Source organism: Lissotriton helveticus, chromosome 1_1, assembly GCF_964261635.1.
Source record: "Lissotriton helveticus chromosome 1_1, aLisHel1.1, whole genome shotgun sequence".
Classification (NCBI taxonomy): Eukaryota; Metazoa; Chordata; class Amphibia; order Caudata; family Salamandridae; genus Lissotriton; species Lissotriton helveticus.
The window spans coordinates 271,271,130-271,559,487 of NC_136057.1; the positions used below are offsets into that span (position 1 = coordinate 271,271,130).

The window sequence follows — 288,358 nt, forward strand, 5'->3', positions numbered from 1 at the left end:
TTTGGAAAATCATTGGTAAAGGACACAATATCCTGTCTGGACCATGGAACGTGCACATATTTTCCACCAGGCACTTCACGCATAGGGTATAACTGCTCAGGTTTATCAGCTTCTTTTAGAACAAACTCAGAAGTCGTCTGTTTAGATCTGGCCTCATCTTTCTTCTTTGCCCACCTAGCTTTCCACTTTTCTACGTCTCCCCATTTTTGCAACACAGTCAATAATTCTTTAACCTGCGCCTTTTTCCCTGACACATTCATATTTTCCAGATCTTTGTCTGAAAAATCAGCTCTATAGGGTTTCTGCAGTGTCTTTGATTTTGAAATATCGATTCCCATACTAGCTGCAGTGTGTGTTAATTTTTCATGGAGCACTCTGGTATTCCGGGTAAAACTCTTGCCGATGAACAGCAACTCTTCTTCAGAATAGGTATTTAATCTGTCTAAACCTACATTTCCTGCCATTAGCTCTTCCATTTCTATTCTAAGCTTAAAAATATCTAAAGGTTTCGACTGAGGAGTTTGTTTTTCTAATTCTCGACTCCACCTTTCAATTTCTTCAGGAGTCACCAATGTGACACTCTTGGTACCCGAAGTCGATTCCATTTGAATCTCCCTCATGTTAAAAGGATTGTGTCTTTTCTGTAACCTTTTCCCTGCACCCCTAAGGGGCAGGTCCATTAGTGAGACCTCGGACTCACATTCACTGGTCTGGTCATCCACAATTAAGGGCTCCGGTCTTGGCTGTGCTACAACTGGAGTAATAACTGGAGTCTTCGGACTTCCCGGTCTATCCCCATACAGCGGAACCACTGGTCCAATAGTTACCGGGATTGTCAAGGCTTCAGGACTTGTATTTAACTGGGAAATCTTCTGAATCATCTCGGCTCTCTGCTTAGCTAAAGCCTCTCGTTCCCTGTCCTCCAGTATCCTGTCTAAAGAATTGTCATGTAATACCTGCGGGGTCAAAGTTGGGGCATAACTCGGGGCAGTGGGATGTGTCTCACTTGGTCCTTCACCGTAATTAGGTTTTGGGAACAGACTTCCTGTACCTAGGGATCTTGGTTCTTCCTCAGACGGGGGTCTTGAGAACGGAATTCCTGACGTGGAAAGCCTTGCCTCACCCTCGTAGGGAAGTCTAGAGCAGAAGTCTCTTTCTCTCGAATATCTTGACTCCCCACAAAATGGTGCTCTTTGACAGCTATCTCTAGCACCTAGAGGTCCCAAACCCTCATTATATGGAGGTATTTGACGACTCTCTCCTACACTTACTGATCTGGCCTCTTCCTGGGGAGGAGGTCTCCGTGAATTATCCCCTTCACTAGAGGGTCGGTGTCCTTCATTATAAGGAGGCGGACTTCTCATAAACATGTCCTCTAATAATTCATCATCCGACTCCCCCATGGGCACCCAATGTTTGCATTTTTCTGTTCTCTTCTCTCCTGCGGGAGGACCACCCATTGACATCATTGGAAACAACCCTTCTACAATCATATTCTGTCTCCACTGTTTCATCTTTTTGTCTCGGGTCTCCTGCTTCAATTTTGGATAAAATTTTGTTAACCCTTTATCCATTCGGGGCTTGTCTCTCTCGAAAGCTTCGATCTCCCATTCCTCTAAAGCTTCGTACTGCGTTAATCTAGGTCTGGGATGTAAGTCATTCATTCAGGTTCTCAAATTAAATAGAATTCTGCCATTGAATGTACCCTCTAACGGAAAAGCCAAAATTCCGTCATCCTTGGTGTATTCCGCCCAGTTTTCCAACCATACACACGAGTGGTACTCTTTATCAAACATCATGAAAGATGCGGGAGTATTAGGTGGCGGAATGACAACACCTTCTCTGGTTTTAATCGGCTTGTCCTTTTTGAAATAATTCTTCACCTTATTTACAAGGGATCATTTTCTCTTATTTCCGTACATAATGTCGGTTTTATGCCCTTTCCACTGATCGTTCTCAAACCCTAAGTGTCGAGGATCAGGTCTAGTATGCGGTCTATACGAGTGCCACATACGATTTCTGCGAATGACTTTGTTTACAAACTCACTTCCAATCCAAGTGCGTCTTTTATTTTTCGTGCGACCAATGAAATGCACGAATTCAAATAATTTCGTCCAATGGGTGCGCAGCCTTTCGCGAGACAGGTTCTCACGCTTCGGCACTCACCCCTCCTTTACAATTCCAGCTCCGCTACACACCCGCTGCGTCTACCAATCCCAGCGCGGCACGGAGTGACGTCAGAGCTGCTTCGCGACTGACTCCCTCCTTCACAAGGTAACGGAAACTTAATTTCTCTCTAAAGTGCTTGTGCTTGATTATTTAACAACGAATACACATTCGCCACTGTACTCAAGTGTCTAGACAGGAAAGATTTGTTTCACTGCAAGTAAACTCCTTCTGTCTACTTTTCACACGCTACGGATAGATCTCTTCTGCCTACCCTTCACTCAAGCATTAGGGAACCTGCTACTTCTTTGACTCATCCACTTCTTTTCGGGATATATTCTAAGCCCAAAGTTTCACTAGCGAACCCTTTTGCTATCACTCTAGCCCCGACGAACCTGCTACTCCTTCGATGTGACCCTTACTAGGTTATATCACAATAGAAGTTTTGCCAGTGATCTCGTTGCTATCATTTTTTTCAAACATACATTTTAGAAAAAACCCTAGTTAGTGCTTCCAGTTCTGCCTAACCTGCACCAACTTTCCTGGAGCCAGTGACCTCAAAGCAAGTGGATTCTCTTCACCACTCGCTATTCAATTCCCCGGGGATTCCCAACAAACATATAACACTTAACTTAATGAATGGATTAGTACATTTATCAATAGACTAATAAGAAAAACAATTTAACACATTTAATAATTTTTCAAAGCAAACATTTCACGTGAGTGATCAGGTCACCAATGTTCACCTTTAGCAGCATATATAAAAAAAAAACCTTTTAGCAGCATCCAACTTATCTAGCTTAACTAGTCCTACCCAACTTTAACTAGTCCCTAACCATCACCTCTGCTACCAGAAAATTACTGATAGAGATCGCAGGTCACCCGGCCAATAATTTTTCACCATACACGTACCAGGCCCATATTCTTCCAATTCATCATATACATTAATCGGGTGACCTAACGATTTGTCTACCAGTAATCCTGGTTCCTTCCTATTTATCTCTATTGAACCTGACTTACCAATCCACCGTTACAGGTACCTAAGATCCACAATGGATCAGGGAGCTAGCTGTAAAAGAAAGGCAGGCAAAATACAAAACCCAACTTATTTCTATTTCGCATTAAATGATCACAGACAACTGGGAAGTTTTAAAAGTTTATCTAAGAATCAGATTCGGAAATAATCAAGTTTACAGTTAGAAGGCAATCAATAATCAAGATAACGGAAAGAACATAGCCATAGAGGAACAGTGTCAGGGCAACCATTTATAAGTCTATAAGAAAGTTATAACAATGCGGTCTACTAAATGGATTTTAGAAACTTGAATCACGAACTAGACTTTACTGTTGGGAAAAATACTGCAAGATAAAGATTGGAAATCCTATACATCTATAGGGAGGAAAAATTGGAACACGCTATAGTTCTAGCATCTTTACGTAAAATCAGATTTCAGGAGAATTTATATACCACAGTTATGTTTCATAAACAGAATGGAGAGAATGTGTTCTAATAGGTAGGGGAACATAGGAACATGCTAAGGAAAATATACTGTACGACTTTATAATAGGTTGCAGAAAGCATGGAAAATTAACATATGCAAAGAAATGTCTTTATTTAAGCAAAGACAGAAAAATAGAAGATGCAGTGGAGAGTTTTTCGCAATATATATTTACCTAAAATGGTGTGAAAACCAACCCTGGCCACGGATCAGTCAAGGACAGGAAAATACCCCAAGGAAGGACAGTCATCTATGGGACAGCAGGTGCAGATTGGACACCCCAGGACAGGACAGGAAAACCAGATTAGGATCAGGACAGGACCACCAAAGCACGACCCGCACCCGCAGTTTGGAAGCAACGCCTGCGCTCCACCCTCTCCGCAGCTATCAGTCAGAACCCCGATTGGGTTAGCGAACTCCCCAGCAAAGTGCTTCACCAGCACTTAAGGTTCAGTAAAACCTTATTAGTCTATGGTCAAATTCGGACAGAGTGCTCCGCAGCACCTCTGTATCAGTCACCTATTGAGTGCGATGGGTCAGTGACAGGTCAGCTATTCAGACAAGTCGGACAATTTCTCTAGCTGAACCTAGGATAGATATACTGTTTTCAGGTCAGTGTACCACCCCTCAATGTTGCAAAGTGTCAGAATCCCCAATTTCGATTGGTCCACAAGTAGGATAGGTTAACACACCAATCAGAACAAACTTCTACAAGCTCTAATTTACATACTCAGGGACCGCCTAGTGAATTTGGGGTTCTCATGAGACAAATCTTTAGAATACAGTGGAATATTAACAAATGTTTCAACTTGGGTACAGACAACTCTGTCCTGCTGGGTCGCAGGTCATTTTCTCAGGAGCATCTTGACTGTGGCTGCCAGCTGGCTGAGTTCCACTGCTCAAGGTTGCCTTCTCCCGGGCTGCGCGACATGCGCAGAAGGGACCTTCAAGATGGTTCTCGTCTCATTCAGACCCCCCCTGTGGTAAATAAATAAATAATACCTCTATTTTTGAATGGATAAATGAATAACAGATAGCTCAATAAATAAGAGTCAAGATTCGAGGTAGTAGGAGTTTTGCAGGTTTAATACAGCATAAGGACAGGAACAGGACAACCTGCACAGGAATAGGATGGCAGCGCTGCCGGGGGCAGAATCGGGATCGGCGTAACATTTAATAACAGTGCACGATCATATATACTAAAACAGTTGCATTACAATACATACGATAGGCGGAGCAGTGGGTGTGGTCAATAGCAGTCGCGAAAGATAAGGGTGAAAGTAGGTGTAACAGAGGCGTATACATAGACATGTGATGCAAACGTAACAGAATATGTCATGAATGGGGCGGAAACATGGAGGGGGCTACCTAAGGAGCCGGGACCTCTGACCTAATGGTGCGCGCAAACTGGCAATGACGTGTTACTAGGAGAAGCTGGGGGCTTCGAACTCTGTGCTAGGAGCAGAGACTGAAGTCTGGAGAGTCAGGGCGACATGTACCTAAGCAGTATCTAGTATCTGATGTTTAGAGAACATGTTGATAGAATCCAAAAGTTATCGGGGTAAAGGCGAACAGACTCTAAGACTGGAGCATGCATTATTCTACATGTAGTGCGTGATGAAGAATATTAAATGAGCATTAATACAGTATTTCTCTTACATGGAGACGTAAAGGCTAGACAATGACGGAAACTATTGATGCGATTCAGTAGCTTTAGGAATGCAGAGAAGGAGGACTGAACTGATAACTGGAATCATAACATACTCTTGGCAGACTCAGAGGCAGAGCCAGGCTGAGCCGGGCACTGTGAGGCAGGAAGTAAGTGAAGGGTCGAGGATACAGGTGGGGGCTGTATCGCTCCTCAGCGAGGCTTCAGGAGTCAGGAGCTGAATCTGGTGTCCAGGCCCTTTTGAGGCCTAGAAACGGGGACTTTACAATGAAATAACGTGCACACTGAGAAACGTGGCAACGTAGCTTTACATAGGCCTGATATTCGTAGTATTCACGAGAACTGGAAACTGACATACTAGAGATGGACACAACTGTAATTGCGTCATTAATCGAACATGGGGAATACATATGCATATCAATCATGCACACATAATCATATGATGGAGGATGCGTAGGGACACAGAACATGGCAAAATTTACTTTTCCACATTCCCTCCTTGTCACTACGTTTCCATCAGGAAACATCAATATTCATGATACCATCTATCATTTCATACAGTATCATTTGCTCGTCTCGAATTTTCTTGGAACTGGATTTAGGACGGGACTTGGGACTAGGAATACAAGAGGTAGCACAAATGCCGCAAATCGCAGGGCCACATTGTATACAGAGGCAGCAGCTGAATATGGTCGCTACTGCAATACCTAGAAAGGACAAGACTTTCCATCCCCAAGCGGAAATTATATTCCAGAACCAACCGGACCATGTCCAGGTGCCTGGGTCTTGGTGTAACAGATGAGCAATTTTATGGAGTCTGGTTATAGCTGAATAAACAGACGGCGCGTTATTAGGAATGAAAATGCAGCAACTAGATCCGATGACTCTACAGGCCCCGCCCCTATCGGCCAATATGACGTCAAGGACGAGACGATTCTGTAAAACGACAAATCTCATAGCAGATTGCTCTTCGGTTAAGTTACCTAGAGCAGAGGCAGTCTCATTAACTACTGCTTCAAGGGTTCTGGTTAACCTACGAATTAGTTTACTATTCTGGATAGGGCCTATAAAGAAGAAGAAACCTCTATTGAAATCTGTATACTGTTCTAGAGCAGTTTCAGTATAATCGACAATGGGGGACTCCCTTCTATGTCTAAGGTGTACTAGATGTGTGTTTCTATGATAATCAGATGGGGCTAGGAAAACAGGTGGCAGTAGGAAGGCAATGTAACAGGTTCCCTCCCAATCGAGGGGCAGACTAACATATGCAGTTTGACCACAAATAAAATAAGAATGGCGTGAAGCTTTGAAAATAGATTTCCCACTGTCACTATATTTGACAATAGTAGCACAATCGCTATGTCCTACATGTACGGAACCATTATTTCGGACACATAATTCGCCTTTGACTGGGAGTACTGAAATAGCAGGTAAGTCTGGAGTGGAATCAGACTGAACATTCAGGACCATGAAATTCGAAGAATAATTACCTAAGTTGTAAACTTCGTTTTCTAGATCCAACCCTGTTCTGTGGGGAAGACCTTGCTTTTCTGGAAAACATGTACTGTTAAGAAAAGACATATCTGTTGAGGATGACGTTAACGTGGACCATGCTCCACACGAACCATTATGTGAAAATGGATAAGGAAAAAGTGGCAGAACTCCCTTCGGTGTCTGGAAAGGGGGGAGTCGACCACACACCCAACAATTTGTGGCATTGCTGGTCTGGTGTGAATAATGTAACATGCGGATAAAGGAATTGTTACGCATAGCGAGGCGGTAAGAGAGTTCATGAGGAGGCAGATCACTAAACGTGTGCTCTACTGTAGCATTAGAGGACTTATTTACATGAGAAACTGGAAAATACAAGTAAAATGCATAACTGGTGCAGGAAATCATAATACTGAGAAAGAATATGAAACATAGAAAAACGATACATCGGATTGAGTTTTGACTAACTCTCTCACTATGGGGGTCTATTTTATACATGTCAGAAACCGGTCTAACCGTTTCACCTAGGGGAGGACTTAGACAATCAAACTGGCTGACTTATTTTACTAGACCTTAATTTCTTCTTATACTCCTGTTGCGGAGTTTTCTCTAACAGGGAGGGTGCAGTATCAGTGTCTTTTGCGGGACAGTCCTTAAGAATAGTACTTTGGCAGTCCTTTGAATCCTCGGAAATGTTCTTTGAAACTGGTTTCAATCCATGAAACCTTTTGATATGCGAAAGATGCACCCAGCCTTTGCGTCCCTCCAACTTCACGGCTGTACGGGTGGCCAGGAGGACCTGTCGGGGCTCCTTCCAGCGAGGCTCCAGCGGACTTGAGCGATCGAAATTTCGCACTAGGACCATGGATCCGGGAACGATTTCATGCGGTGCCACCTCGGTATTGTCTGGAAATGCGGCAGCAACCTGTGAACGACAAGAGTTGAGGGCAGACATCAAGGAAGCTAGGTAATCTGTCAGCATATTACTTGAAACATCGGTAATACTTCGGGGTCTAGGAGTACCCCACATGTTAGGGGGGCGGCCGAAAACGACCTCATACGGGGACAGACCTGATCTGGAATGTGCGACCATGCGCATATAAAACAAAGCGACTGGCAGAGCTATGAGCCAGTCCACACCTTTCTCTTGACAAACCTTTGCAATTCGGATTTTCAGGGTCTGATTATGTCTCTCTACGAGACCAGCTGCTTCAGGATGGCGTACACAATGGAACTTCCACTGGTACCCTAACAAAAGGGACACATGCTTCATGAGTTCAGATGAGAATGGCTGGCCGTTGTCAGAATATACGACCCTAGGGAGTCCGTAACGGGGGAAGAACTCACGAACCAACTGCTTGGCAGTGGTCGCGGCTGTGTAGTCTGGAACTGGATATGCCTCCGTCCACCTGGACAAAGCGCATACAACTACAAGGACATACTTGAAACCTCGACATCGCTCCATCTGAATGTAATCCATCTGGAGGACTTCAAAAGGGTGGTCAGGGGGCTGGAATCCACCTTGTTCCACCGGGACACTTTTACCTGGATTAAACTGGCAACATATCATACAGGTACGGACCTTCTGCTTGGCTGCAGCTCGTAAATGCTTGTTGAACCAAATATTCTGGATACTGTCTAACATGGCTTTTTCTCCTAAATGTGCTGGACTATGTGCGGTATTGATAATGACTTGAACCATAGAGTCGGGGAGAAACCATGTGGCTCTGCCCTTCGTTAACCATCCTTGATCTGTCTGTACCCCTCCTTGTTCGGACCATTTCTTGATTTCATCGGGAGTAGCATGTAACTGGATATCTATGACATCTTGAGTAGGGTCTTTAACTGTCATACATGTAGTCGGATCTGGAGTGTGTGTCTGTGTCGGATTAACTGGAATGTCTGGAGTCTGAGCTGTGAGCTTGGCTGTTCGATCTGCTAGATCATTACCTTGAGAAATAGTGTCAGTAACTTTCGTATGTGCTTTGCACTTCATGATAGCAATGGATGTCGGTAAATGTATTGCACCTAACAGAGCTTGAATGAGGAGACCATGTTGAATCTTGGTTCCATGAGAAGTCATGAAACCTCTCTCTTGCCAGAGCACTCCGAAGTCGTGTACGACTCCAAATGCGTAGCGTGAATCTGTGTAAACATTAACTTTCAGGTTCTTGGCGTGAATGCAGGCTTGAGTCAGAGCAACTAGCTCCGCTGCTTGAGCAGACAGGGTGTCAATGCGGTGTGTTTCAATAACTTCAGTGTCAGTAGTCACTGCATACGCGGCGACTAGTTCTCCTGTACTTGTTCTCATACATGAACCATCCACATAAAGTGTCAGGTCGGGATCTGGTAATGGAATATCTGTCAGATCTTGTCTTGGCTTTGTCATGATGTTAACTACTTCCACACAGTCGTGTGTGGCAGGATTCAAAGTAACTGATGGTAACAATGTAGCAGGGTTTAGAACGTTGCAGCGTCTGATTTCTATGTGTGGCTGGAACAGTGTCAATTCATAACCTGTTAAACGTGCAATTGTCAAGTGCTGAGTTTGTGTTCGGTTTAAAAGAACTTCCACGGAGTGTGGAACTTGTACTGTCAGGGAGTGTCCTAATACTATGGAATCACTTTGTCTGATAGCTAGTGCTGTGGCTGCAACTGACTTGAGGCACGCAGGCAGAGCCTGGGCTACAGGATCTAATGTGCTCGAAAAATAAGCACAGGGCTTGTACTGTCCTGCTTGATCTTGTGTGAGAACTGATAATGCTGTACCTTCACGTTCAGTGACGAAAAGTGTAAAAGGCTTACTGTAGTTCGGTGTTGCTAGAACTGGAGCTTGACATAGGGCTTTCTTTAACTCATTGAAACTAAGTGTATGTTCAGATGTCCAAGGGAGGACAGTCGATACGGCTGCCTCCTGTGTCGTTAACTGTATCAGTGGTTTAGCTAGAAATGCATACTGAGGAATCCATTGTCTGCAATAAGAAGTAAGGCCAATAAAAGCACGTACCTCCTTCTGGGTCTTGGGCTGAGGAAGACTCGCTATTAACTGGATACGGTCTGGTGTCAACTGCCTACCCCTCTTGGACAGTAAGTGTCCTAAGTAGACCACTTGCTGGACACAGAATTGAAGCTTCGAAGGGGACACCTTGTGTCCCATCTCGGCTAGGAAATACAAGACTGTAAGGGATGCTCGCTCGCAAGCACGTTCAGACGCCATTGTTCGGGCCATTGTTCGGGCGCCATTATGTGGTAAATAAATAAATAATACCTCTATTTTTAATTTGTGGACTTGAATTCTCGACTAATTTAGTAACAAAAAGATGAGGGTATGATTCGCTACTTGTCTTGAGGCCACTGTTTATGGTAAAACATTTCTCAAATTTGGAATAATAATCACTAATATCTTCGTCTTGTTTCTGTTTACAGGCTGAGATTGCATCCCAGTCTTCTTTTCTAGTTGTCAATAACCTAGGCAAAACTTGTATTAATAATTCTGGTAATTCTTTACATTTATCTCCAAGACCGGTACCTGGTACTCGTGCCTTGTCTTCAGCTTCTAGGACTGTCCAATCGATCTTTTTCTCTCCCACCTCCCATTCTTTTTCTTTGAGTTTCTCATATACCCCTGCGGGCAACAAGACTTTTAACATTTTAATGATATCTGGATACGTGTATTCTCCCATACGGAGCATGTCTTTTAATTCTCGGTGGAAGCCTGCTGGATCTTTATCATGACAGGGAATTAACTTTTTCATCTCTAAGAGTTCCATCTTTGTGATAGGGGTGTAAACAAACACTCGTTGCATTTCACCACCCTCTGTCTTAACTGGATGCACTTCTCGTAACGGATTCTGTCTGTCTATGTAAAAGGGTTTACTTTCTGGGGGTGAGACATGAACAAAATGCGGGTTCAGAAACGTTCTATATTTGTGGCGCTGTTCTAAAATGACACTAATTAAATCGGTACCTAAACCTTTCCATTTGTACTGGAGTAACTCATTCAGGACATCATGTAACGGACCTGGATCAGAATGTTGACCCTCATACAATGTAATGAGGTGCTGGATCATATACATACCCACCAGTCGTTGCTCGGCTGGGGGCAATTTCAGAAACATTTGTGCCACTATTTCGTCTGGAAAAGTGGTAGAATCAGTAATCCATCGGACTGCTGATCGGACTAGTTCTTGTTCATGCATAGTACTTAACTCGCTATAACCGATTCGTGATTTCAGAATGTGATCGGTAACTTGAAATACTTGTTCCAGAGAACCTTGTTCTGGTGCTGGATGATGAAAAATTGACTTGTGTTCTAGGCGCAAATGGCGATCTGGAAATCTAGATTTTCCTACATACGCTATTTTGTCGGGATTCTCGTCCTCTACCTCTTCTGTAGAAGAGTCATTTTCTTTCTCGCTTACTTGTGCTTCTTTACGTTGTTCGTGTACCCTTATTATTTCTTTACGGATTTTCTTGTACATACTCTCTATACTACTGATAGTCTTGTGCTTACCCTCGGCTATATTATCACTCCACCTTGTCAGGACTTTCATTTCGGCTCGATCTTTGGTCGGATAATCTTGTTCCCTTATTAGACAATTAATCAGAAACTTTAATATCATGAGCTGGACTTCAACTTTTCTTTGGCACATGACGTCACTAATACTTTCTGGATCATTCCCTGTACGGATGAAACGATATATTCTGTCTAGATCTTCTTTCATATCTGGTAGGGTAACTAGATACTCGGTCACCTTTCTCACACGTAATGAATATAAAACCATACTATCCTCGCCTGGGACTGGATCATAGCCACATTCGGTAAGGGCTTTTCTTATTTCTGCAACAGACTGATACCTGGGCGTACGCTGTGACGCTTGTGCATGTAATTCGGCTAACGTTAAACGCTTGTGTGGCGGCGGGGTCTGAGGAGGTCCTCCCCCTGCGGCCCCTAAACTAGAGTCGTCTACTGATGCTCTTCGTCCTGGCAGGGTGGGAAATGGAAATGTAGGCTGGACTTGTATGGCGGGCTGGACCGGGGGTACCGTAACAGGTACTCCGGTGTCTGGAGGAGCGGGAAGTGCCTGATTTACAGGGACTGGCGGAGCAGGAACAGGATTTGCATATTCTGGGACTGTGTCGTCCAAATAGGACGAAATAAAAATATCAGCTGCGGTCGGTTTGTGACGTAGCTTGAGCGGAACTAATGGTGGCGGGAAATTACTGGATGCCTCCGGGGTTGCTTTTGGCAAGCCCTCGGCAAGAAGAGGATACATACCCTTAATAAGAGCATGCCTCTGTCTGTCTGACTGTTCGGTTTTGACTCGTTCACCAATCTCGATTAATTCCCTTTCTTGGGCTCGTTCTAAGGATTCTCTACTTAATTCTGACTTTCTGATTTCTTTTTCGGTTCTTTTATGAGATTCTTTGCGCCATAACTCAATGGCATCTTTCTGTGACTGTCTGGCTTTCTTTTTCCATAATGCTTCTTCTACTCTCATGATGCACTCGGCATCCCATGTGCCTGATACAGGCCATCTATACTTTTCTTCTAACTGTTTGGTATACTCTACCCATAAATCTAGATATAATATGGCACTTATGCCATGCTTTTGATACATAAAATGACCTGGACTGTCCCTAGGCGGGACAGGAACTGCTGCTTCTAGCAGACCTTTTCTGGTTTTTAACTGACGCAGTTTTGAAAAGAGCGGCATGACTGAACTATAATCTGGACACAACACAATACACAATAAACACGATAATTACTTCACACTCATACCACGACATTAAAATACATGAATAACATTCAGAATAACAGTTCGAACAGAATACTACCTGGAATACGGGAAACAGAATACATGAATTTTCTCGAGAACAGAACTGACTAGAACAGAAACTAGATGCACTGCTGAAACAGTACGAAACTTACCGGTCTCATACAGAGACACGTCAGGACCCGCATCCACCGAAGTGGACACTTCGTTTGTGGGTCTGTGTACCACCAACCCACGGACCAGAGTCAATTAGATTGACCCTGTCTAGATACTACCCCAGCAACGGTACTCACCGGGCAGCAAGAACGGAAGGCCTCAGACTGGACTGGACTGCTTCGACGCCGGACGGACGAACTTCGGACTTCTGTTACAGGTGGGCCTCCGGATACCTCGGACCTTGGACTCTCGGCTTGGGCTCTGGTCGGGACTCGCCGCGTTTCCTCCACCGCCTCGTCTGGATGCTGGACCGCCACCTCCGTCTCCTCCGTGGGCCTGAGGGATACTTGAAGCAGAAATATCTGCACGTGCACGGTATAGTTCCGTCACGGCTGCAGAGGGTCAGGGGGCCGGCGTGGCTTCACCGGCGCGTGGGGAAAGGGCAAGTCCCTATTCGGGCGCCATTATGTGGTAAATAAATAAATAATACCTCTATTTTTGAATGGATAAATGAATAACAGATAGCTCAATAAATAAGAGTCAAGATTCGAGGTAGTAGGAGTTTTGCAGGTTTAATACAGCATAAGGACAGGAACAGGACAACCTGCACAGGAATAGGATGGCAGCGCTGCCGGGGGCAGAATCGGGATCGGCGTAACATTTAATAACAGTGCACGATCATATATACTAAAACAGTTGCATTACAATACATACGATAGGCGGAGCAGTGGGTGTGGTCAATAGCAGTCGCGAAAGATAAGGGTGAAAGTAGGTGTAACAGAGGCGTATACATAGACATGTGATGCAAACGTAACAGAATATGTCATGAATGGGGCGGAAACATGGAGGGGGCTACCTAAGGAGCCGGGACCTCTGACCTAATGGTGCGCGCAAACTGGCAATGACGTGTTACTAGGAGAAGCTGGGGGCTTCGAACTCTGTGCTAGGAGCAGAGACTGAAGTCTGGAGAGTCAGGGCGACATGTACCTAAGCAGTATCTAGTATCTGATGTTTAGAGAACATGTTGATAGAATCCAAAAGTTATCGGGGTAAAGGCGAACAGACTCTAAGACTGGAGCATGCATTATTCTACATGTAGTGCGTGATGAAGAATATTAAATGAGCATTAATACAGTATTTCTCTTACATGGAGACGTAAAGGCTAGACAATGACGGAAACTATTGATGCGATTCAGTAGCTTTAGGAATGCAGAGAAGGAGGACTGAACTGATAACTGGAATCATAACATACTCTTGGCAGACTCAGAGGCAGAGCCAGGCTGAGCCGGGCACTGTGAGGCAGGAAGTAAGTGAAGGGTCGAGGATACAGGTGGGGGCTGTATCGCTCCTCAGCGAGGCTTCAGGAGTCAGGAGCTGAATCTGGTGTCCAGGCCCTTTTGAGGCCTAGAAACGGGGACTTTACAATGAAATAACGTGCACACTGAGAAACGTGGCAACGTAGCTTTACATAGGCCTGATATTCGTAGTATTCACGAGAACTGGAAACTGACATACTAGAGATGGACACAACTGTAATTGCGTCATTAATCGAACATGGGGAATACATATGCATATCAATCATGCACACATAATCATATGATGGAGGACGCGTAGGGACACAGAACATGGCAAAATTTACTTTTCCACACCCCCATTATCGCGGTACATGAAAAGTAAGCGAAAACAAATTAAAACATAGAAATAAATGATTTCACAATATACCATGAGTAGTTACTTTATACTTCTTATTATAAAAATATACTATGCCATTATGAATTAGTGCAACAGACAATAACACAAGAGCATCTGCGCAAGCTTCACCATGTGAGTATTCAGACAGCCATATTAGAGGCAAATACGCATGCGCACATTTTCCCACCAGAACTGCAACTACGTCACGTCACGTGAGTGTGACTAACGCATGCGCAGTAGAAAATTCCCAAGCGACGGCCATTTTTAAGGACAAGGGTTATTTGTATTAGTAAAACACATAGGCAAGCATCACTAAGATACATGTATATCAAAAATAAAGGAAATTAGTAAGACATACAAATTGAATTATAGGATTATAATGTGAATCGAGGTTCTTGATTTCAGCAAGTCGCGTAATGTGCGAAATCTTGCTTCATCAAAACAATGAACACCAACTGATAAAATTCTCGAGTATACCACAACAGCATAGGGACAAGGAACAGCAGGCCCCTCCGGCACTTGACCCAGTCCATTATGACAATTGGAGAACGACCACAGAAATTAGCAAAAGCCTGGAGAATCGCCCGAATGGAAACATCCATACAGACATATTCAATAGAGCAACATCACCCAGCCCCCCACTCGGGGATGTACTTCACTCACTCCGACGCACGTCACTGAAGTTGGAACGACTAAATGACCAAATAACTGACGCCCTCAGGAGAACGAGCATTGGACCATCAAATGGCCAAGCAGCAGTACATACCTCATCCCTACCCACATTACACTGACACTGAGAGGAATGCAGACAGTGCCACAGCAATCGTTCCCCTTGGTTTGAGACAGATGCATCAGGACAGACACATACAACGGCCCCAACAGCCCAGGCCCACTTCGCACAGCAAGAGCCACCCTTACCAAACAATGCAACTATGACATCCCCTCTCATTCCTTTTGTCCCGCAACCTGCAGCAACTGTGGCAGATCCCTTTGCCCCACGATCTACCGCAGCTATGGTACAACTCGCACGCCCCAACAACTACAAATCCATTCCACCCACAATGTCAGGAATTCCAAAGTTGACGTGATACAGGCAGGAGAAGGAGGACTAGGAAAACAGAATTAGAGAGCCTCAGGGTATTAGGGACGCACAGATGTCCGGATGACATAATGTATGATGTCTCTGGCATTGCTTCTATGCACAACACCCGAGCTAGAAAGTGTAATGGCCTCTTTCTCAGCAAACATGTGCCCCGCGAAACAACGGTCTAACGCCCAACGAGATAGTGATACTAGGTGAAGGTTCAGATTATGCCGTCAACCCCTTCACAGACGATTTGGCAGGTTGAACAGAAACCCTAGCCCCACAGATGCTCCCATGGCCAAGAGAAGGGTCCTTTGAGCCACAACATATGGCAACAGCAGTAGAATGCATCCTACAGGGTGCAGGAGATGAAGATTGGAATTATACCTATATGAGGGCCAGTCTAAAGATTTGGCAGAAATATGCCAGACAACATGACCTCACACGGCCAAAAGATCTAGACACAGGAGTGACACATCAGATGCCACTCTTGTAAAAAAAAAAAAAAAACACGGAACCACCTGTTTATATTTCATGGTCCTACGCGGACAAGGAAAACATTAAGAAGCTCCCCCCCCCCCCCCTTCGCAGAGGGTGCTGGCAAATGGATAGCGGCCCTGGAAAGGAATACTACGGGTAACTTCGTAGGGATAGGTGATATGAAAAGTTTGCTCATCTCCATCATGTGAGAGGAAGAGGAGGACATCTTCAAAAGCGTCAGTAATGGTTTAATAACTATGAATGACACACAGTATGATGGGGAACCATTTGATAAAATAAGACCAGCGGTCTGGGCCAAATTACGGACAAAGTTTCTGGATGTCCCTGACATTGGATCCCTCATGTCGCTGACAATGCAAGCGAACGAGGATCCTATTAACTTTATCTCCAGGATGAAAGACAAATGGCATCAGGAGTTAGGAGATAAATGGAACGCAACAGGAGGGAATAGCAGGCTCTTCTAACACATGGTTAAGAGAGGACTACCAGAGGATGTACAGGAAAAGTTAGACGAAGTAGTAGCCATGGAAGCAAAACCATGGCCTGATATTCAGGATCACATTAACCATTTCTGCAAAAAGAGACAAGACCAAGAAAAGAGTAGACAGCTAGCTATAAAGAATGCAGCTGCAAAATTTGTGCAACAGAAACTTAATAAGAAAAAAGACACCCCAGACACAGTCATGTTGGCTGTACCCGTCAGTCAGATGACGGCAGTCACTACATTCCCCCAGAATGACCTGAACGCACTAACAAATAACACCCAGCCTGCCCCCCAGCAGATGCAAACACAGCCGGCCATACAATATGTGCAGACCAAGCCCCAACCGGCCGTGCAATATGTACAGGCCCAGCCACAGCCTACCGTGCAGTATGTGCAACAGCAGCCCCCTGTACAATACATAGTAGCACAACCCCAGATACTGTACGCCTACGCCCAGCCTGCCCCTCAGCAAAACATGCAGCAAGTGCAGCTCCAAGCACCCTTGATTGCCCAATCTCAACAGTCGCTACCAACAGATGCAAGCTCCCATGCAGCAGAAACAGCAGATACCCACCTACCAAGTGATGCCCCAACAGCAAAATACTGTACCACAAGGTGGCTTGGTGATCACCCCCAACAATTCATTCACACAAGCCATCATCCAACAATACCAAGCAGGAGGATATACTAGCTAGGACAGCCCACAGACAACTCGTGTGCCCGGTTTTATTATACACCATGAGCGGTGAAGATGGCCCCACTGTCCTGGACACGATAAATAACAGAACATATAGCTTTCTCATTGACACAGGCGGACCTCTGCCCATTTCAGATCAGATAGCGGACACACAGGGATTCTCTGGGGCAATAGCAAGGGTCCCTTTCACCAAGCCAGTACCCATACAAATAGGAGACCGTGTACTGGAACAACGACTACTTTACTCGCCACATTCTCCAGTGAATCTTTTAGGGCGAGACCTCATGGCAAAATTGAACATGACCATTCACTTCAATGAGAATGGCACAATGATATGCTCCATACCAGGCACACCCTTGCCAAGGATGATGGCACTCACTATTGACTCCTTGAAAGATCAAATAAGAGCCCGCCCAGTGGATGAAAAGGCATTCTCTAATGCGGTACACATCATTGTAGCGAACACACCAGAACTGCACAATAGCACTGTCCAGCTACCAAAAGAATTTCTCTTTCGCCCACAGTCCCAGGACTCCCCAATATCAGACAGGAAGATGATCCTAGGCATACATGCTCTTGAAATCACACCCACAGACGGGGCATTCCTAGCAAGTGGCGACCACATGTGCACTTGGGCCTGTGTCATTTTTATTGAGCCTGGACAACTGGTAAGAAGCATTTCAGATGAGCAACTCTTTGGCGATCCTGATGAGTATTCCAAAACAGAAATTATCTACATGAATGAGGTATCCCTCTCAGTAACAGTGGAAAAAAGATCACCCACTGCCATACCAAAATATGATTCTGTACGCGAAGCAGACTTGGCTCAAGTCCCGCCACACTTGTGGACTACCGGCCCCAATGATGTAGGCCTTTTTCACTCTGCCACCCCATTTAAGATAACCCTGAAACCAGGCGCAATCTTACCCAGAATAAAACAGTATCCACTATCTAAGGAAGCAGAAGAGGGTATTGCCCCTACCATACAGGCCTGGCTGGACCAGGGAGTCATATACCCCTGTACCTCTTCCTGTAATACATGCCTTTTTCCAGTGCACAAGACCAATCAATGGCGTCAAGTACACGACCTGCGCCCAATTAACAACATAGTGGTACCAGAGTTTCCCATTGTCCCAGACCCCTCGGTCATCCTCACAAATGTTCCCCCGGAAGCACAGCATTTTTTCCGTGATCGACCTGAAAAATGCGTTTTTTAGCATCTCCCTTCCCCTAGACGGTCAATACCTATTGGCTTTCTCGTATAGGGGAGTGCAAATGACGTATACAAGATTAGTAAGAATATGTTGGATGTTGATGCACAACCTAAGGTTTAAATATTTCAAAGTTACTGTTTGTAGAAATTTTGGGTGCTCCTCGGGTGGCGTATTCCGTTCACAAACGCCGCGTAACATGAAAAGATGTGCTTCTAATGGGTCATTAGTAGCATCCCCGATGGGCACTCTACTATGGGTTTCTTGTTCAAGAACTCCACATCAATAAAGTTATTCAATCTTCTTTATTATCATATATGAAAAATCTTAGTCTGATGAAATTATTCTTTTCTTCTCATTCCATTTGATTTTTCATTTTACCATAGACATTGTTGCTAATCACTCCAATGCATTTCGGGCGACTTACAGCCCTTCCTCAGGGAGCCTCACTGTCAGATTAAAAATAAGACATTTTTGCATTTAGGTAACGTATTCCTTCATATTTCAAAACAAAACATTATAAGCATCCAAATCAGTGTCTTGGCGTGTCACACGTGAGTGTAATCATGCCGAAAAAATAGTGCTCGTGAAGAGTGTTAGTGTACCGACGGTAAAATAACCGTAACGGAAAAAGAACTTACATGTCTACTTCGTATCGACGACTCTCTTCAATTCTAAAAAGAAAACGTAGATGAAAATGCCAGCTAATGGACCTGGTTTCAAAAGAACATAAACGTTGGTTACGAGAACCAAACTTACATATCGTGGTTTCTTCCGACGTTGTTCATACGGTGAATTCACTGGAATGCATTCGGCACTTCCGTGTGTTCCTGTTGAGGCTATGTGTGGTTGGCTATAGTTTAAAGCACGTCATAACTCTACACCGTCGGGCTAAAGAACAGACTATGAAGTGTCGGAGAGTCATTAAGACAGACTGCGAAACAAACAGAAAAATAAACGGAAAAAATTATCTGGTAAACCGGAAAAAGTGCAATTTTCAAAATAAACAGTACAGGCGCGTTGTGTGTGTAGTGGATACTAATGTGATGTATAATGCATTTGATAACACAAAACCTGAAAAAACTGGCATATGCCATAATGGACAAAGGTAACAGACAGACTTGTAAGCAACCATACTGTGTAAGTCTGAATTACAGTTAACAAGATAATTCAATTCGATCATTAAGACCGTTCGGGCAACTTGAACACAGTCTTTGTATCCAAACATTCTCATGTTGTAGGAGGTATTTGTTGTTATTTCTCCCTTCTTTTCTCTCAATACACTCTAGGATCATAAATTTCAGTTATATATTGTGATGTTTTTCCAAAAAATGAGTGGCTATTGAAGATTTGGTGTTGCCAGCACGAATGTTGGATTTGTGCTCTGTAATACGTGTCTTAATTTTTCTTTCAGTTTTTCCCACGTATACTTTTCCACATGGGCACTTCAGTAGATAAATAACATTTGTAGTGTCACATGTAGCAGTCACTCTGAGCTTTATATTAAAACCCTTCATGGGATGTGTTATAGTACATCCCTGTATGATGTTATTGCAACTTCCACAATTTAGGCACGGTGTAGTGCCCTTATATAGTTGACAGTTGGTTTTGGTTCTTGTTTGAGAATTTCACCCATATTTTTTCCTCTTGTGTAAGCAAATAGTGGAGGAGCTGAAAAGATAGTGATGACAACAGAGTGGTAAATGTTTCAAAATTCTCAACACAAAGTATCAAATACAAGAAGATTATTAAGAAGCATTGGCCAATTTTAGATCTAGAACCAGATTTCAACTCTATCTTTTCAGCTCCTCCACTATTTGCTTACACAAGAGGAAAAAATATGGTTGAAATTCTCAAACAAGAACCAAAACCAACTGTCATCTATAAGGGCACTAGACCGTGCCTAAATTGTGGAAGTTGCAATAACATCATACAGGGATGTACTATAACCCATTCCATGAAGGGTTTTAATATAAAGCTCCGAGTGACTGCTACGTGTGACACTACAAATGTTATTTGTCGACTGAAGTGCCCATGTGGAAAAGTATACGTGGGAAAAACTGAAAGAAAAATTAAGACACGTATTACAGAGCACAAATCCAACATTCGTACTGGCAACACCAAATCTTCAATAGCCACTCATTTTTTGGAAAAACATCACAATATATCACAACTGAAATGTATGATCCTAGAGTGTATTGAGAAAAAAGAAGGAAGAGATAACATCAAATACCTCCTACAACGCGAGAATGTTTGGATACAAAGACTGTGTTCAAGTTGCCCGAACGGTCTTAATGATCGAATTGAATTATCTTGTTACCTGTAATTCAGACTTACACTGTATGGCTTCTTACAAGTCTGTCTGTTACCTTTGTCCATTATGGTATATGCCAGTTTTTTCAGGTTTTGTGTTATCAAATGCATTATACATCACATTATTATCCACTACACACACAACGCGCCTGTACCGTTTATTTTGAAAATTGCACTTTTTCCGGTTTATCAGATCATTTTTTCCGTTTATTTTTCGGTTTATGTTTCGCAGTCTGTCTTAATGACTCTCCGACACTTCATAGTCTGTTCTTTAGCCCGACGGTGTAGAGTTATCACATGCTTTAAACTATAGCCAACCACACATAGCCTCACCGGGAACACACGGAAGTGCCGAATGCATTCCAGTGAATTCACCGTATGAACAACGTCGGAAGAAACCACGATATGTAAGTTTAGTTCTCGTAACCAACGTTTATGTTCTTTTGAAACCAGGTCCATTAGCTGGCATTTTCATCTACGTTTTCTTTTTAGAATTGAAGAGAGTCGTCGATACGAAGTAGACATGTAAGTTCTTTTTCCGCGACGTTTTTTTTGCCATTGGTACACTAACACTCTTCACGAGCACTATTTTTTCGGCATGATTACACTCACGTGTGACACACCAAGACACTGATTTGGATGCTTATAATGTTTTGTTTTGAAATATGAAGGAATACGTTACCTAAATGCAAAAATGTCTTATTTTTAATCTGACAGTGAGGCTCCCTGGGGAAGGGCTATAAGTCGCCCGAAATGCATTGGAGTGAGTATACAAGATTAGCACAGGGGTTGTGAGCCCCCTAGCGTCTTTAACAGAGTTGTCAAAGAAGATTTATCAAATTTTCAATGTGACAGCACTTTGTTGCAATATGTCGACGACATTTTGCTCAGCAGCACCACAGAACAGCAGTGCAGAAAGGACACCACTTCTCTGCTTACTATCTTAGCACACAGAGGTTACAAAGTGGACAAAAATAAACTTCAGTACTGCCAAAGAGAGGTACACTATCTAGGCCAATTACTGTCAGCATCAGGGAGACGGGTCATGCCAGATAGAGTTGAGGCCATAAAAAGTACCCAGGAGCCCCTAACAGTCAAAGACATGCAGAAGTTCCTAGTATTAGTGAACTATGTCCGCCAGTAGGTCTTTGATTTCACAACAATAACTGCCCCTTTGTTGAAAACAGTCAGAGACAGACGCAACAGAATAGACTGGACACCTGAAATGACAGCATCCTTCAAGCAGTTAAAAGATTAAATAACAAACGCACCAGTGTTAGGCTCACCTGACTACACAAAGGAATTCTACTTGTTCGCTCACTGCAATGGCCAGGTCATGACTGCTGTACTTACGCAAAAATACCCCATGGGCCATAAGCCCATCGCTTACTTCAGCGGCATGCTAGGCTCTGTTATGAAAGGTCATTACCCCTGCGAACAAGCTCTTGCCGCTGCAGTATTCACTGTAGAGAAGGGCAACCCCATTGTCATTGTACACTGAGCACGCTGTTTTTGCCATAATTCAGAAAGCCAAAACAACATTAACAACACAAAGAGTGTCAGGCTACGCAGTCATACTGTCATTACCTTCCTTGAAAGTTGTCAAATTTCACACAGTCCATCCTGCCACGTTCTTTGCCCATCCCACTGCAGCCTCAGACGACACTCATGATTGCACCATATACTCTCCAGATGAGTCAGGAGCAGCAAAGCAGGACCCCTTGCCAGACAGCACTGTATATTTTGTTGATGGGTCCTCCATCATTGACCAAGAAACAGATCAGGTACACAGGAGCAGCAGTGGTTAGAGCCCAACAACACAAGTCCTCTGATTCCCTAGACATTGTACAGCAGATTGCATTACCCCACATTACTCATCCCAAGCTGCCGAGCTAGTGGCACCAATTGCCGCTTTGAACCACGGGCTGATGATCGCATTACCGTTTACTCAGACTCTGCATGTCTCACAAAAACAACACACTCCAGCATCTTGCACTGAAAAAGGCGCGGATTTCTTAAATCTGATGGGACGCCTGCAAGTCACAAACAGTTGTTGGAATAATTAATTGAGGCTCCTACACTCCCTATTGAGGTAGCTGTTGTTAAATGTGCAGCGCACACTAATGGACAGGACTTTGTCTCCAAAGGTAACGCTCTGGCAGATTGGGCAGCCAAAGCTGCAGCCAGAGGCCCCCCACCTGTGACTGAGCCAGATCCTCAAAGCATCCCTATCCTACTTGCTCAAGCAGTAGCTCCAGCAGAGCAGGTCGAAGAAAGAGTAGCTCCAGCAGAGCAGACCAACACGCATGAAGTTATTGTAGCTCCAGCACAGCACACAGATGTGAATAGTGAAGCTCTTGACACTCAATACTCCCTAACCTATCGACAACACGTAACAATATGATCACATTGCCCAACTGCATCTCAGAGAAATACAAGAAAGTCTGGGAAGTCTGTCCTGCTACAAGCATTACTGCAGGTGGCACTGGACCAACTACATCTTCCCGCACATGTCTCCCGAGATAACATGTCCACAACATTGCAAACAGACTGGTTCATTCCTAATGCCCAAGAACTGATGCAACTCTTTGTTAATAAATGCCTCATCTGCCAAAAATGCTCACCAAACACAACTCTTAAAGTCGCCTCCACCATCCCCAAACCCTCTGGCCCCTTCAAAGAACTCCACCTCGACTATGTCGATATGATTGATCGATGCCAAAATTACCGATATCACATTGTGGTAGTATGCCCATTCTCGCGCTGGATCGAAGTTGGACCATGCGTCCACTGCGATGCCAAAGCAGCAGCCACATTCCTACTCCGTGATGTCATTTCCCACTGGGGAATCCCCGACGCCATTAGGACAGACAACGGAAGCCATTTTTCAAACGCCATATTTTCCTTTCTGACCACAATGCTAGGCATCAGACACAAACTGACATCCGCTTACCACCCCCAAAGTAATGGCATTTGTGAACGCCTCAACGGCTTGCTCAAAAACAAAATAAGCGCCACTATCGGTAAAAAATGGCTCTACTGCCTCCCACTTACCCTCTTCTCACTAAAGAACTCCCCAAGTTCGGATCACCACCTCACGCCCCGCCAGCTTGTCACTGGACGATCCATAAATGTAGCTGTCCCTTCCACCAGGCCCAAAACTGATAGTGAATCATCCTCTGAGATTGTTAAAGCAGAGCTCTACGATTTCTTGTGCACACTAACCCGCGCTGCGCAGTTCCTTTCTGCCCAGGTATCCAAGAGGAAAGAGAAGGGCCCCATCGATCCTGAGCTCCCACCAATTCGTCCTGGGACCCTGATCTTCATCCGGAAGCACGTCGGGCGCTGGAAGGATCCCAAGTTTGAAGGCCCCTTTGAGGTGACTGATTCATCTACAACTGCCGTCCGGATAGCTGAGCGCAAAGCATGGATACAAAGGAAGGATGTCCAACTCGACCCTGCACCTTTGCAGCATCAGACAATGGACTAAAAGAGGAAAGGGGCATGCCCATGGTCCCCGTGAAAAAGGACAGCGTCTTCCCTTCCACTGTTGACGAAGAAGACACTCACATGCTGCTCCATGAATATAGCAGCCGTGATGCCAAGATATGTATTCTCACTATATTAATGTTATGTATCATTGGAGTGTCACTAGCAACATTTAATTGGTATATCTTTTCTTGCTGTAAAGAGTTATCACGATACAGGTAGCAAAAATGCATTAGTGTCCACTGTTCCATCCACTGTACCAGCGGTCACTCACCAGAAGAACACAACACACAGCACACTAGGTCCCAAGCTCCCTGACAGTAGCACTAGCAATACATGCACCAGTACACAACTCGAACTCCCAGGTGACGGAAACAGTATATGGGATAGGGCTGCTAGCCTCACAGAACCACAAGTTTCCCGTCAACGCCCTTCTAGCCACCACAGAGCCCGCCGATTCGCTATCTCCCCTCGTAGGACAAAGCCCCTTGTCCCCCACAGGCCAACAGAACAAAGGACAGAGTACAGGACATTCAAGACATTCCAACATCTTGTAGAGATACAGAAGAGCCTAGGGCCCATAATAAGTCTACAGCAGTCAATTAGGGATCATTCGGTCCACTCTTCCCTAGTAGAAAACTCACGGTACAGGGACATGACAGCAGTAGGGAAAACAATAACAAATGATTCTTGCTACATATGTTCCTACATCCCCCATGCAGTAGGTGCGGACAGAATTTTTCCTAAAGAAGTCCCACCACAGAGTGCCATGTGCCTTCTGCACTTGTATTTTTGCCGCATAGAAGGGCAAATTCAGGTAATCGCGGCTGACATATCCACGTCATATGTAAACATCTCAAAATGGGACTACACCTACAACATACACAAAGTTGTCTCTCACCCGAATGGCCTTGAGGAAATAATAAAGGATATGCGTAGGGTCAGAGTGAGAAATATAGAGTCTAAGGCACATATGATTAGGGAACGTGGATGAATCACAACAGGCATACCCACAGCTAAATGTGATGGGACAATAGTAGGTCTAGCACACGCACACCCATTAGGGGTGTGCCCCTGTCAAAATAGAACAATACTGCACCTGTGGGCAAATTTTTTATAACAACAAATGGAATGGTCCAGGCTTTGTGTCATGCAAAGCAGCATCTTTAGGCCCCCCTTGGGTAGATTCAGATTATGAAGAAGGAATTGATTGGGAAGTTGGGGATGAATGTGAAGTCATTTGGAATAAGGAAGGCAAGAGATACACCTGGGGTGGGGAGGGAATGGCCAAACCTAAGAAAGCATTTAAACTAAAAAATCCTCTTCTTTGTTTTATAGGTAACGGCTCTGTCCCTGTTGGGCGTAACACAGATTGCAACACGACTATCTTTATTTTTGACATGCAGTTCGGCACCTCGGCTCTGATGGACTACTACTGGGCTTGTGGAGAACGCCTCTATCTCCAGCTACCTCCTCAGTGGCTTGGACTTTGCTCCTTAGTGACTCTGCATGAAGTACACCTAGTTGTGCAGGCATCGAATGTCTCCCACATCCTGTCACACCCAATGACAGTCGATGTAACATTCCTCCACCGCCGAACAGCTGAGTACTTTGCAACCAATGCCCTTGGTAACGTCCCTCAGGAGTTTTGCCTCTTCAACAAGGCCCAGCTCTTCTTTGGAGGGGTAGTTCCAGTCGTCCAAATTAATGCAAATGCCCGCTGGCTGGAAGTGACCTGCTATAGGTCATGAAGGCCATCAACAGCACCAGGGATGGACTAAATGCAATTAGGGAAGAACTGTGCCCCTTGAGACTGATGGTTCTGGAGCATCGCTACTTCCTGGACATGCTAACTGCTAAAGACGGTGGTCTGTGCCATAGAATAGGAAAATCCTGCTGCACGTTCATACCGGGAAACGACGAGGATAATGGATCAATAGCAAGGGCCATTGAGAAGTTGACCAACTTGGGAAAAGAAATGACCGAGGAAGGAGGTGCCCCTGCGGACATTATTCCAACGGACTGGTTCGACTTTGGCTGGATGCCTTCATGGCTGACAGCAATACTGAATATAGTTATACCCAAAGTTGGAATTATGTTGTTTCTGTGTTGCGTCTTTCAGATAGGGAGCCACTGTATTAAGAGATTTAGCACCAAGGCAGTAGGGATGAACTATGCTAGCACAGGGATTTACCAGGTAGCAAAGTATGAGGACATGGATCGTGTTCCTGGGGATGGGACTGGGATACAATTAGAAATGAGCGAGCTACCAGCACCTGGCACTCACTACGGCATACCGTCAGCTCCTCCACTCCCCCCAGGTAGAGTTACCCTGAGCAAGATCCCCGCAGCTGTTCGATATGAATGTATTCTAAATGAATCAGCTGCAGAATATGTCGAAATACTCGTTAGGCCAGATGGAGAGACTACCAAACAGACAACAACTCCAAGGCAGCTTTACGTGTTATGTTAACGACATGCCCTGGATTCCCCCACTAGAGGAAGGGTCACCAAGATATTCTGTAAAAAGTGTGTTCATAAATGAACAAGAGGAGGGAAATGATGCAGGATCACGTTTTACCATCTGGTGGCCCAACATAGCATTTTTGATCGACCTTAATAGAATGAAGGTCTCATGTGGGCCCTGCAAGTGAAAATCTGAAAATATGCTAAAGTGACCATTTTTCACCATACACAATCAGTAAATGACAGCCCACCCATTCTTTAAACCCCCTGCATATAGGCCTAAGCCAAAGGCCACCGCCTCGTGTTGCCATTTTTTTTATAATAAAATCCACTAGGCCCTGATGGTTCCAAACATGCATTTCTGTCGCGTTGAACACAACGAGGTAGCTTGGGCAACCACAAAGTACAGTAATTTTCCGAAGTTGCAAGACCAACACCCACACACACATACACAGGACCAGCTGGTACATCTTGGACCGTTGCTACATTATTATTTTGAAAGATAGCTTGCTCAAGAGAAACCACAGCCGTATCTTGCGATAGTAGTAGCTGTTTCAGGTTCTGCTCTCATATATATTTTTAGAAATATGTACTTGACAAGATGTTCTTTGTTTATATTTTGCGGTCAAGCATGGCCAACCACCCGCTCAACCATCTGACCATTTCCGTGTCCTAGGACATGCGGTCAAGCCACTTGCACCAGAAAGTAAGTCAGAGCAGTGTCATAGTTCTGTATTTTTACAGGTATAATAGATCCAATGCCTCAATTAGAAGCCAGAACTCTCATGCAAGTGCTTGGCACGAGCGTGGGTTCTCGGGCCGGCCATTTATCTGACTTGGGACTTCAAAGCCTATTTCTCAGGTGGTACCTCCCAATCTAGATAACCTATTTTGCCTTTTAATCTCTCTGATTATTCTCGGTACTTTTCATCCACACCCAATTCCTTGCATTTAGGGTTTCTTAAAATGATGAACCTTGCATGGCTAGTTCTCCGTAGGAAGGTTTGCCTCTAGGCACTAGAATTTCATAAAGTGTGCTTCCTATCTTTGATTCTCTAACTGATTTCAATGATGCCTTTTTACTAGATTTTCATTCCAGCTGGTCTTATAGAATTTTGAGCATTATAATAATGATCATGTGTTTTATTCCTGACGGAGTGAAGTCAGGTTTCTTAATGGTTTTTGCTTAGTTATATGAAATTATATGCATTTATTGATATACTTGTGTTTTAACAAATAAAAGTGCCACTTCAATATGATTCTTTGTCATCTCGTATCTTTCTTCCTTGTTCCTCAATGAAGAGGTGCGTTGGTGGTTTATGACCACGTCGGTGGCCTGTGACCACACCCAAAGGGCATGTGTTTCCCTTTATGAACGGCAGGAAAACTAGGCAGACGGCGGGACAGAATAGGCAGCAGAACGCTGATGAAAACAATTACTAATGGACACAACAGAGCATCACTAGCACAAAAATGGCAATAGAAAGATAACTGCAGAATGGAAATCGAGTTAGGCACAATAAGGGTAAAAAACACATCAGGCACAATAAGAACAGGGAAGGATAAAAACAGAGGGAAAAACAAAGTCAGGCACAATAAGAACAACAGGATAAAGGCAACAGAGTGATAGATGAAAAAGGAAAAACGAAGCAAGACAGAAATGGAAGCACAAGCGAGGCAGGGAGGAGCTATCACAAGGTTATGAGTCTGACTAACTGAATTATCTTGGCCTTTTTTTCTCACCCATGTTTTTGGGTTGGCTCCCGATAAAACAAAATGGTTACTTACCATTCAGAGTAGTTTTAGAGCTTGAAGAGCTCTCTGGATTCACATGCTGTGCATAATTTCGCCATCTAGTGGTTGGGTCTGGAATAGTCTGATTTTGTTTTGTTTTGGGCATCGTCAACCACCATTTGGTTCCAGGTACGTCCCCTCTGTGACGTCAGATGGAACCCTGGAAGTTGTTGTGCGTGGTAGGAATCTTCTGAATCTATTATCTGTGTTTTATTCTCTAGTCCTTTAGATGGTCCTTTAGTGAATTGTTAGAAATATGATTTCCCACCGGTTTGTATTCATTGTAGGGGTCGCATGTGAATCCAGAAAACTCTTCAAGCTGCATAACTAATCCTAATGGTAAGTAACCATTTCGTTTTGCAGCATGAATCCTTTTCTTGATTCACATTCTGTGCATCAGATTACGTAGCGGTTTCTCCCTTTTTGGGGAGGTTGTGGTGAGAGGAAGACTTTGCAGTGTACCTTTTGTCCAATTTCTGCATCCTTATTTATTTGTATGGCTACACAGTAATGTTTGGTGCAGGTATATGGTGGTGCCCATGTAGCTGCTGCACATAGAGTATCTATGGGCACATTGGCCATAAATGCCAGTCGCTCCATTCTTCCTAGTTGAGAAGCTGTTGGTTGTACCATTAGTTTTTTGTTTGTGGTGGTCTAGCATAGTTGGATCCATCGTGCAATTGTTGCCTTTGTGGCAGGCGTCCCTGTTTTAGTATGCGAGTAGGCAACAAACCGTTGTTTGCTTTTACGAGTTTGTTCTGTTTTCTGTAGATAGTACAGTAGTGACCTCCTTAAATTCAGGGTATGAGGCTTCGTTCCCCTCTGTTTTTGGGTCCTTGAAGACTGGAAGGAGAATACTTTGATTTAAGTGATATTTGGATATCACTTTTGGTAGGAATTGTGGGTTCGGTTTTAAAATAACCTGTCCTTATAGATTTGCATATATGGTTCTTGTATGGTTAGCGCTTGTAACTCACTTACTCTCCATAAGTATGTGATGCAATAAGAAATGCTGTATTTAAAGTGAAGTGTTTGAGGTCTGCCTTATGCATGGGCTCAAATGGTTTTGTCATAAGTCGTCTGAGCACTGTATTTAAACTCCACATGGGGACTGGAGCTGAACTAGAGGGCACAATTCTTTTAGACCCCCTGGTGGAAGCTATGATGGCAGGGAGATGTACCTTTATGCTGGAGTAGTTGATGTGGCTGTCAAGAAGTTGAGTTAGATATATGATCACTGTTTGTGTATTGATTGAGTTAATTCAGTTGTTAGCTGTGCATCAAGTAGTATACCGCTTCCATTTTGCGGCATAGCATTGTCTTGTAGTTTGTCTTCTTGCCTCCTTTAGAATCTCCATTGTTCGTTGAGGCAAGTTGAGGTGGCCAAACTATACGTATTCAGGTGCCAGGCCACTAGGCGTAAGGTTGCTGGCTCTGGGTGAAAGATTTGGCCCTGTTGCATTGTTAGTAGGTCCTTGTCCGCTCTGATTTTGATTATCTGTCTCTTGGACAGTTCTAGCAGACTTGTATACCATGCTTGTCTGGCCCATTGTGGAGCAATGGGAATTAGGTTTGTCCCTGGTTGTCTTGCTTTTTACAGACCTCTTTGTATTAGAGGTATTGAAGGAAAAGCGTATGCAAATGTCCCTGACCAATCTAGTGACAGGGTATTCCCTTTTGACAGGTGAGGAAACCTTGAGGCAAAGAACTGGCATTTCTTGTTCTGTATTGTCGCAAACAGGTCTATCTCTGGGGTTCCCCAGAGTTTGAAGATGTATTGTACTGTCTTGTGCTTCAATTTCCACTCGTGAAAGCAGTTGTTCTGTCTGCTAAGATCTGCTGTTGTGTTGTATACTCCTGGCAGATGTATTGTTTGCAGATTGATCCATTGAGAAATCGCCCATTGCCAGATCTGTTGCGCTAGCTTTCTTAGCGGAAATGATTTCGTAACTCGTTGTTTGTTGAGGTTGAACATTGTGGTGGTGTTGTCATGTAATGTGTCCCCTTGTTGGCTGGGGCTAGTGTCTCTAAAAGGACTATTCCAACCAACCACTAGATCGCGGAATGATTCAAAGCATGTGAATCCAGAAAAGGATTCATACTGCAAAAGTTTAGTTTTCTTGAGTCTTTTGATTGTTACACCGAACAGCAGATTCACCATCTCAAATTCGACAGTCAAATATCACATTGATCAGCTTTTAATACAAAGGATATCAAGGAATGCAGACCAGTTAACCTGAACAAAGACTCTGGTTAGTAAATCCCAGACTTGAAGAGGATTACCATCTTTAAGATTCTTGGCTGAGGTTAAGCCTAGATCAGGTGGATCTAGGGAAATTTGCATTGTTTTTATTTTAGAAAGTCATAAACACTGTCATAATTTATCATACATTCTTTTTTTTTTATTTACAATGCACTATAAAAATGTAAATTTAGAAACGTTTAATTGTGACCTAAAAATGCATAAGTCATGTACAGTGAATGCAGCAGGGTGACAGTACAATGATAAGATGGGAGAAAGTAAAAAAGCAAGAAATTCAAGGGCCGCCTCAGATTCAACTCCCTACTGGACAGCTGGCAGAAACTGGTGTTTGACTGAAGTTGTGCATAGCACTATAGCCCTGATTTAGAGTTTAGCGAATGGGATACCCGGTCACAAACGTGACAGATATCCAGTCCACCGTATTTAAAGTGCCATTGGTTACTTGTAATATGGCGGATGTTATATCTGCCATGCTTGTGACAGAGTATCTCATCACCAAACTCTAAATCCAGCCTTATGCTAGGAAGAAAACAAACCCGGGCACAGCAAATGACAGTGAAAAATGAATAATAAAAAAAAACAATTTAGCAGCAGAATGAGTTCTTGCTGAAGGTTCCCAGACTGGTTGCTAGACCCCTGATAACATGGTATTGGCTACTACTTCAGCTTTCCTGTATTGTATTAACAAGGTATCCCCAGATGAACACTGGTATTCAACACTCTAGCCATTTGCCCGCCCAACAGAAGAGACTGATCAGAGGTTGCTTTCTTACTATTCCGGAGGCTCGTCTGGTCTGTCAAGGTTGGAAAACCCACTGGAGCCCAACCAAATGCAAATGGACCCCAGACATCCCGCCACAGTGTCAGAAGTTCTATATGCTAGTACTCCGATTTGCGACTCCCACCCAGCTACCTGGCTGTAGTTACACTAAGATACAGTTCCAAAATAACTCGTGAGGGAACAGTTCAGTGTGGAACTACTAGGTTCTACAATCAGTCTAGTGATCCCCTAAATTCCATTAAAAAAAAACCCAAAAAGAATTCTCACTTCTAATAAGATTTATTGTGGTATTTATAGACTATTGTAACCTCTGTACTCTTAACCAAATCATATGTATTCCAATATTATTCGTCTCTAGTCACCCTCAATCAACCAGGTGAATCTTCGGTGCCTCCTCCGTTAAGATTATGATCTTGTAGCTCTCAAGGCAAGTCTGGTAGGGGCAACTCAATGTGATACCCTTGTCTCTGGTGACTGACAGCGGTCACTGTGCTGAAACGCAGGTGTGCGTGGCCTGTGAGACTGGCTAACACTTACGTGATTCTAGGACATGCATGTATATATCTGCATGTTCAATGGAGTTAACCACTGATTTCTTTCTAGCAATAAGTGGTACTCTAGTCCTATGGACCTTCCGACAGCTTCTGCCACTCTCCAGGAAATTCACAGGGCATATGCCCAATAAATGCCTCTTCCCTGCTGATAAACTACATTGAACGAGGACTCTCGCTGAATTTAACACAATCATTTACCTCTCCATTTTATCACTAAGAACATTAACACTATGTACACATCATGAAGGCCTTAGGTCCCGCCGTGCAGGCAATATAAATTGTGAATACGAATTGTACAGAACTGGCCAAATGGCGAATGGCTACTGTGCTGGTAAGGGAAAAGATAAAAACACATTTCTTAACAAGTGCAAAGTGTGTGCTCACTCGAGAGTTGTACTAACCAGCTAGCTCAACTATGGGATATGCTTGGAAATGTGACCAAGATTAACTGTTCCCCAGTTGCACTGAAGAATATGGAAATGGCCATCGTCTTAGACAGTGGCAGAAGCCGTGCAGAGGAAATGTTCAAAAACCACAAAATAGCCATACATTATGCTAGTGAAAAGGGTAGAAGCTATGCAGAGGACATGTACAGCATAGGCAAAGGAATAGTTAGAAGCCCTGGAAAGTAAGGTTAGAAGTGATGAAAGGAAGTATGTAGAAGCTTTGCAAAGGAATAGACATAATTTGTGCAAGTAAAGAGGTAAAAACCACAACAAAATGGAGGCTCTAAAAAGAAAATACGTAGAAGTGATGCAAAGCTAACAGGCAGAAGCAATGCAAGGGAAATGGAAGGAGGTCATAAACACAGTTAGGTAGATAGTATGCAAAAGAAATAGATAGCACCCACCAAAAAGAGGCCAGGTAAGGAAGGGGGAATATGAGAGGTTTGGCAAAGGAACTAGATAGCTATGCAAAGGCAATAGATAGAAACAATGCACAGGATATAGGGAGATGCTATGAAAAAGAAACAGACATGGGTTAACACTGCGGAAACAAGCCTGAACTAAATTGACACAAGCTGTAAAAAGAAAACACAAAAAAGCAAAGCAGACCCCAAACAAAAGAAATGATTGCAAGCTGAGCATGTTAACAAAAAGATTATGACAGAGGAAGCAGGCTTATAATGTGAAAAAGAAATATGTAGGAGTAATGCACAGGACAAGGTTGTTAACAGGGCTAAAGTAAACTTAGAATGCCATATGAAAGCTTTGTTGGTATTTTTATTTTAAAAGTGATAGGAAAATAAATTCTGATGAGACACTTTCTCCCACGCAGACCTGTCTTTAGAGAAAACTGCACCATTTCAAGATTCACAGTCTGACGAAATAGAGACACTGTGACAAGGTGTCACCACTGCACCAAGAAATCCATGTGGAATATTAAAGTGCATAATACACAGTGGTCACAGGACGGTGCCATTGTTCGACTGGAGAAAATACACCTGCAATACATGCTGTGACCCCCTTGGAATCCATAGGGATTTACTTGTGCAATACAATAGTGTGTCACAACAATAAGGTCTTCGCTTTCACAAACATGATTCTAAACCTCTGTCAGCAATTAATACCTTTTGTTCTAAACTCAGTTCATGGTGGAGGAAAGAGAATCCTGTGGAAGATAGGTGCAAGCAAAACTAGACTGCTTAGTTTTCAATGTTGCCCTCTTTGGTTTTGAGTAAGTGGAGAATAGGTGAAAAGGATGTGTGTAACACCTCCTTAGTGATTGGGAAAGAGGGATAAGGAACCTAGGAACTAGCAGACGGGGAGCATCCTAATAAGGTATTGAGGAAAGAGTAACTATCGTGAGTGGGGAGAGATTACATGGCACCAGAATGGGCCGGAGGGTCTGGAAAAGGGGAGGATGGAGCCACAATGTATTTAGATAAGGTGGCAGGGTGGCAAGGGGAGGACTGAGTCTTTCAAAGGGGGGAAAGGAGCACGAGTGCCGGAAAAGACACATATCTGTGTGAGCAGGGGGGCAACAGAGCCTCGGGGAGGCATAAAGATTTTCAAACTCTAATTTGGAGTACATTTTTATGCAACAATTTGAGTTTGGTGAACAATTAAGTAAGAGGATGGTGTCAGATCACAGCCTAGACAACCTATCAGGGAGGCAATTTCAAGTTAGTGTGCATGACTACTCCACTTAGGTTAGGTGAGTCGTCGTCCTGTCCCTGTGGTGGATCTGAGTGGAGACAAGAGGGCGAAAAACAGTATCAGCATATTTTATGACCGCCATTGATACGTTTATATATGATTTATGACCTAAAGCTATGATAAGATTGAGGGATTGGGGCTTTGGAGGAGAGGGAGAGAGTTGAGCCTGGAGAGTCTGTGTAAGGAGAGCTAGATCATCTGGGTCAGAAACAAATCCATCTTCCTCGTTGATTAATAAGAGGAAACTGGTCGATATTAACATCAGAAAGCAGCCCCAACACCTATGCGGAGTGTGAAAGGACAAACAAATTAGGTTAAAAACAATTCTTATCTGAGAAGTCTATTCATTTTTTTTTATCTTTGGGAGAGAGAAAGGAAACGGGGGTTGAGGACATCCAGGGCTTGGGCAAGCTTCTTCAACAAGAGCTTGCTGCTCCTCAACAAAGATGGCTCCTTGAAGTCCGTGACCGATCCACTCCTCAGTCGCCGCAGGAATTCTCCAGCGTCAATCCCACGATGAAGCATGGGAGGCTAGCACAGCCAAAACCATTATCGCACAACACTGGCCCACACAAGTGAGGGGTCAGCTGAGGGGGCAGCGGTCAACTAGCAAGAACCAGGCCACATTTTCTACCCAGAAGTAAAAACATTCCTAAAATGTTCCAAGACGAGAGAAAGAAGGCAAAAATCCCACGGCAGCCATCACGAGCCACTCTCTCTTCTTCTAGTGACCAGCGGAGGGCTCAGGGGCACCAGCACAAAAACGAAGGCATTATTTGTGGTGGGGCAAGGTCTTTACAGTGTTCCTGGCACCAACCTGCAAATGTGGTAGAGAAACAACATGGGTGTTACAAGAAGCACTAATGGGCATTATTAATACCCTTCAAAACGTTCTATAAGGGACAATTCTTTCATTCTACCTAGAAAGATTTTACAATAGGCATCGCTACTATCCATTCAGGAAAAATATTACAAGGGGCGTCAATATCAGCCTAGTGGAAACTATTTTACAATGGAAATTTACTATCATCCAACCAGGAAAGGTTTCACAAAGGGTGTCACTATCGTACTATCAGCAACACTAAGAATGGGTGCAACTTAGTAGCCTAAAAGCAGAAGATATTTGACTTGCATTAACCTACCAGGAAAGGTTTCATACTGGACATTCCTATCAGGCTAATTATCCCTAATGCCCAGTATTGTCTAATGGACATTAAGGTTTTGCAATGGGATTAGCCCCATTAGGACAATTCTACTAAGTCATCACAAATAAACAAACTGTCTCCTCAACAGACCCTTAAACAAAAGACCGGGCAATCCTATGCTATCAGAGAACAGGCACATTTACATTAATCTGAAACACCAACAAAACCACCTACACCTAATAGTCTGCAAAGATGGCCTGTGAACTACAAAGTTAAATTGTGGCCACTTGCTTACTTGAGCTTGGCTTCCAGCAGGTTCAGGTTCTGCCTGTCCACATAGCGGGAGAAGAGGGACTGGAGGTTTGAGGGTATGCACAGCGCTGCTGCCAAAGAGTTTGCTGGGACACGAAGGAGTTCCCGGGTTACTCGAAATACAAGATCAGTCCTGGGCATGGGGAGAGAAACAAAGCACAGGTCACAGAGAAGTAGGCGTTTTACATTCCTGCTGGCAGGCATAAACAAGGACACGTCACTAACTCTAAACCCCCAAAATGGACCAGCTTTGAATCACTAAGTCCTTCTTCTCACAGACTACCTATTTCATGCGTAACTCTTTGCCTCAAATGCCTCCCAGGCCTCAATTGCAGCAGCCTTTACAGATGATATGCGCGCCACATTTAAGTGGATGCAGGGCAGCCAACTCAAATGTAACGCAGGAAAGATGGAAATTATATCGTTTAGATCCCCTGTGTTAAACTGGTGGGAATATTTTTGGCAACCCGCTCTGCCAGCACTGCCTCCCCCATCTATGGTGGTTAAAAACTTAGGGGTGAAGCTGGGCAATGCCCTTTCTATGCGGCTGCAGAGCTCTGAAGTGGTGGGCATCTTCGCACACTGAAGACATTTCTTTGTTGTGATCCATTGGCTGAGAACTTGGCACTTGGATAATATGAAGGCTTTCCATCTAGGAGTGGTGGTGGCTTTGGTGAACCGCCTGAAAGTTGTCCAAGATGCCACTGCCAGGCTCATCTTGCACCTGCCTAGGCGTTCTTGTAGGTTGCCCGTTTTGAAATCCCTCCATTGGCTACCTGTCAGTAAAAATATTTTCTTTAAAGCCCTGGTCTTGGTCCATATGGCAGTGTTTCTGTCCTGGATATCTGGCAAAGATGTTTGTTCCTTTCCTGCCCTCCAGAACGCGGTGTCCAGCTTCTGCTTCACTGCTGAATATTCCTAGCTTTAAGTGTGTTCGAAGGAGTGGCGAAGCCACTTCTTTTTGTGCTGCCAAAGCTTGGAATGAGCTCCCACTTGAATTGTGTCAGATCCCCTTAAGAACACATTTTGTAAAACACTAAAAACCTAGCTTTTTTCTGTTGGACAGTTAAGGTTATTGTTACACATCTTTATAAAATTCCCTTCATTCATTCATTCATTCATTAATGTCCTCAAATATCCATCACCCCAGAATGAAGCTTCAAGAGCTGAAAGTTGGAGCCCATGGAGCTTCCCTACACATCTAAGACAGAGGCATCCATTGGGAAAGCTACTCAAGCAAGTACTCTATTGTGAACTGTGCTCACAAACTGGATGGATGGTCATCACATGCATGACCAAGGGTGTTGAAGGATATATTACGTCTGGAAACAGCAACCTACGACATGGCTCTGACAGTTTGCTCCCACAAAAAGTCACAGTTGCACTTTAAGGAAAAACACTGTTTATATAGAGGTAAAAATGTAGAGCTCTCCAGACATAAAAGACGTGCAGCCCAGCCCTGAGGGAGTGAACTTTGCAACAAAAAAAAAAGTCTGCATTTTGGAGGAATTCTGTCAACACTTTGGGAACAAAGGTGACATTTCTCCTACCACGTAGTATGAATGGAACATTGTGAAAAGTTCAGAGAAAGGGGCAACCTAAAAGCCAGCCTGCCACGAAAATAGCTTCAGGGGAGGGGGGGAGAGGAATCAACGAGTGTTAAGAGTTTGTGCATCAGCATGGGCAGAACTACTTTCAAGACACAGCCTTCAGTAGGCTGCTTGACTGGAGTTTGGTAGAGGGGAGAATTGGAAGGGCCAGCCTGCGGTGGGGTTGTACATGATGTCTTTTCACAGGGATAGGTGTTTCGGATGACAATTTGTTTTTATATGGTCATGATACAACAGTATTTGTAGTTGGGCAGCACTTTTAATAACAGGTATTCATGGTACCATTGGGAACAGTACTCAATATACTGATCTTGGCAAAATTAAGGTTCTTTGGGCTGTGCCTGGATTTGTGACCTGTAATGTAGATGCAAGAGGCAAGGACCACTCCCTTAGCCATCCCGCTTCTTGATACTTCATTAGTCTAGTGAGCAATAATTCATTTTTCTCTGAAACACATATTAAATTGCAATAATTTTAACTCTTTGAGGAACTGGTTAGGGTTCTAAACTGGACAGTAATAGGGCAATGGTATAAAACTTTTGTCCAGGGACTCTCGGGTGTCCTTGACGCCTACTCAAGGGGTCCACAACTACTTAGAAATTATATAATATGAAAAGATTAATAAGGTGAATAAAAATAAAGAAGCAAACATTAAACGTTTTTCAATGTTCTGTAAATATGAAGGAATTTGAATTTAGATGCAAAAAATTAAGTTGGTATCCTTAGACTGATTTCTGAAAGCAGTGCAAGTGCATCACACAGAATGTAGCATGGTCTACGGGCGGCCTCAATGGATTTCAGCAAAGCTCCCACCTTCCCTTCAAAAAATGTGATTATTTTTAGATTTGTGAATTAAATAAAACATTCATTTATTTGAGTTTTGTTTGACAAATGCTTGGTTTCCAATTTTTGTGCACGGTTTTGCGGTTCAAATCAGTGAAATGGAGGGTCAGTGGGAGACCTCAGATTGCAGTATTGATTAAGTGGGGGTCCACAGAAGTTGAAAGTCTAAGTAACACTGGAATAAAGTATTATAATTTTAATAAAAACTATGTATCTCACCCATCTTATAAATGGGTCAATTTTCTGTAGCAATGATAAATGGTTGTTTGCAAATAAATGTATATTCAAAGGTAAACACCTTGTATCTCTAGTGAAATAGTCTATTTTTCACACCCAAATAGTTAATAAAACAGCAACTGAAGACGCACGGTCTTTGAACTAGAAGATCAGACAGTTACACCCTGTTTGCAAACAGGTATCTGATGCTTCTTTACTCCCAAATCGCCCTCTCTTGAGAATCAACTGCTGCTCAGTAAAGGAAAACAGGTATGGCAACTCCAATGCCACCTCGCCTTGCTACTTTACCGGTCTCAATAGAAGACAGTAAAAGTCTGATGCATTAAAATAGAGGATTTGTGTGCCTCACTTTCAGAGACCTCAAACCTTTAATCTAATTCAAGCCATATAGAGATACTTATACTCCACAGTAGAATCATGGCAGAGTGTTGGAGAATGGGACATTCTCCTGACTGAAGCAAGTTGCAGCAGCTTATTAAACTGAGCTGTGGCCAAAACAAGAGAGCACCCTTGTGAGATTGTGGAATTATTTGCTTTGGTTATGGGCAAGATAACATCCAAGCACTGAAAGTCCTTGAGATAGAAGTTTCAGTGATGGCTAATTTAGGAGCAGACCAGAGAGAATCAAAGATTCGGTGTACTTAAAGTTAGGTCATTTAACAACTCTCCAGTTCCAAAAGCAGACCTCACCAGGTTGGTTATTAGTACACAAGTTTCAAAATGTAATTTAAATTAACAAATATAAAATAACATGGTTGAAGCCCCTTTTAACGTGGTCAACTATGTTACTTTAAATCATATACCATCAGTCTACCACTGCCAGCAGTAAGGCAGTGTCGCTCTCTTTATAGTAAGATGAAAAGCTTTGGTGGATAGAAAATCTTAAACGCATGCAGAAGCTCAAATGTTCGCTTTTAAAGCGGTGCTATTTGTAATCTGGATTTAGACGTAGCAAAGTACGGCTTTGCCAGAAAGCAGAAGCGAAACAAAGTTATAAGGAGACTTCAGCTCAGTTCTTACCATAGGTTGTCCTGCATTAGGTCTTTAGCAGTCACAGAACTAAGAATCTGCTCTCCTCTGGACAGGATCTGGTACAATAATGATAGTCCAAACTACAAACAAAGAAAAAGTGAAGCTATGAGATTACATTCAAGCATAGTTCTAGTTGGTACGTCAAAAGAGAAAGGTGAGGATCACGAAAAACAAAGGGTTTTTATGACAGGAAAGCAGAGAAGAGAAGATAATCAGAAGAAAATGCAAGCAAATGCAGAGAAGAGAAAAAGGCAGGAAACAAGGGTAGTTGGAAAAGGAAAATGTTACTTATCCAGTAGCATCTGTTTGTGGCTGTTGATTCACGTGCTTGGTATAATCCGGCCATGTAGTGTTGAGCTTGGAGGTGTGCAAGTTGTTTTTCTTCAAAGAAAGTATTTCACGTCACAAGATATGGTGACTCCTCCACTTGCTGGTAATGCGTATGGTTATTGGCACCGCTGCTAGACTGTTTTCCTGCAAGGCGGTGAAAATGGAATGTCGAGCAGTGTAGTAAAGTGAAATATAGATGCTGTAAAAAGTGTGATACTGTATAAGATTGTATGTAAACAGCATAGGTGTCCGGAGAGGAGGGTCAGTGCATGTTAATCGACTGCGCAACATACTACGAACAGATGCTTACTGGTTAAGTAACATTTGCCGTTCGATGCATGTGTGGCTGTAGATATACATGCTTAGCATAGACTGTAAAGCAGTCCCCCTCCAGAAGTGGTGTCTAACGTGTGGCGGTTACATTTGTTTGAAATAATGTACATAGAACAATTTGGCCCACATTCACTTGTTGTCGGGCCAGCACATCTAAAAGTAAGGCTTTATAAATGTATCAGCTCTACCCTATTTTCCCGTGTCTCCACCTCAACGTTGAGGGGTTGCTTAAAGGGAGAGTTTTCAATGTCAGCCAGGATATCTTGGACTTTATCGGAAAAGAAGGATAAGAATTGACTACATATCTCCTGGCTAGATGGCGCAACCAGCACCTGTTTTTGACTCAATTCCTTAAGGATTTTAAATGTTTCTTTTTGTTGGTTAGTTGCCATCAGGATCCTCTTCTCATAATATTCGGCCTTCCTACTAAGCAGTGCTTTTTTGTAGGCGGCGAGTTGGCTCATAAGCTTTTCGCCACCTTCTTTCATGGTGGCAAAGTGTGCATTTCAGAGCTCGGAACTCCTCCGTGAACCAGGGTGCACCCTTACCCTTTTTTCCTGTTTTTATTCTCTTAGCTGAGGCTAATTTATTCATGACAGATGATAGCTGGCTGCAGATGGATTCAGTCCACTCTTCCATATCCACTATCATTGGCCTAACTGGGTTTTCTCCAAGGGTGCCCTCTAAACTGGGACCCTTGATTTTATTCCAACTCCCTACTAGTTTCCAGGTTGGTGGCGGGCCAGAGTCTTGTCTAGCTCAAGGGAGTAGAAGAGTAATAAAGTAAAGGGGTAATATCCACTAGATTCACAGAAGAAAGAGTTGTCCAGACCAGGTCTAGAGTGTGTCCTTTCTCGTGGGCAGGGGATGTTACAAACTGTATAAACCCGAGGGAGGGGAGCGTGTCCTCGAACTGTTAGGCCTGTGCCCCTCTGGGTTTCTGGTCCCAGTGGTAGTTGAAATCTCCTACAACCAGAAGTTGTTGCAAGCGTGAGCGGAGGTTGGTGACACATTCGGTGAAGAGATCTACGAAAGACGGTGAGCAATTAGGCGGGCGGTAAACTACCATGATAGCTATATTTGAGGAGCTGTGGCAGACTTAAGTTATCAAAATATCCACCGCTTCTAGATTTCTACTGACAGCTTCTCAATAGTCAGATGACTTTTGGAGAGTAACGCCACTCCGCCTCCTCTTTTCCCTGCTGCCCTCTTGTACCAAGTGGCATCATAGCCATCAGGAAGAGATGCGATTAAGGTCAGGGCGAGGATGTCAGGGGCGTCTTCTTGTAGGAGGGTGAAGATTTCGGGGGCATGTTTCTGTAACGAACGTGTGTTGAGAACGGAGAGTTTGGTGTAATTACTGCTCCTGGGGTGGGAGTTATCCGGGTTGTGTGGAGATATAACGCTAGGTGTCTCCCTCCCCTGTGAGATGAGACCTTCTCTCCGGATAATATTTACTATATCTGACTTTAGAGGGCTTAAGCCAGCACCCAGCACTCGTAGTTCATTGCCGGAGTATGACCGGATTTGGCCAGGGTTTCTGGCCCCCAGGCACGTTCGGGCGCGACTGGCGCAGACGGTTTTGCCTTAGGCGCGCCAGCCGCACGCCCGCTGCGCGTCGGCTCCAGCGTGCAGGTCTTTCATGACCCCTGGCCCCTCCCTTCCAATCAGCCCTGCTGTGCAGCAGCGGACACCCCTGATCGCGTTGGGGAAAGCGGGGAAGGAGTGCAAGGCCGGTCAGGAGAAGCCCTGGTGAGCCTAACAGTAATGCGTGTCAAAGCGTGAGTTAAAAACAAAGCAATTACACAGTTCCAATAGTTAAAAAGCAAGCAAGTTTAAAAATCAGGGTTTGTCATTTTTAAAAGCAATACAATCACTGCCTGGGCTAGCGCGTCTGCTCTACCTGTAGTTAGGTGAACCGTTGTGGTTCACCTAACTACATCTGTTCAGTTTTTCAGGGACCCCACCAGCTGATTGGCAACCAGGAAGACGAACAAGTTACTTACCTTTGGTAACGATATATCTGTACGAAACATTAGTTGTTGATAGAATCCTTACCTTAGAATAACCCCCAGGCATCAGACTGGATCCGGAAAGCTTTTGTCAGCAGTACCCCTGCGCATCGGTAGGGGTCGTCGTACGGCTCCGCGTACGTCGTTGGCATCGTAGTCACCGAGATGACGTCGCTAGAGCTACTTAGACCAGCCCACGGGCGGCGACGTCAGTTCTGTACACGACTTTCCACGCCAGGAACGCAGAGCCATGCAAGATACTGACCACTGGTGCATTGAAACTAGGGCCCTGAAAGGGATGACCTTAACCCTAGAAATGGGAGAGGCGGTAAAGAATCTATCACTAACTAATGTTTCTTACAGATATATCGTTATCGAAGGTAAGTAACTTGTTCATCTGAAAGAAACACATTAGTGATAGATTCCTTACCTTAGAATAGATACCCCAGCAATACCAACCCCAGTGGTGGGTCTGCGAACAAAGATCACACCAGAAAGTCACCGAGAACAGAACTACCAAAGAAGCAGTCTCTTCGGACTTGACTGTCAAGGCAATAATGCTTAGTAAAAGTGTGCAGCGAGGCCCACGTGGCTGCCTGACAGATGTCTTGCAGGGGGACACCACGTCCCAATGCAGTAGTAGCTGCTGTCACCCTGGTAGAATGGGCGCGAAACCCCGTCGGAGGTGGCAATAACAGGCCTTGATATACAAGGCGAACCAGAGGTAGAAAGTCCTCTTGTGTACAGCCCGGCCTTTCTTGGCGCCCACGTAGCCAAGAAAGAGCTGGTCATCCACCCGGAACTGTTGTGTGCGATTCAGATAAAAGGAGAGCGCAGGTTTTGAGTCCAGACGGTGGAGCCTCTCTTCCTCTCTAGAAGGATGCGGAAGGAAAGTGGGCAAAGTGATGGTCTGCCCAATGTGAAAGGCAGTGACTACCTTTGGCAAGAAGGAAGGAAGATTACGAATCACAACCTTATCCGGATGGACCGACATGAAAGGATGCTTACAGGAAAGAGCCTGGAGCTCACTCACGCGCCTAGCAAAGGTGATGGCAACCAAGAAAGCAGTCTTCAAAGTCAATAATCGAAGAGGACAGTTGTGAAGTGGCTCAAAGGGAGTGCACATCAAATATGTAAGAACCAGATTAAAATCCCACTGAGGCATTACAAACAGAATAGGAGGGAAAAGGTGAGTAATGCCTTTGAGAAATCTACTTACAACAGGGGACTTAAAAAGAGAGGGCCGATCAGGGAGTCTGAGAAAGGTCGAAATTGCAGAAAGGTGGCCCTTAATAGTGCCTGGAGCAGAGCCCTGCTGGGCCACAGAAAGAAGGATCAAAAGGACTTCTGATAGAGGGGCAGAAAGGGGATCCACAGCCTTTGCTGTGCACCATGCCACAAATCTTTTCCACCTTCAGGCGTATACCGATTTAGTGGAGGGACGCCTGGCTGCCAGAATGAAATCACAGACTTCAGGAGGCAAGTCAAAAAGAATCAACTGTCGCCGCTCAATCTCCACGCAGGTAGGTGGAGGCGGGACAGATTCGGGTGGAAGACCGTACCCCTGCTGTTGCAACAGAAGATCCTCTCGAAGAGGCAGTCAGATCGGGGGATCCATGCTCATACTGAATAGCTCGGGATACCAAACTCTTCAAGACCAGTCCCGAGCCACAAGAATGACTTGGGCCCAGTCGCGTCTGATCTTCAGCACTCTAGGTAGAAGTGGTATAGGCGGAAAAGCGTACAATAGACCGCAGATCCACTCATGACGAAAAGCGCACCGAGCAAGTGCTGCCTTGGAAATTCCAACACGCAGAAGTGATGACATTGCGCATTCTCTTCGGGGGCGAATAGATCTAACCAAGGCTCACTCCACTGTTGAAAGAGATCATGCACCTGTGGCTGAGTTTGCCCGCCCTGGCGTTCAAATAACTTGCCAGATGTTGAACAGCCAAGGAAATGCATAGACGTTCCAGCCATGTCTAGAGGCGCAGATCCTCCTGACATAGGGTCCACGACCCCACCCGCCTTGTTTGTTGCAATACCACATGGGGTGGTGTTGTTTGTTGCAATACCACATGGGGTGGTGTTGTCTGTGAACACCTGCACGACTCTCCCTTTGGCAGAGGTAAAGAATGCTTTCAGTGCAAGTAGGATCGCCCGGAGCTCCAGAAGGTTGATATGGAGCCTTGACTCCGCTGGAGACCAGAGGCCTCTGATCTCCGCCTCTCCCATGTGGCCGCCCTGTTAGACCTGGCACCTTGGCGTGAGTCTCCCTTCCACTTTTTGCTGATGTGCCGCAGATGTTTCGCTGGTATTCGATGCTTAGGGCACTGCGCCACGGCCAATCTGTGCCGCAGTGCAAGTGCTCCCAATGTAAAGTGTATTTGTAATTGATCTCCACGATTGGCTTATTTGGTTTACTGTCAGTCCCCCGTAACGTGCACGAGGAGTGCCGGGGCTTGTAGATACAAATGCTGCTAGTGGGCCTGCAGGGCTCGTTGCGCCACCCACAGAAGCGGCCTCGTAAGATGTGTCTCGGGTCCACCTTTGCAGACCCTCCGTCCAGTCTCGTACTGTCACGCTGACTGCGCAAGTGCCCACACTTGCCAGTCCCCAAACCTTCCCTAACCTTCATATCAGCCACCCCTATGGTAGGCCTACGGGCAGGGTGCATTGTAAGCGTAAGGTAGGACAACCCTAGAGTGTGGCATGTCCTAGTAGTGAATTACCGCCCTTTTTGTTCTTCACTATTGAAGGGCTACCTGTTCTCTTAGGCCAAGGTGAGCTGCCGGAATTATTACACGCTATAATCCAGGCAGGCTCAGGGAACACGGTAGCACGTCGAGTTTAGTATGCCTGAACTCAGAATAATGAAATACTTCCTTTGGTAAGGTTTATTTTAATATACTGTGTTTGCAAATGCTACTTTTAGAAAGTTAATTACAACAAGGGGTGGTGAGGGACAGAGTCTCTGAATTAAGCAGAATACTCTCACCCAGTCAAGAGATCAGGGCTAGATCCAACACCGTTATTTAGCTCACTGCACCATCCCAGTTTCAGAACCTGGCTGTATGCAAATTAGTCTGTTCCTGTCCCAGTGCATGATGGGAACAGGGCAAACCAAACTACAAAAGCCAATTCTTACACTGGGAAGGAAACAAGCTTCCGGGGACCGGTTTCTGGCATTACAGCCGTCTTCGGCCCGGCTTGCTTGAATCCTGATGGTGCAATGAGCAAGGGACTCATGTCTGAGTATACCCTTCCACGCTTAGGGTGGACAAAAATAATTACAACAAGGGGTGGTGAGGGACAGAGTCTCTGAATTAAGCAGAATACTCTCACCCAGTCAAGAGATCAGGGCTAGATCCAACACCGTTATTTAGCTCACTGCACCATCCCAGTTTCAGAACCTGGCTGTATGCAAATTAGTCTGTTCCTGTCCCAGTGCATGATGGGAACAGGGCAAACCAAACTACAAAAGCCAATTCTTACACTGGGAAGGAAACAAGCTTCCGGGGACCGGTTTCTGGCATTACAGCCGTCTTCGGCCCGGCTTGCTTGAATCCTGATGGTGCAATGAGCAAGGGACTCATGTCTGAGTATACCCTTCCACGCTTAGGGTGGACAAAAATAATTACAACAAGGGGTGGTGAGGGACAGAGTCTCTGAATTAAGCAGAATACTCTCACCCAGTCAAGAGATCAGGGCTAGATCCAACACCGTTATTTAGCTCACTGCACCATCCCAGTTTCAGAACCTGGCTGTATGCAAATTAGTCTGTTCCTGTCCCAGTGCATGATGGGAACAGGGCAGACCAGACTACAAAAGCCAATTCTTACACTGGGAAGGAAACAAGCTTCCGGGGACCGGTTTCTGCCATTTCAGGCGTCTTCGGCCCGGCTTGCTTGAATCCTGATGGTGCAATGAGCAAGGGACTCACATCTGAGTATACCCTTCCACGCTTAGGGTGGACAAAAATAATTACAACAAGGCGTGGAAGGGTATACTCAGATGTGAGTCCCTTGCTCATTGCACCATCAGGATTCAAGCAAGCCGGGCCAAAGACGCCTGAAATGGCAGAAACCGGTCCCCGGAAGCTTGTTTCCTTCCCAGTGTAAGAATTGGCTTTTGTAGTCTGGTCTGCCCTGTTCCCATGATGCACTGGGCCAGGGACAGACTAATTTGCATACAGCCAGGTTCTGAAACTGGGATGGTGCAATGAGCTAAAAAACGGTGTTGGATCTAGCCCTGATCTCTTGACTGGGTGAGAGTACTCTGCTTAATTCAGAGACTCTGTCCATCACCACCCCTTGTTGTAAATTACTTTTAGAAAGTTAGCCTTTGCTCGCCTAACTGTTTCAGCCCGACTCTGCCAGGATGTGTATCTGCTGTCTGGGTTTGTGTGAGTGACAGGGCTGGGAGATTCCCGGGGACAGGCTGGGAGATTCCCGGGGACAGTCGGCGTTACCAGGTGGTGAATAGGGTGCCTACTCCAGGATGGGTGGGCGGAGTGGTCCTTGACTCTGAATAGGGTTGTGCTCCCCCACCACAATGCTGGCCCCACCTCCTGCGGAGCGTCTGATGTCCCTGCCCTGCGCCCTGAAAGAAGACGGCAGCGTCCTGTAAACAGAGTACTCCAAAACCGGGTTGAACTAGGCGCAGGCCCCCTGGCCTGCAAAGACCAAAGAAACGCAGTATAAATGTAGGAGCTCTGCTCCTTACAAATCAGATCCAGTTTTGACCACGACGAACCTCTGCCTGACTAGAAGGACCAAGAGAAGCTGAAGGACGGAAACCAGTCTGTATCCTGTAAGACTGGCCTGCAGTGGTGCCTTGCTGAGAACGGAGAGGAAAGGACCAGAGAGGACTTTGTAGACTTGTGCCCGAAACGATCTCCAAGGGCTTGATTGCAAGCTTGCCCCCTGAACGGAAACCCTGGACCATTGGGTTCTATTCTGCTTGTGCCCGTCTGCTGTTGGGCCTTAGTTCTTATTCCCTCGCCAGAGTTGTGACTCGGGTGCCTTCGTCCCTCCCAAAGTCGTGACAGCTCAGAGCCTGGTCGCCCCGCCGCAGAGAGTCCCGCTCATCCCTGAGCCGCTCTTCGCTCCAGTGCCGGGCCGCCCGCTCTGTCACCTCGCCTGCTAACGGAGCGCGTTGTGCGCCTCTCATCTTCTCCAGCCGGAATCTGCACGGAGTGCATTCCACAGCCTCGGACGGTCCGTACGTCGTAACGTACCCGACTGTGTCGCTTTGCCCTCCTGCATACCAAGGCTCGTGCCGCACCTCAAGAAAGGCCTCCCCGTACAGTGGTACTGGAAGCCTGGTGCTGCACCCGTCTGCCCGAGAACGCGACGCCCCTCACTGATCCACGAGTACGACCTGGCGTGCTAAGTAGTACGTCCCGCAGGCCTGAACGGCGCCTCGCCCCGTGAGCTGCATCGACCCAGGATCGCAGCAACCCTCCACAGTCCTGCTCACCCGCCTCGCACCTTGAGGGGGCCCGAGCCGGAGAGATCCTATGGAGAACCGTCGGCCTCGTCCCGGGTCCGCCCTCACCAGTAGCCGCGCCTGAAACGCCTCGGACTTCCAAGCAAGGTACACTTGAACTCCGTCTTGAGTTCTATCGGATCCAGGGTCCGCAACGTTCTGTTTTCCCTGTCATCATACCTTGCTGAACGACGAACATTAAAAGACTAATTGCCTATTGAAATCTGGTGGCCTCAAATCGCTAAACGTTATATGGTCTTGTGTTAATCCTGCATTTGAATATACCTTTTATATAAAGCATACGTATTTTTGATACAACCTTACGACTTGTGTCCATTTGTGGTGGGTCAGTGGGTTTACTGTGCGCGATCATAAATGCTTAACTTACTATCGCCCTGAGGATTAGCCTGGTCTGCTCGCGCCACACTACCTAGAGGGTGAGCAGGGGTTATTTGAAGGAGTAGTTCCCTTGCCCTGACTGGAAGCGAGGGTCCCGGTTTGTCACAAGTACCTACCTGTGCCAACCAGAGACCTCCGGGTCCAACATATCCCAGAAGGGATGCATTCGCCACCACTGTGTGCTCCGGTTGGGAAAGGGAGAAGGATCTGCTGCTGACCCAACGCTGGTTCCTGAGCCACCACTGCAACAGTTGGGCAGTGCCCTCCGAGATCCGGACCTACTCTGACAGGTCCCCTTGATGCTGTGCCTACTGGAACTTCAGGTCGCACTGCAGAGCCCGCATAGGCCATCTGGCATGATCGGTCAGCAGGATACAGGAGGCCATGAGGCCCAGCAGCCTCAAAGTCATCCTGACCGAAATCCAGGACAAGGGACGAAAGATCGGAATGTTATGTTATGTTATGTTATTGTTTTTTGTTGTGCGCACAGCTACTTCAGCTAAGAAGCGTCCTGGCGCATTTGACAAGGAGGAACATAACACAACAGAGAGAAGCGGAATACTAAAAAGGGACCACTCTAATGAAAGGCACATCAAAACAGGCTAAAGACTAAAAGGGGCAACTAGAACAGAAAAGTTTTCAAGGCTTTCCGGAAAGCCATAAGATCCTCCAACAGACGAACTTCCATCGGAAGAGAATTCCAAGCTAATGCCGCTTTTACACTGAAGGAGCGTCCCCCCATACGGCAGAGCCTGTATCTAGGGACTACAACAAAGGCCTGGCCTTGGGAGCGAAGGGTGCGAGTGGGGACATAGAAGGAAAGGAAGCGAGACAGGATTTCGGGGCCTATGCCTCTCAAAATCTTAAAGGTCAAGCATAGGACCTTGAAGAGAATGCGCTTCCTCACTGGGAGCCAGTGTAAGGAACGAAGAACACTCGCCACCGAGCAAAATCTGGGCAGGCCGACAATCGCTCTGGCCGCAGCGTTTTGTACCCGTCGCAGGCGGGTGAGCTCAGCCTGGTTAGCCCCAGCCGGAAGAGAACTCGCGTAGTCCAGGCGAGAGATAACAGTGGCCTGGATCACTAGCTGTCTGGTCGGGGCGTCAAAGTATTTGAGGACAGGTCTTAAGCCTCTCAACAGACCAAAACAGCAGGCAGCTATTTTTTTGGTGTGTCCTACGAAGGTGAGACCAGCGTCCAACCAGACTCCCAGGTTTTTCAACTCCGACACCGGAGTCGGGGTTGGTCCCAACTCTAGTGGCCACCATTGGTCACCCCAAAGCTCCACTCCCCTTCCGACAATCATAACCTCTGTCTTGGTGGCATTCAGCTGGAGACAGTTCCCTGTCAACCAGCTAGCCACCGCCTTCAGTCCGTCCTGAAACCTGGGGGCATCTACTTCCGCATCCCCGCTGAGAGTAACCGCCAGCTGAGTGTCGTCGGCATATGAGACCAAAGTTAGGCCCCACTGCCTGGCGACATCAGCCAGCGGTCTCATGTACAGATTAAACAACGTTGGGCTCAGCGAGGATCCCTGCGGAACCCCCATGGCCAGTGGCTGGAAATTGGACTTGAAGGGAGGAATGGCAACACAGAAGGAACGATTGCCGAGGAAGGAGCGGAACCACTGCAGGGCCAGGCCGCCGACGCCAATCTCCTCGAGCCGATGCAGGAGGATACTGTGGGAGACGGTATCGAAAGGTCTCCCACATATCATGTGGGATACCACGAATCATAGCCCGAATGACCCGGACTCGCCGTTTGGGAGGATAAAACCAAAACTGAGCCGTGTCCAGAACCGCTCCGATTTAGAGGAGCTTCTGAGAGGGAATCAAGTGCGACTTCGGCACGTTGATGGAGAACCCCAGAAAATGCAGGAGATCGGCCGTAGTCTGGAGGTGGGAGAAGAATGCCTTGGGCGAGCCCGCCCTCAACAATCAGTCGTCGGGCTAGGGGAAGACTGAAACCCCGGGTCTGCGCAGATGAGCTGCGACCATCGCCATCACTTTCGTGAACACCAGAGGGGCTGGTAATGCCAAAAGGAAGCACGGTGAACTGAAAGTGCTCATGGCCTACCGTGAACCCCAGGTAACGCCGGTGGACCGGCAGGACGGGGATATGATGGTAAGCGTCCTGCAAGTCCAACGCTACCATCCAGTCTTGTGGGTCTAGGGCAGACAAGACCGGAGCAAGTGTGAGCATCTTGAACTTCTCCTTCCGGAGAAAGTGATTGACGTTCCAAAGGTCTAAAATAGGATGCAGGACCTTGTACTTTTATGGAACCAGGAAGTAGTGGTAGTAGTAACCACGACCTACATCTGGCATCGGAACACGCTCGATGGCCCACTTGGCCAAGAGGGATGCAACTTCCTGCTGGAGATGTGCCAAGTGATGCCCCGACAAGCTGTGATACTGAGATGGCTGGAGGGGTAGTCTCGAAGGGGAGGGAGTAGCCTCGTCAGACTATATGCAAAACACCCCTGTCTGAAATTGATGGTGGGCCAGTGGGGGAGACGATGGCGAATCCTGCCACACACTGGCGTGCGGTGGGCCTGAAACACAGGACTAGGAAGGTTTGGAGGCAATGGCTGCAGGGGAGGTGGTGGACTGACCCGCCCGCTGGCCCCGTGACCCACCTCTGTGGGTCCCACGTCCGCAGCTGCACTGAGACAGTTGCTGCGCAGGCCTGTGGCTCTGAAACAAACGTGTTTGGGCGCCCCTTCCTTGGATACGAAAGGAGCGAAAAGCAAAGCGGAAGGAGTGCGCGAGGCCGAAAGCCCAAAGGACTTGGCAGTAGCCCGAGAATCCTTAAAACGCTCCAACGCACTGTCTGCCTTGTCGCCAAAAAGGCGAGTGCCATCAAAGGGCATGTCCATCAGAGTGTTCTGGACATCCTGGAAAAGCCAGTCGTCCTCAGCCAGGCGTGGCGGCGTAGCGCCACTGTCGAGAAAATCGCTCTGACCAGCGAGTCGGCGGTGTCACGGCCACAGCGAATCGTAAACTTGGCTGCATCTCTCCCCTCAGCAATAGCTTGGGAGAGCACCGTCCGGGCCTCCTCCGGACACTGAGGCAGCACCTGTGCAACCGTGTCCCACACAGAATGGGAAAAATGGCCCAAGAGGCATGCAGTGTTCACAGTCCGCAGGCCTGAACTGAACTGAAGTAAACATTTTCTGCCCAAAGTGTTAATTTTTTGAATTCCCTGTCCGGAGGTGTGTAAGGGAATGCGCTTGGGGACGCAGAGGCTTGGACAACAAAGCTCTCAGGGGTAGAGTGTTTGGAGAGGAAAATCGGGGCCGGGCAATGGCGTCGTGCCACGTTCTTATTTACAGGAGCCCCTGTGTTGGGCCTTGACCAGGTGCCTAAAAGAACATCCGAAAGTGCCATTAAAGGGCAGCAGCGGCACCGTAGCGGAAGACGCTGGCCGAAGCACCTCTGTCAGGTTAGCCCTGGCGGCCACCGTAGGGAGCTTGAGGTGGAGAGCCTCGGCGCCCTACGCAACACCACAGAATATGTACCACCCTCCTCCGTAGCCACAGTAGGAGGAGATAGTGTGCCAGGTTCTGGAGTAAATTCCAGGTCACCTGCATCCTTCATTTCCTCTTCCCAGTCTGGGTCTAACTCGCACTGGGCTGCATCTTCCAGTCCTCCCCGTCCTCCACAACCTGCCAGGCAGGCGGAAAAGAAGGTGGTGGATGGAGAAAGGGATAGAAATCCCCTATCGGCGTAGGAATCGGCGTCGATCGACACCGGTCCGGCACTGTCCCCACGTCGGGGTGGAAGCCGAGGACGGCGCCGTTCCGGAAGCCGGCCGACACTGTCGGCGGCACTGTCGACGGAGGTTGTACTAGGCCAACCGACATCAGCTGGGATCCAAGCATGGATCCATGGGGGTGTCTTGGCGTCGAGACTGGAGTCGTCGACGACATCGGGCCGGAGCAGACTACGTCGAAGAGTGAGGACCCCCAGTCGGACTCACAGGGCCCGTCGGGCCAACACGTGTGCCATGGCCGACAGGAACTCCTGCAGCTGGGTCAGAGTCGCCGATGGACCCAGAAAAGGCAGGTAAGCCATCGCCCATTGCGTAGGCTCCGCCGGAGCTGCGGGGGCTACGTCACCTTCACCCACAGCCATGTCGCGCAACAGGCTAGGGGAAGGCGAAGAGCGACATCGCTTCTTCGACTTCTTGTGCTTCGCCTTACCTGACTCAGAGTGCGAAGACTTCGTTGAAAGATGGAGCAGTCTCCCGGCCCTCCAGCAACTTTCGGGACCGCTCCTGCAAAGTTTTCGGAGCCAGGGCCGGCATTTGGGGCACGACTCAGAGTCGTTGTCGTGCTCAAGACAGTAGAGACACTCATGGTGCGGATCAGTCACCGACATCGTGCGGGGACAAGCCACGCAAGACTTAAAACCGGGCATCCCTATACACGAGGAGTCAAAAACTCGAAAAACAGACAAAAGTCCCAAAAATAACTCAGTCAAACAGTGACTGGGGGTACCGCTCTCTCCGGGTCTGCGCTTACTGGCACAGAAAAAGAAAGAACTGACATCAGCGCGCATGGACGTGTCTAAGTAGCTCCAGCGACACCATCTCGGCAACTAAGACACCAACGACGTACGTGGAGCTGTACGATGACGCAGGGGTAATGTTGCTGAAAGCTTTCCAGAACCAGTCTGACGCCTCGGGGTTATTCTAAGGTAAGGATTCTATCACTAGCGTGTTTCTTTCAAATACTCTAACCACCTCCAGAGACAAAAAGTCTCCTGGCACAGTACGCCAGTGTTTGATTCATTTATAGAGGGACTCGGAGGGCACCTAAAAGGTGCTCCCTGAAAACCTACCCAATCGCTAGTTTGTAGCGGACAGGTCAGCACCAGCATGCCACTTTCAGATATGTATATGAACCCCTGAGGTGGGAGCCTTGTGCCCTTGTGTGTCAGAAACAAATCCTGCTATGGGTGGAGGTGCTTCACATTTGCCCCCAAGAAGGAAGAGCATTCAAGGATGGTGAGCCTCAAAGGCTTCCTTCCTTTGTTTTGGTAGCCAGGACCTCTCCAGTTACGGGAGATGACCCCTGACCAAGCCCCATTTTTGGCAGCAAGGTCGGTGTGCAAATTAGCAAGTAAGAGAGGTGTGCCCCTTATCAGCCAGGACCACCCCTAAGGTGTCCTGATCTGAAGTGACCACCTCCTTTAAAAATCCTCCATATTGGTTGTAAGGATTTTAGCCAATACAAGTAGGGGTATGCCCTCTCCCCAACAGGAGTGGACATACATAGGGTGTAGTCACCCTAAAGTTAAGCAGCCGATTGGCTACCTACCAGGACCTGTAACACCCCAAATTGAGTATTTGGGGGGACCACTGAACCTTGATCTGCAGATTTCTGGGGACCTGGCGAAGAACCGTGCAGCTATGAAGACTACAGCAGACAACTGACTTGGCCGCAGCCCTACCGACCTGTCTGCAGCACTCGAAGGAACCTGTTCCATTAGGCGACAGGTCTGGCAGACCCAACATGTTCCACACCCTGGGAGGACTGCCTGCTTTCTCTAGAGACCAAGAGCTCCCAAGGACAGCGGCCCTGTCCCCAGAGAAACCAACAAGAAAAGCCCCAGCACCATGGTGAACCGCACAACCAGACTTCACCGCCACTAAAGAAGGTTTCCCAGCTGTCCTGAGCTCGAGTCCATCCCAGAGTGACCTCTCCTGGACTCCACGACAACAGCTGCAGCCTCAACATGAAGAGTACCCCAACCGCGAACGGCAAGACTTCACCGACGTCCAAAGACACCCCTGCACCGCAGCCCTCCGTCCTTGGGGAGCTCGGCCTACGGTGTCAGTGAGTTCCTCAGAACCCCAACTTACCTCTAGAGAACCGGTTTCCTTTGTCCAGTCTTCTGGTACGAGCCTGCTGCCTTAGTGCGAAATCTATAGTCTGTGTTACTTTGAATTGGGCCCCCCACGCTGTGTTGGCACACTGTATCCGACTACCTTTGTGTTGCTGCGTGTGTGTGTTTGGTGCTGCCTCATAGCCCCCCAGTGCTCGTCTTAACCCCCGGAGATTGAGCGCCCCCACCTTGAATTTTAGCTACCTGCAACCGGCACCTCTTTGAGTGTCCCAAGTCTCTATTGGCTAACATTGGGCCCAATTGGACGTCTGCACCTGGCTCTTGCCCAGTGTTGGTCCTAAAACCCAAAGACTGGATCTGTAAGTTGTGTACTTACCTGTCAAATTGCAGAATTGTTTTCTTTCCTTAGGTTAACATTGAATTATTCTAAAAATGCACTAAGTGTCATTTTTTATACTTACAAATTGTGATATTGCAAAACATATTTTACTAAGTATCTTTGGTTCTATGTAATAAACATACACAAAGTCATCGTTGTACAAACAATTGGTCTCTGATTAAGTCATTGAGTATGTGTAATAATTTATTGCCTGAGTGTGTACAACTGCTTAACACAGCCCTCTGATAAGCCTAACTGCTTGACCACACAACCACAAAAGAGAGCATTAGTATTATCTACTCTGTAAAGCTTCGAGGGATCCACTGGACTTTGTGCACCCTATTCCTTACTTTGATTTAGTCTATACAGAGCCAGCTTCCAACACCCACTAGTGATATAGGGGTTTTATAGGAGGCGTGGCGACCTAAAGGGTCAGTAGCCCATTGCCTACTAACCTCCACTCCCCTAACACCCCTAAATTCAGTATTTTGGGGAGCCCTCAGCACCAGAGAAGCAGATCCTGATGAACTGCGAAGAAGAACACAAAGAGCCGCAAAAGCAGAAGACTGAAGAGAGCCCCTGAATTGGCCCCATCTACCGTTCTTAGGCAAACTTGCACCAAAGACGTCTCGTCCTGCAGCTGTGTGCCTCCAAAACCTGGGAGTACTGCCTGCCTTCAATAAAGACCAAGCCCTCCCAAAAAAAGGTAGAACAGTTCCCTGCATCCTACAGAAACTCCAAAAGAAAAGACTGAGGCCTGCCAAAAACCCAACACCAGAAGCCACCACTGCACTGGTCGCCTTCGGCCAGAATTGAAGTGAGCCACCCCCCTCCAGATCTTGAGTCCATTGTGGTTTCACCCCTTGTGGACTCCTCGATATAGTCTGTAGCCTCTGCACGCAGGCCCCCTCGACCGCTCAAGGTAAGAAAACCCAATGCCTAAAGTCACCTCTGCATTTGTTGCCCCTGGGTCATGGAGAAGAGTACCATGGGTGACACTTAGCATCGCAAGTATTGAACATCCCTGTTGGTTCACCCACAGTGGCATTCCAGCCAGAGCCTGCAGCCTCTTTTTGCAGTGACCGATCTCCTTAGAAACCTATTGGGCTTCCAATGTTGTTTTGCACCCTGCACCAGGCCGCCCTTGTGCCACGGATGGTGTACTGCTGGTGTTTCCTTGAACCTTGACCACCACCCACCCCAACTCCTGCAGATTGGTCTTGTAAGTCGCTGTACTTGACCAGTTTTCAGAAATTGTTCTTCCTCCCATAGGAGAACATTGCATACCTCAGAAATTGCACCATGTCCTCTTTTTAAAGTGAAAATAATTTATATTTAAAAACGTACTTACCTGAATGGTTTTCGCTGATGCCTAAACATACATAAAGATACTTGCTATTTTTATAAATTGGTGTGAAATTCCTTCTTGAGTAGTGCTTGTCATTAATTGTTTATGAGTATTTGCAAATATCTTTCATTTCTCTGTGTTAAGCCTAAGGCTGCTCGACCACACTACCCACTAATAGAGCACTTTGGGATTGCATATCAAGCCTCTGTCCGCTCACAAGAGACAAAGAGGTCATCATTTGGCCTGTGGCAAAAGGTGGATGTAAATCGATATTACAAGGGAAAATGGTTCTACTACATGCAGCCCTCTTCTAAAAAAAAAAAAAGCAACAGGAAATCCTATCCCAGTTTCCAGAACGGGGCAAATGTTTACATGGTTAGCCCTCAGCTCTCAGTGTTCTTTATCCCGAGGCCTAGGCCTCCTCTCTATGTTGAAACATTCTCCAATACACATAAATAGTGGATTCTTCACACAGTATATCAGATACTTAATATACAACATAAAGAGCCGGCTTCCCACAGACCCTGATAGACGAGTGTCAAACATGAAATGGAAATAGTGAAGGTGAGGTTAAAGAGAGGGAAGTAGGTAAAACTAGTGAGATGAAAAATAGGAAGGTTGCATATAAATGGGAATGGGGAAGAGAGAGAAAGGAAAGCTAGAGACTAAAAGCGAGCAAGGATGATGATAGAGGGTACAGACTGACGGCATGGGAAGAAGCACGAAGGGAGAAATATGAACTGGGAATTAAAATAACAGAAAAAGCAATGAAGAGACATGGTCTTACAAAGTAAGATTAGGAGGGAGGGAGAGAAAACATTCAGTAGAAGGAATGGTGATGTAAATGAGCTGTCAGCAACACATGTGGAGGAGATTAATGAGGAGTGAGCACACTGTACCCTGTTTTGTAGTACTGATATGAAGTGAGGATTTGAGGTTTCTGGCTGCTGCAAAGAAACGGTGTTCTGAGGTAGATTCATGACCTGCTGAAGAATGCTGGTGACTGCATCTGAGGGCAGCTGAGAGAGAACAAGAGCACACGGCCTTAGAAGGCAGGGCAGCACCTGAAAACAAAGAGGAGATTAATGAACTAAGGAGACACCAGAGTTCAGTGCAATTCCAGACAGAGCAGATCGCTTTGGTGCCCTGCTAGGGAGGGTGAGGGGAGGACATAAGCAAACGGTAACATTGCAAATACCTAAAGAAATCCTATAAGATGTCAAAGCAGTGCCCCCCCTTAGCCAAAAGATGATTTTCCTTTTCAACTGGGACTCTTACAGTTTGCAGAATCTTCGCAGTGTCGTGTGTCAAAGGAACATGAAGGAAACTAACATCACAGGAACATGCAGAATGAACCTAGCTCAACATTCCTAGGGCTACACCTAAATATACCCCCCAAAAGCAAATGCAATAAGTTGCTACTTAACACCCAGGGAAAATGCCAAAGTTGAAAAATCCAGTAGTATGCTCTTTGGTTATAGGAAGGCACAGCTTTCAAAGCATCATCCATCAAGCCTCACTTTCTTCTACAAATTAGCAAACAAATACATAAGAGCTCCTGTGTGCATGTATCTCAGGCAGTAGATCTTACAGGTAGCCAATCTACACTCCAATCAAATAAAACAGGAATTATCCAAAGAGTGGAAACTTGGCTCATGAGCATATGCCTGCCATGAAAATTTGGGTGAAGAGATGATAAAACTTTATTTGCCATTCAGCACAAAAAAAGCCTCCCACCCAGCAATTACAAAAGGGAAGCTATTAAGGGTGCTCCATGTCAATTCATTGTTGATGCATATCCTTTCCACAATGAGATCTAACTAAAAATGTTAACCTCATTTTAATCTCGTCCACTTTACCTCGTCCTGGGCATCCTTTTTCATCAAGAAAGACAGGTTGTGTGCTGTGGAGCTGACGAGTGAAGCAGCCTGTTCTAGGCTAAGGTAAGGAAGAATTCGGGCCACCATTCGCTTTCCTTTCCGGATGCACATTATCTGGACAAAGAGGTCATCATTTGGCCTGTGGCAAGAGGTGGATGTAAATAGACAGTACAAGGGAAAATTGTCCTACTACATGCAGTCCTCTTCTCAAAAAAGCAACAGGAAATCCTATCAGAGTTTCCAAAACCTGGCAAATGTTTATGTGGATAGCCCCCAGCTGTCAGTGTGCCTTCTCCCGAGGCCTAGGTCTCTGCTCTATGTTGAAACATTCTCCAATACACATAAGGGGCCACACAAAAGATACTCCTTTCTTGCACACTCTTTCTTGATAGCAAGACCATACTTGGTAAGGGGGTGTACTTGCGTCACTAACTACATGCCTGATACACTAAAACTCAACGATGTATACTTTCCTCATTGTCAACTATGTGGATATGAGAAATGGGGCTATAACTACTTTAAGAGACATTATCCGCTTTACAAAAAGGAAAGCAACTGCTCTTTTACTGTCTTGAATTGTACTAAACTATTGTTTAGCTAGTTCCTAATTAAATGTTTACGGGGCTACTTTAAAATCCAGTTCTTAAAATAGTGTTACTGAAGCTTGTTGCACATCTTGGTATTTGCTCTCATTGGTGAAAAATCTAACTAGGTTGGAAGTCGATACCCTCCCTTCTGATTATGTCATGCTCTATAACCAAGTTATCTCATGCTCAGAGTTTTTGGTATGCGGAAATCTGCATGATTTAGGTGTACATAGATCATTAATTGTCCATGTTGTGACTTGGATATTAAGTCCTGATGCTTCAGCATTTTCTGACTTATGTGGCCATTTCGTTAGGCACATGCTACATACTGATGGCAGGTAACAAATGGTTACTTAACAGTAATCCTACGTCTCCTTTTGGGACTTGTCACTGAAATCATAAGCACTAAATAGATCCGCCCATGAGAGGGATCCCAGTGCACTTTTTCCAATGTGTGTTTCACATTCGCCTTGTCAGAAAGGCTAAAAAGATGATAGATCATTAAGCACCATGGTAATGAGTTGTGTCGTCCCAGCTGTTCACACCAAACTGGTGTTGTCAGGATGGCTAGAGTGTACCCTGAATTCAAACATTTCCCCAGGTTTCACTCTACACTAAACTATAAATAGGTAGACCTCATTAATCTCTGTCAAATTAATAACTTTCCTGTGACATAACAGTGTGCCATTTCAGGGTTAAGCTGAATCATATACCTCACAACCATTCCATCCTACCAAAAGGCCCAAGCCATTGTCTCTGCTCTGGGAGCAATTTTCACACCTGCTCAAGGGTGAAGCACGGGCTGAGGAAAGCAGCTAATGCTAATTAGCCTATTGGAACTTTGGGCACGAAAAGCATTGTTTTCTAAAAGTCACCCTTCTTGTATATTTATTACAAACTCCGCTTCACCAGTGAATTGGGTTTTAATAAATACATAAAACATTGGTTGATTGGTAGTTAGGAAAATAGCATTTATTTGTACTAAAGCTTTTCTTATATAGAAAAAAAGTCACAATATTTACAATATCAATAGCTTTTAGTGTCTAGTCACTCTAGGAACATGCCAAATTTAAATATTTACATGTTGCACTTTTAAATACAACGTACCCTACCTTGTGGGCTGCAACTACAAGACCTAATTAGGAGTGAATTTATATTTAACAGGATGTTTACCACATTTCAAAAAGAGTGATTTTGGCAAGTCTATCTGAAGCTGAAAAAATGTAGCATCTTGGAAAAAGTGTTCCAGGATCCCACGCACGGGCAGTGCTACGCAGTACCTATGATTCACAATGTTGGTCCCCTGAAGGAGAACACCCCTTTCATTAGAGTGAGTTAACCAATCATTCCATCCACGCAGTATTCTTTCTAGAGCACTTATTGTACAAGTTACCAAACATCTTTAAATTTACTCGACAAAACATTCATTCACCTTTAAACACACTGGAAAAAACTGTCTGGCTATACAGATTTGGGTGATGCGTTTTAGCCTACTACTTATGGAAGTACCAGTAACCCGGGTGCAGTGATATAAGAACTTCCCTCTCTGAATCTTGTCAGTTTGTTTACATACCATATTTCTTGCAATGCTTCCTTCCTAATAATCTTTTTCACAGTATACTTCCATACATAGTCCTCAGGTCTATGGTCATTGGGAGGTCGACTGCTTCATGAGGCTTTCTTTTTATGCAGGCATTATTCTGCTGACACGGGTTTGCCACAGCATCTCCACTGCATTAATCTTGATGATCTTGTAAAGGATGTCATTCACCTACTAATCAAATAACCTTGCAATGTATAGTCTGAATTCAGAGTTGTTGTGGTGGGTGTTGATTAGATGGTGGGCTTTTATTACTACCAGGAAATTATGAGGATCTATAGATGGTGCCATCTCATTTGCAGCATCACTGGGAGGATAGTCTGGGAAGTTTCCTTTGTTTCATGTGAGGTAGACACTGAATTTCTCTTCCGAAGCTGGCTCAATTCAGAGCAAATTGCCAGAGGTCCAAATCAACAGACAGTTGGTATTTGCTATTTACAAGGCATGTTTATCACTATGGCAACTTTAAAGACCATAGACTTCGAGGACTTACCCACCCGTATGTTCCAGAATAACTGTGGGAAATAATGGTCAGTCCTGCTCACAGTTAGCTCTAGAAAGTAAAGACAGTGCCATTACCCCCAGTACAATGACGGAACTTTCCACACTGTGGAAAAAGGAAAACTCTCAGAACTGGTGCAACGTACAAACAGATGCAGACTGTGCAGAGTTTCCCAAGCACAGTATCACACGTCATATTCCCCGCTTTTGGAGTCTTTCAATCTCTAAGCAGTCTCCTTCATTCTACCTCAATTTATCTGTTTTTGCTCACATACTCAGTATGGATAAGTTACTTACCTGTAATCCTAGTTCTCTTCCAGGGGTATCCTCATCAAAATCATAAGCACATTTGCAGGATTATGATTTCTGCTGTGCATTAAAGCAGTTTTCAAATGGGTTTTCTCTCTCCCTGCTTTATTGGAATTGTATTTGTGTGCAAGGGAAATTCTTACAACATTGCTCAGTTTTTTCTAGTATATGAAAGGCTGCATTGTGGGTTTATTGATATATATATATATATATATATATATATATATATATATATATATATATACTAATATTATAAAGAGAGAGCCCAAACCTTTGAGGCGGGTAATCTCAGGAACCACAGCACCAATCACAACACCCAATACAGCGTTGGAAAGGGCAGTTGCAGCAGAAGGACATAGGCTATGCAGACTCCCACCATATACATTTAAAAGGTAAAAGAACCGTGCCAGCAAAGTAGTCCCTTGTGGGTGTGTCTGTGTTGTGCTGTGGGCTTGTGCTGGTGGCGTGACAAACGCTGGGGGCGTGTGGTACGTTTCGCCCTTCATGCCATGTCTCATATCGTGTGCTGCGGGCGTGGCATTACGAAAACGTGTGGTACGTTCCGCCCTTCATGCCATGTCTCATATCGTGTGCAGGGGGCGTGGGCGTGTGCGGGGCGCGGCATTACGAGAAAAAAAAAGTGAGCGTACATTCCAGCTCCGGGTGTGCTTGCTCCACGCTCCCAGTGCCGTGCACCTGCTTTACTGTATGTAGGTCAGGCATTGCGCTATTCCCAAGGGCCGGAAGGAGCGCAAACAGAGGCCATTGTGCAGGAAATCTAATCTCGCCTTATCGTCCGGTGACGCCTGAAGCGCACACTGGAGATTTACCACTTCTATTGCACACAGGCCTCGCGCGACGCACATCCGGAAACAAGGCCCGCCTCCACGGAAATAGCAAGAAAGGGACTGTCCCTCCCCCGTTAAGTACATTGCTGGCACGGCGGGCCACATCTCCAGCAACATACTCCTATTGTTTCACCACCCATTTGAAAAATGCACAGGTCTCTCTCATTGATGGCCAGCACCGAGATACACTCTTAGACACAGCTCCCGCCAGACGTTCTATGGAGGGTGCTCACATATTAGGATTTAGGCATTTGTTATGGTAATTTTTATTGGGCAATATTTCGTGTTCTGGGGGCGTGACCAATGGGCGCGACAATCGGCCGGCAGCAATTCATACCCTGACAACGTCGGGACGGGCTGTATATATATATATATATATATATATATATATATATATATATATATATATATATAACGTATATGTGGAAACCATATATGTAACTATATATATATATATATATATATATATATATTATATCCATCAAAAGGTTAGCCCGAGATGAAAAAAGGCCACAGGCAGATCGGTTTCTGTTCCACTTTTATTTGGGTCGAATTTGCAAGCTGGCAGCATACAGGAATCAGCATTCACAAGTTAAATAGCCAAACGCGTTTCAGGAGAATTCCACTCCCTTCGTCAGTGGCTTGTTGCTGTAGTAGTCAGGATATTTTCACCTTGCACCTGAGTTATCAAAAGTCCCGCCCGTGTGGGCGTGGCCAACCCCGTGGCCTTATGGATCTTGCAGTGCAGGTAAGTGCTGCTCGAGTGAGTACCAGTCAATACTAGAGCAAAATTTGTTAAAAAGAATTCCCCCAGTGGGTTGAAGGCTGGAAATTGTAAACTGCACAGCCTCTGCCTTTTAATTGACGCCGGGAACTTTCTGCCTTCTCACGGAGTCAGCTTCACCTGGCATCCAGAGCCTGCACCAAGCAGGGGGCCTCTTTTCGCGGCTGGACTGCGCCGCTCACATCCATCAAAAGGTTAGCCCGAGATGAAAAAAGGCCACAGGCAGATCGGTTTCTGTTCCACTTTTATTTGGGTCGAATTTGCAAGCTGGCAGCATACAGGAATCAGCATTCACAAGTTAAATAGCCAAACGCGTTTCAGGAGAATTCCACTCCCTTCGTCAGTGGCTTGTTGCTGTAGTAGTCAGGATATTTTCACCTTGCACCTGAGTTATCAAAAGTCCCGCCCGTGTGGGCGTGGCCAACCCCGTGGCCTTATGGATCTTGCAGTGTGGCCTTTTTTCATCTCGGGCTAACCTTTTGATGGATATATATATATATATATATATATATATATATATATATATATAGTTACATATATGGTTTCCACATATACGTTTTATATGTTTCCGGGGTCCCACGCATGGGCGGGAATATTCTTGTGCTTATGACTATTGAGGAGGATCCTCTGGAAGAGAATTAGAGCTATCATTGCAAGGCTATTAGGTTAGCCGACGAATGACTTACTGAAAAGGGTTGCTGTTTTCCTTATATCTGGGAATAGTGCAGCGCATGATACTTTTGATGGAGAAAGAAGGCCAGAACACCAAAAGGCATGATAATGTGTCCCCACTGTCACATCACTCGCTCAAGGCCTGCATGTAGATTCCTTATCCATACTTCCAAAGCACCACTCTCATTTTGGACATTGAGCCTTTTGATTACCCCTGCTTTTTAGATATTTCAATTCCAGTCAATTACATGCTCCCTTCATTCATCTCACCATACCATCTCACTGAGAGAAACTTTATATTAAACCACAATGCAGTTCTATCCTTAGATCCAATACTGACATAGATCCCAGAGTATAAAAACAATTCTGAGTCCGAGCACTTTAGAGTGTGCTTACAGTGTAAACTTTCAGAAACAGTTTAAAATACACCAATTCTGTAAAGGTTTTGTTACATAGAACTTTTCCTGCTACACCAGTGCCCATCACTCCCCTCGATGAAACCATGATCTTGAAGCCTTATAAGAAGTGACGCTGGTGCTTCAGAAATACAACACTATAGTACATTTCAACCAGATGCCAACCCTTTCACTTACATCACTGGCACTGTTTGACAGGTGGCAGTTTTAAGAGCATTTGGTCACTCTTTTACAGTAAATTGTTTTTCTCTGTTGAAATGTAATTTTTGATTTTGCCTGGATCTCTCCTCAGTGAGGTCTCCTAAATTTCAGCATTCTACCTATCAGGGAAATCAACAGGCTATCTCTTACTCATTGCTCCCAACTTGTACACCAATGTCATAAAGTTCCTGCCATTTCTGCTCATCAATCCAGTGATTTCTTTGGATATAGCACTTTCATCCCATAAACCCAGAAGAAGTGGAGCTTTCCCCTTAGGGGTGACAAATTGCTAACTATGGCCATAATACGTGTGTCTATGGGTGATCAGAGAATGTCACTTTCATACCTCTTGCATGTCCCTATTAACACATTCCTTTCCTGCCAACTCTACTTAAACTTTGTATGTTCGTCACACAGTTCTCATGTTGCATCCCAACTGTACTAAGCCTCAAATAAACTCATACTGTTGCTGGATCTGCCCACTTGCAACTCTCCAGAATTAGCCTTCATTTTTTTTCTTTTGTTAAGTTTATATTGTGTTGCTCCATCACAAGGAGTAACAGAGCACTTTACCTTTTGCTCAATCAGTCGCTCTCATGCCTTTTGTCCTTTATTTACCTCCTGTGTCCCAGAAGTAGCACCCTTCAGATTTTCTGCCCTCAGCAGTGCTTCATGTCTTGCCTTTTGTTCATCATTTATCTTTTGCACCTCCTTCCTCTCCCTTTTCCTTTCCACCAGGTCCTCACATATTGGGACATCCGTTTACCTTGCACCTATGCAGCTACTTCGTTTGTATGGCCATTGAGCTTGGCTCACCTCTCATGTCCCAATGACTTCCCCCTCAGGTTCTCGTACATCTCAAGGATTTTGTGCTTTCGCTCTTCGAGCGATCCAGGCTGCTCCTCCATGGGGCTCTGATGGTAGCGCCGTTCATAGTCCTCAACATCCAAGAGGAGAGTGAAGGTCTAAGGGAGAGAGAAAGCCTGTATAAAAAGGCACACCACAAAGGTGGTCTAAGCATTTTGTCTGGTTTATTATGGAGCAAAAAAAACGTATTAGAATGGGTTGGAAAGGCATCTATGCTCTCAGCATTAAGGTAAAGGGACAGTCTAGAATATGAGTAAAGCCATATTTCATATGTCCTTATAGGAGACAGAACCTCAGTTTACCACATATTTTCCAATGTCATTGCATACCTAAACTAAGAAAGTGGCTCTATATACTGGACCAAAGTAAGGTACAGTGTTTATAGAGTCCCCAATCTCCAGAGGTATAACAGAGGCTAAAGTCAGATCTGGCCTTACTCTCTAAAGTGGTAGCTTGGTCGAGCAGTAAGGCAGTATCAGAGGACAGTGTAAAGCATTTGTTGTACACACTCATTCAGCAAAAGGTTTCACACACAAGAACTGAACTCTAGGCCAATTGTTTATATATCAAAAGATATAGTTTTTTTTTTTTAGAAATAACAGCTATCAAAATATACTTTTCTCAATATGAGTGACTTTAGGTAATTACTTTGCAGAAAGGCAATAGACTTGGTAAGTACAATAGTTACTGGGGTTGCAATAGGCAACACAATTCTAAACACAATTTAACAATGAGCTCAATGGGTTTTTCCACATAAATGCAGTTGATTACTTTCAGGATTAATTTTCTAACCACATGACTGAATCCTAGATTTAGTCCCGGGACCTAAGCTGTAAACAGTTAAGTAAAAACGTTTTGGTTACAGTTGTCATTTTTAAAGGATATAAATGTATTTTCAAAGTTGACACTTTTCAGTGAACAACTAGCAATGTTATCCTATGGAAGGAAATTCAAGTCACAGGTAAAGTAGGTTCTCGTTACTTTTGTAATCCAGTACTGGACCCCTAGGTTCAGCACTGGGACCTCTACCTATAACTGTTAGGAACATAAACAAAACAAAAAGTGAGACAACAAATCACCGAGGGTGCATGCATCAGGTGTCTAGGTTATCTTCCTGGCGAGGTCGCGGCAGGGCTAGTGTGTGTTTATGGTGTGGGGCCTGCCACTTTACTTCTCTGCGCGATTACGTGGTTGTGGAAGTGACGCGTTGCATGCGCTGCTTTCCGCGTGGTAATTACCACCCCCCCTCTGTTTGGGGGGAATGTGAGGAACCTGCTCAGCCTAGCGATTGCAATTGGAGTGGCATGTAGAAACAACACAGTATCAGCACCTAGGTGGCTCCTTAAGTGTCAGGTCCTGCTTGTTGCATCAGGGGTGCCTGCAGTGTGGCATCCGAGCGTGTGACATTTCTCTACATTTTGTCCCACGCCTGGGCAATGGGATACTTTCGCAGCCCTGCCGTTTCTTCCCTGCGTAGGGTGGTATCCTCCGCCCGCGCCCATACTTAAAGGGAATTCTTCCAGTGTGATACCTCTGGCGGATCCTTGTGTTTCCACCTCTTAGTTAGGAGGCGCTTTGCTGTAACGAGGCCCAGGTCACGAAACCTGGAGCTTACTTTATTAGCCTTGGTTCTCTTATAGAGCCCCAGAATGCAGACCTCCCATGTGGAGGACATCACATTGTTCTTGCAGTTGGCAAGTATTTCCCGTATCGCTCGCCAGTAAGAGTGAAGCAGGGGACAGGACCACAGCATGTGTAGTAAATCAGCGCCCATGTGACGACACCTAGGGCATTCGGAAGTGTTGACGTTAAAGTATTTATTAATTTTGTCCGGCGAAAGATAAGCCCCATGTAATATGTAAGTTTGGATAAGTTTGAATCGTGAGTTACGTGGTACATATGTGGCACCAGCTATGACGCGCTCCCACTCTGTGTCCGTCCAGGGACGGCCTTTGTCCAATATGTGCAGAGTTTTTGTAATGGTTTCAGGACGTGTGTGAGCAGGGCGCGCACCAGCCAGTGTATCACATGCGATCCCTCCCCCATTACATGCAGGTACTGCAATAACTGATGAGTTGGTAGCTCATTGGTCATGTCGCCCCACTTCTGTGTAAATGTTCGCATAATGGCTGCGTGTAGAAGAAACTGACCCGCTTGCAGCCCATTATCCGCCGTCAGTGGCGCGAAAGGTAGAAGGGCGCCATCCGCATACAGGTCTCCAAGTGTCTCCACACCCACTGCAACCCATGGTGCCAATGTCGTGTCTGTGATAGGGACTCTGCCTCTGGGCGTCACAGAGAAGCGGTAATACCGGGGCGTATGGAAGTGTGTCTTTTGTGAGGTGAAGGCTCCTTCTGAAACATCTGTGGGCCAGCTCGACATGTATTTGTGACGCGCGGGGAGTGTTACCTAGCGGATGAAACAATCTGCAGATCTGGGCCAGCGTCCAAGCTGTGTCTCCGGTTGCCATGTCCGCCAGATTCTTGCCGCTACGCCACTTCGCAACCCACTGTAGTTGCGCCGCTAAATAATATAGTTCCAGATGTGGGACTGCCTAGCCGCCACATTCCGGGGGTGCATATAATTTCTGTAGTGCTACCCTAGGCCACCCCGCATTCCAGATCAGGCCACAAAGCATCCCCTCCAGGTCCCTGAAGAGTTTCACTGGGATATATACCGGAAGATTCGCAAAATAATATAAAAGCCTGGGTAGTACTATCATTTTGGTTAAGGTGACACATCCCCTCACGTTGAGTGGCAAGGACTTCAGAACTGCATCTGTGCCCTAATCGAAGAGACAGCGCGAACCAGGTTACCCTCCAATATATCTGACTGGGTCCTGTAAATATATAGTCCCAGGTATCTGAACGTGTTCGGATACCACGTAAGCGCAGTACCGTTAATGATTATATCAGTTGTTGCCATATCCCCACAGAAAGAGTAAGCCCCTGATTTGGCCCAGTTTACCCTGAGGCCAGATACCGCCTCAAATCTTTAGAACAGAGCTGATATCTCGGGTGGTACGTCATGAAGATCTCGTATATATATATTAGCAGGTCGTCCGCATATAGGGACACTGTATGTATTCTGTCACTTAAGGGGATACCCCACTCCATGCCACCCTCTTGGAGAAGAGCCGCCAACGGTTCCATGGCCAGGGAGAAAAGTAACGGAGACAGGGGGCACCCCTGTCTGGTTCCCCGCCTTACTCAGATTTTGTCTGATAGGAGCCTGCCCGTGCGAACCCGCACTGTGGGCCGCTGATATAACAATTGTACTAGCTATAGGTAATCATCCCCTAGCCCATATTTACCTAAGACCGCCACAAGATAAGGCCACTCCAGCGAATCGAATGCCTTCTCCAGGTCCAGTACCAGACAGCCAGATCTGGGCCAGTGCTCCGTAGCATATTTCTGGACCCGGAATAATCATCAAATGTTTAGGGAGGTGCTTCTGTTGGGTACAAATCCATTGCGATCGGTATGCACCAGGGTGGGCACAAACGGCGCAAGACGTTTGGCGATGGCCAAGGCAAGAATTTTCTAGTTTGTGTTAAACAGGGCCAATGGGTGATAAGATCCCAAGAGATCAGGGTTTCTGCCTGGCTTTAAAAGAGAAACTAGCATTGCCTCATTCTGTGTGGGGGTAAGCGTTGAATATTCCAGCGCTGCCTCGCATACACGCAACAGCTCTGGCACCAGTACGTCCGAATATGCTTTGTAGAACTCAGCCGGCAGTCCATCCGGACACGGCGCCTTGCCATTCGATAGGGAGTATATGCCATCCCTTATTTCCTCCGGTGATAAAGGGGCACCTACGTCTCCCCTTTGACAGTCCGTAAGCTGCGGCAATGTTAGTATGGACAGAAAATTCTGTATGTCTGTATCCGTGACTGTCTAGCAAGACCTGTATACTGTGGAGTAGTGTTCCTCAAATGCATGGTGTATATCTTTATGGGTGTGTACTATGACCCCTTGGGTGTTCTGTATTGCCGTCACGGGTGCAGTAACCATGTCTTGCCGAATCAGCCATGACAGCAGCCTACCAGGTTTGTCTCCCATATGGTGGGTGCGCGCTGAGTGTGCTGCGTAGTTCAAATTACGGAGTCGGTCTAGTAATCTAGAATGTTCATCTCTAACATGCCCTCCAATGCCTCTCCCTCCCTCCGAAGCAGGTCGGTTTCGAGGTGCGTGCGATCTGCTTCCAATTGCCCCTCATACCTGCCTGTGCTCCAAGGCAGTCCCCCCTCACCACGACTTTGAACGTGTCCCACTCCACCAAAGGTGTCGTGGCCGTTCCAGCGTTCTCCTTAAAATATCGGGGGATATTGGCGGCCAGTAGGTCTCTAAAAGGCGCATCTAGTAAAAGGTCTGGTTGCAGCCGCCAGCTCGGGATCGGCGGGCGAGGGCGTTCCCATGTCACATCCAGAACATGCGGGTTATGGTCAGAGTGCGTCCGGCCTAAATAGTATATCGCCGATACAAGGGGGAGCAGCTCATCAAGATCGTATGTCGGTCAAGTCGCACGTGCAGGTCATGGGCTTTCTTTAACAATGTCTCTTAAAAAGAACCCAGCTGTTAGTGAAAATATAACTAATGACAGAGGATAGATTTGAGGAGCTCGACCTCACCCCTTATCTCCACTTAAAATTCAGGGAGTTCAGGTCTTTATGTAAACTAAAACGTTTTAACATGGGGTCCCATCTCTCCAAACAAAAGCTCAACGAGCAGTTGGCAGAATATGCTAAGGACCAAGGACCATGCCTCTTAGAATGGTGAAGACCTCTCAGAGGGGGAAGAAAATGGAGGGTATCAAATGCCAGGCAAAAAGCGGGAGCTAACCATGTCAAAAGAGGCACTTTCCAACACGGTGTAAACGGGGTGGCTAGACTTAAAGGGGTTAAGCCCATCCTCTTTCTGCTGGCCCCTTCAACTGTGAGAGACTCCTGCACCGGAATCAGACACCAAAAGACACCACTGCCCGAGCGCCACAGCCTGAGGAGAAGTGGACCAAGGGTGAGCCTGTGTGCGTGGGGTTCTCAAGGGTCAAGCCTCTATGTAGGTGCCCCCAAATGGTCCCCCAGCTCCAGCTTGCAGCCTCCAGGTAACCGGACCGTTCTCCCATTGAGGTGAATGGGACAACCAATGCCATGCCACACCCCTTCACCAGGACGCCCAAGAGCCTGTTGATGTGACCTTGGCCCTTGCCCCATACTTACCTTGAGTCCTGAAGAACAGTCCCTGACAAGTTCTCGAATGCAATACATGTTTTTCCTTCATAGGATGACATTAGCGATCCAGAAAATGCATTAAAAGTCCATTTCTGAAAACTGTAAAAAATCATAACTTGAAGTACTTACCCAATTTCGATGATCTTGAAATTTAAATTTACATAAATGTGTTATATTTATAAATTGGTGCCAGATGTCTTTGAGTGTGGTCACACTTACTGCTTTTGTGTATGTAATAAATGCTTAGCAATACCCTCTGGTATGCGTAACTGCTCGGCCACACTATCCCCAAAAGAGAGCATGTGGGGTGTCATTTGTGTCTCTGTAATTGCTTTGGGGTTTGCCTGGACTCCTTATACAGTGTACCTCTTTTTGGTCCACTATATAAAGAGCCAGCTTCCTACATATACCACTAATCAATCTTGGCAAACCTGATAAATGAGCATGCTTAAGTTAATTGCATCTAATCCTTAGAATTACCAGGTCATCACTTCAAGAGGAATCTTACAATACTAGGCCAGCTCATTCTCTCCTGAGTCCTCCCAACTCTCTTCGCATTTTCTATAAATTGTCAATGGTCTTCCTGTACAGCTCTTTGTAGACAGCCATTATAAACAATAAAGTTGGGGGGCATGCAATTTCACCTTCTCAATGATGGCAAGGGTCTGGCGTTTCTTGTCCCGCACTTGCTTCTCCTTCGTTTCCTATTTAAGAAGAGAAAATAAATAAGCCCATCAGATAAAATGTTACTATGATGGCAAAGTGAGGCAGCTCTCACAGAAAACAAGCAATACATTGTACAGAAAACTTTATAGGAGTAAGGTGATGCCAACTATGTAATTCAAAGTCATGACGTCAAGGATAATGCACTTCAATAAGAGCTAACTGGTCACACTTGTAGTCTTTGTTTTATTTACTGGGATTTTGAGAATTGGGGACGACGCGAAAGATCCTCAAGTACATATGCAGTGATGTTCCTTCCCTTTCACAGGATGGGTTATGGCAGATTGGTTTGAGGCATTCTAATCTGGAGTTTGTGGGTGATAGCAAGAGAAATCTTGGAAACAAGAACTGTGCCTACGGAAAAGAAGGAAATTGGAGCAGGAGCTGACAATATTCAGTAACAAAGGTTCTTTATCACCTCATGAAATACCCAGAGAAAGAGAACGTTGCAAACACAAGGCCAGTGAAAAAAATTCAGGGAAAAAGGATTTTGATTAGAGAAGAGAAAATAAAGCATAGGGTAGAGATGAAAGGGTAAAACACTAGAGAGTACAATTGAAATATTCCCTGGTAAGCGGGGAAAATGACACCAAGATTGTACCAGAAATGCAGGGAATACTATCATCATAGCTCAGATTTTGGAAAGGCACAAAAAGAAACACTTGGCATGGACATGCACTTGGTTTACAGAGGACAGGGCATTTCCCAGTTTTTGATGGTTCTTATTTTGGGGATTTAAATTTTATGGATGCAACCCTCTGCTCATCAGCCTTGCCTCTCCCACTCCACTGTACATTTAGGAAAATACAGAAGACACAACGTGGAAGAGCCTATGGCAGAATGGAGAAAGAGCTGGTTAAAGCACAGGGCAAATAAGTAGGCTGTGTGAGCCGGTACAAGATAAAGACGAAAAGTAGGAAAAGATGATGGAGTACCAAAATGGGAGCAAAGCAAAAGGTGAGGATCTTTGAAGAAGGGTGAGTGTGAAGAGAAGCAGGCTAGAGATGAAGAATAAGTGAGACCATACACTTAAAGCACTAACTATTTATGCTGCAAATCAAATAAGGGACTTCATAATAAGGTTGAGAAGTTTCTCTGAATCTGTATAAACATCCTGCAGTCTAGTAATTGTGTGAGCGAGTTCTACAATATGAAATACCAGAGTCTTAAAAGCATGTCCCATATGAACAGTATCAAAAAGCTGGAAGGTACTGCAAGTCATGGTGGAATCCACTTTATTGCCCTGTATAAGTGTGGTAGACAGGGTCTGTTCCATACTTCGATTGGGGATAATGGCCATTATGGTAAATTGTAGATAAGCATGTACCAGACATTCACATGTAACATCACCCTTTCCGAGGTCTCAAGCCAGATGTACAGTGAAGTTCAAAATGTATTAATTTAGCAAGGTCAGAATAGTGGGGGGTAATCAGAACATGCAATACAATGTATGTATTTTTCGCTCCTTGGGAATGAAGGGGTTCTTCTGTCTAGGACTGCCTCAGTAGTACCTAGGAGCAAGCTCCACCTTAGGGCTGTAACCTCTCTACACTGGGTAACACTGCAAGGAGTATAGGTTGGTGAACACAACTCATTACTCAAAAAGTGAACAGCAGTGCCAATAAATCAATGTCCATTCAAATACTTATTTTTGTAATGAAAAGTAGCATTTTATTTCTAACTTTATACATGCAAAGCAATATTGAGACATACATAGAAAATATTAACACATTTCTCCTTTAAGTCAGGGCTCTAGTGTTCCACTGGCACCGTCCAACCCGCTCTTCATAATGTGGTAGGGGTTATTCCTCATTCACTGGTGGCCGCATCTAGGGTATGCTCACTAATTGTCCTTTAATCAAGAGGTCACTCCAATTTTTAACAAAATAGTCAAGTGTCTTGGGGCCCCAGTGCTCTTAGCAGCCAGTCCCTTTGGCCTGATAGGCCTGAAACCAATCTCCAACACCTCCAGCAGTAAGGAAGCTTGCATCGCCTCAGAGGGTGCCCTGTCCACAGGCACCCGCAATGCTTTGGTCCAGTTCGGAGAGTCACCGGCACGCGGGAGGTGCAGAGGCACACCGTACATATGTGCTCTACTCGGAGCTTACACGGCCGGCTTTAGTAGAGATCGGAGGTGCTCCAGTGTTCTCCTCTATGGTAAGTTAAGCGCTCCCCAAGGGATCAAGCCTCTTGGGTGGGGGTCTCAATGCACCGACAGCATTTCAGGTGCAATCCTCAATGTTTCCTTGTGACCTATTGGTCATACAAATTCACAGCAGGGATGTAACAAAGGCCCCGGCGGTGCAGGGAGACTCACGGGGTTACCCATACTGGAGGAGGCCCACAGTATCCAGCAATAACATCCACAGCGGCCCCTCTTGGCACAAGGGGGTCGCCGCAACCAGCACTGCACAGGCTTCACTTGCCCTGCACGGCACTCTGCTCATGACTGCCTTCCCAGCAGGCCTCTCCTCGCATTCAGGGGTGGCAGACTTGAATATGCACATGGGCACTGACCCAACTCAGTGCAGTAGTTGTGACCTCGCACTGGAAGGCCACTCGGCTGGGCTCCCAACTACACCTCCAAAGCTCTCCTATTCCTCGCAGGGCACACTGGTTGTGGCAAGGCGGCAGAGACTGGTGCTCTAGGATTCCGAACTGGCACTCTTGTTTTCCCTGGGTGATGACCCCTCACCCATCCTGGAGACTAGGAAGTTTTGGCCCCCATTTTTGGTTCCAGGCAGAAGTCTTACAGAGTTTTCCATCCTCACAAAGCCTGTCTGACTTCTTGTCAGATGACAACTTTTTGGGGTCTCAACCTCCCCTTCTTATAGTCCATTTCCAGACACCAAATGTGATTTAAGGTCTATGTCTTTTAATTTTTATGTTGGGGTTGTGCCCACTTTTCTGCTTCCTCTTAAAAAAGCAGTCTGTCACCAAATTTAACAGTCCGACAACGCAGGCCATGGGAGTTACTAGAGTTCACATCTGGATTTCAACCACAGCTATATGTGTATCAAAAGATTAATCCTGGGCTCCCAGCCCCACTCTTTAGAATTCCCATATACTTCCTGAGATGATTCAAGGCACCTTCCTTGAGATCTATCAATCAATCAAACCGCACCTTTTGAAGTGTACGGGGAGTCTCTCTCCCTTCTCCACTGTGTCCCACCCAGCTCAAAGGAATGCAGCAATACACACATCTGTCTGGGGGGAATTCCTCTACATCCTCATGTCTTCACCAGGCAGGCCTGGGGATTCTAAAATATAACTCATTGTCCTTCATTTAATGTACCATATCAGGGACATTTGCACTTGGTGTAGGCACATATAGGAAGCTGGCTCTGTATAAGATATTGCCACTAGGTAATAATACTGTGCACAGAGTCCAGGCGTTCCCCAAAAGTGTAAAGGGCTCAATGTAAAACCAAAAGTGCTTTATTAATGGTAATGTGGGCAAGCAGCCTTAGGCCTAACATAGAGGAGTGTAAGACATTTATTCACAACAGTGATCAATAATGGACACACGCAAATGAGAGGTTCGCGCGCAACCAAGATGGTCGCGTGAGCACAGGGCTCCCGGACCTTCGCCGCCTCCGCCGTTTATCCTGTACCCTATCCTGACTTAGAGGACGGGTCGCTTGTGGCACGGCCCAGCTGATCATTTATCTGTTTCCTGATTTCGATTTGGACTCCGGGAACTGAAGTTACGGACTTCGGAATCTTGTTGGCCTGCTCCCTGGTGCCACCCCGGGCTCTGCTTCTCTGCCAGCCGGACAGTAATCGAACAACAACGGATCGCCTGAGTCACCTCGGCTCGGTCGTCTACTTTCGGTTTCGTTTCTCGCCCTGCGACCTCTCCGACTGTCTGGATCGGCCTTTCTCGGTTGCCCTCCACCCCACCATATCTCGACATTTGCGGACCTGCCTAGTGTGGCTCACTACATGGTGTGGAGTGCCCACTTTCTGCTTTTAAACTGTTGCGGGCGCACCTAGTGTAGCCATTTTCACCAGGTCTCAGGCAACCCTCTGGGGCACGATATCCAAGATGGCCACCAAACCCGAGGGCGAAAAACGCAAGACAAAGCCGGCTCTCCGGGGGGGTGCCGTGCAGTCTAACGTCATGGACAGATACACCCTCGCCAAAGGCTCCCCGGGTGGACCGACCAAATCCCCGATTATTGTCGGAGAGGATTCCTCGACGGGTGAGGACTTGTCGCTAAAGGACGTCATGGGCGCCATTGCTGGCATGAAGGCCACATTGGGTCAACAGTACGAGGCCCTGGCTCATAAGCTGGACACGGTTGCCATCGATGTTACTCTGATCAGGGCTGATCTTGCGAAGGTCAACGAGAAGGTCAAATCACTCGCCCTTAAAACATCCAGCCTCGTTACTGACGTCTCCGATTTACAGACAGAAGTCGGCAACTTGCGAGCCTCCAATGACTATTTCTCCCGGCGCATGGAGGACTTTGAAGGCCGTGCGCGGCGGAATAATATCAGTCTGGTTGGTGTCCCGGAGAAATCGGAAGCCTCTTCGGTGGACCTGCTGGTGGAGGACCGTGTTCTGAACCACCTAGCGCCTAAAGGCCTCAGTAAGTTCTTTGCCGTGGAACGTGCGCATAGGATACCGGGAGGCCCGCCTAAGCAGGGAGCCACTCCACGTCCCATCATTGCTCGGATCTTCCATTTTCGAGACAGGGATGCGATCCTCCAAGCATCGCGTCAATCTGGTCCTGTGGCTTTTGAAAACTCTACGGTCAGTTTCTACCCAGACTTCACCCAGCAGGTGCAGAAACAAAGACTCGGATTCCAAGGGGTGAAGAAGAGGCTGAGAGACAGAGACATGAAGTACGCTATGCTCTTCCCGGCCCGACTACGTGTGGTGTACAGGGATCGAACATTCTTCTTCGACCATCCTGGGGCCGCAGGTGACTGGCTTGACACGCTGCCCTCCGGGCAGGAACATTCTGAACACTTTGGACATTCGGGAGGAGCGGGGGGTGGCCCGGTGGAGCAGGAATAGGGAGCGACGCTGGCTCCCGGGCCACCGCATTGACTTTCAGCTGTGGTTTGATGCTATGCAACTATTGCCTGCTAATGTTTGGTTTTTTCGGGGTGTGGGCGAGTCTTCCTCCTCAGGGGTTCTTTTCGTAGACTAGTTGTGTGATGGGGCGACAGGCACACTGCAAGTTGGGGTGGCTCTTGAGTCTTACGCAGGGGTGCAGGGTGGGGGGCGAGATGTTCAGGGGTTCTTTGGGGGTTGGGGGGTTGCAGTTTGTGTTTCTTTGTTTTCTTCAAGGCATAGTGTTGATTTTCTCCTGCTATATATTGTTGCATCTGGTGCGGGGTGGGATTGGGATTGGGATTGGTTTCTGGGATGGGGGTAGGGGACTTAAATTGTTGTGTTGGAACGTCAACGGGTTGGGGGACAGGATAAAACGGGGTGTGGTATTGCAACTGTTGCGGCGTTTATCCCCTGATGTGGAATTGCTTCAGGAGACACACTTGATTGGCAATACATGCCACGCAATAAATAGGCGTGGATACCGTCTCCTGGCCCACTCCGGTTTCACCTCTGGCTCTAGGGGGGCGGGCATTCTGGTACGGAGCTCCCTCCCTCTCGCTATTGACGACATTGTCCGTGATGATAGGGGCCGCTACGCTGCCATTGTGGGACGCTGGGAGGGGAAGGTCATCACCCTCCTCTCCGTTTACGTCCCGCCTGGTCTGCAGGCCACTACCTTTGCCGATCTGGGGAGAGTACTCCTGGGGGTCCCTGAGGGTCAGCTTGTAGTGGGAGGGGATTTTAACTCTGTAGTGTCGGGGATGTGTGACCGTTACCCTCCCCGGCAAAATGTACGGTCTCAATCTTGGCTGGGGGACTTCTTGGACACTCTGGGGCTCACTGATTGTTGGCGCCTGCTCCACCCGGGACAGTCGCAGTATACTTTCCACTCTGGGGCTCACGGCAGTCTTTCGAGACTAGACTATGTGTTGATGCCCTCCTCACAGGCCTCCTCTATCAGGGAGATAAAACACCTTGCTAGGGGTATATCGGACCACTCCCCATTATGGTTAGTCATAGATACGAAGCTGGGGACTGAGGGTCGAGTGGCTCCGATTAACCCCTGGTATCTCCGTGTTCCAAAGGTGAAAGCTGAACTGGTTAAAGCGCTTGACCATTACTTTGCTGATAATGTGGGCACCGTCTCCTCCTCTGTTACACTGTGGGAAGCGTACAAAACTGTGATTCGGGGCCATGCCCTTTCCTTGGTTAGCAATGTTAGGAAGGTTAAACAGGAGGGGGTTGTCCGGATCGAGAACGAAATCGCTGTCCTTGAGGGGGAGTTGGAGTCCGCGGTCACCCCGGATAGACTGCACCTGCTGAGTCTTAAACAACTTGACTACAGAGCACTAGTTACGGATGCTGCAAAGGAAATGGGCAGGGAACAGCAGGGGCGTCTGTATGATGTGGGAGACAAGGCTGGGAAGTTGCTTGCTTGGCTTGATAGGAGGGAGCGCGCGAGTCGGGTGGTCCCTGTGGTTGTGAATGTGCAAGGAGTGAGTCTTACTGACCCTGCCGACATTGTGGCCTGTTTTGCAGACTATTTCCGGGATGTCTATTCCCCTGTGTCCGACCGACCCGAGCGTGACTCCCAGCTCCTCCTGCGAGACCTCTCGCTGCCTTGTTTGTCGGACCCTGAGAGGGGGCTCCTCGAGGCACCGCCCACAGTGGAGGAAGTGGTTACTGCCATTTGCTCGGTCCGCTCGGGGAAGGCTTCGGGCCCCAATGGGCTCCCCGTTGAACTCTACAAGCTCCGTCCGGACACGATAGCTCCGTATCTACGGTCGATGTTCCTGGAATCGTTGGAGTCGGGTTCCCTTCCCCCTGACCAAAGACTGGCCACCATAGTTGTGATTCCCAAGGATGGTAAGCCACGCGACCGCTGCACCTCCTTTAGACCCATATCTCTGATCAATGCCGAACCGAAGATCCTGGCTAAACTGCTGGCCAACCGCGTAGTTACTGTCATAAGCGATCTGGTTCACCCGGACCAATCTGGGTTTATACCACACCGCAACACGGCATTGAACCTCCGGCGCCTGCATGGTGTCCTCGGGCGGGGACATTGCGCGAACCAGCCATTTTGGCGTCTCTGGACGCCACTATGGCGTTCGATACGCTGGAGTGGCCGTATCTTTGGGCGGTCCTCTCTAAATTTGGCTTCGGCCCGAACTTTATTAATTGGGTGAAACTGCTTTATACCGATCCCTTGGCACAAGTGGTCGTCAACGGCCGTGTCTCCGCCCCATTTGCCCTCGGCAGAGGGACGCGCCAGGGCTGCCCTTTGTCCCCTCTTTTATTTGCCCTTGCCCTGGAACCACTGGCGGCCTGGTTGAGATGGGAGCCATCTTTGAAGGGCATTAGATGGAACTCGGACTTTGAGGACCGGGTGTCCTTATATGCTGACGATATCCTGCTGTATCTCACGTCGCCTCGGAAATCGTTGATCGTTCGACGTCTTGACCTCCTTCTGTAAAAACTCTGGTCTCGTCATCAATTGGTCTAAGTCGTGCGTCTATGTTCTTTCGGGCGAGGCTCCTCTCTTGCCCCGCGGCTGCCCTATTTCGGTGGTGCGGGAAGGCTTTAAGTATCTGGGGATCTTTATTACCTTGGACCCGGTACTTCGTTATGAGCGCAATTTGTTGCCCCCGCTCCGGCGTCTTCGCACTGACGTTGTTGCGTGGGGTAAGCTCCCCCTCTCCCCCTTGGGACGGGCTGCACTGTTCAAGATGATGTCGCTGCCCCGGTTCCTTTATGCGCTCCAAAACACGCTCGACACGGTGCCTGCTAGCTACTTTCGGGAGGTCGAGAGTTTACAAAGGCGATTACTATGGGGGGGCCGATCCCGTATTGCCCTGACGAAGATGACGCTGCCGTGGTACGACGGGGGCATCGCGCTTCCCGATATCCGCCGGTACCATTGGGCCTCTCAGCTGGGGGCGATTAACCATGGTACTTACGGCCCTTCGCCGAATCCAGCGTTTGAAATGGACAAGAGGCTGTTGCCCGGCGGAGATTATAACAGGGCGCTGTACGCGAGGTCTGTTTGCAGGACCCTCACGGGCTCCACCATGACAGCCGTGCAGGTGTGGTATCGTGCGACGGCGGCTCTGGGCTGGACAGATAAACTGACTTGTGCGACTCCGCTTTACGCGTCTGATCGGCTCGGGTCCCTATGGAAATCGAAGGGCTTTGACAAGTGGGATGTGATCGGTATTAGCAGGGTGAATGATGTGTGGACCAAGGGTAGGGTCAAGACGTTTGAGGAGCTGAAAGCGGAGTACGACTTGAATTATAGAGAGTTTTTTCACTATGCTCAAATTCGACATGCCATACTATCTGTTTTCCCCTCGGGCACTGATATCCGGAGGCGTCCCCGCTGGAAGATCGGATTCTGGACGGGCACGTCCCGGACAGTACGATCTCGCTCATATACAAAAAACTGATCAACAACAGGATTGACCTCCTCTGTCATCTTCGGGAGGTCTGGATCAGTGACGGTCTGGAACTTGATGATGAGGACTGGCAGGCGGCGATCTCTTCCCCGAAGGAAGTGGCGATCCCGGCGCGCCTTCGGTTTGTGCAGCTCAAAATTCTTCATAGGGTGTATGTGACTGGTCCCCGTCTGGTGTGTATGGTATTCTCAGTGGATGGTCTGTGTAGCCGTGGCTGTGGTCTCGTGGCTACATTTCTCCATATTATTTGGGAATGTCCTGCCGTGATGCGCTACTGGACTCGGGTGCATGAGGTTATGAGTGAGGTCACGGGTGTGCGGTCAATGCCTGAGGTGAGGAGATACTTGTTGAATGTCTGGGAACCGAATGGTTACAGCGGCGCACAGCTTCGCTGGGTGACCCTGGGTAATAGGATTGCTAAGAGGGACATTGCCCAATTGTGGGGTGCTCAGAGGCCGCCGACGGTTCTGCTGTGGCAACAAAACATGGATTGGTGCATGTTTCGGGAGAAGACAGTTTATGTTGCCCGTGGCACGCCCCGTAAATGAGGTAAGATCTGGAGTCAGTGGAACACATACCGTGGTGATATATGTACCCCCCCTCCCACAGACTTTGAAACTAACCTATCTTCCTCCCAACCTATTGTTTCCTCCACTATTGATTAGGTGTTCTTGCTTGCTCCTGGTCTCCCTCCCCCCCTCCCCCAATGTATGGCCCTGTCGATTGCACTGCTAATGTACTCCCTCCCCCTGACGCCGCAGCGACACATCTGTAATGTACTGCCTTGTGTTTTGTTTTCCTTTTTTTGTTTATGTATGTCTCGAATTTAATAAAAAAATTTCAACAAAAAAAAAAGATAGTAATCTTCTGGTATGCTATCTCCTTTTCTATCCATCTTAATTTCCTATTCTTTCTTCTTTTCACACACCCCTTTTCCTCTCACTGGGACAGTGGATAGGGGGACAGCCGAGCATATATTTTGTGAAACTGTACTACCAGTAACATAGCCAGTCTGGGCTGCTACCCTGTATCCACAAAGCGTTGAAAATTATGTTATATGTAGTTTAAAAAAAAACAATAAAAAATATTTAAAAAATAAAAATAAAAAATGGACACACGAGATGCAACACAATTTGAGAAAAATATACGGTGTTTGGATTTAATTTTAAGAACAAGATCTTCGTAATAAGGTAGTCTGTTCTTAATTAAAAATACTTTTCTCTTTGCAATATCAACACTTAGAAACTTTTCAGCACAGAGCCAAAAGTCAGCAAGAGCCAGGGGTCAGGAGAGTACCTAAACTGCACCACCAGAAGTACAGGAGCTGCCAGATGAAGAGGTCAAAATTGGAGACAGGAGGTGCCTGGAGCCACACTGCTTGTAGGTAAGTGGATCGGTTGCAGGGGCCAAGATTTGGTGGTTAGGATAAGCACAGGGAGGGCCACACAGCAGCACCAAACCTACACCACCAGCGGCATAGGGGTGGCCAGGTGCAGGGTGCAATTTCGATGTTAGGCGCCCAATGCTTTTCAAAGGGGATTCTTTTTGCAGGAGGAAGGCCAACAACAGTAGAGGTAAGTAGAGCTGTCGGGGGTTGTAGGGGCACCATTGATTTAGCTCACCAAGGCCCAGGGGTGCCTTCCGATGTCCGAGTCTGCTTACCAGAGCCAGTCACAGTCAGGGGAAGCCTCTGGATTCACATTGCAGGCACAGTCGTGGAGATCAAGAGAGGTTAGCCAACACTGATCAGGAGAGGTCAGACAATGTTGAATATGAGGTCAGGAACGCTTGGGAAACATCAATGCACAGGTGAGCCATTCAGACTCGGGCTGTGGCCGTCGAATGAAGAATGGGCAGGAGATACGGATATGCCTGGATCCAGAGTCCCTGGAGTAGGTTTCTCCAGGTCAGTTGTCCACAGGAGATTGGAGTATTTTTCGAAGGCTGGAATACTTCAGCGTTTTCAGAGGTCCTGGCTGCCGGGCAGGTCAGAGGTTCGTCGAAGATTACCGGAAGCTGGGGAACACCACGAGACCAACTGCCGATTTTCACGGTCCACACGAGGAGTCTACAAACAAAAGGGTGCAAAAACAGGGCACCGAGCCTCCTGCCAAATGCACAATAGAGGACAGCATCTGTAATAGTCACGCTGCCAGCGGGAAGTGCATAATTCTGTGGCATTAAGAAACAGATGGAATTGGTGTACAAGTTTACAGCCTGACCAAAGAACAAAGATACATGTTCACTGACATCGGCGAACTCGATAGTCCCTGCGCAGATTGAAAGACGCAGTATTGATGAAATAATAGACCATCGATTAATTGTCTCCCCGGTTTTAAAATTGCGCGACCCATGAGAAATGGTTGCACAACACAAAAGATCATATCTGAAGACAGAGGTATCCTGATTATTAAGAACAGGAATCTTACTCCAACAATTCAAAAAGAAGAACACATTGGGTTTTAATTTGTCTGTCCTGAAGAAGGTGCCACTATACCTTAGGCACCGAAACGCGGTGACAAAGGACTTATTTTAATGGTGTGTGTATACTGAATATGTTTATTAATTTTTTTACTTTTTGTTTTATTTAATATTTAAATTTGATACATAATCAACAGTGACTCTGTGCTAGAATACCGTAATACGGAATTGTTAGAGAGAGGTGTGAATATTGTACCAGAGCACTGAGCGAATATAGTTGCAAAAATGTTTTTATTGAAGAATGAATCTGTTTTAATAAAATAAACTTTGAGAGATCTTAATTCAATCTAGTGTGGAGTTATAATAAACATTTAGTGTCACGGTTTAAAAACAAAAGTTATTGGATATACATGTAGGCCTGTTGGTCACCAATATAAAAGCCTAATAACACAGAAAGGAAACTTTTTTGAAAACTACTCTATACCTAGTCCTTTCTGGTTTCTGGGAAACTCTCTTCTTTTGTAAAATCGTCGAAGATTAACACAGGCCAATAGGGTTAGGGCCAATGCAGTCTTCTCTGCAGGGATATCACCTTTCTTCTTAGGTCCTCGCAGATCTAGTTTCGAGGTCTGGGGGAGCCACAAATACTACATTTAGGGGTGTTTGAGTGGAGTAGCAGGCAAGGCCAATGGGCATCTTAGCAGGGGTGAGTGAGAATACCCTCAATTATGCCACCCTTCTGTGGGGGGGGGGGGGATAGACCTAGCCCTGATTGGAGGGGTCTACCCATCTTCAAGATGGCGGGGACTGAAATATGTGCTTCACCATGCCTCCCCAACTAAGGGGAGCAGAGCTGGGAGTCACATTACAAAGGCAAAAAGAACAGTTGATGGACAGAATGCAGAGCAATGTCATACATTCACCGCAATACAGAGATCTGGGCCTAAATCCATTGTTTCTTTGCTCACCATGACATTCCAGTTTGGACCCAGCCATATGCAAATCAGTCTTGACCCTGCGCCCATTGGGAACAGTCTAGCCCGAACTGCAAGGTCAGGTCTGGACTGGAAACAAGCTTTCTAGGACCGGTTTCGGGCTTTCAGCCCTCGTCAGCCAGGATAGCTCGACTCCAATGGCATGGAGAGAACGGGACCAACATTTGGGCATACCCGTCCCACTCGGGGTGACAAAAGCGAAAAGAATAGTTAATGGACAGAACGCAGAACAATGTCATACATTCACCCCAGTACAGAGATCTGGGCCTAAATCCATTGTTTTTTTGCTCACCATGCCATCCAGTTTGGACCCAGCCATATGCATATCAGTCTTGAACCTGCGCCCAGTGGGAACAGTCCAGCCCGAACTACCAGGCCAGGTCCTCCCTGGACTAGAAACAAGCATCCTAGGACCGGTTTTGGGCTATCAGCCCTCATCAGCCAGGATAGGTCGACTCCAGTGGCATGGAGAGCACGGGACTCACGTCTGTAAAATATCTTTACTTGGCAGAGAAAAAATAAGTTTTGTATAACTTGCTAGACAGAGTTTATATTTACCCTATATTCCTTCTTATATTCTGCGCCATTTACACTCTTGTCTTCTACAGTTCTGTTTGGCAGCTCTGAGCGTTTCATCAAACCACGGCTGGGGCATCTTTTTTTAAAATATTGGCAAAACTTTTAACTGGGGAAATGACTTTTAGGGCGGGGCTAATCCAACTGGAATAATCCTCTGCCATCTGGTCTAAATTAGTGTCTATTGTAGGTAGTGATTTTATCAACAGATGATTAAGATCAGCAGTTTGTGGCTTATGCCAAGCACGACTTGCCTGATGTGCCTTGCGTGTTGTTGGGAAAGGCCTAACTACCAAATCACTGCATGGTGATCCATGAAGGTCAGAGGGAGAGAGTGAGTGAAACTAATATTGTGACTATCCCATCTAATAAGTGACCTGCCCGATGTGTGGACCCATTCACTATTTTGGATAAGATCAAGACCTGAAAGGTTATCTAGTAAGTATTCTGTTTCAGCGCGATTTTTTAAATGGATGATAAAATAGATGAGGACTGTGAAATTGTATTTCAACACGTGGGATTACAGTTAATGTCGGAGTTTGTCCACACATGTTGCTCTTTGTTCAAGTGAGGGGGGAGAGGAGGGAGGGGGCCAATAAAGGAGCATGCCATTAAGAGATTGAGTGTTTATAAATTCAATATTAAATAGCATCGCTTCAACTCCTTCAATAGAAATTGGACTGTAAGCCACTAGCATATGATCTCGATAAATTACTGCTAGCCCTCCTCCCGTTTTTTTTGGTCCATCTAGGCGATAGATAGTGTAGCCATTAGGAATCGTGCCGTGGTTTCCGGGCCAGAATTATCGTCTGCCCATGTTTCCTCAAGGAACGCCAAATCGATTTGGTAGTTCAATATGAATTCACTTCATAGTGATTTTTAACAATAGATCTGGTGTCCATGAGTGCACATGTAATAACTGGCTTGTCTGCTGCTAATTTCTTTCTATTTAAAGAGCTCTCAGAGGTTTCACCCTCCTTAGGGAGACTAAAATTCGCAAGACTGCTATTGCAGGTCGGACACGAGGTAGATATAGTCTCAAATAAGGCTACTGTCCTCATTGGCAGGCAATTGGCTGACTTAGCAGTAGATATGAGGGTGAGGAGGGAGTCTCTTGAGTAGCTAAGAAACTGGTCTAAATCTGGATTGAAACAACCCAGGTTACAGGGGACGGGCGCGGATGCAGACAGGCTTGTCATGGGTGCGCCAGCAGCGCTGATGCACTGCGAGCTGCCTCAAGAAGCCCGTCATGAGAGCAGACGGGCTTATCTTGGGTGTGACAGCAGCGCTAATGCGCTGCGAGCTGCCTCAAGAAGCCGGTCATGAGAGGGGCTTGTCAGAGGGGCGAGGCAATCCCCACACTTGCAGCGCGAGTTAACAAAGTAAGAACAGGTGCGGAAAACTAGAAATATAAACTGAGGTCCAGCAACCTCCGCCTGTGAGGATCAGTCTCCCCTATATCTGCAGACTACTGGTAAATTAAAACTAAGGCAAATGAATGTGGGAGTATCTTGACAATCTATTAAAATGTCCCACCAGATGGCACTTGAAGCAAGTCATCACTTTGAACATGGAAGGACTTCCTTGCCTTGCCTTCTCCTGATACTCCTTTCCGAATACACCATTACCATATTTCTTAGGCCTTACTCGAGTCCTATGAGAATTACTCTGGCCCATGCCCTCTGGTTTGGAACCAGTCTGTGGAGAGTCTTTCTCCCCTTTTGATTTAGAACTGTGCTGCTTTTAGCTCTTTTTGAACCCTGGTAGCTAACCACTTATCGGCTAACGCTGCAAGTTTTGTTGGCTCTCTGTCAGATCAGAAAGGTACTGCCTAAGTGGGTTATTCAGTTTGCGCAACAGTAGGGAAGGTTAATTTCCAATACCTCAGCGCCCCCTAGTCCAAGTCGTCATAATGAATTGCGATGTAAATGCATCGCGTACTAACAACGCGGTCGTAGTAACGACTGCGTTGTAATAGTAGCGCAATGTAACGACAGAGTCGTGAACGCTGTTTCTTGCTTGGCAATGTCCCTACTTTAGTACTCTCAAAGAAGGATAGACATGCTTTGCAAAGGTGCTCTGGCTACCTTCACACTGTAGCCCACCAGAGTGAAAAAAAGACGTTCTTCCTCTTTAAATGTATGAGATATAAAATTCTGTATCACAAAAAAGCTGAATTATATCAGACTAGAATAGAACCCCATTCAAAGAGTTTAACAGCCATAACACATGGTGGAAATGTTTTGTTAAAAAAAAAAAAAATATTTCAGCATAATATTACTCTACTACAAATGAACTTATGACAGGTGTGAGAAAGTGCCTCATATGATATGGTTAGCCCCCATTTTTTGCCTGGTATTTGATGCGGTTTTGATTGTAGTGCACACGGTCCCTGCCAATGAGGTCCCCTGTGTCAGTGCTACTTCCCTAAAACTATTCCATAATTGGCCTTTCAGGCCCCCTGTAAGTCCCTAGTACATGGTACATGGGAACCTTGGTCTGAAGAGGGTCCCATAGTGACCTCTCACCTAGACCAGGTAGACTGCCACTGCAGCATACATGGCCTGGTGGAGACAAAACAACAACGTCGACATGGCACACTGCCTGTGTGCCATGCCACTAGCACTGCCTAAAGTATAGGTAAGTTACCCCATTAGCAGGACTCAGCGCTGGGGCAGGGTGCACTATACTCCAGGTGTAGGCATACATGCTTGAGCAGATATGCCCCAACAACATTCTTAGATATTGTAAGTTCCAAGGAAGCCATAAAGGGACATTGGTTTGAAACTCGACAATTCGAGTTCCCGGGCACCATGATGGCTTCTCTGAACACAGGAGTGTTTGGTACCAAACTACTCCTCTCAATAAACCATGTACTCAGCGGGCACCTGAAAACCAACCTACCAGCCCGTTTTCCTTAAAGGAAAACGTGCTGCATATGGGCAGGCAGTGGTCCCTGGTAGCACTGCCTGCTCTTAAACAATATTTTTGCACCCATTCACAAAATGGAAGGGGTCCCCACACCCCTTCCCGTTTGCAAATGGTTTACCACCTACTTGAAGTAGATGATAAACTGCGTATGTTTTGCGTCCGCAAAACATTTATACACATTCTGCGCCAGGACACTCTAGAGTAATAGTGCGTGTTACAAATTTTCTATAACATAACATACAAATGCAAGTCGCTATTAGAAAGGGATGCCCTTGGCACGCCCCTTCCTAGTAGCGAGTCGCAAACCTCATTTTGTGAATCATTAAGTTTTACCCATTCGCAAAATGCCCTAAATTGCAGGTGCCGATTGCCCATTTGCGACCGCATTTTAGGGTCGTACATCTGGTTCAAAATTATTTTTCCTGAAAAACGTACTTATTGGGAAGATCTTGGTCTTTAAATAAAACACAAATGCAGCTTGTTTTTATAAAATAGGCATGAATCTCCACTTTGAGTTGTGTGTCGCTTATTGGTCAATGTTGTGCAATAAATGTCTCAGTGTTGTGCCTAAAGCTGCTCGTCCACACTACTACTATAGAGCACTTTCGGTCTGCATTGAGCACTGTACCCTTTTGGAGAATTTCTGGACTCTTTTCACGATATAACCACCTAGTGGCATACCATATACAGATCCAGCTTCCTACAACAGGTCAGCCCGATGTGCCTTAAATGAGCTCTCCTAGGCCACCCATGTACTCACCCATGGATTCGAGAAGTCATGTAAGAAATGTATTCTAAGTAGAACTATAATCAGTGCTCGATCTTTCATCCACAAACCTATTGCTTACATTTGTGGATCTGGTCCATTTAATTAGACATTCATGCCGCTACCAATATTTTTGCTGTAAATATTTCTGGAATCCCAAGTGTTATTGGTTTGCATGCTTTTTTAAACATAACGGAAGTGGTTATGAAATAAAAATGATAGCAAGAAATTAAGCGAAGAGAATACAACAAGAACCTTTTGGTACATAGAACCGTCATGTCACATTGCGTACTCACATCATCTTCAGTACGTGATGATATCACAGCATCAATCATCTTGCGGGGGTTGTTAACACTGGAGACTGTGAGCTTTCCAAGAGAGCCCTCAAACTGCACTGAAGACAATAAGAGTCGTGTTATGTAGCTGACAATAAAATGACCAAGAGTGAACTGTGCTTCAGACACCAATCCCAGATGGTTGTACGACGGCACAACGCTGGTAAATACATTGCATGCATTTTCTTCACATTTTTAGCACACGTTTTTACCGCGATTATGCATTTACATCGCATTCCAATATGACGCATTGTTTTTATATTTAAAAAACAATGAATTGGTGGGGGGAGACCCCCCAACCCCACAACTTACCTTAAATTTGTGGTATGCGATGTAAATGCATAATCGTGGTAAAAAAATGCGAGGCAAATGCATGCAATATATTTACCTCATTGTAAAGGCTGTGTCCCTCCCACACGCCCACAAATATACCATGAGCATTTCATTATTACCCAGTCAATAGAAGCAGCCATACAATCAGGTACTTGCATTCAATTTTACTCACCAAGTCTCTGTCTTATTGATGACACGTGGAAAGAACTTTGTCTCTCATGCCATGTACAATCCTAAATAGTGGACAAGGGCACAAAGGCGTTTGAACCTTTTGTCACACTTGTTGGGCATTGAATTTCTCCAAATTGTCAAATTAACTGTTTGCAAGGTCGCTGCTGAAAAATATGTTCACGCATCATCCACCACTCTTTCTGTAAACATCAATTCTGGTTTCAAGTGCTGTGATTGCATTGCAATCCCACACAAATGGAATACATATAAAAGAATAGTGGGGTCACTTGTCTAGTACTTTCACTGTACCCAATTATGTCAAGAAAAGGACTACACACATACAGCAGAGTCTCATGTGGATTAAGGACTTTGTAGCCGAATACATCTGTAACCTATCTAAAATCAAATAATGGCCATGACACCTGCAAGAAATTAAGTTATTAGTCATGGAGGACGTGAGTCTCTCAAAAGTATTAAGTCTACAATTGTATTTTACTGGAAACCAAGTACCCTTGAATCTCAGGGTAGCTAAGCAGAGCATGCCAAGGTCCATTGAGAACAAGTGATGTGGGTTAGGAACTCTAGCTCACTGGTGTGCAATAACACTCAAATCTTTGTCCAGTCAGTGCTTTTTGTTTTGAAATGGAAAAGTATTTTTATTACACATACACACTAAATACTTCATATTTAATTACAAATATACATGTTCAAATAAATAAGAATAACTTTGGTAAACCTTCATATCATGTTACATCCCTAGAGGGTCCTGAACCATATTATCAAAATCCCCCTCATTCCTACCTATACTAGAGGAAACATCACAATAGAAGGGGGTGTTCTTATCCATAAAGAAGGCCTACTAGCTTTGTCAGGGTGTTACCACATCGGTAAGACCAGGCCCCCAGTGCAAGAGCTCTTTCCCAAAACTGTACGATTGTTTCCCCCAATATGCAAAACCTTTAGCACCCTCTATAAACTCCTAGCAAATGGTACCCTGGTACCTAGGGCCTGACGTACTAAAGGCTGCAGCATGAACTATGCCACCCTAAGGGACCCTTCACCAAGCACAAAGGCTGCCATTGCAGGTTGCGTCTCTTGGTGTAGACAAAAGTGAAAACACGACACGTCACACATCCCTGTGTGCCATGTCCCTAACACTGCATATAATATTTGGAAGTGACTCCTACAGCAGGCCTGACAGCTAAAAGCAGGGTGCTGAATATTGCATGTGATGACATACCTGCATGAGCAGATATGCCCCTGTGCAGGTCAGTCCTACTACTGCCAGTATACGTGACCAGGGAAGCCATCTTAAGACATGTGCCGGGCACTGGTGAAAACGAGTTCCCCAGCTACAAGATAGCTTCACTGAAAATAGGGATGTTTAGTATCAAGCATCTCATATTGATAAACCCACACTGACGCCAGTGTTGGATTTACCAATACATGCACCAAGAGGTGTCCCCTAACAAGCATTTGCAATGCAATAGGTCTCGCATTTACGCACGTTTGAGCTATTGGCATTGTAAATGACAATGCCTTTTATTTATGTTTTGGTTTTTAAAGCCTAAATAAAAGGCAATGTCATTTACAATGCCAATAGCATAAACTTGCGTAAATGCGAGACCTATTGCATTGCAAATGCTTGTTTTAATAAGCTTCAAGTGCCAATAGTATGGCGGATTTAGGTCTGGACAAACAAAAACACAGAGATATCTTAAGGGATCAAGCCCATATTACCCAAACTGAGTCCTCTCACTGCACCGAAAGAGAATATGACATTTATGGGTGAAGAAAAGCACAGACATAGCTTAGCAAAGAGAGGAAGTGTTTTGATAGCTTGGGTTGCCATGACAAAAGGCTTGTCTGAAAGCGATCTGTCCCACCCACAGCTCCTTTTAGAATCTGGACAAAACCATGAGAGGATGGAGAAGAGCAAAGGGATCTGCAAATAAACGTTATACTAGTCTTTAAGTGAATCAACGGTAAACTTTGGAGTGCTCTTTTAAATTCCGCAATAATTACATACCACACCCTTATGCAAAACGGCAGTGAAAGATGCAGAGAGAAGTATTAATACAGCTAGGGACCAGTGCTGTATCAAGGCTGCAAGTGAACCCCAGCAAAACAAATACCAATGGAGCCCCATCACTGCATGCAAAACAACGGCCAGAGTCCTGCAGTTGTGGAAGGGTGGCCGCGGGAATGTGCACTGCCCAGCACATATCTGACCGCCATGTTTAAGAGCAGTGACTGCAGGTTCGCGCCCTTTGACCTTCAAACGTTAACAAGATAGCACAGAACGCGAACAAAGAATAGACAAGTGGCTAGAAATGCCGACCTTCCCGCTACTTGGCGGATACTATTTCAAGGAGGTCTTTTCCACTGCTTGGGAGGATACTGTGCCGGCCATGGGCGTAAATCACCACTTGTCCGAAAGTATAGAATAAACATTATTGTTTACTTCCTTCAAAAAGGCGCTTAGGAGACACTGTCCAGCTTCCGGGAAACACTGAAAAAGCTCTTAAAATAGCTGTGATACTCAATAAATTACATTAACAAGGGAACACATGAAGAAATCGAAGGGAAACAGACGCTCAATCCTGCTAAACGATACTGCAGAAGAAGAAAACGGCATGTATCAGCGAAAACTCACTTCAGCAATCCGACAGAGAGACAGACACAGTCATAGCAACGGCAGATATGAGTTTCAATAAAAATACAAAGTACGGTAACATAACAAAACAAAACAAGGAAGTCACTGTAAACAAGGAAGTCACTGTTACTTACGAGCCCAGCATTTTTTTCTAGCAGCCTCACCGGAAGTCAGGTAAAGTCACCTGTGACGGGGGCGGGGCTGCGTCTGGACCGGAAGAGAAGGCGGAGTGAAAGCGTCTCGCGACGCCAGAAGGAGAGCGGAGTCCCTCAGAATTGATCTGGTAAGTTGTAAAGGGCTGTGGGGGGGGGGGGGGGGGGGAGAGGGCCTCGGTTCCCTCGTGTGTGTGCTTGTGTGTGTATGCATGTGTGCGACGGCGGGGGAGAGGTGCACTCCTGTGTGTGCGCGCGTGTATGTGTGCGGGGGGGTCTCTCTGTATGTATGTGCGTGGGCGCTTGTGTGTGTGTATGCGCATGCGTGTGTGCTTCCCAGGAGCCAGCGCCTGGCCACAGCGCGCGTTCCCGTGCGCGTGTCAGTTTGAAATCGCCTCCAAGGCGATGCGCGCGGCCAGGATTGTCTCCTGGGAAGCACACATGCCGACAAAAGGTTCTCGGCGGAGACGCGCTTCGCGCGGCTAGCGCGAGACCTAAAAACCTACCAGCCTCTGGTACCCTTGCAAACTAGTTTCTGCCAGTCTGCCACCTAAGACTCGATTCGGACTTCCTAGGGTGAGAGCCTTGTGCTCTCAGGAGACCCATAACAAAAGATCTATGTAACACCCACTCCCACACGATGAGCTGCTGATCAGCCTTCCTTGGGCGGCAAGCCTCAGAGGGCTGCCGGCTTTGACATGCGAAGCTGGCTCCCCCTCACAGGAGAGGAAGCAGACCCCTTTGTCCAGGACCCAGTGGCACCTGTACAGGTGGAAAAATAAGCTAGTCATGTAGGAGTGCCACCTCCAGGCTAGTAACACCCCTGATGTGGGCTACTGTGAGGTGGACAACATTTTTCAGAAGTAGCCATCTTTGTGATGGCATACCTAGGAATTCTGAGACCGGGTTATTCCCATTTCCCATAGGAAGTGGTCATACAGGGGGCATAGTGACCCCACAGGTCAGTAGCCCATTAGCTACTACCCTAATGCCCCTACATTCAGTATTTAGGGGAGACACTGGCACCAGAGAAACAGATCTTGACGACCTGAGAACAGAAAAGACACTGTAGAGCCGCAAAAGCAGAGAGGAGAGAAGCAGAGGACTTGTGACCAACCCTGTCGGCCTGTCGGCATCCCTCGTCGAAATTAGCACCTAAGAAGACTCATCCTGCATCTGCTGACTGCAGAACCATGGGCGGACTGCATTCAATAAAGACCCAACACACTCGGGAACAATGGACCGGTTCTCCTGCATCCAGCAGAAACTCCAAAGCAAAGACTCTGACGCCTCCAGAACCGCGAAAACCCAACGCCTGAAGCCACCACGGCACCCGTCGCCTCTGGGCTGAGTTGAAGTGGGACACTGGTGTCAACAAGGTCCCCCAGCCCTTCAGAGCTTGAGTCCATCGTGGTTTCACAGTAAGGAAACCCAACAACACTGTATCCATCACCCCCGGTAGAAGAGGACCCCAGGTGTCCCTACATCTCGAGCATCGCAAACCTTGAACCTCCCTGTTGGTTCATCCTGACTGGCCTTCCAGCCAGATACTGCAGCCTCTTTTCACAGTGACCGATCTCAGTAGAAAACTATAGGGGCTCCAGATTCTGTTTTTTACCCTGTACCCGGCCGCCCCTGTGCCGCTGGTGGTGCTGCCTTGGATCTTGCCCACCACTCACCTTAACTCCTAGACGTTGCTATTTTAAGTCACTGCACTATACCTGTTTGCAGAACTTGTTCTTCCTCCTATAGGATAACACTGCAGAACTCAGAAACTTTTTAAAGTGAAAAGAATTTTTATTTAAAAATGTACGTACCCGAACAATTTCTCTGATGTCCAAACATATATAAAGATACTTGCTGTTTTTATAAGTTGGTGTGGATCTTCTTGAGTTGTGTGTCATTTATTGATCACTGTGTGTATTTTCAAATGTCTGGCACTCTGTGTTAAGCCTAAGGCTGCTTGACCACACTACCCCCTAATAGAGCACTTTGGGATTGCATAGCAAGCCCATGTCCACTCATAAGGGAACCCCTGGACTCACACAGTATGTCAGATTCCTGATATATCACATAAATGAGCCAGTTTCCTACACAACATTTTGTGAGATCATTAAGCTTCGCACTACATCAAATAATGTGCTGTAAAACCATGAATGCACAGGAATTGATTAAGCAGGGCCTGTGCTAAATGGTTAAGACCTTTTTTTGTAATCTGTGCAATATTTAAAGTCAGACACCCATCCCCATGGACAGTCCACCAACAAGACAATTGACTAATCCTCTATGTACCCATTTACCTGGTTTGTAGGCATGTTCCAGCTTAGCCACCTGTGGTGTAATGAGCTTTGTTCGTTCCTTCTTTGGACCTTCGTTGTGGCTGTCCTCTGTGGCTGCCAGCTTCTCAAGTTTTTCAAAGTAGTTCTGAAGAGGAAACAGAAAATTATTCATTTTGACCAGTGTGAATGACTACAGAAAGCCTTTCTTTCAATATAAAAGGTTTGCCAATGGATTCCACTGCAACATAAAAAGTACCCACTAACTCCATCTAAGGATTATATGAGAAGACAGGTCTACTATGAAAGACTGGGGCATGTTTACTCATCCCAAAATGATAGTGCACAATGTGTGCCAAGGGAAGAAGTGAATAATACTAAGAAGAAGGCAGTAATGTCTCGCACTAGAACAGTTCAATCCTTTGGGGTGTTTAATGGACCACAATGTTGGCTAAGTCTCTTGGCAACAGCACCAGATCAACTAACAAGTGAACATCTAGACTAAAACACTTACACACAGCCAAATTTTCAGCTCGCATTTGAACTGAGTCTGCATGCAGCTTCAAGGGTGGAGATCAAACAAATGGGCAGCACAGGGGATACCTTTTTAGGTCGAGCAGACACAGTCTGCTCGAGACCTATTGCTGCCCGTATCTGGGAATGTAGACACGAGTCTGACGCACGCTTTTCCATTCTCAGTTTTCACCGCGGGAGCGCGCCTCTGAGACGCGCTTGCGCAGACGCACACACAACACAGCCCCTGCTTTCGCTTGGCTTGCATGCAAACACGGCGCACACACACACAGCCAGCCCCCACCCCCTGCACATACACATACACGCTGCGGCCCCCCCACCCGCCCTGCACACACACACAGACACACACACACACACATACAGACACACAGACACGCACGCATACACCCGCCGCAGCGCCCTACCCCCCTGCACACACACACAGACACACCCCCGCCCCCCCTTACAACTAAGCCCTACTCACCGCATCGCCGCCACTCCTGACTTCGGCAGCCACCGCGGGGCTCTCCCTCAGGCATGGGAGCCCCGCCCGCGTCACCAATGCTGCTCTCTGGCACTCCGTGGATGCGGGCTTCACGCAGAAGGCGGAAGTCCCGCCCCACGACCGGCTTCGCGCTCTTTCACTTTCCCTTCCCCCGTCGGCTCCTCGGAGACAGCTTGTTTCTATTTTTGCACGCGGCAATTACCATTTGAGAGCCCAGAGAGGGGTGCGTGTTTATGAAAGATTTGGTTAATCGCTGCCTTTCGAAGAACAAATCTTCAATGTTATAATCGGTGAAGTTAAAAGAAATAAAAAAAGTGTACTTTATGGAACACCCAAGCATTTTCTGTCCTTTAAAAATGTATTAATATGCATTTCGTGCCTTAGTTGGTCCCGGTTGTTACGCTGTCCTGTTCTAAGATGGCCGCGCTCTGTGCTAAGCACCGGTGCGGCAATTAAAGACACACCGAGGCTGTCCCGTGAAAGATGGTGCCCCCGGAGGAGGTGCAGCGCCTCGGCCGGGAGCTGGTGGACCAGAGCCGGCCCTTGAGCCAGCGCTTCCGAGCTTTCTTCACCCTCCGCGCCTTGGGCGGCCCATATGCCATCGCCAGCATCAGCTGGGCGTTCTAGGACCCGTCGGCGCTGCTCAAGCATGAGGCGGCCTACTGCCTGGGGTAGATGGGGGACCGCGCGGCCGAGCCGGCCCTCAGGGCAGTCCTGATGGACAGAGAGCAGGAGCCTATGGTGCGGCATGAAGCGGGTGAGACTGCCAGTCTATGCAGGAACTCTGGAATTATGTGACAGGGAAAGACCAGATTATGTGGAAGGGTTGACTAATTTATGTATCAAGAAAAATCATTTGAGTGGCATAATGTGCCACATTTCGTAATAATAACTGTTCATTAATTAGTTTATTTTTTTTTGCACATTAACACTGTCAAAAGAAGGGTTCCACCTTTTAAGTACTAGTTTAATTTAATACAGAAATACAGCAAAACGTCACTGAAAGTTGAAGTCAATCTTTGCCAAGTGTCTTCTGCTGCACGCAACACACCAGCACATTTTTAATACCTTTTATTTTTTGATTTAGATAGCATTCTTTTTTCATCCGCTAAATATGCAGCAGATCATAGTTTGTGTGGCAAATCCATAATTATGCAAAAAAACGCAGCTTAATCCCATCATTCCAGTGTTCCCGGGTCTAGCCAGTTAATCATTGGGTCTGGTGGCTCACTGGACTACTGCATCCACTACAGGGGCCGGTGTTTGACCTCATGGTCACAGTGAAGCTGTAAGAGATTACCATGACATGTATTTGTAAAGTGCACGTTCACCCCCAAAGGGTCATTCTTGGCGCTGAATAACAGATGTTGATAGTTACCCAACTCAATGGTACTCATTTTATAGACCTCTCATGGATGAAAGGCCCCGTGGACCTTCCGGGATTTGAACAATCCCGGCGGGTCCACTAAGCCTTTCATCCATCTAAGGGCTATAAAATGAGTACCATTGAGTTGGGTAACTATAAACATCTGTTATTCAGCTCCAAGATGACCCTTTGGGGGTGAACGTGCGTTTTACAAATACATGTTATGTCATGGTAATCTTTTATAAAGCTCCCGCAGCCCAAAGGGTAGCTTGGCGTTAATGCTTTAACGTGGATGAGAAACAAAGGATGAGGGCAGTAGGCTACTTGCTTTACTTCACAATGATCTAAGCAGCATATATCACTAAGCAACCACTATTGGATGTAGCCTGCAGCCAAGGATGTGGCCAAATGTACGAGTGCTGTCGTTCTGAAAAATACATTGGTTCTATCTTTACTATACACTGTAGCAGAATGAGCGAAAAATAATCTGTTCTGCCCTGAACGAGGACCATTTGCAATAAAGCATTTGGCAAGATATATACAAGATAATCTACCTCAGCAGACCTGATAAAGGTCACCTTCAAGCCTTGGATCGGCAACCAGCACTGTACGAACATCAGTCTCAATGGAAACCCTGGAACTGTATGGGAAAACTTCCTTGCAGAGGCACAAGTCAATACATGTAAGTCACGTAAATACAACACATGTTGCATTACAAATGCTATACGTGTCACATTTGCGAAAGTTATAACTATTGGCATTGTAAATGACAAAGCTATTAATTTAGCTATTTTCAAAAACAAAACATAAATAAAAAATTTGTCACTTACAATACCAATAGCTCAAACTTTCCTAATGCGAGACCTATTGCATTGCAAATGCTTGTTTAAACTAGGTAGAGTAGCTCAATTTGACTCTCCACAAAATATTCTGAAGGCAGAGATTCTTTAGATAAAATATACATTTATGTCATGGCGGAAAGCAGTGAGACAGGGTGTAGAACTGGAGAAGCCCTCGGAGCACGGTCATGCGCAGATCTTAACAGCCCAATTGTTGAACACCATTTGCTAAATGTATCCAGCGGTCATCGCTGGTTCCTTCTTACCAGATTCTGGTTTAATCCATTTCATCTGTTGATGATCTTACCCAGACCTACTACTAGGAATGTGCAGTGGAGACCCTGCATATGCGAACATATTTCTGCTCAAAATCTCAGGTATTTTATGTTTTTCTGTGGCTTCTATGATGTTCCTCATAAGATTCTCTTGGTAACTTTGTTGAAAATTCTTAATTGTGTCCAGGCTAAACCTGCTCTTATGCATCTTCTGCTACTCCCGGATGTTCATGTAACCTACGCTGTTGCCTGCTTCTTTGGCTCTTGGCGGAGGCTGAGTAAGGCGCTAGATGCAGGATCTGGGCCCACTTGAGCAGTTCTATAGTATGCACTTTCCTGCGGTTATAATTTTTTTTATGATTGTTTTGGACCCTGCCAAATTACATGGTCCCAAATGTTATGAACTTTAATGTGATTTGCTGCGTTTATGACACTGTTTTAAAAGGGCTTTAGTTAAGTATGCATTGTACAGGCTTTTAATTGTTTAGATGGCTTTTACACTTGACTAATTTACATAATCAGTTTGTTTTGATTTTAACTATGTATAGTACAGGTATAAACAGTCTTGACTCATTGTCTGATTGTACCATCTTGTATTCTGCTTTTTTATATATACTTTGTTTTAAAAACGTTAATGCACTGTGTTGTTATCGATTGTTGAATGTACTGATGCCATTATGTACTTTTATGGTCCAACTAAGACCGAATAAACATTTCTGATGATTATTATGAACGGAGTCTCTAAAGCATTGCAAAATATATGCTTCACAGGGCTGTACCTCTCACCAACAACTTTGTTTCACATTCAAGTTCATCTGAAGCGACAGGATTCAATTAAATTCTACATGGTGGGCAGGATGTCCTCGCTCCTGTGTTGAATAGTACCGTCATTCAGTTGAACTGGTTCTGCAGTATTTGTGAACTAGCCAAATCACTTGCAACCAACTGTTCTTCCTTAGAAAATATGTGTAATTTTTCTGCACACAAATCATACTGCCCTAATAAGACAGCTGGTGCCAACAGATACAAGATGGGGAGGAAATGTGATCCTAACAACCTAGACAAGTAGAAGTGACATTATAAGGGTAGTGAATCCAGTGTAAATCAAATGTAGGATTCTCTAGCCACTTCACATAGCACACCAAAACCAGTGGCTGGTTTTCTTAATACACATCACGTAAGAACCTGGAACATGGTTATGGGATACTTTAGGTTTGAAAGAGGGGTTTAGTATTTCCATTTAATTTCACATACTTCATTTTTGAAACTACAGTTAGGGAATGTAAACATGGTTTACTATACCTGGACTGGCCATTCCATTAAAAGGTGAGTTTAGCAGACATGTACAGACCTGGCTGGATTATGTGTCATGAGCAACTTGAATAGAGCTGGTCCAACTTACAGCTTGTAAATAATTACACAATCCTTATTCTGAGTAGGTGGGAGGGTGTATGGTGAGATGTGAGCGAGACAGAAGAAACCCCTTCCCCAATCTATGCATTAATTTCACGTTATTAAGCCGGATCTATTGAATTCTTAACCAAAGCAACATGTCTCTGCCACTTAGACCTGGACGAAACAGCAATGTTACTACATCTGAAATAAATGCAAAATGCTCGCATACCATAGAGGAGATAAGAGCATAGAGTTGTAGGAAGAAGCTCAGCCTCTGCAAAGAAATGTTAACAAGGTACTTACCTTTGAAAACACTCTTTCTGATGGATACTTTAGCTAACACCATATTCCTCTCCTTAGAATACTCTGTAGGCAGTAGGCTGAATCCAGAAACGTTTCTCCAACAATGCTCTTGTGTGCTGCTAGGTGGTGTCATGCAGCTCCTCGTTGGCTCTATACTGCCCAGAGGTTTCGTAGTGGAGCTGCATGCAAGCTCCACCCTTTCATTTGGGCATCAGTTTCTTATTATTACCTTTTCGTTCCGACGCAGAGCATGGAGAATTGTTGGTACCATTGTGCAGGGTAGTAATTTGGGACCTTTTTAGATCTTAAAAAACAAGTCTGATGGATACTTCTAATTGCATATTCCTTACCCTAAAATAGATCCCAAAGCAGTACCTACCCTAGATGGAGGGTCTGTACAGTGGGCTCAGACTACCATGTCTTGAGGGACCAAGCAGGCAAAATGTCTTTTTCATAGAACCTGGCTATCAAGGCAGTAGTGTTTCGTGAACATAATCAATGATGCACCCATTGAAGCGTGGCATATGTCAATAACAGACACTCCGCAAGCCAACGCAATAGTGGCAGCCTTAGCCTTCCGGGGTCTTCTTTTTGGCCAGTACGTAGCAGATCCTAATGCAGAGGACTATCAACTTGGACAGGGTCCTCTTCTGCACAGCCTCTGCCCTTTTCACCCAGTGGCTGATCATTCACACCCTTGTCTTTGGGACAACCAATATAAAAGCTTAAAGCCTTTTTGAGGTCCAACTGATGAAGCGTCATCTGCTCTTTCAAGGGGTGAGTGGGAGGCAAGGGGTGAGTGGGAGGCAAAGAATGCCGGCAGGGTGAGGAATTGCCTAATGTGGAAAGAAGTTACACCTTTAGGCAAAAAGGCTGACCATGTCTTCAGCACCAGTCTGTCTGGAATAAAGGTGGTTGCACCAACGGTGCCTGAACCTCATTCACTTGACAAGCTGAAGTAATGCAAATGACGTTAACGTTCAAATGATAAGATACAATGAGCAGTTATGCATCTGCGAAGACGGGTGGACACATGAGAAATGTCAAGACCAATTTAAGTGCCACCCTGGCACAAAAGAACATCCGATAGCTTGGCTTGAAAAGGTCAATCTCACGGACAGAACACCAGGCCATAAATAGGTCCCTGTGCCAGGCATAAAAGGAATTTGTGGAAGGGCACGTAGTGTCGTGGATGGCACCCACCACTTCTGGCAACAGATCAAATACAGTAACATGCTGCTGCCTAATCTCCATGCATAGAGGTGCAGTTTGTGTAAATTCAGGGGGAGGACCATGCACTGCTGCGACATACGATCTCCCCTAAGGGGTTGCCTGATTGGAGGACACATACTCGTGCTCAGATATTCTGTTTACAACACACCCTTGGCCCAGTCCAGAGTCCAGTAGTGTTTGACTGTCAAACACACAGTTCTCAACACTGTGCTTTCTAAGTGGTGGCAAAAGTATCTACCAGGATTCTCCATATTTCCAGAGATGCCCTGTGCCACCTTGGCATGAAGATGTCATTTGTGATCTGCTAGACACCTTTGCTCAGCTTGTGTACTATGGCATTCAAAGTCCATGCCAGATATAAACTTACATTGGAACGCCCTTGCGTCTTCACTTTAGAAACAGGGTGCCAGGATGGGGTTGAGTCCCACTTCACTTTTTACTGTTTGTGTTTAGTCTTCGATATGGACTTACCGGAGGACTTTCAGCCTTGGAAGTGAGATTGATACAGCGCCCACCATCTGGAACAGGGATGTGGCGTATTGCTGCATGCACTAATATGTTTTGGGAGGGTGTGATGACCTTGGACTACCATTGTTTTCATTGACTTTATGTGTTTTAATTTACTCTATGTGTTTTAACGACATATCTTTTTCTCACTGGCATTTTGCTTTGTGATTTCATTTTGTGTCTCCTTGTAGCTTCAGAGTGGGAGTGTTTCACTGAGTAGGACAACCTTAGACTTTCCAGGAACAGAATTTGTGGGATGTGCGTTTGAAAGCATGAGAGAGAGAGAAATGTGTGGAATGTATCTCTGTCTCAGAGTATAGTGCTGTAGGCAGTGGTGCACAAATGTGCATTAAGTTGTACATTGTAAAATTGAGTATTACCTATGGGCTTTAATATGCCCTAAACTCCATCATGAATTCGGACTCTGTCTAGCTTGAGCTCTGCACACACACGCAGGCCCCCAGGTTACTCATGATTATTTAGGTTATATGCGTCCAAGATAGTTTTCCTCTTTGAGGCGGTTTTCTGTACTTTCAGCGATGTTTTCTACTTTTGCAAGCTTCACTAAGATAAGGGGATGGAACATGTTTGGGAGCTCAAGGAGAAAACGTGTGGACTCCTTTGCCTAGGAATACTTGCATGATGCCCGGCCAGCACCAGTTAGTTTCCTTGCTGTAGAGGATGTCTTCTCGACAACTCCTTGTGCACTGTGATTATTATAAAACTGGGGTTTCTTGGCTTGGAAACCAGATTCTTCCTAAGGAATCTATTTCCCAGCTTGAGGAGTCTCTTGACCCCAGGACTGTGATTTGGAATCTACCAGTCTTGTGTGGGCTAACATGAAGATAATGCAGCCGGCGAGGTATTTTCTCTGATCATTGGTATTGACATTTATGTAGAGATATCGAGTTATTTCTATATGTGTTTTTGTCTGTGTGCTGAGTGACCAGCCTGTGAAGTATTTTTATTCGTTGGTTCTTGTTCTTTGGAGTTATCTGGGGCATTCTGTATATATATTTTAAACACTTCCATTCTGTGTATGCATGCTCTTTATATTTGAGTCTTTCGTTTAACAGTGCTTATTTCTTGTATTTGATTGCTTGTATTTGACATAGATTGTTTCTTGCATTGGACGTCCATTATTATTATATTTGCTCTCTTGCATTTAATTTAGGAGTATTCCTTTATTATAATCTGCTTAAGTTTTGCTTCATTATTATTTTCTTTGTAAGTGCTCATTATTTGCGTGTGTTTTAACATAATTATCTACTTGGGTTTTATCTCATGCATTTGAACTCGTAATACATATATTTGCATGTTGTTTTCATTTGACATCTGGGAAAGCCTTTCTGTTAGAGAGTGTTGCACTAACAAAACCCCACACTTTATGCTGATGTGTCATTGGGTGAAGGTAGAGCCCCTTTCCAGTTTTTTTCTTGCTTTGCCGAATGCATCTACTAGGGAGTACTGAATTTCTTTTATTTGGAAGTGTAAAGCAAGACAGATGGTAACAAATTGTTATGTTCAGCAACATACAGCTTTGCTACTCAGTCTCAGATCGCCTTTGGAGGCATGATGAAATGCGGTACTAACCTGGAAGGAATATGCTACTTACCAGTATGCATCTGTTCTTGGCATGTAGGGCTGCTGACATTCATATCTGTGCATAGATCGCCGCCTAGTGTTGGGTCCAGATGATTGCACATTGTTGTCCTGGAAGAGTCTTCGAAGTATCACGAGATAGGTGGCTCCTCCCTTGGACTACAGTGTGCATGGGCATCCTCTCTATCCTCAGATTGTTTTTCGCCATTGTGGCAGAGATGGAGTATAGTACAGTAAGAGATGTCCATGCAAAGAGTGAATGCTACAGCTGCGACAGGCACCGGGGAGGCGGGTGGGCGATATGAATGTCAGCAGCCCTACATGCCAAGAACGAATAGTTTTCTTACCTGTCGGTGTAGTTTTGCAGCTTGAAGATCTTTCTGGATTCACTATGCTGTGCATTATTCCGCGGTCTTGTGGTTGGGTCCGGATTCGTAGTCTTTTCTTTTCTTTTTTTTTTTTCTTAGCTCAGGTGGGCGTCGGCGTCACACCCCCTTGGGTGTATTTCCGGTGACGTCGGCATGCTCCCTGCGGAAGCTCCCACTCTTGGGCGCCATCTTTGGGTTCTTTTTTTCCGTGTTTCTTTCGTTTCCGAAGTAATGGCAATGTTCTATTTAGTTGGTATTTACCGCTTTGTACTTTAAAAGTCCTTTCTTTAGTTAACCACCTCTTCTCTCTCCAGCCTCATCTTTCTGGCTGAGGTGGGTGGGTTCGCTAGTGAATCCAGAAAGATCTTCAAGCTGCAAAACTACACCGACAGGTAAGAAAACTATTAGTTTTGCAGCGTGAATCTTTCTGGATTCACTATGCTGTGCATAGATTTTGTAGCGGTTTCTCATCTCTGTGGCGGCTGGGTGGAAGATGAGCGTTGGGTTTTGAATATGTGCTGTAGCACCTTCTGTCCAACTTGAGCTTCCTTGTTCATTTGTATGTCCACACAGTAGTGCTTCGTGAACGTGTGCACCGAAGCCCATGTTGCCGCCAGGCATATGTCCTCTATGGGTGTGTTAGCCAGGAAGGCTATTGTAGCGCCCTTCTTCCTAGTGGAGTGGGCACGTGTCCTCTCTGCCAGTTCTTGTCCTGCTCGCTTGTGGCAGAGTTGAATCGTCTGTGCGATCCATCGTGCAATGGTCTTTTTGGTTACTGCTTTCCCCATGAAGCTGTTTGCGAATGACACAAAAAACTGTTTTGTTTTCCTGTGTCCCTTTGTCCTTTCAATGTAGTGCATGACTGCCCTTCTGGCGTCCAGGGTGTGCAGAGCTCGCTCTGCGCTAGTTGTTGGTTTTTGGAAAAAACTCGGTATCTGTATAGACTGGTTCATGTGAAATTTGGATACCACCTTCGGCATGAAGTGTGGGTCAGTCCTCATCACAACCCTATCATTGTGTATTTGTATGTAGGGTTCTTGTAGCGTCAGCGCTTGAAGCTCGCTTACTCTGCGTAAGGATGTTATTGCAACCCGGAAGGCTGTTTTCATAGTTCGCATCTTTAGGGATGCCTTGTGAAGTGGTTCAAAGGGCTCTTTCATGAGTTCCGTTAGGACTGTGTTCAAGTTCCATGCAGGTGGCGGCACCCGCTTGGGTGGTGCGATCCTTTTCGCTCCTTCTAGGAATCTCTTCACCACCTGTGATGTGAAGAAGCTCCTGCACGTTTCTCCCCTTGTGTAGGCGACTATCGCTGCCAAGTGAACTCTTAAAGAGGATGAGCTAAAGTTCTTCTCCAGCAAGTGCGTCAGGTACCTTAGCACTGTGGAGTCCCTCTTCATTTTATTGTGGAGTTTTTCCTGTCTGCACCATATTGTGAATCTTTTCCATTTCGCAACGTAGCACTTTCGAGTGCTGGGCCTTCGTGCCTCCCGAAGTACCCTCAGGGTGCTTTCTGGTAGTCTCAAATGTGCGAACTCTATGTCCTCAGGAGCCACGCTACTAGGCTCATGCTCTCTGGCTCTGGATGCAGTACCTCTCCGTTCTGCATGGAGAGTAGGTCTTTCCACCTGCTGAATCTGTGGGGTGCACACTGTGTCATCTCCATGATCTGCGAGTACCATGTCTGCCTCGCCCACTGCGGTGCGACCAGTATCAGTGTCATGTTGCTCGCTCTGCACTTGCTCAGCACTCTGTGCATCAGTGGTATCAGGGGAAAGGCGTAAGCAAATGTCCTTGACCAATCTATCCATAGGGCATTCCCCAGTGACCCCTCCTCGGGCTGCCTGGATGCGAAGTTTTGGCATTTTGCATTCTGGCGTGTGGCAAACAGGTCCACCGATGGTGTCCCCCACCTGTTGAACAGGTACCTTGTCTCCTGAGCATTGAGCTCCCACTCGTGGGATGCCGATGTCTGCCTGCTGAGCCATTCGGCTTGTATGTTGTCGTTCCCTGGTAGGTGTATGGCTAGCAGGTCTATCTTGAGAGGGATGGCCCATCTCCATATCTCCTGCGCCAGCGTTGAAAGCGGTGCTGACTGTGTGCCCCCCTGCTTGTTGATGTAGAACATCGCAGTGGTGTTGTCTGTTTGTATCAATACCTTGTTTTCTTACAGTCTTGTTTGAAAGGCTTTCAGTGCAAGGAAGATTGTCTTCAGTTCTAGGTAATTGATGTGCTTTGCCGCATCTGTTGTCGTCCACAGTCCCCTCACCTTGAGCTCCTCCATGTGAGCGCCCCATCCCTTCAGGGATGCGTCTGTGGTGATGGTCACTGTTGGCGTTGGGGGCGTTAGAGGCTTTCCCTTGGTTATGTTCTCCATGGTCCACCATGCCATCTCCTTCTGCACTGCGTGCGTTACAACCACTAGATCCTCCCAACCGCCTGTAGCTTGTGACCATTGTTCCTGTAGCCATTCTTGAATGGGTCTCATGTGGAGTCGTACATTTGGTACCAGGTGGATGCATGATGCCATCATGCCCATGATCTTGCTCGCAGTCCTCACTGTCCGAGCTTGCCCCTTCCGGTAGAGGCGAGTTTCCTTCACCAGCGCCCTCTTCTCGCTGGGGAACACCTTGCCCTGTAAGGTGTTGATCTGTGCCCCCAGGAAGATCTTCACTTGTTCCGGCTCCATTGATGATTTTTTCCAATGGATGGAGAACCCCAGGCTTATGAGCGTGCTCGTCACGGTCTGTGCGTGCTGCTTGCTTTTCTGGTATGAGTTTGCTTTCACCAGCCAGTCGTCCAGGTAAGGGTATACGTGTATTCCTTGCCTTCGTAGGTGCGCTGCGACTGCTGCGAGGCACTTTGTGAAAACTCTTGGTGCTGATTTTAGTCCGAAGGCCAGTGTCGTGAACTGGTAGTGGCTTTCTCCAATGGTGAACCTGAGCATGTGTTTGTGCTTTCTGTTCATTGGGATGTGCAGGTAGGCGTCTTTGAGGTCTATTGTGACCATGTAGTCCCCGGTCTGCAATTGAGGGAGCACCTCTTGCAGGGAGGTCATTTTGAATTTTTGCGTTCTTATGAATTTGTTCAGGAACCGTAAGTCCAGAATGGGTCTCATTGTCTCGTCTACCTTTGGTACCAGGAAGTACGTTGAGTATATTCCTGTGTTTCTTTCCTTGAAGGGTACCCGTTCTATGGCCTGCTTCCGCAGGAGTTCCTTTGCCTCCTCCTGAAGACACTGCAGCTGCTTGCTTGCTAGTGTTTTCCTTTTTGGTTTTCTGCTTGTTGGCCTCCCCTCCAACTCTATGCAGTATCCGAATTGGATAATGTTGAGGATCCATTTGTCTGATGTGATTTCTCTCCACTCTCGGAGGTAAAATCTTAATCTTCCTCCCACTGGTGTCATGTGGTCGTAGGTGTCTAGTTTGTCTTGACCCTTCTGTACGTGCTGCCCCCTGGGATCTTTTTTGTGGGCGGGCACACGGAGTTCTTTGAAGTCACTTCGAGGCGGGCTGCTGCCCCCCTCTTCTATTTTGTCCCCGTCCATTTCTCCCTCGAAAGGACTGGCCTCTTTGTTGGTACTGCCAGGACTGCTTCTGCTGACCATGCTGAGCCTGCAAATCTGCCTGGTGCGTTTGCTGGAAAGCCTGGTGTGATGTACCTGGCTGGTTTCCGCCTCCCCCGCCGGGCCTCAGTGATGGGGTGCCCCTCTTGTTCCCTCTGAACTGCAATGCTCCCATGGATCTTGCTGTTTCGTTATCTTTTTTCAGTTGACTAAGCGTTTCATCAACTGTTGTTCCGAAAAGCGTGTTGCCGTTGAACGGTGTGTTCAGGATGCTGTGTTGCACCTCCGGTTTGAAACCTGAGATCCTGAGCCAGGCGTGCCTCCGTTCCGTGACACCCATCATCATGAGCCTGCTGGCTGTGTCTGCCCCATCCAGGGCCGTCTTAAGGCAAGAATTTGCCGTGTTTTTTCCCTCTTCAACCAGCTTTTCGGCCTTCTGCCTGGCATCCTGGGGCAGGTCCTTCACCAACTGCCCTAGCCCCTCCATGATCTGGTACATGTGCCTGTTTATCAGGGCGTTGGAATTAGCCAAGCGCCAGTGGGTCGCGGCATTCCGTTCGATCCTTCTGCCCACCAGATCCATCCTTTTGCTCTCCTTATCCGGTGGCGGGCCCGAGGTAGTGGGTATGTTAGCCCTCCTCCTTGCTGTGGCCGTGATAATGGAGTCTGCGGAGACCGTGCCCTGAATGTAGACTGGGTCCTTTGAGGAATGTTTGTACTTCTTCTCAGTTCTGGGAGTTACTGCCTTGCATGTTGCGGGCTTCCCTGAATGCTTCCTTCCCCTGAGCCAAGACGCTTTCGAGCATTGGAAGGAACTGGCTCCTCGTTTGTGTTGGGAGCAATGTTTCTAGAAGGAAGTCTGCTTTCTGCTTCTCTTCGTCGAGCTTGAGCTTGAAAGCTGCTACGGCAGATTGTATCACCGAGTTGTAGGCCCCGATGTCGTCCGGCGGCGAGGGCCTCGAAGGGTAAGTGTCGACCACCTCCTCCGGGCTGTCGGTGTCGACATCTATGTAATCTACCTCCTGTAGGTCAGAGGGTGCCGACTCTGTGTCCGTCCTGCTTTCCTCTTCCTCCCCATAGTTGTAACTATCGTAGGGATTCTCGTACTCCTCCTGGTCGTCGATCACCTCGACGTCCTGGTCTTGTTCCTCGGCGACTTCGGCGATCTCATCTTCCTCCTCGACCGCCTACACCACCGGTGGCTTGGTCTTGTGAGGGATCGTGAAGGCTTTCATCTTTGCGTCGAAATCTTTCTTCCGCTGCATGATGTTCTCCATTTCTGCCTCGAGGCGCCTTCTCTTCTTCTCCATCTCGGCCGCGTGTTCCGCGTCGGATGGGTCGGCCGTTCTTTTCGGCGGATGGCTCGTCGCCGTGCCTTTCGGTGTCGAAGTTTTCGACGTCGAACCGGATTTTGGGTCTCTGGTCGTCGTCGTCAGTTTTGGGTCTTTCTCCCTCGGCGTCGATCGATCCTTTTCGGGGACGATTTTCGACGTTTTCTGCTGATCAGCAGCTCTCGGCGCCGGGGACTCCTTCTCGGAGGATCCGCTGGGCCTGGGAGTAGTCGCGGACGCCGCCTTTTTTGGCGTCGGCGCTTTCGGGGTCTTGCCCTCGATTTTTCTAGACTCAGAGAGTCTCTCGGGTTCTTGGGGGCCGAAGAGTCTCCTACCTTGTCAGAAGTCTTCGTGTAATCGGTCTCTACGACCGTGTAGCTGTCGTCTTCGGCGGCAGCGTTGTCTTCTTCCTCGGAGGACATCCCCAGCTCGTAGAGTGACGGAGTCGGGGCCTTCCCCTGCAGGGTGGCGTGTGCTACCCTCTGCCTCTCTCTCACACGAAGGGTCTTCGGGGCAAAGGCGGAACAGGCATGCAGTCTCCGCTTTCGTGGTTCACCGGTAGGCAAAGGTTGCATACCGGGTGCTGGTCCTTCTGCGCGTACTTGTGGTGGCAGTTACGGCAGAACTTGAACGGCGTGTTGTCCATCATCGAGCGTCCAGGGCCTCTCTGGTCGCGTGTTCGTCGACGGTCGTCGAAGATCTCGATGAAAAACGCCTTCTCCTTGCTGACTTTGTCGATGAAGTCCCCTGGAGTCTTCAGATGACTTCTCCTCGTCTTTTCTGTATTTTCTTTCTTCTTTCTCCAAAAATGTCTGGAGCCCAAACGGGAACGATCCAGACCCGACCGCGGAAAAAAAGAATCTGAAGATGGCGCCCAAGAGTGGGAGCTTCCGCAGGAAGCATGCCGACGTCACCGGAAATACACCCACGGGGGTGTGACGCCGACGCCCACCTGGGCTAAGAAAAAAAAAGACTACGAATCCGGACCCAACCACAAGACCGCGGAATAATGCACAGCATAGTGAATCCAGAAAGATTCATGCTGCAAAACAGATGCATACTGGTAAGTAGCATATTCCGTTCGAGGCATGTGGGCGGCTGAATTCATATCTGTGCATAGAATGTATAGTAGTATCTCCCTTAGCAGTGTCTACCTGTGTCAGCTGTAGCAGTCTGGAAAAGGAGTTTTGAGAACAGCCTGTCCTACTGCAGCTTGCTGTTTTGAAAGTACATCGACACAATAGTGTTTGGTAAATGTATGTGTGATTGACCATGTGGCTGCTCTACAGATTTCGTGTAAAGGAATGTTACCTAGGAAAGCCATGGATGCCCCTAGCTTGCGTGTGGAATGCGCCCTAGGGGGGACTGTTAAGGTGCGTTTTGCTTTTAAATAACATATTTGGATGCCCTTAACGATCCATCTGGCTATACCTGATTTCGAAATAGGGTTACCTTTGTGTTGCGGTGAGAAAGCAACAAACAACTGCTTTGTCTTTCGAAGTGCCTTAGTTCTATCAATATAGTATAGCAGAGCTCTCTTGACATCTAGAGTATGCAAGGCCCTTTCAGCTACGGTCTGTGGGTTTTGAAAGAAAACCGGCAGTTCTATAGTTTGATTTATATGGAAATGGGATACCACCTTTGGCATGAATTTAGGGTTTGTTCTGAGAACTACTCTATTTGCATGTACTTGAATGAATGGCTCTTGAATAGTTAGGGCTTGCAGCTCGCTAACTCTTCGAAGTGAAGTAATGGCAATAAGGAAAGCCACTTTCCAAGTAAGAAATTGTAGTTCGCATGAGTGTAGTGGTTCAAACGGTGGTCCCATAAGTCTGGTTAAAACAACGTTTAGATTGCAGACTGGTGAAGGTGGGTGTCTTGGAGGAATTATGCGTTTAAGTCCTTCCATAAAGGTTTTAATTGCTGGCACCCTAAATAGTGGAAGGTGTTGCCTGTTTTGCAGGTATGCTGCTAACGCAGCTAAATGTATCCTGATGGATGAATAGGCTAAATTGCAACGCTGTAGGTGCAATAGATAGCAAATGATGTTTTGAGTAGAAGCATCAAGTGGGTTAATGTCATTGTTGCTACAGTAAATGACGAAACGTTTCCACTTTGCTGCATAACATGCTCTGCTAGTGGGTTTTCTTGCCTCTTTGATAATATTCATGCAGTCTGGGGGCAAGTTTAGGTATCCAAACTCTAGGACTTCAGGAGCCAGATCGACAGGTTTAGCTGTTGCGGGTCTGGGTGTTGGATTTCTCCACGGCTCTGAGTCAGAAGATTGGGTGTGAGGCGCAGTCTTTGATGAGGCACCACTGACAGTTCTAGGAACGTTGTGTACCCCGGTTGCCTTGCCCATGTGGGAGCAACTAAGATCAGTGTCAGCGAATGTTGGCGCATTTTGCGTGCCACCAGCGGTATTAACGGAGCTGGGGGAAAAGCGTACACAAATTTGCCTGACCAGCTCATCCATATCGCATTGCCCTGCGACTGCGGATATGGGAACCTGGCGGCAAAGTACTGGCATTTTGAGTTTTCGCTTGTGGCAAACAGATCTATCTCCGGTTGTCCCCACTTCCGGAAGAATGGTTGGAGCACTTTGGGGTGAATTTCCCATTCGTGCATCTGTTGGCTGTGCCTACTGAGCAGGTCGGCTACTTGATTGTCCTTGCCTGGGAGGTGTTCTGCCAGGAGAAGGAATATGCTACTTACCAGTATGCATCTGTTCTCGGCATGTAGGGCTGCTGATATTCACATCTTATGCATAGATTGCCGCCTAGTGTTGGGTCCGGATGATTGCACATTGTTGTCCTGGAAGAGTCTTCGAAGTATCACGAGATAGGTGGCTCCTCCCCTGGAGCACAGTGCGCATGGGCATCCTCTCCATCCTCAGATTGTTTTTCGCCATTGTGGCAGGGATGGAGTATGATACAGAAAGTGATGTCCATGCTAGAGATTAATTCTGAATGCTACAGCTGCGACAGGCACCGGGGAGGAGGGAGGGCGATATGAATTTCAGCAGCCCTACATGCCAAGAACAGATGCATACTGGTAAGTAGCATATTCCGTTCGAAGCATGTGGGCTGCTGAATTCACATCTTATGCATAGAATGTATAGCAGTCTCCTCTTAGCGGCGGTTGCCTGTGCCAGCTGCAGCAGTTTGAAAAAGAGTTTTGAGTACAGCCTGTCCTACAGCAGCTTGCTGTTTGGAGTGTACATCTACGCAGTAGTGTTTGGTAAATGTGTGTATGGTAGTCCATGTGGCTGCCTTACATATGTCTTCTAGAGGAATGTTTCCTAGGAAAGCCATGGATGCCCCTAACTTGCATGTGGAATGCGCTCTTGGGGGGAACTGTTAATGTGCATTTAGCTTTTTGATAACAGATTTGTATGCACTTAACAATCCATCTGGCTATACCTGATTTGGAAATGGGGTTGCCTTTGTGCTGTGGTGAAAAGGCAACAAACAGTTGTTTAGTCTTTCTGAAAAGTTTTGTCCTGTCTATATAGTACAGGAGAGCTCTTTTAACGTCAAGGGTATGTAGAGCTCGGTCTGCCACGGAATCTGGATTAGGGAAGAATACTGGCAGTTCTATAGCTTGATTGATGTGAAACTGGGACACCACCTTTGGCATAAATTTAGGGTTAGTTCGCAGCACTACCCTATTAGCGTGAATTTGTATGAATGGCTCCTGAATAGTTAGGGCTTGCAGCTCACTAACTCTTCTGAGTGATGTAATCGCAACTAGGAAAGCTACTTTCCACGTTAGGAATTGTATCTCACAGGAGTGTAGAGGTTCAAAAGGTGGTCCCATTAGTCTGGTGAGAACCACGTTGAGGTTCCAGACAGGTGAAGGTGGGTGTCTTGGAGGAGTGATTCGTTGAGTCCCTCCAGGAAAGCTTTAATAGCAGGTACCCTGAAGAGTGAAAGGTGCTGCCTGTTTTGAAGATAAGCTTCCACCGCAGCTAAATGTATACGAATTGAGCTGTAAGCCAGATTGCATCTGTGTAAATGTAGGAGGTAACATATGATGTTCTGAGTAGATGCATCTAGCGGATTTATGTCATTATTTTTACAATAGATGACAAATCGTTTCCACTTTGCCGCGTAGCATGCCCTGGTTGTAGGCCTCCTTGCCGCTTTGATAATAGTCATACAGTTGGGAGGCAAGTTGAGGTAACCAAACTCTATGACCTCAGGAGCCATATCGCAAGGTTCAACTGTTGCGGATCTGGGTGCTGAATGTCGCCATGGCTCTGCGTTAAAAGGCTGGGTGTTAATTGCAGCCTTTGATGAGGAACCACGGAAAGTTCTAGAAACGTGGTGTACCATGGTTGCCTCGCCCATGTTGGAGCAACTAGGATTAGAGTCATTGAGTGTTGTCGCAGTTTGCGTGCCACTAGTGGTATGAGCGGGGCTGGGGAAAAGCGTACGCAAACCTGCCTGACCAGTTCATCCATATCGCATTGCCCTGAGACTGCGGATGTGGAAATCTGGCAGCGAAGCGTTGGCATTTTGCGTTTTCCCGTGTGGCGAACAGGTCTATTTCTGGGTGACCCCACCGTTGGAAGTACGGCTGCAGCACGGAGGGATGTATCACCCACTCGTGCATCTGGTGGCTGTGTCTGCTGAGCAGGTCCGCTATCTGGTTGTCCTTGCCCGGGAGGTGTTCCGCCATGAGGAAGATGTTTCTCTGAATGGCCCACTTCCACATGCTTTGCGCTAGATGGGACAACTGTGGAGAGTGCGTCCCTCCCTGCTTCGGTATGTAGTACATGGCAGTCATGTTGTCCGTCCGGATTAACACGACTTTGTTGCACAAGTGTACCTTGAAAGCTTTTAGCGCCATAAAGATTGCCATCAGTTCAAGCAGGTTGATGTGCATCAGCTTCTGCTGTGTTGTCCATAGTCCCTGCACTGTGTAATGGAAGACATGCGCTCCCCATCCCAGGAGAGATGCGTCCGTCGTCAGCACTATTTGTGGTACAGGCTCTTGGAACGGTCGTCCCCTGCAAAGGTTTTGTGGTTTCCACCAATGCAGAGAGCTGTATGCGCGATGGTCACCAACACTAGGTCTTTCAATTGTCCCTGAGCCTGGTTCCACTGCCGTGCTAAGCACTCCTGGAGCAGACGCATGTGTAGTCTCGCTTGAGGGACTATGAAAATGCAGGAGGCCATCATGCCTATCAACTGCATAAACACCCTTGCTGTGAGCGAGTGTTGGGGCCTGAATTTCTGAATGAGTAACTGAATGCTGTTGATTCTAGCGGAGTTTGGCTGCGCCTTTGCTGCCAGAGTGTCTATTGTGGCTCCCAGGTACTGCTGTACGTGGGCGGGCTGAAGATGAGACTTTGGGTAGTTTAATGAGAATCCGAGGCTGTGTAGGAGGTGAATAGTGCGGGACACGTGACTGGCACATTGCTGGGCTGACTTTGCTTGGATGAGCCAGTCGTCCAGATAGGGGTAGACGTGAACATGGTTTCTCCGTAGATGTGCAGCCACTGTCGCTAGGCACTTGGTAAACACCCTGGTGGCTGTGGTTACCCCGAAAGGCAGTACCTTGAATTGGTAGTGCTGGTTTTGGATGGTAAACCTGAGATACTTCCTGTGTGCAGGATGTATTGGTATGTGGAAATACGCATCCTTTAAGTCTAGGGTAGCGAGGAAGTCTCCCTGACTGAGTAGTGATAGAGCTTGCTGTAAAGTGAGCATGTGAAAATGTTCTGACAAGATGTATTGGTTTAGGGGCCTGAGGTCTAGTATTGGCCTGAGAGACCCGTCCTTTTTGGGGATTAAGAAGTACAGAGAGTACAACCCTGTACCCTGTTCTTGTATAGGGACGAGTTCTATGGCCCCTTTTTGCAGCATGCTGATAACTTCTTGCTGCAATAAGTGTATGTGCTCTGCGGACATAGGACGGTGTTTTGGGGGTATGTTGGGTGGAGTGGGTGTTCGCTCTAGACAATAACCATACTGAATGAGTTGTCTTACCCACCTGTCTGTGGTAATGCTTTCCCAGACTGGCAGGAACTGTTGTAATCTGCCCCCGACCGGTGTTATATGGTCCGGAGGCAGCGACAAGGCATCACTGCTTAGTATTGGCGGAGGATCTGGTGTTGTTATTCCCTCGTCCTCTGCCTTTACTGCTGTTGCCACGGTATCCACCTCTGCTTGTTTTAGTATAGGTGGTTTGCGTGTTCCCTTTGTTGTATTGAGTCTGCTGGGATGCCTGTCCTCTTGAAGCTCCTCTGTTATTGGAGCGACGAAAGGAACCACCTCTGAATTGTTGAGACTGCAAGGCCCCCATAGATTTGGCTGTCTCTGTGTCTTTTTTAATTTTTTCTAAGATAGAGTCTACATCAGGGCCAAATAAAAAAATCAGGGTTTACAGGCTGATTTAATAAAGGTGTTTGAATCTTTGGTTTGAACCCTGAGATACGCAACCAAGCATGCCTTCGGAGCATGACACTAGTGTTGATGGCCCTGGCTGCAGTGTCAACTACGTCCAGCGCACATTTAATGGAAGCATTGGATAGGAGTTTCCCTTCCTGTATTAGTGTTTCTGCACCTTCTTTGTATGCATCAGGCAAATGTTGTAGCAGTTGCTCCAATGTGTCATAATGTGCCCTATCATATCTGGCTAATAGGGCCTGTGTGTTGGAAATTCTCCAGATATTAGCTGCTTGTGCAGCCACCCCCTTCCGAGAAGCTTCTAACACCTTAGACTCTTTGTCAGGAGGAGGAGCATCACCAATAGTTTGGGAGTTGGCACATTTACGAGCATTGGAGACTACCAAAGAGTCCAACTGCAACTGTCCCTTAATGTATGTAGGGTCCACAGGCGCCGGTCTGTATTGTCGTTCAATTCGGGGGTTAATAACCCATGCTCTGGTGGTCTCTTTAAAAATGTCTCCTGCGTGTTTGAGGACACCCTTTAACATTGGCAATGTTTTAACTGATTTCTTTGAAGTGGAGATAGTGTCAAACAAGAAATCCTCCTCAATTGGGTCAGCATGCATGTCCACATCATGATTATGTGCTGCCCTCTTTATCAGTGCGCTAAACGCCGCTGTATCCTCTGTGGGCGAAGTCTTTACAGGATAAGAGGGAGTATCAGGGATAGGTTGTGACTCCCCCTGGTCAGCAGTGTCTGTCCAGGTTTGAGCCTGGTCATCTTGATCATTGTCCACAGGGTAACTATATTGTTCTTCATAGTTGTACCCTAGCTCCTCAGTTGAGCGTGTGGGTGAGTATGCATACGTGTCTTGGTCATGGTACTGCACTCTCAAAAAGGACAGGCGATGTGGAAGAGTCCCTTTTCTTCTTTAGTGGAATTTTATAGGATTCCAGTGGATTTTCCGACCTGATCTTTCTTTGATAAATAGTAAGTGTACCAGTGTAGGCGTCGATATGGAGCTTCGACTGTTCATCATAGGAGGGCTCCTGATACACAACGCTTGCGTCTTGAGGATGGCTCCTTTTTCCAAGTGTCACAGTTTTGGAATGTTTGATCCCTTTTTTCGGATCGGTAGCCTTAGGCCGTGCTGTTGGGGGCAGTCCGAATTTTATCGGCGGTTTCTGTCCTGGCGCCGATATGGGACCGACAGACTTTGCTTTGTCGTCGTGCTTTGTACTTTGCGGCGACAGTGGCGCTTGCGTCGGATGTGCGCTCTTTTTTGTCGATTCGACTTGCTCCTTCGAGGCGCCTTTTGTTTTCGGCTCGAGGGCTTTGACGAGCTGTTGTTTTTCGACTCGGTGCCTCGGTTCGAGGGCCTTTTGAGAGTCGAGTCCGTTGTTTGTGTCGCTGTCCGTCCACGCCGACCTCGTTGGATCGACGTACTTGGCTTAAGCGATGGACTTCAGCGCACCAATCTTTGGATCGACACCCTTTGCGGTTGACCTTTTAGGGTCGTCGACACTTTTCTTCGACGTCGATTCCGATGTGGTTGCACTCTTCGATCCGATGGTTGACTTTAGCAGTTCCGGTTGTTCCTCGGTAGCTTTCGGTTTCGCTTTCGTTTGGGCGACCGATGGCTCATGTGATATATTCTTAGCCGGGCCGAGACGCGGGGCTATAGCATGCTTAATATGATCTTGGCTAAGGCCTTTCGGCGATGCCTCGACCGGAGCCTTGGAAAGTTTAAGAGTGTCTTGTTTAGGCCCAGTACCCACTGTTGGGCCTGGTTCATCACTCAAGTCGTCATCGACCGCTCCGATGGGGGACACGTCGTCCCTTACCTCTTCGACGTTTTCATCTTCAACGACGTGCTCTCCGTCTCCGTCTCCGTCTCATAGTAGGTGGAGTCGTGCTCCGAACCTGGATTCGAAGTCTGTTCTGGATCCTCAGTCTCGACGACCTCATCGTCGTCTTCGTCGAAGATATTCACCGGGTCGGGCGCTGGCTTCGTCATCGTTTGTCTTGCTGCACGTCGGAGCCTAAGCGTTTTCTTCGACCGGAACCGAGCACAAGCTAGACAGTTGTCCTCGTTGTGGTCTGGTGATAAGCACTTGTTGCACACCGGGTGTAAATCGATGTGCGGGTATTTTGAATTACAAAGGGGGCATCGTTTGAACGGGCTCCGTTCCATTGACGATCGGACCTGTAGTGTCGAAAAGGCCACGCGACGCTCTTCGACGTCCTGCTACGAAAGAAACTGGAACAAGAACTCAGCACCGATCGAAAGAACAATACCGACGACCCCGAAGGCCTTTTGGCCTTGTATAAAGTTTTCCGAACTGGAGTTAAGGAAAGTACATCCGAACCCAATGGCGGAAAAAAACAATCTGAGGATGGAGAGGATGCCCATGCGCACTGTAGTCCAGGGGAGGAGCCAACTATCTCGTGATACTTCGAAGACTCATCCAGGACAACAATGTGCAATCATCCGGACCCAACACTAGGCGGCAATCTATGCATAAGATGTGAATTCAGCAGCCCACATGCCTCAAACACATATACCTCTGAATGGCCCATTTCCACATTGCTTGAGCTAGGTGTGACAGCTGTGGTGAGTGCGTTCCTCCCTGTTTTTGAATGTAATACATAGCTGTCATGTTGTCCGTCCGGATCAACACAGCTTTGTTGCATAAGTGTGTCTTGAAAGCTTTTAGGGCTAGAAAGACCGCCATCAATTCCAGAAGATTGATGTGCATTTTCTTTTGCTGTACGGTCCAGAGTCCCTGTACTGTGTAGTGTAGGACATGGGCTCCCCATCCTAATAGGGATGCGTCCGCTGTTAACACTATTTGTGGGACAGGCTCCTGGAACAGTCGTCCCTTGCAAAGGTTTTGTGGATTCCACCAATGCAGAGAGTTGTATGCTCGACTGGTCACCAACACTAGGTCCTTTAATTGCCCATGAGCCTGGTTCCACTGTCTTGCTAGGCACTCTTGCAGCGGACGCATATGTAGCCTGGCATGAGGGACTATGAATATGCACGAGGCCATCATGCCTATCAGTTGCATAAACACTCGAGCTGGTAGTGAGTGTTGGAGTTTGAATTTTTGGATCAATGTTTGCATTCCCTTGATCCGTGCTGTGTTGGGATATGCTTTTGTTGCCAGTGTATCTATTGTTGCTCCCAGGTACTGTTGGACGTGGGAGGGCTGCAGATGTGATTTTGGGTAGTTTAGTGAGAATCCTAAACCGTGCAGGAGATGTATGGTGTTTGACATGTGGTTGGCACATTGCTGGGCTGATGGCGCGTGTATTAGCCAATCGTCCAGATAAGGGTACACGTGGATGTGTTGCCTTCTGAGATGTGCCGCCACTGTCGCCAGACATTTGGTGAACACTCTTGGAGCTGTTGTGACACCAAATGGCAGGACTTTGAACTGGTAGTGCTGTCCCTGAATGGTGAACCTCAGATACTTTCTGTGCCTCACCGTCGAAGATATTATCGGGCTCTGGTGCCGACCTCTGCATTTCTTGCCTCGCCGCCCGTCGATTCCGGATCGTCTTTTTTGACCGGAACTGGGCACAGGCTAGGCAACTATCTTCATTGTGATCTAGAGATAGGCATTTGTTGCACACTGGATGTTTATCTGTGTGCGGGAACTTGGAGTTGCACTGCGGGCAGAACTTGAATGGACTTCGTTCCATCGAAGGTCGGTCCACGTGGTGTCGAGAAGGCCTCACGGCCCGATTCGACGACCGGAGTGCAACAGATGTTGAAATAGTATATCGGTACCGAGTGCTGAACAATACCGAGCGCTGAACAATACCGACGGATCCGAAGGCCTTTTGGCCTTTAGAAAAAGTTTTCTTGATTCCGAACTTGGAGTGTAGGAAAGTACATCCGAACCCAATGGCGGAAAAAAACAATCTGAGGATGGAGAGGATGCCCATGCGCACTGTAGTCCAAGGGAGGAGCCACCTATCTCGTGATACTTCGAAGACTCTTCCAGGACAACAATGTGCAATCATCCGGACCCAACACTAGGCGGCGATCTATGCACAGATATGAATTCAGCAGCCCATATGCCTCGAACCTGCAGTTATCCAGTATTGGTATCTTTCATAGATTCACATGCCTGAATCTATGAAAGATACCCTAATACTGGATAAGTTGCATTTATCGCACTACCTGTCCTGAGCCCAAACATCAAAGACACACCTTGTGTGGGTTCGTGACCAGCATCTGCTTCCTATAGTCGGAGTATGCTTTACAACCTGTTTGTAGGAGGGGACATTGTTCTTTAGCACATTGGGTTATGTTTGAAGTCATCAGAAGTCATCTGAAATTGGAAGCAGAGCTCCGGATCTGCATTTGAATAAACAAAGAAAGGAATGGACGACAGCGCAAAGTGGTGGCGCATATATGTGGCTGTGCTCAGTCACTTCCAGGGCAGTACGGAGCCACCACAGAGCCTCGCTGCACCACCTAGAGCATTGTTGCAGAAAAGTCAGTTGATGCTGGGGGAGAATTCTAAGTTGAGCAATCTGTTGGTGGTAGTATCCATCAGAAATGTACATTACCCATGGCACACATTAGCAATATTATGGGGATTACACGTCCCAGCCCACTCTTGGCTCCTGCTTTCACCTCCCCTCCAGTGACATTTTCTGGGAGCAGACCTCTTGTGACATAGATCAGAAATTACCATGTGGCTATGGAAAATTCCACCTCTTAGCTGCACCCACCTGGTAGTAATAGTCGTCTAAGTATGGGTCAGTGCTCTGCAGCTGCATCATCTGGATCTTGGATACCCATAGTTTCTCTCGCTGCATCATGAGGTTGGCGTAAGGGTCTTTCCGTATCTGGTCCTGATAAGATCCACGGTGTCCCCTATCCCCTCCAGCTCCATTCAGGTTCCGGTGCTGACTGACCAGAGAGAAGATAATACTCACAATGTTACTACTAATTTTAAATGTCCCTGAAACATGCATGTAATCTCACATTCAATTCTAAAGCTCCTCTAGCGCTGAAACCTCAGCAGATTCTCCACAGAGTATTTCCCTACCATTCTGCCCGAGCCAGCAATCGGTGCAGGACTGTGTTAATTTTTGATGATGCTGTCCACCGAACACCATTGGTGGATGCAACTTTTTTACTTTCACAGATCTTGCAAGCCAATGTAGAATGGTTTTCTGTGCCCAGCGTGGTCTTCCATCCCATCATTTTATAGCTACACTCTAGATCAGTGCTCCTTTTTAGAACACTGTGCCCACGCCCGCTGGATTAGTCCCCTTTTATATTATCTAAAGCAGTCACTCTTTTTTGACAGTCTCACTGATGAAATGATTATACCATCCTGAAAAGTTCTGCACCTAATCAAATTAGGTGTTGGAGATGGAGAAAAAGGGTCTTTGAGAAAAAGAAAGCCTAAGAACACAAGTCATGTGATTCTTAAATGGTTAAGATTCAACATGGGACATTCATCACATCTACTTTCTTGGTAACCTAGGCTCCTTTGGCATAGTTTCAGGCATGTACAAGAGAAATGCATTTCCTCACTTTGCCCGCACCTCGAAACAACAAGACCACATTCAACACAGATTGTTTTTGTGTGCAGTGTCTGCCCTTTTACTGTACATAAAGGGAATGTGATGCAGGCATTCACACATGTTTTGAAGTATACCATCCTAACCTGCTGTAATGTAGTCATGCTATAATAAGCAACCTAAAATAATACTCCAAAATTAATCACATCACTTATTGTTTTTCAACTTCCTTGTTACAACTAGCAACATTGTCAAGGATTGGGAAGATACATTTCATCCACCAAAAGAGAATATTGTGACCCCTCAGCATAGAATTTTGTGCATATTCCACATCACTAATATCCTCCACAAAATGGCATCCTCGGACTCAATGGGCAAGCATGACAGCTCATTTCACAGACATCTCCACAGAGGTAACATGAAAGTGTTGTCAATTCTGGCAGAGGGTGACATTGGGAAACAAGGAACAAACAAGTTCAGATCTTTTGAAATCAGTTAGCAAATAACGAATGCTTTCTTACCTGTCGGTGTAGTTGTGCAGCTTGAAGATCTTTCTGGATTCACTATGCTGTGCATTATTCCGCGGTCTTGTTGTTTGGTCCAGAATCGTAGTCTTTTCTTTCTTTTTTCGTAGCCCAGGTGGGCGTCGATGTCCCACCTTTTGGTGTACTTACTGTGACGGCGGCACGCTTCCTGCGGAAGCTCCCACCTTTGGGTGCCATCTTCGGATTCTTTTTTCTTGTTTTTGTGTTCTGTTTGTGAATCCTTTGGCACCGTTTTCTATTTCTTCTTCAAGTAAGTGATTTTTACGCTTGGTCCTTTAAGGTGTCCGTTTCTATATTGTCCTTGTATTACCACCTTCTTTTCCTGCCTCATCTTTCTGGCGGAGGTGGGTGGGTTCGCTAGTGAATCCAGAAAGATCAAGCTGCAAAACTACACCGACAGGTAAGAAACTATTCGTTTTGCAACGTGAATCTTTCTGGATTCACTATGCTGTGCATAGACTTTGTAGCAGTTTGTTATGTTTGTGGCGACTGGGTGGAAGATGAGCGTTGGTTGTTGAATATATGTTGAAGCACCTTCTGTCCTACTTGTGCTTCCTTGTTCATTTGTATATCCACACAGTAATGCTTAGTGAACGTGTGCACTGAAGCCCATGTTGCCGCCAGGCATATGTCTTGAATGGGTGTGTTAGCAGGAAGGCGATTGTTTCTCCCTTCTTCCTGGTAGAGTGGGCTCGTGCACCCCCTGCTAGTTATTGGCCTGCCTGTTTGTGGCAGAATTGTATCGTTTGTGTGATCCATCGTGCAATGGTTCCCTTTGTTACTGGTCTACCCAGGAAACTGCTTGCGAAGGACACAAAGAACTGCTTTGTTTTCCTGTGCTCCTTAGTTCTTTCCATGTAATGCATCACTGCTCTTCTAGCGTCCAGAGTGTGCAGTGTCCTCTCTGCGCTTGTGGATGGTTTATGAAAGAAGCTTGGTATTTGTACTGTCTGGTTCATGAGGAACCTCAACACCACCTTTGGCATAAAGTGTGGGTCAGTTCTCATTACAACCCTATCATTGTGTATTTGAATATAGGGTTCTTGCAGTGTTAGCGCTTGTAGCTCGCTTACCCTGCGCAGCGAGGTGATTTCCACCAGAAAGGTTGTCCTCATTGTCAGCATTTGTAGGGAGGCCTTATGGATGGGTTCAAAGGGCGCTTTCATGAGCTCGGTTAGGACTAAATTAAGGTTCCATGCCGGTGGCGGCATCCTCTTAGGTGTTGTGATCCTTTTTGCCCCTTCCAGGAATCTCTTTACTACTTGTGATGTAAAGAAGCTCTTTCCTGTCTTTCCTCTTGTGTAGGCTACTATCGCTGCTAGGTGTACTCTTAGAGAGGATGAACTTAGTTTTGCTTTCAGCAGGTGCGCGAGATATCTTAGCACCGTTGATTCCCTGGTCATCTTCTTGTGTAGTTTCTTCTTGCTGCACCATTGTGTGAATCTCTTCCATTTTGCCACATAGCACCTTCGTGTGCTTGGTCTCCTTGCCTCTTGTAGCATCCGCAGGGTACGCTCAGGTAACCTTAGGTGTGCATACTCTATGTCTTCAGGAGCCATGCCGGTAGGCTGAGGCTATTTGGCTCTGGGTGTAGTAGTTCTCCGTTATGCATGGAGAGTAAGTCTTTTCTTTTCCCGAACTTGTGGGGTGGTCCCTGTGCCATTTCGATTATTTGTGAGTACCAGGTCTGCCCTGCCCACTGTGGTGCCAAGAGGATCAGTGTCATGTTGCTGGTTCTGCACTTGTTGAGTACCCTGTGTATCTTCACTTGCTCTGGTCAGTAGTTATCTTCTTCCACTCCTGGAAGAAGTGTCTTAGCCTGCCTCCTACTGGTGTTAAATGTTCATCGATGTTTGGTCCTTATAACCCCCTCTTGTTGGCCTTGTTGTGCTCCACCCACGCAGCGATATCGGGGGAAAAGCATAGGCAAATGTTTTCGACCAGCTTATCCATAGGGCATTCCCCTGGGATCGTTCCCCTGGTTGCCTGGATGTGAAGTATCGGCATTTTGCATTCTGGTGTGTTGCCAATAGGTCTATCGTCGGTGTTCCCCACCTCCTGAATAGCCTTTCCGTTTCCTGTGCATTGAGCTCCCACTCGTGGGATGCTGAAGTCTGTCTTCTGAGCCAGTCTGCTTCCACATTGTCCTTCCCTGGTAGGTGTATGGCTAGCAGGTCTATTTTGAGTGGGATGGCCCATCTTCATATTTCCTGCGCTAGGTTGGACAGTGCGACGGATTGTGTTCCTCCCAGTCTGTTGATGTAGAACATCGTTGTTTTGTTGTCTGTTTGTATCAACACTCTCTGGTTGTACAGTTGTTTCTGGAATGCCTTCAGTGCGAGGAACACAGTCTTCAGTTCCAGGTAGTTGATGTATCTGACCGCATCTGCTGGAGTCCACAGACCCCTCACTTTGAGTTTGTTCATGTGTGCTCCCCATCCCATCTGGGATGCGTCTGTGGTGATGGTCACCGTTGGGGTTGGTGGTGTTAAAGGCTTCCCTTTTGTTATGTTCTCCCTGTTCCACCACGTAATCTCCTCCTGCACTGTACGCATTACAACCACTAGATCTTCTCAACTTCCTGTAGCTTGTGACCATTGTTGTTGCCGCCATTCCTGTAATGGTCTCACGTGGAGCCAATAATCTGCTCCATCCATCTCAATCGGGCTTCCGTCCTAATTTTAGTACGGAAACAGCTTTGATAGAGGTGACTGAGATCATCAGGGAGACTCTGGATGCCGGCGGCAGGGCCATGCTGGTCATGTTAGATCTTTCGGCGGCTTTCGACACCGTCCCCCATAAGGCGCTTCTAACTAGGCTTTATGACATCGGCCTGAGGGGGACGGTGCTCAGGTGGTTTACTTCTTTCCTGGAAGGCCGCTGCCAGACGGTCTGGGTTTCCCAGAGCTCCGCCGAGATGCCGCCTTTGGGAGTTGGGGTTCCACAGGGTTCTGTGTTGAGCCCCACATTATTTAACATCTTTATGTCCCCTCTGGCGGCCTTGGTGGAGGCGTATGGGGCCCAGATCGTCTCTTATGCCGACGACACGCAACTCCTCTTCACATGCGGGAAAGATCAAGAGTTTGTGGGAGAGAGAATCCGGGACTGCCTTGCGCTGGTCTTCGACTGGTTCCAGCGGAACGGTCTGAGGGCCAACTCGGGCAAGTCCGAGATTTTATTTTTTGGTTGCGTTGCCGATCCGGAGTGGCAGCATTGGTGGCCGTCCGACATGAGTCCTCCCGCACAGTCCTCCGTGGTGGCCAAAAATTTGGGCGTCAAGCTAGACAATCAGCTGTCGCTCCGAATTCACATTCTTGGCCTGGCCGGCACCTGCTACGGATTACTGAAAATGCTCCGCACATTTTTGCCTTTGTTATCTGAGGAGCACAGGAGGATTACTGTGCAGGCTCTGGTCGGTTCGAGGCTAGATTACGCCAATGCTCTTTTTCTCGGCCTTCCCGATTATCTGGTCCAGCGCCTTCAGGTGGTGCAGAACTCTGCTGCCCGGGCGATCTTTGGCTTAGGGAGACTAGCTCGAGCTTCCGGGCTGCTCCAGACGCTTCACTGGCTCCCCATTAGGAAGCGGATCCAGTTTAAATCCTTGACCCTGATGCATAAAGCTCTGCATGGATCAGGAGCGGGATATCTGCAGCGGAGACTGACTTTTTATCGTCCAGCTCGTTCCCTCCGCTCGGAAGCTCTTTGTAAAGCGGTGGTTCCACGGGTGAGGAAGGCCCGTGCGGGAGGGCGGTCTTTTGGCTGCAGAGCCCCCCAGCTTTGGAATCTGCTTCCATTTTCTCTTCGGAGTACTGCCAACCTGCTCCAGTTTAGGAGGGGCCTGAAGACCTGGCTTTTTAACTCCTAGTCTGTTTTTACTGCCTACTGTTTTTGCTTTGTTCTGTTGTCTGTTTTTAGCTGTGTTGTGTTATTTCATTATGAGTTGATGGTGGAAAGCGTCGGGACACTCCTTGTGAGTAGCTGTACGCTATACAAAAGCTTAATAACATAACATAACATAACATATTGGGGACCAGGTGTATGCAGGAAGCCATCACCCCCATGATCTTGCTCGCTGTCCTCACTGTCAGACCTTGCCCCTTCTGGTAGTGGCGTGTCTCCTTCAACAGGGCCAGTGTTCTCTTGTCGCTGGGGAACACATTGCACTGTATGGTGTTGATCTGTGCCCCCAGGAAGATCTTCACTTGCTCTGGTTCCATTGAGGACTTCCCCCAGTGTATGGAGAATCCCAGGTCTGTCAGTGTCTCTGTGACCCGCTGTGCGTGTTCCTTGCATGTCCTGTGTGAACTTGCTTTTATTAGCCAGTCATCGAGGTAAGGGTATACACGAATACCTTCCCTGCGCAGGTACGCTGCCACGGCACCCTTGGTGCGGATTATAGTCTGAAGGCTAAAGCTGTGAACTGGTTGTGTTCTTTGTTGATGGTAAATCTTAGTAGATGTTTGTGCTGCCTGTTCATGGGAATGTGCAGGTAGGCATCTTTGAGGTCTGTGGTGGACATGAAGTCGCCGTCCCTTATCTGAGGAATGACCTCTTGTAGGGGTGTCATTTTGAACTTTTGTGTCTTTATGTATTTGCTTAGGAACCTTAGGTCCAGGATGGGTCTTAGAGTTTCGTCCACTTTTGGAACTAGGAAATAGTTTGAGTACACTCCCTTGTTCCTTTCTCTGAATGGAACTGGTTCGATGGCCTCCTTTCGGACGAGTTCTTGTGATTCCTCTAGGAGTAGCACTAGTTCTTTTCCTGAATGCGCCTTCCTTTTTGGTTTTCTGTTTGGTGGTTTCTTTTCCAGTTCTATGCAGTATCCGAACTGTATGATGTTGAATATCCATTTGTCTGTAGTTTTCTTCTTCCACTCCTGGAAGAAGTGTCTTAGCCTGCCTCCTACTGGTGTTAAATGTTCATCGATGTTTGGTCCTTATAACCCCCTCTTGTTGGCCTTGTTGTGCTCCACCCTCGGAGGGTCCTTCTCCTTCGAAGTCGAGTGGTCCTTTTCAGGGACGTGCTTCGACGACCTTGGCTTTTCGCCGGTCTTCGCTGCCTGGGGGTCCTTTTCGAAGGATCCGCTGGGCTGTTCGTCCTTGGGTGCAGCTGCGGCCGTCGAGGTTTTTGGCGCCAGTGCTCCCTTCGAGGACTTAGACTCTGTTTTTCGAGAGTCCCGCTCAGGCTTTCGACAGTCTGTCGGGGGTTTAGGGGTCGACTTCTCTCCTACCTCTTTAGATGCCTTCTTATCGGTCTCTACGACCGTGAAGTCAACTGGTCCTTCGGCGATGTTGTCCTCTTCGTCGCTGGAGAGGCCCAGGGCCCGAAACGGAGGTTGGCCTTTGCCTTGCATGCTGTAGTTGGCTCTCCTCTCTCTCTCTCTAACCCAGAGTGTCTTCGGGGTGAAGGCGGAGCAGGCACTGCAATCCTTGCTCTCGCGGTCGACCGGTAAGCAGAGGTTGCAGACCGGGTGCTGGTCCTTCTGCGCGAATTTGTTGTGGCAGTTACGGCAGAATTTAAAGGGTGTTTTGTCCATTCCTGCGCTCAGGGGACCCCCTGTGTGCGCATTCTCCGTTGGACGTCGAAGATCTCGAAGTTCTCCTCCTTCTTCGTCATCCCAGCTTGGTGATCTTGTTTTTCGGTATCTTCTCCAATCTTTTCTGTGTAAAATTCGACTTTTTCCTCTTCTTTCCTCCAAAAACTCTGGAGTCTCTCGGTGAAGATCCAGAACCAACGGCGGAAAAAAGAATCTGAAGATGGCGCCCAAAGGTGGGAGCTTCCGCAGGAAGCGTGCCGACGTCACAGGAAGTACACCAAAAAGGTGGAAGTCGACGCCCACCTGGGCTACGAAAAAAAAAGGAAAAAAAAGAAAAGACTACGATTCCGGACCCAACCACTAGACCGCAGAATAATGCACAGCATAGTGAATCCAGAAAGATTTACGCTGCAAAATATCTCTAACACACATCAGCAAATCAAGCATGCACAACAGCATCAAGTGAGCTGGACGAACCATAAAATAAGGCAGAATATTTCAGTGCTAAGAAACAAGAGTATTTCTAATGTTTTAACGTTGATGCTGCTATTGGGGCTGCTAATGTTTGTTTACAAAGTTCTGTCAGTAGTCTAACATTCATGGCCATAAGTAGACTTTTCACCCTGGGTTTGTGGACTTAACTAGAGCCATCTATTTTTTTTAAGGCCAGATTACCAGAAACAATTTGGTAGAACACATACCACATAAGTCAGGCAAGCTTGGAGCAAAACTTTAGGATTATATAGCAAATCAGCTTAAAGTGCTATATTAAGGGTTAGTGTGGTAGAGCAGCCTTAGGCTTAACACAGAGGAGTCCAAGACATTTGCAAATTTTCTCAATGATCAATAAATGACACGACTCATGGAGGAGATCCACACCAATTTAAAAAAAAAAAAAAGTATCTTTATATATGTTTACGCATCAGGGAGAAACCGTACATGTAAGTAAGTTTTAAAATATGAATTCTTTTCACTTTAAAAAGTGGACACTGCAAATTTTGAGTTCTGAAAGGTTATCCTATGGAAGGAAGAATAAGTTCTGCAAACAGGTATAGTACAGCCACTTACAAGACCAATCTCTAGGAGTTAGGGTGGATGTACGTTGTTACAACGCATGCTTTTACTACACATGCCTTTACAACGCAGGTTTTTCACCGCAAGTCGTTACGACTTGCGTTGGGGGGTGCTGGATAGTGAATAGTTTAATTTACTATTCCAACTCCAGTCCCCGTGGATAGTAGGGAAGGTGTTGGATAGTAAATTAAACTATTACCTATCCTAGAGCGCCCCCCAGCACATTTCGTTGTAACGACTTGCGTTGAAAAACCTGCGTTGTAAAGGCACTGCGTGGTAAAAGTTGCGTCGTAAAGGATGTTTCCCGTTAGGGTGAGTGGTTGGTAAGGTCCAGGGTCGCACCAACAGTACACCACCAGCGGCATACGGGTGCATGGTGTAAAACAGCATTGTGAGCCCAATAGGTTTCTATGGAAATAGGTCACTGCAGAAATAGGCTGCATACTCGGACTGAAGGCCTGTGGGGGAGAACCAACTGGGGTGGGGGATGGGGAGTTCAAGGTTTGCAATGCCTGGGGATCTAGGGACACCTGGGGTCCTCATCTCCATGGCCCGGGGAAGACTGATGCAGAGGTGTCTTCAGGAGTCAGGTTTACTTACCGGGAGGTGCAGCAGTCGAGGGGGCCTGTGTGCAGAGGCTGCAGACGAGGTCGGAAAGTCTAGAAGGGTGACACCACGATGAACTCTAGCTCTGGAGGGCTAGGGGACCTTGTTGACACAGATGGCCCACTTCAACTCGGGCCGGAGTGGAAGGGTGCAGTGGTGGCTTGGTCTTCATTGAAGGCAGGCAGTGTTCCAAAGGTTCTGGAGTCCCAGCTGCAGGATGAGTCAACTTTGGTGCAGGTTTCAACAATGGATGCAGACAGGCCGGCAGGGTTGGTACCAGGACTACTACTACTTCTCTCCTGTTTGCTTTTGCGGCTCTTCGGTGTCCACCCTCTTCTTAGGCCATCAAAGTCTGCTTCTCTGGTGCCATGGGTGTCCATGAATGCTGAATGTAGGGATGTTAGGGGGGTGTAGGGTAGTGCTCCTGTATGACCACTTCCTGTGGGAAGTGGGCATAACCCTGTCCAAGAATTCCTAAGTATGCCATCACAAAGATGGCTGCTTCTGAAAAACTGTGACCACCTCACAGTAGCCCATTTTAGGGGTGGTATTAGCCTGGAGGTGGCACGCCTACCTGACTAGTTAATTTTCCCGTCTGTCCAGGTGCCAACGGGGCTCTGGACAAGGAGTGTGGCTTCCTCTACTAATAGGAGAACCAGCGTCGCATTCCAAAGTCAGCAGCTTCTTTGAAGCTTGCCAGCCCAATGAGGCTAATCATCAGGTCAAAATGTGGGAGGGTGTTACACCCTCTTCCCATACATGCTTTTGTTCTGGGTCTCCTGAGAGCAAAGACTCTCATCCTAGGTGGTAAGAACAGCATCTCGGGTGGCAGGGTGGCAGACACCAGTCAGCAAGCATGCCAGAGGCTGGTAGGCTTTCAGGGTGCACCTCTAATGTAGCCTCTGAGTGCATGCATTGGTATATCCGACAGTGGCACCTGTGTGGGTTTACCAATACAAGATGTTTGATACCAAACATCCCTATTTTCAGTTAAGCAATCATGTAGCAGGGGAACTTGTTTACATCAGTGTCCAGAACATGTTTTAAAATGGCTTCCCTGGTCACTAGTACAGGCAGTAATAGGACTGACCAACACAGGGGCACATCTGCTCATGCAGGCATGCCCTCAGATGTAATATTAAGCACCTTGCCTTCGGTCTGTCAGGCCTGATGTTGGGGTGACTTGCAAATATTACATGCAGTGGTAAAGGACAGGGCATACAGGGATGTCTGACATGTGATGTCTTAGGTTTTGTGTGCATCAAGACACGCAGCCTGCAATGGCAGTATTGCATGTGCTTGGTGAAGGGCCCGTTAGGGTGGAACACTTTGAGCTGCAGCCCTTAGGGACCCTTCTTAGCACCTCAGGCCCTAGGTACCAGGGCACCATTTACTAGGAACTTAGAGGGTGCTAAATAGTTTGCCAATTTGGGGAATAATTGTGCAATTTTGGGAAAGAGCTCTGGCCCTGGGGACCTGGCTAGCAGGAACCCAGTGCACTTTCCGTCCAAATCACATAATTTACCAGGCAAATAGTGGGGGTGAACATGTCAAAAAAAGGGGAACTTACATAACACACAACAACACAACACACACCACAACAGTGCTGCTAGGGATCTCTATCAATACGCATATTTACTCACTTTCGATACTCCTGCCTTTGGTTTAGGAGGCGACGATGTTGAGGGTGAAGATATGTTGTGTCCGGGCGGAACATTTGCGGCTGTGGTCTGTAGAAAAAAATGCAAACATATGTGAGAGGCAGCACTTCTGTAAAAGATAACGATCACATGACTTTTCCAACATTTTTAGAGCCCTGCAGACGAAACAGGTGGGACAGCAAACTGCTTGGGAGCAGGAACTACTGTTGTAGTTATATGGATATCAATGGCAGAACATACTTACAGGGAATGCTTTTCATGACAGGCGTGCCAAAGGTAGAAAATCCCCATTAAAATCTTACACAAAGGATTTAATGCAGATGCAACTAAACTCAATGGATACCCCATGATTATGTTATAAATTAAAGAGGCTGAGGAAATTGTGCTAGCATAGCCCAGTTAATGTGGCCGTGCCCAATTATTACAGAGATCTGTGACAATGTATTGGGGAGTTATCAAGGTCATCACAGGTATCCACCCAAATAGATAAGTGTCCAAAGGCAATTCTATTAGGGAGTCTATTGGAGGGCGCCTACCCACCACACACGAGTAGGAGCAACCTTATAGCAAATCTGCGCTTAAGAGACACAATAGTCTTTGATGTTGTGGGGATAAGCATTAGTACTACAGTGGCCTCCTGGTATATTAAGGTATGATCCTTGAAGGACATTCATTGAAATCTGAGACGGATTGGTAACTTCTGTCTAGGGACTTTACGAAACTACGGTGCTAAAAATGATTGTGCCACCTAAGTATTATGGATGGAAATGTAGGAAGCTGGCTCATTATATGGTGAACCAAAATGAGGTAAACTGTGTAGGGAGTCGAGGAAGCCCTGATTGGTTTACAGAGGCAAATATGATGCACAAAATGCCCTCTTTTGTGGTAGTGTGAGTGAGCAGTTTAGGCTTATCAGAGTGTAGTGCTAAACATTTGTTGGACTCGCAAAGGCAATAAATGTGACATACATTCAAGAATAAATCCGAAACCAATCTAGAAAAATAACTCGTATTTTTATATAAATGTTGATACCAAGAAATTCGCTATCAAGAACGTACATTTTTAAATATTGATTTTTACCAGAAAGTAAAATGTTCACTTAAATGCGACTTTACGCAGCAATCCTTTCCTATGGGAAAAAGCCATATCTGGCATACAGTTATTTACTGTCTGTTTCAAAGGGTCTCCTTCAGGATTGACGGTAATAGGGGGCCAAGGTCCAAATTATCACTAGCAGTTACCTGCGCTAGGACATCGTGGTGCAGAGGTGCTGGTCGGGTTGGTAGCTTAGCATGCTACGCTGGTGGAAAGAAGGGCAGCCACCTAAAAAACAGGTGGTTGAGGGGGACAAGTCCAAGAGCTCCCAAAGGGGGGTTCTGAGGTCACAAGGTTCCTGGGAGCAAGGAGGCACATTTGATTTTCTGGTACGTGGGCTGGGATGCACAGGTGGAGTGTCAATAGGTCGGCAGAGCTCTGTATATCCAAGGCCCTCATCGTTGTCGGCTGAGTGTGCAGAAATCAAGACGGCTAGGCCACTCTGGAAGTCGGTCTCTGCTGTGCCGACGTCCCTCGACAGCTGCTTGGTCTTGGTGCTGTTAACAGGCCTTGGGTGCTGCAAAGTGTCTAGTACCTCTGGTATTGGTGCTGTGTGGCTCCGGTCGGTCCTGGTGTCCTCTCATTTGGTATGGGGGGGGGGGAGGGGCAGATCTGGCCTTCTGGAACACAGGTATCTCTTTCGGGTGGCTGCTGCATCGGGCTGGCCGGGGAGTGGCAACACAGTAAACCTGACTCTGCTTCTTAGTTGCCTGCAGATGAGTAGCTCCTCTACTTGAAGGGAGATTGCTGGCAATTTGTGAAGGGCTGGCAGTCTACCGGGTTCTTGGCAGATGTACAACTGCAGGGCGAGTCATTTGGTCACGATTGTCGAGACTGGTGCAGGCAGGCAGGGTTTGGTGCCAAAAGTCCACAGCAGTCATGAGTTCTTACTTTCTTCTTGGTCTTCTTCTTCTGGATCCGTCTAATCAAAGTTTCTGGCATCAGGGTGGCTACTTACATACTCCATTTTGGGGTGTTAATGAGAGTGACAGGTAGTAGCCAATGGGCTACTTGCCTTTAGGATGACTACACCCCCATTATGATCACTTCCTGTCCGACGTGGGCATAACACTGACCCAGTAAGACTTATTCAATCAAAATCCAAGATGGTGAAATTCTAGTTTTTGTGTTAGAATCAGGAAGCCCACCTTAGAACTAGCCTGACTGGAAGCACACCTCATGACAACCTAATGTTCCCACCTGTCCTGGTGCCAAATGGGCCTCAGGACAAGGGGTGGCATCTCCCAAGTCTGGGGGGAACCGGGGTCTCATTTCAAAGGCGGAAGAGGCCTTTGAAGCCTCCTGCCTTGATATGCTGATCACTTGACCATCCTTCTTGAAGAGGGTAACAACACCTCCGTCCGGAGCAGACGTTGTTTCTGCCTCAGAGAGAATAGGCTCTCATCTGCAGGGGGGAGAAACCGGTCTGTGGTGGCAGGCTGGTCTACACCAGTGAGCCTGTACACAAGAGACTGGTAGGTTTTCAGGGGGCACCTCTAAGGAGCACTCAGGGTGCATGCATTAATAACCCATCACTAGAACCAGAAATTGATAATTAATACAAGATGTTTGATATTAAACAGCTTTAGTTTCAATGAAGCCATCAAGTTGCTGGGGAACTCGTAATCACAAGTGCCCAGTACATATACCCAAGGTGGCTTCCCTGTTTACTGGCAATGTCAAATAATCAACATGGACATCATAGGGGCATATCTGCTCATGCAGACGTGTCCTCAAATGTAATATAATGCACCCTGCCTTTGGGATGCAAGGTCTGCAGTAGGGGTGACTTCCCTATAATACATTCAGTGTCTGCAAGAATGGCACACAGAAGATGGGTATGTTGTGTCTTCACTTTCCTCTGCACCACAACAAGCAGCCTGCAATAGCAGGTTTGCATAACATTTAAGGTATGTAGGACCATTTCCGCAGCCAAATCAGGTTGGGGGGGAAAAATGGTAACTAATTAGACTGATTGAGGTGGAATCGAAACACCAAAGTGATACTTTCCAGGGTAAAAACTGGAGAGGTCACGAGTGGAGGGGCTCCAATGGAGGGCCCATTAATCTGGAATTTACAATATTGAGATTCCAAGCGGGGGAAAGTGGTATGCTAAGAGGAATGACTTAAGACCTTCAAGGAAGGCCTTGATGATTGGAATCCTAAACAGAGAAGTGCGTTGTCTTTTTTGTCGATATACAGCAACAGCCAGTAAGGAAAATGCTTCTTACCAGTATGCATCTGTTCTTGGCATGTAGGGCTGCAGAGCCACATACTGTTGCATAGATCACCATCTGGTGGTGGGCCTGGATGATTACACTTTGTTGCTGTCTTGGAAGAGTCTTTGTCTGTTGGATGACTCCTCCCATAGATCGTAGTGCGCATGGGCTTCGACTCCATTGTCGCATTGTTTGCGCCATTGGGGAAATGATGGAGTTGTAGGAGTACAGAAAAGGTGTCCATTTGTTGTGTATCTAATTAAGATATTACTGGTACAGATATAGGTAGCCGGGGAGGCGGATGGGCGTGTGTGGCTCTGCACCCCTACATGCCAAGAACAGATGCATACTGGTAAGTAGCATTTTCCGTTTGAGGCATATGGACTGCAGACCACACACTGATGCATAGACTGCATAGCAGTTTTTCTACATTAGCGGCGACCACCAGTATCTGTTGCAGTAGTTTGAAATAATGTCTTGAGTACAGCCTGGCCCACACTAGCTTGTCGTTTTGCCTGCACATCTCAGTAATGTTTTGTAAATGTGTGCGGTGTAGACCATGTAGCTGATTTACAGATATCATCTAAGGGTATATTTCCTAGGAATGCCATAGATGCCCCTAATTTACGGGTGGAATGAACCCTAGGGGAATGGATAGAGTGCGTTTTGCTTTTTGGTATCAGATTTGAATGCACTGAACAATCCATCTTGCAATCCCAGATTTTGAAAAAGTATTACCTTTATGTGGAGGAGAAAAGGACACAAACAATTGTATTGTTTTGTTTTACGAAATGGTTTTGTCCTAACAATGTAGTAGAGGAGTGTTCTTTTTACATCTAATGTATGTAGAGCTCTTTCCGCAACTGTTTGTGGTTGGGAAAAGAATACTGGCAACGCAATAGATTGGTTGAGGTGGAAGGGTGAAATGACTTTGGGAAATAATTTTGGGTTTGTTTTAAGAACCACTTTGTTGTGATGTAGGTGTATGAATGGTTCTTGAATTGTTAGTGCCTAGCTCTCACTTACTCTTCTGAGTGAGGTAATAGCAACTTAAAAAGCAACTTTTCATGTAAGGAACTGCAATTCACACTTATGCAATGGTTCAAATGGAGGACCCATAAGTCTAGTGAGAACAATATTTAAATTCCATACCGGAGAGGGTGGTATTCTGGGAGGAATTATTCTTTTGAGTCCTTCATAAATGATTTGATGGCAGGTACTCTAAATAATGACAAATGTCTGTTTTGAAGGTAGGCTGCTATAGCAGCAAGATGTAACCTGATTGAGGAGTACGGTAAATTACATCTTTGTAGATGGAGCAGGTAGCATAGGATGTTTTGTATGGAAACATCTAATGGGTTAATGTTGTTATTTGTGCAATACACAACAAACCTTTTCCACTTGGCTGCATAGCATGCTCTAGTGGTGGGGCGTCTCGCTTCTTTTATGTTATTCATGCAATCAGGCGGAAGATTAAGGTATCCAAATTCTAAGTCCTCAGGAGCCAAATCGCCAGATTGAGCTGCATTGGGTCTGGATGCATGATCTCTCCATGGTTCTGTGTCAGTAGATGTGGAGAGAGTTTTAATTTTTGATGTGGTACTACTGAGAGCTCTAGTAGTGTGGTGTACCACGGTTGTCTTGCCCACTTTGGTGCTATGAGAATCAATGTGAGGGAATGTTGCTGTAGCTTGCGTACCACTAATGGAATTAGTGAGAGAGGTGAAAAAGCGTACGCAAATTTGTTTGACCAACTCATCCATACCGCATTGCCTTTGGCAATGGGTGTGGGTATCTGGCAGCGAAGCTTGGGCATTGATAGCAGGAGAGGCTGGGGCGGGTCGCATTACAAAGGCTGCCAGACCTTTGAAGCTCCCCTGCCACAGATGGCTCTACCGAACCGGGGGAGGTGTGAACACCTCCGCCCAGGTAAGGCTTGGTTTCTGGGCTCAGGGAGCGAAACATATCTTGTGGTGGCAGGCTGATTTGTGCCAGTCATGGAACCCACCAGAGGCTGGTCGTCTTTCAGGGGGCATCTCTAAGATGCCCTCTGAGTGCAATTGTCATTAAATCCCACACTGGCATCGGTGTGGGTTTAATGTGCTGAGAAGTGCGATACCAAACAGCCATTATGGTACTGTGGAGTTTGTAATGGCAAACTCCCAGGACCATATAGTCTTAATGGCAGCACTGCACTTACAATGTCTAAGAATAGACGTAGACACTATAGGGGTATAGGGCTCATGCACCTCTACCCTCACCAATTGTATAGTGCACCCAGTTAGAGGGGTGGCTGATCTATTCAAGAGCAGTGGGTTATAGGCAGAGCATACTACTCTTAACTTTGTTTTGCATCAAAACACGCAACCTGCTATGGCGTTGTGTGTGTGTGTGTGTGTGTGTGTATAAAGGTACAGGGCCTCTAAGGGAAGCACAATAAGTGCTGCAGCCCTTAGAGGTCTTCCCTGGTCACAGTGCCCTGAGTATGTGTGGTACCATTTACCAGGGGCTGACCTGTGGCTAGAGATGCCAATTGGGTTTGGGTACAGTTTTGGGGAAAGAACACAGGCCCTGGGAACCTGATTGGCAGGGACCCAGGGCACATCAAGTGAAAAGTGCATCATTAGTCTGGCAAAAAGGATGGGGATGTGGGGGGTTACTGCACCAGAAACCCAACTTCTCACAGTGTTAAGTATTTGTTGTACTCACTGTCAATAAATGAGACCCACACAAGAAGAAACTCGGGACCAATTTAGAAAAGGAAAATGCTACTTAACAGTATGCATATGTTCTTGGCATGTAGAGCTGCAGATTTACACAGTGCATAGATCGCCATCTAGTGTTGGGCCTGGATGTTTGCAGTTGTTTTTGTCCTGAAAAGTCTTTGGAAGTCACGGGATAGGTGACTCCTCCTTTGGACAGCAGTGCGCATGGGCATCGGCTCCATCCTTAGATTGTTTTTCGCCAGCAGGGAAATGATGGAGTTTGAAACAGAAAGGATGCTCATGTAAGCTGTATCTAATTAAGATAAGACTGGAACAGATGAAGGTAGCCGGGTGGGCGTGTGTAACTCTGCAGCTCTACATGCCAAGAACAGATGCATACTGGCAAGTAGCATTTTCCGTTCGAGGCATATGAGCTGCAGATTACACACTGTGCTCAGATTTTATAGCAGTACCCACTCTTAGCGGCGACCACCCGTATCTGTTGCAGTACTTTGAAACAGTGTTTTGAGTACAGCCTGGCCCACAGTAAGTTGTTGTTTGGTTTGCAGATCCACACAATAGTGTTTTGTGAAAGTGGGCGGTGTATACCATGTGGCAGCTTTGCATATGTCATCTAGGGGAATGTTCCCTAAAAATGCCATTGAAGCCCCCATCTTTCGAGTAGAGTGGGCTTTAGGAGGAATAGATAATGTACGTTTAGCTTTGTGGTAGCAAATTTGTATACATTTGACAATACACCTAGCTATCCCAGATTTTGATATGGGGTTACCTTGGTGTGGTGTGGTGGTGTGAAAGACACAAAAAGTTGTTCACTTTTACGAAAGGATTGTATTCTTTCAATGTAGTAAAGCAATGCTCTTCTGACATTTAAAGTATGAAGAGCTCTTTCTGCGACTGTCTGTGGCTGCGAAAAGAATACTGGTAGCTCTACAGATTGATTGAGATAGAAGGGCGAAATGACTTTTGGAAGAAATTTCGGATTGGTACGGAGGACAACCTTATTATGATGCATTTGCAGAAAAGGTTCTTGAATGGTTAGTGCTTGTAGCTCACTAACTCTTCTTAGAGAAGTAATAGCTACTAGGAATGCAACTTTCCAGGTTAAGAATTGCAACTCACATTTATGTAAAGGTTCAAATGGAGGTCCCATTAACCATGTGAGAACAATGTTTAAATTCCACACAGGTGAAGGTGGTGCTCTGGGAGGAATTATTCTTTTGAGGCCCTCCATAAAAGCCTTTATGGCAGGTACTCTAAAGAGTGATAGATGTTGTCTATTTTGTAGGTATGCTGCAATGGCAGCAAGAAGCAGTCTAATAGATGTGTACGCTAAGTTACATCTTTGGAGGTGTAATAAGTGTCCTATGATGTGTTGAATAGACACATCGAGAGGATTGATGTCGTTGTTATGGCAGTATATTACAAAACGCTTCCACTTGGCTGCATAACATGCCCTAGTGGCGGGATGTCTAGCTTCTTTAATGACGTTCATACAATCAGGAGGAAGGTTAAGATAACCGAACTCTAGGACTTCAGGAGACAGATCGCTAGGTTGAGCTGAGCTGGATCCGGGTGTCTGATCTCTCCATGGTTCTGGGTTAGGAAACGTGGAGACAGGTATAGCTTTTGGTGAGGTACCACAGAAAGTTGCAGCAGTGTGGTGTACAACGGTTGTCTGGCCCAAGTTGGAGCACTTGGTAAACACTCTTGGTACTGTTGTGACCCCGAATGGGAGTACTTTGAATTGATAGTGCTGACCTTCTACCACAAATCTGAGGTACTTTCTGTGAGCTGTGTGAATGGGAATGTGCAAATATGCGTCCTTGAGATCTATAGTGGCAAAGATGTCGTTTTGTAAAAGGAGAGGAAGAATCTGCTGGAGTGTGGCCATATGGAAGTGGTCTGATTGTATGTACAGGTACAGTGGTCTGAGGTCGAGAATGGGCCTTAATGATCCGTCCTTTTTTGGAATTAGAAAGTACAGGGAGTAAACTCCTCTGTTTTGCTGATGCAATGGAACCGGCTCTATTGAGTTTTTTTGTAGTAGGGAGGTTACCTCTTGCCTGAGTAGTATAAAATGTTCTTGTGACATTGGACGCTGTTTGGGTGGTATGTTCGGGGGGGGGGGCGTAGATGTAAGTTCGAGACAGTAACCTGACTGAATTATTTGTTGCACCCACCTGTCTGATGTGATGTTGGTCCAGACTGGCAGGAATTGTTGTAGTGTTCCCCCAACTGGAGTGGAATGTGTTGGGGGAAGGGGAAGGAAGTAATTGGGCAGGGGTGGAGGCAAAGCGGGAGTTGTTGGTTTTGCCTCTGCCCTTATTGTGGTTACCTCTGTAACCACCTCTTTGGTAGCCCCTACTGTAGGTGGATTGTGTATGGGCTGCCTGAGGAGTATCCCCTGGTGGTGCTTCTGTAAGATGAGCGGCGAAAGGAGAGTCTGGGAGCTTGCGACTGCAAGGCTCCCATAGATTTAGCTGTATCGGTATCTTTTTTGATTTTTTCAAGAGATACGTCCACATTAGGCCCAAATAAGTGTTGCTCATGAAAGGGTTGGTTGAGGATAGCACTTTGTACTTCAGGTTTGAAACCTGCAATGCGTAACCAAGCGTGTCTACGCAATAGGACACTGGTATGGATTGCCCTTGAAGCAGTATCCGCTGCATATAGTGCACAACGAATAGAGGTATTAGTGATGTTTTTACCCTCTTGTATAAGCTCATGTGCCCTGTTTTTGTATTTATCTGGAAGGTGCTGCATTATTGATTCTAACTATCATAACGTGCTCTGTTGTATCTTGCCAGTAATGCTTGAGTATTGGCGATACGCCAAATGTTTGCTGCCTGTAACGCTATTCTTTTACCTGATGCGTCAAGGAGCTTAGACTCTTTATCTGGAGGGGGAGCCTCGCCTGATGTTTGTGAATTTAGAGACTACAATGGAGTCTAATGGTGCAGGCCCTTTAATGTAGGCTGGATTTGAAGGGGCAGCCTTGTATTTTTTCCCAATTCAGGGGTTGATGATTCGAGCCCAAACTGGATCTTTAAAGACTCCTAGCACGTGCTTAAGAACACCTTTAAGCATGGGTAAAATCGAAGTGGACCTTTGCGCGTTGTCAAAGGTATCTAGAAGGAAGTCTTCTTCTATTGGGTCAGTATGTAGGTCAACCCCATGGTATATAGTGTCTTCTGGTGGGGGAGGCCTGGAGGGATATATGTCGTCTTGTGGGACTTTAAGGACATCTGGGGTGCTATAATCATCCCAAGGGTCAGGTGAGCCAGGAGGACTAGAAGGATTTGGTGGCTCGCTATCTGCACCACCTCCTGTGTCATCAGAGGTGTCATCCCTGTTATCGTCTGCTAACGGAGTAGGAGAAGGTGTAGGGAAGTGATGTGGTTGGGGAGTGGGTGGTGAAGGGATATGAGGTGGAGGAGGAGAAGGTATCCTTAAAGGAGAGGTTGCAATGTCCTTTTTCTTTGGATGAGGAGCAGGTGCAGGCGTGTCCAATGGTCCTTTTTTAGAACTAAGATTTAGTCTACCAGTTTTTGGATCTTTAACCAGAGTCTTCTGTGTAGGGTCCGGATGGAATAAGTCCTCTGTGGGAGGTAGATCTTTTGGTGCCGAGGGCTTTTTCAGTGCAGAGCTGGGAGTGTCTTTCGGCTTTGAAACATGTTCTCTAGCAGTGTCTTTAGCCGGTGAAACATTTGTCTTTTTCGGTTCCGATGGTTTTGTCAGCTCCAATGGTTTTGTCAGCTCCGAAGCTTGGGATTCGGGTGGCAATTTTTTGCTCGGCTCCGAGTGTGGTTTTGGTGCCGAGGAGCCAGTGCCTGTCTTCGGCGCCGAGTGCTTAGATGTGGAAGCAGCTGGCGTGGAGAAAGACAATGCTTTCTTTTTCGGTGTCGGTAGGTGTGCGCCGGCACTAGGGGTAGGCTGACTCGAGCCTGAGTCGCCTAAAGGCATATTAGGCTTCTTTGCTGAGCTCGAAGGCGGGGCATGGGAAGCAGTGTCTCGGTGTGCACCCGGGCCCGAGGGTTGTGACCGTAGCCTTTTTAAAAGGTGTTGAGGTAGACAATCTTACTTACGACCCTCTGTGCCGGAGTGATGTCCTCGACGTCTGAATCTGCGGCCTCGGAGTTACTGTCGACGCCATGTTCTTGCTGTTGTTCTGGGACGTCGACGCCCTCTTCGAAGATGTCGTCTGGGATCGAAGCTGACGAGCGTGCCATTGTTCTTCGAGCTCGTAGGTCCCGGATCATCTTCTTGGAGCGGAAAGAGGCACAAGGGGAACAGTCTCTGGCCTCGTGGTCCGGTGAAAGGCAAAGGTTGCACACCTCATGGAGATCGGTGTGGGGAAATTTCGACCCACATAGAGGACACTTTTTGAATGGCGTCCTTTCCATGAGCTGGAAGATGAGGCCTAGGTAGGCCCGAAGGCCTTCGTCGACGACCGGAATAGAAGATTTCGGATTGAAGAGTAGCGTTGATTGGAAACGCGTTTGAAACAATACCGTCGAAGCGGGTGAGGATTGTGTGCCGAAGGAAAATCGGTTCCAACACGGAGCGCAGGAAACACATCCGAGCCCGGTGGCGGAAAAAAACAATCTAAGGATGGAGCCGATGCCCATGCGCACGATAGTCAAAAGGAGGAATCACCTATCCTGTGACTACCTAAGACTTTTCAGGACAAAAACAACTGCAAACTTCCGGGCCCAAACACTAGGTGATCTATGCACAGTGTGTAATCGGCAGCTCGTATGCCTCGAACATAACATTATAGAATTTTAGACTTCAAGAACTTCGTAATTGGGTAAATACTTTAGAATATAATCACATTTTACAATAAAAAGCGGTCAGATTTGAGACATGAGCATCGAAGGTAGTAATGTTATCCTGTGGGAGAAACGTTCACTACTTGCCAACGACTTACACGACTGTTCTTCTGGACTTAAGGTGAGTAGAGGCCAAGGTCCAAGAAAGCACCAAGAGTCAAGTTTTACCTGCCCTGTGGAGCCTGGTGCAGAAGTGCTTCCAGCGGTGGTAACCTAGCACGCTACACACTGTAGTCTCCCTTAAACTAACATACATGTACTTTGGCACACTCCAGATTGGATACTGTAAATGTAAATGTACATGTACCGACACGGCATCTAAGCGCTTGCTTAGGGAACCCGTCCTGGTATTCCCCTGTGAGATACCCCGGCAGGGTATCCACAAGGTGAAAGCCTGGCATCCCGCCGCGAGGTGCCGTAGTGGAGATTAAGCAAGCTATTGCCCAGAGTCGTAGAGTGTGACCCCGTGAGTCGAGTAGGCACCGGAGCGAGAATTGTCGAGTCCGTGGAATTTTGAGCCCGAGACCCGCCGAGGCGGGGAATCGAACCCTGGTCCACAGCCGATCTCAGCTTCCGGGTCTGCCGCCTCTAACCACTGAGCCACGCTTCTCCACATACTGGGGTACCCTTGTAAGTTCCTAGTATATGGTTCACCATGTACCCATGGCATAGGTACCCCAGAGGCCTCCATGGGCTGAAGCATGTTGAATATGCTACTTACCAGTATGCATCTGTTCTTGGCATGTAGGGCTGCTAACATTCATATCTTTTGCATTAGATCGCCGCCTAGTGTTGGGTCCGGATGATCGCACATTGTTGTCCTGGAAGAGTCTTCGAAGTATCCTGAGATAGGTGGCTCCTCCCCTGGACTACAGTGCGCATGGGCATCGGCTCCATCCCCAGATTGTTTTTAGCCATTGTGGCAGAGATGGAGTGTAAAGTGTAAAGGATGTCCATGCTAATGATTGAATGCAAGAGTATGTCTGCAGCTGCGACAGGCACCGGGGAGGAGGGTGGGCGATATGAATGTTAGCAGCCCTACATGCCAAGAACAGATGCATACTGGTAAGTAGCATATTCAGTTCGAGGCATGTGGGCTGCTAAATTCATATCTTTTGCATAGAATATATAGCAGTCCCTCCATTAGCGGCGGTTGCCCGTGCCAGCTGCAGAATCCTGAAAAAGTGTCTTGAGAACAGCCTGCCCAACAGCTGCTTGCTGTTTGGAATGCACATCAACACAGTAGTGTTTCGTAAAGGTATGTGGTGTAACCCATGTGGCTGCTCTACAAATGTCCTCTAAAGGAATGTTCCCCAGGAAAGCCATGGATGCCCCCAATTTGCGTGTGGAGTGCGCCCTTGGGGGTATTGTTAAGGTGCGTTTAGCCTTTTGATAGCAGATTTGGATGCACTTAACAATCCATCTGGCTATTCCTGCTTTGGAAATAGGGTTGCCCTTGTGCTGTGGCGAGAAGGCAACAAAAAGTTGTTTTGTTTTCCTAAAGTGTTGTGTCCTGTCAATATAGTACATCAACGCCCTCCTAACATCCAAAGTATGGAGCATTCTTTCCGCCACCGTTTGTGGGTTTTGGAAGAATGCAGGCAAGTCAATAGTTTGGTTGAGATGAAACTGTGACACCACTTTCGGAAGGAATTTGGGGTTAGTACGCAGTACCACCCTATTTGGATGAATTTGTATGAATGGCTCTTGGATTGTGAGCGCTTGCAGCTCACTGACACGTCTCAGTGAAGTGATAGCAATAAGGAAAGCCACTTTCCATGTAAGGAACTGGAGTTCACACGAGTGTAGTGGCTCAAAAGGTGGTCCCATCAGCCTGGTGAGGACCACATTGAGGTTCCACACCGGAGCTGGCAGTGTTCTTGGGGGAATTACTCGTTTCAGACCTTCAAGGAAGGCCTTAATGGCAGGCACTCTGAAGACAGAGAGATGCTGCCTGTTCTGAAGATAAGCTGCTATGGCGGATAGATGTATCCGAATGGAAGTGTACGCTAGATTGCACTTGTAAAGATGTAACAGATAGCAAATGATGTTAGGGATAGATGCATCTAGCGGGTTTATGTTATTGGCTGTACAGTGAAGGACGAAACGCTTCCATTTTGCAGCATAGCATGCTCTGGTAGTCGGCTTCCTTGCCTCCTTGATGATGTCCATGCATTCTGGAGGTAGGTGAAGGTAGCCAAACTCTAGGACTTCAGGAGCCAGATCGCTAGGTTGAGCTGTTGCGGATCTGGATGCTGAATGTCTCCATGGTTCTGCGTCAAAAGCCTGGGCGTTAGGCGCAGCCTTTGATGCGGCACCACCGAGAGTTCCAGAAACGTGGTGTACCATGCTTGGCGTGCCCACGTTGGAGCAACTAGGATGAGTGTCATCGAGTGCTGCCTTAGTTTTCTTGCCACCAGCGGTATCAGAGGTGCTGGTGGAAAAGCGTATGCAAATTTGCCTGACCAGTTCATCCATATCGCATTCCCCTGCGACTGTGGGTGAGGGAACCTGGCGGCAAAGTGTTGACATTTTGCGTTTTCGTTTGTGGCAAACAGGTCTATCTCCGGATGACCCCACTGCTGGAAGTACGGGAGGAGTACTGATGGATGTAACTCCCACTCGTGCATTTGATGGCTGTATCTGCTGAGCAGATCCGCCATCTGATTGTCCTTGCCCGGGAGGTGTTCTGCCATGAGGAAAATGTTCCTCTGAATGGCCCACTTCCACATGCTCTGAGCCAGATGAGACAGCTGCGGCGAGTGGGTGCCTCCCTGCTTTTGAATGTAGTACATCGCTGTCATGTTGTCCGTCCGGACTAACACTACCTTGTTGCACAGATGTACATTGAAGGACTTGAGCGCCATGAAGATTGCCATCAGTTCCAGATAGTTGATGTGCATCTTCTGTTGCTGCGTCGTCCATAGTCCCTGCACAGTGTAAGTGAGCAGATGAGCTCCCCATCCCTGGAGAGATGCGTCCGTTGTCAGGGTAATCTGTGGCTCTGGCTCTTGGAACAGTCGGCCCTTGCAAAGGTTGTGTGGATTCCACCAATGCAGAGAGTTGTACGCCCGACTGGTAACCAACACTAGGTCTGTCAATTGTCCTTGAGCCTGTGTCCACTGATTTGCTAAGCACTCCTGGAGCGGACGCATATGTAACCTTGCGTGAGGGACTATGAAGATGCAGGAGGCCATCATGCCAATCAACTGCATGAATACTCTCGCTGGAAGCGAGTGTTGTGGTCTGAACTTTTGGATTAGAGACTGCATGCTGTCTATCCTGACCTTGTTTGGCTGAGCCATGGCTGTCAGGGTATTTATCGTTGCGCCTAGAAACTGGCGCACATGTGCTGGTTGAAGGTGCGACTTTGGGTAGTTCAGCGAGAAGCCCAGATTGTGAAGGAGGTGAATGGTAGTCGACATGTCCGCGGCGCACTGTTGTTCCGACTTGGCTTGAACGAGCCAGTCGTCTAGGTAGGGGTAGACATGGATGTTCTGCCTCCTGAGGTGCACCGCTACCGTCGCCAGACACTTGGTAAACACTCTTGGGGCGGTGGTCACTCCGAAGGGTAGGACTTTGAACTGATAATGCCTGCCCTGGATAGTGAACCTGAGGTATTTTCTGTGGGACGGGTGTAGTGGTATGTGGAAATAAGCATCCTTGAGGTCCAAGGTTGCTAAGAAGTCCCCTTGGTTCAACAAGGGAAGAATTTGTTGCAGTGTAAGCATATGGAAATGTTCTGACAGTATATACAGGTTGAGGGGACGCAGATCTAGAATGGGTCTGAGAGATCCGTCCTTTTTTGGAATAAGGAAGTACAGGGAATATACCCCTGTGCCTTCCTCCTCCACTGGCATGAGCTCGATTGCGCCCTTTTGCAGCATCACCACTACTTCTTGCTGCAATAAGTGCAAGTGCTCTGCGGACATAGGCCGTTGCCTTGGTGGAATGTTGGGTGGAGTGGACTTTAACTCTAGACAATAACCGTACTGGACAAGTTGTCGTACCCACCTGTCTGTGGTGATGTTTGTCCAGACTGGCAGGAACTGCTGGAGTCTCCCCCCGACAGGTGTTAAATGGTCGGAGGGCAGTGACAGAGAGTCACTGTTTGTTTGGGGCAGAGGAACGGGAGTTGTTGTTTCCTCTGCCACGGCCTCTGTTGCTGTTTCCTCGATAACCCCCTTTATTCTGCTTGGGGTACGAGGACTGTGCTCCACCTCTAGTGAACTGTGATTGTTGACCCATCTGTCCTCTGGTGACTCCACGTGCACCTGAGCGACGAAAAGTGTTGCCCCGGAATTGTTGTGATTGAAGGGCCCCCATAGACTTAGCTGTTTCGTTGTCTTTCTTAATCTTTTCGAGGGTGGTGTCAACATCAGGACCAAACAGTCTATCAGGATTGACGGGCTGATTGAGTATGGTCGTTTGAATGTCTGGTTTAAACCCTGATATGCGTAGCCACGCTTGTCGTCTCAGCATGACGCTAGTGTTAATAGCCCTAGCTGCTGTGTCTGCGGCATCAAGTGCACACTTTATGGCTGCGTTGGAGATGAGTTTTCCCTCCTCTATAAGCAGTTTGGTAGCCTCTTGAAACTGCGAAGGCAGGTGTTGTAAAACTTGCTCTAGGGTGTCGTAATGCGCCCTATCAGAACGTGCCAATAGCGCCTGTGTATTCGCAATACGCCAGAAATTGGCAGCCTGCGCAGCTACTCTTTTGCCCCCTGCCTCAAGCACTTTAGACTCCTTGTCTGGGGGAGGAGCTTCACCCGTCGTCTGTGAGTTTGCCCTTTTGCGGGCATTTTCGACCACAAGAGAGTCTAGTGGCAACTGTCCCCGAATGTATGCAGGGTCCGCAGGTGCTGGTCTGTATTTCTTCTCGATGCGTGGATTGACCACCCGCGCCCTGGTAGGCTCTTTAAAGATTTCCGCAGCATGCTTAAGGACACCTTTGAGCATAGGAAGTGTCTTGACTGTCCTTTCAGAGACTGAAAAAGTGTCAAACAGAAAATCTTCCTCCACTGGGTCAGCATGCATGTCCACATCATGATTAGCAGCTGCCCGTTCAATGAGTGCATGAAATCCTGCAGAGTCTTCTGTTGGGGATGCACGTGCACTGAAAGGCTGTGGGTCCTGCCCCACATTCTGGATTCCCTGATCACCTATGTCGTCATAGGAATCCTGTTGTGCATCGGGTTCATTGATGGGGAAAGTGTACTGGTCATCTTGTCCATATTCCTCTCCCTCAGAGTGGTCGGGGGAAGGTGTTGGACTCCTTCTAGGAGGAGGCTGGATAGGTTCAATCAGGGCTGGAGCGTCCAGTGCAGGCCTTTTCTTTTTCAGTGGGATAACATAGGAGTCCACTGGTTGGGAAGTGATCTTCCTCTTGTAAAGGGTCAACATGCCCGTGTCCGCGTCGATAAAACGCTCAGAATCTTCTCCTGAGTCGAGTTGTCGACCCAATACTCCAGCAGACGTGGACGAGTCCGATGTCTTTGGCGCCGTCTTTGGCGCAAAGGCCTTTGGTGCCTCCTTTGGCGGCAGAATGAAGAGAAGTTTGCCAGCAGGCTTTGCCGGCATGTCCATCGGCTTCTGGTGCGACGGCGCCGGAGCCGACGTCGCAGAGGCCTTATCCCGAATTCTTTGGAGTGAAGTGGCGATGAGGGATGCGTCACCGACAGCGGCACTTGGCGCCGACGAGGAGGCCTTCACCTTGCCTTCGGTTCCGACGTCCTGTGGGCCCTTCGGAGTCTTAGACGTCGATGCTGCAGCCGTAGACACAGAGTCCTTGGACCGATGTGTTGAGCCTCCGCCCTTCGATCCGTGTGATTTTGCAGACTCCGTCTCAACCACGCGTCCGACTAACGACGTCCCAGTCGGTACCGGAGTCTTGTCGCTGGCTTTGGCGGATTTTGACGGCGTCGTCCCGGTCGACCCGTGCCGGACGACCTTCTTAGAGGACGCCTCCTCCGCTGACGACTTCGGCACTGTCGAATCGACAGTTTTCTTCGACTTCTGTGGACCGGAGGCCGACGGAGTCGATGAGGTAGCAGGCTTTGGTGTTTTTTGTGGAACGACCGCCATCTTAGGTGCACTCGAATCTGTTAGTTTCGGTTTCGTTTTCGGGTCGGCCATCTTAGGTGTAGTCGATACCGATGGTTTCAGTTTCGGTTTCGATACGGGCTGCGTAGCAAGTATGTCCGTGGCCGGGCCTGAAGGCGGGGCCGTGGCTTGCGGTACAGGGTCTTGGGTAAGGCCGAGTGGCGATCCCGTGACCCGAGCCTGATCCGCGTAACCTTCGGGGCATAGCTCATCCCCTGAGCTATCTTCCGCGGCCCCATAAACTTCTTCGACGTCCCCTACCTCGTCGACGTATTCAAGGCCTTGATCTACGACCCAGTCGTCGTCTTCCGGATCTGCCTCGACCTCCGTCGCGGGCGGTGAGATTTCAAGATGATGGCTCAGGCCCTCTTCTTCCTGGTCGCCGAAGATGTTATCTGGAGCCGGGGCCGCTTGTCTGGCCTCAAGGCGCACCGCGCGTCGAAGCTTGAGCGTCTTCTTCGACCTGAATCTGGAGCAGGCCATGCAGCTGTCCTCGTTATGGTCTGGCGAGAGGCGTTTGTTACAGACCGGGTGCACGTCGATATGTGGGTATTTGGACCCACAGACGGGACAGTATTTAAACGGGCTCCGCTCCATGCTGAAAAGTTGTGGTCGTGTTGCGATGAGAAGGCCTCGATGTCCGAAGAGTGATACGACTCCGCAGATTCCGACTCAAAGAGACGGAAGAACTCGAGACCGTACGCAAACAATACCGACGTAATGAAACGAAGGCCTTTTGGCCTTAAAGAAACTAGTTTTCTCGCTTCCGACAGAGAGACGTCGAGACCGCATCCGAACCCAATGGCGGAAAAAAACAATCTGGGGATGGAGCCGATGCCCATGCGCACTGTAGTCCAGGGGAGGAGCCACCTATCTCAGGATACTTCGAAGACTCTTCCAGGACAACAATGTGCGATCATCCGGACCCAACACTAGGCGGCGATCTAATGCAAAAGATATGAATTTAGCAGCCCACATGCCTCGAACATTATGCCACCCATGAGAGGCCATGCAAAATGGAAATCTAAATCTGCTCCTGCAGCCTGTGTAAGATGGTGCTTGCACCACATACCTTAGATATAGGTTCACTGTATCGAATGGTCACTACACTTAAAACTTATAAGTCACCCTTACAGCAGGCCTTATCAATCCTGAAGGCAGGATGGCTCGTTTTATGAGAGAGGGTGCCCCTGCATGAGCAGAGCCCCTGTGCAGCCTTCGGAGACCATTCTCCCGGGTTGTCTGTGACTCAGCCGGACATATAGGTAGAGGTACATTATAACTTCGCGGTAAATGCTATCTCCAAAACGGCTACATAGAAACATATTGTGTTTGATATCAAACACCTTGGTACCATACCTCCACACCAGTAACTGGTGTGGGAGGTATGATTCCACCCTTCAGAAGCAGGGTTCGTGGGGTCACCGGTCTATCCGGTACGAGCCTTCTCGACCTGGACAGCACAAAATGGATGATGCCAGCCTGAGACACATTTCTGCCCTCCTGCTGCTGAGCCAAGCTCGAGCAGAGGAAGGAAGCGCAATAGGCACCCTGTCACAGGGATGTGTGACCACCTCCAAGACAAGGTTTAGTATATTGGGGCTGGGTGGGTGCACTCTGAGAGTGCCTGAAAGCCTGCACTGGGGGCACATTTGGTGTCCCTGTGCATAGTCCAGCTCAAACCAGTTATGGGAGCCATTGGCTCCTGCTCTGGCGCGAAACTGGACAAAGGACATGGGTGTAGCCACGCCTCTGTCCTACCCCTCCCCTAGGAGAGTTCCCTGAATCTGTCCAACCCTCTCACACGGGTACAAAAGGGCTTACCTGGCTGTAAGACTTTACATTTTAGGTGGACAAGATTCTACAAACAAGAAACCACTGACCTTAGACCGTCTGGACACTTGGACTTTGCTGGACCGCGACTGGGCTCGACTTCGTCCCCATTTCCGCCCGAAGCTTAGTTGTGCCTTTGCTCCATACACGCTCCGTGCAGGACCACAGGTGCACTTAAGAGAACAGAAGAATCTCCCTTGGAGTGAAGGAGTCACTCCCCTGCTTCGCAGGCACCTAAAGCGCAACTGACCGGTCTGCTGCTACTGAGCTCATGCGGACTTCGAAGATTTCAGCAACACAGGAGGTGGGTTCCTGAAGGTCCCTGAGGTTGATCTGCCCTCTCACCGAGTTTGAGGTCAGTATCCCTCGTGGGGGCTGCGTAACCTGAATCCCTGTGCACCATGTCCATGTGTAAGTGCATAGGCTTGTTGGCGATTTCCGAGCTTGTGCATTGGACACTGTAGTCCTGACCCTGAGCAGTATTAGCACCAAAGAACTCTGGCCTCCGTGGGCGGGTGCTTTGCAATCTTGCTTGAGGTCCCCTCGCAACTCCTAGTCATTCGGCTCGCTGGTCCTTCTGAGTGTCATTTTGATTGTTCTTGGGTTTTCCTGGTTGCTCTAGATGTGCCCCGACTCTCCATGGCTTGGAGAGTCCCCTGGACTTTGCTGGTTCACACCATAACCTGTTTGTCCATCCTTCGCGGGTTGCTGTTGCAAAAGCTTGCTGGTGCTCCTGCTGGACACAACCTTGCAGCACTCGACATCCTTCGTGGGACAGCTCACCTCCGGCTCCCGGTCGTCCTTGACGCCTCTGGGACCTCGTGGCAGCAGAGTCATGTATCCCTTCTTCGAACCTGAAGCACCCGACATCGGTGGGCATTACTCTATCGAGCCCCTGGTCTCTCTGAAGTGACCCAGACTCTGTCCCCTCTGCTTTCAGGATCCTTCCATCCAGAATCCATCCAGGATTGGATCCCACCGGACCCTTTTCACCTTCACAGCAGCAGTACTTCTTCACTTCCTTCCATAGAGAACGACAGAGGTTTCTGACACCACTTCAGACCTATTCACCAGGCTCCCCTGGGATAGGTAACTCGGGTACTACAGTATCCACGGGTGGGATGGCTCTCTAAACTCTTACGTTCCGAAGGGTTTGCTCAAAGTCCTCCTAGAAGGGTCCTTAAACTTTAGCTTTGCAACAGCGACTTCCCTATAGAATTGTACAGAGCCCGCGTGGTGTTCCCACACTGCACCCGCCTCCGTGGGGTCCCTGTCTACTCACCATGGGTGGTTTCTTGGGGTCCTAGCGATTCTACATGCTCTAGACCTTGTCTTGATCTCAGTCGCGATTGTTCTACCACTATTTTAGTATATGGTTCAGTCTCTCCCTGGAGCACGCTGTGTATTGTGCTACTTACAACTTTTCTATCGATTCAGTATTGTGTGCTTTGTGTTCTATCCTTGTGTAGAGGACAGTAGACAGTGTTATATTAAATACATATTTTTATATAACTACTGTGCGGCTTTCCTTCATTTAGTCATTCAGGAGGTGATATTCTGGTAAAACAAGCTGCTTTACATTCCTTCAAGATTAAGCCTGAAGGCCGCTCTCCATAGCTAACACTAGGATATCTTTCAATAAGGTTATCTTTGACCTCATACATCATAAGGGTTGTGTGGATTGGTACAAGGTGCCCACTTTAATTGGTGGACAGCATATACCAAGCCACCTTCTCACACACAGCAAGACGACTTCTGGTGTACGGTTGGACACTGGGGAAGTCCCGAGAAGTGCATGTCTGTTTTAGCGGCGGTGGTGTTCGGAATGAATACAAACCAGCCTTGGTGCTTGCTACAGGCTCCGGTACCCCAGGTATTGGCGTAGGGCGCCTCATGGCATCTCCAAACTTGGTGGGGAGACGAAGCTGACCTCCTGGAGCATAGTAACCTCTTCCTGGATGGTTGCTGAATCAGTGGACCCAATGGTCAGCAGATAGGTGTACCGAACGTCGCGGTCAGTGCTTGAAGTAAGTGACTCCTCCACTTCAAGGGAGATACCAGCTGGTTGACGAATTGCTGCCAGTTTTCCGAGGCTTGGGAAGATGCACAGCTGCAGGAAGAGTCGGGTCTGGGCGTTTGTCGGGACAAAAGCAGGCTCGCACAGTTTGGCACCAAAGTCCACAGCTAGTACTCGGTAGTAGCATTCTTCAGCTCTTCCTAGTCCTTCCTTTGGAGTCTGCCGAATCGGAGTTCTTGGTGTCAGGGGACCACCTAAATACTGAATTTAGGGGTTTTAAGGGGAGTGAAGGGTAGTAGCCAATGTGCTACTTACCCTTGGGGTCACTACACCCCCTATAGGAATACTTCCTGTGGGAAATGGGCAGAACCCTCTCCCAGAGACCGTAATTCCACCAAAAACAAGACAGTGGAATCCTGCTTCCGAGGAGCACATCATGAAGCACTCCTTAGGGGTGTGACTGGCGTGGTAGTGTAACACGCCTACTTGAATAGCTCATTTCCCGCCTGTCCTGCTACCAAATGGGCCTCAGGGCAGGGGGTGGCATCTTCCAGGTCTTGGGGAAGCCAGGATTGCATTTAATAGGCAGAAGCAGCTTTTTAAGTCCCTAGTCTTGATATGCTAAATCACTAGCTACACTGCTGGAGGACACCTTATTTTTTCGGCGTCAGAGAGCATGCATGGGGTCAGAAAAATGTATGTGGTGGCAGACTGGATGAAAAACAAGTCAGCCAGCACACTTAGATTTTTAGGGGGCACCTTGGTGCATGTTTTAATAAATTCACTACTGGCATTAGTGTGGATTTATTAAGACAAGGTGCTTGATAATAAAAAACACCATAGGATTCAATACAGCGATCATGTTTACTTGGGAATTCGTAAAGACCAGTGCCCAGTACATATACTTAAGATGGCTTCCCTGTTCACTTGTACTATCGAGTAGCTGCACTAGACAGCACAGGGGTATATCTGCTCATGGAGATGTGTCCTGACATGTAATATAATGCACCCTGCCTTAGGGCTAGAAGGCCTGCTATAGGGTTAACTTACATTTATTGCATGCAGTGTCTGTGGGTATGGCACACAGGGTGCGTGCCAAGTCGTGTTTTCACTACTGTTTGACCATTTCACTGAGCCTGCAATGGCAGTCTGCAGGAGCTTGGTGGTCGGTCCGTAGGGTGGCACAATACATGCTGGAACCCTTAGGGGCTCTCATCATTACTCATGCCATAGGAACCATTTGTTAGGGATTTACAGAAAGAAATGCTAAAGGTGTTGGCATTTGGGGTACAATTTAACAGTTACCTTGTTTTAGGTAAAGATCACTGGCACTGGGGACCTTGTTAGAAGGAAACCAGTGCAGTTCAGTCAAAACTGCATCATATGCCAGGCAAAAAGTTGGGGTGCCCATGTTAAAAAGGGGCGCTTTCCTACAGCGAGTACTTGAGCATTTTACTGTGCAGGGCCTTACAAAGTGTTTTCTATACTGCTTGTGAGGCCTAATGCACATTTCTGGGTAGTCTGTTGCATTATTGATTCAGCGTGACATACTAAGTAGACACAAGCAGGACAAAGGTTAAAATTGGGTTTAGGGCACCCTAAGGCAAAAAAGAAAGATGAGCTGAGGAAGATGGAGAAACAGAGCAGGCAGTAAGGTTTTTCAAAAGAATAAGTTTGTCTTTAAGATCTCCAAGCATGTTTAGGACTCCTGGAAAATCAGTCCTAAACAATCTCCATTCCCATTTTCACAATTTTAGTAGTATTTGGTTTAAGGAGGGCACAGAGAATGGTCAGAACACTGAATGGAAAATAGGTTTATGCCACTCCAAGAATATAGCATTTTTCTTCCTGAAGCATGCCATTTGCTCTTGGGAAAAGAACTAGGCCTCAGAAAACAGTCTATAACATAACAAAACAAAAAGAAAGCAGGTGCGATGGAGTTTGAAAGCTGACAAGAAGAAGGCAATAAAGAAATCAGCAAAAAGGCAAACAATGCACAGTACTTTTCTGAGTTTTTCCAAATAAAGTACAAAGGGGTAGACCTAAAATACTGCAGTTGACCTTTGGCATCCAGGAACATTAAGTTGCAAAGCATGGATGTTTAATTGAACAAAGCCATGCTGAAGTCCACTTAACAACAAAAAACAAAGCAGAAAACACCACAAGAGTGCCCCAAGAATCACAAAAGAAAGGATGCGGCCATTATTGACCAAACTGCTGATGTGTTTTAAACCAGACTATGAATCCATATACAAGACCATCACTAGAAGGCCATTCTTACTATGACTAGTTATAGGGAATACTTAACTATTTGGTAAAATACTTGTTCCACTATCAGTACCATTAGCATATTTATGGCTAATAATGTGGATGCACAAAGCACTCAGTCTTATGTACGATATCACACCTGTCCTTTAAAGCCATTTATGTTTTAAAGAGCAGGCAGACTCCTTCCTTTACAAATTTCCATCCTACAGTTGATCACAGTGCTCTTGTGTAGACCAATGAACAGTCATTGAGAGTATATTCCTGCAAAGTGGCAGTTTGTGATAAGTCTTCCAGAAGTACCTCAAGTTCTGTAGGTGAGATGGGGGAGGGGCCAATGGAGCAGGTGGAGGGGGAGCACCAAAGAAAGCCCGAAATCCAGGGGCTGGTCCCATCATCTGCCCAACTCTGGGCTGCAGAAGCTTAGGGTTGACAGAGGCAAGAGGTGTGCCGATCAGTCCTGAAACACGAGCATATTGGCTAGGAGACATTCGTTCAGCTGCTGCAACTGCTGCCTGTTGCTGGAAAAGATGCAAAGGAAACAAGTGAGAAAAACAAAGCTTCAATAGGTCAACAGAAAAGTAGCAAAGAACATAACATGGAGTTAAGGAAAGGTGAAGCGAAAATAAAAAAAAGGGAATAGCTCATGTAAGTAAAGAAAGAGGATAAAATCATTGCAGAGAGCAGATGAGAAGGATGGAGAAATAAAATAGGGGACAGAAACAAGTACAAGAAAAACAATATTAGAATTCTTACTTGTGCACCACCTAACAGCTGTGCACGCTGAAGCGTTGTGAGAACAGGGGCAACGGCGCCAGAGAAGGGGTGACCAAGAAGCGAGGAATTCTAGGGAAGAGAAAAGCATTTGTTAACCAAAGCAGGGGTAAGGAGTTTCTGTATCTCTTAACTCATAGGATCATTCATCTCACAGGAAAGTGCAGTAGTAAGGGAGAGGGCAGAATTAATCCGTGTTAAGCAAGAGGTTACAATGGGATACATTTACCTCAGTATCTCATCTTCAGCTCTCACACAGGGTGAACTAATGCTATGCTAGCCATCAACTAGGGTCATAAATGAATTAAAGCTCCATAGTTATCACAGACCATTCAGGCAGTCTTAATTTTATAAGAAAAACAAAGAGTGAGTTAGTGTGTAGGTCAAGGAATTTCTCTGGCCAAGGAAGTACTGCAAAAAGAGAGAAACAGAGTTCATCACCTCACGCCAAGGGATAAGCTTCGTAAAAATATTCAAAGGGGTTAGAGAAGTTACTGACATTTACCCACTTCTAATATTTTTTTTGTAGAAAACGTTCAAAAACTTAATATGCACAGATTTACTTTCAGTAACATCAAGTACAAGCTCTTTAGAAAGAGGAAGAATAAAAGAGGCAAAGGTGAGGCCTCCACAAACTGGCCTCCACTTCAAGAAAGACCTCTCGCTTGGCATCAGAAGTGAGCCATCTATATATAAACAAAGAACTCCGTGGAAGTGAGACTAAGGGGCCCATTAGGATGGCGGGCGGATTGTCCCCGCCAGGCTGGCTGTAGCCACCGCCGACCTGGCGGGGGCAATCCGCCTGCCATCCGCACCTAAATTCCCCCCGCCATATTAGGATGCCCGGTTGCAAGGCGACCGGGGCGTAAAACGTTTAACCCCTTCCGCGCTCATGACGAGCTCAGCTCGTCATGAGTTACACCGCTCGTACGCTCATGACGAGCTGAGCTCGTCATGTAACGCGGCTTTTCAAAAAACGCAGCGCGAAAACCGCTAGCGCGCATGCGGTTAATATGGTGGCGGTGTCTATTAGACACCGCCAGCCATATTATGATGGGCTCAAACAGATGCCTGGAAAGACATGTGGTCTTCACTTCGGGGTCCCCCTGCGGGCCCCCGTGGTGAAGGGGGAGGTGGGTGCACATGGGGGGTACCTGTGGTACCCACTGCATTTGCATACACAATACGGCATCCTAATGGGGACCTAAGTTGCTCACTGACCCCTGAAACAAATGTATTTGGAGTTTGAGGATTAATTACAACTCTGAACTAATTCTCTAGCCCATTTAGTGCAGATTCATTCAAGGTAGCAAACAAAGTATAAATGAATTAATTAATGAATGGACTGAACCCCGTCAACACCCAAGTTAACCCTTCTGGAGTTCAAGAAAAATATGATTATGTGGTCTTTACCACTATATCTTGCTCCTTAGAGAGGAATAATTTCCTGGAATTCCTATGTGGTATTCAGCACTACATATAGAGGAGTTGCAGACAGTGACTGGATACCGACTGAGGGTCTGATTACAAGTTCCTCATAATATTCCGGCCCATGTGTAAATTCCTGCTTATGCATGGGCCAGAATTAGAAGTCTGAAGGTATTTAGCGCATCTGATATTGATCATATGCATCAAATAACTCAACCTTCTTTAAATTTCCGCAGGTCAATGTCTGCAAAATTTATTAGGGGAAAACAAACTGTATTTACCAAACATGTGGAATTTGAGTAGTTAAACACAACAATCTGCATGTTATTCTCCATGAACTTGTAATAGGAGGTATTTATTACACCAATAAATAAAGTACACATGGGTCTTGTTATTTATCCGAGGCCATAAATAACGCCTGAGCTCATAATCTGGCGCAGAGTTTGGATCAGAGGACGAAAGTTGTGTCTGAAAATGAATGTTCTACTGAAGGCATACCAATCGTCATTAAGGGACACTGGATTTAAGGTAGGTCCAGTTGAACGATCACTTCTAAGACATTAAATGTAGCTTAGGTGTAAATGGTACTAAGCAACTTACTGTGATGCCACATAATGGGTTCGGGGACATCTGGTCGCTGTATGACGTGGGGGTGAAACGCTGCTGTACAGGAGCACGGATATGAACAGCCTTCGGACAAAGGATCTAAAGAGAGCGAAAATGTACATCAACTGCATATGTGTTTAAGAACCAGATTATAGAGCACACAAACGTCAGATACTATGACCTTCCCTAATATAAACCAACACATTTCTAATGCACTCAATTAAGTTCCATTGCAGTTTCATCTGAAGAAACCATAATAAAATGAAAACAAATGTATTTCTAACAAAGGCCTTTTGGTGATTTTGCTGTTAAGCTAAAATTTTAAAAGTATACCTATTAAATATAGAGAATATAACATAACTACACAGCAACATAAGGAGTTACAGAAACAGAACAGTGATGTCTGTGACTTTTCCACTGAACAAGGTGCAAATCACAGTAAGTCACGAAAGAAAGGTTTGAAGATTTGGACAGGGAACAAAAACAAACAAATCAAGTCTCAAACCTCAGCACATCATTATGACGCATGGCCCGAGCACGTTTTGCAACACTTGATGCCAAGCCATTTGGACTGTGGAGCCGCAAAACGTTTGCACATTATCAATACTGGTGGCATAGTTGGAAAGCATCCCTTAGGCTAAGATTGGGTTCTAGTGGCACAGTTTAGTATGGAGACTGATTTATGAAAAAGTTTAGGGGAATGGTTATCAAGTCCTTTGTCCAGGGAACAGATTAGAATAATAGAATTCCCACAGGAAGAAAAACAATTTATGTAACTAAAAAGTTTGTGGCCTGGCAAATGGCCCAATGAGCATTTAGTGGAACTAGGTGGCTTCATAAGAGCCCGAGTCTTCATTACGATTGCACAAATTTGTAAGGTTCTTCGTTTGCAAATTCATACAAATGCAATCACCACAAAGTCAATGAATACAATTTCAACTCGGTTTTAGGATTAGCTTAAAGACAATAATGTTAAGCAAAATATTACAATTTAAAGAGCACATTTATTAGCCTATCACTGGCTCACACAAACAACCCTCTAGGCCTCCATTGAGAAAAAACTCGTCTACTTCAAGACAAACATTACTCAACACATTCAGCAAAGCACCCAGTGATCCAACAACAGCTACCTGGACTTTCAGCGATTTTGCAGGTAGAGTGTAGGTGGCAACAGCCAGACACTATGAATCCCCAGGTTTTAATGCAAACCAGACATCTTACGAATCAAAAAGAACCCTTAAAACAATCTTTTAAACAAACTTCATCCCCACTCTACTTAATTTTTGCATCTTAAGTGCATTTACATTTTCTAACTTGAGCACACTCCCTAAATCACCTCTTACTGCAGCTGCTAATATTACAATTTGCAACCAGGCAAATAAACTAGCATTGTTGTAACTGTTAAAGGGAGAAAATGACATTTCAAACATCAGGCTTAGCAATCAATCAGGTTAATCAGATGCTTCAATTGAAAATAACTTGATGCAAACAAACAAAATGGAACACAAAATATTGAGAGATTTTCTTTGGCCAAAGTAGAGGCTAGACATGATTAAATAGCCAACATCATATTGCAAATCTGATCGATGTTAGTGCTGATCTGAAATGAATCTACATTACAATTTCTTTTGGTTGCAAATAATTATTTTAGCACAAGTGTCCTGTATGACACTAGGAAGTCACTTCCACATTAAAATGAATTATTGGATACACCTTCAAGTATAACACTTGTCCACAACCTCCCTCAATTAAGCCCACACTAGTCCATACCTTAATAAACTCCACAGGCTTCCCATTCATACTTCAAATTCTTCACACACACCTACAAGGCTCTACACAACATAGGCCTTGCTTACGTCAACACATGCATCCACTTCAACCAACCCTCAGGCGTCCCTGCTCAGCCTGTCTACCACTGGTGCACACCGCGCACGTACACAAGAACAGACCATGTTCTCACACATCACCCTCTAGATTTGGAATGACCTCCCCAACATCAGGTCCCTAGGTCTGCAAGAAGCTAAAGACCAGGCACCTCAATAATCTCCAGGCACGCCCCCGCCTCTCCATCGGCAAACACCTGGATGCCCTCATGGGTGATGAGCGCGCTATGATGGTTTACATAACATAGCAACGTACACCACAAACATCAAACAACTGTGAAATATGCTGCAAAATAGAGCAAAAGCCTATTTTATAAGCAGCCATAGCTCCCTTTTCATAATGCCTTCCACAACGCAAACCAACCCTCTGCTATGACGTACCTGTTGCTGACTGAAATGTCCCATTGCTGCCTGCTTGGGAGGGGTTCCGATGGGTACTGCTCGTACTGGGGGACTTCCTATAACTGGAGAAGTCGAGCGCCTGGGCAATGCTCGCTCTGACAGCTCTCGTTCTGGCTCCTCTCTGCTTTGCTGCAGTTTATGGGCCAAGTCGTACTCCTGCATGATAGATGAGGGGGCCATGTCCTGCAGAGGGGATAATCATAATCATTAGTCTAGCTTGTTTTCGTTGTGGAAGGACTTTGTGCTGGTTAGGGTCATGCATGGTTAATATCCAAGATTAAACAAATAGTCTTCCACTTCAATACTGTAAAGAAAAGGGCCTCCACAAACAATGGGTTCACAATTACCCCCCCTCAATGGAGTCAAACAGCTCAATGTAGCGCTGGACTTTCTCATAGTAGTGAAGCAGTGCAGTCCAAGGTATACTCAGGGGAGCTGGAGTGGGATAGTAATCAACATTCACTAGCACACAATAATAACACTCAACAAATAATTACCCACTATGTGCTTTTTCTTTAGAATAGGAAAAGTACATTTATTACGCGCACACTGCTTAATGCAACACAATTTACACATTTACATAACGCTGTTGGAAATCCCCTTTAATAATAATACAATGTCACTTTAAATCCTGTCAATATTACCACACTTAAAAAGACCAGAATCACATATCTCCATCACTGACTTCAGTAGCCATAATCCATCTGCAATCATAATAAGGCATTTCACCCACGTGTGAGCATTATATTTAGGAGGAACTTGCATCCTTCCAGGAAAATTATTACTGTCAGCAATAAAACACCTCTAAATAATTATATATATATATATATATATATATATATATATATATATATATATATATATATATATAAATAAATAAATAAATAAAGGAAAGGATGTCTGTCTGTTTGCCTTTATGCATTACTACACCATTCATCCGATCGCCATGAAACTTTGGGAAGTTGTTGAGTACACTCCCGCGAAGGTTTCTGGCATAACATTTTTTTTTAAATATCGGCCCCCCAGGGCCCTCATAATCTTACGACTACTGATGTTAGCACCAGACTGAAAAACAAAAAATCGTGTATCTACAAGCACTCGAATAAATAAATAGAATTTAAACAACACTTTCAAATGAGTTCCATATTAAAATGAATACGTTAGAATGTAAATTGAATGTTATCATAACGAGTTTCCTTGAATTTCCTTTCTTCGGAGATCGCAGCAACGCGCACGGGTAAGCTAGTGCATTATAAATAACACTGTTAACTAAAGCATTGTACAAACATGAACCTTGTGTCTGTGTCTTCCTTAAACAAACTTAGGCAACACAGAATGCAGCCACAGAACAAGCCCCTAGAGGGTGCAGCTCTCCCAGCTGTAGAGCAAAAGCTCCAGCCTTGGGAGTGCTTAACAAGGAGTGTAAATCCTAGGGTGGTCAGAATTATCTGATCCTTAAGTCTGTGGGTCAGTACCTTTTTAGGGTTTCCTTAAAGGGAGAGGATGCACTCCTGTAGCTCTCCCACGCTCTTTTTCTCATTGGTAGTGCCCCTGCCATCAAGAGGCCACTACTAACAGCCAGAAACATTGTAAATTGTGAGCAGCAGAAGTCATTAGGAGGTGCTCCGTCGAGTGAGTGTGAACATTTCAGAAGCTGCACTCCTTTGTTGTTGCCATGCAGCTTCATTTTTAGCCTTTGTTCCTTTTTTGCTTAATTAGAGGTGTTGTAGCAAAGTAGGTTCCTTCTTTAATGTTTACCTCCACTTTTTGCCTGGTGTCAGTATGTTTTGACTTTGCTAGGATCCTGCTAATCAGGACCCCAGCATCTGTGCTCTCCCTCCCAAAATGGTTTTGGTAAGTACCTTAACAACTGGCTACTGGTGTACCCTTATAAGTCCCTAGTAAATGTACCGAGGTGCCCAGGGCATAGGTACACCAGTGGTCTCCCATGGGCTGCAGCATATACTGTGCCACCCATGGGAGTCCACTTAACCTTGGACTACAGGCCTGCCACTGCAGCCTGTGCGAGATGGCGCTTGCACCCCTCACGAGAGATAAGTTTCCTTATATCTAAGGTCACAGCACTTAAAACCTATAAGTTACCTCTATGGTAGCCCATTCAGTCCTGAGGGCTGGGTGCTTGGTTATAAGGGCGAGGGTCCCCCAGCATGAGCAGGACACCCCTAATAATCTCAGAGTCGATTCTCCAGGCTTTGTAAGTGCGGTCAGCCATTTTAAAAACATATTTCGTATCAAACATGTTGAAATCATACCCCAATACAGATTGTGGTGTTGGGAGGTATGATCCTTTGTACTGGGGAGCTCCTTAGAGGAGACCCCTGTACTCCCAGTTACAGCATTTCAGGATCTGCCAGCAAGCCAATTCTTCGTCGACCACAGACACTGTTCAGACCCCCACCCCCTGCTGCGGAGCTGAGCTTGAGCAGGGGAAGGTAGAATAATAGGTTTCCTGACACAGGGAGGTGTGAACACCTCCCAGACAGAACCTAGCGTAATGGGTTGGGGTGGGGGCAGTTTTCAGCACCACCAGGCTGCATTGAAGGACACATTTGGTGGCCCTCCTTGTATACACCGGTTTGAGCCAGTTCAAGAACCATTGGTTCCGCTCTGGAGCAAAACTGGACAAAGGACAGGGAAGAATCCTCCCCTCTGTCCAGCCCATACTCCGGGAAGGATCCCGGAGTCGTCCCAACCCTTTTCCTTGGGTATTTAAGGGCTCCTCCGTGGTCGGGTCCTCAGATTTACAGTGAAACCAAGACACTCTTCAAACGTCTGGACACTTGGACTTAGTCTGGAACCGAGATTGCATCAAGGAAGACTCCTGCTGCTCCTGGTCTTGCTGCTCTGCAAGTATTCTGCCTCGTATGTGCTTTTCTCAGGAACTCCAGGGAAGTGCGCGCATCAAGGACATCCAAAGAAATCTCCCTTGGAGAGAAGGAGTTACTCCCCTGCATCTGCAGGCAGTGCATCGAAGTGGACTGGTCTGCTGCTCCTATCGTCCTACGGACTTCCCTAGGCTCAGCAACCCAGGTGGTGGTCCTGTGATTCTCCCGAGGCCTGACCGGTCTACCCTGTAATTTGGAGGACAGTATTCTTCGTCAGAGCCGCTGGGAATAAACCCCTGTGAACCGCTTTGACTTGCTGTTGTTAAGGTTTGGTGGCTCTACACTCCAGAGATCTATGGGCTACAAGAAGCTCTAGCCTCCAGCAACTCATTGCTCGAAGATAAGCGCCCTCCTTGCATTGTTGGCCTCCATCTTTGGTGAGCTGTTTGAGGTCTCCTGCGAGTTTGGCCTAAGGGTCCTCATGAGGGTCTTCTACTGTTTTGATGGGCTCCCATGCTTGTTCGGGGCCTTCTCTGACTCTCCTGCACGCGGTCAGTCGTTTGAACCTTGCTGCTCCCAACAATTGTATATTTTCGTCTTCCACACCAGCTGCGGCTACTTGTTGGTGCTGGACACCGATGTGGGACAGCTCGTGTGCAGCTCCTCGACTTCCACAGCATCACCGGGTCCCCACAGCTACAGCGACAAGGTCCTCGTGAACAATTCTTAACTTCCTGCCAAGGGTGGTCATTGCGCTCCCGTGCTTCCCGGCCCGGTCATCTCAGAGTGGCAGAGACTCCGTCGCCTCTGCTTGCAAGTTCTCCTCTTCAAGAATCTACCCTTGGATTCCAATGACTTCTGCCCATTGCCGTCTATAAGAGGTTCCGACATCCCTTCACCCTATGCACCCGGCTTCAACAGTGCAGGTAAACTGGTTCCTGTGGCATCCACGGGTGGGGTAGCTCTCCAATCTTCCGTCCTCCAAAAGGTTTCTTTAAAACAACAACCGCGACTTCTATTGAACACGCAGCTGTGTATCCACTCTGCACACAACCTCCTAGGGGTTCCTGGGTTCTTACCTTGGGTGGTTCCTGGCTCTGCAAGCTCTTTTAAGTCCTTTGGTCCAAATCCTGTTCTCCTTTGCAGTTTTCATTCCATTTATTTAGTATATGGTTTGGTCTCCCACTGGAGACCAGTGTATATTTGGGCTAGTTACCTGATTTATTTGAAGTCATTTTTACATATCTCCGAATAAGAGAGATACCAAGTTATGGTGATTGTGTTGTGTCAATAAACAGACATATTTTTCCACTACTGATTAAATGTGGTAAATCAAGCTGCTTTACAAGGTAAGCCTTAAGGCTGCTCTCCACAGTTACCTCTTCAAGATCTTTTAAGGTTATCAAAGACCACTAAAATCACCATAAGGGGTGACTGGATTAGTGCAAGGTGCATCACTCCTTTAAAAGTGTGCACTATATACTAAGCCGGAGATAAGGTGTCCGGTTCCATGTTGTGGCAAGGGCCTGTGGAAAGGTTCCCAGGATCCCCTTTAACATAAACCCTTCAGGGTTTGGAATCACCAAGCCTCTGAAGCTCTGGCGTGGGTCCCCACGCACACCCCCTCCTAGGGCTCCCAAATTATGAATGCCACCTCTGTTGACCCCACGGGCCCTGGCTCACCCTCAGGGTTTCTGGAGGACATGAAGCAGAGCTCTGCTCGCTTTAGTGCTCAGCTGGGGGAATCTCCCAGTGCTCTAAAGGGCCCCGTTGGGTCGTTTGGTGCGATCCGTAGTTCATTTTGCTCCGGAGGGCGAGCCACCTAGAGGCTTTTTCTCAGGACTCCTAGCCTCTAAGACGGAACACTTTGCAGGAGGCCATTTTCCACTGGCTTCCTGCGCCAGCCTTACTCATTTTGCTTGTCCACTGGCTCTTCGCTCCTCCTGTGTGGGCCCGGAACACCAGTTCTTCCCCCAACTGGTCCTTAGGAGGTTTAAAGGGACCAGCGTACCTGGTCCTGAAAAAAAACACTGATCCTCGGGTCAACAGTAGACATAGTCCTTAGTCCAAGAGGGCATCAGGAGTTCCTTCTTCCAGTTATCTATGGCTGCCACGGTCCAGTCTCAGGATCCAGCTCCAACAAAAAAAACTCTCTACTCCTTGAGCACTGGTGAAGTTGGGGTGGAAACTTCTAGAACCAACGCAGCCCTGGACCACCATAGGGAGCAACATTACCTTACCACCCAGTCCCAAACTTCCTGCACAGCATGCTGGGACAATTTCAGATGGTCCCATCCAGGAGCCACTGGTTAATTCTCCTCTGGGGGTCTTAGCTCTGCCCCTCATTGACAGAGCCTTCACCATAAAATAGTCAAAAAGTAGCCCCCCCCCCTCTGAGTTAGCTTAAGAGGTCTTGTCTCCCTCTTTTGTTCAGTGGGCCTGGGATGTTCAACCCAGGTACAGTGTGACAACTAATTAACAGATGCAGATCTTCTTTCCCACACCTTTCCCAGGAACTAAGTGAAGCACTGTTAATTGCTCCCTTTGTGTGGGAAGGCTTTTGTTCTTTCTGCTTATTAACTTTGCCCAGCAAGGTGACAAAAGGTCTGGGCTCTGGTCCCGAGCTGGAAAGATCAAATGAAAACATAAAACATAATTTACTTTAACCCGTTGACTGCGGCACGAATTCGGACGTGCGAATTAATGAGTGGCGGGGTTTGGACGGCCCCCGGCCGTCCTTCGCACACGCCCACTGTGACGTCGGACGGCCGGGGGCCTTCCGACGCATGGAAGGGGTTAAAAGCAACATAGACAGGAGGCCCAACCAGGTAAACTAGAACTGTACACCACTAAGGTTTAAAGAAATTCGTTAAGAGCGGGCCTGTATTAGACTAACCATTTTAAATATATTTATAGCATAAACCACTTATTTCTGGTAGAGGTACGCTAAAAAGAACATCCAAATATTCTTTTGAGTAACCAAATTTCACCTCAGGAGCCTAGAATACATTTTACAAAATCGCTCTTCAAATTCAGGTTTTTACAACCCTTATTAAAAAGCAATACACTCTAATATAGACATGCTTTAATTGGATGAGATAAATAAACGTCTGCTTACCTTTGTTCACAATTTCAATCCTGATGCCATGTAAGAGTGGGCATGGCACCAAATTAATTTGATTATTCATACAAAGATATGAAATTTATGTTTTCTGCAGGGGCTGGGTGAAAAATGATTTCCTCAACCCAGGGCAATTTTTGATTTGCAGTGAAACAAGGAAAATATTGAAAACATCTTTCCTGTTAGCTTTACATTCTTCTTTTTGTTTTCCATCCCCTTCTGTAAATTCAGTTTGTTGCATGGACATGTAAAAGCTGCAATATCATCTTTATGTCTAAGCAATCTAATTCACACTCTCCAGTCTACAAAACATTACTACTGCTTTCAGAATTAAACATTCCTTTCCTACACCATGTGGAGCTTGTGTTTTGATTTTTCAGTTTGTGCAACAAGAAGTATATATCGCAGAAAAGAAAGAGATGGATTCATACCTCAGAAAGCATTGGGGCTCTCATATGCCGGAGGATTGCTGGACTGTCCCAAATGCTGGAATTGAGGCTTCGGGAGAGCTGTGGAAATTAAAACAAATAAGCAGAGGATTTTCATAATTATGCTCCAGACTAAGTTTCAGGTTAGGTAATTCTCCTGAGGCTGTTCTAATATATTCAGTGACACAAACTCCTTTCTATCATCAACTAGATGGGAACAGGGTGCACAACCTTATTGGAAGGATGGGACATGGAAGTCAGCATTACAAAAAACACCATGGTGTAGGAAGTTGGCTCTGTAAATGGTATGCCACTAGCTGGTTATACCGTGGACAGAGTCCAGAGATTCCCCAGAAGTGTACAGGGCTCAATGTAATCCCAAAGTAATCTATTAGTGGAAGTGTGGGCGAGCAGCCTTAGGCCTAACACAGAGCAGTCTAAGACATTGATTGCACACACACTGACCAATAACTGACACTAATAAAGTACAATGTTAAGCTATGGAGGAAAACAATGCGGTTTCACAGTTAAGTACCCAACTTACAGTTCCAGTCTTCGGGGCTTGGGGTAAGCAGGGCAAGGTTCAAGTAAGCACAATGTCTGCACCACCAGCGGCACAGAGGCGGCCCGGTGCAGAGGTCAAATTAAAAGATAGGCCCAATGCATTTTAATGGCAACTGGGGGTGCTTAAAGCCACACTACTTGCAGGTAAGATAGGTTGCAAGGGCCAAGTTTCAGGGGTTAGAGCAAGCACATGGGGGGTGGGTCCACAAGGCTTACACCAGTGGCACAGGGGCGGCCCGGTGCAGAGTGCAAATACATTGTTGGGCACCCAATACTATTTAATGGAGGAATTTGGTTGGACAAACAAGCTGCAGACACCAGAGGCTGCATGAAGGAACCAGCAACAGCAGAGGTAAGTTGAGGTGTTGAGGGTCGTAGGGACACAGGTGGGGTCTCCCAAAGGCCCAAGGGCTTTGAGTGCAGGGTTGTCCTTTGTTGCCAAATTCCTCTTACCAGAGCCAGTCGCAGATGGGGGGAGCCTTTGGATTCACACAGCAGGCCTCATCGTGGAGTTCAGGAGGGGTCAGCTAATGCTGGACTTCGACTCAGGATCACTGGTGAAACTTTTCTGGATCAGTGAGCCATCTGGAGGCATCGGTGCAGTGTGTTTAAGGATCGCTGATCTGGTGGTGTTTTATTTGCGGACAGAGCCACTGTTATCTGGAGTTCTGGTCTTCTTCAGAGGCAGGCAGTCCTCCAAGGTTTGTGGAGGTCGCTGACTGCTGGATAGGCGTTTCTTCACAAGATTTTCGAGGGCTGCAGACAGGCCTGTAGGGCTAGGGCCAAGTCTGCAGGCATCTTCTTCGTCTTTCTTCTTAGGTTGGCTGGAACTACTTTCAGGGTCTGGGGAGCCACCGACATACTAAATTTAGGGGCGTTTTAAAGGAGTGACATTTAGGGCCAATTGGCACCTTACCTGGGGTGACTAAATCCTCAATTATGCCACCCCTCCTGTGGGAGGGGGCATACTTCTATCCCTGATTGGAGGGGTCCCCCTATCTTCAAGATGGCAGGGACCTAAAGGTGTACTTCAGCTCACCTCCTTCATCTTAGGGGTGGAGTTGGAAGAGGTGGACACACCTCCCATTCTTCCTAGGGCCTCCCACCCAAAATGGATGTGTAAATCCGCAGCTGCTATCTGCTGCTAGCAGCAGAGGCTAGAGGTTGCATTAGCAGGTCTTTGAAGCTTCCCTCTGGAGCACTGTGCCTGTGAAACCTCCCCCTAGGATGTGCTTTGTTTCTGGTCCAAGAGAGCAGAGGTTCTCGACCCAGAGGTCTAGACATATGTCTGGTGGTGGCAGGCTGCCTACAGCCTGTCTGTGGCCACACCTGGGTTGGTAGATTTTCTGGGTAAGTTTCAATAAATCCCACACTAGCATCAGTGTGCGTTTCTTAAGAGAAGTAGTTTGGTACCAAACACTCCTGAGTTCAGAGAAGCCATCATGCACTCTATAAGGCCTCCCTGGCACTTACAATATCGAAGAATGGACTTAAAATACTGTAGGGGAATATCTGGTCATGTGGATATGCCCACACCTGTGTTATAACAGGTGTATTTGTAAAGCGCCACGATTACCCGAAGGTGTCCAGGCGCTGAATAACAAATGTTTATTATTACCTAACTCAATGGTACTCATTTTATCGACCTCAAATCGATGAAAGGCTGAGTGGACCCGTCGGGATTTGAACCTGTGACCATGAGGTCGAACACAGACCCCTGAAGTGGCTGCTTAAGTCCACTGAGCCACCAGTGCAACCCTGGAAGACCTGTGAGAGGGGTGACTTATCTATACCTTTGCCTATGTTAGCTGGCATGGCGCACAGGAAGTGTGCTATGTCGATTTTGTTGTTTTGTCTGCACCAGGCCATACATGCTGCAGTGACAGTCTGCATGGCCGAGGTGAGGAGGCCCCTATGGGACCCACTTCAGTCCCAATGCCCAAGGTAACTCGGTACCATTTACTAGGGACTTACAGGGGCCTGAAGGGCCAATTATGGAACATTTTTATGGAAGTAGCACTGGCACAGAGAACCTGGTTGGCAGGGACCCTGTGCACTACAATCAAAACCATATCAAATACCAGACAAAAAGTAGGGGCTATCCATGTCAAAAGAGGCACTTTCTCCGACATGGTGAAGTGTCCACCCTAGCATGTCTGCCTCAAACATTAAGAATACTTCACCTTCCAATTTCAAATATACAAACATAATACAACTACTGGCTACAGAGGCACCAGAGATCTGGGGGCCGTTGAGGAATCAAAATAGAAGCAAATATAGATGTACAGCGTTTTTTCTTTAGGGTTTCTTTTACAACTCCTCTATTACAACTATGAAGCTGTTTTGTGTGGTCCCTGTGCCGTGAGTGGTTACTTAACAGTAATCTTTGTATGTACTGTTTGGCACTGGTATCCTAAAGGTCACAATATTGCTGAACTTCGAATTTGATAGCTAAATTACTTCCTTCAGGTAACTGACTCGCGGTGTAGTGAGTGCAAGCAGTCAACATACTAAGGAGGTGGGGGAGTTACAAGTTCAGATTCAGTATAACACAGTAAACATTAGTGTCCAACCAGTACTTTACTTTATTCAAAAGAAAATAGTATGACAGAGCAGGTAAGCAAGACTGAGCATTTAAAACTACACATAAAATAACTTCTCTTATGCTTTCAAATGAATTAAAGGAAATAGCGGCTAATTCTGCAGTATCTCCATAACACATCTATAATCAGCCCGGACTGCCAGTGGAAACAAACTCAATGACTGGGACGTTGGAAGGCTAACTACCTCCTGGTCCCTCGGAGGCTGAAGACAGTGGAATCGAGGATCTACCGCAGGATTCAATGATCTACTTTAGGAGTTAAGGGCATTTTGAGGGGACTAGATTTACTCCCTGTTGATGAGAGGAAGCCTCTGCTAGGGCACTGCTGTTCACCCGTGTTCCTCAGCTTGAGCTGTGCTCTTCACCAATGTGCCTCTGCTTGGACTTAGCTATTAGCTGGCATCCCTGGATCTCCAATTATGATTATCTTCAAGACAAACCTAAAGAACATCGTCCCCAGACAGAAACTTTGCAGCATTCTTAAAATTCCTTCTGCAGTATAATTTACCTTGTATCCTATTGATAACTAGGGAGACTTTGGTTGTTTGGATTATGGAACTCCTGTTGGTCTCCTATAGTATACCTTATTCCTATGTACTGCGATTATGTATCACCCTCAAAGCTGTGCTGTAACAACTTTCATTTGGGCCTCGCAGTGTTATAAGCACATCTTGTGTGAACTTTGGTTTCTGATCAGGCACCCAAGTTGTGCAGCATTAACAACTACAGTTGTTAATAGGAAAAATACCAGTCACATGACTAACTAGAAATATAAAGGTACTGTGCCACTGATATTTTGAATGTTTTCTATATAATAAGGGCCACTGGAATTGTGAGGCTACTGCATTTTCCGCACAATCGTGGAGGTGCCACATTTGCTACACAATTTATCAAATGATGCTTAATCTGCAGACTTTTTTTTCACAACAAATTTTTATTGTTGACAGACACAACATGGGCAGCCTTTGTATACATATAGCCGTGGTATATATGCCAACGTATACAATATACAATTGTCGCATGAGGGAATATGCAATAAACTGAATTAAACGCATAAACATTATAATCTGCAGACTTTAACAATAAAACTTCTGTTTCTAGATCAAAGAGGTCAAAGGTTACTAAAACACAGCTACACTTGCTGTAGAGTGTTAGACCCTTCACAAAATGTGGCTTGTCACCTTGGCAGATCATCCAGGGCATTGTAATATTCTATCCAGTGAATGCGGGTTTTGGTGAGCTACCCGGACCAACGATGCACAGGTGTTCGTCCAGAACTGTGCAATCTTTATTTATACTGTCTTCTCCTTGGTATACGATCACTGTGGACACTAACTGATTTTCCCCAGCTTGTGGTCAGACCATCATCATGGTCATTGAGAATCTATTAAGCAAAATGGCACATTTTGTTTCTACTCCATAAGGGCTTATAAACAGCTCTGGGGAAGAAAGAAAAGTCACCATGTTCAAGGTACACATGGAGGACCAAGACGAGAATTCCAATGAAAAGTAATTTCAAGTAGATTGAAGATGTGAAAAGAGCAGGATAGACCTAATTCGCCACACATGTGGCACAGTAGAGCTTTGAGAAGGGTATGGCAGCATTTAGCTCACCAGTATTAACAGAAGTGAGGAGAAAGGATGGAATTCCTTACTTATTACTGCGTTCACCCCCGACATGGTCTTCCTCACAGAGACCGGGCTCAACTGTGCCTCCACACCCAACATCGCCAGGGCCACGTCCCTCAGCTACAAGATTGTTCACCGAGACCGAGACCGCATTACCAAACACAGAGGTGGAATCGCCATCATCCACAAGGAATCCATCCACTGCACCACCGCTACAGACGACAACATCACATCCATGGAACACATCAACTTCCAGCTCAGAATAAATGGCAAAACAACTATAAAAGGCACCCTCGCTTACAAACCTCCAGGCCCCACCCCAGCTTCTGAAATGCCATCCCCAAATTGATCTCCCCCAGCCAGCCATCGACACCGAACACTGCATTTTCCTCAGAGACCCTAATTTTAACCTCGACAACACCAAGACATTCAACCTTTGAACAGCATGAACAATATGAACAATATCGGCCTCACTCATATGGTCACCAACCCCCTCGCACATCGCAGGACCCACGCTAGATACGATTTTTTCACCACAAGCAAGTCAAATACAGCCACACAAAGAGTAGTCAGAACCTCACACCACAGCTGGAACAGAGCAGAGAACCAATGGACTGAAACCCTCAACCCCCAGAGTCGCCTCCAGGAAACCCTTTAAAGCCAACAGAACTTCTAAGCAAGCCAGCTGTTACACCCTGAAACGAAGAACCTTGAAGCTCAACTGCAAACAACTAGAAAGGAGCACACCGACCGGACCACCTTCAAGACATCACTAAGCCAATACCACAGACTTGTAAAAGACACCAGAAAGAATGCCCTACCCATCCGCATCGAAGTCAGCTCCAACCACCTCAAAAAACTCTTCAGCATCATCATGGAGTTTTCCAGTCCCCTCAGGGACTGAAAACATAATTACCCTCTCCCAAGTGCTCTGCGACACCCAAGCTGACATTTTCCATGACAAAATATCCACCATCAATGGGAACGTCAAAACCCAACCCACCACCGCCAACACCCTCAGTTGCCTAGATACCCAAGATGCCCCCGCCAACAACAGGATGACCTTCCAGAACCGATTCACCACGTAGAACACAGACACCGTGCAATCCGCCAACTCTGGGACTCCCACAGACCTCTGCCCACACCAGGTATTCAACCTCCGCAACAACAACATCAGAAGCAAGCTCAAAGACATACTAAAGACATTCATCACATGAGCCTCCTATACGGAGGATTTGAAACTCGCCAAGATCAAACCCCTTCTCAAGAAACTTTCCACTGACCCCAATGAGCTAAAACAATGACAGAGCTCCCTGCTCCCCTTTCCTGCCCAAGTCCTCGAAAAGGCCATCAACCAGTAACTCACGGAATACCTAGAGAACAATGATCTTTCGGACACATCCCAATCCAGATTCTACTCCGCCACAGCACCAAAACCACCCTTATCGCTGCCATAAACAACATCAGATACCTCCTTGAATGGGGAGAGTCAGCCGCCCTGATTCTCATCAAACTCTGTGACTTTCCGCCACATCCTGATCAAGAGGCTTCATCAGATCGACATCCATGAGGACGCCCGCAAATGGATCGCATCTTTACTCTCCGGAAGAAATCAGAGGGACTTCATCCATCAACTAAGAGCCCAAGAGCATCATCCATCATCTTTGGCGTCTCTCAAGGCTCATTCGTCAGCCCCACCCTTTTCCCCAGCCCAGACTGTCAGTAACCACAGACTGAATATCATCTCCTAGGCAGAGAATGCCCAGTTTATCCTCTTGCTATCCGAAGACCCTCCACCACCAAGGGAGATGTCCACCTCTGCAGGACCAGAGTGGCCAACTGGATGCAAAGACAACTGCCTCGGACTCAGCACAGGCAAGAGAAAGTCCTGGTCTTCGGGAACTCCGCCTCATCTGGGAACAACTCCTGGCGGGCCCCGGACCTAGGACCTCTGCATACCCTCATGGACCAAGTCCAGAATCTCAACAACATCTTGGAGAGCGAACTCACCTTGAAGAACGAGATCAACCCAGTCTTCTCTGCATGCTTCCTCACCCTCCACATGCTTCGAAACATCTCCAAATGTCTTCCAGTCTCCACCAGCCGAACCATCACTCAAGCCATCCTCACCAACCACCCCTGGACTATGGCAATGCACTTCACACTGGAATCACATCACATCCCCTTTAGGAGATTTCAGACCATCCAGAACTCTGCAGTCAGACTCATCTTTGACCTCCCCAGACTGACCCACATCACCCCCCACATGAAAAAAACTCCGCTGGCTCCCCATCCACAAGAGATACCAATTGAAGATCGGACACAAGCCTACAAAGCCCTCCACAACCAAGGACCTGCGCTCTGCCTCATTTTCCCTCGCTCACCCCCCCCTAAATCTACTGCAGCAACAGTGGAGGTCGTTCCTTCCCCTACCTCGCCTAGAAGTCTTGGAACAGCCTCACAAACCAACTTCGGACCTTGCCCTCCCTTCAGGTATTCAGAAGGGGACTCAAGACCTGGCTTTTCGACTGAACCCCCGAACAGCCTGGACCTTGCCTATGGATTCCCTCACAGGTGATTAACGCGCTCTACAAATCCGGTTTGATTGATTGATTGGGTAGCCAATTCAGCTCATCTTTGTAGAACAGCAGAAGATCTGTGGGAGAATCTGGCAGAGTGGCACTTACCTGCATGGGAGGGCGGGAACGTGAATGAATGGCACTCATGACGGCTGGATCATCCAGGTCACTGTCAATCACAAGCTTACGCAGACTCTGTGCTAGGTTTTCACCCCGGCCCCCTAGCAGACCTCCTGACTCCTCACGGATCGGGACACTTCCGCTCTTCAAGTTGGGAGCAGCCAGGACCTCCACTGTTGAAGGCTTATCCTCCATCTCCGCCATCCTTTCGTGTTCCTCGCGCCAGTCGTCATCTAGAAAAGAGAAAAAGAAGGGTGAGAGTTTCCTTTTGCGGTGAAGAGCGGTGGGGCTGGGAGGGTGTTGGGGGATTAATTATAAGCTTTGCAACAAAACCTCCATACTAACACAGACATGTAGGGACAACTTGCGGGAGGCCAGTCACAGTCCAATGAGAACCCCATTTGCCTGTTCCAGCACAAAGTGAACAATGAGATAACCAACGCGACAAGTGAAGACAAACAGGATAAAGAAAACCGACTGAGCATCTGAATAAAGCTCCTAACTTATGTTTTCCAGCCTTGCTACCCTAATAGTACCATAAAAAAGTAGCATAGAAATGACTGTTTTTGCACTGTTTGTTTTCCGTTCCAACATATGAGGTTTGCATGAATGGCACTAACAGAGTTTAAGTTCCAAGTGACTAACAAACTGGCAGTAATCAGAAACAAACAATTGCAATAGTTCACCAATATTTACTAACAGAATCTATCTATGCTTAAATGAAACACTGGAAGACAAAGGAAGAGAGGGTGGAATAGTCACGTTAATCCTCTTCTAAATACTCAAAAAGATTCAAGGATGGGGTTGTGGCCTAGCTGTCCCACATGACTGAAGGAAGGGTCGCACGGCAGACGCAAGCATCTGGAGCGGAGCACTGGGCGTCGCCGTCTCACCACGACCAAGACCTTGCATTACTGTGGTGCAGGCGGCAGTCGACAGCAGTGTGGCACTATGGAGCGGTGCAGCGCCCTTGGAGGAGCGGTGCAGCGCCCTTGGAGAGGCAGGCAGCCGCTGTGGCGGTGCACGGGTCAACTGAAGAACTTGTCCTCACCGGGCTCCATGTCAAAGCAGCAAACCAGTCCGAGGATGCTTTTTTCCGGTCCAAGGAGGACCTGGCTTGGTACTTCGGGCTGGACTGTTCACATGAGGCACAGGGTCAAGACTGATTTGCATATGGCCAGGTCTAAACTGGGGTGGCATAGTCAACAAAAGAATGATGGATTTAACCCAGATCTCTTGACTGGGGATGAATGTTTTGATTTGTTCTGCATTCCATCAATCAACTGTGTGTCATTTGCTTTTTCGCCCTAAGTGCGCCGAGTATTGCCAGATGTGGGTACCGGGCTCCCTGCCACTGGATTCAAGCTATCCTGGCTGATGAGGGGTGAAACCCCAAAACCGGTCCTAGGATGTTTGTTTTCGGTCCAGGGAGGACCTGGCTTGGCAGTCATGGCTCGACTGTTTCCATGAGCCACAGGGTCAAGACTGATTTGCATATAGCCAGTTCTAAACTGGGGTGGCATAGTGAGCAAAAGAATGATGGATTTAACCCAGATCTCTTGACTGGGGATAGATGTTTTGATTTGTTCTGCATTCCGTCCATCAATGGTGTGCCTTTGCCATGTCAAAGCAGAGCACCATATATCGCTTCAGGGGGCCAGGCCGCAGAAGCTGGAGGAGCCCCTGGGGCACTGCCGGATAATGCAGCCCTGCTGGCGGTGATCACGCAGTTCAGACATATGCTAGAGGCTAGGATTGGCGCTATGGGCTCAGACATGACCTTACTGAGACAGGCTCTACGCAATGCAGTGAAAGCATCAGTGAGGCTGAGACCAAGGTCTCTGGCATGGAGGACACACTATCTACGCTTAAGGCGCAAGTAGACACCTTAGAGACACTGACCAGGAGCCTGGTTGTGCGGGTCGAAGATGCGTAGGGGCGTGCCTGCAGAAATAAGCTCTACTTCGTGGGCTTTCCAGAAAACTGCAAGGGTGAAGATATAGGGAAAATCCTAGCTTGCTGGCTGGCATTGTGGATCCCATCAGACGGCGTATCTCCCCGTTTTGTGATTGAGCACTCACAAAGCCCTGCTTCAGAGGCCAACTACGGGAGCTCGGTTGCGATCGGTTATTGCCAGGATCAGAAATTACCATGACTGGGACACTATCCTCAAATTGGCCAGATCTTAAGCCTGGCTCAGAGACCTTAAGATTCCATATATGCTTCTGTTCCCCGTCCACCTACGCATGGTTTACAAGTCCATCACCATGTGCTTTGACAAGCCAGAAGAAGTTTTTACCTGGAAAGATGAAGTGAGACACCAGAAGCCACAAACAAAGTCACCTTGGGACTCTTCTTCGGACGAACCCAACAACTGCTGATGGGGCGATAAATCAGGGAGATGATTTCATAGGCTGTTTCAACAGGCCAAGACAAGACTCATATTCCTGCGATCTGCGGGGCGGACGGTGTAGTGCTCACTGATCTGGCCACAGTGGCAAGCAGCTGTGCCGGGTTCTACCAGACTTTATTCGCACAACAGGAGTGCTTATGGCCTCGCAGATTCTTTGAGGATATGCCCCCGAGTGTCCCGTAAGCCAAGGCTTGGGAATCACTGGAGGCCCCTATCACGGTTGAGAAATTGATAGCTGCATTGTCAGAGGCCCTGGGGGGCTCTGGACCCTTTGGGCTCCCACCCAAATTATTTAAAGCCTATGTGTCTTTATTGGGTCTGCTTTATCTCGCAACAGTTCAGGCAGCGGTAGAGCAGTGTTGCATGCCCGCAGACTGGAGACATGCTGAAATAGTGGTGCTTTCAAAACCGGATTGCCCATCAGAACAACACTCTTTGTACCGTCCAATCTCCCTACTACTTACGGAGGTTAAGCTACTGGCTAAGGCTCTGAGAAATAGATGAATGTCGCATACGATGGACCTACTCCACCCTGATGCCCAGTGGGCAATGCGCCATAACGTCAGACGGGCGCATAATGTGACAGCTGACATGGACAGCTTAGACTGAACGGAGCCCGTGCTACTGGCTGATATACACAACGTATTTGATTTGGTTAGTTGTATGTATCTTTTCATACTTTAATGTCACCTGAACCCGGGTCCGAGATTTTTGGCTTATCTCCGGCTACTCGATACAGACTTGACAGCATCTGTGCAGGTGGCAGGCAGCATCCCGCCCCAGTTTCCTGTCGGACGTTGTACCCATCAGGGATGTCCCCTGATCCCCCTCCTATGTGCTCTTTTCATCGAGCCTTTAGCCGCCTGGGTTTGTGTAGATGCTTTGGTACAGAGTTTGGAATGGTCCATGGAGATCTCCGGCCGTATCACCCTATACACAGATGTCATGCTTTCTTACAGACCCCCATAGATCGGGTCCTAGGGTCCTCCAGATAATGAAGATATTCGGTGATACGTCAGGCCTACACATGAATGTGGGCAAATACACTTTATGGCCGCTGAGAGGGACGTTAGGCAGCGGCCAATGGACAGCAGAGGTATCCACGGCCACAAGTGGCCTGCAGAATCTAGGTGTATTCCTGTCAAATAATCTAATCATCTCATGGGAACGCCATTTGGAATCCATGACAGATGGTAAAGGCCGAAATAAAATCATGGGCGGGTCTACCACTCTCTCTATACGGGCGTTCTGCCATTTTTAAGATGCTGTCTCGTCCTCGCCTACTGTACAGACTACAAAATCATCCCTATCCCGTCTCCCTGTCGTGGTTCAGACAGATAAACGAATTGCTGGGATAGTTTGGGGGGGGGGGTGCATCTAGTTTTCAATCCACCCATTGCAGAGGCATTGCAGCAGCAGATTTCCAGTCCCACCATGCAGCAGCACACCTTTTAGAGCTTAATGAGTGGTGGTATGGCTCCAGAGAGGACTCTACCTACTTGGTTGAGCGCTGGTTGTAGGAAGCTGGCTCTGTATATACTATACCAAAGTGAGGTATAGTGTGCACAGAGTCCAATGGAACTCAATAGGTAGGCAGAGGTAAAGTAGATAGCACCTCACTCTCCATTTGTGGTAGTGAGGTTGAGCAGTAAGGCAGTATCAGAGGACAGTGTTAAGCATGTGTTGTACACGCTCAGTCAGCAAATAAATTCACACACTCAAAGACTGAACTTCAGACCAATTGGTTTTGTATAGAAAATACTCTTTTAGTTATTCTATTTCCTTGAACCAAGCAAGCCTGGATCAGGTAAGCCATAAATACTTCATAGTAGTAATGCAGTTTGTACAATGTTTGAATTGCAATTCTAAATGTACTTTGATTTGATTACAGTAGTGTTACTGATAGTGCAATGCTTTTCAGAATACAGTACATATACTTTGTATAGTATTTTTAGTAAAATTACAGGTAAGTTACTTTTGAGATTACTTTTCTTACACAGTGCAGTATGCCTGGATGCTGCACTAGGACATTTCCTGTAAACAGATACGTAAAAGTGTTTTTGTTAGTACAATTTTAAAGAATTTCTTTAGGTTTTCAAACTACACACTTAGAAACTTTTCATAGAAAAGCAGTCAATGTTATCAAATGGAGGAAAATAGGGTTTTGGAGTTGGGGTTCTGGGGTTAGACTCAGTGGTCCCCCAGGGCTAAGGATGCACTCTCTTGTTACACACTCAGCGGCACTAGGGCGGTTGGGTGCAGCGTGATGAGGCCCAATGTTAACCAATGGGGATAGGGGGCTTCTGGTTGGTTGCTGCTGACGAGCGGGACACTGGGTTGCGGTAGCTAAGCTGCTGAACTTATCTTAAGCTCAGGACAAATGGGGGTTGAGGCAAGCTCAAAAGATGCACCCTCACCGGCACAGGGGCGGCCGGTGCAGAGTGCTGTTTTGGAGTCTGAAGCCCTGTAGCTTTTAATGGAGTCTCCGGTTTGCAAAAGCACTGCAGGCTCAGGGACAATGGTCTTCTAGGTGCGAGCACCACTTGCAGAGCTAAGTTGGGATCTTGGGGGTTGGTTGGGCCACCCAAGGCCGTGGGGCGTCGGGTGCAGGGGTGCCTTTTGGGGTCAGATCTTACCAGCTCCTGTTCGCATTTGGAGGGACCTTCCGGTTTGAGGCTGCAGGAGTCAGCGGGAGGTTTGAGGCAGATCAGAGGTCTCCGGATCTCAGGTCAGGATCGCCGGGGGACCTCCTCTTGGTGTTGGGCCACTAGAACTCGGGCCGTGGGCGTCGGGTGGAGTTGGCAGAGGTGGGCACACCTCTTGTAATTCCCGCCGGTACTCCCGCCCAAAGCAAAGGTCAGAACCAGTGGGTTCCAGAGGGTGTGTTTAACATTTATTGTATTCACTCAATCAAGACTGATCCACACACTCAGATTCTGAATCTAAATCAATTTGTTAAGTCCACAAAAGGTATACTTGTATTTTATTTCTAAAACCAAGCAGGACTTGGTACTGGTAGCTAAAATATACTTTCAATTGTAAACTTTTACACAGATATTCAATGGAGGTCGGACTTGCAGGTACTACAGATCCATATCACTTCAAAATGCGGTTTGAATCACACTGCAAGTACTTTCAGAATACTTTTTAATTACTTTTGGATTACTTGGAGTACTGGGGGTGGTATGCCCAGGTACCACACCTAGTGTTCTTACAATACACGGCAAGTAAGAATTTTAATACTTTGCAGTTTAGTTCGCTTTTCTCAATACAAACATCAATTCAACACTTAGAACATTTTAGGCCCAAAATCTTAAAACATGGGTTCCTTGTAAGTGTGTAGATGGACGATGCGATTGTATGTGCTAATGTTAATATGGATAAACTCAATGTCAACATGCACATTGATGTACTCGCAAACACGAATAAAACCACATTACTATTATCAAACTCGCCCAACAAAAGCTCCAGAAATGCGTGGCCAGGCAGAGTCTGAGAATCATGCCCATGGTCACTGATTTACAGGTCACAGGTGGTGTGGCACGTAACTGGCAGACAAACGCATGAACAGGAAACTCAAGTCAAACCCCCAGATAAGTGCAGCGTCACCACAATGGTTCAGGGAGCTTGGTCCAAATAAAGCACACTTAGCCGGAGGATGGCACGCGTTCCCAAAACACCATAAAGTCAGATGCCACATGAAGTTAGGAACACACAGTCAATCAGGACACAGCACACACAGTGATCACTCGCCCCTCATGCAGACATCTGGACACATTACCCACTGGCCCCCATTGTGTCCACCCAAGGTCAAGGCCCACGTGCATTTGTTATCAAGGACCTTATTGCATTGCAAATCAATCGCAGCACCCGTGCTTTAGCTTTAAATATCTTAAGCTAATGCACGGGTGCTGCCATTGCTTCAATGAAAAGAAATAGACTCTTTAGCTTAAGATGTTTAAAGATAAAGCACGGGTGTAGCGCTTGTAACAAAAGCAAACAAATAGAAAAAAATAGTCAGCCAACATTTTTTTCTCCTATTTAATTACTTTTGTTACAATGGCGGCACAGCACTTTAGCTTTAAACATCTTAAGCTAAAACACGGATGCCACGATTGCTTCAAAAGTAAAGAAATTGAAAAAAGGTGTGGGGACGCATTTTTTTTTTTTTTTTTTATCTAAAGCGGGGTGTGTTGCCATTGTAAGAAAATTAAAGAAACAGAAAAAAAGCCATGCGGCCGCGTTCGGTAACAAACAAAAGAAAAGCGCGGTTTGCCATTATTGCAGCTGAGGCGTGCCGCGCTGGGTAAATAAAAAAAAGAAAGCGCTACAGGAGAGCGTGTTCTGCCTGCAACAGTGGGCAGGAGAAAGCCATTTAAGAAACTAGTGGGTATCCTTATCTGAGGGTACAAGAAGAGAAAAGATGGTACTAAGAAGAGACTACTAAGCCTATTGACTAATGAAAAGCCATTTACAAAGGACAGAGATAGGAGCCAATTAAAAAGATGGGCGGAGCTTCAAGCCTATATCCTGAATACTCGCTTAATCAAAAGGAGGGAGGGAGAAGCAGATATTAATTCAGCTTACGTTAGGTACAGTCAAGGTCAGAGGAGAATGAATCCGATATCCTGAATCAGAGACTGCGCAAGCACTGCCTAGGCGAGACCTAAGAAGGATCATCGGAATTATTTTATGCTACCCAGAGAAGTGTATATAAATGTGTTAATATTGATTTTACTTTGAGACAGTCCTCAAACTTGCTTCTGTAACTGTTCTACCGGGCAAAGTGTTTAATTAAACCAACTGTCCTGTTTTGCCAAACGCCTCGTCTTTTTCAAGGTAAATTAATATTCAAGCAATACTTGCATGCCAATGAGTGCCATAAATAAATCTACACACCCCAGATGCATCCAATGTAGCATACTCAAGGCATACTATTTCATAGTGCCTACTGTGCATGGTTTGACTGATTAGTGATTTAGCAGCTTGTATTTATAAAGGGTATTAGTGGGCAGTATCATGGATGCTTTGCCATCTTACCCTGTGATCTGAATTCGACATCTGTGTGCAATTGCAAGGGGACAAGCTGGTTAGATTGATTCTTATGTAACTCTAGGTGGCTGACTGAATACTAGATCACTGGTTTCTTTTTAAGACTATGTGCCATCTGAGCACCTGGATGTTGGATAATGGGTAGCAAAACAGAAACCGGCCGCAGGATCAAATGCTACTTGCAGTTGCTTGTGTCTTCCAAGGGTGTGTGAGTTGTCTATGCAGTCACTGTCAGTTGTAAGCTAAATAGCTTTCAGGTAGTTGACTGTAGTCAGGTTCCATAGTCTCTCTGGACATTTATAATACTTTGGATATATGCTGGTAGAAGGCGTAAGTGAAACACACAAAAGGTGATGGAAGGTTGCTTGTAATAACTATCCACTGGCAATAGCTCCGGGTAGCACTTCAACCCATTGTTCTTTTGCTCAATGTGTCACCTCAATATGGACCCAGCCATATGCAAATCAGTCTTGACCCTGCTACTCATGGAAACAATCATGCCTGAACTGCCAAGTCTGGCACTCCCCGAGCCAGAACACAAACAATCCAGGATCGGTTTTGCCTACATTGCGTGACAATATTTACAGTAAGCGTGACAACATGTACATACGATTGTGCATTCTTGGACAGGGAGTTTGGAACCTGTTCAGTAAATAGAGGACCTAGGCATGCCTTGGTTTAATAACAGTCTTGAAATTGTCAGTTGAGCTGCTTGCATCCTGATTAGACATCTCACAGCATCAATGCAAACCCTTCCAAGGATGAGGATCTATTAATAGTACAAAGAGGAAGATCCATCCACCTAGCTTGGTGGGGAGTATACTCGCATCTACAGCATGTAACTCATTTTCTATCAGGCGCTCAGAGTGTGGGTGTTAGCTGGAAGAGAGGAAACTCTAAAAATTTACTTGAAATCTATTTGTGTTGAGGGATCTTGGATGCTTGAATGTTAGATCAAGAACAACTTTTATGCCAGGTAACCTTAAGTAAGCTGGATATGTGGATGCGATTGTTTGGTGTACGAGAAGCCTGTTCTATGTAAAAAAAGGATGGACGAGATAGGGCATTTTGTTGGCATAAATCAAGAGTATAGTTATTTGTGCATGAATGCAGCATGAAAGAATCCAGCGGTGGTTAAAAAGAGAGATCACAATTAAGTGCCTAAAGGTGGGAAGACCAAGCTTTTGACAGCCGATCAAAAACAGAAAAATCTGGTTACTTCCATTTACCTACCAGTAATGAATTACACATTCTGACTTTTTGTACTGCATATTACGTAACTCCTATGTTGCATTTCTGGCTGCTGAAAAACTTAAAGGAGCTTCGCCTGCCAGCTGTAAGTCAATGTAGAGCCTATTTTAGCAGAGAAATATTATATGACAAGAGGCATAAAAGTGCAATAGTAGTCTGGAAGCAGTGGTTGGAATCCTTTAGAGTTTGCTAAATAAACCTGCTGCTGCTCCTAGGTCTGACCAATTAAAAAGTCCAGGTTGGATATAAATAGAACGTATGGCAACCTGATCACGTGCCCAGTGAACGCCTTTTACAAGATACTATTGCCAAGCAGTATTTTGGGCAGTTGCTGGCAAAGAGACAAAGCATTCAAGTCTGCCACTGGTTTCTTTAGAAGAGGTGTGATAATGATTTTATGGTGGGCCACAAATACCTCCTAAGAGGAGGGAGGTATTATCTGAAGATTTGCGGTTCATGAACAAGGACTGATTACTTAAAGCACACACATTAGCAGACATTTTTGGGGGTCTTCACACTCTCTGCTGATCCTTGGGAAGAACTTGGTGAATGGGGAATTAAGCGAATGAGGTATAACCAGTGGAAAGAGAAAGGTTCAGTAGATCATCACAATTTTGTTGGTTTGCACAGACATCGCTTTTGTAAGGTGCAACGATAACCTTTTGTAGGTGTTTATATTTATCTTCATTTGGTATGTAGCCCTATGAATGTGTCAAGAAAAATCTTTTGACTCTTGTCAGTCCTAACGTAGCTCCCATTACATTTCTTTCAGCAGGTTTTGCATCAGACATTAGGTTGTGCCACTAATGGGTAGACATGATTTCTATCTGGCATTTTAACTGTAGGATGCAAGCTAGGGAGCTGCTTTCAGAGCAGGACGGGCTGCAGTGTTCCAGCCATAAAAGCCCCTATGGCCTCATTCTAGTCGAGTCTTCCTGTGGTGTGTGACTGGTTCAAACATTCTTGCCAAGGTAGCTTTTGGCTTCCAGTCCAACTCTAGGTCCAAGCATTGGTACTGTAGTACTCTATGAACAGACCGAGCCTCAAAGAAGAGAGGAACTGAATACAACACTCACCAATAGCACCAGCTCCAAAGGTGTCATCGTTGAACTGGTCGATCTCGTCATCTTCTTCCCCAAGCACCTGAAAAGTTTCTTCTTCATCCAGGGGACAGTCCTCTAGGGACTAGAATAAACAAAAACATAACTTTAACCTCCTATTAAAAGAACAGCAACCATTCCAGGCCGTCAAAATGGCGTTACAGGTGCAACAACATTCACCATCTGGAGTTCTTGAAAGGGCCATGGCTAGTCTGTGAAAGTGGAATTGCTAACCGGGACTCAGACTAAAAGTGGTGGACTTGGCCCTCTCTGCATGGTCACATCCAAGCTTTTCCCTTCATCCCTATTTTCCTGAATTCGTTTTGTTGGGCTTAGGACTTTAGCACTGGTTAGCAGTGATAAAGTGCAAAAAGATGCTTGTGCTCACTCCCTAAAACATGGTAAAATTAGATTACACCGGATTGGCATATTTATTTAACTATTTATCCCTAGTAAAGTGGTATACCATAGGCTGAAATGCCAATAGTGGGCCTCCAGGACTTGTGTCACACACTTAAGTAACTCTGTAAAACATTTTTAACATAAGCACAGGTGCACCACAGAATACCAGTGATAAAACAAGTTCAAATGGCCCTCTTAGTACACAAGGCCCTCTACGGAGCAGGGTCGGCCTATCTAAAAGAACACCTTTATTAGTATACGCCAAGCAGATTGTTACGATCATCAGATGCCAAATTGGTGCATGTCCCATTTGTCAGAAAGGCCACCTGGGGTGGTAAAAGCTTTGTGGCAAATGCAGCCAGAGCATGGAACAAACTTCCCCTTCAGCTCAGAGCTATTTCAAAACCTTTCATCTTTCGAAAGAACTTAAAAACCTGGTAGTTTTCAGAATAGTGGACCAGGTATCTGCCTGGCTCGGTCCCTCCGGAGAGATTTCACATAGCGCCAGGATACCCATGGGTAACAGTGCGCTCTATAAATGCCATAAATAAATAAATAAAACAAATAAATAAACAAAATCCAAACTATAACATGAGCAAAGCTCTTCAATTACATACATATGTAAAAGACATCCACCACAATACAAAACGTTATAACAAACATACAAAAGCACAAGAGATAAATATATTTACAATTATATACAGATTGGTCTAGAATTTCTTTAAGTACTGTTTGTACCCTAATTTATTATAATCCATCAGTAAACAAATTCAGGAGCTACACATTTTTAGATGTCAAGGGCCAAGAGAGTCTAATAGTACATTCCGACAATCTTTAAAATGAAAATATCAAAAATATCCATAATGTCAAAGAATACCATTTTATCCTCACAGTCATACTTTAAGAAAGTATATATAATGGAAAAGAAAAGGAAAAGGAGGAGGAGGGAACAAGAAGGGAGAGAGATTCATATATAATTAAATAGTCAAGGGGTCAGATTCTGACCTCAATCTCCCCAATGAAAAGATACAAAGGAGAATACTAGGGCGGGTCCTATTCTGTAGCAGTAGAGGGATAGATTCCAAAATTTAATATGCTAGGCTCATCCTCATCGGCCTATTTCCCCATTGAGTTGAAGTAGCCAGTTACAGCGCTTCTTCTTTGAGAAAAAGAAGTTGAAGAGCTTTGCTCGTGTTATTGTTTGGATTTGAACTTGTTTTATCGCTGGTATTCTGTGGTGCACCTGTGCTTATGTTTAAATTGTTAAGTTCCTGTTGGAACTAGCACTGTGATGGTGGGTGCTATTCAGTGTGCACACGTTCCCCTATGATGACAGAAAGGGAATTTATTATTAGAGTAATTGTAGGTTAGGTGCTGACATTAAGAAGGTTCCACTGTCGATTCGGGTTTGTTAGTACTCTGTAAAACATGTTAAACTGCAGTTTTACACTGCCAATTTGACTTGCCAATATAACCACTCTGCCAAGCTTAAACCTCCCATTTTAATACATACAAGTAACTGCCTGAAATAGGCCCTCACCAGCCCATAGGGCAGAGTACATAGTTTTACATATCTTGGTAGTGAAAACCCACAAAATTATTTTTCACTACTGTGAGACCTACCTCTCCCACATGGTAACATTTAATAAGTGCTAAGTGACAGCAGGAGGAAACAGATGGGTGAGGTAAAGGGTGCATACAGATATAACGGTACATGATGTGAATGCAGATAAAAGATTTTTCACTGATCACTTTAAAATATTCTGATTCCCAGGCAAACTGCAACGATGGTAAAAACAAATGGAAGGAATTAGTAGAGAACTCACACTTGTGAGGCTGAGTGGAGAGGAAAGTAATGCATTACAGAAAGAGGTGACAAAGGATGGAGTTAAAGAAGCCCTGATTCACCTATAGCGGGTTAAAGCACTGGGCCCAAAAGGATTCAAGCTAGTGGTTTTTTCTTCTTTTTTTAAGCTGACCAGTTAGCTGAAAAAAACAAATGCTGGCTATGCTCTGGGCAGTTCTGACTCTCATACACATGGGGTGGGGAGAAATCAAAGAAAAAATGCACTAGATGCTGCTATATCCCTATAGAATAACAATGTTTAATTATTTGCACAGATACTAGCTAACTGGCTTGAGTGGGACAATAAAAGGCTCATACAACCACACCTGTTATAACAAATACCAAACAGGTCACTGGGAAAGAATTGCTGTTGTGTTCATAACTGTATGGAATATGCTTAGACGGTCTCCGATTCTAGTACAGACATGCTGCAGCTGCAACAGAACTCTCTGAAATGGCCTTTTCTGTTTAGGATCCTTGAAGTAATGTACTTTGGACCATATTAACTAGAATGAATTACATTAGATGAATTAGCTATACAATTGTCAACTGGTGAGGTTCATGGTGAATGTCATGCACATTCCACTAAAAAATGGAGTACACAAAAGGAATGCATCCTACCCCTTTATAACTCACTCTGTCTCGCAAACCTCAAACTTTGGGGAAGAGAAAAGAGTCACTAGTCAGAGTTTCACCTATCTTGACCAAATGATTCATAGGACTACACCTTCAGCGAGTATGGTACATATTCCGTTTTCCTAATCATTAGTAACAAATCAGTTCGGTGACAGACTGGTTTCCATCACTGTTATTATATTTTCCCTTGCAGATAAGACGACAGAAATTTGGATACCAAGGCATTTATGACCACAATGGACAAATGGATTATAAGACCGAGGTAGTCTAATTATTTGAAGCTCTCAAAGAGAAGGCCGCCCCATCACTCTGGGTAAGGCGTTATCTAAAATCAGTATGCATCCAAACTTCCTTCATGTTTTACAGAACATTCGGTTTTGCGTCTCCAACAATTCTTTCCATAAGTGGAAAGCAATTGTTTTGTCGCTGCTCTGAGATGATGGTTTGTCCAGAATTTCATTTAAAACACTGTGTTGCCATTGCTCTCATATTTCCAATTATCATGTGGCGTACCAGCAAACCACAATAAATGATTTGGCCTCTGATGGATGAGCTCTCTCTGAAGTTCAATAGGCGTGGATGGGAAATTTATGTTGTGCAGGGGAAAAATTGCTACCAAATAGCTGGCCACACAACCCTGGTTCTGTGGCGAAGTAATATGGCCACATCGCTGAATGGATGGAACTGCCTTACCGCTGGGAGGAAGAATGAGAAATCTGTCCCTGAATATCAATCTAGATTAAGGGCCAGCAGAGTAAATGGATAATGGTACAAGCAGCGGCGCCAACACAAGTGTCATGCAGATTCTGACATTGATATAGCACCCTTAGTATTCCATTTCTTCTACGTGGTGTTGCAATGTGAGCTCACAGTGCGGCCTACGTGACAAGTATTTTGGTCTTTAAACTAAGACCAGAAATGTGCCCAGTAATATCGCATCAAAATGTAGCTTTGTGTAACCAATGGGTGAAGATGAGTGACAGATTGTCACGGTGATGACGCGTGCAATCGTTGCATGAGTTACACTTTTTCGTTCATTGAGGCAGTCCACGTCTGACAATGATTTGACAGTCTTTGCATTATAGAGGACTAGTAACTTTGCAAGAGAATTTTTGTTCAAATAATTTGTATTTAATTTTTTCTGAAGAGAAATACAACAAAAAGGAAATAAGGAGGATGTGAACCAAATTGACAAAAGAAATAAACAGCAGGTGGACACTAGCGCACAAATCTGTCATTCTATACAATTGTAACAACAAGAGTCCTATATGTGTTGGCAGACCCGTTCGCAATAGAAATCGTAAAATAATTATTCGCATATGTAGAGTTACAGTAGTAAAAGTGCCTCTTTAAGAGCAAATGACATTTTATTTAAAGTTTAATCTTGCTATACCACCATTAAATTATAGTAAATAATAATCGCAACAATGAAAATAAAGACCAATGGCTTGCGTTATTGATGGAAAGATGCACTAGAGGGGAGTCGGAGATGTGCATTCGAGGTAATTATAGTGTACTGTTCAGCTAAAATAGGGTAGTCATCATGTGTCCCTTGGTGAATTGAATGTTAAAGGTTGTCATGGGGATTTTAATATGAAGGAGGAAGAGTCCATAGCGTTCCACATTTTCTTGTGGGTTGGACGCCACGGGCTCAGTTGTAGAGTAGTGTTGTCGGCACCTTCTAAAAAGATTAGCCCCTCTTGCCACATCTTGAAAGAGACTAACTTTAAGGTTTTCATTTACCCAGGATTATTTTGTATGCCAGAGTGAGCATTAAATCAAGTAATTCCTGTTTATTGTTATTTTGCATTTGTGAATCTAGGTATCCAAGCAAAATATATGAGAATTCTCTATTTGGTGTGATATGCAGAGTATCTGTTATATAATCGAAGACCCTATCCCAGAATGATTGCAAAATCAGGCAGTGAAATAGTATATATGTGGTAGATTTCCTGTGAGAGAGTCCCAGAATTGGGGAGAGTAGATGAGAAAAAGTTTGTGGAGCTTAGCTGGTGTCCAAACGGCCCCATTTATAATCATAAGTGTTGGTTAACCGCATGCGTGCGGCGGCTATTTTTGCGCTACGCGGCTTTTTTAAAAAAGCCGCGTTACATGACGAGCTGAGCTCGTCATCAGCGTGCGAGCGGCACAACTCATGACGAGTGAGCGCCGAAGGGGTTAAGAGAGTGTAGGCGAGACTTTGTTCCTAAAGGGAGTCATATGTATGCATTCCCAATCAAATTCAATACAAGTGGTGTTGGGTTCTGCTTCACACTTCTCGTTGACTGTAAGGTTCTTACATGGTTTGGAAAGGAGACGTTTATATATGCTTGACACTATGGAGCCGCTCTTGAGCAGCTGGGGTAGTCTGAGGGGTAGAGAGGGATCAACTAGTTTTATTGAATGCTTAGATATTTGGACTATAAGTTTCACAAATTTGTACATGTCAGCTTTGGTCAGCTCCTTCTCTGCTTGTAGTTTGGTGAAGGATAGGTACCCTTGTATAGATTTCTGATAACACCTTTCGGTTACCAGTCCTGCCAGAAGATTAGGTAGTCATCTATTCTTAGTTTGAGGTTATGTCAGATTGCAGCCATGTTAGATTTTTTTAGAGTATTTTAGGGGGCATATACACACACAAAGGTAATTATATATAGTGCAAGCAGAGATTTCCGCTTACAGAATAAAGAAATACGAATTAAAAAGTAAAGGGGAACAAGTATCACTTGAGGAAAATAATTTGAAACTGACAATCACCACAAGGGAAAGCAGATAATATGCAGCCACACTCTGGTCTCTGCTCCCACCCCATAGTGCTACAAGACACTGAGGAGCTAGACATCAGCTACAGTTGTGCTTCACTGCTCGTATGTCTTTTTGTAATTTCCCCAAGTATGTTTCTCCGTTATTCTAACAAAGTGATTTGTATAGGTGGCTGCAATTTATACAAGAACAGCTCAATTATTTTTTTCTCACATTTGTACAGTGTGGTGTGTGTCTCATCAATGTTGAAAGCTATATACTGTTTGTTATTTATTTTAAATATGTTTAACAAATGTCCAATGTGGTTTATATGGGTGTCTGTATTGTTTAAAGATATACGGCTGTTTTTATTTATATTTTTTAGTATTTATGCTGATAGTGTTATTTCCTGCTTCCCTTGGTCTAACTACGATTCCTTTGCCCTAACTGTGAGTGGCCATGTGCAATTTACTCAAAGGATTGGTTGGAATAGATTGGAGCTGGTTTGGGCAGCAATACTGATGTCGGTGTAACTTTTCTGAATTGCAACTCACTTCCTCTTCTGTATTTTTAGGTCTCGGCTAGCGTAGGCTGCGCACATGCACAGTCTCGATAGTGAGACTTAGAGAGAATATCACTAGCGAGGTTAAGCCCCGCCCCTCTTCTCCATTGGCTGGCCTACTAAACGGTGGCCAGCCATTGGAGAAGAGGTCCTAGTGACGTTCTCCTTTCTCGCTAAGCCCCGTCCTTTGCAGACTAGCTGACTTGACTTCCCGCTGGCGTAAAAGCTTTCTGATCTTCTTTATGGGGCCAACAGATGGCCCCATAAAGAAGATAAGAAAGCTTTTACGCCAGCAGGAAGTCAGGCGCTTGTTCCGAGCGCTTGTTTTACAAACCTACTACACTGGGCGCGCAATGTAAAAGTGAGGTTTTTACTAAGGAATCTTATCTAAACACAAACATAACCTGAGGCAAAACCATTCGAAATTTTGAACAGTGAATAAATTACATGCATTCGTGGACGTGTGACAGAAACGCGCAGCCGGAGCACGTCCAATCTGTTTTCGTTTCACGATACATTCTTCTGGGTGCCTTGGGGGAACCCACACTCCTTCGGCCTGGGGGGGGGGGGGAATAGCTGCGCGAGCAGCCAGCAGCGTGGCTCCGAGCTGAAGTCATCGCGTCAGCGCTGGCTGCGAGCAGTCACGCTTCGGCCCCTGCCTCTCTCCCTCAAGCTTTAACTTTTCCTAGAAAAACGACGCTCCATGTAAGAGGTAAGAGGCAGGCGATGGGGAATGCATGTCAACAAACGCTTGTTCCGAGCGCTAGTTAATTCCTGTATGGGAGAATGGAAAGCTTCCACCGCGCTGCTCCCCATCCCTGTGCAGCGGCGGCTCTGAGAATGGACTGAGCCTCCTCGTGCTCTGGGAGCCTTTCACTATGCGCCTCCCCAGGACCTGGGCTTCCCGGTCTGCATGAGGAGCCGCCGGTGGCTGGGAAGAAGCCCCTATTCTGCGCCTCCTTCCGATGCGCCCCAAGTTCGGAGATTCCTGCAAGTGAACAGCCCTTGCTGTCCTGCGCCAGGCCCAGCACCACAGGGGCTGGTTTCCGGCAGAAGGGGGAGAAGGCCGGCTGATCCAGGGCGCTCAGTTGAATGTGACAGTGATTTGTGGATTTAGTGATAGCCTGGCGGTGAAGCCCCGGAAATAAGTGGGATTGGGGGTGGGGCTATAGCTCTTGGTTGCTCACAGTTCATGCTTCTGAGGGGTCAGTGGTTGGGAGTGTTGGATTTGTTGGAGATGGTGTTGTTTACAGACTCCCATGCCTTCATGGGGTCTCCGGTTGAGTTTCTCCTCTGGCAGTCCAGGTTAAGTTTCGGAACTTTACTACGGTCGACCAGACTTCTGTAGTCAAGATCGTTCTCAGAAGTATAGAGGCTCACCAACCACAATGGCTTTTGTGGGGGAGCCCTGTGGCTGTACCGCACAGTCTGGGCGACGTGTACTAAATTATACCACTTATTGAAAGCGAACTCCATGCTCGGTTGTGTGTGATGTATCATTTGAGGGCTGAATGTGGAGGGGGCAAGTCTTTCATGGGTGCAGTAGCATCGGGGCCACTGAGCCCTTATTTCCGTGGTTGATAATTCATACAGCAGCTATAGGGGACATTTCTTTCCTGTCAATGGGGACCTGGCACAGCGGCTACGCTACCGTCATTGTTGCTGTCCCCTCTCTCTCCCCGGTGTGTTGTGTTTGCTGCTGCCCCATCGCTCCACTGGGTGCTGTGCTTGCTGCTGCCCCTCTCTTCACCCGGGGTGCCCAGTATACCAGGCCGGCCCGCACGCCTGGACTAAGATAACCTCTCCACGATGCCCTTTGGTAAACGCGTGCACAGACAGCGCGCTCACCTGCAAATTACAGGGCTAAATACCCAGGTAGCTCTTGCACCTGCCTTTAAATTACATGTCTGTCGGGCAGCGCCGCAGGTCTATACCCAGGCAGTTCTTGCACCAGCCTTTAAATTACATGTCTGCCGGGTAGCGACACAGGTCCAGACTGCTCCTGTGGGGGGAGAGTGAGCTTGGCGAGGCGACTGCCTTTGGCTCAGAGCTCCCCACGCACTGAACCAATAATCGGGGCTCGCCCCTCACACAAGCTAAGCCGAGCGTGCTGATGGCGTTAGCCTGCTCAAAGAAACTAGGACGTGCTGATTAATAAAAGAGCAATTTGAATCGAAGTACGAGCTCTTGATGTGTATTCTTTTCAGTTAAGGCCTGCATGCCAGTAAAGACATTTTTGAATAAAATCATGGATATAATTCTACATATTTGCATAATAAAACGTCGTCGTTGCATCTCTCAAGAACAAGCCGTGATCGGCCGTAAATGTTCATTTAAAGAGAAGACTGTTGGCTTTGAAGAGCAAGAAATCCGAGCTGTCAAACTTTCAGTGGCGCCTTGACAGCACGCGCCTGACAGGACTCCGGTGTATCTGCCCACTCCCAGTCCAAGCGCGGTCTGGGGACCCGCTGCCGTCTGCTTCATATTGCCCTTGACAGGCGGATGAAAGTACATGCTGCTGTCCAGATGCATTCAGGGAACACGGATATTTGTGATAAATGAGGGGCACCTGTCTGTCAGTTGCGCATTGCGCCGGGATAGTGAGGCAGCAGGGCAGAGCAGCCAGTTATTCCCACAATATATTACGCCATTTTGGGGACTATATATTCCGTCTCTTAAAGGAGTCTCGGCATCAAACGTTTACGAGCTGTGCTCTCAACGGTATGCCAATCCTATTAACCACGGAGGCCGACCCATGGAGCTGAATGCGGACTGGCATGCTAATGGGAGGCAGGGCGTTTAAAGGGAAATCTTCACCGCTGGCTCTGTGGCATGGAAAAAGCGTTAACCTTGTGTTGGCAGAGAACCGGTGGAATAAAAACTGCCACACGGTTTGAAACGATCATGCATGGTAGCTGCTGCTCTCTGGCATAGCTGTGGGGTTGTCGTGCAGTGTCCTTGCATCTTGGTTGCATCACGCGGGCCAGGGCGATGCTGTTGTTTCTGGCGCTAGGGTTCGCGAGCTGGAACGTGACCTAATTTCCCCTCCCCCCCTATCTAAAATATCTGAGATTGGAGTAAATAACTGTGCTGACGTCATCAGCAAACCAGTGTGCATGCCGAGTTTGATTTTGTAGACATATTTACACCCGTTCAGGCTCCGTGAACCCCCATGCCAGGGTTCGAGGGTGCGACAAATGCGTCCTCTACATCACCTCCCCAGCGCCTACATCCTAAATAAGTATGACCATGGGCAATCTGCGTTCGAACTGGTGGTTGAAACACGATTGCAGCAGGCACCGGGGCCGCCAAGCTCTCCTGTGGCCATTTCAATCCTGAAGTGTCTCCGTGCGTGATAGTAGGAAGGAGGGGCTGCGAGGGGCAGTGTCGGCTGTGGTAGGTAATCTACTTCTACTGTTCAATCTGTTATTTGCTTTCCAAGTTATAAATTGTGGCCTACGAGTTCTCCAATACAAGTAAAATCAAACATTGTCAAAGCCAGGCTTTGTGTGTGGCTGTGTGTGTGTGTGTGTGTGTGGCTCTGTGTGTGTGTGTAGCTGTGTGTGTGTGTGTGTGTGTGTGTGTGTGTCGGTGTGTGTGTGTGTGTGTCGGTGTGTGTGTGTGTGGCTCTGTGTGTGTGTGTGTCTGTGTGTGTGTGTGTGGCTCTGTGTGTGTGTGTGGCTGTGTGTGTGTGTGGCTCTGTGTGGCTCTGTGACTCTTTACTACTCAGACTTTCACTCTTTACTACTCGCTCTTTACTACTCTCTACTACTACGCTCTACTCACTCTCTAATACTCATTATACTCACTACTACCCACTCTAGTCCTCTCTACAACTCACTACTACTAACTCTCTATTAATCACTCTATTACTCTCTGGCACTCACACTACTAGTCTACTACACACTCTCTACTACTCACTCTCTACTACTCACTATTACTCACTCTACTACTAGGTCTAGCATTTGCGAGAGATTAAGCGAGTGCCATTGTAAATAACAATGCCATTTATTTATTTGTTTTTAAAAACAACACATAAATAACAATTTTGTCATTTACAATGCCAAGAGCTCTAACTTTTGCAAAGGCGAGACCGTTGCATTGTAAATGCTTTTTTTTTGTATGTCTCTTCCTGTGCTACTCTTTAATTGTCCATTTCCTCCTACATTTCAGTAGGTATTACCGATTTTCCAGTGACTTCCTATTGCCACATCTACAAATAAAACATGCAACTGCTAGTGCAGAGTTCTATGTATTGTTTTTTTAAAAACATTTTAATTGTTTTACCTTTCTCTTCGCAGTACATAGGTTTACAGAATAGTACATCTGCTCAACATGCAGCCTACAACATTCTCCCCAGCATACTATCTCAGTGTTCTTAATACATGTCACAGCAATCCATGGTCGTGTGTGTCCAACCGTGGCAACATCTTCCAGTTGTATCTTGACATAACCCCGTCCTAACCGGGGGGTGAGGGATAATATGCCGTGTAGACCTGGTCTGTCATAACAGAATTGTGCATAACGTTATATTGCCGACTTGACAGAACATAACATAATTGAGAAAAACAACAACTCCTTAACAGAACCATATGGCACCCACCCTCTAGTCCTGCAGTTATACATATAGAGCCTCTCCAGTTTCAGCTGACCGCACTGGTTTGATCTTTGTCCACACATCCATCTCGTTCCTACAGACACCCAGGCTCATGTCACTCTCGCTCATAGGTCTAGTCACCGCCCTATGAATGGCTAACACCAATGTCTAAGGGTATGTCCAAAGCTCTGCCCGCCTCAAACATGACGTCCCAGTCCAGTGCAATTGGAGTCTTGCGCAGGCCTCTAGCCTCTTCCAGCCACAATGCAGCGCTCTCTGCTACTCTCCACCTCAGCAGTTCACTGTGCCATGCGTGTCCCGTGGGTGGCAACTTAGACTTCCACCGCATGGTGATCGCTCGCACTGCCAGTAGGAGCGCCAGATTCTCAAATCTAAATTGCACTTTGTGCTTAGAAGTACCCTCCCGCAACCCAAGGAGACAATCCCCCATCGCGTCAGCCAACTCTCTATTTGTGATTTCCGCTATGTATCCCCTAATCAAGGCCCAGAATCTAGCATATGGGCTAGATCTACTAGATCCGCTCCCCCTAGGTGGCATCTGGGGCAGTGGTGGCGCGTCGTCGGGTACATCCTGTCAAGTCTATGTGGTGAGAGGTACGCCCTGTGCAAGATCATAGTTTCTATATATTTAAAGCACGCATTCTGTGATACCTTTTTAGGGTGCTCTAGCACCCTCTCCCACTCCTTGTCCGCAAGTGCTCTGCCCATATCCCCATCCCAGGCAGTGCGTAATGGGGTCAGGTCAATTTGTGCGTGGGAGCGCAGGCCTACATATAACCATCTAGTGAGGGGACGTCCCCTACCCATATAGTACAGTGTTTTAACTAGGTTATTAATGGGGGGCTCCTGTCTCTGCGGTGCCCAATACTTTTGTACATATTGTAGTAAGGCGGCGTGCAGGAGGTACAAACGATCTAGTGCCCCCGTTCCTCGGGTAAAGTTATCATGGTCCAATAGTGTCTCATTTCCAAAGAGGTCCGCAACTGTAGTGACTGCCACATCCGCCCAGGGTGTAAGCATGCGCATCGTTAGTCGACCGCATTGTAAAGGAATGCCAAGCAAAGGTACATTGCCAGCATAAGTTGAGGGTGCTCCTGCATATTGCAACGCCGCCCTCCAGCATCGCAGCACCGTATGTAGAAGGGGGAAGACGGTACTGCGGTAGGTTACTATGCGGCAACAAAAAGGGTATGTAATGCCCCTGCGTCTAGATCTCGCTCCGTCATCCCGATCTCCTGCAAGTTGCGCCCTGCCGTCCAGTAGGACAGCCATTGTAAGTGACAGGCGTAGAAATACGCTCTTAGATAACACCCCCAGGCCCTCTCCAGACGTGCTGCGCTGTAATTTCTTCAGGCTGATCCTCCGCCAGCCTGATCCCCAGATAAGGTCAATTAGTAAGGTGTTCACCAATTTAAAGGTAACAGTTGGGAGCATAAGCGGTATGTTTGTAAAATAATAGAGGAGGAGCGGAAGGACCACCATTTTTGCGATCGCTGCCCTGCCTGCCACCGACAACAGCAGGGACGTCCAGAAGCCAATACTGGACCTTATGGCTCTCAGAGCTCTATTCAGGTTGCCCTCCAGCATATCCGCCTGGGTCCTATATACATGGATGCCCAAGTATTTGAACGTGTGGGGAGCGATATTAAAACTTAGCGTCCAAATCTAAAATCCGGCATGGCCTCTTGCTCTTTAAGGAAGAAGACCGTTGATTTCTCTGGGTTAATAGCGAGACCTGACAGTCTTTCAAATGAGGCTAATAATACAGCCACAGCATCCATGGGGGAACGTAGGTCATGCAGGTACAGTATGATGTCATCGGCATAGGCCAAGAACAAATGCGTGGTAGCGCCAACGGTAATCCCCATGTCAAGCAGGTCTGTCCTGATCTTTATTGCCAAGGGCTCAAGAGCCAATATAAAGAGAAGCAGCGAGAGCGGGCATCCTTGTCTTGTGCCCCTATGTATCTTGTATTCCGCCAAAATATGCCCTCCTGTTATCGCTCTAGCCATAGGAGTGTGGTATAGCAGTCTAATCCAAGCAATGTACTCCTCTGGCAGGCTAAACTGTGTTAGGGCCCTGAATATATATTCCCAGTTAATCGTATCGAACGCTTGACGCAGGTCTACGGAGATATAGCCCGCAACGTCCGATCGGTTCGGGGCCTCCGTAAGCAGGTGGTGCAGCTTTCTGGTGTTCAGGGATGTGCTACGCGCTGGCAGAAAACCAGTCTGGTCTATGAGGATCAGTGTGTGCAGTGATGGCAGATGTCTGTTGGCTAGGACTTTGCTGAGTGTTTTGTACTCCGTCGTCAATAGTGATAAAGGCCGATAACTAGCCATGTCTGTGGGGTCCCTACCAGGTTTCGGGAGTGAAACCACCAGTGCCTGCGCTGTAGTGAGGGGCAAAGCTTCCTCCTTCAAGACTTCCCTATAAAGGATTTCCAATTGGGGTACAAGGAGATCCGCAAAAGAGGAATACAATTCGGCTGGTAGGCCGTCTAATCCAGGGGTCTTATTACGGGGGAGACCCTTAATGGCAGCGCTAATTTTAGATTGAGTAACCAGGCCCCACAAATCCTTCCGGGCATCCTCCGTAAGTTGGGGGCATTGAACTGCGGATAAAAACTCATCTACAGCCGTACCGACTCCTCCCTCTGGTGTGCTATAAAGCCATGCGTAGTATTGCCGGAAGGCTTCATCAATTTCTCCTTGGATGTACACCATACCTCCCGTAGCGGTAGTAATCTCATTAATCACCACAGTAGGGGGGGTCATCTCCCAATAGCTTAGCCAGTAACGCCCCCGCCTTGTCAGCATCTGTGTGGGTCAATTGAGTGTACCTTTGGTGGTCTATGACCCGGAGGGACTCCAACAGCTAAGCATGTCTGATTCTAGCTTCCCGAAGAGGGGCTTGCCGATCCTCATTCAGTACAGCCTCCTGTTCTAATTTAGAAAGCTTCTCCTCTACGTCAACCAGGGACATATGTAGTTCTTGCCTTGCCCCTACCGTCACCCCAATGGCTTTCCCCCGGAGTACTGTTTTGAAGGCGTCCCATTCAATCAGCCTGGTAGACGTCGTGTTGCTGTTGTCTGTAAAATACTGCTGGATGGTGTCCGACATGGTAGTGTGGAATACTGAGTCTTCCAGCAATTGTGGCCATAATCGTCATGTTGGCACTGGGGTGGGCACCCTGCCCCATCCAATCACCACTTCCAATGGGCTGTGATCGGAGAAGGACTTTTCTAAATATGTGGTGGTCAGTGCCCGCATTGCGATGGTATTGGAACAGTACAGTCTGTCAATTCGTGTGTGTAGCAGGTGTACTGGCGAGTAGAAAGAGTACTCTCTGTGTGTCGTGTGCCTCAGTCTCCACACATCACATAACTCCCATCCCACCGCCCCGTCGCATAGTCCTTTGGCCTGTTTATAGACACCCGTCCCATGCAAAGGAGGGTGCGATATATCCAGCAATACATCCATCACAGCATTACAATCCCCGCCAACAATCCACGGATAACTCTCCCAGCCCATCAGTGCAGCTGACAATTTACATAAGAACTTGCCTATTCTGAGTTTGGCACATATATTGATCCCAATACTACCGGTTGGCCATCCAAGGCACCCCTGACCAGGACATACCTCGCCTGTTGATCCACCCTCTGCTCCACCAACGTAAATGGTACTCTATGCCTGACCCATATCGTGGCACCGCGCGCAAACCCTGAACTCGTGGTTATGAACACTTGCCCGCTCCACTTCCTACGCAGCTTTCCCACTTCTGCCTCAAACATATGGGACTCTTGCAAATACACTATCTGCGCCTTGCGTCTTAACAACTGCGCATGTATTCTATGTCGCTTGTGAACGGATCCTAGACCCCTGAAATTCCATGTTATTATGGTAAATTTATTATGTGTCTGCATCACGTATCTGGGTGTGGCCACCGTATAGGCAGCAAAGCTAATGTAGTGCCGTGCCAGAGCAGGAGAGTGCATCCCGCAGGACCCTTACCCACCCTAAAAAACCCCAATACTCAGTCCGGTCGTGAAACTATACCGGACCACCCAACAAAACAGGAAACAAAGAAACCTGTGTAACATCTATGCAAAGCATTCACATACTGGGGTACGTGGCCAAACCGACCCATGCAGCGCCTTTGTCTACTCTTACTGACCCATGCAGCGCCTTTGTCTACTCTTAGCTACCTTGAGTGTCAAACGCCCCCCGGGCCTTAATTACAAGGGATACAAAGCCTGTATAACAAATATGGTGGCAAGGATAGTGGGGCGATATACATTACTGTTCAGTTGCAAGTCCATAATACTGTCCATTCACTTCAGCGAATCAGTCCATCCGCAGTCTGTGGGGTCTCTGAGGGGGAACAGGGCCACACTCCCATCCGAGTCCAACCTCTGGGTGTCCACCTCCAATGTAGTTCGGTTGTCTATTTTGCGCTGTAGTCCAGAAGGAAGAAACTGCCAGAATCACAGTCTCCTTGTCGCCTTGTATCTGTTGCGTTGTAGGCCGGAGTTGTGTGTTCCTTTTGCGCAGCCTTCTGGAAACGCGGCAGACTCCCGCCGTGCAGGTCTCGTGCATGGTTGATGTCGAGGACTGGGAGTTAGCCAATGACTGCCTCCCCAGTTCCATAACCTCCAGCCATTCCTCCACGTCACCTGGACTCTCAAAGAAATACGTTTTCCGTTCGTGGATAACCCTCAACCGCGCCGGGAAGAGGAGGGCATATTGCAAGTGCCGCTCTCGCAGTCTCCTTTTGACCGATAGAAAGGAGGAGCGCTGTTTCTGTACTAGCAACGTGTAGTCTGGGTAAAGCAAGACTTTAGTGTTCTCAAAGTTAATTTGAGGCATCTCTCTTGACTTCTGTAGCAGCACATCCCGATCCCTGTAGTTTAGCAATTTAATTATCAATGGTCTCGGGGAAGGGGGGGGGGGGCATTGGGTGGCCCGGCCCGTGGGAATTCTGTGTGCCTTTCAATGCAAAAGTGGTCCAAAAGGCCCTCCGCGGTTACATGCTCCTTCAGCAAACCTTCCATGTATCTTGCTGCATCCGCCCCCTCGCTTCTCTCCGGCGATCCTACGACGCAAACGTTATTCCTCCGTGCTCTACCTTCCGCATCCTCCACACGGTCTATGAGGGTGGCAACCTGGGACCGGAGCGGTTTAATATCGGCAGTATTCCTGGTTTGTTGAGGAGATAAGTCCACCCCATGGTCTTTCACCCGATCCGCGAGTTTGGCGTGATCCGCTCGGAGCAGTGACAGATCAGATGTAAGAGCGTCTATCTGGGTCCCTATGGCCTTCCTAGAGTCACGCACCTCCTGCAAGATCAAATCCAGCTTGTGTTCCGCATCCACTGCATTGGTAGATGGTGTTCCACCGGCATGTTGGGAGCCACCCAGTGACATCGTAGTGTCAGGGATCCAATCGGGACCAGCCGCAATGTCCTGCTGTTTACCCTTGACTCGTCCCATCACGGCGTGTGCAGTGTCCTTGTTCCTTGCGAGGAAGGTGGTCTGACAGCGCCTCACCCCCCAACTCGACCGCATCAAGTTCGCAGACACCTTGGCTGCCCCCACCTCACAGGAGTCTTGTCCGTGTGCGTGCAACGCAGTCGGCGGCGCGCTCCAATAAACGGTGGGTCGTAAGCCACCAGTCTGCGCTGCCCCGGTCAGCGCCACTGTCGTCAATCCGCCCGTCACAACGCTGTCTTATCCCGCAACCCCAGGTCCTCTATAGGGGGGTCAGAAAGAGGGGGGGGGCGCTCCAGTTGCCTCGCACCGCTGCCACACTTCAATCTTAGCTCAAGGGACACCTCTTCATCAAGACCAATGATCTTTATGGCCTCGCCTCCATACATGTGCAGTCCAACAGCGTCAGACCCGGTGCCAACCGCAGGCACCACTCTTTGAAGACACAGGCGCCTACGCGGTCCCCCAGCAGCAGCACGACCTCAAAGGGTGGAGGGGGGGTGGGGCAGGGGGGTGGGGGGGAGCGTCCCACAGTTCTCCAACTGGTCGCTTGATGGTGGCACCCACTCGCGGAGTGTCGGGGGCCCCCGCGTCCTCACCCGCAGTCGTACAGGGCCGCGCAGGCCTCACTGAATCCTCAGCACTCACGTAGGTGCCAACCCAGGACGCGCACTCCAGGTCAGCGCACTTGAGCTGCGCCCAGTCTTCCGCGCTCCTCAGGTCACCGGCCGCGGCTCCGCAGGCACACCGCAACGCCGCACAGAGCTCCAGCCGCCTTGCCGTACCGCACTTCACAGCGGAGCCGACCCTCTTCAGGACTCGTCACCCCAGCGGCCCGGGCTGTCTCAGGCCGCATCCGCCACGGTCTGCCCACGCCACAGTTCGGATCACCCCGGGGCTCCAGGTAATGCTGCTCCGAGCGGTGTCAAGCAGCTGATATTGTGCCCAAAGTTGCAGGACAGCAGAGATCGCAAACTGCGGCGTATCTGCAGGATTATTCTAGCCCGGGTCCGGAGCCCTTTCAAAAGGCGACCGCCATGATCAGCAGTTGACCACGCCCCCGAATTCTATGTATTTGTGACAGAGAACTCTGCACATCAGGGATAGGACTGTAAACCTATATCCACAGCTTTGTAAATGGCATTTACAGAGTATGTCAAGCAGTACTTCTACACATGCTCATAAATATATTTCTGAATTGGCCCACAGTTCTGTAACCTGCAAAACAGCTGATTGGACTGCCTTATCTACTGTGCCCACATAATAGAAGCTAATGTGTAACAATTAGGGGCAGGTGTGAGATTTTTCTTCTGCTGCTCTACATACTTTATCAGCCAAGAGTTTAATAAAGCTTGTACTGCTGCAACCCATGTTATGCCTGTTTGGTGTCAGTTAGAAGTTAGTACTGATGTTGCTTGTTAAGCCTTTTGTATAAATGGAAACATAATTGCCTATAACCAGAATTTTTTCTCCAACGCAACGTTTTTATTTTACCAATAATTTATAAGTCTGAGGACAATCTTTGTTGAAATGAAAACATTCCTGGTCGATCATGTGCTACACAAGCAAATGAATACCTATTTAACAAATTATCTGGTGCTTTAGAATAGCATGCCATTTTAACTTGTTGGAGAACAGTATATCCTTCTGAGGTTTAACCACAGATTATGCCATCAAATTACATGTGAGACAGAGTAGGTGCAGTGCTAAAAATAAGATGCTGAGTCAGTGCAATGTATCTAAAGCCGTAAATGAAAGGCCAGACATCTGAGAATGGCTAGAAAGTCTGCCTGGAAGCATTGGCAGGGTACTCAACTTTACATTTCTTTGACCGACATTGACACACACACACACACACTCTATAGGCAGATACGCATATAAATTTCTGTATGAAATTTAATAAATAAATACAAGATCATTTAAAAACTGAAACAACAAAAAAAGTGGAAGGGACAGAAACAAACAGACTAGATGCGCTACGAATAATTGTGTCATGAATGAATGCTGATCCTCAGTTCAATCCTATCAGAGTGAGAGCATTAACCACAAAAGTATGCCTCTGCAACAGAGCCTTTACATTCAAAAGGATCCCCTATCATTAAATGTCTAAACTCCAGCTCTGCCCTTGAATCCATTACATACAAGGCAGCCCTTTTGAATTCCCCTAAACACGCGATCTGAGATCAATCGCTTACACTGGTATGCAAGGCAGCACACTCCACAACCAGTTGGTATCAGACATCCTACACATGTCGGCAAGGACATGGTAATACACTGTAGGCAGTGTAGCAGAAGTAGAACAGTAGTTTAACAGCGTTTGGGTGCACCATTTTCATGCACGCTAACCAAACCACAAAATGAAGGCAGCCAGGGTACTCCAGTATACTGAACATTCACATATATGTTTTTTTAGCATGGCCAAACAGGACCGTGGACGAAATAAAAGCAGATCAGTTATTTGTTACTGTACAGAGTAAATTAAACTACTCTAGGAGCTTACATTTAGCATTATACAGTCTTTCAGGTTATCATCATCAAATCATGTTATAATAAGCATTCACCTTAAATATATGTTTTGTAGGGAGACAGGCCTGCTTACTGTTTTACAAAACCCAATTAGTTATTGGCATGCTGTAAGAAAGTGAATCTGTATATACAGGACCAGAGTAAGGTACAGTGTGTACAGAGACCACAGTCCCCAGAGGTTTGGCAGGGGCTAAAGTGAGATATAATCTTACTCTCTAAAGTGATAGCTTGGTCGAGCAGTAAGGCAGTATCAGAGGACAGTGTAAAGCATTTGTTGTACACACTCAGTCAGCAAATGGTCTCACACTTTCAAGAACTGAACTCTAGACCAATTGTTTTGTATCAAAAGATATAGTGGTTTTATTTTAGAACCAACAAGGTATCACAATATACTTTCTCAGAATTGATTACCTTAGTTAAATACTTTTCAAATAGGCAATAGACTCTTTGAATACAATAGTTACAGTTTGTTGCAATAGGCAACACAATTTCAAACACAATGCAACATTGAGCTCAATGGGAATTTCTAGTTAAATGCAATTAATTGCTTTGTAGATTACTTTTCTAACCACAGGAATGGATCCTAGATTCAGTCCCGGGACATGAGCTGTAAACAGTTAAGTAAAAGCGTTTTGGTTACAGTAGTGAATTTTTATTTTATTTTTTCAAATCTTTTTTGTTTGAGAATACAAATAATACAAAAAAATTACAGAAGTACAAGAAGTGACAAAGAAGAAGAAAAAAAAAAAAAGGAGACAGTGTAATGCATGGGTGAATACATAAGGTACTGTCATGAAAATAGTATGTCCAGGGTACCTAACACATAGGGGAGAGATGCAGCATATCGTTGACGCTTAGTTTTCAGTTGAAAGGCATTGTACATAACAGCCATGCATAATATACTGGCCCTGTGGATCGGATGCAATGAAATAAAGGGGGAGAAAGGAAAGAAAGGGAAAAGAGGCAGGGGGATAGGCAAAGACAAGGGAGGAGCTGAGGGAGGGAGCAGAGGGGAAATAAGGAAGGAAGACTAGACAGCAGCAACATGACAAATCAATAAGCTTAGACCAGGACAGCAAGGTCTCCGTTCCGGAATAAATGTCCATTGTGATACCAAAGACGGGGCGTGGACCAAGATTTATATCAACCAAGCTAGCCTAAGGTGGGTCATAACAAAGCTCTAGTGAATCAAGTAAGCTTCAGATTTTAGTATGAGGTTTTCGCCAAGGAGATGAATGAAGGACGTCATTATCAGCTCCCCTCAGTGAAGACAGCCATTCCTGCCAAAGTTTGAAAGAAACGTCGGAAGCACTCTTCCATTTACTAAGGATGACCTTACATGCAAGTGTGAGCATGAGGTCCAGTAGATGTCTATCGTGGTCATTTGGTATTCTCGGGTCAATTGCTCCTAGTAGGACATACACAAATTCTCTGGGCGGTTGAAAATGAAAGGTTCTTTGAATGCAATTATAACTTTTATCCCAGAACTTTTGGAGAAGCGGGCAGTGATAGAGCATATGTGCCAGGTCACCAATGTGGGATTTGCAGCTCCAGCAGAGGGGATTATCAAGGAGCTCGAGCTTAAAGAGTTTTTCTGGTGTCCAGTACGATCTGTTTATTAACATAAACTTGGTCTGAGAAAGTATCGGTGATATTTTATTGTAGAAAGGAGTCTGGTGGATCTTATCCCAGTCGAATACTAAATTGGAAGAGTTAGGTTCAGATTCCCAGTCCCGTTCGCACTTTCTGTGGGCTTTCTGAGGCATAGGGGAGAGGATTTTGTAAACGTTCGACACCATATGACCCATTGACATGAGTTGGAGTAATTTATTGTAAAGTGTAGGTACGTGTGGTTGGATGGCTCTGGCAGAGACAAGGGTTTTAAGGCGTAGGAACCTATAAAAATCAAGTGGTAGGAGATCAAATCGTGTTTGTAAGGTGGCAAAAGCTAGAGGTGTAGACCCTTCATAAATATCTTGCAGTGAGTTCAGACCCTTCGCAGACCAGTGTGCCCCAAAAAGGTATTTGCCTTCATCTTTAAAGGCTGTGTTGAACCAGAACGAGGTTAAGTTTGATTTGGAGAATTTTACTTTAACCTTACAGTGTCTCTCTAGGTTAAGAGCCCTTTTAGTGTTAAGAAATATATACTTGGAATGGGGAATGGCTGTGACATCCATAGTCATTATGGCAGAGTGTGGTAAGTTGTTGACAATAGACTTTTCAACTTGGACCCATATAGGAGTATAATCCTGTTGAACATGAAACCAATTCGCTCCTTGCTTGCATAAATAGGCCGTCTGGTAGCATCTAAAGTTTGGTAAGCCTATTCACCCTTTATCTTTTGGCAGTTGGAGTTTTCGTAAGGAAATTCTTGGTTTCTTTTCTTGCCACAAAAAAATATTAAAAAGCTTATGTATCTTGGTGAAGAAGTCAACAGGGAGTAACATGGGCAACATGCTTATTAAGTAATTGACGAGAGGCGTGATCACAATTTTCAGGGTTTCTACTCTGCCCCACCAGGACAAACATTTTGGGGACCAGCCTTCCAGCATTGAGGATACCTTTTTATATAGGGAAAGCTCATTGATTTTAAGAGTACTGATTAAGTCTTTCTCGAATTCAATGCCTAGGTATTTAAAGCTCTTCGGTTGCCAGCAGAGACCGGAGCCACCCAACATGCTCTTATCACCTATATTATTAAGCAGTTTTACCTCAGTCTTATCCTTATTAACTTTATATCCTGACACCTCCGCAAAGTCTGCAATAGAGGACATCAAAGCCGGAATTGCCACTTCTGCGTTCTCGGAAACTATCAGAACATCGTCGGCGTAAGCTGAAATTTTGACTGTGAAGCCCTCAAAGTCGATTTCTTTAATTAGGTCGTTGTTCCGCAGGGAATAAAGAAAGGGCTCAATCGCTAAAAGAAAGAGGGAAGGAGAAAGGGGGCAGCCTGGTCTTGTGCCTTGTTTTAGATCGAATGAATTTGACAGGCATCCACCAGCTCTTACTCTCTCTGAAGGATTAGAGAATAAGGCCATCACCATACGGATGAAATCCAGATTAAATTCATGAAGAGATGCCTCCAAGTAAGCCCAGTCGACCTTGTCAAAGGCCTTCTCGGCATCCAAGGTCACAGCCACCGTGGGGGAGGTAATCAATTTTGCTCTTTCTAATATGTGCGCAAGGGTCCGTGTGTTATCGCTAGATAGTCTGTTTTTGAGAAACCCAACTTGTGATGGGTGGACCAGCTGGGGCAAGATCTTTTGAATCCTTTTGGCCAAAATCATGGCATAGATCTTACAATCGAGGTTAATCAAGGATATCGGTCTGTAATTCTTCGGGGATGTCGGGTCCTTCCCCTCTTTTGGGATAACCGCAATTATGGCCTCTGCAGGGGTACCGTGAACTTGACCACTTGTGGCAAAAGTGTCGCATGAGTCCTTGAGTGGTTCTGTCAGGGTAGACGAGAAGCTCCTATAGAACGTGGCATTGAACCCGTCAGGGCCAGGGGCTTTCCCAGTTTTGAGGGATTTAATGGCCTTGACAATGTCTTCTGAGGACGTGGGACGGTTGAGTTCGGTTTGGTCGTGTGGTGAGAGAGAGGGGAGCTTACAGTTATCTAGATAATTCCTTACTTTGGAGCCATCGATTTCTAGGTTTTTGCTGTAAAGGTCATTGTAGAAATCTTTAAAGATGTCAGCAATTTTGTTAGGGTCAGAGTGTGGCTTCCCTAATTTATCAACAATGCTCTTAATAGCTGTTTGTTGCAATTTGAATTTCAAATAAGAAGCAAGGCTCTTACCCACCTTATTAGTATGGCACAGCCTGAAGTTTTTATGATGCTGAAGCCAAATTCCTGCTCTTTCGCCGATTATTTTGTTATATTCGTATTTTTTGTTCATCAAATCATTGAGGACCAAGGGGTCTTTAGAGGTTATGTGCCGTTTTTCTAGTTCTGATATCTCCTCCTCTAACCTTGTTAAGGTTGAGTTGGCGTCTTTATTCATGGCTGCACGTATTTTAATTACCGCTCCTCTGACTGTCGTTTTAAGGGCATCCCATCTTATAAGATCCGTAGTGTCCCCTTTTTTGTTGTGAGCAAGATATTCGGTAATGGCTGTTTCTATAGCCGTCCTATTTGCTTCTTTTTTCAGCACCGCATTATTGAATCTCCATATAGAAGATTTTTTAACCACATTGTGTACCGCCAGAGTCATTGTGATGCATGAGTGGTCAGAAATTACACGCGGTTCAATGGAAGTGGCTTCAATGTCCGCAGTGGAGAGAGTAGATGTGAGTAAGTAATCTATGCGTGAATATGAGCCGTGGGGTGGAGAATAAAAAGTATATTCTCTACCTGTTGGATTCATCAATCTCCATGGGTCAACCAAGTTGAAGCAGGAGCAGAGATTGAGGAGAGCTTTGTGCGAGTTGTTTGGTCGGAAGAGACAACGGGAATCCCTGTCTAAGAGAGGGTCCATAGGTAGATTTAGGTCACCACCCAGGATATGTGTTACAGTGTCTGGTATCGTGTCAATGTGGGCACAGAGTTCCTTCCAAAAACCTTGGTCGTCCTTATTGGGTGCATAGACGTTGGTTACATAAAATTATCTACCGTCCTTTGACAGTTTAGTAGACACCCATCTACCCTTAGTATCAGCAATGTTATGTAGAACATCAATGTTGGCTTTTTTCGCAATAAGTGTTAGAACCCCATTCTTTTTTCCCAAGGCATCAGACCCAATTGCCTCGCTGTACAATTTATTTTTCATAGAGTTAAATTGTGGAGAGTCAATTTTAGTTTCCTGTAATAGTATAATGTCACCCTTCTGCTTGTGTAGGTAGTCTAGAATTTTCCTCTTTTTAATCGGGTGATTGATACCCTTAACGTTGAGTGACACTATTTTAATAGACTGTCTATTTGTTGCCATGAGAGGAGAATGAGTGTGATATGTGAAACATCTCGTCCTTCACAGCACAAAATGTGCGGGGCATTATGTTCCTAACAGAGGTAAAGCCAAGGGACCACAATATATATAAGCAAATGTAAATGCACACAAATTGAGCACTGTCCTAGCTACTGACAAATAGAGCGTTGCTATGGGGATACAGAGACAGAAGGGGAAGCAAAAGCAAGAACAAAGAAGAAGAAACAATAAATAGCAATATAATCAGGAACCCTCCCCAACCCACCCACAACCCAGACCCACCGACCCCACCCAAAAAGTACACTAAGAACATGGTGACCAGGGAGAAGCAACCACATGAGTTTCCCTCCCCCCTTGGCGATTACAAAATAACCTGCTTACATTCGTAGAAATTACAACTTGACCTTAAACAGGCAATAGGAACATCGGGAACAAGTCATAAGCAATGTTCCCTCTAATTTTTTTCCTCTGTGTGCGGCAGTGTAGGGTCTCTGTGCGCTGCAGTCATGGCTATGTGCACCAGGAACCAAACCGCGCATGTGGGTTCAGCGCCAAATATAACTCCAAACTTTTGCTTAAAAAAGTAAAAAGATGGTGCATTTCCACAAATACAGCACCATGTTAAGGGTCTTAAGGCAGGTTTGTAATTTGGATACACATGCCATGACATGAATTGGTGACACAGGCAAGTACACTTCGAGTTTAGAAAAGCACAAGACTTCATTGGTGGTACAATCATAAGATTTTACTGCTGTAGGTGTAATGTTACTTGTTGTATTATAATATGGATGCAAAGACAAAAAGATGCAGCAAAATACCAATTTCTACTCTTGCTGTCTCTGCTTTCTCCTTTTGTGCCTGTTTTCCTGTCTTTCTCTTCCTTCTTCTTTCCAGTTGGTGTATTTCTCGCTCTCTTGCTGGCGGTCAATGCAAAATGAGGAAAATAAATGCCAGTCCCCAAAAAACGAGTGCGGGTGAGACCACCGGCTCAAATTAACCACTGGGCACATGTAACGAAGAAAAACATGTAAAATGTAATGGGTATTATCATCTTCCTTTAAAGACAGTGAAGAGAGACAGGATAGTAAATTACGGAGCCCCAAGGAGGAGTAGTTTGCACGTCACCTAAATCCTGCGATGGCTTTGTAGCACCACAACACAACATGGATAAAAATCAGTAGTTTCCATTGGTTGAAATGTTTAATTACCAAAAATACAAGTGGGACGTTCGAATGGTATGTTAATGCCCCCAGGTGGCTAGCCTGTTTTACTATGGCATGAAACTGATGTGGTATCAAACGTATATCAAAAGCAGTAAGTTGCAAACAATTGGTAGTTAACAGTGGCAAAAAACAAAAAACAAACTGAATTTCTTTCTGTTAACCATTATGTGGAGATTGCGTGTTTTTTCATTTTTAAATTGCTGTTTTACATGCATATTTAGCTAGCTGGAGGGGAGATTTGATGCCGGCTTCCTGCAGTGTTAAACAGACACCCAGCTGCAAAGTCAGTTTTTTTTTTGTTTTCACTTTTTAGAGACAGAGTAGGAGGTTACTCATTGCAATGGCAACCTTCTCCTCTTTTAACATTCTGCCTTCAGTGCCAAAAAACACGGAAGAAGGGCTGCAGTCTTGGGGGGTGATTATGTGGCGAGTGACTCCAGGACGGGTAGATCAGATGAGTTGCATGTCTAGTGAGTAGGCAGGCCCAAAGTGAAAGTAGATCAAAGATTAGTATTATGGAGCTGCAAGTAAGTAAGGGGGAAGGGCAGAAAACAAAACTGTTTTTATTTAGTCGAGATCATGGGTACTCACAAACTTTCTCTCGGGTCCAAATTTACAGTGTGGTTTGTGGCCGAAGGCCTCATCGGTGGGGGCGGGGTCAGTGGGGGAAGGGGGCCGGGCTAGAGCAAAAAAACACCTGTGACCATGAGGTTGAACACAGGTCCCTGCAGCAGATGCCTTTGTCTACTGAGCCACCAGATCCGGCATATACACACATATCTCTCTCTCTCTCTCTCTCTCTCTCTCTCCCTTTCTGTCTCTCTATCTCTAGCTCTCTCCCTCCGTCTCCCTCCCTCCGTCGCCCTCCCTCTGTCGCCCTCCCTCTCTCTGTCGCCCTCCCTCTCTCTGTCGCCCTCTCTCTCTCTGTCGCCCTCTCTCTCTCTGTCTGTCTCTCTCTCTCTGTCTGTCTCTCTCTCTCTGTCTGTCTCTCTCTCTCTGTCTGTCTCTCTCTCTCTCTCTGTCACCCTCTGTCTCTCTCTCTGTCACCCTCTGTCTCCCTCTGTCTCCCTCTCTGTCTCCCTCTCTCCGTCTCCCTCCATTGTCTGACTCCCTCCATTGTCTGTCTCCCACTGTCTGCCCTGACTCCCTCCACCTGTCTCCCTCCATTGTCTGTCTCCCTCTGGCCTGTCTCCCTCTGGCCTGTCTCCCTCCCTCGGTCTCCCTCTCCCTGTCTCCCTCCATCTCCCTCTCTCTGTCACCCTGTGTCTCCCTCTCTGTCTCCCTCCATCTCCCTCTCTCGGTCACCCTGTGTCTCCCTCTCTCTGTCTCCCTGTGTCTCCCTGTCTCTGTCTCCCTCCATCTTCCTCTCTCTGTCTCCCTCCATCTCCCTCTCTCTGTCTCCCTCCATCTCCCTCTCTCTGTCACCCTGTGTCTCCCTCTCTCTGTCTCCCTCCATCTCCCTCTCTCTGTCACCCTGTGTCTCCCTTCCTCTGTCTCCCTCCCTCTCCCCCTCTGTCTCCCTTCCTCTGTCTCCCTACCTCTCCCCCTGTCTCCCTTCCTCTGTCTCCCTACCTCTCCCCCTGTCTCCCTTCCTCTGTCTCCCTCTTTCTTTCTGTCACCCTGTGTCTCCCCCTCTCTGTCCCCCTCTTTCTTTCTCTGTCTTCCCCTCTCAGTCTTCCCCTCTCAGTCTTCCCCCCTCTGTCTTCCCCCCTCTGTCTTCCCCCCTCTGTCTTCCCCCCTCTGTCTTCCCCCCTCTGTCTTCCCCCCTCTGTCTTCCCCCCTCTGTCTTCCCCCCTCTGTCTTCCCCCCTCTGTCTTCCCCCCTCTGTCTTCCCCCCTCTGTCTTCCCCCCTCTGTCTTCCCCCCTCTGTCTTCCCCCCTCTGTCTTCCCCCCTCTGTCTTCCCCCCTCTGTCTTCCCCCCTCTGTCTTCCCCCCCTCTGTCTTCCCCCCTCTGTCTTCCCCCCTCTGTCTTCCCCCCTCTGTCTTCCCCCCTCTGTCTTCCCCCCTCTGTCTTCCCCCCTCTGTCTTCCCCCCTCTGTCTTCCCCCCTCTGTCTTCCCCCCTCTGTCTTCCCCCCCTCTGTCTTCCCCCCCTCTGTCTTCCCCCCCTCTGTCTTCCCCCCCTCTGTCTTCCCCCCCTCTGTCTCCCCCCCTCTGTCTCCCCCCCTCTGTCTCCCCCCCTCTGTCTCCCCCCCTCTGTCTCCCCCCCTCTGTCTCCCCCCCTCTGTCTCCCCCCCTCTGTCTTCCCCCCTCTGTCTTCCCCCCTCTGTCTTCCCCCCTCTGTCTCCCCCCCTCTGTCTTCCCCCCTCTGTCTCCCCCCCTCTGTCTCCCCCCCTCTGTCTCTCCCTTCGTCTCCCTCCGTCTCCTTCTATCTGTCTCTGTCTGTCTCTGTCACTGCCTCTGTCCGTGGCTGTCCCTGTCTCGGTCTGTCCCTATCTCCCTCCCTCTGTCTCCCTCTCTGTCTCTCTGTCCCTGTCTCTGTCTATGTATTAAACTGTGGAACCTCCTGAGGCTCAGCCGGGAGTAGAATTGCTCGCATTTCTGTTTTTAAAGCACTGAATTTGTCATTTTTAAACCTCACTTACTTGCTCTTGGCACCAGACACTCTTGGGCAGGGCTCTTAGTTCACAGCGGATTAAGCGCTGGAAAGGGAAACCTCAAGCCGCCATTCTCCTCGCTAAGGCACGGGACACGCCCACTTACGAGGCCACGCCCCCCGCGACAGGTATAAAGCGCGCTGATCACTAGCGACGCTTGATTAAACTGTGGAACCTCCTGAGGCTCAGCCGGGAGTAGAATTGCTCGCATTTTTGTTTTTTAAAGCACTGAATTTGTCATTTTTAAACCTCACTTACTTGCTCTTGGCACCAGACACTCTTAGGCAGGGCTCTTAGTTCACAGCGGATTAAGCGCTGGAAAGGGAAACCTCAAGCCGCCATTCTCCTCGCTAAGGCACGGGACACGCCCACTTACGAGGCCACGCCCCCCGCGACAGGTATAAAGCGCGCTGATCACTAGCGACGCTTGATTAAACTGTGGAACCTCCTGAGGCTCAGCCGGGAGTAGAATTGCTCGCATTTCTGTTTTTTAAAGCACTGAATTTGTCATTTTTAAACCTCACTTACTTGCTCTTGGCACCAGACACTCTTGGGCAGGGCTCTTAGTTCACAGCGGATTAAGCGCTGGAAAGGGAAACCTCAAGCCGCCATTCTCCTCGCTAAGGCACGGGACACGCCCACTTACGAGGCCACGCCCCCCGCGACAGGTATAAAGCGCGCTGATCACTAGCGACGCTTGATTAAACTGTGGAACCTCCTGAGGCTCAGCCGGGAGTAGAATTGCTCGCATTTCTGTTTTTTAAAGCACTGAATTTGTCATTTTTAAACCTCACTTACTTGCTCTTGGCACCAGACACTCTTGGGCAGGGCTCTTAGTTCACAGCGGATTAAGCGCTGGAAAGGGAAACCTCAAGCCGCCATTCTCCTCGCTAAGGCACGGGACACGCCCACTTACGAGGCCACGCCCCCCCTCCGCCTCCCCGCCTCTAATCCCCTCCATAAGCATGTGTAATCACCGGAAGCGCAGCGGACGAGCGCAGCGGGCGCGACGATTGCGCGCCGAAGGCGCGCATAAGGCAAGCTCGTCTGCGCTCGTCCGCGCCGAGACCGGGCCAAGGGCCACCCCCCCTGATCCTTCATCCCCTTATCCCGCAACCAGCTCTGTGCCAATAACTTACACTCCGGATCAACTCCTTAGCATCAAACAAACAACCAGGTACTCTCATTCGTTACCAATCTTCAACTATAATGATCCTAGGTTCGGACCACTCAAGTGTCCCACTTGCACTGAGATGCCACCTATCTCTTCCCCTACACCTCCCCCTTTAGTAACAGCAGCTCTTATCAATGCAAGATCCTTACCAAAACATAAATTCGAAATCGCCGAGTTCATAGACTCACAACAGATAGATATTCTGTTCATCACCGAGACTTGGGGAGATGAGGCCTCTGGCCCCGACTTTAGAGACGCCACACCAAACAACTACTGCGTGTGTAAATTAGACAGACCTATAAGGAAGGGTGGAGGAGTCGCAATCATGTACAAAAATCACTTCAAAATATCCATTACAGATACAACCTATCCTGAATGCGAGGCTCTCCTCTTCTCAATAGGCCTATCTAGCAAAGCAACATTTAAAGGGATGTTGATCTACCGCCCTCCAGGATCCAGAGCTAAATTTCTAGCACGTCTGGATCACATAATCGAGACATCTATTGGATCACCACAGTTCACCATCCTAGGTGATTTTAATTTTCACCTCGAAGTTTCAGAAGACCCTGACACTAAAATGTTACTTGGAGACTTAGAGACTGTTGGTCTCACACAAATTGTTAAAAAACCCACGCACAAAGCAGGCCATACGTTGGATGGATTATTCACCAACAATCCTGAAATCTCCATCACAGAGGTCATTCCTCTAATCTGGACTGATCATTCTGCTATATGCTTCTCTATCCCTACTGAATCCACGCCCCCTCGTCTGTCTCCTCCCCACTCCAATACATTCAGAGACTGGAAGAACCTAAATCTTGAACGTCTCACTCAGTTGATTCAGGACAGCCCATTACTTAATGAGCACGACCCCATAGCAGCGTCAGATACTTATACGGAGACTTTAATCAAAGCCTGCAACAAATTAGCACCTCCCAAAACTTCCCACCGGACTAGAAAACACCCATCAGCCCCCTGGTTCTCTGAGCCGCTCAGACTCCAGCGCCAGTACTGCAGAAACCTTGAACGGCAGTGGCGCCGTAACTTTAACATAGCTGACAAGATTAGCTACAAAGGCGCTCTCACTAACTATAAACAACTCATAAAAATAGAAAAAACCACTTACTACACTAGCCAAATTAATGAGGCGAAAAACTCCTCAGGGAAACTATTTCAAGTAGTAACCTACCTGTCCAATCCATCTGCTCCTCAGTCAGAAGGGTCTCAAGCCCTTTCTGATGCATTAGCCAATTTTTTCGAGGACAAGGTTAGAGCCATTTTTAACACATTTACACCTGAGGTAGCGACCATTCCCTCTCACTCCACAGCTCACACCGACCCCTCATTTGCAGGTTTTGAACCTACCTCTCGTGAACTTATTCAACCACTGATCGCTCGAACCAAATCTGGTTCACCTTTGGATCCTTGCCCTCCAAATATCCTCAACCTCATCTCGGAGGTTATTGCTCCTCCCCTAACCACCATCTGCAATGCAATGTTTGAATCCGGTGTATACCCCCCGCAATGGAAAAAAGCTATAATCAAACCGCTGCTGAAAAAACCTAGTTTAGACCCTCTCCTTCCTGCTAGTTATAGGCCCATTGCCTGTCTCCCATTCCCTGCAAAGATCTTTGAAAAGATCATGAATATCCAGTTGTCAAACTACATCCATCACAATAATTTACTGGACGACACCCAATTTGGGTTTCGACAGGGCCACGGAACAGAGACGGCACTGCTGAAAGCAGCAGATGAGATTAGGTCTACAATGGATAATGGAGGAGCCGCAGTTCTAGTACTCCTGGACCTATCTGCGGCTTTCGACACGGTCGACCACGCCACCTTGATCGACCGTGTCGAAGCCATAGGAATCACAGGCAAAGCAAAAAACCTCCTTGCCTCATTCCTGTCAAACCGTCCACAAACTGTGAAACTGGGAAATTTCACATCCCAGACCTTCTCCTTGCCATGTGGAGTACCACAGGGATCCTCGCTAAGTCCGACACTGTTTAATATCTACGTGTCGGACCTGGCGAGGGTCATAAAATCCTGTGGAATCTCCCTCACTACCTACGCTGACGACACCCAATTGGTGCTGTCGATATACAATGACGGAATCTCAGTAGCAGCCAATTTCCAAAGGGGAATGAAGGCAATAAGCTCCTGGATGTCATCCAACTGTCTTAAACTCAACTCTGATAAGACAGAAGTGATGACATTCGGGAGGCTTCAACCCACCTGGTCCCCTCAATGGTGGCCTCACCAAATGGGACAACCGCCAGAACCGGTGACGAAGGTACGCAACTTGGGCGTTATCTTCGATAACAAATTGACATTCCAGCAACATGTCAATGCTGTGGTTTCCTCTTCCTTCCACGTACTAAAAAGGATAAAAAAACTAATCCCATACCTTCCGTCACATGCAGGTAAAACCTTGGTCAGTACATTAGTATTCTCCAAAACTGATTACTGTAATGCACTGCTACTCAACACTCAACAAAAGGTGCTTAATAAACTGCAAACTGTCCAGAACGCTGCTGCCAGAACACTTCTATCCATCCCTAGATTTGCATCGGTCTCCCCCTACATTCGACAATTACATTGGCTACCGGTGAGGAGCCGCATCAAGTTTAAGGCTTTATGCATTGCATATAAGGCCATTCACGGCCAAGGACCCCTATTTTTAAGAAGAGCCTTCCGTCCGCTTGAGCATACTAGAACTCTGCGGTCATCCTCAGCGCACCTACTCATGGTCCCCCGGACAAGAAGGGCCAACTGGGGTGACAAACGCTTTGCTGTGGCCACGGCCATACTGTGGAATGCACTTCCTCTAAACATCAAGTGCGCTCCGACCCTTCTTAACTTTAGAAAACAACTAAAGACACGGTTGTTCCCTGCCTAATTCCACCCCCCTTCCGGAGAGTTCTGCAACTACAGCGCCGAGACACCCCAGGGTATTTGCGCGCTCTAAAAATCGCCAGAAATAAATAAATAAATAAATATGTCTCTATCTCTGTCTGCATCTGCCACCATCTGTCTCTGTCTGCATCTGCCACCATCTGTCTCTGCCTCTATCTGTCCCTGCCTTTATGTCTCAAGCTCTGTCTGTCTCTCTCTCTGTCTCTATCGCTCTCTACCTCTATCTGTCTCTGCCTGAGTCTCTACCTCTATTGGTCTCTGACTCGGTCAGTCTGTCCCTGTCTCTGCCTCTATCTAGCTCTGTCTGCCCCCATCTGTCTCTGTCAGTCTGTCCCTGTCTCTGCCTCTATCTAGTTCTGTCTGCCCCTGCCTCTATCTGTCAGTCTGTCTCTATCTGTCAGTCTGTCTCTGTCTGTCGGTCTGTCTCTATCTGTCGGTCTGTCTCTATCTGTCGGTCTGTCTCTATCTGTCGGTCTGTCTCTATCTGTCGGTCTGTCTCTATCTGTCGGTCTGTCTCTATCTGTCGGTCTGTCTCTATCTCGGTCTGTCTGTCTGTCTGTCTCTATCTCGGTCTGTCTGTCTGTCTCTATCTCGGTCTGTCTGTCTGTCTCTATCTCGGTCTGTCTGTCTGTCTCTATCTCGGTCTGTCTGTCTGTCTCTATCTCGGTCTGTCTGTCTGTCTCTATCTCGGTCTGTCTGTCTGGCTCTATCTCGGTCTGTCTGTCTGTCTCTATCTCGGTCTGTCTGTCTGTCTGTTTCTGTCTCGGTCTGTCTGTCTCTGTTTCTGTCCTGTGCCTGGGGCAGTGCACAGTACTGTGTCTACACGTCCCCCGTCACCGACCCAAGAAAAACAGTAATCCAATGTATTTAAAACCCAACATGCTCCTTTGTATAAGTCCTGTTTTAAAACTAACTCCCAAAATGTATCTATTTATTAAGTAGGTTAACTACGATGATCATCAATCCAATTCCTCCGATGTGGGGATGGGCGGGAGGAACCAACAGGCGATGAAAGACTGTTGTGCTACATACAACACACAGGCCATTACAGGCCATCTTAAAAGAGAACATATATCTTATTAATAAACTAGGGTTCTTGAATAACTCCCTTACCAATAGCCTACCTATTTAAAAGAAAGAGCCTGGGCAATTCTGGTAAAATTCCATTCAGCACTAAACGTTTTGCAATACTTAACACTGTGATCTGAACGCAGTACAGGCATCAAAGTCCCAATTAAACTATTTGGCAAAAGTATGTTAAGAGATCATATTGCTGCCCTGCCAATCTCCTCACAGTCATTAATGGTATTTCCATCGTGGCAACACACCCTTGTCTGCACAGAAAACACTGAATAAGTGAAAAAGAATTTAAATTGTTTCTCAATTTCTACCACTTGTAAGCTACAAAGCAGAGCAAGCTGCATAAAGTCTCCTCTCAGATCGCTCTTAACCTCCAAGGCTTATGTTTGTTAAAGAAACTTAAGATCTAATTCACTATTTTTCATATGTTGCGTTGCCAGTTTAGTGTCATCAGATTTGCCACATGCTAAATTGTCAATCTTATTGAAAAACCTGAATTTTCATATTAAAAGCAATAAAATACTCACCGTCTGTTGTCTCCAGTAGGAAAATTAGAATGTTTTGGATACTTCAAAAGGAGGAGCTGTCACATAAGCAAACAACTACCGACAATGTGCTTTTAATTATCAGATCCTTAAAAAACTAACAAAAAAATATGCTAGCTTTCCTGGCAAAAAAAAAACTGTCATGAGTCCTTTTAGGAACACCGCTGAAAAAGACTTAGTCCAACCGCACCCACATATCACAAACGCTTTAGTCAGGATTTGGATGTTGAATATGAGGACACCATTGGCAGGTCAGTGACCCAATATAATTATTGATGAATGCATGATTTAGTGTCACTGATCCGTTCTTTAATCAAATAAAATATTCTTTTGTGCTGTTAGGAGATACAATCCATGAGTATAGCAATTGATGGCAACATATTTTATTTTGTTGCTTCATAGATTTTCATAGTCGCCTCTTGCTCCAATCATTTGTTCTCCTGGAAAGCACCTGGTACAATGTATAACTAGGAATTTATGGACCTGAGGTGATAATAAACAAAATGGGTAACAGAGTGAGCATTACACTTCTTTTCAGGGAACTTCAGATATGAATCTCAGAAGATTCTGCTTTGTGTGCATTACACTTACATGAAATGTCACATCATGAACTGCAAAAACGTACAAGTAAAAATGCTGGATTCAAATCTGGTCTGTTAGTAGTGAAATCTTAAAACAAGCAGCTGCTGCAGTACTACAATCAATGTTGGACTAAAGCAACCCTCTCCATGAAGTTAAGATTTCAAGGCGTTCTCTTTAGACATTCGGTGACTCAAGATTCTGGCACCACCAAACTGAGACTGTTCAGCAGCCTCTGTGGCGCACTCACTGAAGAGCCAAACAGAGCGTGGCTGAGGGCTAATTGTGGGCCATTGTGAAAATATTCTTGTTAATTGCAGCGCAGTAGGGTGCTGCAATTAACAGGAATACATTCACAAGTGCCCACAATCAGCCCGAAGCCGCCCTCTATTAAGAAAAGGTATGCATCAAGTTCAAACGTGTAAAGCGCACGTGATGCTTTTGGGCTTGCTGCATTTCTTCTCTCAATGGAGCGTGGCTGAGGGCTGATTGTAGGCACTTGTGAATATATTCCTGTTAATTGCAGCACCCTACTGCGCTGCAATTAACAGGAATATTTTCACAATGACTCACAATCAGCCCGCAGCCATGGCCCATTAATAAAGAAAAGTAGCAAGTGCAGGAGACACTTGCTTTTATAATATGACCGTGGAAAATTACCGGTTTTCGCGATGCTCTCCCGGGACGTGTGCGCGCTTCACTCTGAACACTGCGCGCTCTGGGTCACTGACTTGTGCAGGCGCCCAGGTTACAGGGAACACTGGTCATAAGTACATTGCTCCAAAATGGTGAACATAACTAGCAAATCAGTCATATTTGCATCAGAACATACATAAGGTACTTGAGTCAACAACTCCAGGCCCCAGTCAGCACTGGCGTAAAATGATATATAGCATGGTGAACATCTAAGCTAAATGTGGAGTCATAGGTAAAACATTGAGCTTGACTTGTGTAATAAACGGGAAGTGTTGAGTCTAGGCATGCAGTATATCACCCAGAAAGCAAACCACCTCTACATCAATTGAGAGATAATGAATGTATGGCGTACGGCACTGCGGGGTACCTTGACGATTAGTGTACAGCAACACTACAACCCCCATATATTTAAGCGTCCGTCTTTTCACATAGTCATCTGGTATATAATAACACAGCTGGCAGCTAAATCTCGTGCTCGCATACAGTGCAGGATAGCTTCACAGGTACGTAGACATAATAATGGAAGAAAACATGCGTCCTACCACTTCATCAGCCATGTTTGCAACCTAAGACAATGAAGTCAATGAAGATGAGAATGCTCCTTGAGCCATGGAACATGCAGCGATCAACGTAGACATCGTGAGATCAGGCAGAGATCAGTAGTCATCTTGCGATGGTCTATTCAGGCAAAAAGAACTGTCAGGTTGATTGTAGTGGGAACACGTTGGCACAGTTTGGGCCACATGCACTAGGTGCCAATCCCATGAGCATTCGCCGCAGCAGCAGTTTCCATTGTTGAGTCCTCAGGACCGTCAAGAAATTTCTTCAGGTGCGAAGGATCCGTGAATATTTGCGGTACACCTTGAATCATGACTCGAAAACGCGCCGGGCCTACAAAGCCATATTGATATTTAAGTGTACGGAGTCTTGGCGCGAAGAGCTAGGAAGTTTTTTCTCAAATTGACAGTCTCTTTGCAATAATCCTGGGAGATGTATACTTTGTTGGTCTTCCATAGGATGTGATTATGTTTGCGCATGACTGCTAAAATTTGCTCCACGTGTTGGTACCTGAGAGATTTACAGACAATCGGTCTAGGACCCCTTTGTTGAGGCGTGATATGGGCCGGAACCCTATGTGCTCGATCAAACTCCAGCGGGGTGCTGAAGGAGAGGTTGGTGGCCTTAGGGAACCAGGACTCCAGGAAGGGTATGCACGATTCATCTTTATCTTTAGCTCCCTCCGGGATACCAAAAATTCGCAAATTCCCCCTTCGGTTTCTGTCCTCCGATTCCGAAAGGCACCGTGACATGGAAGATGTAGATAGTGAGAGTTCTTTGAGGGATTTGGTCACCTTCACCTCTGAGTCCTCAAGTTGGCTGATCCTGCATTCAGTCTCAGAAAGTCTTACATTAGTGTCCTTAATGTCTTGTCTCACTGCCGCAATCTCCTCTCTGGTGGACTTCGTGATTTCGTGTACTTAAGCGAGTTTGAGAAGTATCGTGTCCAGCGTCGCATTTATGTCACGCGCACCTTTGGTTGGTGAAAGTGGGTTCGGCCTTTTAAGATTTTTAGCTTCCTTCTCTCCCATGTTTAGAAATGGAGATCCGCAATAGCCTCAGGTATCCAGAAATGGCGTAGAACCGTGGTAGCGCAAATGTAGGACGTAGCGTGACGTATGATTGTTGGTACAGTCACAGTATCAGCAAGTGTGGTAGACCTTGTATAACTGACTGGAGATTGAAGTAGGAGTAATGTTGACGCCTCAGTGACCATGTGGTTTGTGGTTTGGTGTGGTTGTCACCAAAACATCACAGCATCACAGCATCAAAGATACACAACACACCATCCGGGAGGTGCATCCATCAGGCTCCTTCTGTAGGTGATTGCAGTTTGTTCTTCAAGTAAAAGGATCGAGTGAATACAGCCACGAGGACATCAGCAATCAATTGCAAATGACAGTGTCCCAACCGTCGGCCATCTTGGGGTCAGGGCAAAGCAGTCAGTTAGGATCATTAGATAGTTATAGACTCCATGGCAAGGCTTCCATTAGTAAGGCACAAGTCTGCGATTTGCCCTTCCAAACAAAGGCTCAACTATAATCAGCCCAACATTCAGCAACAGATAGCTTTCATTAAGGCTTCATAGAACATGTCCCAGATGTCGGCCATTTTAGGGACAGGCAGGCCGAAATTTGAGTGGCACCTTCTTTTATCGCTGCTAGTGCCAGGTAGCTTAACAACTCGTGGGCACCAATTGGAGATGCTGCAGTAAACGCGCACAAGCCTCATATAGCGACCGGTTCAGCTGGGAGCACATACAAAAGCCTCGCGCTAGGCCGATCTGGTTAAGGATCCAACGGCTGCCATTTTATGGGCTGCTACACGCTGTATCTTTAGGGAGAGGCCGTTCAGACCGAGATTGTGGCACGCTTCATGCCGACGGCATCTGCAGATTATATGGTTCCGATTGAACGGGCCGGTGCGGCTGACATCGGAAGCAGCAGGAGCCTGGAGGTGAGGACATACGTCCAATGCATGTAGATGGCGGGCAGGGACCCGCTAGGGCTCACATGCGGTCAAAAACGTCGGAGGTCTGGTTCAGCGGGTAGACGATGTCCCCTGGTGATCGGAGTATCACCTTTAGATTCCTGGTGAATTCAGCTGCATTACCGCATCATGGGGGAAAGACAGCAGTAGCAGGGAGCCACTAAATAATCCTCACTGACTTGGTGCCACGGGAGGAGAAACGGCTCAGGCTGCCATCTTCTCCGGCGTCCAAGCCACAGTAGTGATTTTTAAGGAATATTATTGCATTTTAAAAGTAGACACTTAGAAACTTTTCTGGATGAAATTACCAATGTTATCCTATGGAAGGAAATTCAGTTTGCAGGTAAAGTATGTTTATGTTACTTTTGTAATCCAGTGCTGGGCTCCTAGGTTCAGCACCGGGACAGCGATCTAAAACAGGCAAGTAATTACGTTTTTATCGTTGGTGCAATTTTTAAAGAATATTTGTAAGTTTCAAAAATCGACACTTGGAAACTTTTTCAGCAAAAAGCAGGCAATGATATCCTAGGGAACGAAATTCAAGTTACTGGTACATACGGTTAAAATTACTTTTCAGGTTCAGTACTGAGCTACAAGATGCAGCACTGAGGTCTCTGATACCAGGTGAGTAAATCTGAATTTGATGTTCGGCTGATTTTAGAAGAATATTTTAAAGTTCCAAAACTCCACACTTAGAAGAATTTCCAAGTGAAGCCAGTCAATGTTAGCCTATGGAAGAGCCGGGTGCAGAGGTAGGTAGGCCCAATGTTATCCAATGAGAGGCAGGGGGACTTTGTTTGGTGGCTGCTGGCTAGCAGGTCACGCGGCTGTGTAAGCTGGGCTCCTCGTCACTTGCTCAGGGCAAATGGGGAAGTAGGATAGGACAAAGGTTGCACTGCCAGGGGCACTCAGGGGGCTGGGTGCTTTTGAGCCGTCGGGCGCTCAATGTTATTCAATGGAGATCTTGAAAAGGGAACAAAGGTTGCAGGCTCGGGGACAGAGATTCTTCACGAGCGACCAACACTTCGAGGGGTAAGTTGGGATCTTGGAGGAAAGTTAGGCACCCCGGAGTTGGGCATAGGAGGCCTGGTGGGCGACGGGTGCAGGGGTGTCTTTTGAGTTCGGGAAATCATACCCCCTGCTGGTCGCGGTAGGAGGGGTCCCTGGTTCTGAGGCTGCAGGCGTCGTCTGGGTCATCGAGTAGGGTCCTTGGCCACTGGGTTCCAGGTCAGAATCACCGGGGGACGTCCTCAGGGTCTTGGTCCACTCGGGCACAGGCTGGGCTCGGCCGGTGCAGAGTGGGCTGGATTCGCATTTTCTGGCTGGCACCAGAGGTATTGCTGTTTGAGCAGAACCACTAATCATGGGAGTCCCAGTCTCTAAGGGGGTCAAGGCAGGCATGTCCTCCTGGGTTTTCAAGGTTGCTGTCCGCAAGAGACGCCCGGATTTAGCAGGAGCAGGTTCAAGGATCAACAGGCCTGTAGGGCTGGGGCCAAGTCAGTTGGTGTTGTCCTCTTGTTAGCAGCTGCACGGCAAGTCTTCTTCTTCTCATTCTTCTTCCTTGTTTCGAAATCGGGATCTGAGGAAGGAAGGTTCAGGGTGCCACTAAATACTACAGTTAGGGGTGTTACAGGTAGGGGAATTGCATGGACCAATAGGTCCCTGTCCTGGGGTGGGTACATCCCTATCCTGCTCCTCTCCTGTGGGAGGGGCAGGAGCCTATCTCTGATTGGGCAGGGCTCCCCGTCCTCAAGATGTCCGGAACCCGGAGTTGTGCTTCACCTCGCCTCTCCCACCTGCGGGGTGGAGCTGGCACAGGCTGGCACACCCCCTTTCCTCATGTAGGGTTTCCCGGCAGTCTTCTCGCCAGAGTGGGGGTCAGAACCGGTGGGGACCAGTTGCGGAGTACAGCAAGTGATCTGGAGAAGCTCACAAAGGCGGTATGCCTTTGAAGCTTCCCCCTACCCATCTTGGGGGAGGAGACCTAGCACCTCGTCCAGGATGTGCATTGTTGCAGGCCCAGGAGAGCATGAGCTATCCACCCAGGGGTCCAGCAACATGTCTGCTGTGGGGCAGCCTAGGCAGCCTCTCAGACAAGATGTGGATTGTAGGTTAGGTTTCAGGGGCATCTCTAAGATGCCCTCTGTAGTGCATTTTACATTAAATCCCACACTGACATCAGTGTGGGTTTAATATGCTGAGAAGTTTGATATCAAACTTGTCAGTCTTCACTGTAGCCATTATGGTGCTGTGGAGTTCGTAATGACAACCTCCCAGCACCATATACTCTTAATGGCATCACTGCACTTACAGTGCCCAGGAATGGCCCTGGGAATTGTAGGGGCACAGGGCTCATGTACGTGTGCCCACACCACTGCCATAGGGCACCCAGCTAGAGGGGTGACTGATGTATGCCAGGGCAGTGGGTTTGTGGGCATGGCACACAGGGATGTGTGCCATGTCCGACTCTTGTTTAGTTCTGTACCAGGACACCCAGCCCGCAAAGACAGTGTGTGTGTGTCAGGGTACAGGGCCCCTAAGGGTGGCACAATAAATGCTGCAGCCCTTAGGGGTCTTCTCTGGTCACAAGGTCCTGGGTACCTAGGGTGCCATTTACCAGGGGCTGACATGTGGCCAGAGATGCCAGTAGGGTTTAGCTTCAATACAGTTTTAGGGAAGGAACACAGGCCCTGGGCAGACTCCGTCAAAGAACATCAGCAATTCAGCAAAAAGTGGGGGCATACCATGCAAGAAATATGGAACTTTCTTACACATGCAAAACAGCTGAAAGTTCTATTCTGCTCTAGCGTTTTACTACAAACACATGCTTTTTAGGTCAAGTCTAGAAAAGTCTTGCGCTGTCAGGATGACCTTTTGTATGTACTTTGTGGTTTTTGACTCCTTCCATTGTTTTGGATTTGTTTAGTCAGTTGTCTTGTATACCTTCCTGCATGCTATTGGGTAATTTGGATTTCCTGGTACCTCCTTTTTCCAAGATGTTCACTCCCTGGAGTATTGCCCCAAGCACTTCTGGGTTTACACTTTTTTCTATAATATATTTTGGTCAGGATTTTTTTTTCTTTCAAACAAGTATTTTCCTGGTTCAGCGCGGGACCTGTGGAACAGCCGCTGTGTTTCCTCTGCTCTTTCCCCTTTGCTCAGCTCGGTTCCAATTTTACGACAAGAGTTTCCCTGGCTCATCGCTCTCTGCGCTATACCCCTTTCTTAGTGAGGTTCCTTTTGTGACTAGCGATTCCCTGGCTCAGTACTCCTCGTTCCATTCCCCTTGCTCAGCAAGATTCCTTTTGTGTTCTTTTAAATAATTGTTCTCCTGGGGTGCAGGCAATGGGACAGTCCACCAGTTTTGGTTGCAGCGGACTGTTAACTCCAGCTCCACACAACACAGCCTCCATTCATCGGGCACTTAGCGCACCTTCACCGGACAAACCAGGCCTCTCTCAGAGAACTCCCTGCTTTCCCAGCCCCAGGGGTGGCCCTCTCCGCAAACTACACTAACCTCCTCTTTATAAGCATCACAGGGGCCCAGGATGTGACAGGGGAAACATTTTGTGGAGACTGGGTTCATAACTAAATTATATTCGGTGGGTAATCTTTTTAGGTCGATCCTGGGCAGCGCAGGCGCTGCTCTGCAAGGCATGCTGTATTGGATATGCACTTGAAGCTCCACCCATATTTGTAATTGGCTTGTGTCACTGTCCTTCGTAAATGCTGGCTTCTGATTTGTAAACAGGGTTGTTAGTCCCTTATTAGTACTGCCTTGTCTTCATTTGGGACCTCCCATGAGGACACTCCCTTTTACATGTGATGTTGCTCGGTAGGCTTTAATTACAGCCTCCGAGCACTATTACTCTTAATGGCTTTCGCATGCCTGCTGTTACAGGCAGGACAAGCTCTCTCATAACAGCTTTATTTTTACTTGTCGCGCCAAACGCGGTGCATATTTTTTATTTACTATAAAAAAAGATTTTTTGATTGCGCCATGCCTCACTTGCACTTAAATGTCAGCTCTCGCCCCTTTCCTTAAACTAGTTGAGTCTAAGGAAAGGGGTGTGGACGCCATTAAAGTGAAAGAGCGGCATGGGGCGCTGTTACAAAAAAAAAGTATTTGTCTGTCAACTTAAACAAATGATTGTGTTGGTAAAAGAGTACCATACCGTGCTTTCACTTCAATGGCGACCATGTCCTTTCTTCTAAAGAAAGGAACGCGCCGATATTAAAGATAACTCGTTCAATATGCAATCCCTGTAATTTGCACATGTAAGGAACTGCATATTGAACGAGTTATCCTCTTAAAAACAAGCTTTAATGAAAGAGGCATCAGGTCCTGCAGAGCTGCAATAATGGCGTGCCTAAACCCTGCAGACCCTCACTTGAATGGCAGATTGATTAAATTCCTCAAAGCATTTAAAAAAACTTTGTTAAAAGGGTCTGAAAGTTGCTAAAGGAGGAAAAAAAAGGCAAAATTTATTGCACTGACTTTTTTTTAACAATGAATTTTAGAAGTATTAAGAAGAGATTAAATGAATGTACTGTTTAATACTTTTTTTTAACTTGCTTGTATAACATTGGCTTTTCTACTTTCTGGTTTTATATTGTTATGGATTTAACTGACGAAACAATAAACATTTACTAACTTACTTAAAGATAAAGCGCTGCAAGGGCATTTTTACAAACTAGCATTTGTAATGCAATAGGTGTTGCATTTACAAAACTCACGTAAATGTGAGATCTATTGCATTGCATTACTTGGAATATACAAGGAAGCGAGGCAAAAAGGATCCTTCCACCCTATCTCGACTTGGAGACCATTGCAGCCCTTCCCAAACAGAGCCTGCTGTGCCTCCTACCGCCACAACTCCCTGATCAATACCAATATTACAATATCTAACAAGATGCTAGCGAATAGGCTGCAGCGGGATCTGGGCACCCTGGTTCATCTAGACCAGTGTAGATTTATTCTCAATCATGGAACTAAGCACTGCATCTGGCATGTTCATAATGCAAAGACCCATGTCCATGACATTGGTGACGCTGCAGCACTGCAAGAAGACGTTTGACATGGAGGACTGGGCCTACCTAAATTCAGTATTACATTGCATGAGTTTTGGCCTGACTTTCTAAAACGTTGTTATACTCCTATATACAGAGCCTTCAGCGTGGGTTCTCATTAATGGGGTGGTGTCAAGTACGTTTCCCATTCAGCGTGGGACTAGACAGGTGTACCCTCTCACCCCACTCCTTTTTGCACTGGACATAGAACCCTTGTCTGGGACCAGTCGGTGTGATACCTTGACAAAGGGGTGGACCAGGGGCAAGATGCAGATCTTATTCTCCTTTTTCTTGCTGAATCAATGCCCCCAACCCAGAGATCCACCCCTCCAGCCCTGGATATTCTGCACCTGTTTGAGTAGGGCTCAGGACGCTGGGTGAAAAGCTGCAGACCACTATTAATTCCTTTACGTGGGACTGCTGTGATCTCCTGGCATTCAGATATCCCATTTATTTGACTCAACTTTAAATATTTCGGGGTGCACCTGCATTTCTGCTGTGCAGAGTGAGTGCTAGACTTCTTGGCTTGCGACCCGTTTCTTGAGATTCAGGGCTATCAAAGTCTCTACCGCTGATCCTGTGCCTGGTTCACTGGAAGCGGTCACAGATACCTGCACCAGAGAACTCGACGCAAAAAAAAAGCAAGCAATGTTAAACACATTTCAAATGCTATAATGCCCGACCTTTTATGATTCTGATTTTATGTACAGGACTGAAAGCTTGTTCACTCCACAGTGTGTATCTTTTACAATACTCATTCCTACATAACTATTGTTAAGAGAGGATTTGTGGTCTTCTACCATTTAAAAAGATTACAATTTTAACATTCCCCAGCAGCAAAGGAGAAGAAAGGTAAATGGTAATCCATTTTAACACTAAAAAAAATGGAGTGGGCGTAAGAGATTTGAGAATAATGACGCAGCACATGAACGTGCAGGTGACAGTTCAACAAAGGCAGAGAGGAGCCAACATAAACCTGCCTACAGCATTAAACGCATCTTGGTGTGTGTCTTCGGATATGATAGAGCAGTACCTGCTTAGCACCACCAATGCCTAGCAAGATGATGTAAGTGGTTCTCTTCTTAGGTTTAACTCTTCAGAACATAATTAATGTAACAGAGTTACATTTATATTTGTAAAGAGCACCATCCCCCAGAAGTGTAACTTGTTGATGAAATAATAACTGTTAATCAACTAAATTGGGTCACTTGTGGTGGTCAATCAAAACGCTTTTATTAATAGAGGGGGAGGGGGGGCAACACTGTTCCTTGACTTTCCTTTTTCAAGCCTACAATCTCACACCGGTTTTACTTTTTCGTTTATAAAGGTTTTGTATAGCGCAAACATAACCCGAGTGGTTATCAATCTTGGGGACGTTGTTTGGCATAGATTCGGTTTTAGCTGCGTTGAGTTTGAGATGGTTATCCGCGAGCAAGAGATATGTATTTTGTAAGATGGAATTGAGGGATATAATGTCCTCTTGGGAGGCGATTTTGAGATACAGTTGAGTGTCATCAGCATACATATGGTAATAGATGTTAGCAGATTTTTTTTGGTTTGCCAGTGGTTCCAGGAATAAGTTGAAGAGAATAGGTGAGAGAGCAGATCCTTGAGGAACGCCAAGAGTGATCGTGTGGGGCTTAGACAGAGATTGGTTATTTTTACTCACTGGGATCTGTTTTGGAGGAATGAGGAAAACTATTGTAATACAACCCCTGATAAGCCCATCTTTTGTTCTAGTAGTTTCAGTAGACTATCATATTTGACGGTCCAAATATCAGAAGGCATGATTCATTTCGATCCAGCATTTTTAGTAGGTCATCCACGATGAGTAAGTGCAGAATCAGTACTGTGATCTTCACGGAAACCGGCAAGGTGTTGATAGTGGTCTATGTGATTGCAGAGTTGGGTCTGGACACATTTTTCTAAGAGCTTTGCAAGAGTAGGGGTGATGGAGATAGGTCAGAAGTTATTAGGGTCAGAGCAGTCTGCCAAGAGGCATTATTTTTTGGAGGCTCACTTCCTTCAGTATACTGGGAGGTGTACGATAAATCGAATGAGATAGCCGGCAGCAGTTCCTTCGCTAGTTGTAGTTCATTCTCCATCTTTAAGAATGGTTTCCTTGTAGAAGGCAGCCAGGTGTTCGCAAGTAGGGAGGGTGCTGGATCCGGAATCTTAAGGGTTTAATGTGTTGCATGCTTGTTGCTTCACAATTTAGTATCGTTTTTGGGCCTATATCTGGCTTGGTCAGGCGTGCGTTAAAGAAATTATCTTTCACTTGTCTTATTTTTCTGTTGTATGTGTTCCTCGTTGGTCTAAAGCATTTTTGAAGTACCAAGGGTGGAGGGGAAGATCTCCAAGCTCTTTCTGCTATTCTTAGATTGCGTCTTTCGGAGTTGAAGTGGTTATTGAACCAGAGCTTTGAGTTTTTATTGGATATCTTTTTTTGTTGAAGGGGAGCGACCGAGTCCATTGCTTCCAATACGGAAGTATTGTAGAAATATATGAGGTCATTGTGGTTTATTATTACGAAGATTCCTTTTCAAATTTTTTTCTTCTTCTGTTGCCCTTTCTTTGGGATCGCCTTTAAATTGATGAGGAAGGTGATGTGATAATGGTCTGTCAAGTCACAGAGACCAATGGACTCCAAGGAGATGTTGTCCGTCTTTGAGATTATAAGGTCCAAAGTCTCACCCTTGTTCGCTTGGATTTGATTCCATCCAGTCTAGTTAAGATTCTTTTCGGGCTGATAAAAGAGGAGGAGCGAATGGATCTCAGGGTTCGATAGATCTTGATTTGATCTCTTTGGGCAAAAATCATTGGGGGATGGTATAGTTTTTGATCCAAAAAAACAATTGAAGAAGTGTAGAGGCAGTAGTGATAGAATCACCCTCCTGTACGTTGTAGATAACCAAAAAGAATCTATCAATGTGAAAACGTGGCTAAATTTATTTATTTTTGTTATGAGGTGAAAACTCTGTGTCTAAGAGTACCGATGTGTGCTCTCTTCGCGGGTTGTCGAAGGAGAGCACTATGTGCTCTTAAAATACCCCTCACATACTATGAATCCCATAGTGTCATGCTTCATCATAGGGGTCTTCCCGTCCCTCTACGGGGCGGGGCGTGCTACGCCCTACGCGGGAGCACTGAAATGGTGACGATAGTCTATGTGTGGTGTGGTGGTAGTGGTGAATGGTGAAGGTGGGGACCTACTAAAGTGTAGTGATAATACTAAAAAAAGTTAAAAATTCCCTGGCTAGTAGAAACAAGCATTTACAATGCAACGGTTTCGCCTTTGGAAACGTTAAAGCTATTTGCAATGTAAATGACAATGCCATTTATTTATCTGTTTTCAAAACCAACACATAAATACAAATGTTGTCATTTACAATGCCAATAGCTCAAACTTTTCCAAAGGCGAAACCGTTGCATTGTAAATGCTTGTTTTATATATACTACTACCCAGGTCCTTTGACTTATTGGGTCTACCCCATTGTTTTCAATGACAATCTATATTTGGGCCAAGGGCCCGACAGCTCATAAAACAAAGACGAGGAGTAGGCAATGGTAGTGTATACAACAATTAGGGGTCGGAAATAATAAAATATAAACAAGCAGCGAGGGGGCAATAACATCAAATTAAACGTGTGGTAGGGTGGGCAATGATAACATGCAAGTACGTGTGGAACTGGCAATGATGCCGCATAAAACAATTAGGAATCGGGCAATAATGGCGCATAAATCAAGGAGTCAGTGGGCAATGACATCACATCACAACCGTCATGAGTGGGCGATGACATCACATAAAACAACTGTAGGGAATGGACAATAAAAAGACAAAGCAAGCAATGAGACTACATTGATATCGAAATATAAAGCAAGTAAGGAACATGCAGTGACTCACTAATAGGAATCCGGATTTGGGTTTTGATGTTGCATGAGGCGGGAGGGGCTGGGTACCAAAGTAACAAGAGATGTGTGCTGATCACTCACTGACATCCTGGACCAAACGTAAAGAATGTGAAGTAACAAAAAACACAAACAGAATCTCTTCCCTGGCACTACCATATCAGTGCTGAGGTGGCACTGATGGTACAAGAGAAGATAGTAAGTGGTTGGCACTGGATTCCCCTGAGACTTACCCAGGAGAGGAGGAGAAGAGCACCGGAGAGGAGGAGAAGAGCACCGGAGAGGAGGAGAAGAGCGCCAGAGAGGAGGAGAAGAGCGCCAGAGAGGAGGAGAAGAGCGCCAGAGAGGAGGAGAAGAGCGCCAGAGAGGAGGAGAAGAGCGCCAGAGAGGAGGAGAAGAGCGCCAGAGAGGAGGAGAAGAGCGCCAGAGAGGAGGAGAAGAGCGCCAGAGAGGAGGAGAAGAGCGCCAGAGAGGAGGAGAAGAGCGCCAGAGAGGAGGAGAAGAGCGCCAGAGGGGAGGAGAAGAGCGCCAGAGGGGAGGAGAAGAGCGCCAGAGGGGAGGGGGAGAGCACCAGAGAGGAGGAGAAGAGCGCCAGAGAGGAGGAGAAGAGCACCAGAGAGGAGGAGAAGAGCACCAGAGAGGAGGAGAAGAGCGCCAGAGAGGAGGAGAAGAGCGCCAGAGAGGAGGAGAAGAGCGCCAGAGGGGAGGAGGAGAGCGCCAGAGGGGAGGAGGAGAGCGCCAGAGGGGAGGGGGAGAGCACCATAGGGGAGGAGAAGAGCACCAGAGAGGAGGAGAAGAGCGCCAGAGAGGAGGAGAAGAGCGCCAGAGAGGAGGAGAAGAGCGCCAGAGGGGAGGAGAAGAGCGCCAGAGGGGAGGGGGAGAGCACCAGAGAGGAGGAGAAGAGCACCAGAGAGGAGGAGAAGAGCGCCAGAGAGGAGGAGAAGAGCACCAGAGAGGAGGAGAACAGCGCCAGAGGGGAGGGGGAGAGCACCAGAGAGGAGGAGAAGAGCACCAGAGAGGAGGAGAAGAGCGCCAGAGAGGAGGAGAAGAGCGCCAGAGAGGAGGAGAAGAGCGCCAGAGAGGAGGAGAAGAGCGCCAGAGGGGAGGGGGAGAGCACCAGAGAGGAGGAGAAGAGCGCCAGAGAGGAGGAGAAGAGCACCAGAGAGGAGGAGAAGAGCGCCAGAGAGGAGGAGAAGAGCGCCAGAGAGGAGGAGAAGAGCGCCAGAGGGGAGGGGGAGAGCACCAGAGGGGAGGAGAAGAGCACCAGAGGGGAGGGGGAGAGCACCATAGGGGAGGAGAAGAGCGCCAGAGAGGAGGAGAAGAGCGCCAGAGAGGAGGAGAAGAGCGCCAGAGAGGAGGAGAAGAGCGCCAGAGAGGAGGAGAAGAGCGCCAGAGGGGAGGAGAAGAGCACCAGAGGGGAGGGGGAGAGCACCATAGGGGAGGAGAAGAGCGCCAGAGAGGAGGAGAAGAGCGCCAGAGAGGAGGAGAAGAGCGCCAGAGGGGAGGAGGAGATAGCCAGAGGGGAGGAGAAGAGCGCCAGACAGGAGGAGAAGAGCATCAGAGAGGAGGAGAAGAGCACCAGAGAGGAGGAGAAGAGCGCCAGAGGGGAGGAGAAGAGCGCCAGAGAGGAGGAGAAGAGCGCCAGAGGGGAGGAGAAGAGCGCCAGAGGGGAGGGGGAGAGCACCAGAGAGGAGGAGAAGAGCACCAGAGAGGAGGAGAAGAGCGCCAGAGAGGAGGAGAAGAGCGCCAGAGAGGAGGAGAAGAGCGCCAGAGAGGAGGAGAAGAGCGCCAGAGAGGAGGAGAAGAGCGCCAGAGGGGAGGGGGAGAGCACCAGAGAGGAGGAGAAGAGCACCAGAAATTATTATTTCATTTGTTCATTTGTTATGTGCCCAGCAGGAATCTAAAATAAGAAAGCCCAGTCCCAACTGCACGTTGTTGCAGATGGAAAGCAGATAACGTCAGTAGTGGCTCGTGTTGGGAGTGCTGTGGTGCCCTCTGTTCAGCCGTATGCCATAGTTTACTACCCCCCACCCTGCTTTTCCCCCGCCCCGCAGCACTCCCACCACCGGCCGCTACTGGGGAAACATATCACTTCTAGCGACGGCATTGGAAGAAAAGGGACCTTACATTGACAATGAAGCTGTGGCCACCTCAAACAAGCCTAGCTGGATACCTCCCCCACCTACAGAGATAATCTTTCATAGGGATAAAAGTGCATGTGAAGGCTTCACACTGATGAAAGATACAAACCAACGACCATCTTCGACATCCAATGGGCTTCACCATTCGTCCATCCAGGCTCATGTGAAACCTGTCCATCCACCCCCGTCTCCCACCCCACACATGCTCTGAAGCTCTCTGTGACTATCCGAGAAGTCATGAAGGCAAAGGATCCGGAGATACCTGTGGTTGCGTATTCTTTGCAGTAGCCTGTGTGTATACAGTTAAAAAAAGGCCTGTTACCTGCCCATGGATTATGCTGCCAGGGTAGAACGAAGAGTAGTCGCTCTTGCATGGAGGGTGCACTTAGGGTGTCCCTCGACAGCAGAGTCCAGCTCTTATGAGTCACAACTGTAAAACGGGTGTAACTACAGTGAACTTACAGGTAAACCAAGAGGCAGCATCTGATTACGAAGTGACACAATACTGCAGATGATCCCTCACTTAAAGGAGACACAATACTCTAAGTAGGGTTTCACTAGAGTGGAATACTTAAGACATCTCTGAGGGTAAGATTTCACCAGAGAAGGGACACCATAGAAGCATCTCGGGCGAATTCCCAAGGGACACAACAAAAAACTTCAAATACGGCTGCCGGCCTGAAGTGCAGGCTCGGTGTAAACACCAATCGTGCCCCGGACGACAATGATGGGAGTTATTTCTTGGCGCTGTGGGCACCAAACCTGCGTGTGAACTACTGTCAGGACCCAGCGCTGCAGTCTGATGTTGGAAAAGTAAACTTCCTGCAGCCTTCTATATCAGGACACCCAGGAGCCGCGGCGGCCAGTGCCATGGTGACTGGGCACGCTCTGAGCACCGTAAACATTGCAACATTTCTGGCCTCAACCAGTCGCTCACGGAGCTCTGCAGCTATGTATATTACTAAGATAGATGCACATGATTTTTGTTTCCTTCTTGAGTGAACGCCAGAAACCGCACTTTACTCCCTTTGTGACGCTGTTACCCCAGATGCCGAGCTACCGTAGACGTATACAGTTTGAAAAACTACCTACAAATGTAATATCTGATGATTATATTCCAAGCCAGCAACTCGTAAAGGCCAGTAGTGCTGGGGTAGCGTTGGTGACATTAGGACCCGTGATTGACACTTCTTTAGCCCTCTGTTGAAATGTATTCATAACAAGAAAATGTCCTGTTCTATCTCCAGCCCACAACCCCCACGTCTCTGTTCAAAATATTGTGTTGCTTTGTAATTCATATTGACGCGTCCAAAGTGCGCAGATATAAATTATTTTGAAAATCAGACATTTACTTTCCGCATTGTACTGTGGATGAATTAATAAAACGCGTCATGTCCCTGGCAAGCTGAGATGTACGGTATTAATAAAACAGTGTCGGTTTAAATGTATGTCTTATGAGGGACGTGTTTCAGTGTTGACTAAAGGCAGGGAAAGAAGGTGGGACCCACGGTGCATGGGGGGCACAAGTGGGAGGAGCAGAGAAGGCAGGTGGAGGGCAGCGCTTGGTGAAAAGGGGGACACTGGATGGGAGGGGGGACATCAGCCAAGAATGGAACCCTAAGGAAATGAAGTATGCGACGGCTGGGAATACTGAGGAGGGTGGGGGGTGAAAAGGAAGAAATAAAGGGTGAGTCGCCGAAAAGGGGAAACTGTGTGAGCAAGCGGCGGAAGGAAGAGGGAGCGGGCAGTAAAAGAGATTAGAATGGACGAGGGGGCAGGACGGAGGGCACGGGGCAGAAGGAATCTGAAAGGAAAGAATGAAAAGCAAGAGGAAACAGAGGGCAATCAACAACTAGTAGGGGTGTTAAAGGGTGGCTTGGAAAAGAAGAGGAAAACGAAAGTGCAGGGGGGTGCGAACAAACAGGAGAAGGGTTGAACAGTGAAAAGAATAAATAAAGCAAAAAGGAGCGAATGTGGCGGATAGGAAAGGTGGGAGGAAGGAGGAATGGAAAATGGGAAATAAAAAAAGAAGGAAAGGGTGGGGGTATGAGGAAGAAGGGCATGGGGCAAGGGACTCAATGAGAACGGATGAAAGGGTGGAGGAAAGGTTGACGCGAGAGGGGGAAAGAAGAAAAATCAAGGAAGGCGGAGGGAAGGAAGAGAGATAAGATAGAAATTAGGAACGGCGGGAGAAATAGGGGGAGCGAGGGAAGAAGAGAGGAGTGCGCACAGAAGGAAGGCGCGTTAGTGGAGTTTGGGGAGGAAGGGAGGGCGGAAGCAGGGAAATAAAATAAGTGGATGAGTGAAAGACGGCGAGGCGACTAGAAGGCCGGGCCCGGCTTCCCTCTCACTAACGGCGCAATTAATCATTTTCGCAGAATTTCAATCCTCAGCACAAAAACACACATTCCACATTTTTCCTGTAAAAAAACGCAAATGACCCTTGAATAAATCCACAGTAAAAAAGAAGAAAAAAGCCAAAAGTCCGCAAACGTAAGTTGTTCGAAAGTCGCAACTTCCCCGCAGTCCGATGTCCTGATGTCGGATCCCAAGAGGGTGCGGCCGCTTCGGAGCGGTCACGCATTTCATCCTGAGTCGACGAGAGACGGAGCAGGCGCTCAGGAAGGGCGCTGGAGGCCGCGGGGGACGAGTGGAGGACGGCAGCCAGGGCGGGTGAAGGCAGGTCGGGGAAGGGACGGGCTGGAAACGCCCGGGACGCGGCCTTATATCGGCGCCATCCGCCTCTCTCCTCCTCCATCCCCACCTTTTAATTGATTTGTAATAATTAAGTTGCCTTTGCATCGATGTCTCTCGCTTGGAAAACAAGCATTAACAAGAAACAACGGCACAAAAGGGGGGCAGAGGCTTACCTAAAAGCCTCGGTAGACGCTGCTCAGAAAGCACAGCGTCCTGTAGGGATTCGGGGGCGTGCTCTCCCCTTCCCATTGGCTGGAAGGTAAAATTCCAGCCAATGGGAAGAGGAGAGGGCGTGACTTAAAAAAAGACACGGAAACGCCCCCGAATCGCGTTTTCACGGGGAGAAAGTGATTGACGCAGATGTCTTCCAATGGCTAGCCTCCATTTATGGAGCTAGCCAATGAGAGGCAGAGGCGGTGCCTACATCCCTACTAGAGACAATAGTTTTCGATCTGGGAGTGGCACTGCGTGCCCCTCGCCAGGTCGAAACCTAAAAAACTATTTATTCACTTCTCTGGCTGGGAACAGTAAAAAGGGGTTAGAAAGGAGTAGACTTGGTCGACATGACATGTTTCATAAGCAGACCCCTTCTGCTTATTCATCTGTACCTATGGTGGTCCCTACCAACAATACTCAATTCTAGGTACAATGTAGTATGCCTAAAGTCCTATTCTTGGTGGCAAAAATAAGCTGCCAAGAAATGCTTCTGGGCTTGAGTGGGCCCCTGGTGAAGCTTTTGAAAAAGGTTGACCTATTCCGGTCCACTCGTTTCAAATGGTGTTTGCTCCATGAGTCTGCATCTTAGGGTTCAAATCGCCGGTTTAGTGACCGCTAGCGAGAATTCGCGTTATTCCTACCCTAGCGCAGCTCCGTGGGTTACATAGTTTTTGATCCAACATTGGATATGTGCGGGACATGGAGTGGGGGGGATCTGTGTATGGGAATCAGTTCTGGAGATCATTCTTAAGATGGTTTAAGCTATGATCGATCTCATTGAATCGCTTTTCCCGATAATCAAGTTCAGAGGTTGCGGAGGGAGGTCCGGGAGCTGGGTGAAGTAATAAGCAACGCCATACCGAGAGTAGGGGTCGTTAATGGGGGCCTGGCGTGTATGCTCAACTAGAAAATTTTGTTGAGGATAATTGGATGTGAGGGGGGTGTAGAGAGGGTGGTGGTTAGAAGATCAGTGGAACTGGATGATTTAAGGCTGATTTGGTGAAGGGATACACAATCAGGATAATTGCGTTGATCTTCACAGTGATGATGCCACACCCGGGCTGGTTTAACATCATATGTATAGGATGCCTCAATAGATTCCTTGTCAAACTGTCTAGAGAGCCCAAAAAACACACGTGGCCCCACTCCTGTGCATCCTCTTTCACAATGCCTGCACTGAAAACCACATCCAGTCTAAACAAGCATTTGCAATGCAATAGGTCTCGCATTTGCGAGAGTTTAAGCTATTGGCATTGCCTTTTATTTATGTTGTAAAAACCAACACGTAAATAAAAAGCATTGGTATTACAATGCCAATAGCTTAAACTCTCACAACTGCGAGACCAATTGCATTGCAAATGCTTGTTTCAAATGTATTTCTTTGGTTAGGTCGTTCACTAAACCCTATCCTAGAGGTAAACTTAATGCAATGAATATGCCTCTTTTTCATCAAGAATGTACCCTGACCTCGAGGCCTGCAAAGTAATGGTTTGCTAAACGGCGTGATTGACACCCATACTAAAACTTCTATTTTTACTTGTTCACATTAATTTCTATGCCACTCTCTGTAATCACTGCACCACCCTATGCCAAGGGTCTGACACGCTATAGGAAGAACTTAAACACCATTTGTCTTGTTCACATAGTAGCCACATTCCAAAGCCAAAGCTGCCAAGGTTTCAGATTGCTATGTGTGACATTTTCAGAATTACAGTGTAATCATGAGTGACATTTCAACAACTATGAGTGACACTTTCTCGTGGTCAAAATCTCACAATGAAGAAGACAGAAGCATATAAATATTAGAAATTACACCCATTTGAGCAACGAGAAACGCTAAGATCTTGAAACTGGTTCAAAGCAACTGATCTTTGCAAAATACATTGTAACCCTGTGCGCTACTTTTAGGTGGCTCAAAACTGCTACCAGACAAGTAACTCTCCAGCAGGAGCTTTCACACCCATAAGTCATGTCTAAGCACAGCACTCTCCCTCAGCTCAGCAGGTTCGGCTGAGCCACAAGTAACTAAAGGATCTCTGAGGCAAAGGCATTAACCGGCTGAGCTATCTACATAAAATAAAGTTTGGTGATGTCAAAGTACACCTTCTTTGTTGCAGCATGTTAACCCTCTGCACAGGCAGGAGCATTTCGCTCTGCACCTGCAGTGGTTATAGAAAGATCAAAGCTGGCCAGATGTAATCTGAAACCAGTTCTGCTCAGTGAAGGGAAACTGTGTCTTTCCATAAAGAAAACGCAATGGGACTCCCTGCTTTCCAGGGCCTGCAATTTCCTTCCAAGATTTATGGCTTCCCCTTCACTCCCCCTGATAGATTCAAACCCATACAAAATAAAACCGTGCGAGAGGCACTTGGGATTGTGTGTTTTAGCTTTCAGTAATGAATTAAATTAGACTCCGCACACTTAGAGTTTAACTGTTAATGTCTGAAATCACGCCGCACCGAAAACAATTACACCCATAATGCAAGAAGCCAGCAACACAGTCATCAGCCACAATTTGAATCCTTTCCACGCTGCATCATTTTCGGTAGCGAATTCCCAAATCAGAGGGCAATATTGTCTGCAACCCGATGAATACAAGGTTTTGTTTGAAAGGCTGCCACTGATTGGTGGAGTGAATTAGGTACAGTTTAAATCCCGGTTCTCAGCAGGTATGTTCATGGCGCATAAATGAAATATAAAGCAATTACATTACCTTCGACAGTAATGTCAATGGCAGTCTCTCAGAGTGAGGCACGGAACCATCGACCAGCGCATGAGAGTCTGCAGGCCCCAAATTCGACTGGCTGCAGCATCAGTGGTCCGGTTCGGATTCGCGCAGAATCAACTGAGGTTGCATTCACCACTTAACTCTCGTGTCCAGCACTGCAGCGACTAAAGTCAAACAACTTTTAACCACTTGGATGCTAAGGCCCTGGAAAGATTTATTAACAATTTCCATTGAAATCAATGGAAACTCCATGACGAGCTGAGCTCGTCATGAACATCCAAGGGGTTAAACAAACAATTTGATAACTGCCCCTTGTACACCGGTCCCTTTTATTAGGCCTGTCTCGGCGCGAATGTGCGCACAATTGTTGCAGTCTCCTTGACGTGCGTCACATCACATGAATCAGCGAGCCGAGCGCAGCTAAGCCAGCCCCCCACGCCTGCAGCAGTCAGTCTCTGTTAATCACATGACTCTGCCAGAGCAGCGCGACCGTGCGCTGCTTTCTTGCCAGATTGTGCTAATTAAAGCGTTCTGGCTTGATAGCTTCAGGAGGCGCTTGAAATGTGTGACTTCACATTTCAGTGCGGTGATGCGGGCCACCACACTGAAATGAGTTAGTCTAACGCATGATGCGTGATACTTGGCAGAGCTGCAAAGCAGGGCACCACTCTAGTCTCCAAGTTGCTTATACCATGCAGTGTTAGTAGTTCACAGGATAAGCGATACCAAGAAGATATAATGCCACTTCAGACTGCATTAGTCCACGTATAATAGACAATCTAGGAGTACTTTAACTATTCCAACCAATACCAGGCCACGAGAATTCTACTTGCTCACTCGCTATGGCGAGTCAGATTTTAGAAGGGTGGGCTATTTTAAAGGGCCTACTGGTTTGGTATGGCGAGAGAGCTCCTGACAAAGAGCAGGTGATCTGTAAGTGAATGCGCAATAAAGATACCTTTAATTCTTGTTTATATCTTGTCACATTTGCTGTGTATCGAAAGACAGAGATCAAATGTCAGCCTGTCTTCTTACAAATTGCTTATTTTATCCTGGAGATTGGCGTTGACAAAATCCTCTAAGGTTGCCGCTCGAGAAAGACAAGTAAAGTTAACTGTCTGACAAGAACTGTATGTAGGCTGTCATTTTTTTCCCTTACACTCAACATTTATATAGCTTGTAAATGACCTGTGCACACATCTCAAAGTATATTTCAGCAGTTATGAAAGTACTTGGTTTCCATCAACACTTACAAATTATAAATAAATAAAAAAGTAAGAAAATGGCAGAGGGGGTTTCAGATGCTTCTGAAGGCAGTCCTGCCAAGCGTCACACAATAGGTGTGACGCTCACGCATTTCAGTGCGGTGATCCGCATCACCGCACTGAAATGCATTGTCACGCATTTTCCACCTGTGCCAGGGAGCTCCTCAGCCCGGGCTCTCAGCCTCTCTCTGCTGTTCTGAGAGAGGTGCTGCTCAGCCCGGGTCGAGTGCCTAAACAGACTGCCGCAGCTCTCAGCTCTGTAGTGGCTGAGAGCGGCGCGCTACAATGTATCAGTCTCTGCCAGCCTGGAGCTGCCTGGTCCGACTCCTGTTGCCCTGGAAAGTAAAATCAGAGCTGTCAATCACCGTGTGGCCGGGATTAAATCCGGATGTGCCGGCCATGTCCGGAGGAACAGGAAGAAGTGCAGAAGCGGCGGGGGAATAGAGAGTGCAGGCTGCAGACGCTGTCTCTCTCAGCTTTGGCCCCCCGCCGCGGCCCCGCTAAAACACTGCAGCTGCGGCAGGCTGCAGCCAACTGCACCAATGTCACCTCGTGGCAGCTCAGCTGAGCCCGTGAGTCAGCTCTCTGGACACCAGGAGACTGAGCGCGGCCGGTGGCGGCCGAGGAGTGCAGTCCGTCGTTGGCGCGTCGAGGAGAGTGGACAGAGCTGAGAAGCCTCCTGGATGAAGACAGGAGCCGGCACCACTGGCAGTGTGTCAGAGTCAGGGCCAGTGCACATGGGCCGCCGGGGGGGCCGCCGGGGGTCATCATAGGCAGCCGCAGGCAGCAGCAGGTCGACACTTCACTAACAAGTAAGTGTCAGTCACTGTCAGTGTCCAAGCTGCGCACGCGACGCCGGCCGGTGTCACTAGGTTTTAATTATGTTATGCGTCACGCCGACAGTTACCCCGGGGTGTCAGAGCGCTTCACAATAGCAACAAACAGTACTGATACATGAGGAGAAAATTATTTATGAGACAACAAATTCCAAAAACCAAACGTTAAGTTACATGAGGCAAACGTGACAATCGTGAGCAAACAAAAAACAAGAGATAGCAAACGGTGCATTACAGTTACATGAGGCAAACGTGACAATCGTGAGCAAACAAAAAACAAGAGATAGCAAACGGTGCATTACAGGAAGAAATAACAAACGTTATGTAGGCAATGGTGGCACTGGTGCAAGTGTCTAAAGCAAACAATATGTAGGAGGTAGCAACCAGTGTTAGAAGAGAAAAGTGACACTCCGCAACTTAAGAGCTCAGAGCTGTTAACTTCTTATTGTAGCCGCTTGCCTACGATGACTCAGACTCCTCGAGGCCCAGGCCAGGGGTCCCCATCTTGTTGCTAAGCAGTGACACCTGTTTTAACTTTATTCGGGGTCCTCTGCTCACAGATCCTGGGGCATGGACAGTCTCAGACACCACATGAGAGAGGCCTTGGGGTCAAGTTTCTAAGGAATAGCCCGGCCGCATGATCATTTAAAGGGAGGAGAGGCCCTACCTGCCCCCACCAGCACAACGCAGATAGCCAGCCAGGCAGGTTCGCTTTCAGTTCAGCCTGCCCGGCCTCTCTCACATCCTGTTTAAGCTGGTGGGTCAACTCCCACCACATGAGAGAGGCCCCGAAGTGATGGTGCATGACCATGCTCCAACTGCTGCATCATTAGGAAGGAGGAGCCAGAGGCCTTACCCATTCCTTACAGTACAGTTATGTTACAGGAGGGAGCACTAGGGTTAGTGCCCTTCCATTTCTGGTGCTCTGCAGCAGTTTCAAGAACTTCTTGGAGTTTCTTGTTGCTCATATGGCTGTAATTTCTGATATTTAGAAGTTTCCCTCATCTTCATTGGATGATTTTAGCTCCCGAGAAAGTGTCACTCACAGTTGTTGAAATGTCACTCATAATTTCACTGAAATTATGAAAATGTCACACATGGCAATCTGAAACCTTGGCAGCTATGTGAAGGAATGATTAAGAACTCCTTCATCAGACGTTAAGTAAAGTGAGAGAAGACAACCCGTTTATGTTTTGCACAGAGTAAATGCCACGGGATTGAATAATACAAAAGTCTTTACAGACGGAATTGCTAAGAAGCCAGCGATCTCCTCAATGAGGGAAAAGGGACCGTGGGTGCACAACTGCTTCCTTCCAATAGTAATAAGGGTAACTACAGATGCCACACACAAAGTTGTGAAAATGTTACACAGGTGCACACAGAAAACTTCTATAGACTTCCGCTTCTTCCTTAAATTGTTCTACTTCTTTTAGTCTTGTCAACCCATAAATCCTACTATTGCACTACCCCATACCGCCAATCTATGCCCTGTCGTTGCCGTAGAGACACGCCACACCCCCCTTCTTTCCCGCCCTCGCGGGAGATGAACGGCTGCGCGCATGCGCTTACCTCGTATCGGAACATTGTCTTCCTGAAGGGCGCAGGGCCCCAGTCCGCGCGGCGGTGGCTCGCGCCGCTGGTACGTTCTCGGGGCGCGGCTCGCGGTCCCTTTGCCGCGCAGGCGCAAAATCACGTCGGTTGAAGCTGTGGACGGCAACCCCTTTTCGAGTCCTGCACCAACCACTATCACCATCCGCGGCTATAGCCACGCCCTTCTTTCGGCGCATGAAGGTGACGTTCGAAGCACGCAACGTCAGAATGTTGGCATTCCTGGTCCGTCTTCTATGTCAGTGATTGTGTGTTTTAGACGTTAATGAGCTTGCAGCTGTGGGAGGAACCTCTGGGCAAAGAAATAAAAGAAGGTGTTAAAGGGCAGTAAACAAAAGTCAGAAGACTTCAGCCTTCGTGTTTTTTTTTAATGAAATATAACTTTATTATAAAAGCATACATAGATTTGTAAGTGGTACATCCTGGCATACACTGATGTTATTGTATTGTTAGGGTGTGCGGCATGTTTTATGTGCGTTTTCTTCTCCGACTTTTCTATAAGAGAATACAAGGCTTTTTATGGAATGAACTGACCCTTTACCCCCAGCGGCAGTATCCAAATCAGACCCCAGTGCACAATTGCTTGGGTGCAGGGTAGGTTTAATCGACATTTATGGGCGAGATGTTGAAATTATCGAGTGTTTCAGTATATACCAGCCTTTGTAGTTAGCGTTGTGCTGTTTTTGCCACCTTGGAGATACACGTCTTGCAAAGTGGTTTAACAACGATTCGTCAGGGTTAGTAAGCGCTATATAAACGTATGGCCCGAATCACCATTGGTTAATAATAATTTCCGCTACGGATACTGCACAGTAACCAAGTACTGCTTCAGATGCTTTCTAAAGGTTGCAAATCCAACTTCTGTCTTTTTCCCCGTCACAGCTGCCAACTTATAAGGTGCCACTGTATGATATGGCTTCAGGCTTCATAACGCGGCCACAGAGTGAAGAGGCACGATGAGCTGGAAACCCTTGCATAGCAGGGGTTTCTGGCTCAGATGCATAGATGTAATAGCACAAAGGAGCCAAGAGGGAAAAGCAAGGTACAAGAAGGGATCGCCCTCCAATCAAGTAAATTCAATAACAAAAGATCCCTGTACCGTGGATAATAGTTAGCATATGTCAAATCACCATGAGTATACACAGATCTGGATTATTTTACTGTCTAATACCAGAAACCCCCCCTTCCTATTTATGGTGTGGTGTGTGTTCTCTTATAACTTCCAGTCCACAACAAACCAATGTTTGTTACTTAAAACCAGGAGGATACGGGTTGGGTTCAACTCGACAAGTCCAATGATGTCAGCCCCAATGAGACAGTACATCCGCCCACACTCAAACAAATAATCAGTGGAAAAATGTGTGGTGGAAAGGAAGGCTCCTCACGGGCGAACAACCCTCGGGGAACTTGGCAGATGTTACCAATTCAATGCCCCTTTCTCATCATCGGTTACCATTCCTATTCCAAAGAAAGAAAATGGTGTACAAACAAGCAAGTGCCTGCAAAGGAGTGCTAGACAAGGGGCTAAATCAATAGCTCCCTAGTGTGACCAACATAAAAGAGTGATATAAAATCATCAGACACACTGAATATAGAACTTTATTATTCATGCTAGTGTGAACTGGTGAATTAAAAAGGCTGGTAGCTTAATATCGCATACCAATCCAATGTGTCCCGCATTTCGAGAGTTTAAGTTATGGGCATTGTAAATTACAATGTCTTTTATTTATGTTTTTAAACCCAACGCACATATAAAAGTAATTGGTATTTATAATGCCAATAGCTCAAACTCTCGCAAATGTGAGACCACTTTATTGGCCATGCCCCTTTCTTTGATCGGTGCTCGCATTATTCAGGTTATAGTGAGCAGCGTCTAAAGAAAGGGGCATGGCCTTCCCTGCGTCCCTTTTGTTTGCTTGCGTTACGTATCTGAGGTACTTTGATAGTGAAGTGTTGCATTTACCATCTACATTGAATTAAGCTATTTCTACCATTTTAAAGTCTTATTCTTGATATTGTGTTGTAGATTTTTGTCGTTTGGTCTTGTGTTAAGTCTTGTAAAGATTACTTATTTTTCTAAAATGGTGTGGTGTCCATTTGTAGTGTTTTCACTGTATTACTGTATGTGTTCACAAATGCTTTACACACTGCCTCTGAGATAAGCCTGTCTACTTGTGCCAAGCTACCAAGGAGGTGAGCCATGGAGGAGAGTATCCCCCTTTCCCTGACTAGAAGTAAGGGTTCCTATTTGGACAAAGGTGCAAGCTATTGCCAACTAGAGACCCTAATTTCTAACATTGGTGGTCAGCGGTGAGGATTTGAACTTGCATTTGTGATACATATACAGTGATTGGTGTACAGTACTAGTGAGTGCAGACCATAACGCGACCACATACATTTTTGGTAGAATCATTTACTTGGGACTTCTATTTTTGCTAAGAACTGCCAATCCATGTTACCATGAGCAAAGCAGCATCCAAATCATCTATGGATCTACTATTTGAAGGAGAGAATTGATACCCACACTGTGCCACAACTTAACGCCCCCTGTAAACGATGTAAAGTCTCTGTGAAAGGCCTCACCAAGAAGGAGATCCAAAAGGAGCTGAGGGCCTGGTTGGAAGTTAGAAATGTTCCTGAGCATCCTGAAAAGCCTACGGAGGAGGCAGAGAAGACAGAGCGGCAACTAGATGGGCCATTGGGCCTGACCGGGGAGAAAGTACTTTCCAGGGCAGGCAGCAGTGTTTCTTCGAAGAGCCTGTCTCCAGGCCCCAGGAGAGCTTGAGGACAGGGAGAAGGATAGAATGCATAAGATGGAGCTAGCCACGCTTAAAATGAGTGGTCAGATGGATTTAGAAAAGAAGAAGTTAGTCTTGGAAGAAAAGAGAATGCATTTAGAGCATGAGAGAATGTTGAGGAAATTGGAGCTGAAAGCCAAAAGCTTAGAAATTACTCTCTCTGGTGGCAGTACACCATCCGTGCCTATAGAAGCAAGAGTATGTATCTCCAAAGATGTAATTAAGGAGTTCCACAAACATGAAGATATTGGGCAATGGTTTAAGGCCTATGAAGTGGCCATGACTTCCCACTGGGTCTCTTAGAAGGATTGGGGAGTGGGGTTGTGGTGCGGTTTCTCAGTGATGGGCAAGAACCCTTGTGAGACTTGCCCTCTGAGGACCAGATTTCCTATTTCCACATGAAGAACACCTTGATGACCAGGTATGGGCTGACCCTAGAGCTTTATAGACAGAGGTTTAGAAATTGTAAGAAGCTGGAGTCAAGTACTTGGGTGGGATATGTGTCTGTTTTTTTGCAGAGCATTGGAGGGTTGGGAGAAGGGTAGCAAAGTGAATGATTTTAAAGCGCTCTAGGATATGATTGCATGGGAGCACTTATCCAGTAATTGTTTTCCAGAGCTACGCCAGCACCTGATTGATAGTAAGCTGACTAACACTAGGAAGCTTGCTGAGGAGGCGGACCGCTGGGTTAGTACCCAGTTCCACAAGGGTCATTTGGAAGACTTCGCCAAAGGTGTGCTGGGTCCCCAGCAGAAGAGTGGGGGGGACAAGGGTAAACAGAGGGAGATCCAGTTAGGGTTGGCCTGCAGTGGTTACTTATTGCCAAGGATAGAAGAAAAGCAACTTTGTGTGTACTTTGTCATCTTGAGGAAGATCTCCAAGGGATTGAAGCTGAGCTTGCCTCCTTTTCTTAAGTCTCAGGGACGCAAAGACTTCACCACCAGTTCCCCTGAATTTCCTTGCTGGGAATTCTACCTGCAGAGAGGTGCCTGCTGCTGTTTTTGGGACCTCTAGAGGCTGTGTGTCGCTGGGAGCTGGAAGCACGACTCAACGAGGAAGAATCGTATCGCCGCCGCAGCTGTTGCAGTCGCTTCGCCGAAGAAGCGTGCCGCTGCCGCAGCTGTTTGCCGGCGCATCGCTGAAGAAGCATGTTGCATCGCCGGAGAAGCGTGTCGCCGCCGCAGAGGTTGCCGTCGCATCATCGGAAAAGCATGTCGCAGGGCCTGTCGCTGCTCAAGAGTTCACTGAGTTTGCCGCACGGCTGTCGGGCGTGCACGCATCGCATCCAAGTTGTTGCATCGCATCAATGATGCCATTTTGTCGCATCGCACCAGATCGTCACATCGCATCGCGGCGCCATCTTGTTGCATCGTTACCGGAACACAGTAAGAAACCGACGCATCACCTCCTCTCCGGTAAGGAACAGACGCATCAACTCCCCTGAGTTGCAGTAAGAAACCGATGCATCACCTCCACTGAAGCAAGGAACCGACGCATCACCTTCCCTGCAACCCTTTTGGGGGTTTTTTGCGTTACGCATCAAAGGTACTGTGAGAGTAAAGTGTTGCATTTACCATCTACATCGAACTAAGCTCTTTCTACCATTTTTACATCATATTCTTGATATTGTGTTGTGGATTTTTGTTGTTTGGTCTTGTGTTAAGTCTAGTAAAGATTACTTATTTGTCTAAACTGGTGTGGTGTCCTTTTGTAGTGTTTTCACTGTATTACTGTATGTGTTCACAAATGCTTTACACACTGCCTCTGAGATAAGCCCGTCTGCTCACGCCAAGCTACCAAAGGGTTGAGCAGGGGTTATTTTAGGAGTGTATCCCCCTTTCCCTGACTAGAAGCAAGGGTCCCTATTTGGACAAAGGTGCAAACCATTGCCAACTAGAGACCCCCTTTTCTAACAGGAACCAATTGAAAAGATGGGCAGGAAATGGGTAGAGTTTCTATTCCATACCATGCCTCGCCTAGCAACGGATGCGCTGCCCAGGCTCAACCTAAAAATGGTGTTAGTCTAGTTGTCTCCTGTCTAAAATCGCCTCCTTGTCAATAGAGGTGAATGGGGAAACTCCCCACTGTCCTGTTCTTAAATGGCATGTGAACACACTGCACAGCTGGACTCCTATTAAATCCTCCCTAGGACATGGAAGGCATCTACCAGATGAGTTCCTTAATGCTTAGGAGATGGTAGCGGAGGATTTTTAAGCTCAGAAGGGGGCCCAAAGCTTCAATCGCCATCGTTTTGCCCATTTCCAATACCCTTTCCCCTGGTACGCTCCCATGGTGAAAAATATTCTTGGGTGGTCAGGTCTATTGTTATATGGAAATATTTGGAAAGCTTAGAAATAGGCTCAACACAGGAAATGAGTATTATAAAAAAAAAAACAACCTCAATATATGGCCATGATGAGATATGTGGAATTCAATTTAATTCTGATCCTTATATTCTTTTCGAACAGCAGCTCAGAGTGGGGCTTTCTGGTGCTACTGTGTGAGGAGTATCCCTGTATTTTCAGTTTAAGAACACCACTATGCCATTTGTTTGAGTACATAACAACTTTATCTGGTTGTTTTGGAAAGCTGTGTATTAGGCTAAATCATGTAAAACGTTTCTAATCAATGCAGGACCATTGTCTGATCTGAAAACAACAACAAGAAGGCAATATGTTGAGAATATGCAATTTACAGCAGGTATCATGATGTTAACAGACGGGCTTGGCAGAGGCAAAGAAACAAATCTGGGGTACCCATCAATAACTACAGTTTCCGTCATGAAGGAATGGAACCAAAGAAATCAATGTCTACTTCTCCCATATTATTATAAAACATTTGTTAAGCACAACTGTAACCTCACAGGTATCCTGGCGCTGCAGGACTTATGTCTGACCATCAACAGGGGACAGTACGGCCTGTAAATCAACATTTTCAGGAGTTTCCTAAAAGATAACTGGTCCTGAGTCAGTCAGATGTGTGTTGGTATACTATTCCACAGTTTGAGTCCCTGAATTGAGAAGGCTCTGCCTCCGGATCTCTCTTTTTTTTACCTAGGAATCTGGAGATTAGACACTGAGGCTAAGCTGAGTAATCTGCCTGGTTGATACAGAGTCATCCTAACTGCCAGGATGTAAGGTGCCTGCTGGTAGACCGTCTTGTACATCAAGCATGCTACTTTAAAAGAAATTCTCTTTTTCACTGGCAACTGGTGCAATTAGTCACAGGTCGTAGAGGTGGAGGAACTCCAGTTCTGCCCGAGCACCAGTTTAGCAGCTGCAGCTTGAATTTGTGACAGACACTTTAATGTCTTCTTATGTGCGCCAATGAAAAGGGCATTACAATAATTAATCTGGCTTATGATGGTACTATGGATGGTACAAGAGTGCCAGCTGGTCAGAGAAAGTGGAAGGAGTTTACGTAAAGCTCTCATGCGAGCGAAGCAGAAATTGGACCAGTTTGGCAGCTGCAGCTTGAATTTGCAACAGACATTTTATTGTCTTCTCAGGTGCAGCGATGAAAAGGGCATTACAATACTCAATCTAGCTTATGATGGTACTATAGATGATGCAGGAATGCAAGCTGGTTGGAGAAAGGTGAAGGATTTTACGTAAAGCTCTCATAAGAACAAAGGAGAAATTAGATGCTTTATTTGCACGATCTACTAATGAGAGGGTGAAGTCTAGTTGTACTTTCATATCTCGTTCGGAATCTGCCTACACAAGAATTGATCCATCTTCTGTCTGCCAGAAATCATTAAGATGACTAGAAAGGTGAGATTCAGGAGGACTGCGTTTGAATATGGTTGACAAATGTGTCAGTTACTAAGCGTTTGTTTCACCTGAGAGTTAGAAAAGAGAACCGCTCTACCAGCAAATCCTTCTACAAGTGGCTTCAATTCCTCTATAACCCTTGTGTGCAAGCGCAATCACGTGTTTCATCAGTGACTTGGGAATTATTAAACGAGTTCCTCTTAGAATGAGGCCTAATTAGTTCTGAGCAAGTTTGCTATTAAGTATTTTTCAAGGATTTCAGTTCCTGAAGGTGACCCTTTCTGTTCACCCTTATTACTCTTTCTTTGGGAAGCAGTGAGTCCAGTGACAGCACAAATGATGTTCTTCACTTTCAGTTCCACTGGGTGCGCCTGCTGGGCCGCAAAGTAAAGATATTCCCCAGCAAAGGGAGAAGCCGGGCCAAAGAAGGCAGGAGAAGAAGTCAGATGGGTTCAGTTCTCCCCCAGATTTGTGCATGACACTGTAACAATAGTTCTGGAGGTAAAAACCTCACATTTTGATGCACAGCATCATTCTCCCTTTGGTTTTGTCAAAAACAGTAGCACAGGCTTAGGGCCTCATGTAGGTAAATAGTTGTAACGGGGTGTATCGGAAGTCCCTAGCATACAACTCGTCCCCACCGCCTATAACTCCCAGAATCCCTCGGGACGCCACGACATGCATGGAATTGAATGACCCTGTGTTTCCATCACCCCCTACTGTCTCTCTTTCCTCATCTCAGGACATGGACTCGAGCAGGTCGGACGTGGCCGATGTAGAGTGGCCCTTTAATTCCTGGAAGCTGACCGAAGGGGAGGAGCCTGCATACTACGCATTTCCGTCAAAAGGTCAGGACCCGGAATCGGAGGTGTGCTTGTACACCTGGAGGTCGGAGGAGAGGAACGCGTGGAGTACGGAGTTGGAGAAGACGAAGATCGAGACCGGAGAAGGAGGGTTCGGGAGACGAGGGACGTCGGAAGGAACATCACGGGAGACGGAGGACGACGGAGAGCGGCAAAGACCACCAGAGGCCGGGGGAGTACAGAAGGAGAAACACCAGAGAGAAGCTGAGTCGGTGCCAGCTACGGACGGCGAAAAGCCAGGAGGCCACCGTTCCTACGAGCCGCCCAGCCACTCACCCAGGGGAGGTGCGTGGCTCACTCAGGTACGTGACCGCTTGCGGGGCTGGGCTAGTAGTAAAGGTACGCTAGGTACCAAGCCACGGGAGACCTAAGTTCCGGTACCCTATTCCTGTGCACTACCCTTCAACCACATAGGGCCCTGTTAATATCTTGAGCACCGGTGAATTCTCCCTCACTCCCTATCCCTATGTTCTCGTGAGTGTACAGTACTCTCACACAGACCCTGTTTCTTTTCTGTTTTCCCGTCTGGGGAGGAGTACGAGCCAGCCGCGACGGACTCCGAGGAAGAGCCAACCCCACGAACTCCGGAAGTAATCCGCAAGAAGGAGAAGGTCCGTAGACGTGGAAGGAGTCGCAGCAGGTCACCCCGGAGGCCCCCCTCAAGTCGAAAGAGCTGTACTGACCATTTGTTTTCCCTAATAAACCCGCACTTGACCAGAACTCGGTTGTTGCCTATTTCTGCCGCGCCCCCACTCGGCCCCTGTCTTACAATAGTATTTACCGATTTGTAAATACCGAATTTTACTGATTCGGTATTTACAAATTGGTAAATGCTATGTAGCTTAAAAATCGGTAAAAATTACCGAATCGTTAAGATTCGGTATTTACCGATTTGGTCATTGCTATTCATTCCTATGGGCCTTGAGGCCCATAGGAATGAATGTCAATTATCTGTAAATACCGATTTGGTAAAAGGGGGAAAACATTGAAGGGTAGCAGCGTGTCACTTTGACACCCTGTTGCACCCCTCAATTGTTTATGGGTGCACATGTTGCAGACATACAAGGGCATGTATGTCTGCAACATGGCACTGAAGCAATTTGCATTAAATTGCTTTTTGTTTTTTTCCGTTATTTATCACCAACTTGTAGTTGGTGGTAAATAACGAACCCTAACATGGGATAAGCACTCATTTAAGTGCTCCCTACATTAGGAATTCGGTAATTTACCGAATCGGTATTTAAGAAATCGGTAATTTACCAATTCCTTAAATTACCGATTCGGTAAATTACCGAATCCTTAATTTCGGCCCCCTACATGAGAAAAGCCCATTACCGGTCGGTAACGGCCGAAATTCGTTAATTTCGGCCGTTACCGACCGGTAATGAGCCACCTACATCTGGCCCTTAGTGGTAATTAACAACTGTGAAATATTTACTATACAGAAACAAATAGTTTTGCAGCCCAGACCATAGCAAGAGACTCTTAACCTGAGAGTATGCCAGTTCCAGTTTAGGAAGGCTGTATCTGGCATAAACAGTGACTGTGATATGTGGCTGAGTGTTTCTTTGACATTGAGCTGAAATGCACTCAATTTAACTTGGCCGGCATCGACAAAATCAATGGATTGCAGAGACGAGTCAAATAAGTCCATGTTGCTATTCAGCAATACAGTGCTTGATGGTGTCCAAATTGTTATTACAGTAACACCAGTTATCATGTTTCTTACTGGTCTTGTCCCTCGGGGAAGCACTGACAGTGTCAAAATTTCAAATGTACATAGCAAAGCATCTGGCTATGCCATGCATCAAATAAAGGAGAAGTAAAGTGGGGTCAGCACTATCTGGGCCAAGTTCACTGCCTACACAAGAGAATATATCTTGACGGAGTTTCGTCTAGGAATTACGCAGACTGCATTTTTGTGGCATGGTTATAAGATTAGCAGTAGCAAGGACCTTGAAAACATCAATGAGCACTTCACATTGGTCTTACCGTGACCTGTCAAAACTAAAGTGTCCTTGCTATAGTTCAGGGAATTATGAGTACCCTGAATTACTGTGTGCCTCTCCTCCTGAAACGCCTCAGCTGCAGACAATAAGCCACTGCTCCACCAGTTAATCTGAATCATGGTGATATCTCTTGAGAACTGAGCTGACAGCATCCCTTGTTTAAGTCAATCTTGGAGAAATCTTAGGAGCATTGAGGGGGTGAATTATGTCTTCGATTCTGGGAGCTTAGTGTCGCTATCTTTATACTGCACTTTTTTTCTGAAGCATGTTTACACAGATACAGATTTGGACCCCATACTGTGTTTTGGGAACAGGCACCACAGGAGACACCCATGGGTTTAGCCACGTCTCAGGTTCAGTGATGCCCTGCTGAAGAAGGTTGTTGATTTCTTGTTGATTTGTACTTCCGTTTGCTTTGGAATGTTGAAAGGTATTCCTTTGAAGTGTTGAGCCACAGGTTTGATATTTTCATCTATGTGCAGGCGAAAGAGCATCAGAACTTGTGCAATTAAGTAGGAATCCTATCTTGTGTATTATTGTGATGTAAACAGAGACCAGTAAGCTGCTGGTCCAGTTGCAGAAAGATAGGAAACATTGCAGGAGTGAGTCCGATAGCATTTGCTCTGCTATGAGGTCTTCTGAAGTCGTAGCCTGAGAAGGTGCTAGCCTGCCCCCTACCTTCTGCTTCATGCCACCAGTTGCGGGCTGCAGCATGGTAGTCATCAGTGATGCCATGGGTGCATTGCAATGATAACCCTAAATCCATAATAATTTAAATCCAATAAATAGTCAAATCATCTGTTTTGATTTGGGCCTTCCAAGTGAAATCCCAGAAATAAAACATCCTCGGAGCCTAGAATGTGCATATAATCTGACCTCTAAAATGCACAGATTCCTCGTCTAACTCTCACATCCGCTCTCTGCATTGATATCTAGTCCTCGAAAGATATACTAAGCGGACTAAGCTGATAGGTCAATTAGTTGAACACGGTGGAGAAAATTGTGGAATCTGTAGATAAACGGCTAGATTTCTTTAAACTAGTGCAAGTTGTTGAGCATATGCCCCAGAGATATATTTGTAACCCACGGGTCAGAGGATCATGGCTTGTTTGATAAATATACTTTCTGCAGAGTTTTCCAGTGTCAGTAAGATAGGCATCTGGGCGCCCCTGCTTAAGAGGTTTGTGTGTAACCAACTAATGGCATTTTGAAGTGACAGTAATTTATGTGTTGTAGATATATGTGTGTGTTTTCCCATCCTAGTAACACCCTGTTACTAGCTACGGTGGGCCAGGCAATATTTTTCTGTGACCCCCCTAAAAAAACTGTCTTTGTTCTTGCTTTTCCTAAGTTTGCCACATTATGATTTTTATTTTCATTTGAGACCTGTTCCTAGATTGCTCTCTGGGTATTAGGTAAAGAAAGGGGCCATGCTAGATGGGAACTGGTCTCTGACAGTGGAGGAAGGCTAGTGCAGAAAGCAAATAGGTCCCTAGCAACAGTGATATTAAATCACAAACTAAACAGTGCTGGTGGTCAGAAAGTTGCCAATTTGAGAGGATATGACAGTTATACAGTATCATAGAGTCAACATTACAATTAAATAAACAATTAAAAAAGGAAAATCATACGTTTGTAATGGGTATTTATTAAATACGATTGTATACACAATATCATATAAAAACAATATCATATAAAAACATTTCATTAAAAATACATCATTATGAGAAAACAGTTGTCGACGCAGCGTTTTGGTGTGCAAATAAACACCTTCTTCAGGACAGTTTTCTAACAATAGCAAAGATGATGTTAGATTTCAATTTAACGAACACATCTAGAGATTAGACTTGTTGCGATTTAAAATATTTCCAGTAAGAGGGGAATGATGATCTCCTCTTTATTAAAAACCTTATAGTGTAAGGTATTAACAATGTAGGTATGTATACTGGTGCCACACGTTGGTCTGTGTGGTCAGGATATGAATCAATAGGGACTTCGTAATACCAACCATTGTATGGTGATTGGTGTTCTGAGATTAGGCTGATGTGCCTTCTTTTTCATAGGTCATCACAGGAGTGGGTTAATACACGTCCGCTTTTGCTGGCCTTTGATTAACCATCTGATAGGCCCAGATGTAGGTAAAATAGATTTACCGATTTTAAATTACCGAATCATACCGATTCGGTAATTAAAAATCGGTAAATCTAAGGGGTTGAGATGTAGGAACATCCAGATGTTCCTGCTACCGAATCGGTAAAAATCGGTATTTACCGATTCGGTAAATACCGACCGGTAATGGCCCATTCATTCCTATGGGCTTTGAAGCCCATAGGAATGAATGGGCCATTACCGGTCGGTATTTACCGAATCGGTAAATACCGATTGACACAAGGGTGCAGGGGGTGTCACTTTGACACCCTCTAGCACCCCCAAAAAAGATTCGGGGGCCATGTGGCAGGCATACCTGCCCTAAGGGCAGGTCTGTCTGTCATATGGCACAGGTGTGCATGCACACATGTGCATGCACACCGGAATCGGTTTTTTACCATGAAGTTGGATTTCATGGTAAAATACCGATTCTGTAAAGCTTGTGGGACTCAGAAGAGTCCCACCTACATATCAATAATACCGAATAGGTATAAATACCGAATCGGTATTTTACAGATTCGGTAAATTTACCGATCGGTAAATTTACCGAATCTGTAAAATAATGTGTCCCTACATACCGATTACTGAATACCGGTCGGAAACGGCCGAAAATACCGATTTTCGGCCGTTACCGACCGACCTACATCGGGCCCATAAAGTATCCGCGGCCTCCCTGCAGTCAGTATACAGCTTACGGGTCTGGATGAAAGGAAGGTTAGTGCAACCACAAATAATTCCCTTTAGGCCAAAGATGGAATAAAAACCTATGAGAGGCAGAGGAGGGGCTGTGGGGCGTGCCCTCCCTGACCACTGCTCGACTCTCCTGCAATGATAATATCATCCTGGAGGGGCAGCGCCTGTGCACGTGCTGCAGAGCTCAGGAACAGGCTCCGTAAGCTTCCCTGGAGGACCCAAAGTCGGTGCTGCTTTTTAATGCACCAGTGCTCTGGCCCACCTTTGCAGCACACCACCTTCCACCAGTTTGCCAGTGCCAGAGCCCCCTTTCCGTACAACATGTGCCATCCCTGCATTGCTTTCTGCTGGCATAGAGCTGCGGAGCAGCCTGCCGGGCCTGAACCCCATAACTGGTACAGGATCTGACATTGTAGTAATTACAGCACCCCGCTCTGAACCTGCATGGTATTGCTTGGAGCTCCAGTGACCCGGGGAGCTATAGGTGGTAGGGACACTCCAGCTGAACAAAGAATCTGCGTCTAGGTCCTCAGTTCTGTACGACTCGTGAGCAGATGTCATCTGCTGCTCTTCAAGTAAGTCATGAAACATAAAACGAGAAAGAACCGCTTTCTCATAAAAGGTGTCGAGCCAATAAATTAGCAGAAGAGAGCCATAAAAATATCTGCAGCGATGTAAAAATATGATAAATTATCTTCAAATAAAAAAAATATGCATCTCTTAAACTTGCTGAGAGCACACCTGTTTTAGCTTTAAATTATCAGATTATATCACTGCATTGAGAGGAATTTATTAAAATTTATGACTTTAAACTTCAAACTAGAATAATTCCTGGTCCCGCTTAGGCAATCCAATTAGTGTCCACAAACCGGCAAGTCAATTGTCATGTGTACCCTGGATTATACTTTTATGTGGAGGAACATAAATCAAATGTGACGTTTTTGTAGAGCACACACCCTAAACTCTCATATTTAAAGGTGTTCTCAGATTAAATAATGTAGAAAAGAAAGTACAAGTGTAGGAAAGTGGGTTTCTGTTGCATTAACCCCCCAACTTTTTGCCAGACTACTGATGAACTTTTTCGTGGTGTTCCCTGGGTCCCTGCCAATCAGGTTCCCAGGACCTGTGTTCTTTCCCCAAAACTAACCCAATTGGCATCTCTGGCCACATGTCAGCCCCTGGTAAATGGTACTACAGGTACCCAGGGCACTGTGATCATGGAGGCGTCTAAGGGCTGCAGCACTTATTGTGTCACCCTTAGAGGCCCTGTACCCTAACACTCACACACTGCCTATGCAGGCTGCGTGATTGGTGCAGAACAAAGTGAAGAGTCACGTGGCTCACATCCCTGTGTGCCATGCCCACAAGCCACTGCCCTGGCATACATAAGTCACCCCTCTAGCTGGGTGCCCTATGCCTGTGGTGAGGGTACAGGTGCATGAGCCCAGTACCCAGGTCCATTCCTGGACACTGTAAGTGAAGTGCTGCCATTAAAAGTATATGGTGCTGGGAGTTTGTCGTTATGAACTCCACAGCACCATAATGGCTACACTGAAGACTGGGAAGTTTGGTATCAAACAGGAAACAGCCTTAATCACGACTCTTTAACAACGACTGTACTAAACAACAAATTTTAACAACGACCTTTCCTGAACAACGAATCATTTAACGACTACGTGAACAATGAAATAAACTTACCTGGTTCGATCTGCTGCATGCGGTTCGCACTTCTGTTTCCAAATACATTCTCAACAAAAGCGGATGTCTGGGTGAATAAAGTTATTCATCTTGGATTGTTCTGTCCCCACTATATTTTAAAGTTAGACAGCCACATTATTGGTTTACTAATTTATTTGAAAAGTGTATGTAGCACTGCCCGTCATGAATAAAATAGAACTGGGAAATAAAAAAATGAATTATTATTTAAACAGAATAGGAACTCTTAAAGAATGCTTATGCAAATGATGTGAATGTTTTAGCGCAAGGCTAGCTGCCAAAGCATACATTATTAGGCCTGTGTTGACAGAAAGGGCCCAGGTCAGCTCTCCTGGAATCAGGATTAGGAAACTTGAGTTACACAGTGACCTTTCGAGCTCCTTGATAATTTCTAGTTACAATCCGTGGACCGGGACCAAAAAGAAATCTGATATCATCTCACAGGCAAAGTTTCACTAACACGGTTTCGAGGGGAGCGGATTTAATGTACTTTTATTTACTACGACACCCACCTCAGATGAAATGCTTTACCTATTTGATTTCACAGATGAATGGACTTCGCTTACACATGCCAGGTTGCACTGGAGACATTACTTTACAGTTGACGAAGTCGACTCACTGAAGCACCTCTACGTGTTGTTGTGTTGAGTGAAGGGACAGGTGTCCTTTGTAAATAGTACAGGAAAGCACTGGGGGTATAATCTGGTAATTAGCAAATTGTATATTTGTCGTGGTTTAGCAAGTCGTAGTTAAAAATGTAGTGGTTTAGAATTGTTCGAGGTTCAGCATTCGTGGTTTAGTAGGAATTCGTTGTTTAGGAGGTAGTGGTTTAATCATACAACCGTATCAAACTTCTCAGCACATTAAACCCACACTGATGCCAGTGTGGGATTTAATGTAAAATGCACAACAGAGGGCATCTTAGAGATTCCCCCTGATACCGGACCAACGCCTGGTGACCTGACTGAGTGGCTGCTTAGGCTGCCACCACCTGACATGTTTCTCTACCCCTGGGTTGAGAGCTTGCTGCTCTCGGGGGCCTGAAACAGTGCACATCATGGAACGAGGTGCCAAGCCTCCTCCCCCAGGATGGGCAGGGTTCACGAAGGGGAGGCTTCAAAGGCATGCCGCCTTTGTGAGCCCCTCCAGACCATTTTCTGCTTTCAGCAACTGGTCCCCACTGGTTCTACCTCCCACTTTGGGCGGGAGAACCGGCGGGAAAAACAAGTGAGGAAGAGAGGTGTGCCCACCTCTGCCAACTCCACTCCTCAGGTGGGGGAGGCGAGGTGAAGCACAACCTCGAGTACCCGCCATCTTGAGGAAGAGGGGACCCATGTCAATGTTTTGAGGGGCAGTGATGACCTCGGCAAGGCTTGTCTCACTGTATGGTGTAGTTACTTACTAGTGCTCTTCTCTCTGCACATACATCCATTTGTCTGTTCATCTACAACTGTGTTCATTGTGTTGTGGATGTGTGGCAAGTTAGCATGATGCATTGAGGTGTGACAGGTACAGCAGATGAGTTTGAGACAGTGGTGTTGATTTGTCACACATTGGCTGGATGCCACACTCCCAGGCGTGCACATGTGAAATGTGGCCATATAACTATGTGCATTTACATTGACCTAGGTGGTGTTTGAGGCACGTGTTTGTTGTAAATAGGGAGATGTGCCCTCTGTGTGGCCCAAACGTCCACCCATGTAACCTGGTGTGTCACTCAATAATCAAGTCAGTCTTTCTTTTTTCTGTGTCATCCAGAACAGGATATGTTGTGGCCATCTCATGATGTAGTTCATTGACATGTGTCCACTTTCATCTCAACTAGGAGGAGGCCAAATCTGATTCGTCACTTGACACTGCTGGAGGACATGGAGGATGTGGCGATCATTCGCAAATTCCATCTAGATAGAGCCACCCTGAGGACCCTTTGTGATATGTTGGAGCCCCACCTGCAGCCTCGCCGGACATATCCAACAGCTTTTACCCCAACTTATAAAGTGATGGCAGCCCTGCATTTTATTTTTGCAACTGGAGCATTCCAGGAGACAGTGGCCAGCGCTGGTGGGATGTCTCAACTGATAATCAGCAAGGTGCTGCGTGATGTTCTGTCCGCCATGATGATCTACAAGGACAGATATATCCATTTCCCCAGGGGTGCAGATTTGCCAGCTGTGAAGGGAGACTTCTATCCCCATGGGCATATCCCCCATGTTGTTGGTGCTATAGATTGCACACATGTCGGTCTTGTGCCACCACAGGCAAAGGAGCAAATGTTTCGTAATCGCAAACATTAGCACTCCATCAATGTGCAGGTGGTGTGCCTGGCAGATATGATCATCTATCATGTGTGTGCCAGATTCCCCGGCTCAGCCATTGACTCCTACATCAAGAGGAACAGCATTGTGCCCCGGCTGATGGCTAATCTGCTTCCAGAACGTGCATAGATTGTGGGTGAGTATGCCTAGTCGTATGTCGTGCTGGGTGTGTGACCTGCTGCCCTCTGCCTGTGCAACATTGCAATGTGTATTTGTCATACCTAGGTGACTCTGCATATCCCTGCCGTCCATTGCTGCTGAGCCCACTGTGGAATCCCAGGACCTCGGCTAATATCTGATACAATGAGGCACATGGGAGGACACGTCGTGTGGTGGAGCGTACTTTTGGTCTGCTCAAGTCACGTTTCCGCTGCCTGGACAAAACCGGAGGTGCACTGGCATACTCGCCTGGGAAGGTGTATCAGATCGTAGTGGCATGCTGCATGCTCCACAACCTGGCCATTCGCAAGGATATTCCCCTGCTCCTGGATGACAATGAGGACCTAAGGCCCCCGCCTGCACAACAACCTGAGTCCAGTGATGAGGACAGTGGAGAGGAGGAAGGTAGTGACATGCTTCAACAGCTGATCACCCGCTACTTCACTTGAAGGTGGGTGACGAAGTCCAACATAATCAGGGTCCGGTGCGATTGCTGTTGTCGTGAAGGTGTATGTGCGAATGGTATGTACAGCCAAATGTAAAGTCACCTGTGTGTGGATATGTGACTGTGACATGTCATCTGTGAACGTATACGTGACGTTCATGTTGAAACTTTTTGTCCATTGTGTTGTCTACATGTTGGCTTCTGTAGATGGTTGGTGTAGTGTAATATCTGTGATGCCACACTCACCAGTGAATGTTGTTCAGTTGTTTTTCCCTAGGTGTCTCAAACTGATCCTTGTCTACATACAGAACATACTTCGGATACATTATGTACATTTTGTAGACTGTACATCCTGCACTAAAAACAAAGCTGACACAATAAAAGTGTGTAAGGTATTTTATTTCCAAAGTTGACATGTGAGGGGGGTGGGCAGATTTACATAGAGGTGGTGATGGATCAGTGAGTTGTCAGTCATGGTAAATTAAATGAAAGAGTAGATACTACATTAATGTGGTGACCCAGTCCAACAGACATGTGCCATACACAAGGCAGTGTGGGGAAGGACAGTCCAAACAGTCAATGCAGTGGGGAAGAGGGTTGCCGTCAGGGCTGGCGTTTGGCTGGCGCTTTGCCTTCAGAGACTCCCAGGCTCCTCTTAGGACGGCCCCTTGGTTGCTTGGCTGGGGGGGCCCTGCTGTGGTGCCACCGGCGTCTGAGGACTCACCCCTCTCTGTGGCCGCAGGGGAGGATGGTGAACTGTCATCCTGTGGCCTTCAAGAGGGGGTGGAGGTGTTGGTTGGGACGCATGCCTGTCCCTCAGTAACCGAATGAACTTGCTCATTCATGCACTCAATTACTATTTATGCATACATGTATCAAAAAACAACACAAGAAATAGCGCCAACCAATTCAAACTAATTCAAAAAACATTTATTTGTTGACTGGGCAAAGAAATCTTTTCAATAAATATAGGTTGCGGCAAGAAGGGTGAAGGGTGAAAAAGTAGGGAATTGGTTGTGGTGGATAGTGAGAGTGCAAATCATAGAAATTTGCACTCTCACTATCCACCACAACCAATTCCCTACTTTTTCACCCTTCACCCTTCTTGCGCGCAACCTATATTTATTGAAAAGAATTCTTTTCCTAGTCAACAAATACATGTTTTTTAAATTAGTTTGAATTGGTTGGCGCTATTTCTTGTGTGGTTTCTCGATACATGTATGCATAAATAGTAATTGAGTGCATGCAAGAGCAAGTTCATTTGGATATTGAATATCAGTGTTGTAGTGTTCTACACAACACAAACTGTTTATAATTGAATTTAATTCATAAGTAAATTGGTCACGGACCATTTTTTCATTCCCGTATTGCACCCAGGTCCGTCTTGACTTTTTGGGTTACCCCATTATCCATAATGGGTATCTCCCTCAGTAACGCCACTTGCTGGCCCATGAGGTCCACCAATTGTCCAATGCTTGTGTCGATGCACCTCATCAGCAGGATGAGCTCGCGTAAAAGATCGTCCGTCCGGCCAGTTTGTCCCTGGGCCTGCTCGTATGCCCTAAGGACTCTAGGGATGTGTTCCAGGGATGGGGTCCCAGCTTCCTGGTGTCTGGGGTGACCCTGGCCCTCCCACCTGCCCTGCTGCCACGGACCTGTCGCCTCTTCACTGTGGGTCCCCCCATACTCTCCCTGCCGTCCTCAGTTGTTGGTGTGGGGTGCTCATCCCCTGGGACAGAGAGGGTGTTCCAGGTGGCACTGGTGGTGGTGGTGGTGGCGGTGGATGCACAGGCCTTAACAGCAGGGGTCTGCTGAGCAGTTGGTGTTGCAGCAGATGTTGTGGTGGGGAGGATGGGGTCCTGGGACCTGTTGCTCCCTAGCACACCACATGGGCCGGCCTCAAGCTCATCCTGAAAATCGTGGGAGTCTACATCCGAGAGAGGGAGACTGGCTCTGCTGGTCATTGGTGTTGTCCTCAGCTGTAAGTTCTTGGTCACCTGTGGATTAGATGGGGAATGGTCATTGTTGTGCACTCTGCAAACATGCTGTTAGCTGTGTGTCATTCACTGTCTGTACACTACACAATTGACTGATCTTCACATCGTTTTCTATATGCACTACTGTGCCTCCTAACATGGTGCAGAGGTACATACATTACTTGTATATGTTGTGAGGTATCAATGCATATCATGCAAATCGTGCAGAAATCATGTTCACAGGGACATGTTGCCATATAGGGACCAGCAAAACATCTTTTCATTGTTGTCTCCTTGTTGATTAGTCTGACCTGGCATACGTCACATCTGGCCATGGACTGGGCATTGTATTGTACTGCATGACTTTGTCCTGTCATATACATATTTTGGCTCATGAGCCCACATATGCTTTCTAAATATTGAAATGGTCCTTGCTGATTGGGCCACATGGCAATACACTCATCAGTGTGTACTGTGCATGGTTGTGCCCAGTCTTCCTTGTGCATGTGCATTGGTGTGTGACTCTTTGATAGCTGTGACAGTTCGCTTTACTTACCTGTGTGCACACTGTACGTGTTAAGCGGGGTCAGTGTGCATATTTGTGCTATGAGAGGGCTGGTGTTACCATATGGCACCATTTCATTTGTGACAAATGTGGGGGTGCGCGTACAGGCTACATACCTGTTAGGTGAAGGTGAACAATGGAATGGCTTCCAACTGCTTCTTGGTGGTGTGGGGGAGTGCTCCATCCAGCTGGGGTGTGGGACAGGGGGCATGGTGGGAGTAGTTGTACAGGGCTCCCTCCCCCAAACAGACCTCCCAGGCAAGATGGCTACCTACCTTGAGGTTCCGTGACGATTTTACTCGTGTTTGTAACATTGTCGTAAATACATAATTTTGGTATCAGTGGACCGCAAATGATCCATTTAGTATATCCTGGTGTTTTCGCTATGCTACGAGCAAGAGCACTCCAGTTACAAACACATTTCTGTTCTACCCATGGCATCCATCTTAGAACACGGAAGCCATTTTGTATTCCTTGCCCTCACATAGTCAATGGACACACAATGACCTCTTTTCATTTAAGGACACGTAGGCTTTAGCCGGCGATTCACCTTGCGAGTGACACGTGCACCTTAGGCCAGCAACACTGTGGCAGCATGACTCGGCAAGAGCTGCCTCCCCAGCCTGAGGCCAGTCCTGCTATACTGGTTCTTGTGTTCGTTGGCCTGATCATGATTAGGCGGCCGAAGCTGGTAACCGTGCCCATTTACGACCCACAAACATCTCTTATCCTGTCTTTCTATCTTCCACACCTGGCTCTGCTCCTTTCCTTCTGGGCCTTTATTAGGGGGAGGTAACGAAATTTACGATGAGGCGGTCCGGGTCTTGAATGAAGAATTGACATGGGATTATGATGGACTAGTGGGAACCCCTCATTCGTAATGTTTTGACATCAGATACTGTTGACGATTCCTGTGCAACGCCAAATATTTATTGTTTAAGACACGAATGTTTAGAACTGTGGTAACATGTAAAGAATTTGCCCCGAGCAGAATATTTAGTATATAAGGAACAACCCTCTTTGTACAAATTGAACAGGCTCCTAGACACTGCCCGTGTGCAGTTTCTGTGACTTCTGTGTCCCTGCAGTAATAAACCTTTGGTCTTTGACGCCACCATCGAGAAGCCCGTGTTTCTGTTTGTTTGTGCACCGAGACAGGTTGAACTCCAGGGTCTTCGGGTGTTGTCCCTGACACCTCTGGACGGAACCAAAAAGTCCAGAACTCCAATTGGCGCCCAACGTGGGGCGACGTCATTCGGTACCGGTCCAAAAGCCTGAAGAGTTCGAGGAGCTTCGTGTGAAGATTTCAGAGGGAGGCGCCCCACTTCATCGATCCCGGCATATCGCAAAAGTGGCCCCGACGTTCTCTTCCACGAGGGTTCCCGTTCAGACGGCTGCAGTGGTCCGTTGCCTTGACCGTCGCCCTGTCTTGGACCCGAGGTGCAGTCCTTAGTACGGCGAGACGTGACGGGTTTCTCCTTGGTGACGTCTTCAGTACCTCAGTTAAGTATTTTGTGAGGGTTGCTCCTGTTTGGATAAACCTTTTAGTTCTCAGTTCAGTTCAGTTCTGTAAGATTATCACGATAATCATTCTGTTCAGTTCAGGTATCGATACATTTGTCAGTTCTGGTAGGCCTAAGTTCTTGGTTCGAGTGCGCATCTTTTCTGTTTGTGTCTTGTTTGTTTTGTGTTCCGGATTATAAAATGGTAAGTCGGAAAAATTGTATGTTGTCTTGTTTTAGTTGCAACAGTGATTCCCAGTTGGAGGACTCGTGTTTGGTTCCTCCGATTGGAACTCCCCTTTTTGATCTATATTGCAAATTTGGTGTGGGCCCTATCTCTTATAACGAGGTATGGATCCGCTTCACAGAGAAAGATGGTGTCCTTAGTTGGCCACTACATGGTAGTTTTGAACCTGAAGTTCTCGATAATCTAGAAAGAAGGTTGTTTAAGAAGAAAGCCCGGCCGGCAATGTTTGATTCTTTCCGTTATTGGCGAAAAGAATCTAAACAGAGAGAAATTAAAAAGTTGAAGAAAGAACAGAAAGAGCAAGAGTTGACTTTAGAACAGTCTGCTAGGCAGCTGCAACTCAACGAGTCTGAGAAAGCGATGGAGGTGGCCGATAGAGAGCGTAATTTAGCGATAGACAAGTGCTATCCTGCTTTACCATCGAGTACGGCTAAGATAGTAGAGGACCCTGAAAAGGATCCCCTGTTGTCTTACTTGTTACGATCACCCCCACCGTATGCACAGGGTGCTACGGCTCCACCTATACCGAATGTTCAATTACCGGTTGCTGGACAACCTGGTGTCCCTGTTCCCGCTCCCCTGAATCAAGTTCCTGTACCTCCTGTGGTCAATATTAATGTTCCTTCGACAACCCCTCTTCTAGGGTTGCCGGCTTCTTTACCTATGCCTGTGTCGCTCACACCTGCTAGTTCACAAGCTATTTTTCCTGCTACTCCTACTGTTCCTAATCTATCTGTTCCAACTGCTACTCTATTTACTGCTTCTGCTAATATTATGACTCCACTTTCTGTTCGTCGGAGAATCACTGATTCTGTCTCCAATATTCTATCTCCCTTCTATAAAACTCTGATTAAGACTCCTACCTCTGACTCTGTACAGAGGCGTAGTCAGCTTCCCAGTACTGAAGAAAGAGGAATATTAGATTCCACTGCTCTTAGATGGGTTTCGAAAGTTGGAAGATATAATGTACAAGATGTATTAGATACATTTATGCAATGGAATGAACCGACACAACGATATGTGTTCGATGAAATGTGTTTCCTTCTACGTGAGGAATTGGAAGAGGATGACCCTGAATCAAATCTAGAAGAATTAATTAATGTTCAGAAAGAGTTTGCTGCAGGTATGATAGTTGGACAAAATATAAAAGAAGCGATGGAACTGGTTCTAAGTTATAGAACCGACTCATCCCTTCGTTCACCAAGAGAGTTAGGGAAACGCAGTACGAAACAAAATCGTCAATACCCAATGAGAGAGGTTCCACCAATTTGGCGTGAAGCTGTGCAAGCTAATGTAAACCTTGGTATTGCAGCCGCTCCGGCACAATTCCAGAGAGTATGGATACATATTCCATGGAAGCGAGCTGAAGTATAAGCAGTGAAACAGGCCTTGCCAGATCCGCGTAAAAATCCTGCAGGGTACTACAAAGAGTTGGCTCAAACAGTTGACGCTTGTGTATTGAATCTTGCTGACATAGATCTGCTATTTGGTAATGTAGTACCGCAACCAATTTGGGCTAAAATTCGTAAAGAGAATCATCCAGTTGCCCTAGGTGGTGACTGGGCAGCTATAATTGCAGCGGATGGTCAACAAATAGGTGGTTCCAAACCAGAACCCCTAATTGCTAATTTGCCTGGTAGAATAATCGATTTAATGAAAACCCTGATGCCAGCATTACGCGTTAACTGGGACAAATTGTCCGCGTGCAAACAGAAGAAAGACGAAAGCGTCTCAGACTTTTTCACAAGATTCGAGGAGACTTTCGTGGATCATAGTGGTCAGGATATGAGCACAGAAGGAGGCCAGAGATTATTTGTTGATAAATTTGTGCACAATCTGTTACCAGAACTTAGTGGTAAATTAAAGAATTCTGAAAGTGCGTGGGCTGTCTCTACGACTGCGCAAATACTTGCGACTGCCCAGTACTATGAAAATAGGGATAAAGAAGAGAAGGAAAAATCAGATAAAAAGACGAAAGATTTAAAAACTAAAGTACTTTTACAGCAAGCTTATCCGCCTCACACGAATCAGACGAATATGCAGCAAGGGTCATATCAAAGAACGGAATATAATTTTCAAAGACCACAATACCAATGGAATCAATGTGCTTATTGCAAAGTGGAAGGTCATTACAAAAATGAGTGTCCAGTTCGGGCACAAAATAATGCTGCGGCAGCTCAGAGAGGTCGTGGTAGTTCTATGCAAAACTCTAGAGGTCGAGGACGAGGTGCTATGCCTCCGCAGACGAGTGATCGCCCTTCTAATTATTTCGACCAGCGAAATGGACAATCTGCCCAACAGAATAAGTCTCCACAATATCATGTTGAAGACTATTATGAAGCTAGTGAGGAAGGTCAGCAAAGTGAGTACTAGGACAGCCATGGACAAAGAGAGGGAGTAGTATCAGTTCCAGTAGATCAGAGTGGGCCTTATGTCGCAGTAGCAACATCAGGTATAGTCGAACCGTTTCTGTTGGATACTGGTGCAGCAAAAAGTTCTATCATACATGCGAAACTCCCTGGCGCACCTTTGTCTGGCTCAACAAACGTTTCAGTAGGTTTTTCGGGCGCCCCTGTTCACAACCCTGTTTCTGGTCCTTTGTCGATTTCTGTTGGACCCTGTCAATTGAAAGCACCCCTGATTTTGACGACAGGTTGTAACGAAAATCTGCTTGGTTTAGACTTGTTAAAACGCCTGTACGCGACATTGTACTGTTCTCCAGAAGGAGTACAGCTTACGTTGGGTAAAAGAATAATCTCTCCGATGTACTTGTCGATGGATGCGCTCCCACCAGAGCTGCGTTCACTCCCTGATACTCTTTGGGCGACTGGTCCTAATGATGTAGGTCTATTGGAAATTCCACCCTATGTAGTAACTTTGAAAGCAAATGTCAAACTTCCACGAATTCCACAATACAGAATCTCTAGTGAAGGTGAGCGTGCGCTCCTACTGATAGTGCATGATCTGATTGAGAAAGACGTTATAGAAGAAACTAGAGGTAATGTCTGTAATAGTCCTGTACTGCCTATTTTGAAACGAACTGACCCTACAAAACCTCCAGTATATAGGTTTGTAATTGATCTCAGAGAGGTTAATAAAATTGTGATCCCACAGTTTCCTGTGGTTCCAGACATTACTGCATTGTTAACGTTGATTCCTGCTACAGCAGCATGGTTTTCGGTTGTCGACTTGAAAAATGCCTTTTTCAGCATTCCGATAGCCGAAGAAAGCAGAGATATCTTCGGTTTCTCTCTAGGAGGACGAAGCTTCAGGTTTAAACGCGCTCCACAAGGCTATTGTGAAAGCCCATCTATTTACAGTCAAGCATTAAAAAGCCAGTTAGATTCCTTCGTACTTCCTCTTGGTTCTGCTTTAATACGTCGATGATCTTCTAGTGGCTGCTGATGACAAGGAAACTTGCAAAACAGCTACGATTTCTTTATTGCATCACTTGTCAGATTTGAATCACAAGGTGTCACCTTCAAAAATGCAATACTGCTGCCAAGAAGTGACCTACCTAGGTCATCTCTTGTCAAAGGAGGGAAGGAAGTTGACCCCAGAGAGAATAAAAGCAATTACACAGATGAATGTTCCTAGCACGCAGAGAGAAGTACGTCCCTTTTTAGGTATTACCTCATATTGTAGGCAATGGATCCCAAATTTTTCTCTTTTAGCAAAACCATTGGTAGCCTTGACTGGGAAAGGTGTTCCGAGTCCGGTACCATGGTCTGCAGAATGTCAGCAGAGTTTTTCTGAATTACGAAATGCACTGTGTTCAGCACCTGTATTGGGTACACCCGACTACAGTAAGCCATTCACGCTCTATGTCCACGAGAGAGAAGGTTGTGCATTGAGTGTTTTGACGCAGAAATTTGGTGATAAACAACGCCCTTGTGCGTATTTTTCATCAACGTTAGATCCGGTAGCCAGAGCATTGCCTAGTTGCTTGAGAGCTACAGCCGCAGCTGCAGCTTCCATTCGACAATCTGCTGGTTTAGTAATGAACAATATGCTAGTGGTTATGGTTCCTCATGCGGTGGATACACTCATGAACCAAACCAAGACGCAACACCTTACCAGTGCTAGATTATCAGGTTATGAACTGACACTGTTAGCTAGTCATATTCAGATCAAGAGATGCAATGTATTGAATCCAGCAACATTGTTGCCGACTAGCCAAGAGTCGAGTGATTCCGAACCACACGACTGTTATTTCAAAACTGAGGAAGAAACCAAAGGACGAATTGATCTAAAAAACACTCCGTTATCAGATCCAGATGGCACGCTGTATGTTGATGGGTCTTGCTTCAAATTGGAGAATGGTGATGTGACTGCTGCTTATGCAGTAACGACCTTGAGTACGATTGTGGAGACTGCAAGAGTGAGTCAGAATTCTGCCCAGGCTGCAGAATTGATCGCGCTAACAAGAGCGTGTGTTTTAGCTAAGGGAAAGAGAGTGAATGTGTTCACAGATAGTCAGTACGCGTTCGGCGTGGCCCATAGTTTTGGCCGTTTGTGGAAAGAGAGAGGTTTCATTACGTCCCATGGGACTAAGATTCAACATGGTCAGCTAGTTAATGACTTGTTGGAATCTCTAACCTTGCCGACTGAAGTTGCGATTGTGAAATGCAGTGCTCATAAGGCAATCACAGATGATGTTGGTCGTGGGAATGCTTTTGCCGATGAGACTGCAAAACAGACAGCTAGAAATATGATGAGTAGAATGTATGTTGCAACGTCTGCAAGATGGATTTCTGAGTCTGGAATGTGTGAAGACACAGTGGAAAGCGTGAAGGAAATTCAGAAAGAGGCGACTGAGGAGGAAAAGCTTGCATGGAGAGAGAGCACGGGTAAATTGGACTCGAGTGGGTGTTGGATTGACTTGTCAGAACAACAGTGTTGGATGTTGCCTGATGCGTATGTGCTTGCAGTAGTGACGATGGCACATGGAACAGCGCACATCAGTTCAAAAGGGATTTGTAAGATGTTGGCTCCGGTCTGGAGGAATGATGGGATTAGTAAGTGTGCAGAGAGAGTGGTGAGAAATTGTATGGTATGCTTGATGCATAATCCTGGCAAGGGAATCCCCACACCTGCAGGTCACTTCGCTCCTCCTTCCTGCCCCTTTGAAGTGATCCAGCTAGACTTCATTCACATGGATCGTTGTAATAACCTGAAATACGTCCTAGTGGTAGTTTGTGCTTTCTCCAGATGGATCGAAGCATACCCGCTAAAGGACAATACTGCCTTATCCACTGCCAAAATTCTTCTTAAAGAATACTTCCCCAGATACGGAATGCCACGGATTGTATGGTCAGATAACGGAAGTGAGTTCGTAGGGAAAGTTATGCAGAGTGTGTGTGCCGGCCTAGGGATTAGACAGAAGTGTCATAGTGCGAATCATCCCCAGTCCGCGGGTTTAGTCGAGGGTTACAATGGCACCCTTAAACTGAAACTTGCTAAGATACAAGCATCCACGGGTTTGTCCTGGCCAGACGCATTGCCGTTGGCTTTGCTATCAACAAGAGCAACCGTACATTCTAGAGTAGGGCTTAGTCCTTATGAAATAGTTTTTGGTCGTCCTGCAAATGTTTGGGGGGTACCTAGACCAAAAGAATTCAAGCAGCTGGAATACCCAATGTTAATTGATTACCTTTTCGACTTGACTGCTAAATTGAGTCTTATTCACCAACAGGTTTTCGATGCATTGCCAAAGCCACCGGAGAGTCCAGGCCATCAGCTGAAACCGGGTGATCAGGTGGTCATCAGAAATTTTGCAAGAACGAAAAATCTTCAGCCCAGATTCATTGGCCCTTTCCAAGTCCTACTAGCAACGAGAACTGCTATTCGTGTGGCCGGAAGGAAAAACTGGATCCATACGACACATGTCAAACGTGTGCCTCTGCCACTTCCTTACGACAACTGGGTAAAGAAAGGAATCGGTGCCTCTGAAACGGAACAAATCCCCAGGTTCATACCTTTCAGCGATGCAGAACTGATCACGGATTCACCAAATTCTGACTCTCCTCCTGAAACTGCTCTTTTGAACCCTGAACATTTGCCATCTGCACCAAAAGGACATTTGCCATCTGCGAACGTGAACATTGCAACGTCAGCTGAAAATACATTGTTTCCAGATCAGACAGCTCCTGCAAAACTGAGATACAACTTACGTTCTCGCAATATGGACAAATAAAGCAGGAAACTGCCTATTTTCGGATTTGAATTTGCTATACATTGCCTCCAGCCAGGAAGTTTGCTAAATACTTTGTATTTTTTCTTTTTGTTTTAAAATTGCCTTGCCGTCTGGGTAGCCGTAGGGTCGTGGCTGTGTGCCTAGTTGAATCTGCGGGGGTCAGACACAAGGTCGATCTTTCTGTTAGTTCTGGGAACTCCCAGGGCTGATAGAGGCATTTTCATCTACGTACACATCATCAGTGGTCGCGAACGGTCGTAGAAGATGGAGCTTCCTGAGCTGCAACGAGAAAATGTAATTTATGTTCGCAGAAATAGACTGTACCGAATACTTCACAGCAAATGCTTTCTAATGCAATGTGCAGTTACGTTTTTAATCGTTTTGATAACGTTGGTGGGTGGAATCATCTTTGGTGTACATTTGATTTTTATGCCAGTAACTACAGTACCTCCCCTTGATCCTACTACTTCTACGGTTTCTTCTATGCATTCTTTTCACTCATTTCCTGAACACGAACAAGCTCGACGCTCAGAATTTATTAACAATACATTTGTACAGCTCTTGCATCAACACCAACTGATAGTTAATACTACAGACTGCTGGGTGTGTGGCTTGATACCTCACACTATGGATAAAGGCATTCCCTATTTAGTCTTGCCTTTTAGCTACAATGGATCATTTCAGGCCTTTCAGACCATTTTTTCATATGCCCTTGAGACCTATCCTCCGCGCCCACCACGGTCCACTAAATACAACTCAGCCAACAAAGCTTTAGTCCAGGGAATTATTGACATGATTAAAGACGTCAATAATACTCCATCTTACCCTAGAGATGAATTACGGGTGTATTTGAGTTGGAACTCTACAGAGTATCGCCTTAGTTTGGGAGAAAGCAAGCGTAAAAGCTCCACTTCAGTTTGGGTCGTGCCTCACCGAGGTCAAGTCTGTTTGCAAGGAAATGGGAGAAATCCGAGAGCTCAGCTAGGGAGGAGTGAGTGCGTTGAGACTTACGTATTTCCGTCTAACTCCTCCCCTGCCTTTCTGACTGCTAGGGGTACCTACTTCATCTGTCAGGACAGAGCTTATACATGGCTGCCTGCTGACTTCTCAGGTTCATGTTATATTGCTCGATTGTTACCTCCGACATACACTGCTTCTTCAGATTATCACAAGACCAGAGTAGCAAGAGGTGTCTTCAGCAAGGAAGATACCGCTGGTCAAGAAGCTGGAGACTTTTTCAAAGGTTTCCTTCCGTTTTGGGGGCCTATGGCAAATAGTAGAAATCTACGTCAACTAACACGGGTAGTTGAATCTACTATTACAGAAACTGCTGGTGCCCTTAGTAACTTAACAGCTGAGCTTCAGGCGGATCGTCTCATGATGTTGCAGAACCGTATGGTTCTAGACGTAATACTTGCAGATCGAGGTGGGGTATGCAGAATGATCCAATCGAGCTGCTGTGTCTTTATTCCAAATAATGCTCCAACAGTCTATGAAGCAATCTCTAAGCTACACAAGATTTCCGACTCTATACACGTAGATAAGGGAAACTGGTCCTTCATGGAGTGGTTTTGGACTCTGGTATCAGCGTGGGGATGGAAGGTTCTGATGGTCATTGGTGTCATCCTAGTATTTCTGTTCTCGTGCTGTCTTATTATCCAATGTGGTCCCGCTCTGTGTAGTCTCTGTGCTGCAACCTGTTTCAGAAAACCACCTGCATTAGGAGAAAAGGCACGAGACAGGATGATGATACAACAACATGTCACTGACCTAATGAGCATAGAATTAGACTCTGACTCTGATATAGACTGAGTAATTGCCTATGTAAGGGCAAAAGGAGGGTCTGAGGTTCCGTGACGATTTTACTCGTGTTTGTAACATTGTCGTAAATACATAATTTTGGTATCAGTGGACCGCAAATGATCCATTTAGTATATCCTGGTGTTTTCGCTATGCTACGAGCAAGAGCACTCCAGTTACAAACACATTTCTGTTCTACCCATGGCATCCATCTTAGAACACGGAAGCCATTTTGTATTCCTTGCCCTCACATAGTCAATGGACACACAATGACCTCTTTTCATTTAAGGACACGTAGGCTTTAGCCGGCGATTCACCTTGCGAGTGACACGTGCACCTTAGGCCAGCAACACTGTGGCAGCATGACTCGGCAAGAGCTGCCTCCCCAGCCTGAGGCCAGTCCTGCTATACTGGTTCTTGTGTTCGTTGGCCTGATCATGATTAGGCGGCCGAAGCTGGTAACCGTGCCCATTTACGACCCACAAACATCTCTTATCCTGTCTTTCTATCTTCCACACCTGGCTCTGCTCCTTTCCTTCTGGGCCTTTATTAGGGGGAGGTAACGAAATTTACGATGAGGCGGTCCGGGTCTTGAATGAAGAATTGACATGGGATTATGATGGACTAGTGGGAACCCCTCATTCGTAATGTTTTGACATCAGATACTGTTGACGATTCCTGTGCAACGCCAAATATTTATTGTTTAAGACACAGGGTCTGAGGTTCCGTGACGATTTTACTCGTGTTTGTAACATTGTCGTAAATACATAATTTTGGTATCAGTGGACCGCAAATGATCCATTTAGTATATCCTGGTGTTTTCGCTATGCTACGAGCAAGAGCACTCCAGTTACAAACACATTTCTGTTCTACCCATGGCATCCATCTTAGAACACGGAAGCCATTTTGTATTCCTTGCCCTCACATAGTCAATGGACACACAATGACCTCTTTTCATTTAAGGACACGTAGGCTTTAGCCGGCGATTCACCTTGCGAGTGACACGTGCACCTTAGGCCAGCAACACTGTGGCAGCATGACTCGGCAAGAGCTGCCTCCCCAGCCTGAGGCCAGTCCTGCTATACTGGTTCTTGTGTTCGTTGGCCTGATCATGATTAGGCGGCCGAAGCTGGTAACCGTGCCCATTTACGACCCACAAACATCTCTTATCCTGTCTTTCTATCTTCCACACCTGGCTCTGCTCCTTTCCTTCTGGGCCTTTATTAGGGGGAGGTAACGAAATTTACGATGAGGCGGTCCGGGTCTTGAATGAAGAATTGACATGGGATTATGATGGACTAGTGGGAACCCCTCATTCGTAATGTTTTGACATCAGATACTGTTGACGATTCCTGTGCAACGCCAAATATTTATTGTTTAAGACACGAATGTTTAGAACTGTGGTAACATGTAAAGAATTTGCCCCGAGCAGAATATTTAGTATATAAGGAACAACCCTCTTTGTACAAATTGAACAGGCTCCTAGACACTGCCCGTGTGCAGTTTCTGTGACTTCTGTGTCCCTGCAGTAATAAACCTTTGGTCTTTGACGCCACCATCGAGAAGCCCGTGTTTCTGTTTGTTTGTGCACCGAGACAGGTTGAACTCCGGGGTCTTCGGGTGTTGTCCCTGACACCTCTGGACGGAACCAAAAAGTCCAGAACTCCAACCTGTTAGCTGAAGGTAAACAGTGCAATGGCTTCCAACTGCTTCTGGGTGAGAAGGAGTGTTCCATCCTGCTGGGGTGTGGGAGATTGGGCATGGTGGGAGTAGTGGTACAGGCCTCCCTCCCCCAAACAGACCTCCCAGGGAAGATGGCTACCTACCTGTTAGTTTGATGAGGGTGATGTAATGGCTGACACAGGCTTGTGGGTGGGGTAGGGGAGGGATCCATCCTGCTGGGGTGTGGGACAGGGGCATGGTGGGAGTAGTGGTTCAGTCCTCCCTCCCCAAACAGACCTCCCAGGCAAGATGGCTGCCTACCTGTTAGCTGAAGGTGAACAATGCGCTGGCTTCCAACTGCTTCTTGGTGGGAGGGAGTGCTCCATCCTGCTGGGGTGTGGGACAGGGGGTATGGTGGGAGTAGTGGTACATCCCTCCCTCCCCCAAACAGACCACCCAGGGAAGATGGCTACCTACCTGTTAGGTGAAGGTGAGCAATGCAATGGCTTCCAACTGCTTCTGGGTGGGAGGGAGTGTTCCATCCTGCTGGGGTGTGGACAGGGGGTATGGTGGGAGTAGTAGTACAGGCTTTCCTCTCCCAAACAGACCTCCCAGGCAAGATGGCTACCTACCTGTTAGTTTGATGAGGATGATGTAATGGCTGACACAGGCTTGTGGGTGGGGTGGGGGAGGGATCCATCCTGCTGAGGTATGGGACAGGGGGCATGGTGGGAGTAGTAGTGCTGGCCTCCCTCCCCCAAACAGACCTCCCAGGCAAGATGGCTACCTACCTGTTAGGTGAAGGTGAGCAATGCAATGGCTTCCAACTGCTTCTGGGTGGTGTGGGGGAGTGCTCCATCCTGCTGGGGTGTGGGACGGGGGCATGGTGGGAGTGGTGGTACAGGCCTCCCTCCCTCAAACAAACCTCACAGGGAAGATGGCTACCTACCTGTTAGTTTGATGAAGGTGATATAATGGCTGACACAGGCTTGTGGGTGAGGTGGGGGAGGGATCAATCCTGCTGGGGTATGGGACAGGGGATGTGGTGTGAGTAGTGGTACAAGCCTCCCTCCCCATACAGACCTCACAGGGAAGATGGCTACCTACCTGTTAGTTTGATGAGGGTGATGTAATGGCTGACACAGGCTTGTGGGTGGGGTGGGCGAGGAATCCATCTTGATGATGCTGTGCAACAGGGGGCATGGTGGGAGTATTAGTGCAGGCTGCCTGTGCTCATGCTCCCATGGTAATATTGCTAGCTATGTTTAGGGTAAATGTGAGTGAGTGAAGGTTGGATCTGTGAGACAGGTTTTTGTGGGCGTGTGGTGCAGATGGATGGGATTTGTCTTGGGTGGTGTGGGTTTTTGTTTGTGCAAGAAAGTACATATCAGTGTGTTGGTTAACATTTTTATTACTTACCAGCCTCCACTCCCCTAGATACTCCTGTGAGACTCTCTGGATGCAGAATGGCAAGCACCTTCTTCTCCCATGGTGTGAATGTTTTCGGTGGGATGGGAGGGCCACTGCCAGTCCGGTTAGTCAGCTCCCAGTTCTTGCTCTTCCTCTCTTTGACAACCCTCTTCAGATCATGCCATCGCTTCATGATCTCCTTCTTGGATCGTGGGGTGGTCCCTACTGCATTGACCCGTTGTACTATCCTCTCCCACATTTGGGTCCTTGTGGCTAATGGTGTCTGTAAGGGATCACTGAAATAATATCGAGGGACAGAATATCGACCATCAAAAATATCGTTGACAAAATATCGACAGTCAAAATATCGAGTTTCTATCTACAAACAGGTAAGTACAAAAATATCGAGTTAAAAATATCGTTTACAAAAATATAGTTGTAAAAAATATCGTATTTACTAAAAACAGTGTTAAATTAAATTAATATTAATAATTAATTACTAAAATATACTTAAAATTACTTAAATTAACTTATAATAATTAAATAATTAATGAAAGTTAAATACATATTTTTTTATTTCATATTTATTAAAACATATATATATAGTAACAAAATATAATAAAATAATACCCAAAAACTGAAAACTGACCCTGAACCCTAAAAATACCCCTTTACCCAAAAACCCAAAACTGACCCTGAACCCTAAAAATACCCCTTTACCCAAAAACTGAAAACTGACCCTAAACCCTAAAAATACCCCTTTACCCAAAAACTGAAAACTGACCCTGAACCCTAAAAATACCCCTTTACCCAAAAACCCAAAACTGACCCTGAACCCTAAAAATACCCCTTTACCCAAAAACCCAAAACTGACCCTGAACCCTAAAAATACCCCTTTACCCAAAAACCCAAAACTGACCCTGAACCCTAAAAATAAAAATGAATTATTTAACTATCTATATTATATACTTACATATTTTCACTTTCTATATTATTTACAGTCGATATTACTTCACTTACCTTAAAAACGATATTTTGGCTGTCTATATTCTGTCCTGTCGATATTTTGTCCAAACGATATTTTTGACTCGATATTCTGTCCAAACGATATTTTGGAGTCGATATTATGTCTGTGCACCGTCTGTAAGACCAGGCTACCAAACAATTGTGGTTCCACTCTGACTATGCAACACAAAAAGATGGACGGAATGTTGAACATTGTCAAACATTCACACCCAGTCACAGATCTGGGTTTAATCCATTGTTATTTTGCTCACCACGCCCCCCAGTTCAGACATAGCCATATGCAAATCAGTCTTGACCCTGTGCCTCATGGGAACAGTCCAGACCGAACTGCCAAGCCATGTCTTCCCTGGACCGGAATCGAGCATCCTAGGACCGGTTTCGGACTTTTACCATCACTGTCAACTCACTCTCTGTGAATTTGGGCATTTTATGTGCGGACATGGTGTGTGGTGTGCAAAGTGTTTGTGGGTGCAGGGGTGTGGGTGGTGGATGTGATATTGGTGTGTGAGGTGTGTTATGTGCTGGGGGCTTGTTGGTGATGGTGTGGTGGTGGTGTTGGTGTTGAGTGTGCTCTGTTCTTGTGCCTCTCTCAGGTCTGGTGGACGCCCTTCTCTTCTGGAGTGTTGCAAAGGATGGTGGTCAGGGAAGGGGCTGGTTTTATACTCAGCTATGTGGGTGTGTCCAAATGGGGTTTAGCTGTCAGGTGTGTTGTGGGTGTTGTCCTGGGAATTGTATGTTTCTGTTTGGCATGTATTTGTTTCATTGGGATGTGTTTTGTGTATTTGGGGGTCATGGCTACTTTGATTTGTGCAATGTTTGGCCTTTTTGTGGGGTTTCTGCATCATCCTCCATGTTTTCTATGGATCGTCCGCTGCGGTGGCTATGCTGCAGCTCTTGCACTCCACTGTGCTACCGCGGCGGTCGGAGACAGCGGATCGTACCGCGGGGGCCTCGGGGATTTCCTAATTTCCCGTGCGGTCTCTCCGCTATGCTTGCGGCGGTTGTAGATTTTCCGCTGCGTTTCCGACCTTAGCGGTAGGATTTTGGACATCACCGCCCGCGAGGGGTGTTTTTTATTTGCCCGCTACCGCCGCGGTTGGTCTTTTTTGGTGGTTGACCCTAATTTGACCGCCGGTTATTCCACAGTCCAGGTGGATGGTTGTTTTCCGCTTCCATGGCGGTCGGGGTGGTTTTCCGACTGCCATCTTAATGGGCCCCTTTGTCTTTCACTGAGTTCAAGTGTAGGCGAGTAACAATCCGTTAACAGCTGGTGTCAGAAAGATGACGTTGTGCTTCAGATGTCAGTCCGGGCCATAACACAATATTGCCTCCCTTATCTGCACTGCTAACAATGACCTCATGTTTGTCACAGAATTTTTTCATGAAAGGCCAATCATTTTTCAAGCAATAACTGAGATGACAACGTTTAGAATTCAGAGGTATTTAGTTGTTTCAAGTCCTCAATGAACATATCACTGAAGACGCCTACAAAGTCCTTAGGCATAAGTGGGTAGAAAGAGGAAGGCGGACGAAAAGGACTCGAGGCTGCCACTCCTGTATTGATTTCTGCAAAGGACATACTCTCGATACTAGCAGCATCACTTAGTGAGTCCTCATTGGCTAAAGAATGTAACAACTGGTTGATAAGTCACTGACTTACAAATTACCCATGGCAGTAGTAGCTGTGCCAGATCTGTAACTTTTGTCTGTGATTTGTTGAATTGGAAAAACGTTCTTAGTTTTAATTTCCGGATGAACTTATATATGTCAATCCGCGATTGCTTATAAGAAAAGTTCGATTCTGGACAAAATGTAAGCCAGAGAGTTAACAATTGCATTTCTGCTTTCGACAGTGTAGTATCTGTGAGGTGGATGATGGTATTATCTTCTTGTAGACTTATTATTTCCATTTCCTTGCTGCTCTTCCCCTGTTTGATGTGCCTGATGCGTTGCCGGCGCCTCTCCCTCCGGCATTCAGGTGTATATACAGTAGGGGTCATGCCCCAGTTCCCCTCTTATACCTGAGCAAGGGACATCAGCGATATGGAGTCAAAGAAAATAGGGTATAAAGGGATCAATCACAAATATTTATTTTCAACCAGAGTAAAATCAATTACCCTGCTTGCACTTCAATCTTATTTGTGGCAAATTATTTTCCACTGTAATAACTTGTGAATATGTCAGGTGACGGGGCAAAACATAATATAATCACAATAAACTGATACATATATCAACTTCAGATATATATCATGTATAATTCATTACAAATATCATACTCATATATACGATACACAACATATATACAATATATACAACATATACAAAAATACAAAATATCAAAAATACAAAAAATATCAAAAAAATACAAAGGATGGTTCCCCTACTGAGAGCAAAGCAACCAGAGTGTACACTTATAATTCAGTGTAGTACACTATAAGGTCACCCCTTTTGCGCCAGAGAGATAACACCTTAAAGGAAATATTTAAACAAGGTGCTTTCTTTAGTTCCTACAATTCCAAATGATGGGACTTCCTTTATGACTGTCGACGCAGGCGCAGTCGGGTTTCAGCCAGTAAATTCTATTGGCCTCATCAGGACTGGGGGATCAGTATCACTGAGTGGAAAGGTGATTCTCTCAAACCAAAAGGCTGGTGGGGACCATTCCCACTGCCACCTGGCCCAAATAGGCCCCGGGGCCCTTAATAGGCTGTTTAGCGCACCGATAGGACACAATCAAAGCCTCTCGAGGAATGTTTCTTGCCGGAGGAAATATGTAGCAGGAGCTGAATTCCTATACACCCTGAGAAAATGGGCCCCCGTCACAAACGCCGGGTCTCTCGCGTTCACAAGGTCTCCCTCCGGCATTGGCACCTGCTGTTTCTGCTTTGTTTTGAGGGTTGCATTGGCGTAATGTTTGAGGCCTGTCCATAGTTAAAAAATTCAACCCCTCTGCTGGAGTATAACTTGTTTCAACCCTGGATTGTATTGCAGAGGTCGACGATCTGCTGTCATCAGAATCGCTATTTGATGTAAGAGAATTTATGTCCAATTCATCAAGCATGACGCTGTTACCCTCAGAGGTAGATGGTTGAGCAGTGGGCAATTTGTTTGTTAGTGCTTGTCTGTTTACATTATCAAATTTACGGGAAAAGGTAAAAACTCTTCCTGATGCATAGTCATCCCGGTCCAGGGCAAATTTGAAGACTTTTCGGGTCTTTATAGTGTCTTCATATTTTTGTAACTTAATATCAATTTCAGCACAACCTTTGGAAACCGAACATATAGACCATTAAATACACACAGTGAGAGAAAAAGAGGTTCTTACAAGAAAAATATAATGGGAAAATAAAAATAAGAATAACATGGACGCTATCCTTATATAATGTAACAGATAAAATAAATTAACTCCAGGCTGATAAGACAGTATAAGTGGCTAGAGAAAGTGTGTACTTAATACTAAATGGATATGGATTAGGAAGAAATAAGGAGGGGGTTACGGAGCAACGTGCACTCATCCACACTCACCCACAGAAAAGTAAGCCCATTGTGGTGACTGTCACTGTGTCCCCGCGGTGCTGTGGCAGATGGACCTCCGGGTCAAGGCTCTCATCTAAGGGTGCACCAGAAGAAACCCAGGGGTTTCCCACAACTCTGTATGGTCTGGGAAAACCTCAAAGTGAACAAACTGGGCAGACCCCTTTTTAGGTTGAGCCTATAGCGGCAGCGCACATGCGCTGCTCGCTGTGCGAGGCATGGAGTATGGAGTGGAAGCTCGGTCCAGTCTCCGCCCCTGTTTTTATTTGGCTCGTGCCATTGTCTTTGGTAAATGCAGCCCTCTGATTATGAGGCTTGTTTGTTCCTCCTTATAATGGCCATGTCGTCATTGTTTCCTTCCATGGCTACTGGCCCCTTTACTTCAAGTGTTGCACGATATGTGTTATATAGATTGTGAGCACTATTTTCATTATAAAAGGTTGCTTGTGCCTTCTCCCCCCACAGTCTGTGCCTTCTCGCCCCCGCCCCCTCCCCCCGCACTCCTGTGTTCGCGCCTTCTCGGCCCACTGCCCCCGCCTGCACGCACTCCTGTGTGCAATGCAGTAGGTCTTGCGTAAATGTGAGTCCTTGCATTGCAAATGCTTTTTTTTTTTTTAAACGAACCTATGCGCGCTTTTACTTTGTCAGCTACAAGCCTTTATTTATAGGTTTGCAGTATTTACATGAACGAAGAAATTGTTTTTAAAAGTGCACCCATTGCGACCTTGTACTTTTCACAGTAATGGCAGGCGTGCACTGTAGATTGCCTTGCTGAAGTGACTTGGGAAAAAATATGTGGGGGTAGGCGCGGGAGGCCTCACAATGTAAAGAAGCCAAGTGATGAGGAGAAGTAATGGGTAGTCTATTGTGCTCTCTGCACTATGTGTAGTTCACTTTCGGATTGGTCCTGACATCTGTGTGAGCATGACGTTGTGAAAATGCTTTTGAGAAGCTGGCGTGTTTTATTTGGTTTGTTCAGGCTGATAGTTTGTCTCTGTTGTTTTGTCAGTGGAAGAATGAGTGGACTCTTGTGCTTTGTGTGTTTCTGTCTGTACTGCACCATGGACCTCCAAGCCTGTGTGTAATGTGATGGAGTGTGAGTGCTGTCGGGGAATCAAGAGTTAGACGTTCAGCCGCAGGCATAGGCTAAGGTGCGAATATCTGCTACTCTTGGTCAGGTTTCACTATTTCTGTACTAATTAATATAAAGAAGTACACGTATTTTAAACTGTGCAAATGTTTCTTCTTCATGCTACACACGAGAGTTCACTACACGACATAGCGACCACTTTATATATTTATTTATTCCATTGTGGTTTGTTTTTCAAATGAAGTGCCTTCCGCTCATCTCTTTAGGAATGCATGGTGCTGTCTCTGCTGGCATCTTCAAAGAACATACACAGTATATTTCAGAGGGATAAAATAAGTTATTTAGCGGAATACCATCCTGAAACTCAGTTATGTGCTATAGTTTAAAAGTGCCTGCAGGTGCAACTAACTGTAAAAAGGGTTTGCTAATGTGCAAACAAACATATTTCAAGGATATCCTTATTTCATATGAGACTTATTTGCATTAAAAGTCAAATAAACAGTTGCACATTTACCTGGGAAAGAGTGTTTGAAAGCCTATTTCCTTCTTCCAATTATAAACTTTGCAACTTTGAATCACAGTATTAAGATTCGCAAATGGCTCTCCTTTAAAAACAATATGCTTGTACATGTAGTTAGATGAAAAGCATAACTGCGATAAATACATTTTTGTAAAATAAATCCTGGCAAAGGTGAAATCAACTCATGATAAAAAGGTAAGTATAGTAAACAGAGTTTTAATTTTTTTGGAATGAAAAGGTTCAAATAAATAGAAACTAGATGCATCTGTGATATAATTCAGGTGACCCACAGATTTTACATTTTTAGATTATGTTTGAAACCGAACAATGACTGTGGTATTGGCTCTGCGGCCACAGGGTTGAGACAATATGGGATATAAAAGTCTAAAAGTAAACATTTCTATCAATCTAGATTTTACTGTATTTTGAGAGGCCGACCTTGCTGTCAGTAACACACTAGTGCCCAGGGATGTAGTAAATAGACAGTGTATATTTGCTTGTGAAAGAAACACCAGTCACACAAGTCCCCCAAGTAGTTCTGCAAAGTTGCCATCTTGCTATGCTTGAATGTTTTAATGTGGAGTTATTACATAGGTTCACATAGTTTCTTTTGAGAGGTGTTAGAACTGGCTATTTCTGGTAGGCTAAGGCTTACGCCAAAGCCAGGCAGAAACCACCATTCTAGTCAGGGCAAGGGAGTCACACGCCAAGATAACCCCTGCTCACCCCCTTGGTAGCTTGGCACGAGCAGTAAGGCTAAACTCGGAGGCAATGTGTAAAGCATTTGCGCAAGCACACAACAGCAACAACATCCTAGGCACACCACAAAAGGAACTCCACACAAGGTTATATAAAAATAACTTCTGTATTATCAAAATCACATCAGATAGAAATCACACATGTACATTGTGCCAACTGGCACGGGCAATATTCATAAGGGATTATTTACAGGACAGGGCCACATGGGCCACTGTCAGAATCAACACTTTTAGAAATAGAAATACTGTCAGAAATTAGAATAAAGGATATAAAATCACTGTAGCACAAAATAACAGTTATAAATCACAACCAGTAACTACTGGTTAAGGTAGGTACACACTACGCAATACTAATAACCATAGGCCTAGATCACGCATGGACACATAACCTCTCTAGTATAAACTATACTAGGCAAAACACAACCACCTAAGAATAAAATACATTCAGGGGTAGAAGCAAGAACACATTACACATGATGCATCAAAAACACATTCAGCAGTGTAGGGAAAAAGGTAAACACATGATGCATAAAACATTCAGAGGTGTAAGGAAAGAAAACACATGATGCATAAAACATTCAGAGGTGTAAGGAAAGAAAACACATGATGCATAAAACATTCAGAGGTGTAAAATCCAGGAAGACACATGATGCGTTAAAAACATTCAGAGGTGCCAGGAAAGAAAACACAACTCAATAGCGCAAAAACCCATGATGCCTAAAACATTCAGAGGTGCAAGGAAAAACCACACAATTGCGCAAAACCTTACATAAGCCACTACCTGTGGCAGTCCCTAGGCTAACTGGCCTTGTTGGGGCTAGTACGCCCTGTGTCTCAATGTCAGGGCCTAAACGCTGCAGCTGCCTACTAATTGCTGGGCAGCTGGGATAACAAGCAAACTAGGGCATGGGCTCTCACTAGCCCTCGAACAGTACTGCGCCAAAAGGCAGGAGCCACACAGGCTCTTGAATCAATATGCCCCCATGAACCTCTCTGGTTCATCTGCACTTGTATTATCAGGAAGTTCTTATATAAGATAAAAAAATCAGTCTCAAGTCTCTTTAGTCAGTATAGGAAAATAATGCCACTGACTTATCTCCCATTGGCTCTCAAAACGAGCAAACCAAGCAATGCCAGCGTACTAATCCCTCAACAATTAGCCCTTCGAAGAAAAGAGCCTCAAGCGCTGCAAATGCGCCTCACCGGTATTCCTGGGGACTCCTGTCTGCCGATCCACACAGCCTTGCACCCCAAATGGCTTCAGGCGCACTGCGCCGAACAGAGCACACTCGCTCCCAGCCCCGGCCGGTCCCGGCAGCCCTCCGCCCGCTCTCAGATCCTCGAGGAGCGGCGGGGGAGCTAGCTCGGCGCTCCGAGCGGGGACAGGCAGGCCAGGGGCAGGGGGCACTCACAGCGCTCCCTCGGCGAGGTCGGGTCCATCTTCCCCGGCTTCGTCACGGAACACACGGCTCCTTCTGATGGACCAATGAGGTCGCGGCACTTCAATCGAGCCTTCACCAATACCCGGAAGTCAGCCAATGGCAGTGCGGCTCCTGGGGCAGGCCTGCGATGACGCGTTGTGGACAACCAACCACCGCCCGACCTCAGAGATGACGCTACGGCGCACGGGCCAATCCCGTCGCGGCGTTAGTGAGGGGGCTCAGCTCCTTCGACCAATGGGAGCGCGGCGGCTTCGATCTTCGGCCCCGCAGCTCCGATCAGGACGGCAATCTTCAACGGGGGTTTCTGGTCCCGGGCAGCGGCGGTGAACAGGCGGCAGATAATTTTTGAGGGCGCAGGTCACGGCAAGACCGCCCTCTCGGCCACACAACCGCTCTGGAGCAGAACTCACGAGGGGAGGCACCACGGACCTCCGACCCTCGCTGAGAATGTGCCGATGAGCACACCGATCCCTGCTCACGCTCAGCAGTTGATCACCAAGCACGCTCCAGGTAAAAACAGCACGATCTGCACAGCGTCTTGGGGATTCTTTAGGAACCTTTTAACCCTGGGTTCCAGGAACAGGAGGCCAGCTCTTCTCAGGCCCTTGGAGATTCAAGTTGAAGACACAGCACACAGCAAAGTCTTGTTGGTTCAAGCAGGCAGGGTCACAGCACACAGCAAAGTCCCTTTCTTCTTCTCAGCTTTTAGTTGAACAGCAGAACAGGTCAGCCCTTAGAGCACACAGCAAGGCAATCTTCCTTCAGTTCTCCAGCAGTCCTTCTTCCAGCAGAGGTTCCTCTTGATTGTAGAATCTGATTTTCTGTAGTCAGGGGTCCTTCTCTTATACCCCTAAAAGTCTTTGAAGTCCTTTGAAGTCTTTGTGCAAGTGGGCCCTGAGCCCGGTCTAAACCAGTTCTGGATGTTGCTGGAGCACTGGGGCTTTCCTGGCTTCCTTCTTTCTTTCAGTATCAGGGACAGAGGTGACAGTCGCCCAGCGGGGGGTGGAGCCAGCATTGTGGTTAGGCAGGCACAGCCCTATTCACTCCCAGGTGCTATCTCCTCCCACTTCCCTGGCAGCAGATGCATCCTTTCATCCGCGGGCTGACTCAGACAACCTCCTGGGGGCTCTGCAGCCCCTGTCACCCTCAAACCAGACAGTCAATCCACAAGCAGGCCCAGGCACTCTGGGCCAGGCTCACCAGCCAATCACATGCCAGGCACAAATTACACAAATATGCCAACTTCTAGAAGTGGCACTTCTCCACGAGACACAATCATGCCGCATATACCATTACGCAGCATTCAATCTCACGAGTTTGCACATATCAAACTCGACCCTGCACTCCCCACACATCAGGAACTACCATGGGCATACATATTCCCCATTCATTCCTACTGGAGGGCAGGTCACTCACCACACATACACAGAGAGCTCACGCACTTTACACTGTACCACAGTGAAAAAGTGCGCAGAGGCCTAAAATCACCAACACCAGGTTCTAGAAACAGGCTAGGAAAAAGCAAAAAGTTTCGGGGTGAACCTGCCAAAAGGGCCAGGTCCAACAAGAGGGAGTACCTTTCTTGCTGGTGGCCATCTTGCTTCTCTATAAACATAAAAGAGTCATGGCAACTACTGTATTGAACAGGGACTAAAAGTAAAAGCATGCCAGATTCAATCATGTCCTCACATCGACATCTAGGGTACCATATCTGCCTGCAATGCAGTCTGTTGTAACCTCTGCTATATTTTATGCTTTTGTTTTCCCAGTGGCCTCACCTCCTCAAGACAACTTGTTGACTTTCACCCATAATAAAGTATGGAAGACCTTACTATCCAATCTAGGTGTAAACTAACTATTGGTGGTAGTGGTTAAAGCTGGAGCTCACATACCTTTTTAGATCAAGCCTGAGTCATCGCGAGACTGCTGTGGTGGAGTGTGGAAGCGAAGCCCCGCCCACTCCGACCCGACAGTTCGACAATAACATCATCAGTTAAATACAGCACAGGACCACCCCCCTGAAAATTCTAAAGACCTGGTAACAAATTGGTGTATTTCAGCATCAGGTTGGGACCCCATCGTGGAAACAGGCCAAGACAAGACTCCTGTAGTCAGCCTACCGCTGCCAGATCTTTGAGTGTTTTTGCGGGCACCCTTGTGCCCGAAACACTACAACTTCTAGCCCCATGCAGTGGTCCATCCCTCTTTTCCAGGCCTCTATTGAGGGCGATGCAGTGTCTCTCCATAGTCTGGCAATATCCCTTTTTGATAACCCGAGATCCAAAAATAATACGTCTTTGATATCTATTACCTCCTATTCCCTCAGAACTATGAAGCAAAAGTAATTTAAGATCTAAGGACGTTACCCCCTGCCAGAAGCAAATCAAAGCCACACAGCTCCATACGAATCTGCCAGATTTGTAACAGAGGAAAATAATATGGTAGTTACTTTGTTATGCTGATAAATCTGCATGTTGAGCCCCAAAAACTCTGAAAAGGTACAGTTTTTACACCTGATAAATCTCAAACCCCAAGGAGTAGGATTTTAGTGAATGCTTTAAATTGCAGATACCCCTCCAAGGCAGGCGTGCTAAAGGTCTTAGGCTTACAGCCTCATTAAGAGTGCCCCAGTAATCTAAATTCGGGCAAAACAGCTGCATGTGCCAGCATTGCGAATAGTTCAGGTCTACCACACTCCAGATATGTTTTATTATTATTATTATTTAGATCTTGAGGAGCGCGTGGCTACCTGGAGTGTTTCCCAGCGCTAAACAGCGGGCAAGACAGATTAAGGAGCAGCTCAGAATAACCAGTTTTTCAGCTTCATCCGAAAGCTGAGCCGAGAGGTGCAGCATCGCAGAGATTCCGGGAGCGCGTTCCATAGCTTTGGCGCTACAAGAGCGAAGGAGCGACCGCTCATCCAGGTGCGCCTAATTCTAGGAACGGTGAATAGAGTCTGATTGCTGTTATGATTCATGAATTTCATAAATATAACATACACGTTAAATTAGGAGCATGCACATTTGATGGGGTGCGAATTGAAATAAAGAAAGTTAATAACACTGAAATACTCCCAAAAAAAGAGTTGTGCATCATACCAAAGAGAGTGCTCCCTAAAACAGTGCTCTGCTGTGTTTAAATCACTCCTTTCCCAATGTGTGACTGATGGTCACATACACCCATTGTTGCCCTTCTCAGATCACGTGGTTTCCCTTTAGGTAAACGATCACCATATTTATGATGGTGTGGTGCAATCCTATCTGCTAAAAATACCACATGCGCACAAGTCCGAAGGTACAAGGAAGTCCATCCTGATATTCATACTTTGCTTCTGCTGTGTGGTTTCCACCCTCTCTTCCTTCTCCCTGCTGCTCGTGTCCTTCCAGCCGGTCTGCTCAGCTCTGTCTGCTGCTGTTTGTGGGGCAGCAGTCAGACGACAAGTTGAACTTTTAATAACCTTTTAATGTTGGTGGAGTGGGACTGGGACAGACTCATCAGCCCCACAACTCAGGCATTGGGTGCAGACCAAGAAGTAGCAGACTCTTCTCCCCAGATGAAATTCAAGTTCACCAGTTAGAAATAGTAATTGCTGGATCCAGGTGCTGGTGTGTGGGGTATTTTTAGCACCTAAATTGTTTTTACAAAGAAAATTTCAACTTACTGTGTTTCAGCTTTGAACCGAGTATTGGTCTCTATTAATGACGCTTGAATTTTTGCCTAGCTCTGAGGGGTGGTGACACTGATTCAATGCTACTTAGAAATGAGGCATATATGATTGCAAGATTTAATAGCATCATGAAAGGGCTTAATGAAATGTCAGAACTGGGTAGACCAGCGTCGGATTGGTAACACGGGCATGCGGGCAATGCCCGAGGGGCCCGTGTCCGAGTTCTGCTGTGGGCTGCTTTTTTGAGCAGTCTGGGGGACCATTTGGGCGCTGTCTCTATTGTTCGAACACAGCCAGCTGCCCAGTGGGTGTCTGAGTGGTCTTTCTAGGGGCAGATGGGCGCTCATTACCTCCGTTTTGCAACAGTCAGAGGTATGTTTTAACCAACCCGTATAGCTCTTAACTCACTTTTCCAGAATGCATCTGATCGGGAGAAGCTTCTTAACAGGTAAAGGCTGGAAGTGACATGCATTTCCAAATAGAAAACAAGATGGGATTATGCTCCTCGCCCTTGAACTCAGTAAGCCTGATGGGCCGCCTGACTTTCATCGTTTCTTGCTGTAATGTTATACAGGGGCAAGGATGACCTAGGCCGCGAAGTGGGGCCTAACTAACACTATTAGTAAATGACACACAGAGGCTGACTACTGCGTAAGGGCCGAAGACCACGAGCGGTCTTGCGCCCGTTTATTTATACCCGAGGGCTGCCCCGTCCTCAGGTTGTATGCGTGCGTGCGTGCGTAAGTGGACGGGCCGAGTGACTCCGCCAGTACATCCCTCCAAACTCACAGATGATTAGCCCAGTCTTATTTAGAGTTCTTTGTATCGCGTATTCTCCAGGCGTAGTCCTGGAGCCGCTGACTGGGAGTCGGGTTTGGTCGTAGGTTGTACCTCTGGCTTTGCTGTCCCTCGGCCCTGGATTCACCTGCTGGTACTGCTGCTCCACTCTCGGGTTCTGGCGGTAAGGCAGTAGAACTGGTGTCTCCTCGGATTGGTGAAAGTTCTCTGTCACGAGGGCTGGCTGCCACCTCAGGAGCGATCGGCTGATCCTCATTGATCTCTATGTCTTCCGACGCCTGTTCCTGCGTTACTTCATTCATGGATACTCTCTTGAACCAGGATACGTTCCTTGTCACTACTCTTGTGCCTCGGGATGCTGACACCATGGTGCCGTGTATGTTCACAATCTCCCATATCTCGGGTTCAAACGTTGTTTGGTACTTCCACTGATGGTGGCGGGTCTTGAGGACCACGCGATCCCCTACGGCGAGTGACCTGACTCCGGCTCTCCTCGTTTGGCTCGCTCTCTCGTTTGTGCATCGTCTCCTGTCCTGGGTTGCCTCGTGATCTAACTCTGGTGCTTGCCATGCTGGGCTCACTGGCACACAATCTCGTGGGGGTCTCCTGAACATGACGTGCGCCGGGGCGCACTTGGTGGTACAGTGCGGCGTTTGCCTGTAGGCATTCAGGAATTGCGATAGACACTCTTCCGCTACTTCCCTCTTCTCCACACCAATTTTTAGTGCCCTGTTTATTGTCCTCATGAACCGTTCAACCTCTCCATTGGCCTGAGGCCATTGCGGTGTGATCCTCCTGTGACGTATACCTCGTCTGGCTAAGTATGCTTGAAACTCAGAGCCCTGAAACGGTGGTCCATTGTCCGACCTCACTTCATCCAGGAATCCCAGCATGGCAAATGCCCGATCCAGAGCTGGCTTGAAGTGGCTGAAAGCGGTGGATGGAATCACCTCCACCACTGGGAACCGTGAGCACGAGTCAATCAGCACCATGGCCTGGCGCCCATCTGGGAACGACACAAAGTCAATAATTATCTTGGACCATGGAGTATCACACGCGTCTTCCGTAATGACGGGGTGCAGCGCAGGTTCTTGACTTGAGATAACACACGAGTGACAGTTGCGGATCTCCTCCTCCACCGCGCTGTCAATGCCGGGGAACCATACCCTTCCACGCAGCCGGGCCTTCGTTTTTGCTATGCCTTGATGTCCCTGATGAGCAAGACGTACCACCTCCCTCTGCAGGCACGAGGGGATGACTATGGTGGCTCCTCGCAAGACCACTCCATAAGGTCCTGTGCTCAGTTCGCTCTGTGCGCGCCACATCTGTTGGCGAAAAGTCTGTTCCTCAACTGTGAGGGCACTGGCCCCATTCAAGAAATGTTTCCAGCTTCGGTCCTCCAGGGTGCGTTTCACCCTCCTGAGACATTCATCCTGGTCGGTGGCTAATCCGATTTCTTCTAGTGTGAGAGCTGTGGGGCAAGCTTCTTGTGACAGGATCCTTACGAATTCTTCCACCTCCTCTAGGTCTTCGTGCTCCGGTGCCACAGAAGCGTGACCCGGGTGGCGTGAGAGGAAATCGGCGGGGTTGTCTGCTCCGGGCCGAAAAATGACTTCGAACCGATATGTCTGGAGCTGGACGGCTCATCGTTCAATCCTGGGTGGCGCGAGCCTGGCTGTTCCCGCAAATAGTGGGACCAACGGTTTGTGGTCTGTCACCACCGTGAACTCGTGTCCGAAAAGGTATAGGTGAAAGTACTGACATGCCCATTTTATAGCGAGCGCCTCTCTTTCGATCTGTGCGTAGCGCATTTCGGTGGCCGTCAGCGCCCGGCTAGCATATGCTGTGGGCACCCACGAGTGTTCTTCCGTCTTCTGCAACAGAACCACCCCTAGCCCTACCAGGCTGGCATCCACGACGACCTCCGTTTGACGATGTGGCCTGAAGTACGCCATGACCTTGTCATCAATCAGGGCCTCTTTCACTGCTCTAAACGCGTCGTCCTCCCTCACCGACCATGCCCACGGTTGCCCGGTTTTGGAGAGCGCTCGTAAGGGTTCCGACAGGGACGTCATATTGGGGATGAACCGGCCACAATAAGTGGCCATCCCCAGGAAACTGCTGACCTCTGTTGCAGACGTTGGCTTGGGCGCTGACCGGAAGGCCTCCGCTTTCTTAGGGTCCACTCTGAGTCCATCCCGAGAGAAGATGTATCCGAAGAATTCGACTGATTCGTTGTAGAATGAGCATTTCTCCTGGTGAAGCGTTAGTCCGTGATCCGCTAGGCGCTGGAGCGCGGCTCTCAGGTGCCCATGGTGTTCTTCTAGGGTCTTGGAGAAGACCAGAATATCATCACTTAGATTGATGACTCCTGGCAGTCCCGATAGTGTCTCCCTGATTGCGTTTTGGAACACTTCAGCGGCCGAGGACACCCCGAAGCTCAGGCGCTTGAACCTGCGGAGGCCGACATGGGTGGAAAACGTTGTGATGTTGCGGCTGTCCGGGTGGAGCTCCAGCTGGTGGTAGCCCGCGTTCAAATCCAACTTGGAGAACCATTTGGCCCCATTTAGATCAGCTACTATGTCGTCCATAGTTGGCGTGAGATGACGTTCCCTTTTGATTGCTTTATTTGGCAGACGCATGTCCACGCATAGTCTTATTGCGCCTGGTTGCTTGGGTTTGGGCGCAACAACGAGGGGTGACACCCATGGTGTGGGTCCTGACACTTTTTCGATCACCCCCAGTTTCTCGAGTTTAATGAGCTCCTGATCCACCTGCGCCCGCAGGTGGAACGGCACCCTCCGGTGCCGCAGTGCTGTTGGCCTCACTGTGCGGTCAATGTGTAACTTAAACACCTTCCCTTTCAGGCAGCCCAGGCCTCGGAATAATGTCGGAAAGTCTCTCAGCAGGGCATCTGCGTGACGTTCATGTACTTGGTTGGCGAAGAATACAAGTTGGAGGTCCTCCGCAGTGTGGCAGCTGTGAAGCGTGCCCCGTCTGCCCCCCGTCACATGAAACTTCGTGTTCACCTTTTGGTCGTTGCACGACACCATCACGTTGATCACTCCGCGTAAAGGCAAAGGTTCATCACTATCGTAAGTGTAAATTCTGGCCTTCGAGGGCAAGAGTGGTGGTCGAGGGTGAAGTTGTTCCTATTGTATGCTGTCCATTACGTTCACTGACGCCCCTGTGTCGATCAGGGCCTTCACTGGGGACCCTTCAATATCCACTTCACACATTGGTGGCGGCCTCTTCCTGGATCCATCCCGACCAACGAAGGAGACGAAGAAAACATCGTCGTCGTCATCCTTATCCAGCCGGAACGCTGTCTGATGTGTGTCGCCGCATGGCCCTGGATCCTCGAGAGAGATTTGACGAACTCCTTGGGTGGCAGTCCTACCACTGGGGCCGGCACGGCGGCTGCTGCGGCACACTTTCGCGAAATGGTTCATTTAGCCACAGTTGGAGCATGCTTTTCCCCGTGCAAAACACCGTCCGTTCGGGGGATGGTCCATCCCACAGTTTCCGCAAGTAGATCGAGATGTGGCCGCCGGCTGGTTTTTCTGCGTGGATGGCGGGGGTCGCCTCCGCACCACATCCACGTGTTCTTCTTTGATAGACAAGTGCTTCGCCGGTGCCGCCGGTCCGTTCAGTGCGGCCTGCATCGCTTCCGCTCTTGCGTTGGAGAGCTCATGCGACCTGGCCAGCACAATGATCTCGTCCAGGCTGATTCGTGGATGTCGTAAGATTAGGCGACGCAGTTGAACTGACCTGCATCCTTGTATTAGTTGTGCTCTGATCTCCAGTGTCCTATCCGGCAACTCACATGACGTCGCGAGCTTGCGCAGCCTCGCGTAGAAGACGTCGATCGGCTCCCCTTCCGCCTGGCGGGCCTGGCGCAGTTTGAACCACTCAAAATCCGGGTTAGCGCGGGGGGTCAAAATGGCGGTTGAGGGCCGTGATTGCCACCGTGTAGTCGTTGTTGTCTCCTCTGTCCGGTAGCGTTTCAAACAGTTCATATAGTTCGTCGCCCCCATAACACATCAGGAGCGAGCGTTTGACTTTACTATCGGTTTCCCTGACACCCACGAAGTAATGTTCCAGGCGTCCCAGCCATAAACCGCCATTGCGCGGCTGCGGTGGCCGGTTCAGCCAGCTCGCCAAACGGCGGAATCGGGGCCGCCATGGCATGACCCGGCGCGGCGGGTGCAAAGTTCTGAGCAGGGACTTGAGGTAGCGGACCCACTTGCGCCTGTCCGGCATTCTGTGGCGGCAACGGTGGTGGGGTGGGAACTCGCTGGGCAGGTCCTATGGCCGCTGCCCCTCCAGTTGCTTGCAGGCTCATCTTTGGCGCGTGGGATGTCTACTGGCAGTGGGGTGACGACGGTGACCCTCGGGGACTTGCTGTGGGAGCGCGATGTTGGTCCCGTGCCTTCTTGCTGGGCAGCTGTTGTTCAGTGGTACACCCCACTTAATGCTGACGATTTTGGGCCCTTGGTAGCCAGCGTATGTGCTGCGTGCTTCGCCCTCAAAACGGCTGAAACTGAGCTCCGCGAGATGCGTGAGCTTTGGCAGGCAGCCTCCCCGCTTCCGCAAGATGCGTGAGCTTTCGCAGGGGTGCGGCGAGGGCCGAGCCAGTCCCTCCGATCCACGCTGCGTGCGTCTCCCCTCCCACGCGCTATCAGGCTTGACATCAGCAATGAGATTATGGCAGCGCTGGGTCTCTACAACGGGGACGCCGTAGCAGGGGCCTTCCAGCAGACGCGACTCTCCCTTCTGAGGGGGGGGGGCTCACCTTGCGCGCCGCGACAGGCTCGTCGCCAATGTAATGTTATAACAGGGGCAAGGATGACCTAGGCCGCGAAGTGGGGCCTAACTAACACTATTAGTAAATGACACACAGAGGCTGACTACTGCGTAAGGGCCGAAGACCACGAGCGGTCTCGCGCCCGTTTATTTATACCCGAGGGCTAGCCCACCCTCAGGTTGTATGCGTGCGTGCGTGCGTAAGTGGACGGGCCCAGTGGCTCCGCCAGTACACTTGCCACAGCATCCAGACACGCTTGAAATTAACATTTCTTTTTCTTCTTACAGCGCGATGAGAAGCAGACTTGAATACGCCAGTAAGATCAATAAACTAAGTAAACTTAATTTTTCACAAGGCGCTACATATACACTGGCGGACCCTTTCACGACCCTTCCCTAGTTAAATTGTTCCGATTTTTTACACACAGGAGGCCCTTGATCCAAACTGAACTTGGATTTGTATGCAAGCAGTCAGTTGCAACTAACAAACGAAAGCGCTCAAAGACTCATTAAAAGTAAGTTACACTTTCTCATCCCTGGCAACAGTGTGTTTCAAGCACATTGATACAAACCTAATTCTATATTACAGACAGCCTTTTGCAACTTCCTCTGGCCCCACAGGATCGCACCCTAGGAATATTTATCTCTCATGAACAGGTACTTTTAGAAGAGAGAAACCTGTATGCTTTTTACATAGGTGTCATAGAGATCAATTTCCTCTTCTTAATACTTCACACCCCTTTCTATTTAAATAAACCGGTCCACGCCCTTAAAAGAATCCCATAAATAACTCTAGGAATCGAAACGCGTCATCACTACACAACGTTGTTTTAATTCAATTAAATTTGCCCTAGTAGAAATGTTCCAAAACTCTTAACTATTAGACATAACAGCTTCTTCCCTGTGTTTAGCAGCACTGAAAATGTTGTAGACAATTAAACGGTTAATGATTGTCAAGTTGCTGCCATTGTATCATGAACTTCGACTGGCTTTATCACACACAACAACTGTTGTTTATTATTGTCACTCTGTATTGTTGTACTGTTACATCACAATGTTGATTTATGTTTCATCCTTTTTTTCATGTGTTGTTACATGTATCGCCAATAGTTTACTAATTCATACACATCCACTTGTGACTCAAGAAATAATGTGGTTTTATGTCCCTACATAAAAGTGAATGACTTAGCAAATACATGCGTCAAGTCCAGTTTAATTTAGTTAATTGTCTTTAGTCTGTTAAATCAATTTAACAGCAGATAAATGTGACGGCTAGGACATTTTTCTCTTGTTTAACTATGAGGCTCAGTCCAGCTCAGGCTCAGTCCAGCCACCTTAGGCCACACCCCTTTCTAGCTATAACTTTTTGAAGGTGAGCATTTTTTCGCTCAACCATTCTGTGCCTCTGCCTATCTGTAGAATCCACGTCTGGTTTAGGATGACAGTTGGGCTCCTGTGCATTCACTCTAGACGGTCATAGAAAGGGA

The 288,358-nt window shown here is 46.7% G+C and overlaps 1 protein-coding gene across 2 annotated transcripts; it reads right to left on the minus strand.

Moving 5' to 3' along the window:
• Positions 1-33,292: 33,292 nt before the first annotated feature.
• PATL1 (PAT1 homolog 1, processing body mRNA decay factor) lies at positions 33,293-237,143 on the minus strand. 2 transcript variants are annotated; one of them, XM_078666733.1, is made up of 19 exons: positions 236,915-237,143; positions 179,353-179,461; positions 169,549-169,793; positions 162,070-162,147; positions 155,651-155,854; positions 153,381-153,485; positions 151,335-151,424; positions 150,882-151,099; positions 127,472-127,558; positions 117,267-117,447; positions 92,344-92,467; positions 86,693-86,790; positions 70,106-70,165; positions 64,181-64,329; positions 57,426-57,585; positions 56,466-56,630; positions 39,414-39,505; positions 35,687-35,836; positions 33,293-35,063 (listed from the first exon to the last, which is right to left on the minus strand). In XM_078666733.1, the coding sequence occupies exons 1-19, from the start codon at positions 236,927-236,929 to the stop codon at positions 35,042-35,044; spliced, it is 2,352 nt and encodes a 783-aa protein (XP_078522859.1). In that variant the 5' UTR covers positions 236,930-237,143; the 3' UTR covers positions 33,293-35,041. The 2 variants fall into 2 exon arrangements, with proteins under 2 accessions (XP_078522859.1, XP_078522943.1); XM_078666817.1 differs by lacking the exon at positions 33,293-35,063 and having other exon boundaries at positions 35,683-35,836; positions 236,915-237,132.
• Between the last annotated feature and the right edge of the window lie 51,215 nt (positions 237,144-288,358).

Excerpts from the sequence above, each read along its gene's own strand:
- PATL1 (XM_078666733.1), bottom strand. Across the intron at positions 92,468-117,266 it reads TAGACGACTATTACTACCAG|AACTACTTTGAAAAACTTGA; the intron begins GTGGGTGCAGCT and ends TTTCCTCTTCAG. Across the intron at positions 56,631-57,425 it reads AAAAGGATGCCCAGGACGAG|GTGCTGCCCTGCCTTCTAAG; the intron begins GTAAAGTGGACG and ends CTTTGTTTTCAG.